Source organism: Vipera ursinii (assembly GCF_947247035.1).
Source record: "Vipera ursinii genome assembly, chromosome: 1".
In the NCBI taxonomy this organism is placed as follows: domain Eukaryota; kingdom Metazoa; phylum Chordata; class Lepidosauria; order Squamata; family Viperidae; genus Vipera; species Vipera ursinii.
The window spans coordinates 202,478,574-202,722,366 of NC_139512.1; the positions used below are offsets into that span (position 1 = coordinate 202,478,574).

The 243,793-nt window shown below is 40.4% G+C and overlaps 3 protein-coding genes across 3 annotated transcripts; 1 reads left to right on the plus strand and 2 right to left on the minus strand.

Moving 5' to 3' along the window:
* Positions 1–9,597: 9,597 nt before the first annotated feature.
* LOC310637793 (U6 snRNA-associated Sm-like protein LSm1) lies at positions 9,598–10,036 on the minus strand (the record flags this gene model as incomplete). The annotated part of the gene is made up of 1 exon (XM_083358343.1): positions 9,598–10,036. One exon carries the CDS (start codon positions 10,034–10,036, stop codon positions 9,635–9,637), a length of 402 nt encoding a protein of 133 aa, XP_083214469.1. The 3' UTR covers positions 9,598–9,634.
* Positions 10,037–123,211: 113,175 nt separating this feature from the next.
* On the plus strand, positions 123,212–216,448 carry PAK5 (p21 (RAC1) activated kinase 5; the record flags this gene model as incomplete). Its single annotated transcript, XM_083348198.1, has 9 exons — positions 123,212–123,272; positions 134,678–134,892; positions 180,385–181,170; positions 199,542–200,036; positions 203,287–203,420; positions 207,923–208,049; positions 211,857–211,982; positions 214,634–214,768; positions 216,203–216,448. The coding sequence occupies 9 exons, from the start codon at positions 123,212–123,214 to the stop codon at positions 216,356–216,358; spliced, it is 2,235 nt and encodes a 744-aa protein (XP_083204324.1). The 3' UTR covers positions 216,359–216,448.
* Positions 216,449–223,410: 6,962 nt separating this feature from the next.
* Positions 223,411–236,945, minus strand: LAMP5 (lysosomal associated membrane protein family member 5; the record flags this gene model as incomplete). Its single annotated transcript, XM_083349755.1, has 6 exons — positions 223,411–223,589; positions 230,100–230,288; positions 235,025–235,130; positions 235,668–235,799; positions 236,338–236,510; positions 236,879–236,945. 6 exons carry the CDS (start codon positions 236,943–236,945, stop codon positions 223,411–223,413), a joined length of 846 nt encoding a protein of 281 aa, XP_083205881.1.
* Positions 236,946–243,793: the final 6,848 nt, after the last annotated feature.

A 243,793-nucleotide genomic window follows, 5' to 3' on the forward strand; every position in this document is an offset into this window, starting at 1 on the left:
GAAACGGAGATGAGCACCGGCCCCTAGAGTTGGAAACGACTAGCACGCATGTGCGGGGGAACCTTTACCTTTACCTAGCTATGCAGAGCAGCCCCAAAGAAAAAAACAACAACCTCGGAACACTTCATTTCTTCCTAGACCTTTATTTCCCCCATCCACCCCCAGCCCCAAATGCCAGCAGTGGCATAGCCCACTTACTCACTACTTCTCCCTGGGTGAAAGAAAGGGTAAAATGTGCTACTTCCAGGACTGGTGTCAGGAAGTAGCAACTGTGGGAAGAGAAGGAAGATATTTGCAGAGTTTATTTTCAAATCTTGAGGAGTGACCCAGGTGGAACACCAAAGAACTAGCCCTACTTGCTCTGCCTCTCTCTTCCTTCTTTCCTCATTCCTCACTTTCTTTTCTGCATTCCTCACTTTGATTTTGGAGAAGGCTCCTTAGAATACCACGGACAGCCAAGAAAATAAACAAGTGGGTCATGAAGAAATCAACCCAGAGTTCTCACTCTGGGTACAAATGACCAAGCTCAAATTATTCTACTTAAAACACATTATGTGAAGACCCAGATCTCTGGAGAAAGCTCTAATATTGGGAAAGATGAAAGAAAAGTCAAGAGGAGGACAACTAGTTGCAAGGTGGATATACAAAGTTACAGTGGTGATAGGTATACCATTGGAAGACCGAAGGATCAGGTTGGAGACAGATTGTAATTTGGAAAAAAATCTATCTATATAGGTGCTAAGAGTTGACACAAACCTGATGACACATAATCAAATCAATTCAAATGCAATCATTAAAATAGCATGCAATAAGTTATTATTACAAATAAAGGAGAATATTTGTAGCTCAGGGTTAAAATGAGAGGCCCTTGATGCTCTCTGAGCTTGGTTGTTTTCTTGCAGACATTTCATTACGCAAACTAGGTAATCAACTAGGTTGATGTTACCTAATTTGGGTAATGGAATGTCTGCAAAAAAACAACCAAGCTCAGAGAGCACCAAGGACCCCTCAAATTATTATTAATTACTAATGATCAACAATTAAATGATAATTTAATATAATTATGAATACAGTATGCTATGAATTATACATTTATATAGAATCAGGGAGGAAGGGAAATGCATCTTGTAATATTTTATATAGGGTAACATGCAGCCATTATTATGAAATAAGTAACAGAGATAAGTAACACAGATGCCTCCAAGATAATGTCTATGGAAATATAATACAGTAAAATTTCAATTTAATAGACTAATTTGGAGAACAGGGTGTCCATTATTCCCAGTTGTCCATTAAATACAAAAGTCCATCTTTTTCATTAACTTAGGTCATTTGGATAATGACTTAAATAGATGGCAATGACATAAATCACCACAAATGTCATAACATTAAGATAAAATTAAGATACATTTAGCCTACATTTTCCAGACTTCTTCAAATGTCTTGTTAATTATTTTGAGGTGATGTCTGGAAAATTCTCAGTGGATTGAGAAATTTGATCCATTACATCTGAAATCTGCTAAAAGGGGACCTGTTATATTGAGGATGCAGACACCCAAATAAGGAAGAGGTAAAGAATCCCACAAGAACAATTGGAACTGGAGAAGTCAACAGTGAAGTTGCAACTGGTGCTATGTCCATGGGGACAAACAGATCTTATATCATAAACCAGGGGGGTCAAACTGCTGGCTCGCGGGCCGGTTTCACCATACCAAAGCCACGCCCACCCCATTGCCAGCAATGCAAAAAGAGTCGCGATATGCCGCAACACGTCTAGTGATGTGGCGAGTTTGACACCCGTGTCATAAACAGTTAAAACAGCTCTATGAAATACCTTCAGAGGAGGCTGGCTCACAGTCAGATTCTGCACCACCTTCTGATATTTCTCCTCAGTCAGAGGAAGTTGTTCCCCCTTGATGTTTGAAGACCATTTCTCCTTCAGGAGAGGATGACCTTCTTTTCCCAGGGAAGGGTCCATTGCCAACACATTGAACCCTGCCTTGCGTCGTCGTTTTCTCAGGAGCTTCCCTCCAATTACACTCATAGAAACTAAGATTCTAATTGCTTTCCCCTTCTGGTCAACGTTTCTCTTCATTTCCTGAATGACTCCAAAGGAGTACAGGAAGATGACAAAGCCGATGACACTTGCAAGGCAAAAGCAGGCAAGTACATAAAAGATACATGAAAGGGTTGAAGCAATAGTTAAATCTGTTACTAGGAGAAAGAGCTGAAAGAGGTGAAGTCCCATTATACCAGACAGAGTTGTACTTCTTGCTCCTTTGCTTACTAGCTTGTGGAGAAATCTTCTGGAAGGGAGGCGTGTGGTATGCAATTATGTCATTAGAAAGCCACCCACTCTTGTGAAACATGTAAAAGTGAGTCCCAGCCCTGCTGGGAGATTGAATCGTCCCAGCTATAGCAGCAAACGGCATTTCTAAATCATTGTCTCTGTAAAGAGGGACAGAGGTGCTCATGAGACCTGGCAGCTCTGTATAAATATTTTTTTCATAATAGCCTGTTAGGCTGAAATCCAAGATTGGCTGAAATGTTGCAGTTCCTCAGAGCCATGCAAGTCAGTGGAGTCTGGCCTAGCTGCAAAGAACCAGTTGGAATTAATTTCACAAGAAAGGGAGAGGAGAGGAGAGGAGAGGAGAAGAGAGGAGAGGAGAGGAGAGGAGAGGAGAGGAGAGGAGAGGAGAGGAGAGGAGAGGAGAGGAGAGGAGAGGAGAGGAGGAACATCACTAAATTAAGGTTACCCTTTTAAGATACTAAACTATTCCAGCTTAGATTTATTAGACAAAGTCAAGATCACAGAATTCTTTAGCCAGAAAATGTGGGAAGGGGAGCAATTTAAAAATGGCTTATGATCAGATGGAACTGGCATTGATACCATCCTTTTAAAAATCTGTACAGCAACTTCTGCTTCTGTTTTGGATGATGAGTTTTGCAGGGACTCACTGTGAATTCTGTTAGACTTTGATATTGCTTGCCTCTTGGGTTCCTTTCTCTCCTTGACCTGGGATGGCAGGATTCCAACCGCAAAGCCTTAGGACCGTCAAGGTCTAAGAACTGCTACTAAATGGATATTGAAATCACCATTAGGTTCTAGCCAAGGTGCAGTCTTTTTTGTTGATATACAGTATGTATTAGCATTCTATAAGTTCTGGCATTAAATATCAGTGAACGTGAATCTGAATCTTATATCTTGTTAGTAGGATTACCAGAACTTCATTATTTCATAAATAAGTATTTACAACATGATGCATAATCTTCTTTGATAGTATGACCTCTAAAATGATGATAATGAACAGGAGGAAGTTCCCATGGAGATTATCATGATTAGGTGTGCCTCAGTTGCAGAAGCATGAGTCACACCAACAAATATGTTTATATTCTTTTAAATAAGATTACCAGATCTGGGCTGCAAAAATCTGCACCATCAGTTATCAGCAAGAAGATCCAGAAAATGTCATTATGTTGCCTCTAAATTTTGGGCAGTCCAGATTTCATAGTTTTTGTTCAGAAGTTAACTTGTTTCTGGCTCCTAGTAATGAACATACCAATTCACTAGGATTGTAATTGTGCTTTGAGTTCTTGCAAACTCATGCAGGCATCGTCAATGACTGTATCTAGCCACATTTCTTGGTCTTCTTTTAAATTGTTTTCCAGCCATACCCAATTTCTGCAACTACTCTTCATATGTTTTATCCTCCAGACCTTTAATCATCTTAGTTGCTCTTCTTTGAACTTTTTCCAAAGTCTCAACATCTTTTTTGTAATGTAGTGATCAAAACTGGATGCAGTATTCCAGGTGTGACCTTACTAAAGGCATTATAAAGCGGTACTAATACTTCACATGATTTTGATTCTATGCCTCTGTTTACACAAGCAAGGATTGTATTAGCTTTTTTGGCTGCCGCCTCACACTGCTGACTCATGTTTAAGTGATCATCCACTAGGACTCCAAGGTCCCTCACAGTTATTTTTTGAGCCAGGTTTTGCCTAGTCTGCACTTGTACCTTTGGTTTCTCCTTCCTAGGTGTAAAACCTTGCTTTTCTCCATATTAAAATTCATTTAGTTGGATAGGGCCCATTGTTCAAGTCTGTCAAGATCTTTTTGGATCCTGAGCTTGTCTTCTAGGGTGTTGGTTATTCCTGCCACCTTACTATCATCTGCAAATTTGATGAATTCCCCTTCTGTTTCCTCATCTAAGTCATTTATGAAGATATTGAAGAGAACTGGACCTAAGATGGAACTTACTTCCCTCCGTGTAGATGTAGTATGATTAAGAACTACTCATTGAGTACAGTTTGTCAGCCAGTTACAAATTAATCTGGTGGTGATGCTATCTATGCCACATTTCCTTAGCTTACCAAGAAGCAGGTTGTGGCCTGCTTTGTCAATTGCCTTACTGAAGTCTAAGTGTACTATGTCCACAACATTTCACTGGTCTACTAATTTAGTCATTTTGTTAAATAATGAAATAAGATTGGTTTTTGGCATGATCTCTTTTTAACAAAGCCATACTGGTTTCTAGTTATAAACTTTATTTATCTAGATGTTTGCAGATCTGTTGTTGTTGTTTTTTCTTCTTATCCAGTATCTTCCCAGGTATGGATGTTAAACTGATTGGTCTGTAGTTTCCTGGGTCTGTTTTTTTTTCTTTCCTTTTTTGAAGAGGGAATCACGTCAGCTCTTTTCCAGTCCTCTGGTGCATCAAGATTTTTGAAAGATATGGTACAATGGTTCTGAGATAACATCTGCCAGCTCCTTCAGAACTCTGTGATGTAATCCATGATGTCCCAATTATTTATATTCATCAAAATCAGACAGGTCTTCTCTTACCGTTTTCTTGCTTATTTTAATTTTTATTTCTAGTCTGTCTTTTATACTTAGGTTTTTGGTAGGTTGGACTATAGTTTCTTTTTGCGTGAAGACTCATGCAAAGAATGAGAAGCAGTTCTGCTTTCTCTCTACTGCATGCTACTTCCTTGCCATCTTCTCTCTTTAGTGGACCAACTGTTTCTTTGACTTTTTCTTGTTATTTATATGTTGAAAGAAACTTTTTTTATTATCTTTGACTTTTATTGCAAGCCTTTGCTTTCCTGACTTCACCTTTGCAGATTTGGGCTATCTGCTGATATTCAGGTTTAGTTATGTGTCCCTCTTTCCATTTTTTGTACTGATCCTTTTTATCATTAAGTTTATCAGAGAGATCTTTGTGCAATCATGCTGGTTTCTTCTTGGATTTTTTTGTTTTTCTTTTTTAGTGGTATTGTGCTGGAGTGGGCTTTTATGATCATATTTTTCAGAGCTTCCCAAGCTTCTTGAGTTGTTTTCCCCTTTAGGATTTTTATCCATGAAATTTTGCTTAGGCTGTCTCTGAGTTTGTTAAAATCAGCTCTTTTAAAGTTTAAGATGCTGATTGGATTATATTCTGTTGCTTGTGTTTGCATTATATTGAATTGCAATATGACATGGTCGCTCTCACATAAGGTTCCAGCAACTTCAACTCCCTCTATCACTTCTTCTCTATTAGTAAGAATTAGGTCCAGTATAGTTTTTTTTCTAATTCCCTCCTCTACCTTTTGGATGACAAAGTTGTCAGCTAAGTTGGTTAGGAATCTGTTCAATCTCCCAATTGCTGCAGAGTTTGTCTACCAGTTGAAATCAGAGTAGTTAAAGTCTCCCATTACTACTGTGGAATGTTTCCTACATACATTTGTTAATTGATTAGCGAAGAGTTCATCTCTTTCTTCTGCTTGGTTAGGTGGCTTGTAATATATGCCTATAGCAATGTCATTCTTTTTTTCTTTTATATTGACCCATATAGATTATAGAAGGTTTTCATCCTTTGTTTTGTGTATTTATTTATTTAGCGTATGGCTGGTCACACACAGAACCAAAAGCACTTCATATCTACACGTTAGAACAGTCAAAACAACTCTTTTTTTAAAAAAAAGCAATTATAAAACCTAAGAGGAAAACAAAAATACCGTATTTTCTGGCGTATAAGACGACTGGGCGTATAAGACGACCCCCAACTTTTGAGATGATTTTCATGGGTTAAAGTCTTAAACACCAGAAAATACAGGTAAGTAGGAAGTCAGGGCTGCTTCTCAATTAGGTGAAGGTTTATCAAGAGCTTTTGGCCTCGAAATCAGCTTTGCTCTGCCTCGCCTAAACCTCGTCTCCTCTCGCCTTGGCGGCCCCTTCTACTTCAGCCACATGCGCTGGCTGTTTCGGCCAGGAGCGACGAGCATTGTGGCCCCACACTTCAGGAAGGCACCAGGTCTGAAAAAAGGCAGTTCTTTCCATAGGTTAGTTAATGAACAGGGCGGCGGAGGGCAGGGGGGTGGTGGTGAAAGAAACGGGCTCAGCCCTGCACCGCAAGTTTGAGATTCCCTCAAAGAAAGCCCCGAGTTTCCAAGTAACTAGAAACCAGAAGGAGCCCTGCGTGGCACTGAGATCGAGAAGCCCATTTACCCTCCCCTGCATTTTGCTGTGCTTTTCTAAAGTTTTCCAAGAAAATGCAAACTCGGGGTTTTTCCTCCTTTCACTTGCATAAGTTATCGCTGGAGTATACAGAAAGGGGAAAAAGAAATAAAGGGGAAAAACCCCGCACATATTATAATATTTATTTTTCAAAAGGCCGCCTTCTACTTCAGGGCGGAGGTGCGACCCCGGGTTGCTGAAGCCCCAGCGCCAGCTTTCCGCTGCAGTCTGCCTGTCGCAATTCCCGAGCTGCGCCTTCCCGGGCGCGTGTTGCTGTAGGTCTGGCCACGGCACCACGCCCTGAAGTCAAACTCCCAGGGTCAGGTGAAGCTCAGCTCCGCGCGAACATGTCAGGTCGGCCTCTGCCTGGCTTCCCGCGCTCCCTTGAGCTCTTGTGCTTGCCGAGCGCTGGCGGCTCAGCACGTGCTTGACTCCCACTCCCTTCCAAAAAAAGGGGGGGTCTGCTGCCCTAGGATGTCGGTAAGCTGGAGCCTCAGCCTCAGTTGGGCTGGTCAGTTTATTTATGAGGAGGCCGTCTTTCGCCATTCTCGAGCGCTGGATTTGTCCGTTTCCACTAATGTCTCTGCTCCCGAGGATTTACTATTTTCTGGCGTATAAGGCGACTGGGCGTATAAGACGACCCCCGACTTTTGAGAAGATTTTCATGTGTTAAAAAGTCGTCTTATACGCCGGAAAATACGGTAACATTTCAGAGTTTAATGTCGAGGTTTTGTGTATTTCTATAGAGATGTAGTGATTTTTTTTATATAATGCAACTCCACCTCCTCTTTTGTTAGGTCTGTTTCTTGGGCTGGACTGGGCTTTTATGAACATATTTTTCAGAGTTTACCACACTTCTTGAGTTGTTTTCCCCTTTAGGATTCTCATCCATTTATTGTTGCTGCAATAAAACATGGCTTCCTTCTGAAATGCAAATATTGCAGACAAAGCTAGTTCTACAATACTATTTTCAACTTTGTGGTACATTTGTGCCTAAGTGTGGCCAGAAAGCAATTACTACTTTAGCTGTGGCTTTTTCAGAGTACAGGTCCTGTAAATTAAAACAAGACTTCACTAAAATAGCTAAATATAGCAATAGCACCATCTGTTGGCCTTTGCAGTTTACAGCAAAACAAAGGAGGGGAATTACAGTTATGTTAATTGGGATGTTTTAATTTGAATTCTTGTCACAAGCAAGTTGCCTACCTGCTAACTTTTCACATCTGCAGATCTAGGATTCTGTTATTTTGCTATATATACTATTCTATGTTTCTTCTGATAAAATAAAGTCCCACAGGACAACTGACAATTAACTGAATAAAAAAAGGGAAAAGGCAATGAAATGAATCTGTTTTCAAAAAGGAATGGCTGCAACTAACAGTGATGGGGACATTTCTCAGGATATGCCCATTTTCTGAGTTCATCATGTCTATTTTCTATTTGTCCCTCCCTGCTTGTTCATACTGCTAATACTGATGATACAGAACAGCCCCCCCCTTTTTTTTTCCTGTTGATGAGGACAATAGCATTACAGATCAAAAAGCATTTGGCAGCTTTTCCCTTTTCCCTTCTTAAACAGTCCCATCTAATATTAAAAATATGGGAAAAGAATAAATTAAAATTAATAATGATGATTAATAATAATATAAATAATTAATAGGGAGACACTAATGGGAGATGTTACTATTTGCATTTCCTTCTGATCCTGGAAATATGGCTGTACACAGTCACAGTGGAATACAGGTAGTCCTCAAATTACAAGCACAATTGATCCCAAAATTTATCTTGCTAAATGAGAAATTTGTTAAGTGAGTTTTGCCCCAATTTTACCACTTTTCCTGCCACTGCAGTTCTTAAATTAGTCTGGGCCTTTTAGGCTTAAACACTCCTTTGTGCAACTGGATTATTGATTTTCTTACTAACAGGCCCCAGCATGTGCAAGCTGGAACAAGTATTTCTAACGCCATTTTCTTGAGCACAGGTTCTCCTCAGGGCTGCATCATAAGTAAAGCTAATTCGGTATACTTTGAGGGAAGATAGGATTTAGTAAAGTTTAATGAAACCTCACAGGTTGAAATGAATATTCACATTTTTCATTCTGGCATTAATACTCTTCCAAAATTGAATTTTATATGATTGAAATGAAATGTGAAAAAAATATCTAATTTGGTCATTACATTTTCAGCAATTTTTAGAGAACGTTTTATCCATTTTAGCAGTCAGGATTTCAGTAATATATAATAGTAAAAATACCTATTTTCTCTATTAGTCAGTGTGGAGTAAATTTAATATTATTCCACTGAAATTATGATTGTATATATATATATATATATATTTGTTTTCTGAGGTTTTCACGGGTGTTCGTATGTGCATCTTTGGTTATTCGGGTTTTTCCCCGCGTAGAACTAAAGGTGTAGGGGCGACGTTTCGACGGAATTCCGTCGAAACGTCGCCCCTACACCTTTAGTTCTACGCGGGGAAAAACCCGAATAACCAAAGATGCACATATATATATATATATATATATATATATATATATATATATATATATATATATGGATCCTTGGTTTTTCGGGTTTTTCCCTGCGTAGAACTAAAGGTGTAGCCTACACCTTTAGTTCTACGCAGGGAAAAACCCGAAAAACCAAGGATCCACATACAGGCACCCGCGAAAACCTCAGAAAACACACACACACACACACACACACACACACACACACACACACACACACACACACATATATATATATATATATATATATATATATATATATATATATATATATATATATATAATTTATTTATTTCATGCTGGATTATATTTAATCTTCAAAAATAATGTTGGGGTTTTTTTGTGTGAAACGGGAAGAACTACAGTTTACATCATGGTAATCCAACTGTTTTTTGCACCTGAGGAGGGCGGGGGGAAGGAATCTGAAATAATAATAATAAAAAAATAGTTGTCCATCACTTAGGCACTTCAGTACATAATCTCCGAAATCTTTGGGAGACAGTTCAGGTAAATACTTAGTATTTGTCTAGTGCAGGGGTAGGCAACCGGCTCTTTTATGACTCAGCTATGCTGACTCAGGAATTCTAGGAGTTGAAGTCCATGAGTCATAAAAGAGCCGAGGTTGCCTACCCCTGGTCTAGTGTATCAGCCCTCGGAACAGAGAGGCCGCACTCTTTCATCGCTTGCATTTTTAACTTGTCCGATTCTTGCTTTGTTTGCTGCTCTATCCGTTGAACTTCCAAGATTTCCTCTATCGAGACTTGCTGCAAAGGGGTGTCACTTTCCTTTTCCAGGTCAATTTCTCCCAGGAGTACAACATTCTCACCTCTGACCACGAAGATGCCACGAGGGATGTCGCCATACTTTTTGCCCACATGAATGCGCTTCACTGTTTGGTGCAAAACCAGATTTGCAAACTGATCAATGCTGCATAAATATCCAATCAAGGTTCTGCCATCTCTAAGGAGGACCAAGTGTTTTTTGTCGATGTCTTGGATGAGGCTGGCCGTGCCTGGCATGTAATTCATTTTTGCCCCAGAGGCAGCGGAAGCTGTGCCTCCCACATCAGCCCTGGGAGAAGAGGAACCTGCTCTTGGCCTCTCCCCACCCGGTCTGGAAGCACAAGCTCCGGTGGGGCGGGGAGACAAAAGGGGTTTTATATTTTTAATGCATCTAAATTCTACATCCATTTAATCGTACAATTTGATTTCTGAATCATAACTTGACCAGCAGTTTATAAATATGGTACAAAAGATGATCTGAATTGCACATTATAAGATTTTTAACTACAGTCAAGTCTATAAGATATTGCTGCAAATGTCTTGATGCTATTCTGCTTATTTGAAGATATTAAAACCAGTCGTGAACAAAACCAATATGATAATAGTAATTTTATCTTTGCTATATATTAATAAGGGATGCAGTGGTTCAGTGGGTTAGGACGCTGAGCTTGTCGATCAGAACGTCGGCAGTTTGGCGGGTCGAATCCCGAGTGCCGCGTAACAGAGTGAGCGCGTGTTACTTGTCCCAGCTTCTGCCAACTTAGCAGTTTGAAAGCACGTAAAAAATGCAAGTAAAAAAATAGGGACCACTACGGTGGGAAGGTAACAGCTTTCCGTGCGCCTTTGGCATCTAGTCATGCCGGCCACATGACCACAGAGACGTCCTTGGACAAGCGCTGGCTCTTCAGCTTTGAAACAGAGATGAGCACCGGCCCCTAGAGTTGGAAACGACTAGCACGCATGTGCGGGAGAACTTTTACCTTTACTTTATATATTAATAATCAAATCTCACAATCTAAACTAATTATCTCTCCACTGAAAGAATGTTTTAAAACATTTAATAAGAAAGGAAGAGAGCAAAAATCTAACATTATTTTCCTGTATTTATCCCAGGTATTCTATACATTACTTTTTATTGCATTATCTCCTATAAATGGTTTGTTTCTATTTGGATCACTCTAGAGATATTTATGTAGCTCATTTGGAAATCCTGCACCTTCCACAGAGGCAACTGGGCCATAAGGAAATACAGTCCATTCTATAATCCTTGTTAAGGAATTGTGTGGTAATATATTATATATAATAGAATAGAATATATAATGTAGCCACCAAACTGCCTTGCTCTTTCAAATCATGTAAGTTTTTATTTGTTTATGGATTATATGTAGTTTATAACTTGTTTATGCCACTTATTGGAGTCATCATTGGAAACAAGACTTCTGAGAATACCGTGGACAGTCAAAAAAAGAAACACAACATTTTTTTCTGAAAACTGGCATTTACTTCTGGTTTTCGACAAAAACAGCCCATAGCAAACCTTTGTAAGAAAATTCTAAGGCTGCGATGCAATAAAGGTAGTCCTCAGCTTACACCCATTCATTTAGTGACCATTCAAAGTTATAACGGCACTGAAAAAAGTGACTTATGATCATTTTTTCAAACTTATGACTGTTGCAGCATCTCCATGGTCACATGATCACAATTTGGATGATTGGCAACTGGCATGTATTTATGACAGTTACAACGTCCCAGGGTCATGTGGTTACCTTTTGCAGCCTTCTGACAAGCAGAGTCCAATGGGAAAGTCAGATTTGCTTAACAACCCTGTTACTAACTTAACAACTGCAGTGATTCACTTAACAGCGGTAGCGAGAAAGGTCGTAAAATGGGGCAAAACTCACTTAACAACTGTCTTGCTTAGCAATGTAAATCGTGGGGTCAGTTGTGGTTGTAAATTGAGGACTACTTGTACTGCATGCACCTACTTAAAAATTGCATTTTTGGCAAAGAAAGAAACTCAGTAAGGAACCTCCCTAACTTATCAGGTGGTAAAAGAGACGGCAGGAGACAGGATTCTGTTAATGTAGCCCAGGGGTCTTCAAACTTGGCCCTTTTATGACTTGTGGACTTTAACTCCCAGAATTCCTCAGCCAGGCTACCCCTGATGTAGCCTTATAATAAAGTGGAATTAGCTTGTCTGATCATGTTTCCTGCCTCAGCTTGGGAAGACTAACAGTGGTCAGTCACAGAATGGCAACGTTTCTGGAATGATTTTTCAGTGAAGTCCTAGTGTACTTAGCCAGAATTTATAGACTGCCAAAGTGTGGCAGAACTGACAGGAAATGTTTTATCAAGGGGCTAAAACAGTCCAGACACCTGTCTATTTATTCTGTAAAATGAACTCACAATATCATTTAACTATGAAAAGATCTTTCAAAGTTTTTGCTGTGTATTGGAGTGTGTATTGTATTCAGCAATAGCTTAACAGATGACAGCTAGAAGGGGCCGTACATAACTGCCGCTAGGCGTGGCTCAGTTTTCGGCGGGAAAGCCTAGTTAAATTGATTGGCTGTCAGCTCAGCAGCCAGAGTATATAAAGGGCACAGGCAGCCCATTCTGTTGCTGGTTCTTCTCTACAAATAAAGAGCTGAATTCACTGCCTGGCGTCGTCTTGTGTGTGTTAACCCGCTACACTTCAGTTTTGCAAAAGCCAAAAAATAAATAAAACATCAAACTATCAGAAATGACTACGTATGCAAAATTCAGATGCAAATGCTTTGCACGTATATCTACTGCTCATTCCTTATTGACCAGAATGATACCACTGTTATGGTGAAACAGGCCCATGGAATGAAGTTAAGCATCAGGGATATTAATGTGTTGCTAAACTAAACAAAAATCTAAAACATTGGAATTCCTTAATTAATAAACTTTAGAAATATTTGTCTATGTTCATCTGCCTTCTGTCTGGCTTACATGAGAATAAAAATGTAATCAAGCATTTCTAAAAGGATATTTCTTTCTAAATGTTAACTTAATGAAGTTTGTGAAGGCTGAGACTACATTTCAGTTTACTGTCTGTATTGTATTATTTATACTAACATAAAATAAAGACTTTGAAATTGTGGAATAGTATTAAAATTTTCAAATTTGAACAGTTTCTTTTGAAATGGAACAGAACAGAATTGGCTTGAACAGACAAATCTTTCTTTTGTCTGTTTTTGGAGTTTTTAAAGGTGGTTGTTTGTTTTCAGTTATAAGTTTTAATCAATCTTTTATTCAGATTTTTCTTTTTCACCATACAGTACATTATATAATTTTATATTCCACATAAGTATTTGGTAGTAACTGTATTGTCTACAAGGAAGTATAACTGTAATCTTTTTAAAATTCAGCTTGAAAGTTATAGCAATAAAATCAAATCAGTTTGTGCTGCTAAAATAAATCTTGAGGAAATGGAACCCACAGAAATAGATACTGTCAGTGTGTAAGAATTTATGAACTGGAATAATCATAGCAACAAACCAGCCAATAAGAACTGTTTTTGATTAAGACACAGTATTGGCTGTGTAAGGCGTGTGATCCACCCTAGGTTTGGGCGTGTCCTAGTCTTCCCGGTGTCCTGATCTCCTGAGTTAGTTGTTGATGTTCCCAGAACTGAAGGAAACTGAATGTATCATGTTTATATATTTTTTATAAATAAAGTTTTTTTAAAAAAATAACTCGTTTTGAATGTGTGCTTATTTTTTGGACTTATTTTTGTGCTGGAAAGTTGTAAACTCTAACAGATACCTCTTCTATCGTAAATAATACTAATTACTCTAATTACCCAGAGAAGTGATGGGCTCTCCATGACAAGATTCAATTGTGGTTAAACAGCCACCTGTTGCTTGCATTTGGATGCCTGTATCCAGCAGATGTTGGCTTTGATTACCTGAACAAAGCCTTCCAGTAGGAATCTATAGAAGTATTTATGGCATGTTCTACAATCAAATGATTAACACTTCAACCAGCTAATACAAATGATACTATTGAGCCTAACTTTTCTATTGCTAAGCTAGACAGTTGTTAAGTGTATTTTGCCCCATTTTACAACCTTTCTTGCCAAGTTGTTAAGTGAATCACTGCAGTTGTTAAGTTAGTAACATGGTTGTTAAGTGAATCTGGCTTGCCCCATTGACTTCGCTTGTGAGAAGGTCATAAAAGGTGACTGCATAACACCAGGACACTGCAATCGTCATAAATATGTGTCAGTTGCCAAACATATAAATTTTTATTGTGGTGATGCTGCAATGGTCATAAGTATGAAAAACAGTCATAAGTCACTTTTTTCAGTGCCTTTGAAACTTTGAACGGTTGCTAAATGAACTATTGTAAGTCAAGGACCATCTGTAGTCTAGTATATGCCATACAAATTTCCAAGCAATCCTCTAAAAAGATTCTTGGTGATAAATGCTCATTCAGATAGATCAATTCCTTAGCACAATTCATCACTGACAGCAAGTGACTGTCCTTTCAACCTCGTCATCCTCCACCTTATTTAAGGAAAGCAGTTATAGAGAATAAGACTTTGATAGAAATATGCAAGAATTATGTCTTAAGCAAAGAAGACTGAAACATTATTTAAACCCTGGGAAGTGAGATAATATTTGCCTCAGACAGACACTTCCCTGATTCACTGCAGTATAAATATAAGAAGGGGGGGCAGAGTATAGACTTATGAGATTCTGTTACTGTAATGTATTGGGCCTTTTACTTGGAACTGTTTTCATGTGTCTTTGAATGCTGCTTGAGATTGCTTAATTAGGGTGTCTGTGTAACGGTCGCTGGCTACCCAGACATGCAGTCTCCAGGACGATCATTGGTTGGCTCTGGGGCGGGAATAGGTTCCTTCAAACCTATTGGCTGCCACCTAGTGGCCAACCGTATAAGTAGCTGCGTAGAAGCCTCAGTTCTCAGTTCTGTTCCTGTTCTACAATAAAGCAATGTTCCTGTTTGAACCCTCTCGTCTCGCCTCCTGCTTCCCAAGAATCCACTACACAACAGTTATTATAGCTTGTCTCAATAAAGCAGATTTCTAGTCTTTCGGCGGAGTTCATTTCTGGTCTGGTCCACCTAATGGAACTGCCATCAAGCTAACTGCTAGGCTACCTGTCCTACCCACCTCAGTCCTCAAACCTGGCCATCAATCCTTCCCCCCCCCACACACACACACAACTGCTGCTGTTCTGAACCAGCCAGCTACCGGCCTTGCAATAAGGCAAACCCCTGTTCAAACAGTAGAGACTGGAGAGCGTCTGAGGCTGAAAAGCGTCTGCCAAGATTTATTACACGAACAACAGAACAAGAAACAAAACACTGGAACTTGAATCCTCAAACGGAAGGGTTGCTTTCAGCAACCAGCCCTTCCCCAAACACTCCTTTTATTTAGAGTTCAGGGCGTGGTCTCCCTCTGCCTCCTCCCGAGGAGTCCCACAGCCTTTCTCTGTTTGGTCCTGCTCGACTGCCTCCTGCGTCGGGCGTCCTTGAACAGGGCCAGCTGTGGGTCATCATCCTCCACACTATCGGGCTCACGCAGCTGAGAAGAGGGCCCCGGCTGGGGGCTCTGCAAAGCCTCCAAGCCATCATCAGCCAGTTCGTCTCCCACACACTCCTCCTCCCCCTCATCTGAGTCATCCGACACATCTGAGCCGGCTGCCGGACCCACAGGCTGGCCCTGAGTCACAACAGCTGCTTAAGGCAATTGGTTCAGCTTGCCTGATGACAAAAGCAATCCTGCCATTGCAACAATAGCCCTTCCCATGCCACTCCAGTGAAATCAGTAAAGTCAGCCAGGGAGGGACAATGCAGAAAAACCAACCAGTTCCCTGCTTGGGCTTTTCCAGTTCCTGAGCAGATGGATCCTTGTGATGACCCAGGAACCATGGGGGTTGACTCAGCTTATCTCAGCAGTTCCAGGAAAGAGCAGGAAAAAGCATAAGGCCTTCATCACTCCTGCCATATTCCCCTCATGTCACAGACCATTGCATTCTGGGAGCCAATAAATTCAAACATATGTCTGACCACAAAAATTTAGAAGCACTAAAAACGCCCAGGAAACTCACTCCTAAGCAAGCCCGCTGGTTCCAACACTTTCACCAATTCAATTTCACTCTCAAACACTTACCGGGGGGGAAGAACTTCCTGGCAGAGGCATTATCTCGCATGTCCCAATATTACAGCACACGGGTAACTGACTTTAAACCACTCGTACCAGGACAACAACTGGCAGCACCAGTCACCACCAGGGCACAAGTAAAAATGAAGCCGAAAGTGGATAGCCAAACCGGAATAGAATTCCGAAAGTCCTTGGAAGGGGACGAATGGTTCCAGAAAAATAGGCATGTGTGCACTATTAAAGATGGGTTACCTTGGGTGGGTGAGAAGTTATACATACCTGTCACCCAGAGGACCAATTTCATGCAACTGTGCCATGATACAAAATCAGCAGGACATTTCGGGTTTGTAAAAACATTACACTTAACTAAAAGGCAATTTTGGTGGCCATCTATGAAAAAGGACATAGAAAGTTATGTGAGCAGTTGTCAAATTTGTGCAATGGCCAAGAGGTTACAAGGGAAATCGCCAGGACTGTTACAACCGGTGGCGAATCCCTCAGCCCCATGGAAAGAAATAGCCATGGACTTTATCGTAGAACTACCAGAAAGCAACGGAAACACCGTTGTCTGGACTGTCACTGATCTGTTCTCTAAGCAAGTCCATTTCATACCTTGCCAAAAAATTCCAACTGCAAAAGCATTAGCAAAACTTTTTGTACAACATATTTACAGATTGCATGGGGCACCACAATGCATCAAATGGGGTTAAGGGGGGGTTAAACCGGGAACTCTTTATAAGGGTTTAGTTCATGGAACAATATTAAGTCCTGTCTTGTATTCCTACAACCAAGCATGTCATAGTAAAGATTCTTTTTGGACTAGATTTGACTCCAAGAGTTTTGTCTTCCTAAGACGTGGTTTGGGGTGCGTCCTGACAATGTCTTTATTTAGGCATGATACAGCTGGGTTGCAAATCCCATGAGCCAAACAGGTCAGCCTTACACACCCTGCAGTTTTGTATTGATTACAATCTCCCTTGGATTAATCTCTGTGGTGATTCTATCTCTCATGGCGGTCTGTTCATTTAATTTCTAAGCTATTTTCATTCCATCCTCTCCTGAGAAAATGGAAGAATTTTTAAACAGAAAGGCTTTCGATCAAATCCCACTGTATGAAATACAGAACTGATTTGGACTGAAGGAGGCAACCTGTTGAAATATTCAGATTTTCCCCTGACCATTTGATAATAAACAAGATTCTCCGTTGTGCCGAGATGGATAGGTTAACGTACATTTTAAAAGATAAACGTGAATCACTATATAAGTTGGAACAAATGTTTTGTATGGCTTAAAAGAAGGTTCAATTCAGGAGACGAGTGATGTGATGGCCCACTTAATTGATCTGTGTAATTTATTAGGCTTACAAGGTTGACAAGATATGACCAATGGTAGTTTTGTTTTTCTTTTAATGATAAGGATAGTCTATGCATTGGAAAGTTTAGCTGGGGTGATATATATTTTTGTTAATAGGAGAGTAGATATAACTCTCGGTCTGTTTTGTTTGTTTTCCACAGTTTGTGTTACGTGATTATATGGTTTGTCCCTTTCCCTATGTATTATTCTGTTGTCATTCTTATTGTAAATAATTAATAAAGATTATATAAAAAAATGAAATATTCAGATTTTGAGCTGTGAGTTACAAATGCCGAAAATGAAACTATTTTGTCAGGTTATTTATCGGAAGCTCTTTACTTTAGTAGTATTTCCAGCAAAGAAAAACTCATCTGATTACATAAGCTACTGTTGGGAAACTTTTCAGCTTCTGTCTGCTGCCAGAAGAGGGCACTCTCATCCACATCATATACTGTATCGCCTACATGCTTCTCATAAGTTAACATTTCCAAAAATATCTATACATCGAAAAGATCCAAAGAGATTGTGCAAGAGAAAGCTGTCTTTGCTTATGGATTTCAGATATTTATATTCTAAGTTCTGAAATGAACATGTTGCCATGTAGAATGTACAATTGTATATTCACAAACCCACCAAACTTTGTTAGATTCACTTTTCCTAATTAAGTTGATGAGGGTTTGGGTGGAAAAATGAAGTACAAACCATCTCTAGTACTCTGCAATTCCCAGGAATAATTTCATTTCCATTTTGGTTGTTGGAGGCTGGCATCTGTTGAATAACTATTGCCCTTTAGCTCTTCTCTTTTTGCTTTTCAAGGCCACAGAGTTTCCCCAACCTTTTTTATTTTTGAGCCGCATCAGAGTTGTTCAGGCAATGGTAGTTAAGTTCCTAGAATATTAAAATATCAGTTATTTTAAATATCAAGCTGACATTTTAGTATATTTCTTTGTTCTTTCAGTAATTTTTCTTAATGTTTGCAACAGTGTAGAAGCTATTCTTTGATCAAAAATTCTCTGTTGAACTGCTTTTTTTTAGGAAGGACATAAGGATAATATTTCTCTGAGAAAATAACTACACATTTGTATGTTTTATTGTGTTTTATCAAAATACACATTGTAGACAATTCATTTAACAACAGGCATCTCATAAATCGATTGCTTAGAATCAGAATATATTGATCACAGGGATGCTGGCAGTCCTGAAACATTTCATCAAGAACAATTCTAAAGTCCATCATTTAAATCCATTTTTAATGAGCCATACTGAATCATTACACCAGCCAGAGAAGGAAAAAAGGAGGCTTTTTTAAAAAGTGGGAGTGTACATTGTTACATTAAATCAAAGAGCTCACTAAAGATTATGTAATTAAATCAAAGTTATAACCTGAAGGATTCTAGCCTCTAGGAAGAGAGATGTTATGAAACCTCAACAGATCCTGCTGCCAAAATAATTCAGTGTCAGACCATTAGATTTTGGAAGTACAAGAAACAAAAGGAATGACAACAATAATTTTAAGATAACTCCCCATCGTCCTGTGTGCTCCCACAGAGAGGGCCTCCTCAGGGTCCCGCCGGTCAGGGAATGCCGGCGGCCGATCCCCAGGGGGAGGGCGTTCTCTGTGGGCGCGCCTGCTCTATGGAATCAATTGCCAGTGGAACTCTGGATCGCCCCCAACCTTCATTTGTTTCGCCGGGACCTAAAAACCTGGCTTTTTGAGTTAGCTGGCCTGGACTGAGGAGTTTTAAGATTTTTAATTTTCTAATTTTAAATTTTGGGGCTATTGATTTAATTTTATTTTAATTTTTATATTGTATTGTTTTAATTTTGCCCTGTAAACCGCCCTGAGTCCTTCAGGAAAAGGGCGGTATATAAATTGAATTAAATAAATAAATAAATAAATAAATAAATTTTAAAAAGCCAATGGAGAAGCTCAGCTCACTCATGACACCATTACCTTGCCCTTAGAAAAGTCATTTTAAAAAGTAGCTGTCACAAAAAAATTCTTCATTCCTACTTGAAGATGTTCTCCTGTCAGTAGCGGTTTAACTAAATAAAACTCAGATTACTCAAAATGTATGAGATTAATATTCTTGACATACTTAGGTTGCATTTATAAGAAAGACTATATCATACTTTGACCATATCATGTGAGCAAACTTACTTAAAAAGTCAATCATGCTGAGAAGGGGCCATCCTGGTGCCCGTTGGCTGGACATTAAAAAGGATGACACTGGGATGGTCATGGCAGATCTGCGAGAGAGGGGCATGGAGAGTGCTGATCCAAAGAGTGGCTGAGGGGCAGATGTAACTGAATGGTTGACAACAACAACTCTTCATGAGAATTTCTTTTCAATCTAGTCCAGGGGTCTTCAAATGTGGCCCTTTTATGACTTGTGGACTTGCCCAAGAGTTGCTCAGAGTTCCTCAGCCAGGCATGCTGGCTGAGGAATTCTGGGAATTGAAGTCCACAAGTCATAAAAGGGCCACGTTTGAAGACCCCTGGACTAGTCAGTAACTTAAGCCTATTGTAAAAACTTTCATGCTCTTTTTATCTGGTTTAGATATGGGTGTCCTTTCCAGGGAAAAGATTTTGCTCCCAAAACACATTATCTTTTGTAATTAGGGAATCAAAATAGTTATTTAGGGGCATTCGCTGAAAATCCATCTATTCCCAATCAATAGCTTTTACAAGCTATGTGTTTTGAAGCTTAAGAGAAATGGAAAACCTTGGCTAACATTTGAGAGTTTCAGACAAATTCTTTCTGTTAGGAATTTTTTTAAACTAATTCCAAGAAAGTAGGTAGCTACCATACACTTTTTAAGCAGTATATATGTGCTAATTCCTAAGGATGCAGTTTGTGGGCTTTTCGATCTATAACATGCATGATAAGAAGTATGCTGCAATTTTAAACTTTAAAGTAGATGTTCTCAAATTTTGTCTGTGAACTCCTTCCAAGTGATCAATGCAAGGAGGAAGGAAGGTTGAGAATTCTAGTACATTTCACTCAGTTTGGTGAAAAGGGACTAAGACTTACTTTTAGATTTTAATTTGCATTATGTGGTGCTGGTACAATGTACTAATTTCATCAGATGTTATAAACTAAAAGAAATATATGGGATCTGACTGACACTAAAGCTGACAAATGTTACACTCAATGTTATATAACTTGGCTTGCAAAACACAGGGATATTGATTTCAAAGGAAAGTGAGGGTAAAAAAAGATTCAAATTAAACTTGATTTTTCCCCTTTTTATTGCAATGTTGAAACTCATGATAGTGTATTGTTTCAATACACATTTCAATGCAGTAATATTGATATAAATTAAAATGATTTTCTATTGTTTTAAAATATTGGAAATTGAAAGAGAAAAATAAAAAATGCTAACAGTATTATTTCATACTTGCTAGAGTTGCAAGCGTAATATTAATTTTTTATCCAAAACTGAGTATAAGATAAAACTGAGCTTGATTTCTGGCGATTTCACAGACACATACTGTACATGACGACAACACCAAAATCTTTCTTCATCTTCTCATTCTTTCAGTTTCAATTGTAGTTCAATAACACCCACACCAATTTACATCACACAAAAAGGTATTTAAAGGCCAGCGCTCTGACAGAGAAGCACAATTCAAAACGCACTAAAGATGCTCCCCACCCCCCCCCCCCGGGTGGAAACAAAATGTTTGCAGCCAAATTGTCAAGCTCGGGGATCAAACCAACATCCCAGCTACCAACCTGAGCTACTAATATTCAAACACATCTCATTGTAGTTTGTAGCTATGCTTATACTTTCTTTCTTGAAAAGTACCTATGTATTCTTTTAACAATAAGCGTTCTCTGTTTCAACTGAGTCTGCTGATGTCTCCACAGGGTGGATGTAAAAAAAAAATCCAGATGTGACATGGAAAGCCTTGTCACTTTATATCTATACCTCTACATGATATCATACACCGGTATGAAGGGAATGGAGGGCTTGACTGTACAGGCACAGCTACCCAAACCTCCACAGATGCTACTGAAAGTCACCCAAATTTGGGGGCCAACTGTAAAGTCAACAATGGGGACAGTTCTTGAACGTAGATTTTGAATCTCCCTACAGGCATCCAACACCTACTCTTCACCCCATTAAGCTGTTAATTTTGAACATATAGCTAGAGCTATATCCCCAAATGAGTGAGACCTTTTCCAGTATTTTTTCCCCACAATAATTGCTGGAAAACAGTTGATGTGTAGGAAAAGCTGGGCTGAGTGGGAAGCTTACTATTTAGCTAAATCGTTCGACTGTTTCTTCCTACTTAGCTCTTTCCCACCAATCAACTGAGCAGCTACTCAAGAAAAATCATGAGAAAGGAAGACATTTATTGATTAAACAGAGCAGACGTTGGAAGAAAAGTGCTGACAGGGCTATGAAATTATACTTGCTCTGAGATTTGTGGCAATAGGAAACCCAGCCCAGCATATTATTTCAGTGATTAACTATCAGAATGGATCCTGGCGTTAGATAAAAACTCATATACCATTGTTGTTTTAAGAATGGTTTTCTGGGTTGAACCAATGTTCATTTATTCTTAATCATTGTCAGCAAGCTGTAATAAATGTTTTAGCAGCAATGTAGTATAATGGGATTCTTAGGCTTCAGGGCAAGCACAGAAGCCTTTCAACTTTGCAAATGTAATATTTGCAATTAATTCCTTTGCATTAATCTTGCCCTGAACCAGGACTGCTCATTTTTTTCAGATTTTATTGACAAGGAAATATTAGATAAAGTCAGATGATTTTTTATGACATGTTACAAGCCCCACCGTTTTTTCAGTTAGTTTGTTATCAAGCCCTGTCCATTAATTCACTGGGGAACATTATCCTGGGGCAAAATATTACTTGTTATTAGTAATTATAGTCCTAGCCCATTGCTGGCAGATAAGCATTTACTATTTCAATTCATACAGAATACTTGAGAAACCCATAAAAGTTATTTCTGTTTTGGGATGTACAAATTCAATATCTCCACCGAGCTTTTTGGCTCAAAAATACTTTCCTAAATCTTCTCCTTACTATGATGAACAACCAATATGTGAGAAGAAATGTTTGAAGGTGATAGGTTTTGATGTGGTGTTTTTATTTTGTGATGTATTTCTTTGTGAAGAGTGAGAATTTTTTTTTCCTAAAAAAAAACATGGTCATCACTGTTTGCAATCCTTCCAAAACATTATCTTTACCATGAAAATATAGCCAATATTTCCTATATTGTAGGATAATAAAATCATTGGAAAGAAGTCACTGAAAGGTGAAACACTTTTAGCATTGTTATTTGAGCTGAGTCACATTATATGGCCAATATGACAATTAAGTTAGCCAATTAAAGGTGGGAGTTTTTATCAAATTAAAGTCCAGGATTCTAAAATAGTTAAGCAATTAAATTACTTTGTTCATAATATATGGTTATAAGGTGCTTAGCTGCATATTAAAGAGCCTTAAAGAGCCTTGGTGGAGCAGTGGGCTAATGCCTCCTTAAGTAACACCAGCTGCCTGCAATTAGTGCAGGTTCGCGTCCCACCAGGCTCAAGGTTGACTCAGCCTTCCATCCTTCCGAGGTAGGTAAAATGAGGACCCAGATTGTTGGGGGCAATTCAGCTGACTTTGTAATAATGCCGCTTGGGGTGTGTGTGAAAGCCCTAATAAGCAGGCATATACATAGAATGAAGGCTACTGCTAAGCTTGTAAGCCGCCCTGAGTCTTCGGAGAAGGGCGGGATATAAATGGAATTAAAATAAAAAAATAAATAAATATTACAAAATCACAGCAGCAAGAAAGTATTATCATTGTATCTAATAGAATGATATAAAGATGGCATCAAAGGCAGAGATTTTAAAAAATAATTGTTTAGAAACTCCAATATTGAATAGGATTCATATCAAAATATGTAAGGCAAATGCTAGATACACTGGAGGTGTTCCTGTCCAGTGGTATCTATTAGAATACCACAGAGTAGCTTTCACCTCTTATTCTAGGATCAAAGGATTTTGCCAGCTGCCTCTACTTACCCTAGTCTTTTTTTTCCTGGGTAAATAGGCACAGCTCTAAACAAAACCCCAGACAACTGCCATTGACAACATTTATTTTCTGAAAATGAAAGATCCAGAAGCATTCTTAGAAATAAAGCTGATTTAGGGATGGGTGATACCACTCTAATGGCAGAAAGTGAAGAGGAACTAAAGAGCCTCTTGTTGCGAGTGAAGAAGGAGAGTGCAAAACTTGGGTTGAAACTAAACATTAAGAAAACCAAGATCATGGCATCTGGCCCTCTCAATTCCTGGCAAATAGATGGGGAAGAAATGGAGGTAGTGACAGATTTTATTTTCCTGGGCTCCAAGATCACTGCAGATGGGGACTGTAGCCAAGAAATTAAAAGACGCTTGCTCCTGGGGAGGAAAGCCATGGCAAATCTAGACAGCACACTAAAAAGCAGAGACATCACCCTGTCAACAAAAGTGCGTATAGTCAAGGCTATGGTCTTCCCAGTTGCAATGTATGGCAAAGAAAGTTGGACCATAAAAAAGACTGACCGCCAAAGAATTGAGGCCTTTGAACTATGGTGCTGGAGAAGACTCCTACGAGTCCCTTGGACTGCAAGGCGATCAAACCGGTCAGTCCTAGAGGAGATCAACCCTGACTGCTCTTTAGAAGGCCAGATCCTGAAGCTAAAACTCAAATACTTTGGCCACCTAATGAGAAGGAAGGACTCACTGGAGAAGAGCCTAATGCTGGGAAAGATTGAGGGCAATAGAAGAAGGGGACGACAGAGAATGAAGTGGCTGGATGGAGTCACTGAAGCAGTAGGCGTGAGCTTAAATGGACTCCAGAAGATGGTAGAGGACAGGAAGGCCTGGAGGAACATTGTCCATAGGGTCGCGATGGGTCAGACACGACTTCGCAACTAACAACAACAACAACAACAACAAGGGAAGGAAATTCCTGATGCCGGGGTCAGGGATTTTGGTGACCAGGATGCAAAAAACATTTTTGACCCAAATGTAAAAACCAATGCCAGAATGAGATTCGGGGTTAAATTTCATGCTTAAAAATGGTGCTATTTCTAGTTTTTAAAAATCAAGCTTTTTCTGTATGCAGGGAAGGAAATTCCTGATCAGGGATTTTGGTGACCAGAACTCAAAAAAAGTTTTTGACCCAAATGTAAAAATGGATGCCATAATGAGATTCAGGTTTAAATTTCATGCTTAAAAATGGTGCTATGTCTAGTTTTTAATAATCAAGCTTTTTTTGGTGTCCAGGGAAGGAAATTCCTGATACCGGGGTCAGAGAGTTTTGTGACCAGGGCATGAATTTTTTTTGACTCAAATGTAAAAATGGACGCCAGAATGAGATTTGGGGTTAAATTTCATGCTTAAAAATGGTGCTATTTCTAGTTTTTAAAAATCAAGCTTTTTTGGTGTCTGGGGAAGGAAATTCCTGATGCCAGGGTCAGGGGACCAGGATGTGAAATACTTTCTGGTAAGAAAAATGTGCCAGGTACTTTAGAAGTAATAAAGGAATTTATTTTTAAGAGAGAGAGAGAAAATTTTTTGATGGCCTTAAGAATAAGTAAGTCATGGAAATCATACAGCCATGAATAAAAGAGTGATGGTAAAAGATGTTTCTGGATCCAATCTCATGAATATATTAATATTATGCACAAAAGTGTATTAGCATTATATATATAATGCAGGCCTTAAAGAGTTGTTAGAACTACTAATGTCCACCAATTAAATGCATTGGACACTGGAAAGTCTAAGGGATAAGCATTATTAGAACCAATTAATGCAGTCACTGCAAAATGTATGTTACAGTACCTTTAAAGTTACTGGGGAAAGCCCAACTCATGTTAATAATAAATAGTGGGCTTAGAATTTCTTGAAAAAGAAATGTGAACAATATTCCTGTTTTTTGAAATGCAGATGTATTGTACAACACGTGCAACTATTTTCCAATTTGTATGTGTGTGTCCTTTCTTTCTTTCTTTCTTTCTTTCTTTCTTTCTTTCTTTCTTTCTTTCTTTCTTTCTTTCTTTCTTTCTTTCGTAGAATAGCAAGGAAAACCACACGGAGAATAGCAAAACACCAGCAGGGAGCTTTAGCAGATGGGAGGGTGTGGGGGTGGAAGTATGTCAACTCTTTCATAATGGAAATGTAGATCCCTGTTTTGGGCTAAAAAAAACCCTGATGACATGGTATGGGGATTTTGTTAGAAACTATTGGAGCAGCTGCTTTGCCTGCATCCAGCAAGGCAAGGACAAAATATTTAGAGACCAAAGGGGAATTGTATCCAATGATGGGGAAATCTGCTAAAAGGAATTTCTGATCTTGTAATGGTGCTGGATTTGAAGAGCAGAAGGATGAAAACAGGATTCAGGGCTCTAGAGTGCAATCCAACTATGCTTGTTTGTTTGTTTCCCTTATGTCTCAAACATTCTTCAGCTGTCCAAAGATACCTTTGTGATATCAGGAGCCAAATTAATCAATTTTATTTTTTAATTAACATCTTTACAACAGTGTTATAAATTTTTTGAATCTGTTATAAAAGAGATCATCTAAAATAGAAACTGAGGTGGCCATGCTTTCTTTGTAATCTAGATTTAAGTTTAGGTAAAGGTAAAGGTTCCCCTGCACATGTGTGTTAGTCGTTTCCGGCTCTAGGGGCCGGTGCTCATCACCGTTTCAAAGCTGAAGAGCCAGCGCTTGTCCGAGGATGTCTCTGTGGTCATGTGGCCGGCATGACTAGATGCCAAAGGCGCATGGAACGCTGTTACCTTCCCACCATAGTGGTCCCTATTTTTCTACTTGCATTTTTATGTGCTTTCGAACCGCTAGGTTGGCAGAAGCTGGGACGAGTAACAGGCGCTCACTCTGTTACGCGGCACTCGGGATTCGACCCGCCAAACTGCCGACCTTCCGATTGACAAGCTCAGCGTCCTAACCCACTGAGCCACCGTGTCCCTTCTGATTTAAGTTTAGTCTTATGTTAAAATGGTGAAGGAATCCATCACCTGGGAATTAAAAACACACACTGATTTAAAAGTAGCATTCATTTTCATTCCAGGAGTAGTTCTTAAATAGGGTTCTTTTATCCTCTTCCACCAGGGAAGGAGAAATGCTTCTTCCAAGAAGTTGCAGTTGCTACGCTAAGAATATGATTAAAACCTGAAAAGGTGGTTCAGAATTCTAATTTTTACTCATATGCAAATCAGCAATTTGGTTAAAGCTTGCATGATGAAATGAATAATATTTCCTTAATGTAACATTGCTTGCTTCCTCAGTCCTCTTGCTTAAAACTGAATAATGAAAGAGAAAGTACCCATATTTTGTCCTGTATATTGGTAATATGTGAGCTCAACGCACTCAACCATGAAATCCTTTGAAGATACTCTCAGTTTATCTACACTGCAGGGTTAAATTGGAGGCTGGCTTTCCTTCAAGAGGCACAGTGATTATAATTCTGGGAGGATGTTATGGCTATAATGTCTTCTCATCTACAATACAGTAAGAAAGAACTCAAGCAACCACAGAACGCTTCGATTACCAGAAAGCCATAGAAACTAAAATGGTTGAAGGGTAGATTAATTGCCTAGCCACAGAAATCCATTGGTTACATTTTAATACAGATAGTCATCATTTAATACCTGCCTCATTTAGTGACTGTTCACAGTGATGACTGGAATAGCAATAGCAATATCACTTAGACCTATATACCGCTTCACAATGCTTTATAGCAGTCTCTAAGCGATTCACAGAGTCAGCCTATTGCCCCTAACAATCTGGGTCCTCATTTTACCGATCTCAGAAGGATGGAAGGCTGAATCAACCTCGAGTCAGTGAAGATCAAACTCCTGGCAGTCAGCAGAATTAGCCTGCAATACTGCATTCTAACCACTGAGCTACCACGGCTCCTTGAAAATGTAACTTTACTACTAATATTCACATTTATAACCTTAGCAAGTCTATAAAACAAAGTAAGTGAGATCATAAGCACAGACGCAGTTTCACCTAGCAACCATTTTGCTAATAACACTTTTGCAGTCCTAATTATGGTCATTAAATAAGGACTGTACAGGAGGACTACTATAGTCAGATCAGGAAGTACGTAGATAGTCAGCAGATCAAATTCAGTATGCAAGACCGACATCCCCAGGAATGTCTCTTAATTTTTCTCGACCTGTGAGCACCTGAGCACTAGAAAGATGGGGAATGAAGATTCAGTTTAAAGCAATTTATATATGTCTTTTTTATTGAAAAGTTTTAAGATACATTTTTAAAAACATAAACTCCCTCCCTCCCCCTTCCCTCCCCCTTACCCTCCCTTACCCTCCCCCCCTCGACTTCCCAGAGCTGAATACAGGGTATAAACTTTACAAACTTAAGCTAAAATATGCTAACTAACTAAAAAAGACACATTAAATTCTATCACACTTTAACTCCCCTTAAACATAACTAAATTACTAACAAATAATAAATAACTAATAATACATCATATAAAGCTAATACTTATTCAAATGCTAAATGAAACTTTTTAGTCCCATATTTATTCTGAATATATTCGATCCATCTTCTCCATTCCACAATGTATCTCTGTTGTGTTCTTTCAAATATGCTGAAATCTTTGCCATTTCCGCCAGGTTTGAAACTTTCAAAGTCCACTCTTCTATAGTAGGCAGTTCCTCCTTCTTCCAGTATTGCGCTACTAAAAGTCTTGCTGCCGTAATTAAATTCAACATCAATTTAGTATCTATGACAGTACAATCTGTAATGACACCCAACAGAAATAACTGTGGAGAAAACCTTATCTTTTTCTTAAATATCTTCTGCATGTTCCACCAAATTTTAATCCAAAAAGCTTTGACTTTTTTTACAAGTCCACCATATATGATAATGCGTTGCATCCTCACAACCACACCTCCAACATTTAGGCTGGCAGTTCGGATACATACTTGCTAATTTTTTAGGGTCTAAATGCCATCTATAAAACATTTTATAAAAATTCTCTCTTAAATTTTGAGCCTGAGTAAATTTTACATTTCTGACCCATATCTTTTCCCAAGTATCCATTGTAATAACCTCCTGAAAATTCTGGGCCCACTTTATCATACAATCTTTAACCAGTTCCGTTTCTGAGTCTATTTCTATCAGTGCATTATATATCCTTCTTATATGTGCTTGACCTTGATCTCTAATTTGTTTTACCAAATTTCCATCAATTATTGAAATACCAACTTTCTGATCTTCTTTCCATCTAGCTTGTAACTGCCCATACTGGAACCAAGTTTGTACTATTTTCCTTTCTTTTAAAATATTATATGGCTTTAATAGCCATACATTCCTTTCCATCCTAAGAATTTCTTTATATGTAATCACATCATGTTTAAATCCCATGTTTATATTTTCTATTGCATGTTTAGGTATTGCCCAAATTGGTATTTTATAATTTAACTTGTGTCGATATTTTTTCCAAACTCGCAACAGAGCATACCTTAATATATGTATCTTAAAAACATTATCCACCTTCTTGTCATACAATAAATATGCATGCCAACCAAATAACAAATCATAACCCTCAATATTCAATTATCTCCCTTGTGCTAAATTAAACCAACCACTAATTGATGATGAAGCAGCAGCCTCATAATATTGGGCATTTTAAGACCACCTCTTTCACGTACATCTTGCATTATCTTAAATTTAACTCTTGGTCTTTTCCCTGCCCAAACAAATTTATTAATACCTTTCTGCCATTCCTCCAAGTTTGAATCTTTTTTAAGTATAGGTATCATTTGAAACAAAAATAAAAATTTTGGCAAAACATTCATTTTTATGGCTGCAATTCTTCCCAATAAAGATAATTGTAATTTTTTCCAACTATCTAACTCTTTTTGTATTTTTGACCATAACAATTCATAATTATTTTTATATAATTTTGCATTTGAAGCTGAAAGATATACCCCCAAATATTTAATCTTTTTAACTATTTCAAATCCAGTTAGCTCTTCTAAAACAACCTTTTTTTCTGTAGTCATATTTTTAGACAGAATTTTAGTTTTTTGCGTATTTATCTTAAATCCAAAACCTTTTCCATATAACAATATTATCTCCATCAAATCTACAACTGAGTATGTCGGCTGACTTAAAGTAATAACCAGGTCATCCGCAAATGCTCTCAATCTATAATCTTGATCTCTTATTTTAATTCCCTTAATTTTATTTGAGTCTCGTATCTTAATCAATAATATTTCCAATGTTAAAACAAACAACAAAGGTGACAACGGGCACCCCTGTCTTGTACCCTTTTCAATATTACATGCTTCTGTCAAATTACCATTGATTATTATTTGAGCTGTTTGCTTCTGATATATTGCCCTAATAGATTGTAAAATATTATCCCCAAACTCCATTTTCTCCAGTACCTTAAATAAAAATTGCCAGTCCAATTGATCAAAGGCTTTTTCAGCATCCAAAAAAATCAGCGCTGCAGAGACCTGGTTATTTCTTTCCAAAAATTCCAATAAGTCTACAATATGTCTCACATTATTCTTCATTTGTCTACCACTTATAAATCCTGTTTGATCACTATGAATCATTTGCTGCATTACCTCCATTAATCTATTTGCTAAAATTTTTGCAAATATCTTATAATCAGTATTTAAGAGCGATATTGGCCTATAATTTTTAGTTTGGGTAAGATCTTGATCTTCCTTCAGAATCAGCGATATGAAAGTTGTTTTCCACGATGGAGGCACTTCTCCTCCGGATTGGATTGTTCTAAATAATTCTTTTAAAGGTTCTACCATTTCTAACTGTAAATCTTTATAGTAGACGGCAGTCAAGCCATCTGTTCCTGGTGCTTTCCCCACCTTTAATTGTTTAATTGCTAAAATAATTTCTTCAGCATTTATCAGTTGGTTCATTTCTTCCCTTTGCTCTTGTGTAAGAACAGGGATATTCACTTCTTGTAAATATCTATCTATATCTACACCTTTAATCTTATCCCGAATGAAAACTTCCGGTGGCGACGCGGCGCCGAAGACAGCCGTCTCCAGGCTGTCCGCTCTGCAGCTGTGTTTATCCACCTAAAACAGCGCCGATCAGCTGTTTAGGTGGATTTGAAGCCCCCTCCTCGGGAGAAGAGAAGGGGGTGAGGTCCCAGGTAGGGGTTGAGCTCTCCGGGGCCGCCTGAGCTGAAAGTTTGGGCGGCTGAAGGATTGAGCCCCCCCGAAGCCTGGGTAGCTCCGAGCTGCGCAGCGTCTCTGCTCCGTGATTTTTGGAGCAGAGCCAGGCGTTAGCAACCACCCCTGCCAGAAGGAAAGACTTTTGAGTAATAAGGCGCAGGCAGAGCGGTACAAGAGGCCAAGGTGAAGTGGACTTTTATTTTTACTCCCTAGCTTAATGGATTTTATAGCTTTAAAGTGAGTACGCAACAAGTGGAACTGGGGAAAGATGGCGGCTAAATCTTCCTCTAAAGTTCTTCGGAGTGCGGGAACTTCTCCGGTGCAACAGACTTCGTTGCAAGCTCTGCTTCCTCCTGCACCTCCTCTGGCATTGACGCTTAAAGACTTACAAGATGCCTTTGCAAAGCAATCCCAGGTAATGTCAGATATGATGGATGATAAGATGGCAAAGCTGGAGGAGAAATTGGAATAATTGGAGGAGAGGATGGAAGAGAAGTTTAGTGCAATGAGGGTAGACATTTTGTCTACAATTGAAAGTGTGGCTGAATGTGTGCAACGTTTGGATCAAAAAGTGGAGGATCTCAGTCAAAAGAACTCTATATTAGAAGTAAAGGTACTAGAGAATGAAAATATAAGGGATAAAATGGACGGAGAATTGAGTCTTGTCCAGTACCATCAGATGCAGTATGCTATTAGAATCAGCGGCTTAAAAGAGAATCCTAAAGAAGACTTAAAGCAGCTGATCTCTGAGGCTTTGGAAGCAGTACTGGGCCAGCCAGCATCTGAAATAGAGGGAAATATGGATAAAATCTTTTGCGTAAATTCATGGATTGCAAGGCAGAGGAAGTTACCTAGAGATGTGGTGGTCTACTTTACAAAGAGAGCTACTAGAGATGAAGTTATTCAAGCTGCTTATGATACTAAATTTGTGGTTGCTGAGCAAGAAGTCCTGGTTTTAAAAGAGATTCCTCCAAAGATTTTAAGGAGAAGGAAAGATTTTGCATTCCTTGCACAGGAACTTAAGAAATGTGATATTAAGTTTAGATGGGAGATTCCAGTCGGAATGGTGGTGATGCACGAAGGTAAAAGATATCGTCTGGTTACTGTAACTCAGGCATGTGATTTCTACAGCAATGTTTTAAAAGCAACCCCTCTATCATTCCTGGAAGCTGCAAAGGGATTTGGAGAGGGAAAACCTCAAGAGGTGGAAGATGGACAGACAGAGGAGAATGGTGCTGGAGGGGATCAAACTACAGCTTCATTGACTGCTGTTGGAGAGCAGAGGTTGACGCGTGCCGCCTTAAGACGAGCAAGACAAGTACAAGAGCAAGACCAGCAGAAAGTGATGGAACTTCCAAAGCGTACTTATAGTGAAGCTGTGGGAGGGGCGCGGCCCAAGGAAATTACAGGGGCCATTGAAGATGTGCTCCAAAAGCTTCGGGACGCCAAGCATGGTGACTAAATTTCTAACCTGGAATGTCAATGGATTAAATTCACCACAGAAGAGAAAGAAAGTTTTTCAATATTTAAAACAATTTAAGACTGATGTTATCTGTTTGCAAGAAACGCATATTAGGGTTATGGACCAAAAGTATTTATCGAACTCAAGGTTGGGTACGCAATTTGTTGCCTCTGCGATGAACAAGAAAAATGGAGTGGTTGTCTACGTTAAAAGTACTCTAACAGCGGAACTAATTGAAGTAGATAAGCAAGGAAGATATGTTATGGTAGATTTGCTGTTAGAAGGTAAAAAAAAACGCTTCTAATTGGATTGTATGCTCCTAATCAACAACAAGCTGATTTTTTTAGTTTACTTCATACAAAGGTTACCCAATTGGATTATAAATCATTTATTTTTATGGGGGACTGGAATGGTGTTTTAGACGTACAGATGGACAAGGCTGGCTCTTTTAAGCGCGTTCCAAGCCATGCTAGACTACCTAAATCTTTTTTTGAAATGAAGGACGATTTGGAACTGCGAGATATTTGGCGTGATACACATCTACACGAAAAGGATTATACTTTTTTCTCTGATAGACATCAATCTTTTTCCAGGATTGATTTTATTTTGCTGACTAATGATTTTTTTTCTAGGACTAAGAAGGTAAAGATCTGTGCAAGAACTATTTCTGACCATAGCCCAGTTTGGTTAGAGATCAATAAGGACAATAGGGATAGGCGCTCGTGGCGCGTAAATGAGAATTTGTTTAGAAACCAGAGAAATGTGGAAGAATGTAAACAGCAGATGAAGGATTTCTTTGAAATTAATATGAATAAGGATACCTCTATGGACATGGTTTGGGATGCTAGCAAGGCCTACATGAGAGGGGTGTTGATACATATGAATAATAAATGCAGACGTACTTTGGAAGCTAGAAGGAAAGAACTGGAGAATGAAATTAGGGAAAAAGAAAAGGCCCTAATCTTGAATCCATTGGATGTGAAGACTAAGGAGGTTATTAATCTGTTAAGAGGACAATTTGATAAGTTGATGGCTGATCAAGTGGCAACCAATTTACGGTTTGCTAGGCATAATACTTTTTGCAATGCTAATAAGCCAGGTAGATGGCTAGCTTACAGACTAAGGAAAAAGCAAAGGGCTTCTAATATAGATAAAATTGAATATAAGGGAAAGGTTGTGTTTCAATAGGATCTTATTAAGGAAGCTTTTGTGGATTTTTATTCTAAATTATATGCTAAGGAGAAGATTAATGAAAAAGACATTGATGTATATTTGGAGAATGCTAGCATTCCGGTTCTTACGCAAGCACAAAAGGAGGAGATTAATCAATTGATAACAGAAGAAGAAATTCTTATAGCAATTAAGGAATTGAAGGTGGATAAAGCGCCAGGCACGGATGGTTTGACTGCGGCCTACTACAAAAATTTACAATTGGAGTTGATAAAGCCGTTAAAGGAACTGTTTCAGACAATTCAGAGAGGGGGAAAGGTGCCTCCGTCTTGGAGAACTGCTTTTATTTCTTTGATACCGAAGGAAGATCAAGATGCTACTCAAGTAAAAAATTATAGACCGATATCACTTTTAAATACAGATTATAAGATATTTGCCAAGGTGTTAGCTAACAGATTGATGAGGGTGCTGCAACAGGTGATTCATGGGGATCAAACTGGGTTTATTAGGGGTAGGCAAATGAAAAATAATGTGAGGCATATAGTTGATGTGATAGAGTTTTTGGAAAGGAACAACCAGATCCCTGCGGCGCTAATTTTTTTAGATGCTGGAAAAGCTTTTGATCAATTGAATTGGCAATTTTTGATGAAAGTTTTAGATAAAATGAATTTTGGGGATAAATTTTTGCAACCAATTAGGGCACTATATCAAAAACTAACTGCCCGAATAATAGTTAACAGTAGTTTGACTGAAGTATGTAATATTGAGAAGGGCACAAGACAAGGGTGTCCGTTATCACCTTTATTATTTGTTTTAACACTGGAGATATTATTGGTAAAAATACGGAATTCGGAAAGAATTAAGGGTATACAAATTAGAGATCAGGATTATAGGCTGAGAGCGTTCGCAGACGATCTGGTTGTTACGGTGACCCAGCCGGAAAACTCTGTTGTGGACCTGATGGAGATAATAATGCAATATGGGAAGGTTTCTGGATTTAAAGTTAATGCACAAAAAACTAAAATTCTGGCCAAAAACATGGCAGTACCGCAAAAGACCCTTTTAGAAGGTTTAACTGGATTTGAGATTGTTAAAAGGGTCAAATATTTGGGGGTGTTTTTGTCACCTTCTAATACAAAGTTATATAAAAATAATTATGAAAAGTTATGGGGGAAAATTCAAAAAGAATTGGAGAGTTGGGAAACATTGCAATTGTCTTTGCTGGGAAGAATTGCAGCAGTGAAAATGAATGTCCTGCCTAAATTTCTATTTTTATTTCAAATGATACCGGTCCTTAAAAAAGATTCTAATTTGGAAGAATGGCAACGAGGTATCAATAAATTTGTTTGGGCAGGGAAAAGGCCACGAGTTAAACTTAAGATTATGCAGGATACTCGTGAAAGAGGTGGCCTTAAAATGCCTAATCTTAAATTATATTATGAAGCTGCGGCGTTATCAGGAATAAGTGATTGGATTAATTTGACACAAGAGAGATTATTAAATCTTGAGGGTCATGACTTGTTATTTGGCTGGCATGCATATTTGTTGTATGATAAGAAGGTAGATAATGTGTTTAAAGTGCATATTTTAAGACAGGCATTGTTGAGAGTTTGGAAGAAGTATAGACATAAGTTAGATTTCAAGATGCCGTTGTGGGCAATTCCAAAACACGCAATAGAAAACATAAATGTTGGTTTCAAACATGATACGACTACGTATAAGGAGATTTTAAGCTTGGAAAGAAATGTCTGGTGTTTAAAACCGTATAACCTCTTGCGAGATGAGAAGATTGTTCAAACTTGGTTTCAATATACTCAGTTACGGGCCAGGTGGAAACAAGATCAGAAAATTGGTTTTGCAATGATTGACGAAAATTTGATAAAGCAAATTAGAAATCAGGGTCTAGCACATATTAAATGGATATATCTTGCATTGATAGAAATTGACTCTGAAACAGAACTTGTTAAAGATTGTATGATAAAATGGGCCCAGAATATTCAAGAAGTTATTACAATGGATACGTGGGAAAAGATCTGGGTGAGGAACATAAAATTTACACAAGCTCAAAACTTAAGAGAGAATTTTTATAAAATGTTTTATAGATGGCATTTAGATCCTAAAAAGCTTGCAAGTATGTATCCAAACTATCAGCCAAAATGCTGGAGGTGTGGTGGCGAAGACGCAACATATTTTCACATATGTTGGACCTGTAAAAAGGTTAAGGCTTTTTGGATAAAAATTTGGTGGAATATGCAGAAGATCTTCAAGCAAAGGATAAAGTTTTGTCCGCAATTGTTTTTGTTGGGCATAATTACAGATGCTACTGTTGTGGACATTAAGTTGATGTTGAATTTAATTACAGCAGCAAGACTTTTAATAGGTCAATATTGGAAAAAGGAGGAACTGCCGACTATAGAGGAATGGACTCTAAAGGTTTCTGACCTGGCGGAAATGGCAAAGATCTCGGCCTATTTGAAAGATCATTCGCAAGAACGTTATATTATGGAGTGGAAAAAATGGATTGATTACATCCAGAACAAATATGGGACTAAAAAGTATCATTTAGCATTTGAATAGGTCCTCCTTTCTTTGTTCTTTTTTCTTTCTTTTTATATGTAATATTAATATTGCTTGTAGTTATCTTATATGAGCTAGAGAGCGATAGATTTAAGAGTTTATTGTTGTTAGCATATGGATGTTTATGATTGTTCTTTGTTTTTATACCTTGTACTTAGCTCTGGGAAGTCAGGGGGGAGGGGGAAATGGGGGAGGGGTAGGGAGGGATAGGTAGGGGTGGGGGGAGGGGGGTTGTTAAAGATAAAATGTACTCTAAAACTTTTCAATAAAAAAAAAATCTTATCCCGAACATATAACTTAGAATAAAATTCAACAAAGGCCTTTTTAATAAGATTTTGCTGAAACACCTCTTTGCCCTTGTATTCTATTCTATCTATATTACGTGACCTTTGTTTCTTCCTTAACAAATAAGCTAACCACCTACCCGGCTTATTAGCATTACAAAAAGTATTATGTTTAACATACCATAAATTGGTTGCCACTTGATCTGCCATCAACATATTAAACTGACCTCTTAACAAAGTAATTGCCTCTTTAATCCTCTTGTCAGATGGATTCAAAATTAAAGCCTTCTCTTTCCTCTTAATTTCCTCCTCTAACTCTTTTCGCTTATATTCCAATTTACGCCTATGTTTATTATTCAAATATATTAACACCCCTCTCATATAAGCTTTACTTGCATCCCAAACCATTTCAATAGAAGTACCCTTGTGCATGTTTATATTAAAAAAAACTCTTTCATCTGTTTTTTACATTCATCCACGTTTTCTTGATATCTAAACAGATTTTCATTCAATCTCCAAGATCTCCTATCTCCACTCTCTTTTTCCAGTTCCAACCATACTGGACTATGATCTGATAGAGTTCTTGGACATACCTTAATCTTCTTAATCCTAGAAAAAAAATCATTAGTAGTTAATACAAAATCAATCCTGGAAAAAGATTGATGTCTATTGGAAAAAAGGTAAAATCTTTTTCTTCCAAATTTCTTTCTCTCCAAACATCTCTCAATTCCAAGTCATCTTTCATCTCAAAAAAGGGTTTAGGCAATTTAGCATGATTTGGTATACTTTTGAAAAAACCTTTTTTGTCTTTCTGTGTGTCCAGGACACTATTCCAGTCTCCCATCAAAATATAATCCCATTGAATTATCTTACTATGTAAAAGTTTATAAAATTCTCCTTGCTGTTGATTAGGAGCATATAATCCAACCAAAAGTATTTTCTTGCCTTCTATTAACAATTCAATTATAATATATCTTCCTTGTTTCTCTGTTTCAATTAAATTAGCTGTTAAATTCTTCTTCATGTAAATGACTACTCCATTTTTCTTATCTGGAGCAGACGCACTAAACTGTGTACCCAATCTAGAATTTATCAGATATTTTTGATCAGCTGCACGAATATGTGTTTCCTGTAAACAAATAACATCATTTTTAAATTGTTTCAAATACTGAAATACTTTCTTTCTCTTGTGCGGGGAATTTAAGCCATTAACATTCCAGGTTAGAAACTTTGTCACCATCTTTTGCGACCTGAAGCTTTCGGAGCGCCTCTTGCAAAACCACCTGCACCTGCTTCTTCGGTTTCGCTCCTCCCACTGCTTCACTATAAGTAAGTTCTTGAGATATGATTGTAGCTTTCTGTTGTTCTTGTTCTTGTCTCATTCGTCTAATTGCAGCCCGTGTCATCCTTTGTTCTTTAACCTCTTCTGACGATGTCTGGGATTGCACAGCTTCTGAAGTTTGCTGAGATTCTTTAACCTTCTGCAAAGTAACTCCTTCAGCTCCTTGTATACTCTCCACTTGAGTCTGGCACTCTCCTTCGTCCTTCCTTCCTTTAAATTCTGGAGATGGCGGAGGACCTGCCTTCAATATGTTAGAATAAAAATCTTGTGCCTTTAACACTGTATTAAGACGATATCGCATGCCAGCATAATTCCACCAAGCCTACTGGAATCTCCCATCTAAACTGAAGCTGCCGTTTCTTTAATTCATCTGCCAAAAAAGCAAATTCTTTTCTTCTCCTTAAAATTCTTGGAGGAATCTCTTTCAGAATTAATACTTCTTGCTCAGCAACTTTAAATCTATTGTTGTAAAAGGCTTGGATAATCACGTTTCTAAATTGATCTCTTTGTAAAATAAACCACCACATCTCTAGGTAATTTTATTTGTCTGGCAATCTAAGAATTGACACGAAATATTTTGTCTATATCTTCCATAATATCTTCTGCTTGACGCTCCAGAATTGGTTCGAGAGCTTGTGCCAATAACTCTTTCAAGTTTTCCTTTGGATCCTCTTTCAACCCTCTAATCCTCAAAGCAAACTCCATATCTCTATATTGTATCATAACTACATCATCATCAATCTTTTCCATCATGTTTTCAGCTTCCAACATTTTAACATCCAATCTCAAATTATTTTGACTCAGCTCTTCCACTCGATCATCCAGGTGCTCAATACAGACTGCAAGTCCTTGAAATGCAGCTAAAATGTCTGCTCTTATTTCAGTATTCTTCTCCTCAATATATTCAGCTATTTGCTGGGATTGTATTTTTAATGCATCTTGTAAGTCTTTTAATGTTAATGCGGGTGCGGGTGCCACAAGAGGAGGCATCAAAGCCTGTAATGAAGAATGCTGAACTGGTGAAGCACCAGCACTTCTAGGAACAGAAGCTTTGGTTGATTTAGAAGCCATCTTAACTCCCAGTTAATTTCCGTTGCGCACTTTCACTTTCCACACCGCTTGCAACTTTTTCTTTCAAAGTAAGCCAGAGTTAAAGTTCAAATACTTGCTGTTTCAGTATTCTCCTGCACAGCTCTGCCTGCATCCAAGTAATCCAAAGTTAGTTGTTGATTGCAGGGATGGTTGCAGCATCCTGCTCCGCTCCAAAGCCTTGGATCAGAGGAGTCCCCGAGTCCAGAGCAAATTCAGGCTTCAGGGGGGCTCTCACCCTTCAACCCCCGGAATTTAAACTCTGGGGGTCTAGGGGAGCTCTACCCCTACCTGAATGCTCACCCTCCCCTCATCTCCAGAGGAGAGGGTTTCTGAGCCGCAAAACAGTTGATCGTTGCTGCTTTAGCGGCTCCGACAGAAAACAATGGGGCTGATGGCTGGAACGGCCGCCATCGACGGAGCCTTGCCACCCGGAAGTCCAAGTTATATATGTCTTATATCTAGGATATCCTTTTCATCTTGTTGTCTCCCTCCTCCCCTTTCTTTTTTGAACTGGAAAGATTTTGTAGAGAAGCTGTTGTTTCCATAATTTTTTTCTACACATTTTCAATGTTTTTCAATATTTATGTTTCATCTATTTTTTTCTGTCCCAGCTTGGGAAACATACTACCATCTGCTTCCTTCAGATTCCTGTTTATCTCCCACAGTGCAATACAGATAACCTACAGTCTACCAAGCCCACTGTTAGATCATGGGCTCTGGACCTCATGGCCAAGATGGACGATGCAGGACAACAGGGTTCAGCATAACATTCTTTATTGATGTAGCACAGACTTGGCAAACAAAGGGGCAACTGCCCCTCTTATATACCTAGCCAGGTATACTTGGAACCAATCCCATAGTCCGGATTTCCCGCCAAAGACTGCCCTGACAGGGCACCCTGCCACCTGGTGGTGTCAGTGGCTATCTCTGTGAACATCTCCTATATACATATATACATAACACCCGCAGTCAGATTGGGTACCACATTCTTAACAGTTTGCATTGCCAGCCATTATATCAAAAGCTTCAGAGAAAAGCAGTAGGTTTACCACACTAGACAAAAGCAAATGTTTCAACAAATACCCAGCCAGGCAAGGGGGAGGCTTCTAGTGTGGAATTAGCCTTGAGTCTTTGAGTAGCTGCAAGGGGTCCAGAACTTATTTCCCCCTCTCTTAAGCCCCATAGAATCTTATTTATCTGTTTCTGGACTAAGGGTGGCAATATGGGGAGATTCTTGGGTAATTGTGAGAATATAATAAAGTAGTGAGCCTGAGTTTTACATATGTAGATCCAGTAACTTGTGTCTGACATGATAGATAGATAGATAGATAGATAGATAGATAGATAGATAGATAGATAGATAGATGAGGCTGAGGAGATCTGACAAAGAGCAACAGGAAGCAATTGAACATAGCAATAGCAATACCACTTGGACTTATATACCACCACTTATATTTACAATAGGGCAGTTTACAATGTTAGTGTATTGCCCACCGCCCCCAACAAACTGGGTCCTCATTTTACTGATTTCAGAAGGCTGGAAGGCTGAGTCAACCTTAAACTCATCAGGATTGAACTCCTGCAATACTGCAGTCTAACCACTGCACCAACATGGTACAACATATTTATGAAGTACATAATGAAATAGACAGACAGAATGCTATTACTTTTTGTACAAAGTTAATTAATTGCTGGTCTTTAACATACTGCAAAGCATATATGTCTTCAGTATTTTTTGTGGAGGTTAAAAGTGTGTTATGTTTAAAAGAACATGAAATAGTGATATGATTGGTATTTTTACTATTTTTTAGTGATATACCTGGGCTACACATTTTCAAAGCTGTATCATAATATGAATCCTTACAAACAGCAGCGAATCAAAACCACATAATTTACTGGTTTGTATAAAGCAATAAAATTAATATTGAGCAGAATTAAGTTCAGCCTCTTGGTTCAGCTGACCATAACATTCTTAGTTTCTAATGAGGCCCCTTGATAGAATAAATTACCCACCTCTGCTCTTGAGGAAAGTCTTCCAAAGTGAGATGGCCTTTTCCTGATAACTAGTCATCCCAGGTAGTATAGATGCTAAGACTTTCACTGAAGATCTTAAAGGGTTAGACAGCTTCTATGAACAAGAAAAGCAAATTCAGGGAAGACAGAACATTAGTCAAAGTAACAAGAGATAGCATTATCGTTATTCTAAATGTATGTGGCTCCCAGCTTTTAACGAGTCTGGACAGTTATCTATCCTTGGTATATAATTCTGAATACCAGGATCTTGGATCAGCTGTTGACTGCATTTCATTGCATATCAGTTTTAAAAACATATCATTTGAGACAGGATGCTGGACTAGAACTATCACACTGGAGCTGTAAAAAAATTCAGATAACCCATAGCTCTCTATACTGCCATTTCTTGGACATCCCGGATTTTGGCCAACTTATGCTATACTAGACAAGTGTTGGTCTGCCTCAGAGCATACATTTACACAGAGAAAGCTTGAGGGATCACAGTTTCATATGCTTCTGCTTCCACCTGTTTCTGTATGTTAATTTACTTAACTCTCTAGCTCCTGAATGATACGGAAAGCCTCCATGGAGAGGTGGATGCCTTCTAACATGAAATGGCACCAGGGACAGAACTAATATGCTAGTCCTATTTTCCATGATTGCAGGGAATCATTTGCTGTTTTTGCACCACTCACAGAGAAAACCTATCTCCAAATGTATCACAGGAGTTCTTTCACTGATTTGCATTCTATGCAAGTTTGGTCCTGGCTTCCAGAATGGCACTGCTTGTTTAATGTGCTTCTGTAACAACTGAGCAAACTGTGAAGTTAAAAGACTCAAAAAAATTAGAGTGAATGTAACAACAGAACTGCAGAGCCACACTCTGCATGATTAATGTAAAGATTATTGCAGCAATCTATATACTGTAAAACAATTTCAACACCACAAGGTTATTTCAAATGATATTACAAATCCTCAGTGACAGGCACAGCACATTCCTGGATCTGGGTCTCCCCACTGTCCTTCCAGTGTCCCCTAAATCAGCAAATTGATCAGATGGCAAGCAAAGAGAAGAAAGAGGCTTTGGGTCTTCAAAGCACAAATGTTGGGGTCAACCTATGCTTTGAAAAGGTACCACATTTTATTTTATTTTCCTTTTAGGAACCTAATGCTCGGCAGAGGTTGTGGAAACTGTGGGAATTTCTTTCCTTGAATACCTTGGACCCAAATGTAGCATCTCTATGCTGCAATGGCACCCTGAGATATTGGCCAAGCCCACATCTCTGCCATTTGGATTTGAGGACTTTTAGTGTATGGTCATATAAATATGTACGTGCATATATATTAATTCATTCTTCTATGTATCTTGCTTGCCATCCATGGGCCCTAGTATTGACCATCCCATGCTGAATTCTGACAGTCCAGATTTCATTTTCTTGGCCCAAAGAAGTCAAAACGTTTCTTCTTCAAAATCAAACTTTTCTTCTTCAAAAAGATGGTTCATTTAAATCATTCAAAGAATTTTGAAGAAGAAAAGTTTGATTGAGCTGAGTTGAGAGTTTTGGGGGGGTGTTAGTCAGTTCACCTGAGGTCTTTTTTGAGGGATTGTGGCTGATTCTTTCACAATACTCAATTATTTCATGTGTGAGTTTGCTCACCCTCCAGCTCCCCCCCCCACACACACACTTAATAAAAACTCCATCTTGAATGCACATTTTTCTGTACTCTCTCTTGTTTTTTTTTAGATATTGCAGAAATCCAAAGCTATGTTGAAAAAACACAAATTAATCTATGGGTACAGGTTTGAAATTCTATTCTGTAGCAAAAAGATATGGACATTACATACTACAGAGTTTCTGCCTTAGGTTGCATTCCATGTCAATTCTAGCAGACTCATTCTATTCTTTATGCAAACCAACTATGCCTTGGCTGTCTCACCACAGATGCTCACATGAGTGAAACGCACACATGTAGATCTTTGTACTGCATATGAAAAAATGAAACCAGCATTAGGTAGGTCCTAGCTGTCTTTGTTTTCTAAGGCTATAATACTCAAGTTGCTCTATGAGAATATGAGTTGGATTGAGCTGGATGGGGAGTTCTTTTTGTGTCAGTTGGACTTGAGAGCTTTTTGAAGGACTGCATTGAATACCTTTATACATGAGTTTTCTCATCCTCCAGCCCCTGCACACAAATTTAATCTTGGATGCACACTCTTCTGTACTCTCTTTTACCTCCTTTCCTTGCTCCTCTTTATCTAGTGTGTTTAATGAACAGCATTACCCTTGAGAGCTGCACAAAGCTTCTGAGTCATAGTTCTCCTTAATTCTTGCATTCTTTTTGTAGAAGCGTTCTGCTTTAGTCTGTGCCTCATGGCACGCCTGCAGGAATGATCCTTCTGATCTACTAGACTAGAGACTGAACTGTGGATTGAGCATCAGGATTAAATATGAGAATCAACCTTATGCTCCAGGTGCAGTTTCTGTAGCAGTGAGTGGGCAGAAATGTTCAGTTCCTCATCTACTCCTGTGGCCTTCAGAATAAGATAGGATCTCTCCCATCTGTTCTGCCCTGAGCATCTCTCTGGATAAGTGGCATACATTCTACGTTCACATCAGTAATGGGTCATTTGATGCAACTCATTCAATTTGCTATTACCCAGGGATGTCGGCTTCTATTCACACCTCTTCAAATTCTCAGAACTATTCCTTCCTGATGAAAAAAGTTCGAATTATAGCAAGGTACATAGTTGGCATATGAGGGAAGACTTCATTTGACCTAAATAGCATCCTATGGAAGGTACCCCCAAGCCGGGTCAGGACAAAACATTAAATCTGATTTGATTCCATATAAAGGAAGATGAAATTAGATACAGTCGTGATTATTATTCTCTTGTATTCATTAATTTTCTCTAATCAGCTCCAGGGTAATCAGCTGTTCTGTATACATATGTATTATGCAATGGACAACTTTTTTTCTGACATGGATCACATTTCATCAAGGGTAATCTAATGGGGGGATGCACTCCAGCTGGTGGGTACAGCCTAAGCAATGGGTAGAACCATTCCTTCCTCCTCCTTCTGATATCTCCTCTTTATCTTTGTTCAAAATACCCCTCTCTACCTCCATCTCTCCTTGGAGAGCTCAAACATTGTCCTTGCCAGACATAAGAAATCAGGCTTAACCTCTCGTGAAATTAAATGGAATGCATTAATCAGTGGAACGACTTGCTTCCAGAAGTTGTGGGTGCTCCAACACTTTTTAAGAAGAGATTGGACAACCATTTATCTGAAATGATATAGGGTTTCTTGTCTGAGTAAAGGGTTGGATTAGAAGAACTCCAAGGTCCCTTCCAACTCTGTTATTCTGTTACACATTGATATGCAGATGACTTTACGAGGTTGTGCCACACTCCGTCTTCAACCTCCAAAGGTGCATTAAGTTATACTGCAGGTCAGCACTTTTCAACTTTGGCAACTTGAAGATGGTGGACTTCTGCTCCCAAAATTCCCCAGCCAGCGTTCTCCTAGGTCAGACATGTCAAACAGAAGGCCCGGATCTGGCCCGCGAAGTGGTTTCATGTGGCCCACGAAGCCATCCTGGAAACAGTGAGGGAACGGCCCCCACTGCCTTGGCCCTGGCCCAGAGACCCTCCTTCTTCCAGAGACCCTCAGATCTGTTCCACTCCTGCCCAGGCCCCCATAGGCACCCTTGATGTGAATGATGTAGAGCTGGCCATGCCCACCCAGTAGGCCACACGCACTCTAGCCACACCCACCCAGTAGGCCACACGCACTCTAGCCACACCCACCCAGTAGGCCACGCCCACCCTGGCCGCACCCGCCTGGCCCCCTGAGGGCAACCGCAATGCTGATGCGGCCCTCAATGAAATTGAGTTTGACACCCCTGTCCTAGGTTGAGAAATACTACCATCAGGGTAAGGCAAATTCTGGCAACCAGGAGGAACCTGGGTTTGAGTGGCTGAGAGCTACACTGAGCTCTTAAGAAAGCTGAGAGAATTGGAGGATGAATGAGCTTTTCTTTGTTTTGTTACAATGAGCCTATGTAAAGATATGCATTATAATCCCTTTTGATGGATGACCACCTCAAAACAGAGAGGTGTTGTCACCAGTTTTCAGGAATTGTGGTCACACACGCTACCAGCAACTAGGGAAAAAAAAGGCTTGATGATGACTTCATCAACCTAATGACTTCAGAGTGTAGTATCCCCATAATAAGATTTGTCTTGTGTCTTAAAAAAAAATTCTTGCCATCTTTATCATGATTTCTTGAATCAGGAACTTTGAATTCTTAAAATCACCACAGTTCCGACTCCATAAGCATAATAGAAACTTTTTATTTTGGGGTGTTTTGGTTACAAATAAAATTAATAGAAGCTTTTTAAAAGTTTATCTTAGGGCTTATCTATACTGCTAAGATGCATACATCATCAGAACAGGCCAGCAACCATTTTTAGAGGATATGAAAAGATTATGTCTCTCTTTACACACTCTCCACCTATTGCAAATATGATTCATTGTTAAATTTTTCTACTGCGGATTTAAAGTATCATTCTCTCCCCTTAAGTCATGTTAACCATCCCCATCCATTTTGGCTGGCAAACTATTTTGTTACAGACTAACCCTTGCAATTCATTGATCAGAGGCAGGTACATCCTCAAAACTGAGACAATTGTTCCTATAGTCTTTAATGCCTAAGCTATTTCTACCAGGAATTTGATATTGGCACAATGGCTGCAGCACTGGCCATGTAAGGGGAAGGTTTATGGTTTGAAAACTGGGTGAGGAGAAAGATGTTTAAGGCTGCTTACAAATCTTCCTGACATACATATATTTCATGCTTTAACTCTGAAAATATATATTCAGATTAACTTTATGCATGTGCATACATACACCTACATATATATAGATGTACAGGTAATGTTTTATTGTTTTTATGGATTTTATATCATGGATAATTTTTTATAATCTCTGTTAGGTACAAGAATCTCCGGGTTTCAGGAGGGAGGGAGGGAGGAAGGGATAGATAGATAGATAGATAGATAGATAGATAGATAGATAGATAGATAGATAGATAGATAGATAAGTCTCTTTGTGTATGCATGTGTATCCGGTTTAAGTGTATATGTATATACATAAACACAAAACACAATCAGGATGAAAAGCAATTGGCAATTGTGTAGGAAGTGTGGGAAGGCCCAACAGGAAGGGAATTTTTTTTATTTTTTTTATTTTAATTCCATTTATATCCCGCCCTTCTCCGAAGACTCAGGGCGGCTTACAAGCTTAGCAATAGCCTTCATTCTATGTATATGCCTGCTTATTAGGGCTTTCACACACACCCCAAGCGGCATTATTACAAAGTCAGCTTAATTGCCCCCAACAATCTGGGTCCTCATTTTACCTACCTCGGAAGGATGGAAGGCTGAGTCAACCTTGAGCCTGGTGGGATGCGAACCTGCACTAATTGCAGGCAGCTGGTGTTACTTAAGGAGGCATTAGCCCACTGCTCCACCAAGGCTTAATTATGTACTGTAATGAGAGGTTGTGGACCTTGCAAGCAGGGCCAAAGTTGAATCAGGATTTTCTTAAGCCATTTTAGAGTCAAACCAACATAAGCACAGGACACAGACATTTTAAGGGTGCAATGCAATTTTGTCCTAAAGATTGACTTCCTGTAGATTCCTTATTCTGTTTTCTTATATTTTGCCCCGAAGATCCACAACTTGAAAAGTCCTCTTCCAATTTAACAGTAGCTACTTGCTAATGGTTTTATGGGCTTTGTTTCTTCTGGAGAGAGAGAGAGAGAGAGAGAGAGAGAGAGAGAGAGAGAGAGAGAGAGAGAGAGAGAGAGAGAGAGAGAGAGAGAGAGAGAGAGAGAGAGCACAGAACTTTGTTGGAGGATTCAATCAGATCTCTCTTTGTTTGCTTGCTTTATTATTATTATTAGTTAGTTAGAATTCTACTGCCTTGGTATCCTGCAGAGACCCTAATTAAAATTACTTGCTATTAGTTTGAAATAAGAATCCCCTTCTGCCGTCACTACAGTCATATAGCGTAGTAGTTTCCATTGTCAAAGCTGTTTTGTTACACTGGAAGCAACTCCTGGATTTTTATCTTCACATTTTTTTCTTTTCTTTTTAATACTGTTGTATTGGTTTAAGGTGAAAGACCAAAGTACACATCATAACAGGAGACACTTTTCTCATAAAGTTACTGTTAGCTCTATGTACACATTATGTATCTCAGCAAATGGCTGACCTTGTCTAGATTTGGAAGCTAAGCAGGGTCAAGCATGTTATTTGGACAAGAGACCTCATCAAAATAGTAAGGTTGTAGGCTAGACTGAAACATTTCAGAAGGAGAGAGCAACAAACCAATTCTGTGTAGGTCTGTGTATGGCATGTTTGTGTGTGTGCGCGAGAGAGGGGGGGAGAGGCAAAGGGAGAAGGAAGAGGTGGGACTGGTTTAATAAATTGGAATTTCAGTATAAGACCAGAGAAATTTGTCAGTCAAGATGCAGTCAGGTTGGCAGAAAGATAATAACACAAGTTAATTCTGTATGTTGTAAAGTAATGAGTGTTAAATTACATAGGGCTGTGATATGAAGTTGAGGTCAAAACTGGAAAGCTAATAGAACAAAGAAGAACAAAGAGATTTTTACTTACATTTGGGACAAACAAGAAGAGCGAGGGGAAAGGAGAGTACACTCCATCTATAATATCTTCTCTTGTCTGCCAGTCAAATATGAATATTTATTGGGTTTTGACAACTCCTCAGATAGCTATCCTCTGGGATATGATGAATGGATACTTGGCTATATTAATCTTCTCAATATTTAACCAGCAATTAAAGGCTGCCATGTATAAGTTGGAATCTGATCTGATGCCTAGCAGCTAACTCTGGGGGGGGGGGAGAGATAACAAAGATAAAATGTAACAATTGACTTTTTTGTCAAATTTTTCAGACATTTAATTGAAATTCAAATTTCCAAGTCTGATCTATTTGCTAGGGCAGGGGCAGTGCTGGGAGGCCTGGTATGAGCAACTAAATATAGGAAAAGTTCTGTGTGATGCTGCTATCTCATTGGATTAAATATGGCCAGAGCTGCATATGGCCTAGGCCCAGGTGTCCAGTTTTTGTGAAGTTCATCATCTTTTGAAGAATTGCCAGAGGACAATCCTTTATTTGAAGCTGCCTAGTCCAAATCATATTTAAAACCATTTTTAAGAACAGAGATCTAGCAATGGCCAGGAAGCTTGTCCATCAATGCTGAGCACCTATCTGAACAGAAGAGCAGGGCCATGATTTACCACATTACTTTTTTGTATTATATTATATTAATAATATTGCATTTCTATTTAAATGATAGTAACTTTGCCTGCACAATAATGGCAGTTAAATAGCTGACCCTAGCTGATCTTGAAAGTACCAGGACTTGGATGGGAGAAAACCACCCCAGAACTATAAGCTAGTTTGGGAAGTCCAAAAACAGAACATCCTGGAAGATTATCACAATTGCTTACACGTTTACACTCAAATGACATGTCCACAGTCAACAGGAGTCAAATCAGCTCAAGGCAGTCATTTCTTTAATTAGTGCAAATGTGAACTTGCACTAATTAAAAGTGCAAATTAATGAAAGTGCACTAATCTAAAGCTACTGTGATTTTATGTTTGCCCACATTGTTGTTCCCACTCATATGGAACTGAAGACAATCTTTTCTGAGTTTAATAGCAAAACTATAAAAAACATTCCTATATGGAGTTGCTTCCTCATTTTCACATCTAGCACACACAGAGAGGGGTTGCGGCATTATTGCAAAATTAATTATTGACATATCTTTCAAAGTGGCCAAAGCTACCAGTGTCGTCATTCAAAATCTGAAAAATTGCAAACATGAAATTGAACGTACATCTTAAGGTACTTTTTCCCCCCCTAGAAAGTGACTTCAACTCCCATATATCATGTACTGGATATGCATGCACCAGCTCAAGGGAGAAGTGTTCGGTTCCCACAACATAGCTGACATTTTTTTAAATATATTTTATTAAGTTTTTACAATAACATTCTTTAGTGCTTAGTAAACAGCGTGTTGTCTGGGATCATATGTTTTAAAAACAATAATAATTAATTTCTATAGTTCCATAATCAATATATTAATTAATGATATATTTCTTTGATCTTCTCTTCATCCAATAATTCTCATTTTGTCAACATTAAGCAAATATTATTCTTAAAATTCAATACTTATAAAGTTAAATATAAACCTTTTTCTTGTGTTTATATAAATAACAGTAACATCAGCATATAGCATCTTTGCTTATCAGTTTATATTTCAATTGTACTTATAAAAGTCATCTTGTTAGGTCACTGTATGTCCTGTTTTCAAGATTCTTATTTAAGCTTAATTTCCCCTCCGTATTCAAACCATTCTTATCAGTCATAATTTTCTCAAAATTAATAACCTTTAAATATCCAACCTTTTCATTCATGTGCACCATCCCAATATTTTTACATTTCATATATTATAGAAGTTACTATACTACCTATACATCTTACCTCTCTTACTGTGAGACCCCTTTATATCCATAATTTATCTATTCTTTTAACTGTATTCAAACGGATGTTTGATCATATAGTACTCCATCTGGTAAGTCTCATCAAATCTTTCAGATCTGATTCTAGCCTTCTTCTTTTGCCAGGTAGCTCCAAGTTAGAGTGTTCAACTTACCCAGGGGGTTTTCCTGTATTTTTGTAAATGTTGTTGGGAATAGAAAAAACAAGTTAGATAAGACATGTATTTTTTGTCACCCAAACTTTAATGATTGTCCTGGTTGCTCTATAGTCCATTTTGTTGGGACTGCTTTCCAACCTTCAAGTTGATTTTGAGGCCCTGAAAAATAGGATATCTTTTCCATTTCTATTGTTGTGGCAAAACCTTGCAAGTTTTCTTTTGTTTGTATTAATTTGTAGTTCTCTTCATCTGTAGCTTCCCTCTTTAGGTCATTGTCCTCTGGGTTGTATTCTACGATGTGGTTTGTTTGTTCATTCTTTATCATCATTTTCTGAGAATTTTTTATTTGTAAGTTTAAGTTGGAAATATGCTCATTTTTTTGCCATCAAAGTTGTTTTTAATCTCATCATGATTTGAAATCATTGTCATTTGAATCTGTCACAGCTTTGCATACATTTCCTCCTGGAAAGTATTTGCCTTGTCTTGAAGTGTTGCTCCTACATATCTCTGATGTTCCAAGCTGGGCCCTTCAGAAGAAGATATAAGATGTAGTTTTGTGCCACTTTTAGATAGGTATGCAACATCCATTTTATCTCCCCCTTCCAGATGTTCTTTCACCAGTACCATAGTTTCTGTGTTTAGCCTTTTAAACCAGCTAGTCTTAAAGATCAAACAACCAAATCTTATATAGTTCTTATCTTTATATATAGTTTTTTTAAATAATCCAATGTGTTTCCAATTATCAAAGCACCACTGAAGGCAGTATTTTATAATAGTTCTTCTGTTCAGGGGTCTTACAATTTATCTACCAGCCAAAGTTGCAGTCTAGCAAAATTCCCCCCTAGAAGATTAGCCAACAATCAAAGTTTTTCTTCTTTTGCAGACAATTCTTGAGTTTAAAGATCACAGCTCAATAAGTATTTATAATCCCAGAAGGTCAGCAGTTTTTAAAACAAATATAGTTCTCAGTCTATAATAGATGGCCCAGTATGTTTTCTTTCCTTGTTCACAACTCTTTTCTATTTGGCTAAAGGTCACTAAGGTTCAAGGAAACAGATTATTCTTTGTTTTTAAGCATCTTGCCAATTTCTGAGTCAGTGTTGCTGTTGTTCTATACTCTAATCCTCCATTAGATGTCAGTAGTTACTCATTTTCCAACTTTTCAAACAAAGAATTATTTTTTTATAATTTCATGAAAGCTCTCAGATGTAAAATTTTAATGGTTTTCTTAATTTTCAAATTTATCCAGACTGTAATATTGTTAATTTTATTTCAGTATATATTTTTTCTCCTGTAAAAATTAAATTGCCGCTTCTGTCTATGGAAGGGTGGGTCCCCTCCCTTCTCACTCTTGGAGAATTTCTAGCTTTGGGGATCTTTTCCAGGGAATCAATTACAAAATAGAAGAGAGAAGATCGATATTCTCACCCAGTTCCAAGCATGTTGTTCACTGTTGTTCTGGTTCGTGCTTTTGGGCTTTGGCTGCTGGTAGCTTGGGCTAGACACTGATGTGCATCTAGCCTTTCTCCTGTTTGGTTGGAGGGTTTCTCCCGGATCAAATAGATTGAATGCTGTCGTTCTGTGATCATCAGGGTGCCCTTCCTTCTTCATTGCCTCTCCAGGGTGACTTTCAAGCCATTTAGGGTCGCCTGGCAGGGCGAAACCAGCCGTGGGTATGGAGCTCTGCAATTCCTCAGCCATGTTGCTACAGGGCAGAACCGGAAGTCTCCATAGCTGACATTTCTGTGGGACTGCACATGATGGCCAACTTGCTTTTCACCAATTCCTCTGACTCAGAAAAATCTCTGACAACTACCAACATCCTAAGGAGGTACAGTATATGAAGATAGGTCTACAGTAAATCTAACTTTTGTTAAGGTTCTAGTTTTTTCAGACGTTATTCATATTTTTCAAAAGTTTGGAAAATATGTATCTAGTATATTTGGAGACTTTATTTATACAGAATTGCACCTGCAATTTTCTGTACTGTACTGTATACTACACACCTATACCAAAAACTCATTAACATCCATTTTTATATATGCTACCATAATAGCAGGCTTGAGTCCATAAGATGAAAGGCTGAAGGTTTCAAATTCCTCTCAGAAAATCTCTAGGTTTTGTGTTAGGATAGTAGTCTGGTGATAACTTCTGCTATCACGTCTCTTTTTCAGTGCCCAGCTTCTAAGCTTGGTCTGTGTGAGAGAGGATTTCTACAAACTGTATTGCCCTTCTGACAGATAAAAGAGTAAAAAAAATGAAAGAAAAAAATAAAAGTTCTATAGGGCAATATTTTAACTCCTCCTTAAGAAATGGATCAATCTCACAAGAGATAAACAAAATTAAACTTTACTTAAAAAGAAGACACATGGTATATACTGTAGCTCTTTTTTAAGAGAACAAAGATTCAATATCTTTCAATATCAAACTGAAGTTATTACATTGCAAGAGGTTTGAAAAACAGTATCCAAATGCACAAAGTTCAGTTAGAATTATTGAATTTGCACAGTGAGATAAAATTACCAATTGGGATTTAAGCACATACAAATTGAACCAAACAAATCAATAACAAATTAATTAAAACAACATTTCTGGGTCAATTTCTTAGCACTTTCTATGGAAATAAAATATATTTTCTATGTTTTATTTCCTCCTACTTTACCTGGATTTTCCTTTTTCCTGGAAGCTGTTGAATCCCTCTCATTTCCATCTCAGTTCAGCAACTTCTCTCCAAGATCCCTTCCATTATGCTTTAACCTCCAAAGGACTCAAACCTCCTACAAATCTCCTACATTCAGCAAAGAAGAAGGAAGCTAGAATAACCACTTTATACGTAACCGAAAACCATCCCTCACTCAGAGTTCATGTCAATTGACTGAGTTTTGCAGTTTGTAGTCTCTGGCATGGGGGCTGGGAGGTTATAAATGTATTGTTCTTTTTTTTTTTTAATCAACAGAGCCCATTCTCTAGCACAGCTTATTTTGGTAGATCATGTCCTTTGGCTGCTGCTGAAATCAGTGGCAGATTTTTATTTTTTTAAAAAAATCTCTATTTCTTAGATGAAGTTTCCAATTGTGTTTGATAGTTATCATTGGTATGCTGGATTATTTAACATCCAGTGTTTGTAATATAATGGTAATGTTGTATCATAATGTGATAGATAAGGGGAGATATTACCTGGCTCTGTTTAATTAATAACACACAATGGTAGCAATTAATATTTAACAGCAAATAGTTTATGGTCTCAGTCACCAACATGGCACCAAATCCACATGCTTCCCTGTGGGAAGCCAGTGTGTGAAAGGAAACTTTAACTTCCAATGTACTTATTGACAAAAATGTCTCTAGTTCCTCATGGTCAGTCTTAAAAGATAGAAATGATGGGTGGTTGGAGCTCAGCACTTTGGGCAAAAGAAAGGCACAGGAGTAAACTGTGGGACTGGGCTAAGCCAGCTGGTGTTACCAAATACCCAGACATGCCAGTCTGACTAAGTGCTTTCTGTAGGGCTCAGATATCCATGGTTTTCTCAGGATGCTATCCCCTGATTCCCCATACTACCCTACAAAGTATAACATTTTCATTTCTATTGCTTTGTTTTTTCACTTGCTCTATGAATTTTGTTTTGGGCACCCATTATTACCTGGCAGTCTGCCCCCACCACTCAGAAAATGGATATATATGGAGACAGGCATGTTTGGGTGTTACGGGATAATTGGGTGAGATCAGATAACTGGGGAGCATTATCACTTGTGATGCAGCATCCACAGGACATGTTCTCATAATTCCAAATGTTCCCAATGGCTCAAAATAGTTGAGGGTTTATAAGATTTTAGGCCCCTCATATTCATATGCAGGTCCCTAAACAGAACTACTACAGTTCTCTGTTCGCTCTCATCTGTGAACAAAATTGTATAGTCTGAAAGAGATTGCCTTCTGCCTGAACATGTGAATTCAATAATAAATATAGTCTCTACACTGAAGGATGAGAACCACCGATCTACAAGAAGTGACAGAAAATTAATACACCGCAATTCATTAACACAAAAGAACAAAACTACAAGAAAACAGGAAGGATGTCACTGTGGCAAATTTCACTTAAATGGTGGTGTTTTTCCCCCCCGCAGAACTCCATTTCCTAGGGGGGAAAAATACTGTCTGGCATAAAGAAGGTGCTGAAGGAAAAGTCTTCATCATGGTTCAGTCCAAGCCGGGAATAAACAACATGGTGACTGCTTTAGAAAGAAGGTTGCAGTTTATTGAAGAGGAGAGCCAGACAGAAAGATGGCTCTGGAAGAAAAGAGAGAGAGCCACATGTAGGGAGTGGGTTTTTATACCCTCTGGGGCTCATGAGGTTGTCTCCTGTTCCTGTTTGAGGCTTTGTATTTCCTGTGTCCTGTACTTTGATGTGAGTCTGAGTGTGCCCTTTGGCACCTGTGGGTTAATCCTATTGTGTCCCGTCTTAGAGTTTGGGTGGGGTATGTAGATTTTAGGTGTCTTTGTCTTCCTAAACTTCTAGCTGGGGGCCTCCAACCTTCCTGAATGGATTACTAATCTGCATTTCTACAGAGCTGGTTTCTGCTTGGGGGAGAAAGACTTGGGGGCTATTAAGAAAAACTGGGCATGCTTTTCTGCCTTTTAAGAACCTTTGAGGAAATACAATATTCTGCCCTTTTAATATTTCCTTCTCTGGTGGGTTGACTTCCCACAAAGGGATCAGCATTAGTTCAGGAAATTACCCAGACCTGGAAGCCACTGTCACCTGTACACCTTTTATTCCTTCAGCTACAACGTACCTACAATCAGTGACTCACTTTTGGGAGGGGGAGCTCTTGGAAGAGGAAATAAAGTGTATTATGTGTTCAATAGACTGAATTCCTTTCAGGAGGAGGGCAATCTTCCCCAGCAGAAAATACACCCCTGCAGCTTTCCCTGTACTGTCCCAGGCCTTGCCCTAAAATGCTCCACAGGAAAGATAATTTTAGAAAGTATCATTCCCAGCCAGAAGAAGGTTGCTTGCCCATTTCATGGCAGCACTTATCTTTCCCCACCATTGGCTTTTTCACAGTGCGTGAAAAGCAAATGATGGAAAGAGGAAGAAGGGAAGAGAAAGCACAGCTTTTTGTCTCATCTTTTCGATTTAGATCTTCTGCTGCTGCTGCTTGAAGAGCAGAGGCTGCTCCGAGCTACTTTGTGATTAATCCTGCAAAATAAACAATATTTGCAATTGCTTCAAGGTATAGAAGTTAGCACCTTTGGTTCACAAAACAGTTTGGAAGCTAAAATCTGCACTGACATCATGCACCTCATCTAGTGCTTTTTGAAACATAAGAGACATCTAACATGCAAGGTCTAGTCAACTCATATGGCTATATGTCAGTAAATACAATTTCGTGTTTCTTGACACTTTTTTCTATAATTAAGCTCTCTTAATCTGTACCCACATCTTTTTTCTTGGAAATGTTTTGATTCAATTCATATCTCTAAACATACTACTAGATATATTCTAAGTCAAACTGTTTTCATTTACTCTGCCTTACTCATTTAAGTTAGAAGTGAGTGATGGCTCTGGAGAATTGAGCAACATGTACTCTTTGCTAGGCATCTGAATTGTACTTAGCACCAGTGCTTTTTTTGTAAAAGAAAAAGGTGCCGGAACTCACACATGTCATACAACCCGCCTTGCTTACCCTGCAAAGTTCCATCCAAAAAAGGTGCCGGAACTCCGTTCTGAGCGTTCTATGAGAAAAAAAGCCCTGCTTAGCACTATAGTGCTTAGACATGTATACCGCTCCATAGTGCGTTATAGCACTCTCTAAGCAGTTTACAGAGTCAGTCTATTGGCCCCAAACAATCTGGGTCCTCATTTTACTGACCTGGGAAGGATGGAAGGCTGAATCAACATTGAGCCCCTATCAGGATCTAATTCCAGGCTGTGGGCAGAGTTAGCCTGCAATACTGCATTCTAATCACTGTGCCACCACAACTCTGAAAGTGAAAGAACCATGATTCTGGAATATTACAACAGACATATGGGGACTGAACAACTCTTAAAATGAACAATCTTGAGCCTGAAGGCTACAGATATCTCTGTATTTTGTTACGCTTATGGCAGCTGGCATAATTCAACCATTGATGGGATTTAAATTCAACCCATTAGACCACTGCTAGGTTGGAGAAGAAACTCTGCTGGTTTCCTGATAGCTCACATCCAGGGGGGGTACACGTGGCAGATCAAGTATTGTTGCACCCTGAGGCTGCAGATTTTGACAAAATACAGCCACAATATCCAATTGTGCTTTCTGCTGCATCAGCAAAATTCAGAGGATTAGGGATCAGGCCAGAGAGAGAAATGCAAGCCTCACAATAAACTTCCTCTGGATTGCATGATATAACTGTCATTCCAGTGTAAGTTGAAACCTGTTTTCGATGAATCCAATGCTGTGCATTATTTATCTTCTTGGCAGTTCCCGCACCACATATTTGGCATCACTGAGCAAAAATAAACGGGCAAGGCATCTGCATTATCAGAAGCAGCAGCAAGCAAAACTGAGCCACAGAATGTGTGAAGTGCAAAGAATGAAGACGATGCCAGTTGTCCACCTCTGATGTTGTTTTTGTAGATTTTTTTTGTTAAAATGATAAATATACAAACTAAAAAACAAAGGCATTAAAAATAGAAAAGAAGAATATAATAAAGAAAAAGAAAACAAACAAATAAGGAATTGACTTCTCCCTTCATCACAAGTATGAACAATTTTAGTAATTTATTGCCTCTTAAAATACAACAATTTCTTCTTCCTATATCACATCTCTTATCTATTAACAGATCCTTGAAGCCTTCTTGCTCAGTCTTGATCAGCAAAAGTTCATAAAGGGTTAACAGAGATGATAACATATCTATTTTAACCTATTTCAAACAAATCAACTTTATATTCCTTCTTTTACATTTAACAATCTTGATCTTGAATTCCTTCAAATAATGTCTTAGACCTTGATTTCTTTTAATGTTTGCTTTATCGCTTCTCACAATTTTTTTTTTCAAAACTTTAAGAAGTGTCTTTTGTAAATCCAATATAGGAAAGTTATCCATGTCATTCTTTTGGTTTGTTATTTGTATATCCCTTTTAATTATTAACACATCGTGTCAAGCCTAGCCTGAGAATAGAGATCAATCCAGCCAGAGTTAAGTTCTTTATTTGCTCACACCACATAGACAGAATCTTGCCAGACTAAACCTATTCTAACCTAATGGATATGCCCTGCGAGAATCTAGGCAATGATTATCCTAAATCTCTTCCTCTTTCTGTGATCCATCTTTGGGCTGTATTGCCTTGCTTTCCCTCCCCCTCCTTGCAATGGGCTCCTTCCTAACTGGACCCTTAGTCAATTTGTACTTTCCAAAATCAAGATTCTAATCAACCTTTTGCTCTCTTTTATTCATATATATACATATACATATACATACACACACACACACACACATATGTTTTCATAGATTTTCACGGGTATAGGTATGTAGGTCTTTGCGTATTTGGGTCTTTTCCCATGTAAGATTGAGGGTGCCTTGGTGATGTTTCGACAAGGTCCCACTCGTCATCGTCAGGCAGGTGTCTTCGGCTTCGTGCTTGTGCGAGCAAAGCGAAGCCTGAAAATGACGAGTGGGACCTCGTTGAAACGTCACCAAGACACCCTCGATCTTACACAGGAAAAGACCCGAATACGCGAAGACCTACATATATATATATATATATATATATATATATATATATATATATATATATATATATATATATATATAAATCCTTAAACCACCATTTAAACTTTTTTAGTTAAGAATTGAAGGACAATCACTTAGTAACTGTAAAACTTGCCAATCCAAAGATTTATAATAGCTGAAAAGCATTTAACAAGAAATTTCCAATAGTGATTAGAAAAGCAAGTATGCAAACTCAGTCTACTTTGAAAAGTGCCCACCAAGGGTAGAGTGAAGATGGCTTTTCTTCATCTCCCAAAGCTGTAAACCCACTGGAGACAGATGTCCTTCAATCTCCTCACACGAAATCTATAGAGGAGCACTTGTAGGTGATCTCATGACCTCTCCTTGCCCAGTGAGGAATTACAAAGAGACAGTCTAGTCATTGGCTCTTCATTCTGCTGTGGAGCCATCTTCAGTTATCCATTTCTTCCCTGGAAGTCCTGATAAGTAATATTGTGTAATTCCACCAGAAAGGATATTTCCCAAGGTAGCTTTTAGAATCAGGATTGCTTGTAGTGAGATTCATTCCAATCCCTTTCAGCAACTCATTTGGCTTCACCTTATCTGGCATCAGGAAGGATTCCCCTTTGGGTATTTGTCAAGCTCTGGAATAGCTGGAAACAGTTGCTAAATCAGAGAAGTGGAATACCTTTTCTCATTTGCAAATGCCCTCATATATTGAGGTCAACAACCTGGAAGCCCAGCTCACCTGCAGTTTTATAGCCTTCCAAATAAATATAAAATTGCACTTTCTTGACATTTTCAGGTAGGAACATGGTTGGTTACTTCAGGCAGGGTAGACATAGATAATACTTTTAAAAAGAAAAAAAAGGAGGGAGGAATGCAAAAAAAAAAGCCTTCTCCATGGCTAGTTTAGTTGATGTTGGAAGGAGGGAGAAGTTGAGCCCTAGGCCCCTACAGTAGGGGGTTGCCTCAGGGCTCAGCCTCTTTCCCTCTTTTGACATTTACATGAAACTGCTGTGTGAAGTCATCTGACAACACAGAGAATGGTATCATCAGCATGCTGTTGATATCCATTTATACATCTCCATTCCTGGCTAGGCAGGAGAATAATAATAATAATAATAATAATAATAATAATAATAATAATAATAATAATAATAATAATAATAATAATAATAATAATAATAATGAGGAGGAGGAGGAGGAGAGAGAAGAAGAAGAAGAAGAAGAAGAAGAAGAAGAAGAAGAAGAAGAAGAAGAAGAAGAAGAAGAAGAAGAAGAAAAAGAAGAAGAAGAAAAAGCAGAAGAAGTAGTAGTAGTTGGAAGGGACCTTGGAGGTCATCTAGTCCAACCCGCTGCTCAGGCAGGAAACCCTATACCATTTCAGATAGTTATGGGTGGGTGGAGACTCTGGAGGCCCTGTGGGTCTGAATGGAAAGAAACTTTGACTCAACTCTGGTAAGACGGAGTGGCTTTTGTTTTTGGCACGCACACACACACACACACACACACACACAGAGACAGTATGGTGCATTTTTGACTCTGGATGAGAAAAAAGAAAAAAAACAGAAAGAAAAGAACATAGAAAAAAATGAAGAAAATAAAAAGACCGAAGCATGACAAAATGAACTTATATATAAAGAATGGCTTCCAATATCCCTCTTAGCAGTTATACATACACTTCTAGTCCAATCATTCCAATTTCACTAATTTCAGGAAGGCAGGGGCCTCAGAGTGCAGAGTGATGAAAGCAACTGAAATGAAAACTGGCCTGGGGTGGTTGAGGTGTTCTGCACTACACTGCAGTTCAGGGGCTTCTTGCAGTGCCAGAGCCACAGTGTACCAAGAAGAGCCTGAGCTGCACGGTGACAAGAATTCACAGAGCCCGCCATTTTGGAGCTGCTTTTCACCCTGTGAGGCAGGGTGCACAGCAGTCGAAAGGGCAGAGATTGGGGAGGGCAAATAAGTGGGGGTGGGGGGAGTTGAAGAGGAGGCAGTTCTTTACCTTATCAAGGTTCAGGGCTGGGAATGACCAAATCTGGAAAGGCTTGGATTGGTACTCAGCTAATGACCAGTGGAATTCAATTAATGACAGCAATGGTAAGGGCTGGGATTGCCATCACTAAGTGAAGTGGTCATGTGACATTGTGCTTTACAACCATTTCACTTAGCAATGGAAAATCCAGACCCAATTACTGTTGTAATTTGAGGACTACTTATATGGTTTTCTTTTACAAGATTGATGCCTTTAACAGTATCATTTATCATAAAAATAAGTGGAAAAGTAGATTTTTTAAAAAAAGTCTAAATCAACTAGTAATATGCCCATTGTGCCAAAGTGCCATACTGCCACTCCTTGCAAAAAATCCCATAGAGGAAAAGCTGCAGATCTAATTTGCAATGGGGAGATAATTTAATTCTTAATAGTTACTTCCATGTTCACCATAAAGGTGAAATATAGTATGCATATAATGCAATACCTGACTAAAAAATTAAAATGGAATATGTTACTATTAAACCACACACACACACACACATCAAGTAGAAAGGAGCCTGAGCGCTCTTTTGAATTACTCCAGAGATCTATTTTAAAAATTCATTTAAAATTTTGCAGACATGGCCAAAACATGGACAATCTTTTTTCAGAGACCCACATTATAGCCTTGAGCAAACAGTCATCCATAGGATGAAATATGGGGCAATGGAAACTTGCTGTTTTTCATCCCCTTGGATCACTCTTGGAGATAGTCATAGCAGCAGTCAGGACTGTGCACTGTAACTAAGCTTGTTTAATGCAAGTATTCATTATTTAAAGCTCTATGGGTGTATGAGTATGAAATACTGCTTTGATTGCATCAAAATCTTGGTGCATAGTTTCTAATTTGAAACCACAGGTAGTCCTCAACTTACAACAGTTCATTTAATGACTGTTCGAAGTTACAATAGCACTGGAAAAAGTGACTTATGACCATTTTTCACACTTATGACTGTTGAGGCATCCCTAAGGCCACATGGTTTACATTCAGATGCTTGACAACTGGTTCATATTTATGATGGTTACAATGTCTGGGGGTCATGTGATCATCTTTTTTACAACCTTCTGACAAAGTCAATGGGGAAGCCAGATTCTCTTAACAACCTTTTTACTAATTTAACAACTGCAGTGATTCACTTAACAAACATGGCAGGAAAAGTCATAAAATGGGGCAAAACTCACTTAACAAATTTCTCATTTAGCAATACAAATTCTAAGCTCAATTGTGGTCATAAGGACTACCTGTATTTGGGTTTAAAGGTTTTTCTAGTTGGAAGCTAGCCATTAAATGTTTTTCCAAAGCATAACAACAGTGATCTTTTTGAAAGGTGAAGTGGATTGGCTTAACTTGTAAACTTATCCTTCATATGCATGAATAGGTTGTACAATAGAAGCTTTTAAGAATCAAACACTATATTAATCTAATTACATTTAACCTTTCTTACATTGGTGTAATTTCAAAAGAATTACTTAGCTCAAATATTAACTTACTGGCTTTCAACCTAAGTGATCTTTGTAAAGGTAAAGGTAAAGGTTCCCCCGCACATGCGTGCTAGTCGTTTCCGACTCTAGGGGCCGGTGCTCATCTCCGTTTCAAAGCCGAAGAGCCAGCGCTTGTCCGAGGACATCTCTGTGGTCATGTGGCCAGCATGACTAGATGCCAAAGGCGCACGGAGCGCTGTTACCTTCCCACCGCAGTGGTCCCTATTTTTCTACTTGCATTTTTACGTGCTTTTGAACTGAACTAGGTTGGCAGAAGCTGGGACGAGTAACAGGTGCTCACTCTGTTACGCGGCACTCGGGATTCGACCTGCCAAACTGCCGACCTTCTGATCGACAAGCTCAATATCCTAACCCACTGAGCCACCGCGTCCCGTAAGTGATCTTTGTAGGACTGTTCAAAAAGGAAGATAAAATAGGGTGTCAAACTTGCGACGTCACATGACGTGTCGTGACGTTCGTGACTTTTTTCCCATTGCCGGCAATGGGGTGTGGGTGCGGTTTTGGTGTGACACATCTGGCCGGCGGGCCAGCAATTTGACACTCCTGTACCATAAACACTGTTTGCTTTTCTTGAACACATCAAGTGATGATATTCAGCTAGTTTTTGGCTTAGCTATGTTGCATTTGGTTAATACTTGAACAGAAGACCACAAGGAAATCCCTAAGTGTAAGGCTAGACTGGGAAGCTGAGAGAAATATCCCAGAAGGAAAGGCAAACAATTCCCAAATTACTCCAAAAATTACCCAGATCTACAGGCATAGACAGCAACCCTCAAACTTAACTTAAAGAGGTTTCCCCCGTAAAAAATAATAATAATAACAATATTCCTGGATCAAGCTTATGAAGTTGGAACCCACACTGAGGGTAAAAGACCATTTTTTAAAAAAGACTGGAATTGCTGCGTTACGCAGTCGAATCAGTGGTTCCTTCTCCCAATTACCTTTAACCGTAACCACACAATTAAAGGGGTGGTGGGAAAAGGGGGAGGAATTTCGATATGAAGAACGAGACCCTCCCACCCGCCTTTGCTCTTTAAGACTCGTTTAGAGGGAGGGGAAGCTGTTCTTATAAGGGGAGGGGCAGCTGGGAGGACGCACTGCAAAAGTGAAGGGAGGAGAACCTTCCAGCTTGGTAGCCCCCTTCCTCCTCCTCCTCCTCCTCCCTCCTCCTCCTCCAAGGAAAGCGTTTCTTTTTTACGCGGAGCAACTCGGGCTCTCGGCCGCTGCGAGGCGATCTCGAGCTCTGGCCAGCGGCAGCCCGGATGTAGCAGCGCAGCAGCCAGCCCCGATCGGTGCCTACTGGCCTCTCTTTGCCAAGTGTGGCACCGCGGAGAGCAGGAACATGGCGCTCCGAGAGAGGTGACGGGGGAAGGAGACGGAGATGCCGCGGGCGCTTGCCTGACACGCAGCCGGCCGGCCGTCGGTAGGCGCGGGCAGGGCTGGGGAATGAATGAATGAATGAATGAATGAAGGACGCTGCTCGGGACTTTGGAGCTGCAACCCTAGAATGCGGGGAAAGGAAGGCGAGGGCGGACGGGAGCAGCCGTCGCCTAGCCTGGAGGGAAGGGAAAGAAGGAGAAGCCCCCCCCCTTGCTTGTCAGCGCTTTTGTCGGCTTCCTTCCCCCCCACCATCTCCGGAGGCAGCGCTGTTTTCTGGCTTGCGAGGCCGGCAACTCCGCCGCGCAGAAAGGAGAGCGAGCCGCTGGCTGGCTAGCTGGCTGGCTGGCTGGCTGGCTGGGTGGGTGTGGACGGCGTGTGCCATCGCCGGAGCTGCCGAGGGGGGCGACCGGGAATGCGAAGATGCCGGGCGGCATTTGGGGATGGCGTCCAACCTTCCCCGGCTCCAACGGGGCCGGGTCGGCGGAATCACGCACCGCTGTCTTGGCGCCGGCCCCAAGTGCTCCTGCTCCTGAGGAGGGGCGGGTCCGCGCGGCTCTGGGCTGTGCGCGAAACCTTGGTTTAAGTCGGCGTCGGGCGTCGCGCTGGTTAGAAATAAGCCTGCGGCTGGGGCGGAGGGGGGGGGGGGCAGGAGCCAAACCCACTCGGTAGGATCGCTCCTAATCTGTGGCCGGCAGCTGCAGGCGTACCCCCCCCAAGGATACAATAATAATAATTGATGATAATAATAATAATAATAATAATAATAATAATAATAATAATAATAATAATAATAATAATAATAATAATGATAATATAAAGTTGGAAGGGACCTTGGAGGTCATCTAGTCCGACCCCCTGCTCAGGCAGGAAACCCTATACCATTTCAGGCAAATGGCTGTCCAGGCTCTTCTTAAAAACCGGTGATACAAATGTGTGGACGTGGGTGTGTGTACACGGGCGCACCTCAGACCGGGGAGATTATGTGTGGCGGAAAAGGGGTTTTAAGGAAGCCGAGCGATGATCCGAAGCGAATGGAGGAGCTCCCTCCCTGATTCTGCGGGCTCGGGATTTCAAGAAATGGTACAAAAATAGGGAAATCTGAAACGGTTGTGCAGCAAACTGTGACCTTGCCGTTTTAGATGTCGGCGGAGGTAGCAAAGGCGGGAGGGGGGAGGGAGGGGGGAAAAGGGAAAGAGCCCCCCCCAATCGAATTAAACAATACCGGCTTTTTAGACTACAAGGGAGAAACTTTTCCTTTGCAAGCTACTTGCTCTGATTAGATTTCACACTTTTTTGTTTAACAGTTTCATAGATGAGATATGCCTCTATTTATAAAAATCAAATGGACCTAAAATATGTAAATAGTGTCTTTTGCCAATCTCTTGAAGTCCAGCAGAAATGTTGTAAATATTCTGTGGTGCATATTTCTAGGAATTTAAAGGAGACAGCAGATAATATCCAACTAACACTCTGCAAACATTTTTAGAGCACAATATTTTAAACACATTATTACACAGAAGTCAATTCCAAGTAACTCTAATTTAAAAGTAAGTGTATGGGTGGTTGCAATCGTAATGTGTTATTTTTCAACAAATTGGCTTCATAGATCCCTTCACTTTTAAACATTTTTAAATAATATAAAGTGAAGGATTAATTAAACCCTCTAAACAGTTTATCTTTATAACTACCAGTAAATAATTAACTTTTCATTAGAAATCAAAGATGGTATGCAAACTCATTACAAGAATTAGACTGCCACTCTGAAAGAACCACAGCGTAGGGAGTGGGCAGGAAATCTTGAAGCCCACTTTTGAAATCAGTAAGAAAATACCACCAAATCTTTTTAATTATACTGAGTTTAAAACATGAAACTTAAGCTGCTCCCTATTTTCACTATATGGACAGTAAAGGTTTTTTTAGCAATTTGCTAATTCTTTTGTCCTTTTTGTAAAATTACAATCATTTCACTAGGTGTGATGCTTTGGGGTTTATAGTTCTATAATGCCTATGTTATTTCTGTATAATTTATTTCTGGCATGGGATGGGAAAAGCCACAGTAACTTTGCATAATACAAAAGTGTGCAAGGTGTCAGATCTGGTTCTCCAGACTTGTATATTCTAGAAGTGACGGACTTCAACTTTTCCCTAACTAGCATCATTATGAGAGAACTCCAGATTGGCAAAGATTGACAGCTAGACATAGCATAACAAAAGGAAAGGCATGATTCTCAAAAGGAATGATATAGTGATTTCCAGAGGCATGAATGTTCAGGAGAACATGCAGAATGAGAATACGAGAAGCACAGATTGGGTTGACATCAACTCCAGGCATCTTGTGGCATCTAAATTGAGATCCCTTTTTAATTTTCCATAATGCCTCTCTCCTAGCATCACTCAGAGGCTTTATGGCAAACTCAGTGGATGGCTAGATGCAATTATTTAGCATTGCTATGCCTCCTTTCCCCTTCCCAGCCACATAAACCTCCGCTAGGAGCTAGAATAGTTGCCATTTCCACAGATTCTAAAAGTATGGGCTTTGGGTCATTGTTCCCAAAATATAAAAATAACAGTAGAGTAGAGTAGGAATAGGAATAGGAACAGAATACAATAAAATTATCAGAATTGGAAGGGACTTGGAGGTCTTCTGGTCCAACCCTTTGCTCAATCAGGAGACCCTATATCATTTCAGACAGGTGGCTGTGCACTCTCTTCTTAAAAGCATTTTACAAACAAAGAACAACCTTGATATTATTTCCCTTCTGAATTTGGGACAACTTGGAACTTAAAAGATTTAATCCCTTCTGTAGCAGGAAGCAGAGACTTTTGCTTGATATTCCTAGAGGTGTGGAAGATGGCAAAGAGATTTTGGATCGGTAAGCTGAGGAATAGACGCTATCTGTTTCGGCAAATATTGGTAAATCTTAATACCAAATGTGAAGCCTCTTGACTGTTTTTTTTCAGAGCTAACCCCAAAAGTTGAGACATCAACCTTGGTTGACATATGTCCTTCTTAATGTAGTGGAAAGGCATGTGTTCTTTAAGCTTTCTCTTGTTCCTAAACAGCTCAAACTACTTTTTTGTCAGTTGGATTTTTATCCTGTATAACACGGGTGTCAAACTAGCCACGTCACGTGACCTGTCGTGACGTATCGTGACTTTTTTTGCATTGCCGGAGCTGGGGTGGGCGCAGCCTCCATATGATGCAACTGACCTGTGGGCTGGTAATTTGACACCCCTGCTGTATAATATAGCTTCTCATACTACTCTGGGATTGAATCTGATATGTACTTCCTCTGATTTCTTTATGTTTTTAGAGACAGTTTCCCTCATTGTTATAGGTACCGAATCAAGGCCAGTCAATTTTCTTTAACTATTCTTCACAGAGGAATTGTGCTTGATTTCAGCTAGGTATATTCAAATTTCATGCATGCTTTACTTGCAATAGCATTCTGTCCCTAAATGGAGATACTGTGCCCTATATTCCTCTAGAACAGGGATGTCAAACTCAATTTCATTGAGGGCCGCATCAGCATGCAGTTGCCCTCAGGGGACCGGGTGGGTATGGCCAGGGTGGGCGTGGCCTACTGGGTGAGCATGGCTAGAGTGCGTATGGCCTACTGGGTGGGCGTGGCCAGCTCTACATCGTTCGCATCAAGGGTGCCTATGGGGGCCTGGGCAGGAGTGGGACAGATCTGAGGGTCTCTGGCAGAAGGAGGGTCTCTGGGCCAGGGCCAAGGCAGTGGGGGCCGTTCCCTCACTGTTTCCAGGATGGCTTCGCGGGCCACATGAAACCACTTCGCGGGCCGAATCCGGCCCCCGGGCCTTGTGTTTGACATGTCTGCTCTAGAACTTTGCTTTGCTCATTTTCTTTGATATATTTCCAATTTACATTATAATTCAAGGCATTTTCTTGACTTGTGATTCTAATTGATGAGTCAACGACACAAACCATCTGAAACCTCTTTGAAATAATGCAAAATCTTACAGGTTCTTAAAATTCTTTTCTAAGATCAGCGAAAGCTCTTGAGAACAACTGAATGTGCAGTATTTTCTGTTAAATTATTTTTAGAATGTTGGTGGAGGTCCTCACTCATCTCTGATTTAAACCCTGAACCATATCTATCTAACTTGACAAGCATATTAGCACCCTGTTTTTTGTTTTAAGTTATTGGTTGAACAATCTGCATATGCTCCACTTCTGTTTTTGCTTTAAGAAACAGATGTCTTAATAATATATTGAGGTTGAACCTAATCCTGGAATTTATATGCCCGCTCTATATTTTGAGTTGGAATAATATCCTTTTGAAATGCTTTAAATGACTTTTTAGGGTAGGCCTAAAGAATATTTCAGCACCGATTCCTGTGTTGGTTAATCTGAGGAATGGTTATACGGGGAGAGAGAACTGTACAGCAGGATATCTTCATATGTCCCTTGTGACTCGTGACTTGTTCCTATTTTAATCATGTCAGATATTGGAGGGTGTGTTGGCTCAGCACAAAGTGTTTCAGAAATTTTACACCTGTCCCTCAGAGTCACTGAAATTCATGCTCAAACTCTGCCTTGCCTTGTTTTCAGATTCAGTGGCCCCTTCCTCTCGGCTCTCCCATTTCTCTCTCCCATAGCTATACTTGCTGGTCATGGCTTGTCTCGGTTGTAATGGGTACTTTCCTTCGAAAAATGCTATTAGATGGAAGCTTAAGCTCAAACGTCAGAGGCCAGATGAAAATCAGCATGAGGTTAAAGCAGGATGGTGCATCTTGTTAAGCTGATCATGGCCAACAAACCATGGATGGTGCTCCATCAGAACTTCATCAGCCACTGTTTGTTTTGTTTTGTTTGTTTTTTTAGTATACAAAGCTGCTAAAAACAGTGAGGTGTTCTGGCACCTGGCAGGCAACCATCTGTGTCTGGTGGTTAAGTTCAGTTTAGTGTGGCATACAAATGGGGACTGATTTCCTTTAGGCCAAGTGGTTTTCTTTTGAAAACTGTTATGACTTTTATTATTTTCTTAAGTCCTTAAAATAGTTAAAAATAATGGATGTATATTGATATATATGTTCAAAAGCATAATCAAAAGCATCAAAACGAAACAGGAGCAAATACAAAAATGGTAGAGTTTGGTCATTTACTAATACACAGGTGGAACAGATCTTCCCAGGAGGCTTCGTGAGGAGCTTAAATTAAGGATCCCTTCAGGATGCCCCTATAAAATATCATCCCTTTTGTTTCCTGGAGTAGCAGTGTATGTTCCCTCACAGCTGCAGGTATAGCACAGTTCAGTCCTGCTTCAACTAAGTGCCTCAGCAGAGGAAGCCATTGTTGCAAAACCAAGTACTTCCTTGAGATGGATCTGCACAACCCTAACAAAAGCAAAAATTCAGTAAAATCTGAAGAAAAGTGACATTTGAAGCATCCATATTCCATATTTCTGTGCGAAAAGATATTTGGACAAAGTAATAGAATCCCTGAGGAATTGCTTAGCTAACATAACTCAAAAAATAGAAACCAAAGATGGATAAAAGAATCCTCAATTAAAAGATCTACAGGAATATCTGCTCTTGTGTTAAATTTTCAGCCAGTCTTATTTCCCATGTTTTAGGAGCTCGTTCAGGTGTCTCTTCCCTTCACAAACACATTTACCGGTTTATTGCGTGCAGATTCAATAGTAGTGGCATTGTGCTAACTGCAGATTACAGTCTGATTCCACAATATAATGTAAATAATCATATGGTTCCTCTCCACAGGAAAGGAACATTTTTTCTTTCATGTTGATGTGACTTCTGGCCTGTAATAGTGGGATACGCAACCCTGTTATTGGACTTACTTCCTTCTTCCTGATTTAGGTCTCTATTCAATCAATGGCACTTTTTACTCTGAATGATGCTCCTGGAGGAATTCTAAATGAAACAGATACAGCATCATCCAGTAAATATCAAAGTGGACCAGATATTAGCTTGAAGAACATCTTTTAATAAAACAAAAACAAAGAACCTTTATTTAAATTTATGCAACCAGTATTAATTCTCAAGAATCTTTCTTTTTTTTTGGACACAGAGAATCATGGCAGGTCAAAGTATAGTTTATCTTTTTAATCTATCCATGAATTGAAATGGGCGTCTTTCATCTGCAGCTCTACTGTGCTTCTTCTAAATTTGCCCAGTGGTTTATGGAATCCTTTGGAACAGGATCAAGGATTGGAGAAAGAGGGCTGTAGAGACAGGGGAAATGTCCATCTCTTGTTTAATCAGTAGAAATTGTGTCCACTGACAAAACAAGAAAGGAGATTCCATCTGTGGAACTAAATCCTGCAACTGTTTCTCACAGAGGAAAAAGGCTTTTTTTGCCTTTTAAAAACATTTTAGCCACAATGACCACCAATCAGACACCAATGCTCTCAGGTCACTAGGCCAAAAATCTTCTCCCTCTGTTGTTCCTTGATGGCTCATATTGAAAGGTATTACATAGCCTTTGTGAAAACATCTTCATTTCATTGATATACTCATGTCTTTTTTTTCTCACTCAGAGCAGACGCAAGAGAGCTAAGCAGTATAAAACAAAAAATTCAGGCATTCAAAAGAGTTGCTCTACTGGTGAGAAGGGCTGCACATAAATTTAATAAATAAATAACCAAAGAAAGCAACTGACACCACATTGAAACTCATGGCTGCTAAATAAAAACTATTACAGGTAGTTCTCGACTTATGACTATTTGTTTAGAGACTGAAGTTACAACAACACTGGAAAAAGTTACTTAAAATTGGTCCTCGCACTTACAAATGCTACAATGTCCCCCCGCGGTTACAGGATCACAATACAGACACTTGGCAGGCATTTATGATGGTTGTGATATCCAGGGGCTGTGTGGTCACCCTTTGTGGCCTTTCCATCTGGCTTCCAACGCGCAAAGTCAATGAGGGAAGCTGGGTTCACTTAACCATCATATGATTTGCTTAACAACTGTGCGATTTGCGTAACGACTCTTTAATTCATTTAATAACTCTGGCAAAAAAGGAGGTAAAATCAGCCACAGTCATGTAATTGTTGTTGTTGTTAGTTGCGAACTTGTGTCTGACCCATTGCGACCCTATGGACAATGTTCCTCCAGGCCTTCCTGTCCTCTACCATCTTCTGGAGTCCATTTAAGCTCACGCCTACTGCTTCAGTGACCCCATCCAGCCACCTCATTCTCTGTCCTCCGCTTCTTCTATTGTTCTCAATTTTTCCCAGCATTAGGCTCTTCTCCAGTGAGTCCTTCCTTCTCATTAGGTGGCCAAAGTATTTGAGTTTTAGCTTCAGGATCTGGCCTTCTAAAGAGCAGTCAGGGTTGATCTCTAGGACTGACCGGTTTGATCGCCTTGCAGTCCAAGGGACTCGCAGGAGTCTTCTCCAGCACCAGAGTTCAAAGGCTTCAATTCTTTGGCGCTCAGCCTTTCTTATGGTCCAGCTTTCACTGCCATACATTGCAACTGGGAAGACCATAGCCTTGACTATACGCACTTTTGTTGACAGGGTGATGTCTCTGCTTTTTAGTGTGCTGTCTAGATTTGCCATGGCTTTCCTCCCCAGGAGCAAGCGTCTTTTAATTTCTTGGCTACAGTCCCCATCTGCAGTGATCTTGGAGCCCAGGAAAATAAAATCTGTCACTACCTCCATTTCTTCCCCATCTATTTGCCAGGAATTGAGAGGGCCAGATGCCATGATCTTGGTTTTCTTAATGTTTAGTTTCAACCCAAGTTTTGCACTCTCCTTCTTCACTCGCAGCAAGAGGCTCTTTAGTTCCTCTTCACTTTCTGCCATTAGAGTGGTATCATCTGCATATCTTAGGTTGTTGATGTTTCTTCCGGCAATCTTAATTCCAACTTTTGATTCATCTAGCCCTGCCTTTCTCATGATGTGCTCTGCATATAAGTTAAATAGGCAAGGCGACAGTATACAGCCTTGCCGGACTCCTTTCCCAATTTTGAACCAATCAGTGGTTCCGTGTCCAGTTCTCACTGTTGCTTCTTGGCCTGCATATAGGTTTCTCAAGAGACAAATAAGATGGTCTGGTATGCCCATCTCTTTAAGGACTTGCCACAGTTTGTTATGATCCACACAATCAAAGGCTTTAGCATAGTCAATGAAGCAGAAGTAGATGTTTTTCTGGAACTCTCTAGCTTTCTCCATGATCCAGCGTATGTTAGCAATTTGATCTCTAGTTCTTCTGCCTCTTCGAAATCCTGCCTGTACTTCTGGTAGTTCTTGATCCACATACTGCTGGAGTCTAGCTTGTAGAATTTTAAGCATAACTTTACTAGCATGAGAAATGAGTGAAATGGTGCGATAGTTTGAACATTCTTTGGCACTGCCTTTCTTTGGAATTGGAATGTAAACTGATCTTTTCCAATCCTGTGGCCACTGTTGAGTTTTCCAAATTTGCTGGCAAATTGAGTGTAGCACTTTTACTGCATCGTCTTTTAAGATTTTGAATAGCTCAGCTGGAATACTGTCACCTCCACTAGCTTTGTTGTTGCTCAGCTTTTCTAAGGCCCACTTCACTTCACATTCTAGGATGTCTGGCTCGAGGTCAGTGACCAACTCATTGTGATTATCAGGGACATTAAGCTCATTCTTGTATAGTTCTTCTGTGTAATTTTGCCACCTCTTCTTAATCTCTTCTGCCTCTGTTAGGTCCCTGCCATTTTGGTCCTTTATCATGCCCATTTTTGCATGAAACGTTCCCTTCATCTCTCCAATTTTCTTGAAAAGATCTCTGGTCCTCCCTATTCTATTGTTTTCTTCTATTTCTTTGCATTGTTCATTTAAGAAGGCATTCTTATCTCTTCTAGCTATTCTTTGGAATTCTGTATTTAATTGGGCATATCTTTCTTTTTCTCCCTTGCCTTTCGCTTCCCTCCTTTCCTCAGCTATTTGCAAAGCTTCCTCAGACAGCCATTTTGCTTTCTTGCATTTCTTTTTCTTTGGGATGGTTTTGGTTGCTACCTGTTGTACAATGTTGCGAACCTCTGTCCATAGTTCTTCAGGCACTCTGTCTATCAGATCTAGTTCCTTAAATCTATTTGTCACCTCTACTGTATATTGAACAGGGATATGATTTAATTCATACCTGACTGGCCTAGCGCTTTTCCCTACTTTCTTTAATTTAAACCTAAACTTTGCAACAAGAAGCTCATGGTCTGAGCCACAGTCAGCTCCTGGTCTTGTTTTTACTGACTGTATAGAGCTTCTCCATCTTTGGCTGCAGAGCATATAGTCAATCTAATTTCTGTGTTGACCGTCTGGTGATGTCCATGTGTAAAGCCGTCTCTTGGGTTGTTGGAAAAGAGTGTTTGCTATGACCATCGTATTCTCTTGACAAAATTCTATCAGCCTGTGCCCTGCTTCATTTTGTACTCCAAGGCCAAAGTTGCCTGTTATTCCAGTTATCTTTTGGCTTCCTACTTTAGCATTCCAATCTCCCATGATGTTACGGACATCATTTTTGGGTGTTAGTTCTATAAGGTGCTGTAGGGCTTCATAGAACCGGTCAATTTCATCCTCTTCAGCACTGGTGGTTGGGGCATAGACTTGGACTACTGTGATATTGAATGGTTTGCCTTGGATTCGAACTGAGATCATTCTGTCATTTTGAGGGTTGTATCCCAGTATTGCTTTTCCTACTTTTTTATTGACTATGAAGGCTACTCCATTTCTTCTGAGGGATTCTTGCCCGCAGTAGTAGGTTCTTGCTCCCATTTCAGAGACTGGGCACCAGCTCCTCCAACCAAAGGGTAAGGGTTCCATCTCGGATCCTAAACTCCCTCCAGTGGTGGACCTTGCCAGCGGTAGCCAGGGGCTCTTTGTTCCAGGAGCCTGTTCAGATCACCCTGACTATGGATGCCAGGCTGTTTGGCTGGGGGGCACATCTAGGGTCTCAGTTGGCTCAGGGCTGGTGGTCCCGGTCTAACCTACAGCACAACATAAATTGGTTGGAGCTCAGAGCCATACATCTGGCCCTACGCCACTTCCACAACAGGGTGGCGAGACAACATGTTCTTGTCCTCACGGACAATGTGGTGACAAAAGCCCATGTGAACCGGCAAGGGGCTACCCATTCCAGGTCCCTTATGGCCGAGGCCCAACTGTTGGGCTCTTGGGCAGAGACCAACCTCTCATCACTCAGGGCCGAGCACATCTCGGGGGAGGCAAATCAGCAGGTGGACTTTCTCAGCAGGTTGACAGTGGATCATTCCGAATGGTGCCTGCATCCCGGTCTCTTTGAGGAGATATTGGAGAGGTTCGGTCAGCCAACACTGGATCTGTTCGCTTCTCTGGTGAATTCCCAGCTTCTGAGGTTTTTCTCCCAGTTCCCCTCTCCGGGGGCAGAGGGAATGGATGCCCTCCGCAGCCCTTGGTCCGGGGGCTTGCTGTATGCCTTTCCACCTCTCCCTCTGATACCAGCAGTCATCCGCAAGTTATTGCAAGAGTGGGCAGAGGTGATACTTGTTGCACCACACTGGCCAAGACGGCCGTGGTTTGCCGACCTCGTGAGTCTGTCAATCTCTCCCCCGTGGAGGATTCCTCCAGATTGCATTTCACTCAGCCAGGGAGCTCTGCATCATCCAGAACCCCAGTGGCTCCAGTTGACTGCCTGGCACTTGAGCAGCGGCTCCTGACATGAGTCTTATTCATCGGAGGTAATTACGATGATTCAGGCCTCCAGATGGCCTACAACAAACAGGATCTATGACTCCACTTGGAAGAGTTTCTGTAGTTGGTGGGCAAATAACCAGTTAGATCTTTCGGCTATTACTATCCTGAGGATCTTGGACTATTTATTGGAGGGGCTCAACAAGGTTTTGGCACCCAGTACTATCCGCCAACAAGTAGCAGCTCTCTCCACCGTATTTACATGCCTCAGCATCCTATGGTACGCTCATTTCTCAAAGAAGTGACCAACACCAAGCCTCTAGTGGTTCACCGGTATCCCTCTTAGGATTTGTCATGGGTCTTGCAGGCCCTTACCTCTTCCATTTGAACCCATCAAGACCTGTACTCTGCGGTTCTTGACAATTAAGGTGGCCTTCTTGATAGCCATCACGTCGGCTAGACACATTTATGAATTGGTAGCTTTCTCTGTCAGACAGGACTTATGCGTTTTTCATGCTGACGGTGGTCCTTCGATTGAATCCCTCCTTTATTCCTAGGTCAATACCTTGTTTCATAGAGCGCAGGAAGTCATTTTGCCGGATTTTTGTCCTCATCCATCTCATGCCTTGGAACGGCAATGGCACACCCTGAACGTCTGCAGGGCTTTACGCCACTATATTAAGCGGACAGCATCTTTTTGCAAGTCAGAAGCCCTCTTTGTTTCCTTTCAATCCTCTACTATGGGGCGGAAGGTTTCTCCGTCCACTATAGGCAGGTGGATCAGGGCTTGTATTGCAGGGGCGTACCAATCTCATTCCCTGTCAGTTCCCAGGCATATCACTGCTCACTCCACTTGTAGTGCTGCAACTTCTGCGGCTTGGTCGACACAGGTGTCCATTGAGGACATTTGTAGGGCAGTGACATGGTCCTCGCCTTCCCCTTTTGTGAGGCAGTATAAACTGGATAGGTTTTCCTCTGCAGACGCCTCATTCTGCCAGAGAGTGCTGCAACAGGTAGTGCCACAGGGTGGGACACAGGCCCAGACTGATTCCCTCCCATAGGGACAGGGTAGCTTTGGTATGTCCCATTCGTGGATTCTCCATCTATCATGCTGGAGAAGGGGCGTTGTCTTACCTGAATGCCTTTTCTCAGCATGATGATGGAGAATCCACACCCATCCCTTAGTGTCCATCAGGTCCTGTGTCAGGGGTATGGGAGCCAACACGTCAGACTGTTGTCATTTGCTTCGCCTTCGTCGTGACTGGGAGGTATCCTGGCCTAGGAGAGGCGTGGCAAGTTTGACTGACTTAGTCTAATTGGGCAGGAAGACAGAGTTAACCCATTTGTGGATTCTCCATCATCATGCTGAGAAAAGATGTGCAGGTAAGACAACGCCCCTTTTGACCCATAGTTGTCCAAATATACACATTTTTTTGTGGAAATTTGCTTCATAATACCCCATTTTGCAAACCACCTCATCTAACATAACACATCTGGTATATTATTTTTGTGTTTTTACAGACATTTGCCTAAGTCCTAAGTAGCATCGCAAAATTCAGAAGACAACACATTTCCACAGGTGACTAAGGCTCAGTTTGCATATTGGTAGAAAAATGCAAAATTGTTTTTATTTATTACAACCTGTTTTTTCATAATTATTAAGAATCCAAAGCAGTGTATATAGGAAGTTCCCCTTACTTTATCCCCCTAAGAACCTGGTGAGGTAGGCTGGGTTGGCAATTACTCAGTCATTGTTTTCCATGATCAAATGGGGAGCTCTTGAACCAGGTCGTTTTATTCTAGACAACTGCCTTACACTACCATACTTTTGACAGTCAAGCTATCCAATACAGAAATTCAGTGTTTTTCGGTCCATCTTCCCAGAAAAATCAGAATGGAAACAACCAGATGAGCTATTTCAGTTTTATCTTAAGCCTAAATTAATAGCATCTTAAAAGTCTGATAGTGCCAATCTTCCATTGTCTGTTTTACTGCCTCATAAGATAAGGAGGTTTCTTTCTGAGTTTCTTTTTCTGCCCATTATGCATCTGTGGGCTTGTCTTACCTTTCCATTTGCAGGATTCCTCCCCCCCACCAAAGGTCTTTCCCATATACTAGGGCAGGGGTGTCAAACTCAATTTCATTGAGGGCCGCATCAGCATTGCGGTTGCCCTCAGGGGGCCGGGTGGGTATGGCCAGGGTGGGCGTGGCCTACTGGGTGGGCATGGCTAGAGTGCATACGGCCTACTGGGTGGGCGTGGCCAGCTCTACATCGTTCGCATCAAGGGTGCCTATGGGGGCCTGGGCAGGAGTGGGACAGATCTGAGGGTCTCTGGCAGAAGGAGGGTCTCTGGGCCAGGGCCGAGGCAGTGGGGGCTGTTCCCTCACTGTTTCCAGGATGGCTTCGCGGGCTGCATGAAACCACTTTGTGGGCCGGATCCGGCCCCCGGGCCTTGTGTTTGACATGTCTGTACTAGGGGCTCCAAACTTGGCAACTTTGTGGACTTCAACTCCACAAAGTCCACAAGTCTTAAAAGTTGCCAAGTTTGAAGACCCCTGCCATATATTGTTGTATCTTCAAACTTGGCAAGTTTAAGATGTGGACTTCTGAAAGTTGAAGTCCACACTTCTTGAAGTTGCCAAGTTTGAAGAACTGTCAGGCTCCAGAAATCAAGAGAGACACATTGAGGTTCTTCTAAAAAATTGTCTTTGTTGTACCTCACAAATAGAAAAGAAAACTTGCCAAACTAAAGCAGACTACTTGCACCATTAAAACATATACTCTGAGAAGTTCTGGGGAAGAGCCATCTTAACTCTTTCTCCCATACAAACTATTTAAATTTCTCCATCTTTTGCTCTTCTCGAATGCACCCCCTCCTTCCTAGGAATTCAGACTGCATTCCATCACATAAACACTGATTTAACTTCAGTTTGTTGCATGGATCCAGGAAAAAGTAGAATTAATGTGAAATCCTTAACTAGGACTCAGACCTGCAAAAACGAAAGAAATTCACTACAATATCATTTGTTCTAGGATGTTACAATGACTTGGGAACAAATTCAGTTGGATGCATTGGTGATTTCTGCTATATGGGCATATCTGAGATTACAACAAAAAATCTTAGCTTGTTCCACAATATACACATTTATTATTAAACTTGTATCTCCATGCTCAGTGAAGAAATAAAATATTGAAAAGGTGGATGGGAAAAAATAGTTTGATATGCGGGTATTTTACTCATGAACTCTTCAAAGCACCCGGAATTGTTATGCACTGAAGAATGTCTGCTTCTGTCCTAATTTTAATTTATTCTTCTACCATGGCAACTATAAAAGTCAATGCAAATTGGAGGGTGGGATTATCTGACTATACCTAGGGAAATGTAACTTAATTATACGAATGTATATTCTACTGGCTCTGAGCTGATTTTCATATATTTTGAACTGTATAACTAACTTCATCTAAGTTATGGTAATACTGCAGATACGTATATGTTGTGGGAGAAGATGGAATATGACAGTGGTGGCGAACCTATGGCATGCGTGCCAAAGGCAGCACTCAGAGCCCTCTCTGTGAGCACACGTGCCGTCACCCCAGCCGCCCTCTCCCCACAGCCCCATGCTCACCAGCAGCCCCCTGGAGGAGAGTCGCCCACGTGGAGCAGCACAGCCAAGGACATAGCAGCCGGGCAGACTTCAACAAGACTCCGCCCTTGTGTCCCATCGTGCGCAGATGATGCGGGGCGCGGGCAGAGGGCGTGGCCACCATGGTGCTGTTGGGCCACCATGACAATCTTATGGTGGGCCGTGGAGGCAGTGGGTGGCCCTGCGGGCAGGCGGGGGCAATTTTTGGGCACTCAGTCTCTAAAAGGTTCGCCACCACTGGAATATGACAACTTGAACTAGGTGGATATCTGTATTACAGCCATACCTCATAATTTGTTAATCTCTTACTGACCCACCTGGGTTTTTTCTCCTCTTTTGGTGTGCTAGTCACTTGCTAGCTAAACTGTAATATGTGCAGATTAGTCCCCAAGTCATTCTCAATGCTACATTCTGAATTTGTTAATCAAATTTGGAGCATGAAAACAGTGAATTGCATTGAGGAAAAATGTTCTTCATTTGAGCACAAGATTATTGAGGCTTGAATTTAAATTTTCAAAGGTATTAATATTGTGAGATAGCTGAGATCTTAAAATTTCAAGAAATTCAAATTCTTGGGGTTGGTTCCTTCGTGGAATGATAATTTCTTATCCCACCTTAGCTGTGTCTGAAAAAGTGAAATTGTAACTTTGTGTAATCCCTTGTTCAAGACATGAGAAGGGACTGACTAGAAAACATAGATATCACACCATAGCACAAATGCTTCTATGTTTGATTATTTTATTTAGTCAGTTTATATTTTGCAGTTAATTCAAACTGAACACTGAATTTGTGAAACAATCCTTTACTTGAATCCAATCTATATCTTGATTCTTGTTAAGTTTTGAAATTTCTACTTCCAGAAAAATAGAATGCATTATACCCTTCAATTTTAGGGTCATCAAGCCTCTTGTGCCGGTTGGTCTTAACCGGTTACAATTGGCAAGACAAAGCTTTAACTACAAGTTTAGGGAAAAGTGCAATCTGCTTCTCTTTAAGCATTCAGTGCCACATGTAATAAGGATTTTGCATGCCTGGGTGTGCATATCAATTAGATTCACAAAATGTTTGGAGAAGATAGTTTGCTCCCACAATTAATTTTGCATTTACCATTCACATGGAAAGCATCTCTTTGCTTGCTATTTTACATACTCTTTTGTATGCCTCATTTGCTGCATGTAAATAAAAGAGTTCTATTGCCATCAGGAGAGGGAAACGTTTCAGCAGCATGTATGATTGTGGCTTTTTAAAATTCATTTATTTCCTTTCTTTTTGGAGTAGCCCAGGCTCCTCATAAACGGAGCAAGTGCATGAAAGGCAAGTGGATGGAAGTGCCATTTCTAAAAATCAGGGTTTGGTTTTTCTAGAAAAAAAAATGCTGGTATTGTTTTCTGTGTCCCAGGATCTATCACTGCCCATCGCTGATATTCACCAACCTTTAAAATATTCTCTGGGTGGAGCTCATGTACATGAGGTTAAGTGAGAGCTGTGTATTCCATATTAAACATAGATATTTTGGTTTGTAGGAAATGGAAGCTGACGATGGTATATTCTAGACAAAAGACACAGATTTAGTCAAAGGAGAAGGCTTAGTCATCGCCCAAAATTAGGGGAGGCGTTATAAAAAAAAAGATTTGCATTAAATTTGCATATACGCTTTATATACCGTAAATATAGATATGGATAAGTGGGTTTGAAAGTAATTTATTAAATAGAACTATACTTTAGGAAGACTGTGGCCAGTCAATCTTCTATGTTCCTATCATGGGCTAAACGCTGACAACCCTAGTTTTATTAAACGGCTTGAAGTGGGCTTTCTTGCAGAGGGAGCTCTGGCTTTTGCAAAATAGGACATGTAGCACTGTCCACATCGGTAACAAATTGGTTTGGACAAGGCTTTGGGGTTTATTACTGCTCTAATTAAAAGGATCGGTAGCAATAAAAACTGCTAAAAGGCTCACATGTCCGAGTGAACTGTTTCACAAAATAAACATCTTTCTCTCTGAGTAACGAAAATATTTCTGGCATAGCCCATCGACTATTTTCGTTCTGAGTGATAACATGACAGATTGGCAAATGTCACCAGTTTGTCTCCCTCCACCCTCACCCTCCCCACTTGTTCCATTGCATAAGATGTCACAATAAACAGTTATTTTCCAGCTCAATTTTGCCTTCTCAGTCATGTATCCATTCCATGAAAAACAGGATAAGATAGCAGCATAATTCAACAGCCAGAATTCTGAGAACTTCCATGGGAAGCTTCTTGATTAGGGAGACTTGGGAATGGACAATAGCATGTTCACATCCACCCAATAGTAAATTATACTTGGTACTTCTGACAGTGTTGTCAGCCCCTCATGTTCATACTTGGGAGAAGTTTCCCAGATACTTGTCACGGTTAGAGAAGTTTGTGAGGAAGAAGCTGTTTTCAGCACTTGATTGCTCTTTGTCAACTTGAACTTGGGAACTTTCTTATACCCATGATAATTAATTGTGACATTTTTTGTGGCTATGGTTTAACACAGGGGTGTCAAACTCAATTTCATTGAGGGCCGCATCAGCATTGCAGTTGCCCTCAGGGGGCCGGGTGGGTATGGCCAGGGTGGGCGTGGCCTACTGGGTGGGCGTGGCCAGCTCTACATTGTTCGCATCAAGGGTACCTATGGGGGCCTGGGCAGGAGTGGGACAGATCTGAGGGTCTCTGGGCCAGGGCCAAGGCAGTGGGGGCCGTTCCCTCACTGTTTCCAGGATGGCTTCGCGGGCCACATGAAACCACTTCGTGGGCCGGATCCGGCCCCCGGGCCTTGTGTTTGACATGTCTGGTTTAACAGATATTTAACCTTACACTTTTCAAGCTAGGAACAGGATGACTCTTGGTTGTTTTTACAACTCATATTTCTTCTCTGAGAAGCTCTGACTCTCTAGTTCTCAAATCTAGCTCTCATGCTACCCTACCCTCCATTTCTCTCTCTGCATCTGGAAGGAATAGGACCTATGCCTTCTGACTCAGGGAAGTGACAGGAAAAGCCGCTTCCTCGTCTCCTTCATCTCTGTGACAATTTTCTCTTTCTCTATGGTCAGAATGGCAGGAATGACTGATACTTTCTCTTCCCTCTTCAACCTTCTAGCAAGATGCCCACAATTTCAGAATTCTCTTTTGAGTGGTGCGGTGTCTTTCAATCCAAGGAGCTAAGAGACAATGGGAAAATTTGTCCTCTTGGTCTTCGCTCCTCTATCAAGTTCTCCCTGCCTCTTGTCAGAATCACTAGAGGCTGCAGAAATTTTATTGGACAACCAGACAGATGGCTTGGGTTTGTAAGGGCATTGCAAATGGAAATCATGAAGGAGAGGAAGTAATTGCACATTATCTGTTGCCTTCCAGGAGCATTCATTGTCCAGGAAGCCCTTCTAATAAATCAAATACTCAAGCCAGTGAGAGTTCAGAATATGTATCTCATATTCCTTCCCCTGCCCACAAGATGCATACAGACAGAAGTCTTTCCTAAATTAGGCAATAACTGGTTCTGATGATAATTTCCTATTTTAGCTTCTTTAGAATGAGATTTCATAAACTTATTGCATTGGAAAAGACTTTGAAGGTAATTTGGTCCAACTAGGTTCTCTTTACAGAGTCTATTAATGGCCCTCAAGAATCTTTGAACAAGTGTGATGAAGGAGAATTTGTCATTTCATGTGGCAGACTATTCTGTTGGCTAACAGGACAGTTAGGAAGTTCCTCCTGATGTCTAACCAGAATCTCCTTCCTTGCAGTTGTAAGCCACTGGCTCTTACCTCTGTGGCAAAAGAGAATAAATTCATTCTCTCTTCTCTGTAAATCTCTTGACTGAATCACCTGTCTTAACTGTAACCCTGGGCATTGGACAGAAACTATTTTAGTCACTCTCCTGGATAAGCTTTACAGGAACTTGGATGAGAAGAATGTGATCTTTCTTGTGTTACCAGATCCCTCAGCATCATTTGATATTGTCAGCTATAGTCTCTCCTTCTGGATTGCCCACATGCGTTAGGACCGGTGGAGACCATATTTGTGGTGGTTGCACTCCTTCCTAAGTGAGTGAGCCTGTCAGCGGTTATGAAGGAACAGAGGTCAAACCCTCAGACATTGAAGTACGGGTTGCTGTAGGGCTTAGTCTTCAACTCTATTTTATTTAATATCAGCATGGTGTCACTAAGTGAGTTAATTTGTCAGTTTGAGGTGACATAGTAACCCTACGCTGGTGGTACATAGTTGTATGTCTCCAATCTGGGCCAAATACAAATGCGGGAGATGTTCTGACTTAGTGCATGGAAGCTATCAGGGTCTGGATGGGGAGAAATAGGCTCAGATACAGTCTAGACCAGATGGAAAGATGCTAATTCAGAAATCTCTTGAGCGTGTAATTATACCAACTTTGAGGTTGTGCTCCCCCTCAAAGATCACATCCATGAACTGGGAATCCACCTAGACTGGTGTCTCCTACTGGAAGAGCAGATGGAAGCCTTGGCCAAGAAGACTTTTCCCCGTCTTTGACTGGGTTGCCAGTTTTGGCCATTCTTAGAATGGAATAAAGGCAGTCATTCATGCTGTTGTCTCCACTTGGATTACTGGAATCTGCCCTAGAAAGGAGGGCCCTTGAACATCACCCAGAAACTTCAGCTGTTGCAAAATATAGCTGCTGAATAGCTTGTGGTTTGACCCATTACTATAATGCCATAGTGCTGCTACTGGAGTTGCATTGGTTACAAATATGTTTCCGAGTGCAGTTCAAGGTGCTGTACTCTTCTGCCTTTAAAACTTATGTTTCTCACTTAGGGGAGTCCCACTGAGGTTGAGATACCGGTAGTAGCACCATTTCTTTTCTTTTTTTCTTTTTTTAAAAAAAGAAACCTAGGGAGAATTCCTTGATGAGGTCTCCTTGCAATTTTAATTAAAGTCCAAGAAAACAGGAAGGCTGCTGACTATTGGAGCGATTGTACAATTCACATAAACACACATCAGTTGGAACCTTAGAATTAACTGAGGATAAGAATTTGAAGGAATTTCTGAACAAATCCTCTTTCACAAACTCAGATAAGAACTGTTGCAAAAAAAATGTAGAAAATTTCTTATCTTTGGCATCGGTTTAAAACACGTGAAATAGAAATGTGAAGATCAGGCTGAGTAATGATGGAGAAAAGGAGCGGGTGAACTATTTCTTTTTTTTTTTAAATAACCATTTGGTGCCTCTAGAAATGTTAGGAACTTTAATATCCTCAATTCTGGCGGCTAAGAATGTTGGGAGTTTGCTTTTTGCAAATTATGTCCTTTCTTTCTGCCCTTCTGGACACATCGCTCTAGGGAAGCTGCTCTACCTCAAGAAAATACCTTTCTCCTTTGATGCCACCTGTTTTGGATTTCTCATACAGACAAACAAGTAGCCAAGTCATAAAAGTGATGAAATGTTTTCAATTCAAACCATTTGGAATGCTAAACACTCTGTTTCAAGTTGGAAATGCCCTTCTTGAGCATGAAACAGCTATTTCAAGCATGAAATGGGCCATTTCAACTATTTGGGAAGTATTTTGGGCTCAAAAACGTGTTCTGAGCTTGATATGGGATCTTTCACATTCAAAACAGTTAACATTCAAAATGTTTGCACCTCTCTTCTCAGTCAGTACTCTTATCACATGTTAAACAGGGTTGCAGAGGGGAACCTTACTCCACTTTTAGATGACTGAACAAAATGGTGGTATTGAAGATCTTATGAAATAAGGTTATTACCATAAATATAAAATTATATTTATGGCATTGCCATATATATAAATCTTACTAGTCTTACTATTAATCTCAGAATGGAAGATTGGATGATGGAGAGCTTGCTGGGAACTCTGAATATTGCTTTCATGGTACATTTGAAGGGTATCAGGTTAGAAGGATGGCATAAAACTCATGAGTAATCTCTGGACATTTTATATTTATATTTATTAAATTTTTATACCGCCCTTCTCCTGAAGGACTCAGGGCGGTGTACAGGGCAATAAATATCAAAATACAAAATACAAAAAGTTAAAAAAGATTAAATAATTGTGCCTGATATAATACAATAGTTAAAAGCTATGTTAAAACCCAAACCCAAACCCTGAACCCATCAGACCAGGCCGGCTTGTTCAAATAAATAGGTTTTTAGATCGCGTCGGAAGGAGTGAAGGTCGGGGGCCATCCGGAGCTCAACTGGCAAGCAGTTCCACAGGTCTGGCGCACCCACAGAGAACGCCCTCTCCCTGGGGGCCACCAGTCGACATTCTCTGATCGGAGGCACCCTGAGGAGGCCCTCTCTGTGGGAGCGCACTGGATGGAGGGAGGTTGACGCCGGCAGCAGGTGCTGCCGTAGGTAATCCGGACCCATGCCATGTAGGGCTTTATAGGTCATCACCAGCACCTTGAATCTCACCCGGAGGGCAACTGGAAGCCAATGCAGCTCACGGAGCAGAGGTGTAACATGGGAGTATCGGGAGACCCCCAACACAACTCGCGCGGCTGCATTCTGCACCAGTTGAAGCCTCCGAGTGGTCCTCAAGGGCAGCCCCATGTAGAGAGCATTGCAATAGTCCAAACGAGAGTCTAAAGCACTGGAAATGTGGCATACTATACAAATATCTTTTTAATATTTCTTTTTAGTGTAGGAAAAACTGGGAAAAACTACTAAAAACTTAGTTCTGTTTTTTATATAAACAGGTATTTCTGCCTTTTTAAGCCCACCCACAATAAAAAAACAAATGTACTCCCTAAATAGTGAAGAAATAGAGCAGAGCAGATTTCTGCTCTGTTCTGGTGGCTTTGTTCTCAAGTACAGTTTGTACACCACCGAAAAGCTGGTTCATGTAAACTTTGTGCCAACTAGAGTTAGCTTTGGAAGCACATGTAGTACAAACAAGGAAAGAGGGAGGCCAAATGCAGTTGCGAGAAAGCAAACTCCAGTCTCTTGCAAGTTAAATGACAGAAGGTGTTATGTATTTGCTAATATGTTCTGTATATTTCTATTGTGGCTGAGCCAAAACGGGCTACTTGTCTCTTCACTGTGCTTAAAATGGTGCAGCCATTTTTAATGATGGAAAAGTTCATATAAATCTTAAAAGTTTGCCCATCAAAGGGGTGGCATTCATACTTCCTTGCACTGTTGGGCTGGAATGTTTTTCAAAATTTCCTTCTCTTAAATTAGCACCCTAAGGATGCAGAACCAGCATTTTCTTACAGCATCCAGAATTACTTCTCTGTCTTCCAGATGTTCCAGTGCTCAATGGGCTTTGATTAGTTTCATCTGTTAATGCAGGAGAGAATTTTGCTTCCCTGCCTATTTTTGTGTGTTCTCAAGCCTTTAAAAAAAATCTTTTAAAAGGCATAGTGTACAAAAAGAAACCACCCAAAAAAACCCCACATTAAAACTAATTTAAACTGCTGCATCCTGCTAACATATCCTCTGGTTTTCCTTCAGTCATGTCCTTACTGTCATAAACTTCAGTGTGACACCCCTTCCCAGGACTAAGAGATAACTGAAACTTAAAGTCCTTCATTGTAGGATGTGGGGATTTCCTGGTATCTCCTTTAACTAAAGGTAAAGGTAAAGGTTCCCCCGCACATGCGTGCTAGTCGTTTCCGACTCTAGGGGCCGGTGCTCATCTCCGTTTCAAAGCCGAAGAGCCAGCGCTTGTCCGAGGACATCTCCGTGGTCATGTGGCCGGCATGACTAGACGCCAAAGGCGCACGGAACGCTGTTACCTTCCCACCCTAGTGGTCCCAATTTTTCTACTTGCATTATTTCTCCCTATTTATCCTTCACATCTGTGCTGTTTTCAGATGCAGCAGCTGCAGAAGGACTTCTGAAGTATGGATGCAGGAGCTAAGGAGCAGGGTTCTTGAAATTCTTAATTTGCTGTTTACATGGTAAGTTTCTTGTTCTCTTTCTGAGAACCTCTTTAAAAGTGTTAATCGCAGCGTGAATCAATTTCAAGGAAGAACGGCATTTGCTCATTTTCTGATTGGCATCACACGTTCATTTCTTTGTTTACATTTGGGGAAACGATCATTCAAAGGTATTGTGTATCTTAGAGTTTCTTCTATTCCCTTCCTGTATTGCTAAGCAATTTTATCTTCCTTGCCTTGCTTTATGGAAGAGGTGGAGTCCTTTGCCAGTCTCCCATTTTTATCGTAGATTGTGAAATATATCTCGCCTGGAGATTTGAGGCAGGCTAGCTGTTATTTAGTAAGCTAGTCAATGTGATAACTATAATATATTTGCTGAAGCTAAATGTTTTCCCTTAGTTCTTTGATTGCTCTGATGCTGTTTAACATACATTTTACCTGCATCTGCTATATACTAGAGGGTGATTGAAGTACCTCTTGCTTAAGCCTAACTAGTTACAGGAGAAATCATAGAATTTATACATCTGCAGAGCCATAGATCTGAGGGCATCTAATTCAATCTTTTGATACAAAACATCTTTTATTACCCAGGATTGATGCATAGCTGCCCAGCCTCCACAGCTGAGTCATTAAACCCACAATTTGAATGGAGATAGATCGTATGCTCCATCCTGACTCGAAAAAACTTTCTCCTAGAGAATCTTGGAAAATCAACACCAATCAATGGGTAGACAATAGTGGGCCAGCTGGACTGAAAGTCTAAAGCAGCTTTTCCTCCATTCCAGGATCAAATGGAAAGTGCTGCAGGAAGTGCTGATTAGTCTTTCATTAAACCCCCTTTTTTCCAGAAAATTAAACCCCTTGGTTTGGGCCCTGCTTTTTGGAACAAGGAAAAAACCCCAGATCTGCTCCTTAAATGGGAAGTTTGCCATCTTGTTTCCTTTTACCTTTAAACTGTGTCTTTTCAAGGCTAAACAGTAAAGGGTGGGGGGAAAGCTAGCTGTAATATTGAAGTGGTGGAGCCAGCAGGGTATCATACGATGAAAGGGGTTTTTTTTTTGCAGAGGTTTGGTTGGCTGCTGGGTTCCATCTAACAAAATTCAGGTTTGAAAAAGAGCTTGAGCATATTCTGTATCTGCTATTTATCTTCTGCCTTTCTTCTGCTTCTGTCTGACTCTGCTAGCTAATCACCGTAATCATTTATACAAGTGCCCAGATAACAGAAAACCTGTCATATCTGATTGCAGTCTAAATATTTGCTGCATTCTCCTTGATGCAAATCCATATGAATTCATTCACATCCAACATCTAACACTGAATGAATGTGAACATTCGTTCATATCTAACATTGCCAAAAAAAAAATATGACAACAGCCCCCTCCCTATTCCAAACATTTCCATCCATTGGAGCAAAACAGCAAAACAGGTCCAGTGGTTTTTAAACATTCTCATGAGTGTAAATGCTTCAGGACAGCATTCATTTGCTTTTTCTTCCCCTGGGCCTAGGAAAATGGTATTATGTTTTCACACACTGCTTTCCTACTAGCCATCCAAAAACACTTAGCTGTTTTCTCCCTTTTTCATTGAAGGGAGATGGTAGAATGCAGAGTGGACAAAAGCTAAACCCAGACACCAGTGGACAATCAGTTACACTTGGTTTTTAAACAAAAGGTATAAAGTATGATGGAAGAAAACTATGGTATTTGCTGTGGCACTATAGGAAAGGCACACAGGGATTCTTTTTTTATTTTCTGTCCATGATGCTTATTCAACATGAAATTTTAGAAGAGAGATCAAATGTACTGTGCAGTTTACTTATGTATTAGCATACTCCTCCTCTTTTTAGATTTTTATATCTCCTTAGCCCTTTATCCAGTTAACTATATTTGCATGTCTCCTGAACTCCCAGTGTAAATAGTTCCTATCAGATGTATAGGAAATCTAATTCTCCTCCCCCAACACAAACATTCTGTGTGTATCATCTGGGATTCAGAGTGTGATGTGGTCTTATAAAATTGTCTCATTATTGTTTGGACCATTTTCCCAATACTACTTCCTTCAGCTTTCCTCTGACATTGGGGTTACCCTTGGGCTGAATGTTTGGGTAAGGATGTTATTCAGGTTGTATGAATTGGGATTTTCACATTATTTGTATACATGAGATTTTCCTGGGGAACCTTTGCATTGTACATGTGGCATTGAGGTGGAGTACTACATATATATATATGTACATATGTACATATGTACATATATATATTTGCAACTATAACAATAGCTAAAGCCATAGCTAAGATAAGCAAGCACTTGAAGGAGAATATTATCTAAGTACATCTGCCAGAATAAATAACCTTTTAAATTGCCATAAGATTCCATTCTTTTTTTTAGTCCAGAAAAGAATAATATTCTTGCTATTTAATCACTCCACTGGCCAGTCACTACCGCCACAAAATCAATCTCTTGTTTTAAGTAGGCAATAGAATGAGGTATACAAACCAGTATCACAGGGTTTGATTCCAATTTTGTTATATTTAAAGTTATTGAAAATCTTGCTTATATTTTGGACTAAGCCATTATGTAATTGGTTGGTGACTTGGAGATATAATCACACTTGATATTTGAGGGACTGTTCACTTGGCCTAGTCAACAAGTCATTGTTTTATCTCACAGTGGGATTGGTGCACATGATCACCTGCCATCTAAACCAGTTAAAACTTAAGAATATTTAACCAGCAAATTTCAACAGGCTTGTATCTCAGAATTAGTTTATGCATTGTGTGTATAGGTTTACTTCTCTTCTGTCATGTTATCTTTTTTTTAAAAAAATATTTTATTAGTTTTCCAATGTTTACAATAATATCTTTAAAAAGCAACGTGGTGTCCGGGTTACAATAGTTCCATTACAGACAAATACATATTATTACAAATCTCCATGTTATTTATAACCAATACTTCCTCTCTCTTTTTTCTTCGATATATACTATCTCTTACCTAAATTAACATATTTCTTATTACTATCCATCAATCATTTAACAGTTTATTTTATTTTATTTTTGGATATATATCCATCAATCTTTTAGTATATTTCATATTTTAGCATTGCATCTTTAAAACATCAAACACCTTATCTATTTTTCCTAGCTTTAATTTTACATTGATATTAAAATTAAAACATTTAAGATTTCTCAATTTCATATTACTAAATAACCTCTTTTTCCTTTATACAATTTTCTTCAATACCTAGTAATGTAGTCCAGTTCTCATTTATCTCATTTCTATATCTATATCAATTATACAATATTTAAAGTAGTAATCATTAAGATACAAATTGCAAGGAGGAGGAAAAAAAGAAAAAAGAAGAAAGAAAAAGAAAAAAAGGAGGACAATAAAATATTCTTGTTTCTCATTTATAGTTTCCACATATTAAAAATTAATCAAAATTTGTTCTATTTTAACATTCAATACATCCTTCATGTCTCTGCATCCAAATATATTAATTACATTCTATCATTCTTAGCATGTATACTTCTTAACCCATATCATTTAGAAAAACTCAATATTTCAATGTTGATATTCACACATTTGTATTTTGTTTTTTATTTTTTTTATTTTTTATTAGTTAATATTTTTATCTACTCATCAAAACATTCTCGTAATCCCAGTACCATCCTGTCTATCTTAATATTATCTATTTCAGGCCTCTTAAAATGTTCATATTTCTTCAATCTTATTCTTGCTTTCTTCCTTTGCCATGTCATTTTGCGCTTCTTTGCCTCGGGGTCATCAAAGCATTCTTGTATTACTATATCATATTGAAGTGGACCCCCAGTCTCCACCTTTAAAGAATTAAAGAATCTGCCAACAGCACCCCATCTTCTTATTTTCACCTCTTGATACAATTGTCCTGGTGCAAATAAACTTCCTTCCATATTTTCTCCATCACCATCTTCAAAAACCTATATTTGTTGACTGTTTAATTCTTCTGCCAATGTATTTAATTGTTCAATTTCTTCTGTTGAGTTCTGTCCCAGTAAAATATTAGTTGTAGTCACAGTTTGAATTTGAGTTTGTTTCATCGAGATGCTTTCTAATTCTTTTCCAAAAGCCCTTATTTCATCGCCAGCTGTAGAAAGGAGCTGATAAGTTTGGTAAAATATTTCCCACAGAGCATGAATTTGATTTTGAAACTCTTCCATTGTAAACTTTCACATCTGGTGTTCAAGGTTACTCTTTATCTTGTTTTCTCAAATATTTTCTTGGTTGTTTTTTTTAAAGAGAAAGTCAAAATTGCAATTTCAAATTTAGCCACTGAGTGTCCCCCAAGTACTTTAAAATTTCGTTTCTTTTGTTATTTCTTAAACGTTCTTTTGTTTCCAAAAAACACCCCTGAATTTGTTCGCTGCCTTCTGAAGGGAGGGTTAAATTCCCCCTCCCTCTCCACAGGGGGGAAAGTACTTAGCAGCTTAATTAGGTGAAAAGAAGATGATTAAGGTACAAGAGAGGAATCTTACCCTCGTCTCTTCCACGCTGCTTTAATGTTTCCTGATAGTAGATTTGACTTCTGCTGTCTGCAGCTTAGGAACAGGCCATATTCCTATGGTCAGTCTTTCGTTCGCCAGTACAAGGGGAATGCAGGTGCTAACGAGGGGGTTGCTCCCCCCCCGCATTTATGCAAAAGCCCTTTCTGTATGGACACCCCTCCAGGGCGACTCTTCGGTCCTTTTAGGACCCCCCAGTGATGCGAATCTGGATGTGGAAGACGGGAGCCATCCTCCAGGCGTCCATTCACGGCTGTCGGCAAACCGGAAGCCTCTTCTGTCATGTTCTCATCATATGCTAAATAAATAATTAGTTTAAGGACTTGGTTTCTAGCAAAATTGGCCCCAAAGGATCCTGAAGCAGTTAGTGAATATAAGTCTTTGTCATCACATTTACAATCTGAACACACAGTACAAGGAGTTACAAGCTATTACAAATACAAGGTAGCATGATAGAATGGCAAGGTGAGAGTCATAGAAAAGCTCAAGATCCAGCAAAGATACTAGAATTGCTCTGTTAGAATTTCTCTGCTTCTCTTCCTATCTTCTGCAACTTGATGAACAAGACAGAACACTAATCAGGGAAGCCTACTGGTAATTTAAACCTAAGTATACTGGCTTAAGTCATGCAAGGCTTACACTTCACATTTACCAACTTCAAATTGTATCACCTGGATTATGCAGTTCAGAATACAGGATAAGGAAGATGTTTCAAAACCCATAAATATGTATACACATCACTGTAATCCCTTTCACAGGAAACATTCCTATGCAAAGTAGAGAAAGCGAATAAATAAAAGAAATTAAAGGCAGGATAGAAACAATCTAACTTAGCTTATTGAGACAGGGTTAGTTAAAATATAAAAGGGGTCATATTATTTTGGATTATGCTACTAGTCTACCTGTCCTCTGGTGGTTCAAGGCAATGTACCTAAGAGACTCTAGTAATTTTAGCTTCCTAACAGCATTTCTGTGAGATAGGTTGAGCTGATGGTTTGACTTCAGCACTCTTTTAAAGACACAGCACGTGCTTCTGATATGACCGGTCTGCTTATGTTTCATTGAGCCCTTTCCTAACCTTCATAAAGGGAAATGAAGGAGTCATTTGTTAACTTAACTCCCTTTACTTTTCAAACCTCAAATGACATTTAGAGACTGTGTGGTTTCTTTGGGAAAAGACCAGTGACAATAAAAAATGTGAACTGCAGTGATTTTCTTTTTAATTCTCAGCTGCTACACTATAATATTCAAGCTACCTTCGGCATTGAACAGTCACTGAACAATTTCAGCTCATAAAATGTGGCTATTATGGAAGACAAGCTATACACTCAGATGGAATTTAGGGAGAGTAAGCTATAAGATCCATAATTGCTTGGGCAGGGATTCATAATCATCAAACCAGCCCCAAAGTATCAGTTGTTTTTCAGCTAACCAGAATTTCATAGACCATCCAGTTGGATCAAGGGACGAAGATTACAGGCAGATAATAGGACTCTTGCTTATAGGTTTTTTCCCCCTTAAATGACTTTAAATAAGGACAGTAGAGAAGCACAAACCTGCAGTTTACACCACATAATGCCATTGTTCAAAGAAAATATCTTATTTTCTGTCTCTTTAACACCTCAATCAGCAAATGGGCAGTCATGAACCATCAGAACCAGGGCAGTTTAGAATTATTACTGTTTCTCTAGAAATTGTTTTCACTCTTTATTCCATTCCACCTTCTCCAGAAAGTACTTCTGAATGGTAACAAATGCTTTGGAGTCTAAAGCTATGCAATTCATTTGCTGAATTTTTCAATGAACTTTCAGCGCTATTGTTTCTTCCTCATATCTTGTCATGGTTTGTAAATTTACAGGTAATAGAAAGGAGTGTGCAAAACAGCTCCTTGAGGTGTTTTAAATTCAAGAGAAAACCCCACTTATTCCATCCTCCCCCCCCACCCCGAGTTCAAAAGAAAGATGATTATATCCTGGCCTCGGAATAAAACAGTGGTGTTTTGAGTGTTTAGGCTATTGCAAGTGCTCTGCCCTTTTTAAAAAACATGATTGGATGTTGTTTTGTTTTGTTCCTCAATGTTTCTAGCTTTGCAGTACAAGTAATCTTCAACTTACAAGCACAAATGAGCCCAAAAGTTTCATGGCTAAACAAGGCAGTTTATTAAGTGTATCGTGTCCCATTTTATGACCTTTTTTGGCCACCTTTTTTTTGTCAAGGGAATCACTGCAGTTATTCAGTGAATCGTGTAGTCGTGAAATGAATCTGGCTTCCCCCATTGACTTTGTTTGTCTGAAGATGGCTGGGAAAGTTACACATGGTGATCACTTGACCCCAGGACAATGCAGTTGTCATAAATACATGCCATTTGCCAAGCACCCAAATTTTCATCACGGGACCATGGGGTGGATACAGTGGCTGTAAGGCTGAAAACTGGTCATAGGTCACTTTTTTCAGCGCTGTTGTAACTTTGAACAGTCAATAAATGAACAGTTGTAAGTCAAAGACTACCTTTATGGCAAAAAGAAACAGTCTATTCTGGCTATTGTTGGCTGAAGTTGGCTGAGGAATTGGGGGAGGCTAATAGAAGAGCAGGAAAACAGCAGTTTTTCAAACTTATGCTTGGAGGGTGAAGTTTCTGAGGCCAGGTCCCAGGCATCGTCTTGTGTGGATCAAACAGGATGCCACATCTTATATTCAGAGACAATACATACATACATACATATACACACACATACATATACACACACATATATATATACATATATACATATATACATATATACACATACATATACATATACATATACATACATATATATAGACGGGGGGAGGATGAGCTCCAGCATTTTTACACACACACACACACACACACACACACACACGTGTGTGTGTGTGTGTGTGTGTGTGTGTGTGTAAAAATGCTGGAGCCCATCCTGCAGGATCTTTTTTTTTTCTTCTCTCTCCCTGAGGTTGGGCTTGGAGGTATCAACCTTTGGTCCCGGTGACTGATTCAGATTGTATCCTGCAAAATTATCCTGAGACAGGTATATTTACGTTCATTTGCAATATATATTTGATTTGGGGGAAGTTAGTATTCATGGTTTGCATTGTATTCATGGATTTTTTTTGCAAGTAGATAACCGCTATGCAAATAAGACGAAGTTTTTTCATAAGGGCATAAACCTATTGTGCACATTACACAAGTGCTGCTAATGTGGTTGAGGTGTTTAGGTTGTCATATACTGGCAGAATACTTTGAGAGAGGCTGCTTTGTCCCAAGCTCAACAAAGAAGAAATGGTTTCTACTGGTCACAGCTGAGCAATATCTGAAAAGTCACATGGAAAGAAAATCCACCTATGGGGCCAGGTAAATAAATGGTTTTATTTAGGTAAAGCTGCTCCCAATTTAGTTTTTAACCCCAGATGAAATAATCCAAATCCTAGAGGATGGCAGAAAAGATTATTGGCAGTTCTCTCCCTTCCATCCAGGACATGGCATATAAGCGTTGCTTGAGCAGGGTGTGCAAGATTGTCTGGCACATGACACATCCTCTTCACGACCTGTTTTCCTTGTTACCTTCTGGGAGGAGGCTCTGTGGTATACAAAGCAGAACATCCAGATTCAGCCACAGTTTCATTCCATACAGTATTAACCTTGTGAACTCTCAAGCTTCCTCCTTCCATTATGTATTCAAGATGGATAGTGATTATTAGTTATATGTTATTTATATGTAAGGGTGTAGGTTTATACATATGTTGTATATAGCATGTTTAAATGTGTGTTATGTATGTTACACTTCAAGAGCAAGCAACTAAATTTCCTTTTTGATGTGTGCCAACGTGCCCACAGTAAAAAGAAATGACAATAAAGGTTGTCTGTCTATCTGTCTATCTATCTATCTATCTATCTATCTATCTATCTATCTATCTATCTATCTATCTATCATCTATCATTTGGCATCAAACAAAGTAAAAGACGAGACACACGATCCACCTATCCTACTGAGCAGTCATGAAGCTTGTTTGGTTTGGTATGTTATGTAAATCCAGCCCTTGTGTTAGCAAACCATAGCTTGATATAAAGAACAAAACCAGCCAATTGTGTCCTATTAAACAAACCAGACTAACAGATTATGGTTTGCCTCTTGTAAAAGTTGCTCCTACTTGAGTGCAATGATTGGTGGGGAGGGAAATGGGTTTACCTTTCCTTGAGAGTTGTTTTCTTGATCAAAATTAGACTTCATTCTCTTTTCTTCCAGCAGGAGAAAAAATGCTGGGCTTCACATAGTTTTTCTGCAACATAAAGGGGTTGCCCCTTAGTTCTGTATGTGATGTCCCACAGCAAATTCAGAGAGCTTTCAAAAGGAGCTTGAGTAGTGTTTTGCTTCTTTTCACATATGTGATTTTAATTAGGCCACTTATGGGACAATGAATACTAAAAATGATATTTTAAGCATTCCATTTAATGAAAAAAATAAAACTTCAGTATACATAACAATACTCTAGCCATTCAACCAGATCAAGCAGAAGGGGCATGCTGCAGATCCTGTCAGCCAAAGAGTGTCGGCTGACGGGGACCAGAAGACGAGTTTTTTTCCACAGTGGCCCCTGCTCTATGGAACAACCTCCCTTCAGAGATCAGAATGGCCCATTTCGTAAGGCCTTAAAAACCTGTCTGTGGTGTCATACTCCTCTCCCTCTCTTGAGGGAGGGGGCTGTTCAGGACAGGATTCAGTGGTCCATCTCCACTTGAAAGACAAAGGTCGCTCTTTTGAAAACATCAAAGTCAACATTGTGGACAGAGCGGACCATTGGTTTGAAAGAGGGGTAAAAGAGGCCATCCGTCTTAAAATTGAACAGCTTCTCTCTCAACAAAGCGGGACGGATATGACACCACTTAATCTCGTGTCTACAGTGCAGCCTTTTCAGCAGTTCCAAGAATATTCCACATCCATTTGTACTCTGATTCAGGTGACCGAGGGCGCAGATAAAACCCCAAGTAGCTTCACTGGCTCTCAGAGAGAGTGCTAACAACCAGATCCCTGCAAACAAATATGATCCTGCCATCTCCCCATCCCCACCCCCTGTCAGAACTAATCATTCCAACCCCTCCACCATCCGGTGAGAAATGATAAAGCTTCTTGAATGAGAAGCAAAACAACGTCTTCCTCAAGGAAAAAACATAGCCCAACTGCCTTTTGGAAAAGCACCTTTGAGACACCAACTCAGACAAACAAACTAACAGCAAACAACAGCCTAATCAAGGAACCACCAAGAACACTCCCACCAACACGGATAGGGAATGCTATAAACAGAGACCAAACCCCACTCCATTCCAGCAGTAATGATGTTAGCTATTTGGGTAATGAAATGTTTGCAAGGACACCACCAAGCTCAGAGGGCACCAAGGACCCCATAATTTAACCCTGTACCTGAAATAATTCTCTTCTGTATTGTAAACTGAATAATCTCAGGTTTTACTAAAGAGAGTAGTGATAAAAATTGTACCCACAATCCAGTCCAGGGTCAAGACATACAAAATTCTGTAGGAGGGTTGAGTATTGTCAGGTCTAGGTGGAAATGACAGTTTCTTGATAAATAAGGCTTGGTGTTGAGTTATGCCATCATAAATGTCACCCTACCACTGAATAACTGCAAGTCTTCCAAAAATTCCCTCTGTTTGGTATCAAAAGCATGTTTCTGAATTAACTGTTCTTACAGAGTGCTTTTCTCAGCGACCTGGTACTGTGCCTTTTGTTGTTGTTTTTGACACCACACCTGTAGTTTTTGTAGTCTTGAGAACTATGCATTTGAGTTTCTGTACCTGGTGTCCATAGTCAGAGTCTATGGGTGTAGCGTCTGAGCTTAAAGGTTTCATTCTGCCACCACGGATGCTATTGCCTGGTTCTCCAGGAATACGCTAGGAGCCCCCTATCCTTTCTGTTCCTCTGAGGCCATGACAACCATCTGAAAGTGGCTGGAGATCCACATGGATCTCCAGTGAGAACATTGATGAAGGTGCCCCCTTGAGCTATGCATCTGCAGATGGATCTGAGATGAGATGTGTAGGATTATGCTGTCAACGCCTTTAATTTCCCAGAAGGTTTTTGAAATAAATCTTTACTTAAGCCCAAGAGCTGGCCAATTTTCAACATCCATCAGAATCATACAAAAACTAAGTGACATTTCAGAAAAACCAGTAGGCCTTCAGCAACTAATAAGCCAGCTGGAAAGTTGGTTTGTCATCATTGAAAAGTGTGCTGCGTTGGTTGGAATTCTATTATTTTCAGGAGAGCATTTTTTAAAGTTGTGTTTTAAGAGGCAGACAGAAGGACCTGCCTACAGGCCCTTTGTTTGCCATCCAAAAGCCGTCTGTCATGAAGGATCAGTAAGGCATTTTGTGAGTGTTTTCAAATCATCACAAGCAGGATGACTTTGTACAATTTTTTAAAGAAAACAAACCTCCCATGCTATTTTTTCGGCGTGTCGAGAATATAACAAAAACGTATTATGAAGACTAAAATGTTTATAAATATCCAAGTGTAAAAATGTAAACAATGTCATTATTTTGGTTTCTAATTGTGTGTTTACTGCACAACATATCTAAAAGTCTAATTAGATGTAAGCAGGAATTAGGTCGGCAGTTTGGCGGGTCGAATCCCGAGTGCCGCGTAACAGAGTGAGCGCCTGTTACTCGTCCCAGCTTCTGCCAACCTAGCAGTTCGAAAGCACGTAAAAATGCAAGTAGAAAAATAGGGACCACTACGGTGGGAAGGTAACAGCGTTCCGTGCACCTTTGGCGTCTAGTCATGCTGGCCACATGACCACGGAGACGTCCTCGGACAAGCGCTGGCTCTTCGGCTTTGAAACGGAGATGAGCACCGGCCCCTAGAGTCGGAAACGACTAGCACGCATGTGCGGGGGAACCTTTACCTTTTACCTTATATGATATCGTACAGTACAGCAAGGCAAACATAGAGACTTAACATAGGTTTTTGAAGAAAAAAACTGTTTTAAATTACAACAAAAAATGTACAGTATGGAAAAGGGTTAGAATGAATAAAATCAAGAGAGTGAAGGAGATCTTAAACTGCAAATTCAGTGGAGGAAATACCATCAAGGCAATTAACAGCTGGGCAATTGAAGATACACAGCTGGAATAGTGGACTGGACTTGAGCAGAATTAAAAGCAATGGATAGGAAGACCAGAACAATATGAATCATGCCCTTCATCCATGGAGCAATGTTGACAGACTACTTACCAAGGAAAATAGGCAGGTGTGGAATGTTGCAAGTACATCAGACGGTTGAAGGAAAAAAAGGGCATTGGAAGAATATCTCATCGACAGTGAAGAGGCTGCACTGAAGCTAGTATACAAGAAGACTTGCTGAGTATTGGAGAGATGGCCTGCAAGAAAGACCAAATGAAGAACAGAAAAAAGACATCGAAAGACAAAGTATTACACGGCCAGTATATTAAAAAAGAATAGGCAAAGCAGATAATTAAGAAGAACTGGTAATGGGTAAGAACAGGAAAACTGAAGAAAAAGACAGAGGGGCTAATTCTGGCTGCACAAGACCAAGCTTTGAGAACAAATGCCAGAAATGAGAAGACAGCAACAGACATCAAGTGCTACCTCTGCAAAGAAGCTGAAGAAATGGCGGACCACCTAGTTACAGCTGCTGTAAGAAGATTGCACAGACTACTACTGCAAACAGCGGCATGACAAAGTAGCAACAGTAGTGCATTGGAAGATTGACAGGAAATACCATTTACCTGTAAAGTGGGATCATAAAATAGAAAAAGTAATGGAAGATGAAGAAGCTAAAGTGCTCTGAGATTTTAGAATTCAAATCGACAGGCACCTGCCACGTAGCATCCCAGATATAACAATTGTTGATAAGTAAGACTAAAAAAATGGACATGGCAGTTTTCTTACAATAGGTGATTAGTTGGATTTGATTTATTGAATTGAATCACTTGCCTAGCATTGTATCATGCAGTGAACCATATGCTAATTAGTCACGTTTTAACATCACATATTATGATATCCACTAACTTGGCACATATTTTGTAAGCGTTGGAAAAGTGTCCCCTAAAGTTTTATTTTCTCCAAAAAGCAAAGAATGGCAACTCATGAACATTTCTTAGTACCGGTACTATTTATTGTTAATTAATCTATCATCAGTGTGCTTTTTTTTAAAGCTAATTCAGTTTTTCAACCAAATGGTTTTCTGTTTCTCAGCATAAATCCAAAAAAGTTGCAGTGGGCAGTTGCTAGCAAGTCCATTGAAGATTTAAATATTAGAATAACACAGACATGTCAAACACAAAGCCCGGGGGCCGGATCCGGCCCGCGAAGTGGTTTCATGTGGCCCGCGAAGCCATCCTGGAAACAGTGAGGGAACGGCCCCCTCTGCCTTGGCCCTGGCCCAGAGACCCTCCTTCTGCCAGAGACCCTCAGATCTGTCCCACTCCTGCCCAGGCCCCCATAGGCACCCTTGATGCAAATGATGTAGAGCTGGCCACGCCCACCCAGTAGGCCATACGCACTCTAGCCACGCCTACCCAGTAGGCCATACACTAGCCACGCCCACCCAGTAGGCCATACACACTCTAGCCACGCCCACCCAGCAGGCCACGCCCACCCTGGCCCCTGAGGGCAACCACAATGCTGATGCGGCCCTCAATGAAATTGAGTTTGACACCCCTGGAATAACATATTATTAACAACATTTTGGTACTATCCTTTGAACTTTGTTTTGTTTTCAGTTTCTGTTATCTTTCTGTGTCTTGTTGAAATAAGGAAGTTTTCCAAGTGAAGTAAGAGTGTGATTTTTCTCAACGTAATTTAATAAGAGAGCAGGGTTGAGGGTTAAAGTAGGTGAATAATGGTGAGGGTAAGACCAAGAATTTGGGGAGGGAATCCTCCCCTCCCTTTTTTTTTAGCCTTCTTGTAATTCTATTCCATGGCTTTCTTTTATGAGATTCTCATCTCAAAATTATAGGGAAAGTGTGTCACAGAATTTCAAGGAAATGAAATTTAGATGGCATTAGAAGGCTGCAGAAACAGGCTTACTGCTGGCAGGTTATTGGTGCCCAAGTTCAAAAATATAGTAAATATTTACTTTCAAGGAAACCGGAAAGTATCACTTTGTTTATGGTGCTAGGACAGACATGTCAAACACAAGGCCCGGGGCCCGGATCCGGCCCGCGAAGTGGTTTCATGCGGCCCGTGAAGCCATCCTGGAAACAGTGAGGAAACGGCCCCCACTGTCTTGGCCCTGGCCCAGAGACCCTCCTTCTGCCAGAGACCCTCAGATCTGTCCCACTCCTGCCCAGGCCCCCATAGGCACCCTCGATGTGAACCATGTAGAGCTGGCCACGTCCACCCAGTAGGCCATATGCACTTTAGCCACACCCACCCAGCAGGCCACACCCACCCTGGTCATACCCACCCGGCCCCTTGAGGGCAACCGCAATGCTGATGCGGCCCTCAATGAAATTGAGTTTGACACCCCTGTGCTAGGAGGTTTTATCCTTGTAGCATTTTATGATAGAAAAAGATGAAAACCGACCCTAGACAATCGTAAGATGGCAAAGCATGCTGTAGTTCAGAAGCTTGGCTACTATATTTCTGCTTGTTTTTGAATGGTGGCACAGTAGAAGTAGTCCTTAACCTACAGGCATTCGTTTAGCAACGAATGGGAAAAGTGATTTATGATTAGACCTTGCGGTTACAATGTTCACAGCATACCCAGGGTCGAAATTTTGGGTGTTTGGCAACCTGTGCAGGTATTTACGATGGTTTGCAGTGTCCTGGAGTCATGCGATGATCATTTGCAACTTTCCCAGCTGACTTCTGACCAACAGAGTAAATGGGGGAAGCCAGATTTGCTTAATAACCGAGTGATTCACCTAACAGCCTCAATGATTCACTCAAAAAGAGAGATCGTAAATTTGGCACAACTTAGCAACTTAGCCTTGCTTAGCAGTTGAAATTCTGGTCCCACTTTTGATTGTAAGTCGAAGACTACCTGTAGTGCAAGGCCTTTCTAGGGTATGGACAGAAAAGTCTAGTGTTCTGTACCAGCCTACTACCGGCCCTGCAGATAAGGCAGGGACAACCCCTTTACAAACGGCAAGAGGCTGGAACCAAGCCTGCCAAATTTATTAACATAAAACAGAGCAAAACAAGACACAAACCATGAAACAGGAGCTATTCAAGCGGTTGCCTTCAGCAAACCAGCCCTCCCACGCATTCCCCTTTCATACAGTTCAGGTCGTGGCTTCTCTCTGCCTCCTTCCGAGGTGCCCCATTGCCTTCCTCTGTTTACTCCTAATTGACTGCCTCCTGTGTCGGGCGTCCTTGAACAGGGCCAGCTGTGGGTCATCTTCATCCACGCTGTCAGGCTCACACAGCTGGGTCTGCGTCGTAACCAGGTGGGAGGGGCCTGGCTGAGGGCTGTCATCAGCAACCTCTCCAACACCCTTAGCAACCTCTCCAACTCCCCCCTCCTCCTCCTCTGAATCGTCTGACCCAACTGCCGAACCCACAGGCTGACCCTGAATCACAACATCTAGCAAGCAGTCTTTCGAACATCAACGCAGACACCAGGATTTGGATAATGTTACCTTTCCATGGCTTTAAATTTAAAGTAGTGTTTCCGTTGTATGGAATTGTTGAAGGAAATGTCTTCATCATGGTTCAGTCCCAGCTGGAGATAAACAACATGGCGACTGCTTTAGGAAGAAGGTTACAGTTTATTGCAGAGGAGAGCCAGACAGAAAGATGGTTCTAGCAGACAAAAAAAACTGAGCACATGTAGGGAGTGGGTTTTTATACGCTCTGGAGCCTTTTGTTTGGAGTTATTTCGTGTTTCAGGCTTTGTATTTCCTGTGTCACGTATTCTGACCCGAGTCTGGGCGTGCCTTTCTGGTATTCTTGATGTCAATCCTATTATGTCCAAAGGTCATATCCTGTTTCCCTGGGGCTGGGGTATGTAGATTTTAGGTCTTTGTCTTCCTAAGCTTCTAGCTGCAACCTTCCTGATGGTTTACATTTGCATTTCTATAGAACTGATTTCTGCTTGGGAGAAGAAGACCTGGGGCTATTAAGAAAACTGGGCATGCTTTCCTGGTACTTCAATATCTTTTTAGGAAATATATTTTTCTGCCCTTTTAATATTTCCTTCTCTGGGGAGCTGACTTCCCACAGAAGGAAAGAGAATATGAGAAGTCAGGAGGTTAGATGTGAACTTAAGGTTAGATGTGAACTTAAGATATAACATCCCAAGATTTTTTTTCTTTGTTATTCTAAAAGGTAAAAAAAAAATCACCTCCAATTTAAAGCACAAATGTGACTATTTAAATGTATTTGGGGATATTGTTTTATTTAAAATATCATTTTTTATGATGCACAAAAAAAAATGCTAACGGTATACAGGTCATCCTCGACGTACAACAGTTGAGTGACCGTTCAAAGTTACCACGGCACTGAAAAAAGTGGCTTATGACCATTTTTCACATTTACAACCATTGCAGCATCCCCATGGGCATGTGATCAAAATTCAGGTGCTTGTCAACTGGTTCATATTTATGACTGTTGTGGTGTCCCAGGGTCACGTGACCATCTTTTGCAACCTTCTGACAAGCAAAGACAATGGGAAAGCCAGATTCACTTAGCACAGGAGTGTCAAACTCAATTTCATTGAGGGCCGCATCAGCATTGCGGTTGCCCTCAGGGTGGGCGTGGCCTACTGGGTGGGCGCGGCTAGAGTGCGTATGGCCTACTGGGTGGGCGTGGCCAGCTCTACATCGTTCGCATCAAGGGTGCCTATGGGGGCCTGGGCAGGAGTGGGACAGATCTGAGGGTCTCTGGCAGGAGGAGGGTCTCTGGGCCAGGGCCAAGGCAGTGGGGGCCGTTCCCTCACTGTTTCCAGGATGGCTTCGCGGGCCACATGAAACCACTTCACGGGCCGCATCCGGCCCCCGGGCCTTGTGTTTGACATGTCTGACTTAGCATCTGTGTTACTAATTTAACAACCACAGTGATTCACATAACAGATGTGGCAAGAAAAGTTGTAAAAAGTTGTAAAAGTTGTAAAACTCACTTGGCAAATTTCTCAGTGAACAACATAAATTTTGGGGCTCAGTTGTGGTCATAACTCGAGGACTTCCTGTATTTACTGGTGTTTGTAAAAATGTTCTCTTCATGACTTTGGCTAGTCCGTGCATTTCACGACTCCCCTGGCCTTCACGTTCTCATCTGCTTAAAGGGAGAAGATTAGCTAGTGATCTCTGCCAGCAGTTGGAGGGAAGGGTGGAATTACCCCAATAGGGAAGCTGGCAATTATCTTTAATATGGCTGCGTAGCCCTTCAGCACTGATTCCAGTGATGTGACTCTTGCAAAGCATTGGGTGTGTGTGTGTGTGGGGTTATATTGGCACTGCTATGCACTTTATGGAGTCAGAACTGCACAGCCCCAGCCTTTAACAAAGATGTCTGGCAGTGGAGAGAGATCTGGGCAATTTAAGCCAAGCTGGGTATGCCAAAGATTATGGGAGCAGATCGCAGATAAGTGTTCAAAGACATATACAGACACACTTATGCTTATATATTCTGAGAAAGCGGGGGGGGGTGTTAGTTCACACAGTAAAACATGTCAAAATGTGATTTTGTTTGTGCTTTAGGGTGCTTTATGAATTAAAGCCTTTGCGGACTAGTACTCTGTGGTTTGTAGCTTAGTGTGTTGGGTGAACTAAGTTTTTAGTTTATTCAACAAACAACCAAAAAGCAAATATGGTTTCAATGCAGCATGTGAGCCCAGTAGGTCTAAGATCTTGAAAAGTGCTAATATCCAAATATACTTATGAAGAAACTAGAGATATTTATGGTACGCGCATGTGTGTGTCTAAGTCAAGAAGTCAGTGATATGTGTGATCAAAGCCCTTTCTTTCTTTCTTTTTTTCACGTGTATTACACGTGGATACATCAATCATATAGTTGTGGCCACCATCTTGACTTTTTTTTTTATCTCACCTGCAGAAATTCTTGGTTGTCTGATCTTACATCAACTTTATAGAAAAAATTCAGTTAGTTGTTTAATGCTGTTTTCTTTTCTCTTTGTTCTCTTTGAGCTTGAGGTGTAATCTGTTTCGGATTGAATCATGAAATCCAGCTGCAGTGTTACTGTACTGCCACCATGCCTTTTTTTTCCCTTTTTCTGAGAGACCAGATGAAAGAAACAATATACTCAGCCTGCCTGTTTCCTACTGTGCCTCTGTCAATCACTGTCAAAAGAAAGAGTACTCTGGGATGTGCCTTAATTACCCTGATCAAAGAGCAGAGGGGGAAGGAAATCCTTGATTACTTTTTCCAGGAACTGCCTCTAGTCCTTTTGATATAGAGGTGCTGCAGGATTAGCCAAAAAAGAGCAGCACTCACAGAGTGTGTTGTCTTTATTTACATTTACGATCAACTTAACCTAATTTTTTGGTGACTTCGTACTTTTATTAGGAGCTCACTTTTATCTGATTTTGAATATAATTTTACTAGGAATCTTGACGAAACTGGTAAAAACGAATATAAACTAACTTTAGAGAAAGAGAATAGAAAAAAGAATAAAAAGTCCAGGGAAGAAGAAAATAAGGAATATAATAAAAAGCAAACAAATATATAAAGAAGTGACCTCCAGCCTTCATCACAGCAAGTATAAACGGAATTTAGTAACTCTTCACCTCCTGAAAAGTTATAAACTGTCAGCCCTTCCAGGTAGACTACACAGGAAGCATGATTTAGATGAGCTTTATTGTAAGGCTACATTAATCTTTCAAGTCTGAAAGTTCTTTTAACTGCTTGAACTACTAGGGTAGATTCCTAAATATCTTTCTCTGACTATTGGAGGCTGCTGTCTCTTTTGTCTGGTTGTTTCCTAGACAGCATCTCTTCCCCTTGTTCCCCAAGGTCATTTACTCATTCAGTTACACAATAAATATCTCTTCATCTCATTTGCCGTCCCTTATCTATAAGCAAATCCATAAATCATCAACTTTTCAATCTTGGTATCAGCAAAAAAAAAGTCCATAAAGAATTACCAGAACTTAAAAAAAAAGTATTTTAACTTTGTTCAAATAAACCAACTTGATATTCTTTCCTTTTACTTCTATCAGGGTTTTTTTTAAATTTTTTATGGTTTTAAAATAACAGAAACAAAAAAAAACCCAAGAGACAAAACCCAAAGATACATACATTTTGAAAAAGTACATAACAAGTGCTTAATAACTGAAAAAATATGAGTATAATAAGTTGTTACAACAATAAACATTCACAATTCCATGTTTATTTCTTTAATTTCTATAGCCATCCATCTTTAGTCAATTATCCTGACTTACAGTTTCAAAATTATAAAAACAGTTAAAACAACAAAATACTTAAAACAATAAAAACACCCAAACTAAATAAATAGCAGCCAAGCTAGTTAGATTAAAACTTTCTTAGATCAAAATCTTATCGTCTTATCATTGTTTATTTCAAATTCAGTTGATAAGTTTATAATTTGTTTTTCTTTTGTTCAGAGTTGGAAGATAAACTCACTCAGTGACTTGTCAAATCTGTCCCTAATAGCTTTAAGGTAGTTAATAGGAAGTTTCCAAAAGTGATTAGAAAATGAGTCTTAGTGCCCTTTAAAGGCTCAGCCTTTAAAATACAGCAAAACCAAATATGTCGGAGTGGATTTGTAAACAACAAAATTCTAAACAACAAAAATTAACCAAGGTTAAAACTAACTTAGCTTGTTGTGCAAATCCCGGTCTATATATTATTATTATTATTATTATTATTGTTGTTGTTGTTGTTGTTGTTGTTGTTGTTGTTGTTGTTGTTATTAATTAAATTTATATACCGCCCTTCTCCCGAGGGACTCAGGGCGGTGAACAGGGCACATATAAATAGCAAATACAAAAATTAAAAAGAGAATTAAACAATCGCCCAGTAAAACAATACAGTATAAAAACCCATTAAGAACCCTAAAATCCCCCCATCAGGCCAGGCCAGCTTGTTCGAATAAGTGGGTCTTCAGACCGCGTCGGAAGGAGCGAAGGTCCAGTGCCGTCCAGAGCTCGACCGGCAGCTGGTTCCATAAAGCCGGAGCGCCCACAGAGAAGGCCCTCCCCCTGGGGGCCGCCAGCCGACATTCTCTGACCGGAGGCACCCTGAGGAGGCCCTCTCTGTGGGAACGCACAGGGCGGAGGGAAGTTGACGCCGGCAGCAGGTGGTCCCCAAGGTACTCCGGACCCATGCCATGTAGGGACTTAAAGACCATAACTAGAACCTTGAACCTCACCCGGAAGACAACTGGTAACCAATGCAGCTCACGGAGCAAAGGAGTAACATGGGAGTACCGGGAAACTCCCAAGACAACTCTCGCAGCCGCATTCTGTACCAGTTGGAGCCTCCGAGTGGTCTTCAAGGGAAGCCCCATGAATATAGGTATTTAATTTATTTAAGCAAGTTTTGCAAATGTAGCTACTATGGCAGAACTCCTGTAAGAACTCCTCTGTCCTAATAAAATCATACATGAATATAATATATACTGTCATGATTAAATATATCTTAAACATATGTCAAGAGAAGTCAGCCTAAAACATAACAAATGGAATCATGAGCCTGGAAGGGCCATCACTTGTCTATTCTTCAAACATTTATCACCAATCAAAATCAAGTATATTAATAACAGCAAACAACATAAACACTTGTTTCAAATATGTGTAAGAGTGAGCTTACTATTGGCTGTTCCTTGCATGACAAGCCAGGAATGACCTGCATGCATTTTTGATTTTACAATTCAAATCATACCATACATATTACCTCATCTGTATCATTCAGACATACACAAAGATGACTGGGTCTTTTAAAAATTGATGAGATGCAACCACAACCACAGGATGCCCCTATGGTAGCCTTAGTAAACTAAGTCTTTTCACAAAATATGATAGTCTTAGTACTTATTTTAATTAACCTGTAGCATAACTCAGGATTTAAATTCAGCTTCACTATTACTTCATAGTAGAATTATCTTTTAAAGAACAAACACTATATGAATTCATATATTGAGACAAGGACCACTTGGATTTAGCTTACTATTTCTTTTCTGCATTTTGTAAAAGTATGATATACTCTTCCAAAATGGCATGATTTAACATTGCCGATGTTTCCAGGAATGAGCAAAATCAGACTAGCAGGCAGAATTTAAATTGGCTATGTTATGTAACATATTTGGATGGGATATGAGATTGAAAATAAATAAAAGCAGAAAATAAATTTGAAAAGGCCTTTAATTGGGTCTGTTCCTAATGAAAATTTCTCTCCTTCTGCAATATTTTCTTATACAATTTATAGTAAAGCAAATCTCCATTTTTTCCAGTTTTCTTTCTTCCAGGAATTGTATTAAAATGAATAGAATTCAGAGAGTTCAGTGAAGAGCAACAAAAATTATTAGGGGCTTAGAAACTAAACATATGAAGAACGATTGCAGGAACTGGGTATACCTAGTCTAATGAAAAGAAGGGCCAGGGGTGATAGGATAGCAGTCTTACAATATTTGAAAGGCTGCCACAAGGTAGAAGGGCCAACTTATTTACCAAAGCATCTGTAGGCAGGACAAGAAACAATGGATGGAAACTAACCAAGGAGAGAAGCCACCTAGAACTAAAGAGAAAATCCCTACTAGTGAGAACAATTAATCAGTGGAACAAATTGTCTTCAGAAACTGTGGGTGCCCCATCACTGGAGGCTTTTAAGAAGAGACTGAACAGTCATTTATTAGAAATATTATAGGTCGCCCGCGAGAGCAATGGGTTGGACTAGATGATCTCCAAGACCCCTTCCAACTCTTATTACTGCTATTTTCTTAGTAACACAACAAGCCCACAAACTGATGGAAACTGTAGACCAGGGGTGTCAAATTGCCGGCCCAGAGGCCGGATTCGTCATGCTGAAACTGCGCCCACCCTATTGCCAGCAATGGAAAAAAAGTTACGATACATCGCAACACATCACGTGATGTTGCGAGTTTCACACCCCTGCTGTAGAGCAATTGGTGAGCAACCTGTAATCCACCAGCGTTGTTGAACTTGCCACTCCCAGTAGCTTCAGCCAGCCAATCGCAGAGGATGCTGGATATTGTTGTAGTTAAGCAATAAGTGATGGCCCACACATTGTTCACTCCCATAATAAACTCTTATCTCTGTTGATTATATTAGCTTTTCAAGGATAATTCTCCCTCCTTTCCCAAAATTAATGAGTAGAGGGGCTGCTGAATAATTGAGATATGATTCTGAATCCAAGGCTTACAAATAGCTTTTCTGAGTCAGAGATAACCCAAAATAATAAAATGTTCAGAATACACCATCTGAATCAGCCAGAGAAAGCGCAGACAGAAACACATTGGCTTTGTCTACCTTTGATACTATATTTTGCTAAAAACATATTTCTAAATAATTTAAAATAGTATAATCAGCCATGGGCTTGGATAGAAAGAATATTTTTTTCCAGCTTGTTTAAATGACCATAGGCACCTAGAAAATCACATTGTCCCTCTTTCTGAAATAAGCTTTCTCCTGTTTTCCTTTAATCTCATTTCAGGCTCTCTCTGTTTTGTATACAGAGCATCAAAGATCTCTCTCTGTCTGAAGCCCCACTATGTGGCTTTTCTGGAAATTAAACTTGCGTTCCATCGCACAAGCAGCTCGGTATGAGCAGCTGCATTTCGTAATTGTTCCCCCAAATGCATTGGCTATCTGATTCAGTTGGAACACTGGATTAAGGTTTTTCTGATTGAGATGATCAAATATACAAATAGGATTCAAGGACATCCTATATGTTTCTGCTAGGGGAATAGATTTTATCCAAGGCAGCTGCAAATGAAAATGGGACAGTTTATCTCTGTAATCATCAGCTTACATTTCCCTCCTTCACTTGTAACTATATGGTTTAGTTATACAGCTTTATATTTCTATATGGGAGATGGAGAGCCAGTTTGATGTAATGGTCAAGGCTCCAAGTTAAAAAATCAAGGAACTCTGCGTTCTAGTCCATTTTAGACAGAAAATTAGCTGGAGTGTTTGGGCCAGTTATTATCTCTCAGCCCTAGGAAGAAGAAGGCAAGGACAAACCACTTCCAAAAATCATGCCAAGAAAATTAAATTGTCCATGTAATTGCCAGTAGTCAAGCTTGACTTGAAAGAGACTTTCTTCTATCATGGGGCATGTGGGCCAGCCTAATATTCAGTTCATTATATTTATGAAAAACCTATATCGACTTTAAAGATCGATGATTACCAAGAATAAGAAAGCTGCAATAATTACTGCGAAAAATAGCATTACAAGATCTTGGTGGTGTACGGTTTGAAGAGAGAGCCCTGAATGGCATAGGCAACCTCATGCTCTCTTTAGACTTCTGCTCCCATCAGCCCCAGCTGATATAAGCAATGGTGAGGATTGTAAGCATTGCTGCCCAGAAATATCTGGAAGTCACCTCATGTTGATTATATGTAAGCATAGAGATTACACTGTAGTTTTGTTTTGTTTTTCTCACAGTACCTGATGGATGAACTCACTCTACTCAATATTTCAAAAATAGTTGGTATAAACTGTGACTGCACCAAAACTCTCTGAGAAGTATTTTCAGGCACATTGAAAAAGAACTTCTTTTAATGGTTTTGGACACTGCTTATGACAATGTGTCACTGTGTATTCACATTGCCTTTTTTCTACTCCTCTGCCTTCCCTGATAGACCTCACTTACTCTAAGTTATGTCAAAAGAACTTAAACAATGCTGTGTTCAGGAAGACCAAAACCACTGTCTAGTCCAGCGTCCTGGGGCCAGATTGACGTGTAGAAGGAAATCTAGAAACAGGATACAAGAGCAATAGTACTTTTCTATTCCTGTTCCCCAGCAATAGCATTAGGAGGTAATCCATCTGGCATAATAATAATAATAATAATAATAATAATAATAATAATAATAATAATAATAATAATAATAATAATAATAAGAAGAAGAAGAAGAAGAAGAAGAAGAAGAAGAAGAAGAAGAAGAAGAAGAAGAAGAAGAAGAAGAAGAAGAAGAAGAAGAAGAAGAAGAAGTTGGAAGGGACCTTGGAGGTCATCTAGTCCAACCCCCTGCTCAGGCAGGAAACCCTATACCATTTCAGACAAATGGCTGTCCACTCTCTTCTTTAAAACTTCCAGTGTTGGAGCATTCACCACCTCTGGAGGCAGGTTGTTCCACTGGTTAGTTGTTCTGTCAGGAAATTTCTCCTTAGTTCTAGATTGCTTCTCTCCTTGACTAGTTTCCATCCGTTGCTTCTTGTCCTGCTTTCAGGTGCTTTTGAGAATAGCTTGACTGCCTCTTCTTTGTGGCAGCCCCTGAGATATTGGATCACTGCTATCATGTCACCCCTCACCCTTCTCTTCATTAAACTACACATACCCAATTCCAGCAACCGTTCACTATATGAATTGGGAGTCATCAGCATTTGTTTGTTCAGATTTCTTGTTATCCCACGTTTATTAATTTTTTTTATAAGTAACTCAAGGGTGCCTGTGGTCATTTAAGCAACTCCTTCTTCCTCCTATTTTCCTACAACAGCCCTGTAAAGTGGGTTGGACTGAGAGAGAGTAACCAGCCCGTTCACTTAACAACTGTCTCACTTAGCAGCCAAAATTTGGGGCCCAATTGTAGACGTAAGTCAGGACTATTTGTATATGCAAATGTGTGCTTTACAGATTACACATGCTGTGGTACAGAATTTCCCCACTTTCTCCACTGTTTCTGGACACTGGTTTCTTAATAAGAAAAGTACACAGTGTTTCTCTGTCCTTGGAGTCTTATCTAATATCTGCTAATCGTAGATCTCTATAATATAAACAGTACAATAACACATGAGCCACTAATTCAATCTCACATGGACTGATACTCCTGTTTCTCCCTTTCAGCTCAATTTGCTGAAGCCAATATTCAATATTTGCTTTTCTCTTAAGAGATCTGGTTAACAGCTATCACAAGGGCTGAGCAGTTGCCTTTGTTCTTGGCGATGGAATGCCCCCATATCCTAGGATTTTTATTTGAAACCTTAGACCCTTCAATATGGAAAATCTGGTACATATAAAGAAGTGGCATTATCACTCTGAAAACTATAACATTATTCCAGTATCTATGGATTATAATAATTTGCCTGCTGTATGTATTAAATTTTTCTTTTTGTATTGTGATTGTAATTGTTTTTAATTGCTTTTATGACTGAATACTGGCCAGAGTCATTTATTTGAAATGGGCAGCCATACAAATTGAACAAATAAATATCTGAATAATAAATGCCTGTCCAATGTCAGAAAAGCTTTATGTCTTTCTTGGACTCATATTTTAAGTTGCTTATTAAATATTTGTTAAGTGGCACAGCATTTATTTCTCTATTGATACTATTCATCTTTACATTGGTAAGGAAAATATTCAGAATCAAAAATATCACAAACATTAATAACCCAAACAATTTCAGCAAAGACATATTGCATTATAATTTGGGCATTGGCAGATTCTTTAAAATATTTGTGGCTAATAATTTGTCAGTTGCCTATTAGAAAATTGCTACAAAGTGTGAGGTGCTGGGTTTAGTTGCAGAAGATTCCCAAATAAGAGACTTTTTTTTTACTGGGTTGGCAGTGAAAAATTTTATTAAGCTGAAATGGAAAATTGAATTATCAACTGCTAGTAATGAATTCTGGCTCCTAAAAACCTTTTGAATGTTTTAAATGCAAATCATACAGAAAGATTCACATGCCTTCCTACAACTTAACTATCCTTAGCCTGGGTATTCTCCTTCTACATTTGCTGGACTGAAATTCCCATTATTTTTAGACAGGCTGAGGACTATGTATGTTACAGTCTGTTACCTTTGGAAAGAACCAGAAAGGGGAAGATTTAACCATTAGATGCCATTTCTTTAGATTCATCTGTAGGAGATGAACAGGCTGAGCCTGAGGGAGGGATCAAACGAGTCATCAGTCATGAGTCCCTTTGCACTTGTAGAGGTCTAAGCTCAGCCCATCTTGAATTCCATTGACTCTTATCTACCACCAAATTCTTCTGATGGTTAGTAGTTCAGGTTCTTGTGGAGAGCTGACGCTTGCAATAAATCTTTATACCCATTTCAACTGCCTGGATCTTCTAATTTCCCTGGTGCTTGACATATCAGTGGTATAAATTGATCCAAAGAAGAAAAAATCTATATGCTATTTTTAATTCCATCTAAGAGTTGATGGGATGGCTTTCTCCTGACAGTCTGATAGTTTGTGATTTGAACACGTCCTTGAAGATTATGAATATTGTACTAGGTCATCCATAACTAAGCCTCTCTGAGAAAGATCCCTTTTTTCCCCTGGCTGTTCTGGGTGCCACAGGAATTGAACAAGGACTGTCCACTTATGTTCTTGAACATGACTACTAAACAAGAACCAATTCCTGCTTTGTTCTCTGTTATCATTCAACCCTCCTCCTTCCCATCATACCTTATCAAAAAAGGGGGAAAAGGAAATTCCCATTTTTGGTTCCAGCTTCTTCATCCACATCTTCCTAGCTTTCAACCATAAATATAAAAATTGGGTGAGGCTGATTTGACAAGTTTTCATCAGATAGATATAGTATTGCCATTCTATCTTGGGGATAATTAAGGATGAAAAACCTGAATGAAACGGTCCGTGCCTTATTTTGGGATCAATATTTATACAAGGACGTAGAGAGTTTGCAACAAGGAAACAAATTTAGAGTTAGCCATGGATCCTACTTTACAGTGAGAAGTTATTTGATGATTTCCTTTTTCTGAAGGGTTTCCTGGCAGATGATAAAAGATGTACAAGCAGAAGCCATCTGTCCTAGACACATCTAACAGCAGGGTGAGCAGGCATCTGTCACAGCATTCCCCATAATAGTGAATGTATATTGCCTCTGTTTAAGTTAGATTTTAAAATAGGTACCTATATACGTATACATTACATATAGTATACAATTTATATACTACTTTACATCCACTCTTTTTGGAGTCATTCCTTTCCTTTCTTTTCCTTCCTCTCCTTTCCCTTTCTTTTTTCTTTCTTCAATGAGACCAGAGCGGATTATACAGAATTTTAGTGGGCAATAACGTCAGTGTTTGAGGGCCTACAGTTATGTAATAGATCTCTCTGATATATTGCTGAGATCTGAAGTTGAAGCATATTGTTCCAGGCAAGCAAAATAACCACCATAAAGTACTAGCTTAACCTTAACTTGCTAAATTTTGTCCATATGCTTAAAAAACTGGCAACATTTAATGTGGAAATTGAAGCGATTGGATCTTGTAGTAGACCCGTGTGTGTACAAGAGTAACGTTGGCTCTTCACGCCTTTTTGTAGACTTACCGTTTTATAGTTTTATGTTCTCAGATGACCAGACCTAGTCTCATGGGGAAAGAGTTGTATGCGGTGTGCAGATAAAATGTGTTGATACTTAGTAGCAAAAAGTAATATATACGAGCCACCACTAACATTTCATATTTTAAATAGAAAGCAATGAATGGAGCATATGAGGAAAAAAAAAAGGAGGGAATACTTTTTTCTTCAGAATCCCACTTATTCTTGTTCTATTTCTTCTACAGCTTTCTAAGGTTTATTTATTTATTTATTTATTTATTTATTTATTTATTTATTTTATTACATTTATATACCGCCCTTTCCCGAAGGACTCAGGGCGGTTTACAGGGTGATTAAAAAACCAAGATACAAAAGTTAAAAACAAATTTTAAAAAAAAATTATATTTTTTTATATTGTTGTTACTGAAGTTTTTGTTTTCTTTCATCTATTATTCAGATGGTACTTGGTCCTTCATTGGGCTCTTTTTTGTTTGTTTGTTTAGCATTTCTTCTCTCTTAATGTTTCTTCCCTTTCCTCCTGTTAACTTCCTGCTTGGGGTGGGGGTTGCCATTTTGGCTGCAGAACTCAAGCACTTATCTATGGAGATTCTCAATGATCCAGGTAATGGTTGTCCCAAAGGTACTTTTTTTTCCAAAAGGCAACTGGCTTTCTTGGGTGTTTTTTTCTTTGAAAACATTTTGCTTCTCAATCCAAGAAGCTTCTTCAGTTCTTGAATGAGAAGCGAAACGTTTTCAAGGGGGGAAAAAAAACAAGGAACGTCCAGTTGCCATTTTGGAAAAAAGCCCCTTTGGGGGACAACACAAGCTCTTGTGTGATTGGGGCTTCTCCTTGCAGGGAGGGACCACAACACATGTTGCATGTGCATCCAGAACAGACAGCAAAAATTAGTAGTTGTAGGGAAGGAAAACCCGAAAGTCAGCGTCAGGAGACAGGAACTCCTATTTTAATTTAGGTCTTTATGACATGTGCAAAATGCTCTGGTTAGTATATGTTTTAAACGTGTTCAAGCCCACTTTGACTTTTTGTAACTGAACGGTTGGGTTTGGAGGAGATCTGAGAAGGATATTGAGGAGATGTTTGTTCAGCTCTGCAACATTGCACTGAATGATTGAAATTTGGTTTGCTTTTGCGTGGGCCTTTTATTGGTCTTAGCAGAATAACTGCATTAAAAAGCAAAGTGCATGTTCTCAAAGAAGGGGCAACTGAGAATAAATATTTCATGATACTTTCCATATGAGAGGAGAGCAAAAAAGCAAAATGTGCCGGCTGTCACTTCGGGAAGTGATAAAGTGCACATTTGTATGTAAGTATAATATAAACAGCAACATAATTAGCAAGGAAAGGATGACCCATGACTGCAGTTTCATTTCTGGTTTTCCCAATTGTAATCACAGCTCTTTTATATTACGGTGGTTTTTACAAGCACATGGTATTGGTTATACAAGATGAAGACCAACTAATCTGCTCGAGTCTGCATCAAGTGGAAGACATATGTGTACAGCAATCCAGGGCAATCCAGAAGCATATCCTAGTAGTCAGTGGGATCCAATTCTAACTAAGCGTCCTGGGCATTTCAATCTTATCTGTACCTCACTGCTCTAGGATTGATCCCAGTGCAGGACTGACTGGCCCAAAGTCACCCATTGAATTCTGTGCCTGAATATGGAGTGGAACCTGGTCAGGACATCTGCAGGAGACATCAACTGTCATGGTTCCGACAGATGAAACCCTTCAAAAGAACTTTGAGGCATTGTTTTCCTTAAAGAATCTTTTATTTGGGAAACAAAGTATTGGCACTACATAGTTGAACCCAAAACCTAAAGTCCCCTCCCCTGGATACAAAGTAACAAAGTACAATTCCCACCCCCAATAAACAGTCATAAAGCACATTTCCGAATTAGCTTGAAGTGCAGGTTTGCTCCCCAGCTCCCCAGCCTGCCAAAACGTTATCAGCTCTGGACCCAGTTTGTCCTTGGATTCGCATGGCAGAGTTATTATTATTATAATTAACTGAACTCTCATTCCAATCCCTCCTCCTAGCACCAACTAATTCTAAAATCATAAAGAAAATGGCTGCATTTTCATCTGTTGTCAAAGCAATAACATCCAATTTTAGCAGTGTTGACATCAACAGCATAATAGTAGTGGCTGCCTCTTTTTAACGTCCATGGATGTAAAAAAAGGGGTAGGGCTTCAGTCACCTGGACATGACAGTGGTGTTGCTTTAGATGCTCCTAGGTCTCCCCCAGACCTAGTCCAACACTTTAACCACTATATTAATTGTGCTACATAGTATATAGTAGTTTACTGGAAAGCATCTCTTTCTGAATGAGTGAGGCTATGTTTACCTTGCCTTTTCCCTCAGATTTCAGCCTTTATTGCTCCTCATTGCTGTGGAATTGGCAGCATTCACCCATTTTCATTATTGTGTCTTTCCATTTAATCATCATATAGAATATCTCGAATGAGTTTGTGTGGAAACCAGGATAAGATCACTCTTCTTTGTGATTCAATAGATTTGACAATAGGAGGAAGTAAGGGTAATTGAAGACTATTTAAAATAGACAAATCCATTCATAATTTTCATAAAACTCCCAGGATACATTTGCTTTTCATGCTGCTCTTGCTTTGAACTGCTTATTCAAAAGAATCTAAAAATTTAGCATAGTTCTAACTCTTGCTATATTTAATTACATTTTCTACAAGCTTGTCCCTTATCACTTTTGGTACTGCATATTAATAAATTGATAACGTGCAGTCAAAAATATCAATTATATCTGCTTTCCCAACCAAATGCCCTCCAGATGTGTTGGGAGTTCATAAAGCAGTCATTGGTATCCAGATTCACACTGAAAGACTTACGTTTGTGGCACACTGATATATAGCAATATTTTATGGTCTTTATGAATTACAGTGCATGTCTTTGATTTATGTACAGAATAAAATATCATTTTTCAGAGCTTGGCAAATCAAAAAGCAGAGCAATATGCATTTGGTACCCATAATTTACAATGAAATACATTTTAAAGTAAATAAGTGCATTTTAATAAACTTAAACTGTTGTGTTCTGTGAAGAAAAAAATGTTCTAAAATTATGCATTTCAGCATATGCAGTGGTGGGATTCAGCCAGTTCGTATCACTTCGGCAGAACCGGTAGCTAATATTTTGTTGCCCAGGTCCAGAATGGACTTCCGGAAGTGGCATCCACACAGAGAACCTGTTGTTCACATATTTGAATCCCACCACTGAGTATATTTGATTTGATTTGATTAAATTTATATGCCGCCCTTCTCCCTGAGGACTCAGGGCGCTTCACAACAATTAAAAATTAAAAAACATAAAGTAAAAAATTTAAAAAAGAATTAAACAATAGATGCAATAATTACGAGACAATTTAACCCAGTAAAAAGCCTAATTAAAAATGTAGTCAGTCAGTCCGAGAGGTAGGAGGAGAACCACCGTAAAACGATGCCTCCCACTCCCAACCCCTCGAGCCCGTCGCAGCAGGGTACCATGGTTGATGGTATCAAAAGCTGCTGAGAGGTCAAGTAGGACCAGGACAGAGGAACAGCCCCTGTCCCGGGCCCACCAGTGATCATCCACCAGTGCGACCAATGCCATTTCCGTGCTGTAGCCAGGTCTGAAACCGGACTGGTATGGGTCCAGATAGTCCGCTTCATCCAGGAATTGCGGGAGCTGATGCACCACCACACTCTCAACAACCTTCGCTACAAAGCGAAGGTTGGAGACAGGACGGTAGTTATTCAATGGATCCAGAGCAGGCTTCTTGAGGAGGGGCCTCACCACCACCTCTTTTAAGGCAGAGGGGAAGACACCCTCCATCAAAGAAGCGTTGACAACTGCCTGGAGCCAGCCCCGTCACCTCCCAGGTGGCCGAAACCAGCCAGGAGGGACATGGGTCCAGTAAACAAGTAGTGCTCAGTTTACGCATGATCCTGTCCACATCATCCAGAGTCACAGGGTCAAACCCTGTCAAGACCTGCCCTCTCCACTCCGCCAGACTCCGCCCAATCGGAGTCCAAGCCAGTCTGGATCTGAGCGATTTTATCCTGCAGATACTGTACAAATTCCTCAGCCCTACCCTGCAAAGGATCATCCCTCAGTCCCTGGTTAAACAGTGAGCGGGTCACTCTAAACAGGGCGGCTGGGCAGTTATCTGTGGATGCAATGAGAGCGGAAAAGTAGACACGCTTTGCCGCTTCCATCGCCACTAGGTAAGACTTAAGATAAGTTCTTAGCTGTGTTCGATCAGATTTGGATCCGCTGGACCTCCAACAGCTCTCTAGGCGTCTTTTCCGGGTGCTTCATCTCCCAAAGCTCCTCAGTAAACCAGGGGGCCAACCGGGGTCTGTGCCAGGTCAGAGACCGCAAAGGCACAACTCGATCCAAGGCCCCAGCAGCCGCTCTCTCCCAGGCTTCTAACTAGGGCCTCGGCAGAGTCGTGGGCAAGGGAAGCAGGAAATATCCGAAGCTCCATCTGAAACCTTTCAGGGTCCATCAGGCGCCTGGGGCGGAACCACCTGGTCGGTTCTGCCTCCCAGTGGCGGGGGGTGGCGTACTGAAAGTCTAGCCGGAGAAGAAAATGATTGGACCATGACGGGTTGGATGATTAAATCCCCCCTACCCAGATCATTAATCCACTTCCCAGAGATAAAAACCAGGTCAAGTGTGTGCCCTCCATTATGGGTTGGGTCCTGAATTATCTGAGTCAGGTCCATGGCCGTCATGGAAGCCATGAACTCCCGGGCCAACTCAGATGCCTCACCCACGGAAGGCAGATTGAAATCCCCCAGAACTATAAGCCTGGGGAACTCAATCACCAACCCGGACAAGACGTCGAGAAGCTTGGGCAGGACCGATGACACGCAGCTGGGAGACAGGTATGTAATCAGTAGGCCCAACTGAACTCCAGGACCCCACTTCAAGAGGAGAGACTCACACCCGCCTATCTGAGGGACAGTGGCCACTCGCGGACAAAGACTCCCTAGACCTGTGGAACCGCTTGCCGGTTGAGCTCCGGATGGCCCCCGACCTTCGCTCCTTCCAGCGCGATCTAAAAACGTATTTATTTGAGCAATCTGACCTGGTCTGATGGGTTAGCGTTGGGGTTTTAATATGTTCTTAATTATTGTTTTAAATTTTAAATTTGGGCATTATATTTAATTGTTTTTTAACTTTTATATTCTGTTTTTTATATTTATTGCCCTGTACACCGCCCTGAGTCCTACGGGAGAAGGGCGGTATAAAAATATAATAAATAAATAAATAAAATAATAACTGCCGCCCCTGCCCCTGCCCTGGGCCTGTGGCTGGTGAAGCACCCGGAAACCTGGTGGGCATAATTCCGAGAGAGGGACACTCCCCTCTTGGCCCAACCAGGTCTCTGTGATGCAAGCCAGGTCTGCATTCTCCTCCTCAATAAGATCCTGTATGAGGGGAGCCTTGTTCACCATGGACCTGGCGTTGATATAGACCAGGCATGTCCAAAGTCCGGCCCGTGGGCCATTTGCGGCCCGCGGGGCGGTTTAATACGGCCCTCAACAGCTCTCCCTGCTGTATGTAAATGCGGCCCTCCCACAGCCCTCCCTTCTGATTGAGGGCCGCCCCTTCGGGAGCTGCTCCCGCCTCCCCCGCCGAGGGGCCACCCCAGGAAGCGCAGGCCGGCCCAGCTGCCGCCCCCACCCCGCCAGCCAGGCTCCGGGGCTCCACGCGGCTTCCTCCGCCTCCTCCTCCTCCGCCAGGCCTGCTCGGGGCCCGGGGCGGCTCCAGTGTGCAGGGGAAGCGCGCGGAGAGCGGATCAAGCCCTCATCCCGGCCGGAGCGCAGCCCAGAGGAGGAGCCACTGGGCCGGGCATGCTCTGAGCGGCCAGGGGTCTCCGGTCGGGCCATGCGGCACTGTGGGCGAGGCGGGGGTGGCCGGCAGGGGTCTTGGCCTGCCCACCTGTCCCGCTGAGCACCTTCCCTGCGCGCCGCGGCTGCCCATGGCGGCGGCTCCGGCGGCGCTGGGGCTCCCGGGCGCGGGGGCTCCGGCGGTGCCGGGCTGGCCGCTCTGGTACCACAAGGACCTGAGCCGGGGGGCGGCCGAGGAGCTGCTGGCGTGGGCCGGGTGGGCCGGCAGCTTCCTGGTGCGCGACAGCGAGAGTGTGGCCGGCGCCTTCGCCCTCTGCGTGCTGTGAGTCCGGGGACCCACGGGCGCCGCCTTGGGGACGGGCCGCGGGAGGGAGGGAGGGGAGGGGGCCAGGGCGCGCCTGCAGAAGACTCCCCCCCAAGGCTGGGCATTCCGTGGCAGCGGCCCCGGAGCCTGGAGCGGGGTCTGTCCAAGCCTCCGATTTCTTTCTTTCTTTCTTTCTTTCTTTCTTTCTTTCTTTCTTTCTTTCTTTCTTTCTTTCTTTCTCTCTCTCTCTCTCTCTCTCTCTCTCTCTCTCTTTTTTTTTCTCTTTCTTCTTCCTCTCTCCTGCCTCCATTCTCTCTTCTTCCTTCCTTCCTTCCTTCCTTCTCTCTTTCTCCTTCCCTCCCTCCCCCCATTCGTCCTTTCTCCTCCCTGTCTCCTTCCCTCCCTTTCTCCCCCCCTCCCCCTCTCAGCCCTGACTGGCACTGGAGTCCCGGGGGTGACCTTCCGCCATGGAATCCGAGACGACTTTTTCGGCTGCAGAAATGTCAGCCTCCCGGGACGGGCTGGGCGACCCCCCGGCGGGTAGAGGTGACTCCCTTCCCCCTTCTAGTGGCTTTCCCGACTCCGGCCGCGCTGATCTGCCGCTCCTCTGGCGTGTTGAAGGGCCGGCTGCCTGGCCGAACTGCCACGCTCCTTCCCCTCGCCCCGGGCTTGGCGCGGCGTCTGTGCCGGTGCAGCGAGGCTGACGGTGCGCGCCTGGCCTGGCTGAGCACGTGGCGGTTCGGCCAGGCAGGAAAAGGTGCAGGAAGCGGCCGCCGCCTGGTAACGGCGCCCGGGCTCACAACGTGAAGGCGGCGAGCAAGCGCGCGCTCAGGGCGAGCTGGCCGCGGTCCAGTGAGGGAAGAGCGCCGAGGGAGTGGCCGGCCGGGCTGCGCTGCTGCCGAGCAAAGCTCGGCCGGGGCGCCCGCTCTGCTCTGTCTGGCGCCAGCTCAGAGACTCCGCCCACCAGGCCCTTCTCCCGCTCAGCCAGGCCAGGCGTGCACCGTCAGCTTCGGTACACCGCCTCCACGTTGTGAGCCCGGGCGCCGTTACCAGGCGGCGGTCACTTCCCGCACCTTTTCCTGCCTGGCCGAACCACCACGCTCCTCCCCCCCGCCCCGGGCTTGGCGCAGCGTCTGTGCCGGTGCAGCGAGGCTGACGGTGCGCGCCTGGCCTGGCTGAGCGGGAGAAGGGCCTGGCGGGCGGAGTCTCTGAGCTGGCGCCAGGCAGAGCAGAGCGGGCACCCCGGCTGAGCTTCGCTCGGCAGCAGCGCAGCCCAGCCAGCCACTCCCTCGGCGCTCTTCCCTCACCGGACCGCGGCCGCCTCGCCCTGAGCGCGTGCTTGCTCGCCGCCTCCACGTTGTGAGCCCGGGCGCCGTTACCAGGCGGCGGCCGCTTCCCGCACCTTTTCCTGTCTGGCCAAACCGCCACACTCCTCCCCCCACCGCGGGCTTGGCGCGGCATCTGTGCCAGTGCAGCGAGGGCGCGCCTTCTTTGCCGCCGGAGCTGCCCCGGGTTCGAAGCCCTCTGGCTCCCCTGGGCGAAGGCGACGTCCAGGGAAGGGCGGGTGTCTGTGTGTGTGTGTGTATGTGTGTGTGTGTGTGTGCACGTGCACGCATTCTGTGTTTCACAGCCATTTTATGGGCTGGGATGTGGGGAGCTGGACAGGGGTAGGTAGGGCCCTGGCCTAGCAGAATTTGTGAAGTGGTGGAAGTGTGTGAGCTGTTAACAGAGAGTCTGACCTTGTCAAAGCAAATAACATTTGCCAACATTTGCCTGGCTCGTAACACTATAGCACGGAGAATTGAATTGAATCAGTTTCACCCTTCACATTAGTGCAGGTAAGTTTTTTTTAAAATTTATTTAAAATACATTGTGAAAACTCAGCTGTCAGTTGATCTTATGTTATAAAATGAAAAGTATGCCATTTGCAATTAACTTGGCATAAAATAATTCATTTGCATTTAATTGTAATTGTTCAAAGAATGTTCGGAAAAATGTTCGGCCCTCCAGCATGTTCACTTCATCCAATCTGGCCCTCTTTGAAAAAAGTTTGGACACCCCTGATATAGACCAACCTGAGCCCAGGTTCCTGTAATCCTATGCCCCCGGGGGAGGGAGAAGAGCAATGAGGGTGGGAACAGGCCACTGCCTGACAGCGGTGGCCCGTTCCCCAATTACAATAAAGCCCTCTGCTCCCACACTCTCTGCTCCTCCCAATCACTGTCGGGATAGAAAAACCCTCCTCACTCAGAGCTGCATCCATTCCCAAACCCCTACTCCCCCCCCCCCCGTGACCATCCAATGGTCTGGACCGCTGTCCGGGTCGAACTCCCCCAAGTTCATTCCGGATCCCATGGGCCTCCCCCCCTCCCAGATCCCCTTAAAATGTTATTTAAAAATCTTAGTAAAAATCACCTCAGATTCCTCTTTGCAGCATGCCATCTCTCGGGGTCCCACAACCCGTCATCAAGGAAAATCTTCCGTAAAACAGATGGATGCTCCTGCGAGAGGGGGGAATCTCACAGCGAGTAAAGTTCTGCTGCAGTGTACCATGGCATACAAAAGGGAAACGGTAACATCAGACAATGAAGGGTGCCAGCAGATGGAATCAATAAGAAGTTCAGTCAGCCTGTGACAGGTCCCAAAGCCACAATCGTGGTAACGATAGTATGGTCGACAGCGGAAGCCATAATAAAAGTGGCGATGACAACTCCAAAACAGGGGGCAGCCCGATGACAATAACGGCGGCCCATTGCACTGGACCCAAAACAACGGGTTCAGCCACGACGGCAAGAACAGCTACAGCCTCCGTGGTGGCAAAAAGGGGGGAGGAAGTGAGCGCAACAGCAGGCTCCATGGCAACGGCAACAGCAGGCACCATAGCCACAGCAATAGCGCCACCAGGTCCACTGCGTCCGTAGAGCCAAGCTCGCTGAGTGGTGGAGGGGGGGAGCCACGATATCAAAAACCCCATTTCCCCGACCCCCCTGCCACAACCCAGGTCCCATAACAAAACGTACAAGCAGCGCTTGGCTCCGGTTCCAGTTCATTCGACTCAACTCCGTTCGACTCAGCTCAGCAAAAGAACAGTCGAGTCAGTCGGCCCCGCCCAACCGCCGGTGACTTCTCATCGGTGTGTGTGTTTGGATGGCCGGCTTCTCCTCCTCCGTCCTCTGCCATTTCCAGGCATATCCCGACGGGGGAGGGTGCTAACGCTCCACCGATAGTCCAGCTGACTGGATGGGGACCAAACGATGGTAAAAAAGTCCCATGGCCACCCAACAAAGCCGAAATCCGTTCCTCCCTAGGAGCTCAGAAACAGCAGACAGCCATCATGGTCATGCGCAGATGTATTAATTTTTATACAGATTGTTTAAAAAGTGCAGAGCCAGGAACTAGAATGATCACATGCAAACCCTAATATCAATGGAAAACAGATTATTTGCTTTCCTTTGTAGGGATGTGATTACAAACTTGATCAGTGACTACTTTTCAGAGGCGTGATATCTAATTTACCAGAATTGGCAGGAAAATAGCAGTTCTTTGCAGTGGTTCTTTTCTTTGGACAATTAGTATTGTGATGTGGCTCCTGGGGCTGGTGGACAACACATAGGCTTTCAATGTGAGCTTGGGGTGGAGGATACACAAATCAGCTCGTTGACACTCAATTTTTATGATTGCCAGAAAGCAACACAGACCTTATCTTGCATTGTGTGTAAAGAGAAGGTTGGGAATTACAGAAAGGATGACTTATTTATTTGAAGTTCCTTTTGTTTGGTTGTTAGTCATATTGATTTAATCTTATTTTAATTTTTATACCTTGTGTGTTGTTAGTGTTTTAATTGCCCTGTACACCGCCCCGAGTCCTTGGAGAGGGGCGGTATATAAATCTAATAAAATAAATAAATAAATAAATAGAAGCCTCCTCTCAGGGGTGGGAAATAAGCTCAGGAAGGAAGAGCCTTTAGTTAGAATATGGATCATGAGGAGATTGTGGGAGGTGGGCTATCTACAGCTAGTCCTCAACTTACAGCCATTCGTTTAGTGACTGTTTGAAGTTACATTGGCGCTGGGGGAAAAAATCACTTATGATCGGTTTTTACTCTTATGACCATTGCAGCATCCCTACAGTCACATGATCAGAATTTGGGTGCTTGGCAACTGGCATGTATTTATGACCGTTTCACTGTCCTGGGGGGTCATGTGATCACCATTTGCCATCCTCCCAGCAGGCTTCCCATAAAGCAGAGTCCAGAGGGAAAGCCAGATTCGCTTAACGACTCCATGATTCCCTTAACAATCGCCACAATTTGCTTAACAGTGGGAAAAGGGTCATAAAAATGGGGGCCAAGCTCATTTAGCAACTGTCTCACTTAGCAATGAAAATTTTGGGCTCAGTTGTGATCGTAAGTCAAGGACCACCTGCGTTCTCAACAGATATTTGGGGAGGTGGACGTTGCTCTGATCAGCCTTGCCTTCTTTCAGTCCCCGAAATGACCTATTTCTGACCAACGCTGTATCATTTGAGATGGAAGCAAAGTTTGCTCCCTTTGGCTGGCCAATCTGTCCTGCAGAAGGAGCAGCAGGTGGCTTCCATCTGTGTAGGGAGGCATCCAGGAAGCCAAAGCAACTTTTCTCCCCTGAAAAACAAGCTTCAGATGGAGCGACAGGCCCTGCTCCCTTGGTGCCCTCTCGGTGCTTGTAGGCGCACACACACACAGCGTAGCAACCTGTGCCACAATTGTACCACAGTTTCATTGGAATCGGTGGAACCAGCGTGCTCATTTGCCTTATATTTCATTTCCTACTTGCATTGTGAAGCCAAATACAGAAAAGTTAGATGTGTACAGGTAGTCCTCAATTTGCAACCATTCATATAGTGACTGTTCAAAGTTACCTCCATGATCACGTGATCAAAGTTCAGAGGCTTGGCAACTGGCTCATATTTATGACGGTTGCAGTGTCCCGGGGTCATGTGATCACCTTTTGTGACCTGACAAGCGAAGGCAATGGGGAAGCCAAGTTCACTTAAACACCGTGTTATTTACTTAACAACTGCAGTGATTCACTTAACTACAGTGGCAAGAAAGGTCATAAAATGGGGCACAACTCAACAACTGCCTCACTCAGCAATGGGAATTGTGGGCTCAATTGTGGTTATAAATTGAGGTGTACCTGCAGTTCTCAAAAATTATGCATCCCTGTTCTGTTGACTGGTCAGGTTTATTCCTTTAAGTAGAATGAATTCTAAATGCAGTAAAGTAACTTAACTGAGTTTGATTCACTAACACTGAGCATGTATAGAGTAAGCTTTTAGATGCTGGCTTAAAAATAAATTTGTTTGCTCAGATGAAATGTCTATAGATTTATAGCAGTGGTATAAAACAATGCACTGAGCATCACAGCTCAGCTTCCTCGAAGGACACATTTTTAGTAGCAGCTGAGCAAATCTGTATCCTTGTTCTGTGCTTATCTCATCTCGAGCCAGTAACGAAATGAGGGAAAGAAAGTATGTATTGTTCATTGTGAATGTAACTGGTGCCAAGATGAGATCTCACTCCTTAAAAGCTAGAGGGGAAAAGAAAAACTGTAAATCAGGACCAGATGTGCTTCTGTATTGGGCTGAGTTGTCTCAGGCTTCTGGGAATCTTTGTTGTTGTTGTTGTTGTTGTTTTAATAGAAATCCATCAACCAGAGACAAGTATAAAAGTGTGACTTGGGAATGGAGACAATCACATCCTACACACAACTTCCATCAGCTTCTGCATTCAAGACTACAGATGTTCTACATGTCCCGGTTTCTGACACCAAATGCTAAAATGGTTGAATACCGCGGCAGTGAATTGACGTGATGAGCAGCATATGGTCATCTGTGGCAGAGTCCTTTAAAAAAAAATACCACATTCAATTTCTAATCTAACGGGAGTCAGAAATCTTTGGTGATCTGCTGCAAATTGCTTAGAAATTTACCAGTAGAGCTTGATCTACCTCCTGGCTATCTAATTCTAGATGTTCAGAAACAACTGCCATCCATCATGTTCTGGGTTTAGAACCTGTTGCTCCTCAGGAGGTAAGTGAACAAAAATCTTATTTGCCACTCAGATTTAGCTGGCCATACTTACTCAATCACAGATCTGCCCATTTCTGTGTTTTTGTTGAAGATTGTTGTTTCCTTTACCTGATCAGGATATAGAAGGCTTTCCTAATATTGAACTGTATCTTGATACTGATAATCTTCACAAATATGAAGGTTTTTTTTCTTTGCCAACTTTTAAAATATTTATAGTGTAAGGCTTAGGTCATTGGTAGAGGCCTAAATATACCTCGGCTCTCTCCAGAAACAGCTATCAATTAAATATTGTTATGAGTTCATTAAGGTTAATATGATTAGTTTGCTTAACATAACAGTTCTGTTCACACAAATGCAGTGTGTAAAATGCAGGCAATTTTAATTGTTTAATCTAGATTTTAATTTAAACTAATTTATTTTTTTAAAGCAAGAGATGGCAGAAAGTGGAGACACAGTTTAGTAGCTAATCTAGCTTTGCAAAATACTCACTTGTAGAGAAGCTGATGTAGCATTTTATTCTACTTTATTGCTGCATATATGCATATATATGTGCCCAAGATTTCTGTTGCTAAGCGAGAACAAGTGAATTTTGCCCCATTTTAGATCCTTGGATCACTGCACTTACACAGTTGTTTAGTGAATGTGGCTTCCCCATTGACTTTATTTGTCGGAAGGTCGCAAAAGTTGGTCACATGACCCCAGAAAACTGCAACCGCCATAAATATGAGTCAATTGACAAGCGTCTGAATTTTGTTCACTGTGGCTATGGGGATGCTGCAGTGGTCGTAAGTGTGAAAAACAGTCATAAATCACTTTTTCATTGTAACTTTGAACAGACACTAAATGAACTGTTGTAAGTTGGGGACTATCTTTTTTGGGTATATTTGCTGTCTTGAGCAATTTTATTTATAAAAATAATAAAGGCAGAATGAAAAAAAACTAAAAAAAAATCCAACCCTTTTCATCAAGTGATAACTGGCTTCTGTTCTGCTAACTTGCCCATTTCCAAGTTAAGCCCCTCTTGCAAATTTAATCCAGACAGTTCATTGCATTCCTTTTGGATGGAAAGACATGTTGAAACCTGACAGCACCTCCAGCATTGTAGCTTGATTTATATATCATGCAAAGTCATGGTGGTATTTTGGCTTCAAATGAAGGATTGCAAACTGCAGTTTATGACTTAGCTGTGTGTGGAACGCAAGTCATTGTGGCTTGTTCGATGAACCACAGTTTGCTACAAAATTACATAGTTTATTATAAATCCAGTGAAATGAATTTTTCCCCCCCACAGTGTTGCTAGGGGAAAAAAAGGGACCTTTTCCAGCAATGCCATTTATTTCTGGTTTGGTACAGTAAATGTTATATAGAAAAAACATTCAGGTTTGTTTGCAGAGCAGTGATTTTAGTGGAACAATGCCAACATTCATGGCTCTTCCCCTTGTAATATGCAGTCAGAGTGAATTTTCAAGACTTTTAGAGCTTATGTGCAATATAAATTGATTTTACCATTTGAGTCAACTATATTATTATCTTTTTCGATTATAGAAAGGTTCAGTTAATAGTCATACATTCTGTTAGTGCAGAAATAAATTTGAGACTTCTGCTTAAATTTTGTTCCCTTTGGCTAGTGCAAACCTATATTCATGTTCTCATCCATCTACTTTCTGACACATACATCTCTCTCCCCTGACTATTGACAATCCCTTCTATATCTTGATGCAAACGGGGGAGGGGAGTAGTAAGAGGTGAGCCACTATGATTTTTAGGTTTTGGTAACCGTTCCATCCTGTTTGGAAATCAATTTCATTAATTCTAGATGCAGCATTAAATAAAACAATATCTTATTATTTTGTGAATAGCATGCTTCCCTGTGTGTAGGGTGCATAAATCTCTGTGGGGCATTAAAAGCAACTTGATGGCTTAATGATTCTCGACAAGCATGGAAATGGGCACATAAGTAGTGGGTGTGGATGTAACCCAAAGGGTGCCTTTACAATGGCACTTACTGTAGTGACTCACTGCTGATGTGGTGAACTAAACATATGTCCAAGGTTCTGATGTTTCCCCCCCCAGCCCCCTTATGTTGTCCACGTACGTAACACTAAAGCTTTATAATACTTTTCTTTAAATAAGTTTGCAAAGTCTGTGAAATGTCTCTGTTTTCATATTGTACAATTTAATCTGGGTATCCCTAACCCATCACAAACGTGGTTATAAAGCTACTGAAAAATTTTCCTTGTTACAGAATTCTTAAAGCATTGCTTAATATGCTGCAAATGCCCATAATACTATATGGCCTTATGGATTTTCCTTGAATGTGTTTTAACCTGCTGAACAAACGCTCATTCCATTGGTAAATTTGGGGCTTAGCTACAATAGATAGCTTCCATTCATGAGGCTGGATGTGTTCTCATACCTTCCAAAATTTGCCATGCTTATGAAAAACTAGATACCAATTTTTTTTAAAAAAATAAATTTTAAAGAAGAATGACTGTACTGGGTCATGTGCCTCTCCTGTCTTCCTTCTTGGAAGCAGAAGCTATGGGATCTCCATATAGATAGGACATACAGTATGTACCCCTCTCGAATGCCCTTTTGACTTTTAGTGTGAGAGTGTGTTTGTGTGAAATCTCTCCTTCTTACTTTGTAGCCATTTATATCCTTATCCCCCCAGAATTTATCCAATCACCTGTTCAAGACCTTCTCCCTGACATGCTAGTTTTGTTCATAGAGGTATTATTTGCTGGTTTGGTCTACTTTGTGTTAGTGTGTTTGGGAAATATCATGTTTGTATTGGGAAAAGTATTCAGTGAAAGTCAACTTACACTCTCAAGTAAATTGTAGACTTTTGCTCCTTGGCAAAAATACATCTCTGTGGTTTTCTTGACAGCAGTGTGGAAATAGCCTGCCACTGCCTTCTTCAAGCTTTGTTTTCAACTTCTCAATCTAGTCCACAGACCTAGAATTTCTTCATAGTCTCCCTTCCAAATAGTAACTGAGCCTTGGTGGAGCAGTGGGCTAATGCCTCGTTAAGTAACACCAGCTGCCTGCAATTAGTGCAGGTTCGCATCCCACCAGGCTCAAGGTTGACTCAGCCTTCCATCCTTCCGAGGTAGGTAAAATGAGGACCCATATTGTTGGGGGCAATTAAGCTGACTTTGTAATAATGCCGCTTGGGGTGTGCGTGAAAGCCCTAATAAGCAGGCATATACATAGAATGAAGGCTACTGCTAAGCTTGTAAGCCACCCTGAGTCTTCGGAGAAGGGTGGGATATAAATGGAATTAAAATAAAAATAAATAAATAAAATAACTGGGTCCAATCCTGCTGAGTTTTCAAGATCAGTCAAAGTCAGCTAGTTGGTATGAAGATAGAATGACTGGAAAAGTCAAGTTGGAGCTGTTTCAAATGGCATAACGTGATTTGACACACAAGCATGAGACTTGGCCTACTTCTCCTGATCTCGGTTTGCATGCTTTGCTCTTTAAATCAGAAGTAGGCACTATATATTTACTATGGCAACGTATTTACTTAGTTGTTAGACAACATCAGCATGTTCCTTTCTTTTGTTTGGTAACCCAGATTGTTGGGGGCAATAAGCTGACTTTGTAATAATGCCGCTTGGGGTGTGTGTGTGAAAGCCCTAATAAGCAGGCATATACATAGAATGAAGGCTACTGCTAAGCTTGTAAGCCGCCCTGAGTCTTTGGAGAAGGGCGGGATATAAATGGGATTAAAATAAAAAAATAAAATAAATAAAAAAAACCTGCACAAATGTTACTGTTTGAATTTAGTAAGCAAACAACCAGGAGGGTAAGAAGAGTGTCAAGAAGGGACCCCACATAACACGGCTATTGTGTTCAAGTTCTTAACAGTTTGGAAATCTTTTGGAGAATCTGCTTACATATGTCAAGTCTGAAGCTGGCAGGGGATAATAGGAGCTGAACCCCAAGATATCTGGAGAGGTCCAAATAAGAAAAGGCTGAAATCGAATATACAAAGCAAGTGATTTTTTTTTTCAGAAAGACAACAGTGTTTCTTTGCTTATTCCCTGCCAGCATTTCCCCTCGCTGTACAAATCCACATTGTCTTTGTTTTTGTTTTTGTTTTTTAAAAAAGTTGAATTTATTTCATTGTGAGTCTCTATTGGATGTTTCTCATGGGGCAGCCATCTGGGTCATCCTGCTGTGCTGGGATGTGACCAGTGAAGGCATTTTCAACAACAAACAAGGTGTTGTGTGTTTTAGCAGAATTTCTGACAATAAGAAAGCTCTGGGCTTGGAATTGTTTCATTGTTTGCTTTTGACCATTTTGGGACAGTAACACTGGGGGAGTGGCTGGTGGGGGAAACAACTGATTTTTAGGCTTTGAACATGCCAGCAGATTAGCAAGGTAGCACAAGATCTGCTGTAACTACATGTGCAAGAATACAGTGTTAGAAATGAATGTGTGTGATTAGAAATGGATCATACCAAGTGTGTGTATGTATTTGAACATGCATGAGATGGCTTGTGCTTGCATAACGGGACACAAACGTGAGTCACACCCTTCCCTTTTCAGGAGAGGGATAAATATTCTGTATGTAGAATTGAGAGTCATACAAAGATAAGGTTTGGAAAAGAGCCTCAAGGTCACCCAGTAGCACCCTGTGCCCTCAAGACCTACAGAGGTATGGCAAAGTCCCCCTTGAATTGAGCTTGATTCCTATTGACTTCATAGATATTCCTGTGTTGTTTCTTTGGCACCAGTGGTATGGCTATTGCTTTTTTAGTTTGGGGCTTCCCCCACCCACCCCCAGTCTTGCCTCCATGTTTAGGATTTCATTGAGGTTTTCCATCCATATACTCCCTAGGTCCACAAGAAGACACAGACAACAAGGTATTGTCATTTGTTGAGGCAGAATCTACAGTGCAAGATGCAAATTACAAGATTAGTAAACACGGTCTCTCTAGCCCTTTGTGCGTGCCTTTGAGACAGCCTTCCTATGGTTTCATCGTCCAGGGACTTTCTTCTTCCTGTTACTTCTCCTCCCAGCCCATTTCTTACACACACTTTGTTTATTAAACAAGGCTACAGTAACATGTTTCCCGTCTATCAGGTCCCTCAATGCAGCATTTCTGGGAAGCCTACTACTGCAGGAGTCTTGTATGACAAACAGAGCACCAGTTGAAGAATTAATTGTGCTTAAGTTGTAGTGGAAATTGTGCCGATTTAATATCAGAAGAGGGGAAAGTCTTGAAGGCCATCAATGGAAAGTTTGGGCAATCAACAACTCTCTCTCTCTCTCTCTCTCTCTCTCTCTCTCTCTCTCTCTCACACACACACACACACACACACACACATTTCTGTAATAGAGTGTTTGCCAGCTCTGAAGAAGTTTGATCAATAACAGCCAAAAGTGTAGGAAAACATCTGCTATCTAAATCACATGGAGACACTCATTACACAAACTAGCAGGGTGCAGGCTTATGTAGTTTAGAAAGAGTCAGCCAAAAGTACCAACACACCAACAAAATCAGGGATTAAGGTAGAATGAGGGAAAGTGCAAAAAAAAATGTTGCTGGTGTGAGAACCTCAAATTATGACGAGGTACCTAATTTTATGGCAGAAGTCCAAGCTAGCAACCTAGCACTTCAAGCCATCTAACTAGCAAGAAGCCCACGAAAACAGCCTCAAACTTTGGTTACAGAGCTGCACTCTAAGCCATTTCTCAATTGCCACTCTCGTCCTCCTTACAAAGAAGATTTTGGTTTAGATTTGGACTAAATATTTCCTTATATTTTATTTTTTTCAGATTCTGCCCTCAGACTCATTTCTGACTTACTTATTTTTTTTGCAAAATATTTTGCTGCCTACATGAATAGCATAGATGTGTGTTCCTTTTCCAGAAGCAAAACCATCTGAATGGTGGTGGCATTTCCCATCAACTGGATCCATGGGCCATCTTTTTCCATTGCATTTGAAGTAGTAGACTAACTTCAAGTACCAAGAGCAAATGATGTGCTTCACCACCAGTACACTACTGCTCTTCCAGAATCTACCTTTTACCATGACTTCCTGATGCATAATAGTTTAGATAGGCCCAGTCTTGCCATCAGTATTTCCACCAGAACCACATTTTTTTTGCTTAGTGCTTGCTTGTGGATCAACAGACCCATCCCAATTTTTTTTTAAAAAAAAATGAGGAATGCTATGAAGCAGTCACAACTGTCACGGAAATGGGCTGGGAAATTATGGAAAAAATACGTTCAGCCCCCAAATATCATTGCCGCTGACCCCGTCCAACGATTACATCAGTTGCTTTCTAAAATGCAATTAAAATATACACTTGGTCAAATTTGGCGTACCTTTTTTTTTCCTGAATCTGTTAAATCTTTGGCAATATGCTTCAGACATTCTTCTCATCCACTCGCTTTTATAGTGTTGTCAGGAATGAATGTTTTTTTTTTTTTATGGAACAAAGAAACTTGTTCTGCTCAGGGTCCCCTAATTGGTAGGCTGGAACCACTAAGCCAGGGGTAGGCAACCTGGGCTCTTTTATGATTCGTGGACTTCAAGTCCCAGAATTCTTGAGCCAGCATGACTGGCTTGGGAATTCTGGTAGTTGAAGTCCACAAGTCATAAAAGAGCCAAGGTTGCCTACCCCTGCACTAAACCCTCAATCTAAAAAGAAGTCTCTCAACTCAGAAGGGGTTTTATTTATTTTTTTTTAAGTTAGTAAGTTGGGAAGTTATATAAGAAGCTTCATTTGAAACCACCAATATTTGCAATATGTAGGTCAATGCATGCCTCCTTTGAGTATGTATCTGGAATTTGAATTCATTTCAATGTTGTGAATTTGACTTAAATGTTAAAAAAGGTAAAAAAGAAAAAAGAAAAATAAGGCCCGTCTGCCTTGGAGCAGCATTAATCCTATCCAGGTGTGTAGTGTTTCTGTTCCCATAATCTCTGCTCAAGCATCAACCCTGGACAATCCATTGCGAAAACAATGAATCCCATCTGATTTTTACAGAAACTTTTGTCTGGTTTTTGTTAGAAATAATATAGTTAGATCAAATAAAACCTTGGTCTTGTTCAGAAAAAAAATACATGGAACATGTTAAATAAATAATTCAAGGAATATTTCCAGTTGACCAATTTTATCGATTTTTCCTCCTGTAGATAAATTTCATGAAATATACATTATGTTTATATCATACACAGTCATAAGAGAGTGTGAAACTTCCTTCCTTCTTTCCTTCCTCCCTCCCTCCCATTTTGTGTCTGAATCTCTGAGAGGGCCCACTTATTGCTAGGGAATCCCTTTTAAAAGAACAATAAGGGCAGAAGCTTCAGAAGGCCAAAATAAACACAATTTTAAGCTAAAAAAAATTAGCAATTCACATCCTCCTAGAGCAGGGGTTGGCAACTGGAAAAAGCAAAAGAGCCACTCGGAACCGGTTCCATCACACACACAAAAATGTGGGAGCCGCAAAAACGTTTTGCGCATGTGCAAAACGGGAGGCACCTGCGTGGCAACGGGTCTCCCTGGCGACGGGCGCTGGGTTGCGGCACCACCTTCAGCCTGGGCGCCGCCGGAGCCACCCCTGGGACCTCCAAACCGCCACCCATTCGGGGAGGTGCGCGCGCAGCTCTCCAAACCTTTGGAGAGGTGCGCGCACACCTCCACCCAAATGGGCGGCGGTGCCACCCGTTTGCAGACGTGCTGCTGCCGGTTTGGAAAGCTGCCATGGCCCGTTTGCAAAGCTACCACCTTCAGAGGAAGGCGGCAGCCTGCAAACGGGCCGCAGCAGCTTTCCAAAAGGGCAGCGCCACCGCCCGTTCCGAGAGGTGCGCACACAGCTCTCCAAACCTTTGGTGGCGCTGCCCGTTTGGAAAGCTGCCGCAGCCCGTTTGCAAAGCTACCGCCTTTGGAGGAAGGCGGCAGCCTGCAAATGGGCCGCGGCAGCTTTCCAAAAGGGCGGCACTTTGGAAAGCTGCCGCAGCCTGTTTGCAGACCTGCCGCCTTTGGAGGAAGGCGGCAGCTCTGTAAACGGGCTGCAGCACCTTTCCAAACGGGCGGTGCCACTGCCCGTTCGGAGAGCTGCGCACGCACCTCTAGGAATGGGCGGTGGCGCTGCCGTTTTGGAAAGCTGACGCGGCCTGTTTGCAGGCTGCCACCTTCCTCTGCGGCAGCTTTCCAAATGGGCAGCGCCACTGCCCGTTCAAAGAGGTGCATGCGCACCTCCGCCCGTTCGGAGAGGTGCGCGTGCACCTCTCCAAACGGGCGGCGCCACTCTGTTTGGAGAGGTGCGCACGCACCACTGCCCATTCGGAGAGGTGCACGCGCACCGGGTGACTGGGAGCCGCAGGAGACGGCTTAAAGCTCCGGAGCCGCGGGTTGCCAACCTGTGTCCTAGAGGATTACAATCATGCTGTTAAGCCTCAGAGCATATAGTTCTGTGATTACAGACTGATGCAGTGCTGGATTCTTTAATAATGCTTGATTTTCAGAAGCAAAATTGCTATTTTACTGAGGAGCAAAAACTAAGAAATATAGTAAGTGGCCTCTCAAGAGAATTTTTTTTCCCCTCACCAAGAAAATAAGAGCTATGATGGATTGTCCCACAAGTCAGTCTGGAAGTAGCTGCTGTAACTTTGAAATGAAGGAGGCCAATATCCTTTCCCTCCCCTCCCCCCTTAGCTTTTTCTCCCCAAATCTGGATGGTTTTGTGAAAGAGGTTTTTCTGTGTTATTTGTTGTCTATTCACAGAGAGGGATAGAAGACTCAATTCCTTTGATCTTGGAATCACATTATTCCAAGCCTACATGTCAGAGTAGGTGTTTTCCAGAAGTGACAGTTTTCATAATCTGATAAAGATGATCAGGAAAAAAATGATTCTTTTTTCATGCTGTAGACTTTACTTGGAATCTGGGAATGATATTTAAGAAATTATTATTGTCCTTGTTTTCAGCAACATTTGGAAATCACAGGTTTCTTTCCCCTAAATGTAAGGATAAAGAATTATATATGTAATTCTAACAGAAGCAAAATATTTTCAGTGTGCAAAGGACAAGGTAAAAGATGGCTGCATCATCATCATCATCATCGTCATCATGACAAAAAACAAAAAGTAACAGTTCCATCAATATAGTAAAACTAATTCAAGCAAATAATAGAAAACTGCATGAAAAAGCTGCATAGCATAAATTGGAGCCTATATCATCTGGAGTGCATGAGTTTCCATTCTATCTAAATTTTATGTCAACCAGCAAACAAAATGCTATGAAGATAGCATCAGTGCTGTTCTATTGTTTATGCAACTCGTGTATTGTATTCTATTGTTTATGAAAACCCGTGTATGTGAAAGCCTTGCAACTTCGCCACCAGAATAAAATATATTTCTTTTCTTGCCCTATGTGATACATAGATGTAATGAACCCCCACCGTTTAATTCAGGAGTCTTCAAACTTGGCTGCTTTAAGACTTGTGGACTTCAACTCTCAGAATTCCTCAGCCAGCCATGCTGGCTGAGGAATTCTGAGAGTTGAAGTTCACAGGTCTTAAAGCGGCCAGGTTTGGAGACCCTTGCTTTAATTGATCAGTTCTTTTCTTCTTTCCTTCATAGGTTTAGAGCAGGGGTCCCCAACATTTGCGGCTTGGCAGCCCAGCTTGGGGGGAGGGAAAGGAGAACTGGGTTGCACGAATAAATGCACACACAGCTCGACTAAGAGTTGAGCTGCGTGCACCTTCGTGTGCAAGCTGACACATTTCTTGCATGAGCCAAGATTGCTGGATCATGGCCCGGTTGCCAATAGGCTACAGCCTGGTACTGGGCTGTGGGCCAGGGATTGGGGACCCCTGGTATAGATAATTCATTTCAGTTGCATGGCTCAATCATATTGATATACCTCCAATCTAGCAATTATATTCTTAAGGGAAATTTCATCATGAACTTTGAATATAACGAGAAAAATATAATTCCTTTATTTGATATTTTATAAAAGTATTGATATTAATACTTAATAACAGATTCTCGTTGAAACCATTAGAAAGTTTTACACTATTTTGTTTAGTGTCTTCTGAATAGAGAGATACTCTGCACTTATTCCATACCATTTTTGCTCCCTAATAATTTTGAGCTTACCATTTTTTCTGAACATTGGTCATTCCTGAGTTTGTCTGGAATGCCTGTCTTAGCTTAGCTAAACACAATTTTGAATCAATTTTCAGTTTGTTGTCTTCATTCTTAGAATTATTCCAGACATAAATAATATATCCTTTTTCAGTTTTTGTGGTTTGGGTTTCTCCTGGATGTGTTATCTCAAAGACTTCAGAGAGTTAGATGGTGCCCCCATTTTCATCTCCAGGGGCTGTTGTATGAGATTTTCCAATCCCAGTTTCATTGCTATTTGCTAAGTTTGAAAGCATGAAAAAATGCTCCTTGATTAGGATATTTTAGGTCCTAATGCAGGGGTGTCAAACTCAATTTCATTGGGGGGCGCATCAGCATTGTGGTTGCCCTCAGGGGGCCAGGTGGGTATGGCCAGGGTGGGCATGGCCTACTGGGTGGGCGTGGCTAGAGTGCGTATGGCCTACTGGGTGGGCGTGGCCAGCTCTACATTGTTCACATCAAGGGTGCCTGCCTGGGCAGGAGTGGGACAGATCTGAGGGTCTCTGGCAGAAGGAGGGTCTCTGGGCCAGGGCCAAGGCAGTGGGGGCCGTTCCCTCACTGTTTCCAGGATGGCTTCGTGGGCCACATGAAACCACTTCGCGGGCCGGATCCGGCCCCCGGGCCTTGTGTTTGACATGTCTGACCTAATGAATAACTGTGACATTGGGCTCTGAGTGCTGTTTCAGCTGAATGCTTGATCTAGTGCAGGGGTGTCAAACTCGCAATGTCACATGACGTGGCGCGACATATCGTGACTTTTTTTGCCATTGCCGGCAATAGGGTGGACACGGTTTCACCATGACGCATCTGGCCCATGGGCCGGCAGTTTGACACCCCTGATCTAGTGGCTGAAAATAAATTGGAATGTTGAGTGGCTGAGTTACTTTGGGGGGCTCAGAGTAAGCTTTCTTGGGCCTGTAGCCTGTCCCTTGGAAAAAATTACTGTAGACGATTTCCAGTTTAGTTTGCACCCAGCATACTGCCACTCAATTCTAGATTACAGCAAGTGTAGATATTACTTATTTCAGCTCAGGAAAAAATAAGTTAACCGGCAAAAAGGGAAAAAAAGTAGGCAAAAGCAGGGGGAGAGAGAGAGAGAGAGAGATGCAGTAAACGTGAATTTGTATTATTTATATGTCACCAGCGCTCTGCTCATTTCCTGTCCTCTTTTCTACCCAGTCATCAATATACTATATACACCACGTGTCCTTAGTAATGTGTATCTTACACCACATTCTTCCTTCTTTTTCAGGTTTTTCCATCATGTTTGGAAAGAAAAAGAAAAAGATTGAAATTTCTGGCCCTTCCAATTTTGAACACAGGGTACACACTGGATTTGATCACAGAGAACAAAAATTCACCGGACTACCTCAACAATGGCATAGTTTGCTGGCAGACACAGCCAACAGGCCAAAGCCAATGGTGGATCCTTCATGCATCACACCCATTCAGCTTGCGCCTATGAAGGTACCGTATCAGGTTCCCCCACCCCACCCCTTCATTTTCTTTCCTTTGCGATAGGTTTATTAGATTTTTTTAAAAGTAGAAAGATTAAAAACTAACAGTAATCAATAATTAAGAAGGAAAAAGGAAAGAAAGAAAGAAAGAAAGAAAGAAAGAAAGAAAGAAAGAAGAAAGAAAGAAAGAAAAAAAAGAAAGAAAAGAAAGAAAGAGAAAGAAAGAAAGAAAGAAAGAAAGAAAGAAAGAAAGAAAGAAAGAAAGAAAGAAAGAAAGAAAAGTGCAGAAAGGAAAGAAAGGAAAAGAAAATATAAAGAAATGACTTTCAATTTTCTTTTACAACATTTATAGGTATAAATTTAAATTGATTTCTTACTCTAAGGTTAGAAAATAATGCTCATTTTTTTCTATTATCTACTTTTTTTTAATCATTGAAGTCCTATGTCATCAAATATATACCATATGTCTCTGTTTCACGCAAAAAAGGCTGTGTCCAATCAGCATTACAAGTAATTTTACCTTTACTCTAATCAAAGCTGTCAGTATTGCCATCTCAGCAAGTTTCATTGTCTTCATCATCCCCTCTTCCATTGTGGGTAACGTCAGCCCTTTCCACTATTGTGTATATAAAAGTCTCACTGCTGTTATTGCATATAAAAACAAAGTTCCATAATTGTTTCCCAACTTTTTGCCAATCAGTTCCAAAGGAACCATCTCTAGGTTCAGTTGTATATTAATCTTTAAAATTTGAATTAATGTGTATTTGAATCCATTTTTACATGTCCACCAAGCATGATAAAAAGTCCCCTCATTCATATTTCCTACATATATTTGAAATGCCTTTATATATTTTAGATGTTTTTTCCAGGGACAAATATACCAACCATACATCATTTTATAAAAGTTCTCTTTAAGGTTGTAAAATACAGTGTGAATTTCAATTTTTGCATACACATATTTTCCAGTTGTTTTCTTTGCATAGTACAACCAAAATTTTAGCTTATTTTATCATATATTCTTTTACTTCTTCTGTATCTAATTTTAATAAACATTTTATATATTTTAGCAATAACATGTTCTTTGTTTGTATGTAATTCAGTTTCAAATTCAGTCTTTTGTAACTTCATTCCATATCTTAAAATATTAATTTTGAAACAACATACAATTCATATTGTATCAAATATCTTACCAAATATGTTACCTTTTTCTCAACGTTGAAACCCATTCTGTTTGTCTATTCTGTTTGATCGGGTATCTTCATATTTTTGTTAGGAAAATATGTCTTCTGTTTGTTAATCTTAAAAATCAGCTAATATATTTTTCTTCGTTTTCTTTGATGCCATAGATTATTACTGATTACGCAGGCCATTTCTGTTTCCTCTTCTATGAGTGAAATGTAAAATGTTAATTCTAAAATATGCACCTCTGTTAAATACAAAAAAAATGCAATACATTAGAGATATGAGCTTTTATTTATTTATTTATTTATTTTATTGAATTTATATACCGCCCTTTCCCGAAGGACTCAGGGCGGTTTACAGGGTACTTAAAACATTGATACAAAAATTAAAAACAATTTAAAGAATTAAATTTAATCCCTGAAAAAATATAAAACCCCAATTAAAAACTCTCAGCCTGGGCCGGAAAGCTCAAAGAGCCAGTTCTTCAGGTCACGGTGAAATGAACGAAGGTTGGGGGCGGTCCTAAGCTCTGCCGGCAGCTGGTTCCAGAGGGCAGGCGCACCCACAGAGAAGGCCCTCCCCCTGGGTGTTACCCGCCGGCAATCTTTAACCAGCAGCACTCTGAGAAGGCCCTCCCTGTGGGAGCGCACTGGACGAAGGGAACTTGATGCCGGCAGCAGGTGTTCCCTCAGATATCCCGGACCCAAGCCATTTATGCAAACCCTTGACTTCTCCCCTGTTATTCTGTCAGAAATTGCAGATGACTATTTTCTCATGGTTCCAGTTATTAATATTACTTGCCCTGGAACATACTATAAATCCTTAGGCAGGCTAGATTGAAAAGTAGGGAGGAGCATCAGAAAATAGCCACAAATTATAAGTCTCTGTTAGGTCATTTGGTTAATAAATCTTATTTAGATTAGTGGGTCTTACCTTTATGTAGACATTTATACATTAATGTTGTTTGTGCATCCCACTGAAGGAAAGTAAGTGATAATATCAACATTTGATACAGCCTTGCAACTGATATAGGGTTGCCCTGAGTCTTCGGAGAAGGGCGGGATATAAATGGGATTAAAATAAAAATAAATTAAAATATAGGGTGCATATGTAGATATGCTAAGCTTGTAAGCCGCCCTGAGTCTTCGGAGAAGGGCGGGATATAAATGTAATAAAAATAAAATAAATAAATAAATAAATAAATATCAGTTGCCTTGCTTGGCTTCCAGTGCCTTGTTTTATTGATTGATTAAAGGCATTTTTATTTTATATTTTAAAAAATCCTGGATTGTTGCAAATCCAAGTAGGAATGGAATTCTCTTCTTTTTTTGCCATCTAATAATTTTATTAATTTTACACATAAAAAACAACATAAACTAACCAAGAATAAGATACAAAGTAAGGAGAGAATGGAGATAAAAGCGCAAAAATGTATGAAGAACAAAGAAAGGGAAAAAATACACAAAAATTGATTTCTTTCAAGAATATAGGGAACACTTACATTCAACTCTTAGTTTAAGACTGTAATATAATGTCCATTTCCCTTTTTAAATTTTAACAAACATCAAATCCATATGTCAAAATTTGATTTTTCTCCATCTCTTGCAAAAAATCCACAAAGAACTTCCAATGAAGATGTATATAGATGAATTTCTTCAGTGATATTTCTCTCACAATTTAGCCCTTGTTGCCAGTTCTATCATCTTTATTAACCAATTCCTCTGTTGTAGGTATTGTAGGATCTCTTATGAAAACATGCATGGACTCTGTGCAGACCCACTGACATTCTTAGAAAGTAAAAAAAGGGTGATTAGTTTCAGGCTAACACTTCGTAAATGTGCCTACTTGTCCAGAAAAAACAATTCTTTAAGATGGGAGTGACCATAACCATCCTGGAGGCTGAAAAATAATCTCACCATTTTTCCTCCTAGTTGATTAATATTCTTTGTGACTGCTATTTTGGGAAGACCTCAGCCAGGATTTCTATGAGTAGCCATTCTCTGAGTGCCCACAACATGCTCTCAAAATAGCATATTCTCCTTTTGGCTCCAAAATATTGGGGATCTGTAAATGAGTCCATCCAAATCCATATTCAGATATCCACCCCATTCAGATTAATGTGAAACGTCTGATTTGGGACAAGCATTGTGGTTTGCTTGCTCCTTACGTGTGCAGTCGTAAAAAACAAGGATATTAAGAAGACGGCGAAAATTGTGTGAAAAAGAAAACATTATGTCGTACCTATGGTAATGCTTGGATACACGAGCTGACAGCAGTATATGTTTGAAATAAGCTAAAAGTTGAATTGTCTCTTGATTGAGATTTAGTTTAGAACAAAGCTATGAAATTTACTGGTCTCACCCAAATTAACAATGACATTGATCTTCTGTAACTAAGTTTCATTTGGAAGAATATCTTCTAAAGCAGTGTTTTTCAACCATGTTGATTTTAAGATACGTGGACCAGGGAACTCCTAGCAGGGATTTTAAGATACGTGGACCAGGGAACTCCTGGTTAAGGAATTCTGGAAGTTTTTAAAATAACGAAGGTTGAAAAACATTGTTGCAAAATAATATCTTATTATTTTCAGATCGAACTACCAAACTTCCTTCTTTATTGCTGCTCTTTTTTGGACCCTGTTAGTAAAGATCTTATGTTTGATTTTAATTCAGTAAGGGAAATTTTAAAATGCTTAATTTTTATTGTATGTTAACACTTTAACATACAATAAGTCTTAACACTGTATTGCACCTGAGACATAAAATTAAAACATATCTTTCTGTGCATTGAATGTATTGTTTCTGCTGCTATAATGCGTACAAGTCTATCCTGGCAGTCCCATAAATTATATTTATCTGAGATTTTTTAAAAAAATATATATTCAACAATGGCATCTTGCATCTTAGTCAATGAGAAATCCAGCAGATCTAATTAGGTTCCCTGTCTTAACTATGAGAAGTTACTTGTAAGACAGGCCTTAACTCCTGTTGTGACTCAGGGCCAGCCTGTGGGTCCGACAGCCGGGTCCGATGTATCGGAGGACTCAGATGTGGGGGAGGAGGGAAACGAACCGGCTGATGATGATTTGGAGACTTTGCAGAGTCCTCAGCCGGGAACCTCTTCTCAGCTGTGTGAGCCCGAGAGTGCGGAGGATGATGACCCACAGCTGGCCCTGTTCAAGGACGCCCGACGCAGGAGGCAGACGAGCAGGGACAAACAAAGAAAGGCTATGGGACTCCTCGGGAGGAGGCACAGGGAGACCACGCCCTGAGCTCTCTATAAAAGAAGTGTTTGGGGAGGGGCTGGTTGCTGAAAGCAACTTTTCCGTTTGAGAAGTCAAGCTCTTGTATTCTTGTAACAGTGTAATTAAAACTTGGCAGAAGCCTTTTGGTCTTGGACGCTTTCCAGACTCTTCTTTTGATTAGGGGTGCGAGAAGAGGGCTGGTTCGGAACAGTTTGCTTTCAGCCACCCACCCCTTAATACTACGATGGAGCAGCTTCTTGCCGAGAATGCCCAGCTCAACTCCTGGTAATACTGTATGTGCTCTTTGGGTGGAGATGTGCATTTGGAAATACATAATAGTATTAATGATTCTTAATTTGCCAATCAGGAAGAAATTGGTGATACTAAACAAGCAAGCAAATCTGTTTGCAAGAGAAGGAGTAAGTAGTTAATTGCGTTCCAGATGTTGTTGGACTATGAACACTTCTTACCAGTGATCAGTTGTTCTAAGGATCCTAAGAAATGTAAAAACACAAAAATTCCCACAGCTTGCTTACATCTGGATTAGAGAGTTGTTACATTAAAATACAGAGATAAAATATTTTGTTTCTTAATCTGATTCTTGGAACGCCAGCATATTTTCTGCCCTAATTGGCAGCCAATTCTCCAGAATTTCACAAAAAAAGCCATTTTGAGCTTCATTTGAAAAGATCAAGAGCTTAATTTGAAATCTTTGTAGAACAAAGGCACTATCATTGAGCCATGGACTTTTTATTACAGTTTATATTACTCATTCATTAATAATAATATGTTTATTTTTCTCCAGGGGTTTGTCAAACAGGATAGGTTCTGCATATATCACCAATGCAGCACAGGCAATTTTAATTTTGTTCTTTGAACATAAAGTAATTATTTCTTGAGGGGTCCTTGGTGCTCTCTGAGCTTGCTTGTTTTCTTGCAGACGTTTCATTACCCTAACTACGGTAGGTAACATCCTCAGTACTACCGTGTTTCCTCGAAAATAAGCCCAGGTCTCCAAAACACCCATTAAGGCTAATTTTCGGAGGATGTCTTACTTTTTTCACCACAAGGCCCAGCCCGGCGAGCACCCCGTCCCACCAGGTCACTCAGGTTTCCCTCGGTAGGGGAGGAAGGCTTTGGAAACTGCCTTTTCATTTACATTCATCATCAATATTGTAATCCGTCCCTTTATTTTTCAAAAAAAATGATTTGTACTTACCACGATTAGCCTCCTTGATTGCCAGTGGGAAGGCGCGGTGTGAATTCTGCGCATGAGCCACGGAAATACATACACTCGCACCCTCAAAGCTCACACCGCTTCCTCACTCGGTGCGTACCACTGCTTTGTAGGCACGTTCAACTTTGTGTCTCAGCTAAACTCTTCAGCTGCGGCGGGCCACAGTTCCCATCAGCTTCAGGAAGCCTGGGCAATGGAGACCTTAGGCCAGTCTCCTCACAGCTGAAGCAATCCAGCTCGCCCTGGGTCAGGTGGGCCGTAGCCGGAGACAGAGTGTTATTGGCACTCTATAAATTGACTGTTGTAGTAGATGCGGCCAGTAATGGACTTCGCAGCAGGCAGACTGGTGAGATTTCTCCCATCACTTCTATTATTCCAGGATGTTGTCTTTCATAAGGCCAATGTGATAAACAACATCCTGGAATAATAAAAGGAAGTGGTGGAGAAATCTCACCAGTCTGCCTTCTGGGGAATCTGTATTTATTACTGTCCACACCTACTTCAACAGTAAATTTATTAGAGTACCAATAATATGCTTTCAAAATTGCATTTGTATTTATCTTGCCAGAAGGCTGAGGGGTTTTTCCTTCTAGGCAATGTCCTCCCTCCCCATTGTTACTTTCTAATGATGCAGTTTTAGTTTTGTGGGACCCCAAAGAAATGATGGGAACACAATTTATGGCTTGAGATTGCCTTTTTCCTTTGCCACATCCTAATTCCCCTTCAGTATTTATTTTGTAATGAAAGGAAACTCAAAAAGATGGGTGAGGCAAGCAGGTGGTTGGAGCCCAAGGATCAGTGGGTACCTGAGCATCCATGGTTCTCGGATCAGAGTTAGTTAGTTTAACCGTTCAGTCATGTCCGACTCTTGGCAACTTTATAGGCAAGCGTCCTCCATGCTACCCTGTCAAGCACAGCTTTTTTCATTTGTTGGATGTCCAGCTTTTTATCAGCTTTGATGATGTCAAGCCAGCAAGTTCTTTGCTTACCCCTTCTTTTTGATCCACTAACCATTCCTAGTATCAGAGACTTCTCCAATGAATTTGCACACTTGACATGGCCAAAGTAAATCAGACATAGTCTTGTGATTCTGGCTTCTTCTGGTTTTATATGGTTCAGCACCTCTCTGTTGGTTGTTCTGGCTATCCATGATATAGGCAATAATTTACACCAGCACCATAGTTCAAATGCATCAATTTAGATAGATCAGAGCCCCAAGCAGTAAACTAATTGGCCAGAGATTGGGTGTGTGTGTGTGTGTGTAGAGAGATCTTTTGTCTTCTTTTCCACCCACTCCAGGGTACATCATGCCTGGCACCAAATGTTTCTTTCATAATGTAGAATAGAGGCCAGACCTGATAGCCTACTTTCCATCTCCATTATGTTGCTGTTATGTACATAAAAGGGTTAAATCTGGAATAACCAAAAGTCTCTCGCTTTGGGACTCCCCATGCTGATTGCCCTGTATTATTTCCAACCTCTCTGGAAAGTTCTGTGACAGAGATACATAGATAATCTGGATTGTTGACATTAATTCCTCTGTCCTTTTATCTCTTGCCTGTTGCTCATGTTTTCTCTCTCCCTGTTTTTGCCTGCCTTTGTCCTGTTTTGCTGGTCAGCTATTTTTGATGTCTGCTGACAGTTGATAAATGAACACCGAGCTATAGTTTTTGCTAGTTGTACTGAACAATGCCTGTGCTTGCTCTGATCTGGATATGGGGATTGACTGTGGTGGGTACAATATAAACTATAAATTACCCACAGTAATTTTCCAAATGCCATCCCAGTTTCTTAGATTGCCATGTTTCAGTTAGTTGTTTCTCTTCCTTTGTATTGTTAGAAGTTCTCCAGGAATTTGGGGTGGGGTCTTTAGTATATCAGTAATATTATCCTTTCTCTTGCTTCAAGAGTAGGGAATGGTGGCCCTTTTATGACTTGTGGACTTCAACTCCCAGAATTCCTAAGCCAGCCAAGTTTATGCTGGCTCAGGAATTCTGGGAGTTGAAGTCCACAAGTTATAAAAGGACCATTGTTCCCCACCTCTGTTCTGGGGAGACAGTACTAGTGCTAAACTTTTTTTGAGTGCCAGGATGAAAGATGAAACGTACAATCCACCTTGGGTGCAATTAAACACCTTCTGAAAATATCAGCTTCATTATTTGGGGCACCTCTTGGCTCAAGAGCTTTGTTAGAGAGGCAAGAGGTATTGGTTGTGAGGAGCACATTTTGGTTTTGTTGGTTCACCAGCTATGAGTGCTCACGATAAAATTGGACTAGCATGGAGTTGCATTTGAAAAGAAATGTAGACAGTTGACTCATTTCAGGATGGCTTCTTCTCCCATAGTGACAAAGCCTTTTTTTCTAGGGTTAACCCTATCATTAGGCAAAAAAAAGGTAGCCACTTCTAATTTTGAATGTCTTTGTTGTAAAAGGCATTCTTCAAGTCTGGCTTCACAGTTAAGGACTGTAAATGACAGTGTCTGTATTTCAGCCATCATTGATATAGAGATGACATGGATTTTGTCACATACAGAGTCATATTGACCAATCCTTCCCTCCCTTGGATGTGTTATTATTTTGGGAGACTTCGGGGAGATCTTCAGGGAGGGGTGGGGGAGAAACGATGGAGTGCTGGGGAAGGAGTGAAATTATTCTCTTCCAGTCTCTTATAGTGGGATTTATAAGAAGGAATTCCAGCTAGCCCTTCCGACAGAGGTAGAATCTGTTTTCAGTGTTGTTATTTTCTATAGGGATAGGGAACACTTTTAACTTAGGACTACATTACAGTACGGTCCTTTGATTTGCTTTGTGCTGAAAAGTAACTCTTATTTGTCTCTGGCACAAGTTGGGAAAGGGTTTTAATGTCAGCTCTTTTCATCTAGACTACAATCATTTGTCTTTAATGTTTCCCCCCAGCCCTTTGTTAACCTATATATTAATAATTGGGGCAAATTACAAAGCCAGTAAAAAGCCTGCCTGCTGGAATATATTTTATTTTTATATATTTGGTTGGATTTTCCCCCCGCTCCCTATTCCTTTGCAGCTGCTAGATCCTCATCCTGGAACCATTCTAATTTATCTTTTCCAACACAGATTATCTGCATTTTAATATTCAAGGCTAAAAGCAGGTTTTAATACAGGTTTTTATTTTTTTTCATAAAGTTTACCTTTACCTATAAGCTGACAGATTGATTTAACACTTAGGGAGAAAGGACATCCCTCTAAATCCACACATCTCAGTGCTATGCGGCAAGGAGATGGCCCTGTAGCGTTTGTTGTCTTCTATTTCTTTCCTTCCTTCCTTCCTTCCTTCCTTCCTTCTTTCTTTCTTTCTTTCTTTCTTTCTTTCTTTCTTTCTTTCTTTCTTTCTTTCTTTCTTCCTTCCTTCCTTCCTTCCTTCCTTCCTTCCTTCCTTCCTTCCTTCTTTCTCATTTTTCATCTTTTTCTAGTAATTATCTGAAGCTAGCACAGGGTGGAGGACATCCCCTGGAGGAGGGAACCTTTGTGAGAACTACTGTCAGGACCCACCCCAGTCCACGTGCAGCCGGTCTGTCCAGGGCAGATTGCACAATTCGGATGCGGGTTTTGTCAATGGGGATGTCCCGTCCGTATTCTTCCATATAGCTAAGGACTTGGGTTAAGAAAAACCCCAATTGTGATGGCTCCCCCTTGAATTTTGTTTTCAGGGCCGGGAGTCTTTGACTCGAGCGTTGTCTGCGCCGCGGACGGTCTCCTCATCCTGCTCCCCGTCTGGGATTCTGGGGGGGGGGTTACTGCTGAGGCAGTTGGACGGCCCCGGGGTTTCAGGTGCTGGATCCCCTCTGTTACCTCTCCAGTTGCGGCCCCAGGCGCTGCCTCGGTTGCATTTTTCAGCTCTCTCCTCCCTTAGTGAACTCAGGGTTGCTTTCATCAGATCAATAGCTTTTTCCAGGATCCGCTCCTCCTCACTGGCGTGTAGGGAGCTCTCCATCTCTTGCCTCCATTCCAGTTGATGGTCGCTCCGTCTCAGGGTCACTTCACCCGATGCCTTTTCCCACTCATTTTTCCTTCCAACGCCCATCGACCACCAGGGTTTTCAGTCGTGCTCCTCCACCGCTTCTTCCCTGGGGAAATATGCCGCTTCAGCTTCCCATCGTCTCTGGGATTCCATTCGGGGGGAAGACTCCCTCTCTATGGGGCTTCCCTTCTCTCTTGCTTCGTCGCCAGACATAGTATTTATTGCAAAGTCCCCCGGTAAGGTTTCTCCCTTCCAGGTTGACTTTCAGTGCAAGTCCTGTCTACTGTCAGGACCCACCCCAATCCACGTCTTAGGAAAACAAAAACTCTTGGAGTCAGTTCTAGTCCAAAAGGAATTTTTACTAGGACATACTTGGTTGTGGAAATACAAGACAGGACTTAGTATTGTTTTACAAATTGAAACTTTATAAAGTGTTCTTGGTTCAACCCCCCCTTCCCTCAACCCCATTTGGTCAGCCCCCATCATTTTACTTCATGTCATCCCTTTCGTGGGAAAAAAGGAACTTCGAATCTTTATGGTTATTGCCTTCTTCCTCTACAGAATTAAATGAAGACACAGGCCAGATGCCTTCTTCTCTAACCCTCCCTTTTGTTCCCCCAGTTCAAAAGATTTCCCTTGGTCTTTGAAATAACCTAAGGCAGGCTGAATCCACATGCGCTCCTCCTTCCTCGGGAGATGGCAGAATCCATGGGGGGGGATAATGTTTTAAACATACATTTATGAATGTGATATAAATGGATTCTGACAACTACCTTCCCACTATTACAAGAGGCAGGGCCAAGGTGTGAAGACTCAAAGTGAAAAGTAACTTTGAGAGCTCTGTCCTTCCACTCTGAAGGATTCCTGCTGCCGTAGCCATGAAAAGTTAGAAATTGTCCATGTATTATCAGGCAGGGTTTTTTTTCCCCTTACCAGATACAGGAGGCACTTGCGATTCATTCTTTCTCTTGACTCTTATTATTTGCATGAATAATTACGGTTCCTTTCAGGGAATAAACATTTTGATGCTCTTGTTCTGTTCCAGCCTACTACCGGCCCTGCAGAAAAGGCAGGGACAACCCCTTTACAAAAGGCAAAAGGCTGGAAGTAAGCCCACCAAATTTATTTACACAAAACAGATCCAAAACAGAGCAAACTGAGCAAAACAAAATTACGAACCACTAAAACAGAAGCTGCTCAAACGGTTGCCTTCAGCAACCAGCCCTCCCACACATTCCCCTTTAAAACAGTTTGAAGGCGTGGCTTCTCTTTGCCCCATTGCCTTCCTCTGTTTACTCCTACTTGACTGCCTCCTGCTTCGGGCGTCCTTGAACAAGGCCAGCTGTGGGTCATCTTCATCCAAGCTGTCAGGCTCACACAGCTGGGTCTGAGTAGTAACCAGATGGGAGGGGCCTGGCTGAGGGCTCTGCGATGCCTCAGAACTGTCCTCTGTAGGCTCTCCAAACCCCTCCTCTTGCTCCTCCTCTGAATCGTCCGACCCAACTGCCGAACCCACAGGCTGACGCTGAATCACAACAGCTCTGTCTTGGCAAACAAAACACCTCACAGGAGAGATTCATTGGGTGGCTACATTTGTCTGCCTTTAGGAATTTGTTAATGAAACCATTTTTAATAGCCGATGAGGGTTTTACTTTTAAAATATTTGTTGTTAGCTGCGAAGTCATGTCCGACACATCACGACCCTATTAAAAGTTCATGAGAGTTTACTTTACACTTGTATTTATTTTTGCTCTTGTGGTTTATTTATTGTGAAGATTCAGCTTGCTATATAAATAGCCAGGAGCCAAAGTTGGTTTTTTTTTTAATAAGGCTGGTTGGTTTGGTTGTTTTTATCACTATCTGAAAAGCATTATCTGGGAAACGGGAAAGCTGTGAAAGCTTTAAAAATAAATAAACAAATCAATAAAGGAAGCAGAGCAATATCAAAGCAATAATCCTATTTCGGAGGAGAAACATATTTGTGTCTGTTTTGGAAAAAGTCAGAAGTTATTATTTTTACACAGAATATTTCTATTTTCTTCTGCCGCCTTTTAAATTTCCCCTCTTTGCATCCTCCCCAATTTCCCCCACTTTGTGTTATTTTGTATTCTGTTGTTCTTGTGAAACTTGATAAAATTATTTTGGGGGAAAAAAGAGAAAGTTACGGTAGGGAGAAAATCATATGCTCTTGAGCGCAAGCTGATCACTAAATTAGAAACATTCTTGTAATGTATGTGTGGTGAATCCAGTTCAACAGGAACACCAAAGTGATTTTCAACCTAATAAGGAAGGCTTCGGCTACCACATTTGGACTATAGAAGTTTGGATGATTGCCAGGTAGCTTTTCCTAGCTCCTAGTGATTAATGGTGGCCCTAATCTGGACAGGGTCAGTTTCAAGGATCCTGGGCCAATCAGTGCTACATCAAGAGCAATTGCCCCTAAACCTGAAGTCATGCGATGTGTAAACAAGACAACTGGCTTCATTTGTGCACCACTGCCCTCCAGCAGCAGCAAAAACAAAACTACCGCATGCTCTCATGCATAGGCTGTGTAGTACTTCATCCTTTCAGATCAATATTACTAGCTGTTATTTTTAACAAGCCATCACCAAAATAAAAAATATTTCTTAAGACAAGCATGGAAATCAAGGTATATAATTTTCCATTCTCGTCCAACCCACCTAGTGAGTTTGAGGGTTTAAAGCAGGGGTCCCCAAGCCCCGGTCTGTGGAGTGGTACCGGGCTGTGGCATGCTAGCAACCGGGCCGCACAAACAAGTAAAGCCCCATCTGCAGGATGCAGGCAGCACACAAAATCACACCCCCTCTGGTCCATGGAAAGACCTCTCTCCACATAACCGGTCTCTGGTGCCCAAAAGGTTGGGGGCCTCTGGTTTAAAGGCAGTGAGGTTTAAGTGAACAACTATCATCCTGGAGTTGAGAGTCAGTCCTGTGTTTCCATCCAGGTGGTTGATTGGTTTGTAGCCCAAACTTAACTTCCAAAGGTTGACCAAGTGTACTTCATTTGCAAAAGAGGAGTTGCTATTCACCTAGCACCTCATCACACCATCTACACTGACTGCTTAATGCTTAGGATGGAGAATACCGATTGTTCTCATAGGGCATCTTGGTGATGGCCCCGTTATCTCCTGCTGTAGTGCAAAGGAGCAGTTAACACACTGACATGCATTGTGTGGAGAATGAATGAATAGGACCAGTGCCTGTTGGTAGATCCCATGACCTCTCTAAAAAAGCCAAGAAGTGGCAAGTAACTGATATAAGAAATAATCCTGGGCAGAGAGCCATGTTGAGCTCTGAAGACCACCTAAGGTTATTTTTCTCAGAGGGCAGCGCCCAAGGTGGAAAACATATCTCTTCTGCCACTGTCATCATCGTCGTCTCCTTTGGGATGAGAAAATGGTAAGGTGGTATCTTTTTGTAGTTCTTCAGGTCTCTGTAGGGCTGGGCCTCATAAATAGAATCCAAAGCCTGTAGGGTGGCCTAATGAGGCACAGCTATCCTAATCCTGCAAAAATGTGCAGTCCAAAGTTGGGTGGTCCCAATATATAGTTTTCAGAGTTGAGTGCATAACTCTGGAAAACATTTAAAAGATTGCTGATGAAAAGATCATATGGGCAACCACAGGAAGTCACCACTGTTATTTCAAACAGGCATTTGGTGAGTCAGTTGCAGTATCTCTGTTACGGGATTAGAAAACTCATCTATTTTCAAGGAACACAATTATTTTTTATTTTTATTTATTTATTTTTATTACATTTATATCCCGCCCTTCTCCGAAGACTCAGGGCGGCTTACAAGCTTAGCAGTAGCCTTCATTCTATGTATATGCCTGCTTGTTAGGGCTTTCACACACACCCCAAGCGGCATTATTACAAAGTCATTATTACAAACTAACAGTGTCTTCATCCTATATTACTAAAGGGGGAGCAGTAATGTACTGTTACACTAATTTCAGAAGTATTAAAATATTAGATATATTGATATAACAAAGATGATTTAATCCCAAAGATAGCAGGTTCATGTCTTATTATTTGCTGCCATCTAGTGGCTTTTATTACTCAGGTACAATATACACGTGGACTTTTTCTTGTTGAGTTTTAGATAGATAGCTCACTGAGTTGCTGAGACAGGGTGATACAGTGTATACTATTGCTGTTCAGATGCTTTGTGCACTCATCCATGCAATAATGTTTGGTCAGGTGAAAAATAGTAGAAATGGCAGGTTTTAGCTAATTTAAATTTACACAGCATTTCCACATGATAGCTTCCTATATCTTTGGATGGGGAAGATTAGCTAAAACCCACATGAATATACTAAATTACATATGGCTGAATTTTGACAATGAACAATACAAACTGCCAGATGATATTGGGAGAACCAATTCAATCCATTGTTCCTTTCAACAGACATTGGCAATCTATATAGGAATATAGCCAGCCGTACCAACAGGCTGAAGAATAGCTTTTATCCGTGGGCTGTTAGGCTTTTGAATGGGATGTAATCTGATGCAGAGTTGACTTGGGAGGCCGGTGTGTGGTGTAGTTGGTTCACATAGTGTGGTGGGATGGAGGGTTTGTTGTCACTGTGTGTTGGGGGGAGAGAGCACAGGGGGAGGGCTCAGCTAATCTCAATGTACACATGTTGTACTTTGACAAAATAATAAATAATAATAATAATGAAAATGTATCCAAATATTCACAGATTTAAAATAAAAGACAGTACAGATACACACACACACACACATACACACACATATGAGCTGCCGTCTCTATAAATGATGATCCAGCAAAGAATCATCCCCAGAGAGAAATCATCCAGATGCCCCAAGCTCTACGGCCTCCCCAAGATACACAAAGAGGGAACACCACTCAGACCCATAGTCAGCTCCATAGGCTCACCTCTACAGAATCTTGCCAAATTCCTTGCCAAACAACTTCAGCCCTACACAAAATCCATCACCTCACATGTACAAAACTCACTCCACTTCATAGAAACAATAAAGAAACAAAACCTGCAACCCAGCGACCTACTCGTGAGCTTCAATGTCATATCCCTTTTCACCCAAGTGCCTATTAAAGAAGCCTTGACAGCTATCCAAAACAAATACAAACCCCCTAAGTACATCCTAGATCTGATCAACCACTGCCTAACCAACACATACTTCAGCCACAATGGACAAAGATACAAACAGATAGAAGGAGCACCTATGGGATCACCTCTCTCACCCGTCATCGCAAACCTATACATGGAACACTTCGAAACCAACGCCTTAGACAAATCTGAACACAAACCCAAACTCTGGCTCAGATATGTAGATGACACTTTCGTAATATGGCCACACGGGAAAGAAAAACTGGACAACTTCCTCACACATCTCAACAGCTTACACCCCAAAATACAATTTACTACGGAAATAGAAGCTAATAACCAACTCCCCTTTCTGGACGTCCTAATCTACAAAAAACCCAATGGTTCCCTAGGACACATCATCTACCGGGAAAAAACACACACCAACCGCTACTTAAACACACAATCCCATCACCACCCGGCACAGATCAACTCTGTAGCCAAGACCCTCATCTCCAGAACCAAACGCCTAGCCGACAAAGACCATCTGAAAACCGAATTACACACTCTCACTAACGTATTAATTTCCAACGGATTCCAAAGAAACACTATTACCAACCTAATCCAAAGGGAGACACCCCCAAGAACCAAGACACAGAACAGGACAACGGCATCGCCATCCTCCCCTACATCAAAGGCACCACAGATAAAATCAGCAAAATTCTCCACAAACACAATATCAAGACAGCCTTCGGCACTGACCAAAAAATAGCCAACATCTTAAGAAACCCCAAAGACAAAATCCAGCTAAAAAACCAAGGAGTCTATGAAATACCATGCAAAAGCTGCCCAGCCACATACATTGGACAAACTAATAGGAGAATAAATGCACGCATCGCAGAACACAAAAGAACACATCGCAGTCAGAAAAGAAGAAAAAACTTCCACCCTTTTCCAGCACCTTAAAGCAACAGGACATGAAATTGACTTTGAAGGAACAAAATTAATCTCCAAAACTGAACACTACAACAAGAGAATAATTATGGAAGCCAGTGAAATAGAGAAACACCCCCACAACATGAATAAGCGTGATGATACCTCCCGCCTACCAGACATCTGGAAACTAGCCCTAGTCAACAAATGAGTCCCAGCCACAAAAACCGACACCAGACCCACTAACAACACAGGACACCACCACCAATCACCCTCACCAGACTCAAACCCAAACCCACCCAATAGACGAAATGCAACCACCATCCAGAAGCCAAACCTCAGCAGCATCTCCAGCTGCTGCACCCCCCCTCGACCCCCACACAAAGCAAACTGACATACACCATGAACACAGGGCCAGACCGCAAACCTGAAGCCAAACCAAAGCCTGGGATGTTACACCACAGCCTTCTGCTCGGGACATTACATCATAGAATTCAGGAGGTTAAAATGCTAAAACCCGGGATATCACAACACAGCAAACCACCCAGGATATTTCAACACAGAACTCAGGAAATCACTACAATAGAGCTCAGGATGTCATCACACAGCCCATTACCCAGGTCGTTACAACACAAAGGACTAACGAGCACACAGCCAGCACCTCAGCCACACAGGATGTTACAAATCAGCCAACTAATCCCCTAACAATAACCCCATCAACCAATCATAATGTAACATCACAGCCAACCAATCTGCTTACAACAACAAAGCCAGCACCCCACACATCCCCACCAGTATTTATAGAGAGACAGCAGCTCCAATCATGCTTCGCTCGCACAAGCACGAAACCGAAGACACCAGCCTGAAGATGACAAGTGGGACCTCATCGAAACGTCACTAAGACACCCTCAATCCTACACGGGAAAAGACCCGAATACACCAAGACCTACATACCTATACCCGTGAAAATCTACGAATACACACACACACACACACAGAGCAACTCAAGGTGGCAAATGTGTGTGTGTGTGTGTATATATAGAAGCCACTACCACATGCTTCTCCCAGAAGAAGGAAGCTGAAGCCACCAGCCTCAGGATGACGGATGGGATTCCGTCGAAACGTTGCTCTTACACCTTCAATTCTACGTGGGGAAAAACCCGAATGAACAAAGATACATATATACATACATACATACTGTATATACACATACACAGTGTGTGTGTGTGTGTGTGTGTGTGTGTTTTAGAAATACGAAAAAGCCATTTTGTGTCAAACGTGGTTCTTGGTGCCTACTGTAACGCCAAATAAAATTTGTTGGGTAGCTGTTACGTCTGCATACCCAATATAGATGATCACATTCCTCGTCCTTGGCTCTTTTCGTGTTACACTATGTGTCTAAACGTTTGAATAATGTTCAATAATTTTATTTGGCGTTACAGTAGGCACCAAGAACCACATTTGACACAAAATGGCTTGGCAAATACAACTTGGATGACAATTCCATACATAAATGGAGTTTCAGAGGCAACGGCAAGAATATTGGCACCACACAACATTAATGTGGCAAACCGGCCAAACCAGACACTCTGTACCAAGTTGATGCGCCCAAAAGAACAACTATCTGAAAAAGAAAAATCACCAGTAATCTATAGGGTGAGATGCAATGACTGCCAATATAGCTATATCGGAGAAACATCCAAACAACTAAAGACAAGAATCCATGAACATAAGCTTGCCATAAAAAGACATGAACAATATTCACAAATGTGGACACATATGGTCGATAATAACCACTCCTTCAACTTTGCATGGGCACAGACCATTGCCCAAGACACCTCCAAAGGAGGCAGATTACTTAAGGAAGCCTGGTTCTGAGATAAATTTACAATTAATCACCACATAGAATTGCCACCCGCCTACCAGGCATTAAAAGCACATCAACAGCAACAGAAAGGTCTACCCACGATAAAAAGGAGAGAAACCAAAAGAAATCAAAGTTGGACAACCAGGACACCGGAAGATATATCTAAAACACAACAACCCACCGAGCCTGAAAAACAGGAACAGACGACAAACAATCATGCAATAACTCCCAAAGATCAGAGGTAGATAAAGCCAGGGAAGAGAAGACAATGTCATGCACACGCACAAACAGATGGAGAGCACCCAGAAGACAGGAGCTTAATAGGAATGGATGGACGGACAGGCACAATGAACAGACAAAAGTGACCATCCAAAGGCCAGGAAAATAACCAGCGAACGCGTGACCCATCTTTTTCACCCATTGAACCACTTTTAGGATATGCCAACATCCGAGTACCACCAGTCTCCTAGCAAGGTGTCAAAAACCTGATGACCAAAAAAGGAAAAAAATGATGAAGTACAAGTAGTTCTTGATTTACAACAGTTTGCTTAGTGACTGTTCGAAGTTACAATGCCACTGCAAAAAGTGCCCCCCAAGCCACAGCCGAGCGACACCTGCCTGCCCACCCGGCGGCGCTCTTCCTCCTGTCCGAGGTTTTCCTTGTTGTGAGCATTTCTGTTGAGGATTGGCAGCAGGGGTGGGGTGGGGGGTGTTTGGTTTTTATTTCCCCCCCTCTACTGGGTGGTTGCAGCAAGTTTTGGTCACTTCACATGACCCTGGGACACTGTGACCGTCATAATGAATCAGTTGCCAAGCATCTGAATGTAAATCACAAGACCCTGGAGATGCTGCAACATTCCAGCTGATTGGCGCTTCTTCTGGGCTCAGCAGAAGCGCCAGGATCAGCGCCGAGCTCCAGCTGGAGCCTGGTGCTGATCCTGGCACTTCCGCTGAGCCCTGATAGCCCTGCAGCTCCAGCCATCTCTCGCTCAGGCTTTTGCGGTGCTACCACTGGTTCAGCTCATTCCCCTCTCCCACTACCACTTTTCTAGGATGGTCGCATACCACCTGCCAGGTGCAAATGTACCGCTGGTGGTACCCGTACCACTTGTTGAAAAGCCCTGTTCTAGAGTCTCAACATCTTTTTTTCATTGTGGTGACTAAAACTGGATGTAGTATTCCAAGTGTGGCCTTACTAAGGCATTGTAAAGTGATATTAACACTTCACGTGATCTTGATTCTATCCCTCTGTAAATGCAGCCTAGCACTGGGTTGGCTTTTTTGGCAGCTGCAGCACACTGCTGGCTCATATTTAAGTTGTCCCAGTACTCATTGTTTATTTGAAACTCAATGCACAAGCTACTTGTCGATGTCAGCTCCTTGTCTCTCACTGCATTATTCCTTATGGGGAAAAATTGTTCGGTACTTGTAGTTTTTGGTACTCATTGCGCCTCCCAGAACCAATTAACCATAAGTACCAAGGTGCAATACTGTGCAATAAAAGCAGTAACTTTACAGTACAAACCACGATGATGACAGCTATTTATCATTACACTGAGATAATGTAATAGTATTACATTAGTGAGTATTCCTGCAGTGTGGGAACCCACCTTAACAGCCCATCATAACACTATCACATAACCCATCATTTCTTCCAAAGCAAGTGATGCCACCAAAGCAATAAGTTGAAGGATCCTGCTTGACTCAAAACTATTTCTGGAGTCACAGGTAGCTTCAGTGAGAAGAGAGCCTATGCCTGGGTTCTACTTGAGAGCCCCGCTTAGACTGGAATGGCCACACTTGATTATTTTCCTGAAATGACCTCTGCGTGGACTTTCTTTTGCCATAGTCATAACTGGTACAGAATACACCCATATAATCATTTAAGTTGGGCCCAGTAAGGGCCATCATGTGATGCTGAGGCCAACAATGCTCCACTGGCTGTCTGTGTGAGCTATTGAATCTAGTTTAAATAGGATAAAAATACAAAGCCCCAAAGGACTTAGGGTGCATGACCTCAGTCAACTGATTCATTGAGAACCAACCGGGGAGGCTCTGCTTCTGGTCCCTTTTAGTGGGAGATCAGATAAGGCAGGGATTCGGGACACTTCAGCGATTCTCCCCTGACTAGAAAATTCTACCACGGTGAAACAATAGTTGGTCTCCCTTAGCAAGTTTTAGATACTATTGTTTTTAAAAAGTCTCAGGGGTACTATTGCCTCTGAAAAGGACCTCTTGTGTTATGACAATGTATTTTTCTTTCTTTTTAGTTTGGATTGCATGTTTTGATTGTCGTACAATGGCGCTCTATCGTTTGGGTCTTTGTTTTGTTAAAAGGAAGTGTGCTATGTTGTTGTTAGTCTCCCTGGCAAGTTTATATCTGCATGTTCACTACATCATGGAATTTGTAGTCTTTGAAGTTCATTAACTTTCAATCACAGTTTTCCTAAGCTCCCCCCCCCAAAAAAGGAAGAGAAGATAGCCCCAGGGTGAGAAAAACAAAGACATGCTTAATATAACTTAACATACTTACTGTACCTATTAGATCAGCATCCACTTTACAAAAAACAAATTGTAGGAATACTGTAAACCAAAGGCCACAAGGATCTTTGCTCTTCCCTAATCACCATTGTGTTCAATACTTGGAGCTCAGGCAAGCAATATATAATAACTTCTATCCTTTCTGTCTACTTCTGCATCAGAATCCCATTCAGTATTCACTATCCCCCTTATCACCCTAGCCCACAGGTCTGCAACCCGCGGCTCCGGAGCCGCATGCAGCTCTTTCAGCCGTCTCCTGCGGCTCCCAGTCCTCTGCCATGTGCAGTCCAAAAAAAAAGTGGGACTAAAAAAGTTCAACCAATCAATTCAAATATGCAGGGTAGGTGCATATCTCGCCTTGGCTCCACTCTTCAGTCAAACCCTGTTCTGCGCATGCGCGCATGTACGCGCATGTGCACACATTTTTTGCGGCTCCCAGTTTTTCCTTTTGTGAGGGAACCGGTTCCGAGTGGCTCTTTCACTGTTTCAGGTTACTGACCCCTGCACTAGGCCATAACAATTGGGGGGGAAGAGACCCAAATGCAATAGGGAAATGTTGCCCATCTCTGTCCTAAAATTTTAAAATAGCATGATGATAATGTTTTAAAACTGAAACCAAAAGTAACTTTATCTCTGAGGGGATAATAAATTGAATAAAAATGCATTCTGATTAACCACATACTATGCACCGTGCAGATTTTTAAGAAGTCTAGGAGAAACGCCCACCTCTCCTGCACCAGATATTCTTCATAGAAATCTTGGTTCTTCTAATCTAAGCTATATAGCAATAGACTTTGTGCTCCATCTAGTGACCAAAGTTAAGGCTAACAGAAAATTAAAGTGAGGCAAAGCAACTGTCTTTAAGATTGATTCATTGTAATACAGGGGTCTTCAGACTTGGCCCTTTTATGACTTGTGGACTTCAACTCCCAGAATTCCTCAGCCAGCTTGCCAGCTTGCTTGTATGGAGTACTGCCTGTTGTGAGATGCACAAGGTGTTGTGAGGTGTGTGAGCGTGTGTATATATACACACACAGGCACAAAGGATATTTTATAGTATAAACATCTAAACAAGAGTCTGTGCATATGCTTGCTGCAGAGAAGAAATTTGCTTACTTTTTGCTATTTTACCCTTGTAGTCATGAGATCATGTTTTGGATAAACTAGGGAGAAAAGTACATATGGAAAGCATCTAATATAGCAAAATTGGTTTTCAGGGTTTAAAGTGGTGAGTGGTAGAGGTGTTGGGTTTTTTTCACCCTTCAAAACAATTCTTTCCCTCCTTTCCCCAGTGAAAATAATAGAATGGAATCATGGAAGACCATTATAGTGTTGATATAACTATCTGTCCTAATTAGGAGCATTTCAGGGGAATAAGAGACCAAGCAATGTATATATCAATGTCCACTTCCAACACTGTCTACTCTGGCCTAAACTGCCCTGCCTCCGAAGAGGAAGTGTCCCTGCTACATAGGAGGGACGAGCTCAGTAATGAGAGGCGCTTCTTGAGAGTTTAGGATTTATCCCTCAGGCAAGGAAGAATTTCCTGTAGAAATGCTAGGCTGCAGTGACGTGTCTCTGATAAGATTGCAGCTCCAGATCTAAAGGAGGAGACTGGATTTTCTTTAGAAGCCATTCTAAGATAGCCAATTAAGATTAAGCCGTCAACATTAGTTGACATTATAAGTTGAGTTCCCAATCTTATTCTGTTATTCTATAATGTGTGGCATGTTGGGGCTGGAGGACTCCAGCTACAGGTAGTCCTTGACTTACAACAGTTCGTTTAGTGACTGTTCAAAATTATAACAGCAACGGAAAGCGGACTTATAACCATTTTTCACTTACAAAGAACGAAGGTGGTACAGTGGCTTAATGACGCTGAAAATGCAGGCCAGGAATAGTCTTGCACTCCAGCGGTTTGAGCCTGGCTCCATGGCTCAATCCCTAGCTCCTGCCCACCCATTTCGAACTCATGCAATATTGTGAATAAATAAATGGGTACCACTTTGCTGGGAAAAACATAGCTGCGTTCATGTGTGTGGAGAGCAAAACCTGGTGCTGGGCCTAGCTGGAAACAACACCTCGTGACCCAAGGCAAGGAGAGACTCGTGAAGGAGCCCAGAAGAGCTACTAGCTAATTTGTGTAAAACTAGTTTGTTCCCCATGGTGCACCAAGGATAGGTTCACAAGTGCCAATCACAATAAACTAGTAATCTAGGCCACGGGTTGGCAACCCGTTGCTCCGGAGCCGCATGCGGCTCTTTAAGCCGTCTCTTGCGGCTCCCAGTCCTCCTCCGCCATGTGCAGTTCTGAAAAAAAAGTGGGAGTAAAAAAGTCCCATTGAGAGAATGGGGCGGTGGAGGTTTGGAGAGCTGCTGCCTTCCGCGCAGCTCTCCAAACCTCCGCCGCCCTGTTTGGAGAGCTGCTGCCTTCGTCTGTGTTTGACAAAGGCAGCAGCTCTCCAAACGGGGCGTCGGAGGTTTGGAGAGCTGCTGCCTTCGTCTGCGTTTCTTTCGGCCCTGAAAGAAATGCAGACGAAGGCAGCAGCTCTCCAAACCTCGGCCGCCCCATTCCCATTGAGAAAATGGGGCGGCAGAGGTTTGGAGGCCCTGGGGGAGGGGCAGGGCGCTCAGGTGGCTCCGGTGGTGCCCGGGCTGAAGGCGGCACCGTGACCCAGCACCCGTCGCCAGGGAGACCTGCCGCCGCCGCCACGCAGGTGCCTCCCGGCTCAGGGGAGTCGTGCTGCAGGAGACGCTCACAAGGCTTCGTTCGGCCGGAGAAGGGCCCGTTTCCTTCCTCGTCTTTGCGCGGCTTGGCCTGCGAGTCCCCCCCCCGGTAAGCTGGCGGCACTGGGTGGCGACAGGTGCACGTGGCTCAGAATGTGGTGTGAGCGTCGGGGCTGCCGAGAATCAGCGTAGTGCAAGCGATCCAGGGCAGGAGCTGATCCCCAAGCTTCACAAAAGTTCGAAAGAAAAAAGTCAGAGAGAGAGAGAGCTCAGGGCGTGGGGGAGAGCAGTTTTTTCTGAGGGAGGAAAAGCCAGGACGGCAGAGCTGTCCATGCTAGAGGTGGATGGGGGGCAGGTCTGGTGCATGTTTAGTCTTGTTATGTGCATGCGCGTGCACATATTGCAGCTCCCACTTTTGTGTGTGTGACGGAACCAGTTCCGAGTGGCTCTTTTGCTGTTTCATGTTGCTGACCACTGATCTAGGCTGTCAGGACTGCATTGTGTCTAGTATGTGTAGCTTTCCCTGACATTGTATGCCATACACTAAATAATTTCACACTTATGGCCTTTGCAGCATTCCCATGGTCGTGTGATCAAAATTCAGATGCTTGGCAACTGACTCATATTTATGACAGTTGCAGTGTCCTGGGCTCATGTGATCACTTTTTGTAATCTTCTGACCAGCAAAGTCAACGAGGAAGCCAGTTTCACTTAACAACTGCAGTAATTCACTTAAGAAGTGTGGGAACAAAGGTCATAAAATGGGGCAAAATTCACTTATTTATTTATTTTATTTAATTTATTTATTTAATTGGATTTGTATACCGCCCTTTCCCGAAGGACTCAGGGCGGTTAACAGGGTAATTAAAACAAGAAATACAAAAATTAAAAACAATTAAAAAGATTATAACAGTCCCTGAAAAAGTAAAAAACCCCAATTAAAATTAGAATTAAAATTCTCAGTCTGGGCCAGAGAGCTCGAAGAGCCAGGTCTTCAGGTCCCGGCGGAATGAACGGAGGTGAGGGGCAGTCCTCAGCTCCACGGGCAGCTGGTTCCATAGGGCAGGCGCACCCACAGAGAAGGCCCTCCCCCTGGGTGTTACCCGCCGGCAATCTTTTACCGGTGGCACCCTGAGAAGGCCCTCCCTGTGTGAGCGCACTGGACGAAGGGAACTTGATGCTGGCAGCAGGTGTTCCCTCAAATAACCCGGACCCAAGCCATTTAGGGCTTTATAGGTCATCACCAGCACCTTGAATCTCACTCGGAGGGCAACCGGAAGCCAATGCAACTCGCGGAGTAGAGGTGTTACATGGGAGTATCGGGAAACCCCCATCACAACTCGCGCGGCTGCATTCTGCACCAGCTGAAGCCTTCGAGTGGTCCTCAAGGGCAGCAAATGTCTCACTTAACAAGAGAAATTATGGCTCAGTTATGGTTGTAAGTTTGAGATTACCTGCACTCAAATACTAATCTGCATTGAATAGAGCGAATAGGGGGTTTGCTTGCTTCAAATAAACATACATAAAATCAGGAGGTAAAGTGTTCAGAAACTGACTCCAGTGTGTTTTAAATTCAGTGTTTAAAGTGACTTTCTAAAATTCTGGATTTTGGTTTGTTGCTTTGGCTGTCTTGATATATTTTAAAATCTGTCCATAATGGAGCTATGATATATGTCCAAACAAGGCTCCTAGGTAGCTTTTTGTTATTGTTGTGTGTGTGTGTGTGTGTGTGTGTGTGTGTGTGTGTGTAATTTTTTTATTGATTTTCTAATCTAATATTACATTTAAATGTTTAAAAAGCAATGTGGTGGCTGAGTACAATAATTCTATTACACATAGATCTCAAATTACTACAATCACCATTCCCTCTCTTTCTCCCTTAATATCTACTGTCTTTTATTTAACTAATACAATTCTTGTTCTATCAATCAAATGGAAAATAACTTTCTAACATTTATCAGTAATTTTTAGTTTATATATATCTTAATTGCTTTAACTTTCAATCTTTTGGACAATCAATGACCTAATCAATTTTTCTCATTTTAAATTTTCCATTAATATTTGAATTTAACATTTAATACTTATCATTTCCAAGTTTTAAATGACCCCAACTCCTTTATCATAATTCCTCCCAAAGTTTGATATTCAGGATACACATCATCTATAGAAGTTCTTACCATCTACATCAACTAGTTAGTAATGCAATGTAATATTCTTATTTTCTAATAATTCTCAAGTATCTTAAAATCTTAAATTTAATAACCAAATTTTCTTTTTTTTTCCATATTTAAAACTTCCTCTCTCTTCCTCTTTATATCTACTATCTCACATTTAAAACTAATATTTTTCCCTTACTACTACATAAAGACATATTTATTACTTTCATCAATAAAGTTTTAATTTATATATATCTAGATCATCTTTACATAATCCTTAAGCACAAATCAATATTCCAGTTAGCCTATTAATATTTTAGCTTCTGACTTTTACATAACCAAAATTTTCTTTGTCTCAACTCATAACAGCATCTTATATTCAAAGTACACATCTTATCCATTTAAGTATACTCTATTTTAAGACATAAAACATATTTATTGCTTTCATCAATAAGGTTTTAGCTTATATGTGTCTTAAATCACCTTTACAGCACCTTTATATACAGATCAATATTCAAATTTAATTGTTAGTGTTTATACTTCCAAGTTTTACTTAATCAAAGTTTTCTTTATCTCAGCCCATAACGATATCTTGAATTCAAAGTACACATCTTATCTGCTTAAGTATATTCTATTTTAAGTTCTCATAATAACCATCCTATCTATTTCAGTATATTCCATTTTAAATCTCATCTATAAATCAAAACCCCATTCTTTTTCAATCTTATTCTGGCTTTCTTTCTTTGCCAAATCATCTTCCATGTTTTGCTTTTGGGTCATCGAGCAGATCTCCTTGAATTGTTGTATCTATTATATGGCATTGAGAAAACCATCCAGTCACCATTTTGTTAAGAGGACTAGCAAATCCAGCAGGTCTTCTCCTTGATTTTCCATTTAGACCTATTTGTCTTGACCTGTTTATCTTCTATTCCATCCATTTTCCTTTTATATCCTCAGGCTCCTTCTGTATATAGGAAATCTTTACCTCTTTCCCTTTTATCAGTTTCTTTTCTGTATTTTCGATTGTCTGTATTTGTTGAGCAGTTGAGTCTTCTGTCTTGATATTTAATTGTTCCATTTTTTTCTGTAGTATCCTGCATAGATTTTTCTATAATTATAGTCATAGTTTGCTTATGCATATCTGGGCTGTCTCTGGTTTTTTTCTGTAGCTTCTTATTTTATCACCAGCTTTGAGTAAGGTTTGAATAATCTCTTTCAACAAACAAAGAGTTTGATCCTGCTCTCCTTCCGTAAGGAAAATCCATTCCTGAACTTCTTCCATAATAGTATATTTAAACTAAAAGGCTTTACAATAAAAAAAAATCCACTAAATAAAAAGTGCAGTTGAGTTTCTGAAGGTTACATTGTCTTATCTTTTTTCTGGGCTGTCAGCCAGGTCTCTTGCACAATAACAGATTGCAATATCAGGTTTGGCCACAAGATGTCTCTCCAAAGTTATTTTGAACTTTTCAGTTTTTTCTTCTATTTTAAAAGAAAAAACCCAGATTTTCAATAAAAATAGAGAATAAAAATTGAAGAAAAATAGGAAATAGAGAATAAAGAGTCTTTTAATCCACCAATTTTAGAAAATAGATTCCCAATTAGGATCCAGTTATTTTTTTCAACATTTTAAACACCCCTGGGTAGTCAGTCGCCGCTGTGTCTGGAGGGAGGGCTGAAACCCCCCTTCCCTCTCCACAGGGGGGAAAGTACTTTAGCAGCTTGAATAGGTACAAAAAAGTAATTAGGATTCAAGAGAGGTAGATCTCACCCAGTCCTTTCCACACTGCTTTGAAGTTGCCAGGTGGTGTGACTTCAGCTGTCTACAGCCTAGTGACGAACTGTATTTCTATGACTGGTTTTTCGTCTGCTGGTTTGGAGGGATTCACCGGCTCTAGCAGAAGAGCTACTGCTCTCCTGCGATCCAGCGAGGGTCCCTCCTTGCTGGTCGCCTCTACGGGATGATTTTCGACCCTTTTCAGAGGCCCCTAGCGATGTGAAACTGGACAGGGGAGACGAAGCTCATCTCCCAGGCATCCATGGCAGCTATGGCAAACCAGAAGTCTGCTTTTTGTTATTGTTTTTATTGTGCTCCTAAAATGTTCTTTGTTCCATTTTTGTTAATGATGGTTAATAGTGATTAGCTCTGCTATAAATTGGTCTAATAGTACAAGTCAGATGTATAAAACTTATTTTTACCTCACAGCTGCAGTTGATGTGGCTTACAGAGGCTGCATTCCCCCAAAAGGAAACTCCAGGACAAAGCATATTTTTAGTAATTTTCTTTTGCCACTTCATTAAAAATGAAGTTTGCTGGCAACTTTAACTGATGCTCTGGGAGCTGTGCCTGTAATTTGCAGGGGCTGCAACTGATAAGTCTTCTTTTTCCAGAAAACAGGTTAGAGAGAGAATAATATCCTGTGTTAACTTCATCTTTTATCAGAAAGTAGAATGGAAGGACCCAACACAAGGTGGCAGTAAGGAATATTTCAGCATTTAGATCAGTGCTTCTGATGGCAAATTTAAGATATGTGAATTTCAACCCCTTAATCCAGGCATGTCAAACTTGCGACGTCACGTGATGTGTCGCGACTTTTTCCCCATTGCCGGCAGTGGGGAAGGGCGCAGTTTCGTTGTGATGCATCCGGCCCATGGGCTGGCAGTTTGACATGCCTGCCTTAATCTGAGAGTTGAAGATCACACATTTTAATGTTGTCAAGTTGGAAAAAACATGAGATGATAAAGCTTTACCCCTCTGATTAATCTACCTAGCAGTTTTTGAAAGAAGGTCATGTGTTGGAGTTAATATTTTCACGATTTCCATACTATATAAGATATAAAAAATAACTTTATCTCAGAATGGCAACACAATACACAGTATGTAGTTCCCCCAATACAACTGGTACCAGTTTAGATTGTTAGAGTTGTTATCAGTTATATTTGTCTGCTGTCAAATCACTGAGACTTCCACTTACAACAAAATCTCATTCAGTAAAATAAACACCCTGAAGGGGGAAAGAAACCCCAACAATTGCATTAAAGCAGCCTCAGATATTTATTATAATGGGGATTTTCTTTAAAAATAGGAAAGAAACTTATTTTGTGCCCTTGTCAATAGCTCAGAAAAGATGCTTGTTTTTTTCAGAAACAGGATTATTTTCAGCTAATACACATATCTCACACCAGACATAAATCAAGGAACTTACAGCTCACTTCACAGCATTTGTTCCCTCTAAATTTAAGCATCCATGTAAAGCTGTAGGTAGGCTTTATGATTTATTTGTAGATTTGTCCTTAGAGTGCCTCCTAAGGAGGTTTTGCTAGAACCAGGGAAATTTGTTGAGAAGGACTACACTCCTTTCATCCATGGCATAAACTGAGGATACCTACAATTATAAAAGAAAACTTAACTGTGTTTGAGTTTTTCTGATATACGTACTTTTAGAATGTTTGAAGTGAGATGCATTTTGTTTACTAAGAAAATTTCTGGGGTGTTTTCCTAGCCAAAAATAATTCATCACTGACCTGGGAGAGATTTGCCTCCCTTTTGTTCTCCTTCCCTAACAGCTCTTACATCTGTCTTGACTGTTAAGGTCAGCACCTAACCAATTAGATTTTGTATCTATGTTGGTAAAGGGCCACTATGCTACATACTTCTTTTACTCTGAAGCAGTCTCAGATTTATTAAATCAGGGGTCTTCAAACTTGGCCCTTTTATGATTTGTGGACTTCAACTCCCAGAATTCCTCAGCCAGGCACTCTGGGAATTGAAGTCCACAAATCATAAAAGGGCCAAGTTTGAAGACCCCTATATTAAATCATAAAACCTGCCATTGGATAAAGCTACGCAATTATATATCACTCATTTTTAAAAAAAATCCCTAAATTATGCACTTCCAATCATAAAAGATGCCTATCCTGTTTTAGATTCTGTGCTTGACTAACCCACAAGGGGACTGAGTTAAAAGCCCCACTGGAGAACAAACTACGTTAGCAATTAATGGCTCACCTCATTAAGAAATATTTCAAAGGCTGCCCTTCTCTCCTGCCTCCCCATCCCCTAAAGGAAGGGTTGCCTTTATTTATCAGGTCTGTTGTTTTACATAGGAGAGAAAATGAGTTTTGATCCAAATTAAGAAACCTGTTTGCTGCAGAAGTCTAGTAATAAGATTAATGTATTAAAAGGTCTTATTAAATTCAGAGAAGTTGCCAACATGTTTTAATTTCTTGCCACCGTTCAGTACCTTTTAACTGTTCTCACACCCTCATTTTGTTTGATAATAATTCCTATTTCTCTTGATAATTAACCAAATTGGCAGGGGATTTTAGCAGTTGTGATCCAACCGTGCTCCTCTTTCGAGTTGCCATCAAGTTGGTGTTGACCCTTAGTGCCCCCATAGGTTGGCTTTCTCTATAACAATCTGTCCCCAACCTGCCCTTCGGGTCTTCCAATAGTGTATTCACCACTGCTATAAAGGTAAAGGTTCCCCCGCACATGCGTGCTAGTCGTTTCCGACTCTAGGGGCCGGTGCTCATCTCCGTTTCAAAGGCGAAGAGCCAGCGCTTGTCCGAGGACATCTCCATGGTCATGTGACCGGCATGACTAGACGCCAAAGGCGCATGGAACGCTGTTACCTTCCCACCGTAGTGGTCCCTATTTTTCTACTTGCATTTTTACGTGCTTTCGAACTGCTAGGTTGGCAGAAGCTGGGACGAGTAAAAGGCGCTCACTCTGTTACGCGGCACTCGGGATTCGACCCGCCAAACTGCCGACCATCTGATCGACAAGCTCAGCGTCCTAACCCACTGAGCCACCGCATCCCCAACCTGCCCTTCAGGTCTTCCAATAGTGTATTCACCACTGCTATAGCTGTGTCCTTCTCTCTGGCTGCTTCTCCCTCCTCTTCTCTTTCCCTCCACCTATCTCAGCACTAGAGCCTTCTCTAGAAAGCTAGACATTCACATGATAAATGGGATAATTTGAGCTTTTTCATTTGTGCCTCAAGTGGGAACACTGGATTGATTTTTGGATGATCCATTTGTTTGCTTTCATGGATGTCCATAGTTTGGTCAGAAATCTGTTCCAACACTAAGTCATCCAGTGGCAGGAAAATGCTCCCCTCCTTCCTGTTTTCCTAGATGGGAGTTTGAGAAGGGGATGAAAGGAGAGGAGAGGCCATAACTCTTGACAGAATTACTGTAAGTCCTTGAAGGACAACTTTCTATTCACCATGCTTTTTTGTGAAAAGGAATTGAAGCAATCTTTCTAGATAAAAGAAGAGTTTTGGCCAAAGAATGTATGTATGCATACCTCACCCAGTATAATTTTGTGCTTGCATGCACACAAACCTCTGTAGTCCTATGGACGAAGCTTTAGTTCACCTTTCAAGGAACCTTTGGAGTGGGAATTGAGCTTGGGGAATTTTGCACACAGAAGTCAGGTCTTGTCCTGCTGTCCTCTCACTCTATTAGGGAATGAATCTAATTTCAGAATTGCACAAGGTGTGTAGCATTTTTTTAAAGAGATTGACAAATCCTTCGGAGGGGAGTAAATTTACAAAATTTCTTTTCCTCCAAACCAATCTTCCATCCATCCATCCTACTCTATTTTATGTATCTAAAAGAGATGTTGGAAAAAAGAATAATAAAACCTTTTAAAAAGTAGTATAAAAACACACCCTCCACCCTCCAAATGTTTGTTTTAAAAAGAAAGATCATCATTTGTTGATGGAACTAAATAAAAGTAGATGAGTAAATTCTAAGCATTGGAAAACTACTAATTTTAAGGCATATGCATTCAATTAGGTTGAAGTGCCTGACTTCAATTTTCAAAGCTGATATTTTGTTTATTGTTACTATATTTAAGGAAGTCAAAAGGATGAGAACAAAAGTGATTATAATAAGTTATTGTTCCTGTTGTTATGACAACTGACTACAGAAATTTCGGTGAAGTTTGACAAATAATACAGTCGTGTTATCATCCTACAAACTCCTATCTTTGGCTTTCTGAAAATAATTATCTAAAAAGCAAATTCCATTGCATTTTAAATAAATTATTACAGCTAAAGAAGCATGTATAACATCCTCAGCTTTTTAAGCAGCTGGAATACTCTTATGTTGTTGCCAATGTTTAATTGCATGTAGGTCAATATTTATTATCTGTTAACAACAATGTGAAGTTACAGCTGCTAGTTGTTTAGCTAGTGTTGGCCTTCATATACATCACATTCCGAAGCCCAGGATGTTGTACAATATTGGCTTACAATAGTACCTTGGTACTTGACTACTTCAAAACTTGTCGAATTTGGTATTAGATGTATTTTGATGCAAAAATGTCCTGGTACTCATCATTTGTTTGGTACTCAATGCACTGCAGAAGGAAGTAGGGGACAGCCCCAGAGGGCAGACAGGAAGTCAGCCATGCTGGGCAGGTCACTTGCAAAAGGAAATAGGACAGCTGCAGAGGGTGGACAGGAAGTCAGCCATGCTGGGAAGGTCATTAACATAGGAAAAAGGAACAGATAGGAAGTCCTTCCTAGCCAAAACAAAGGAGTAGGTGGTACGCTACATGGGTTTGGGGTACTTGTCCTTTTTAGTACTCGTTGCATTTCCCAGAACCAATTAAGGACAAGTACTGAGCTACCACTGTGCATCCAAGCAGTAATATGGGATTTTTCAATTGACAGGTGGAAATGTTGTCAATGCACAGATTTTTTTTAGTGTCATCCAAGAATTTTTTGGAATGGCACCCAATGTGTTAAAAACTACTGGGACCACAACAGCTGGTTTATGTCATAATCTTTCAATTTCGATTTTCAGATCTTGATACTTTGTGATCTTCTCTAATTCTTTGTCTTCTATTCTACTATCCCCTGATATTGTCACATCAATTATTCACACTTTATTTTCAAACACAATTATATCTGATATGTTATGAACCAAGTCTATATTTGGAAATTCCACAATATTTTAACCTGCTCATTGTCAACTATTTTTTAAAACTATTAAGTTCCCACCAATTTTTATATTACTGCAACATAATAATTTGTATGGATGTTCCAGCGAATCATTTTGCTGATTGTTTTACGTTGTTCATAATTAGTTCGTGTGATCTTTTTGCACGAGCTGAGTATGTGATCTACCGTTTCTTCTGCTTTTTTGCACAAATTACACTTTGAATCATTTGATGATTTTTCAGTTCTGATCTTGATTGCATTACTTTGCATAGTTTGCTTTTCCTCAGCCAAAATCAAGCCTTCAGTTTCTTTTTCAATGTTCCAGTTATAACTCACTGTCAGGTTTTATCTTTATCCAGGTTCCCCTCCATCTTTTATAGAAATTGACCGTGTAATATTCTTCCTTGCAAGCATTCTGTTTGTATTTTTATTACATTGTTTCAATATTTGTTTTTTGCTTCCTGTAAGTGCCAATTTTTAGCTTGTCATCAAGGCTTCTTCTTGACTATTTTTGATATAATCAGCTAATGCACACTTTTCTTCTTTGACAGTTAGTTTGACCTGCAGTAAACCTCTGCCTCCATGTCTGTGTGGCATTTATAATCTTATCAGTATCATGATTGGGATGTAATGTATACTGATATAATTATTATTATTATTATTATTATGGTTTGTCGAACAGTCAGCCATGACATTCGGCATTTTTCTGCATCTATTGGATCCTTCCTAAGGACCTGAAATAGGCAGATGTTGTTTGATGGAATCTTTCAAATATATAAGCTGTACTAGGTAAAGCTACCTTTTGCAATTGACTGATGGTGATTTTGTCGATCCCAACAGTGTTCAAATGGTGCTCTAGATCACAGGTCTGCAACCCGCGGCTCCGGAGCCGCATGCAGCTCTTTCAGCCGTCTCCTGCGGCTCCCAGTCCTCTGCCATGTGCAGTCCAAAAAAAAATGCGGGACTAAAAAAGTTCAACCAATCAATTTAAATATGCAGGGTAGGTGCATATCTTACCTTGGCTCCACTCTTCAGTCAAACCCTGTTCTGCGCATGCACGCATTTTTTGCGGCTCCCAGTTTTTCCTTTTGTGAGGGAACCGGTTCCCGAGTGGCTCTTTCACTGTTTCAGGTTGCTGATCCCTGCTCTAGATGCTTTTGGATTGCACCTAAGGTGCCTATTACTATTGGTACAATCTTTGCTTTCTTTTGCCACAGTCATTCTACTTCTCTTTTTGAACAAAGAGTACACCCAGAAACATATATTTATAACAAATTAAAGGTGTCTTCTCTCAATAGGAAAAAAAAAGATTCTCTGATTATGTCCTAAGATACTCTGTGCCACATCCAAAAACAAAGTTTTGAATTCCATTGTGCCATTCCATCTGAGAAGGGCTTTTGGTTCAGCAAAATATTGCTACATAATTGGTATTTGCCAGTCAAGTCCAGTTTCTAGATTCTGAATACCCATCCATCAGAGAAGAGAGCTAAAATATTTGAGATTACTTGGGGTTTTTTTAAGAAAGTCAAGTGGCATTGGAGTAGCCTTGCTTGCTTGCCATAGTTCCCTATCTTTTTTTTTCTGACTACCTTTCTCATTCCCCCATACACTCCCCCCGTTTAGTTTCTCTGCTCTTCACTGCTTTTTCTCTCTAATCCATTCAATGTCTTCCGTCTTTGCCATCTCTCACACTTCTTCATACCCAGACTGCTTGCTTGCCCAGGACTATCCCCCTCATCACCCTAGCCTCCTCTCCAAGATCCAGCTGCCTTCTTCCCTTCCCTCCTTCCCCATTCCAGGATCTAGACTTCCTCCTTCTATTGTGGTATTAGAATTAGTCTTGCTGCAGGGGATGGACAACAGCGAGGTTAGGATTCAAGATGTAGGACTGCAATAATATTAACATTATCAGACGAGACAGGAGACGCACGTTGTAGATCCCATCTGTTTAGCAAATGCCATATGGAGAGAACCAGGAAACATCCCCCCCCCTTTTTTATGGTACCTGCCCTTCAGAACATTATTATCCCTCCCAGAGACCAGATTGGCTCAAACCCTACTGTCCTTTCATAAGGTCTTAAAGATGTGGGTTTGCCATTGGATTTGGGTTCTGAGTATGTGGTACAGTGGCTGTGCTGATTGTTGCTGTTGGCTATTCTGTCTTGGCTGACTGTTGTGTTCTATTGTTAACATACATGATTTGTACGTAATTTTTAATTATTCTAATGTGGTCTGAGTCATGTATTTGAGATGGGCATCTATATAAATCAAATGAATAAAATTGCAGCAGTGCACAAGAGAGGGTGCACACACACATATACATATATACATCTACATACACACACACACATACATATACACACACACACACACACACACACACACATACAATCCTAGCATTTTCCCATAATTTCCCCTGAGCTACCTTTTGTACTGAACCAAACCACTTTTTTGCTGTAGGCAAAATCCTCATAAATTACATAGAGTAAGTTGCAAAAAGGAATATGTTAGACTGCACTGCTTAACACAGAGCGTTTGCAGTGGGAAATAATGTAATCCTCTCGGCAAACAATTTCTCCCAAAAATTTCTAATTGCTATAGCAAAAGAAGTCAAACTGAACAAAAGCACCATTTGCTCCTCTTCACAATGTACCATAGTTGAGAAGATTCAGTACTTTATGGAATTTTTCCTAGTCCTTCCATGTTTTTCTAGAAGGTCACCAAACCCTTTGGGACAACTTTTCAGAAATTGTAGGAGCTAACAAAAATTGTTCCCCTTCTTTTACCTAAGATTAACTTCTCTGGGTATGAAAGGGCTTTTTTTAAAAAACAGAATAAAACCTCTGAGTGCAACCTAAAGAAAAGGTACGCAAATTGAATCTGCAGAGAAAATAACTGATTACAATTCAGCTAATTGGCTCCCTCCCAGTTTATCCTTTTAGTCCCAAGCAAAACCAGTTTCATCAGACATCCAATTTGGCTGCCTGGTTGGGGGAGGGCTGCTGGTTTAATGAGTAAGTTAATGATGCTCTAATTTTGATTTGAATTTTCTGTTTATTTGACTCTCCTTTGGGTGGAAACACAGGTTTAGCTTAAGAAGAGAAACCAGGGCCAGGCAGTGTCAGAATCATAATTTTTAAAAAGGTCTGTATAGGGTAATCTCATCTATATGTTTTTATACACTGAGGATTGCTGTCAGTGTAAGCCTCTGGAACTGACATTTGGGGATTTACTTAGAATTTGAAGGAGGGCTACAAGATTTCCAAAACTACTGAATTACAAAATTGTCTTAAGAAGAGCTCACCGCTGACTCAATCTAGGATTATATAACCTCATCACTGCATTCTTTGCACCTCCTCCATTGTCTGCAGTAAAACTGATCTTTCAGTATAAAAAGATAGTTTTGGTCAAACAGACATATTCGAAGCTGGAAGGCAAGTGCAACTAACTGAAATGGGTCTATTTTCCCCTCTCTTCTTGGCCTACCTGTCACCCTACTGCTTCTGAGAAGCAATCTTGAGGGGGAAAAACCCACAAATCCTAAAAAAATAAAAAAAAACCAAGGGATCACATTCAAAGCAAATGGAACAGAGGCACTGCGGCAACCACAGCTTTCATGGAAATGATAAAAGCAATGTTGGGCTATTGTAAGGCAAGTGCTTTTGTATGGTATATGCATATGACATCACAACATATACAAATAATTAAAGCTTATAGCAAAACCTAGCAGCAAGATATCCTACACACACACACACACACACACACACACACACACACACACACACAAATGCCACTAGGCAGAAACATATTCACAGCACTTTTGAAAATACAATATTTCATCTTTGCGACACTTCTTTAATGATTACTTTTTTACTGATGTTTCTGAAAGTCTTTGTTATAGAAACCGTCTGTCTGTCTATCTGTCTGTCTGTCTGCCTGCCTGCCTATCTATCTATCTATCTATCTATCTATCTATCTATCTATCTATCTATCTATCATCTTTCATATTGAAACCATGACTATGTACTGGAGATAGATCAGAATTCCGGCCTAAGGTTGAAGCTGTCCATTGCTTTCAATAGGCTGTATAGTTTTAAAATTCCTCCTTACTTGCAATTAATTTGTGTACCCAGCTATAAATCTATGGAGATTCTCAATCATTTGGGTTACTCAACTGTAACTTGTGCCCATTAATAACATGGACATTGTATAAAATCAAACAGAAGGATGGATTAAGGACAATGATTTTCATCTGCAAAACAATAATGACTATGTCTGCAATATGTTTTTTTTATCATAAAGCATCTTGTTAGCACACTTTCTATATTAATGGGTGGTGGATTTTTTAAAAAAAATATCTGTGAGGATGAATGGTGAGATACTTGTGTATACTTAATTTTTTAAAAAGAATTCTTTCTTCTCATTGATTTTTTCCCCCAAAAACCTTTTCATTAAAATGAGAAATACATTAGTCTGATGTATGGTTTAATCTTAGCTAGACTATTAAAATGTATTCTCAGCTATTACTACATAGTATTTAAATAAGCATTTGGAAGTAGACTCCTTCTTTTAAGAGGAAAAAAAGCGCATCCTCAAGAAAGGCATAAAATACAGATTTGTTTAATGCCGGGTCTTTCAGGGGCAAAGCAGTTAATTACCTACTTCATTACAGTCTATGGAAATACAGTGGTTTTAGAGGAGAAGCTGTTTTTCATCTCCTCTTTGTTACACAATGAGACAGCTGTTTCTACGGCAGATCCATTATAGCTTATCACCAGAGGACAGACCAGGAACATGACACCATGAAGTATGCCTCTTGTCACCACCAGCCAGAACAAATGCTGGAACTCCTCGGAAAGGAAAAGATCTGCTTTTGGAGAGAAGTGGACATTAACTCAAATAGATTGGCTTCATTGATTTTAATGTACAAGGAATTACTATGACACAAAGGCAAGCCATAACTCCCAGCAGTAATATGGATTTCTCCCAGGTACCCCCTCTTTTGCATTAATGTATGCAGTTAGCATCAAGGCAGGAAGGATTTGAATGATCAAAGTCATTTCTGGTTTTCCTTTGCCCTATGAAAAGGCTACTTTTCAAAGTCACTACTTAAGGAAATACGATTATATTTTTTAGAATCAGTATATTTTTTTAGAATCCGTATCCCCTGAGCCTTCATTGGGAAATAATGCTGATGTTCTCAGGGGATACGGATATGATTATTATTTATTTGCAGTCCCAGATCAATAATTTGGCTACGATGAGCCGTCTGCTTCCAAACATAGTGACATTCTTGCCCAGGGGGTCTTCAAACCTGGCCCTTTTATGACTTGTGGACTTCAACTCCCAGAATTCCTCAGCCAGGCATGCTGGCTGAGGAATTCTGGGAGTTGAAGTCCACAAGTCATAAAAGGGCCAAGTTTGAAGATCCCTGTTCTTGCCTATGAGGCCAAAGTAAAGATTGTGCAACTAACTTTGCTTGTACTGATGAAATCCTTAATATTTTCGTACAAGGGATGGCTGGACATGCCAGTATCCAACCAATCCAATATGCATGCAGAGAAATTAGAGTTTCTATAAAAGTCTCTTGGGAATATGATTTTCTTTTTAAAAAAAGAGTCTTATAGCCTTAAGACAATGATTAAGCATTCTGTTAGTAAGGATGAACTTGTAAGAATAGCAGAAGATGTAGCTTGTGGTACAGTATCCTTCCATAATAGATAACAAAATTAGTTGCCTTTTAGTACATAGAGGTCTGTAACTGTGCATCTTCTATCTCTACCTGTGCTTTAATAATACATTTTTAAATACCTCAAATACTACAAAAATTCTTATTGTTTTTGGAATGATAATCGTTTAACCTTTTGAGTATGCTGTGATAATTGCCTGTACTTTTAGTTTCTAATTATACATTGACTACTTCTTGATGTTTCAGGGAAAGCCGTTCCTAGACTTGGTTTCTTCTTGGAGGAGAAATATCTTGTCATTTTCATCTGGGCCCTGTATATCTCCATTTTTCTTTATGAATAATAAGCCGAATGTGACTTGCATATTTTTGGAAATTGCCAATTATCTGCCAAAGTGTTAAAAAGTGGAGGACAAGATTTACTCTGCTCTTACTCTGCCCTTACATAGAGGTCTCTAACAGCTGGCCTGAATGAGTATCAACAAAAGTCCACCTACCAGAAGGCTTTTACATATCAATTTTGGCTCAGGAAGGAAGGAAAGAGCCTGGAGCATTAGGAATGTGAGGAGGTTAAGATACTGGTTTTGTAACACATGAAGAACAATCGTACCTTAGAGAAAAACTATGGTTTTGTATGCACAGCCACTTCATGTCACCAAAGGATGATCTTTGCTCAAACAACCAGAGGGGAACTCCAAGCTAAAAAAAAGTGAGGATCTGCCACAGAGGAGAGAGAGAATATTAAAGCAGTACTTGGATTTGAGCCACACATTTGCACTTGGAAGGCAGATGCCTCCTGGGTGCTTCAGGGGCTCATTAAATTATGAAGCACTTCATTGTCAATCATGCTGTTCCATGCTGTGGTAAATATGAATGACCCAGAACAGACCCGTTAAGGGGAGGCAAGTATAGAATTAAGCATATTCATATCACTGGATGTCTGTTTCCAAGACAAATGGAAGCATACTTATGACTTTCTCTATTGTTTTAGAGTTTGCTTGCACAAAATAATGACATGGATTCCAAATGGCAGATAGTAATTGGTACAAAAGGTGGGGAGGTCAAAGGGTTTTGGCTTTGCTTGTGCTGACTTATTTCACAAGCTGGAAGATCACCAGCTAAGACCAGGTCTTCCTCATTTGTTGTTGTTAGTTGTGAAGTCGTGTTCAACCCATCGCAACCCCATGGACAACATTCCTCCAGGATCCTCTTTACTGTAGTTTGTTTAACCCAAACTTAGCCAGGTCTAGGGGTCACGTGGAAGGGCATCAAGCCAATAGTTCTGGAGAACAAACTAAATAGCCTTAGAAGATCACCCATTTGCAGTTGGTTTTATTACAAGCAGATGAATTGTATTGCTATAACCTTGAGAAGTAAGAAATATGCACCTATATCACGGCGGATATGCAGGTATTAAAGTAATCGGAATTGTCAAGTGCTTTTCCTATTGATGCATAAATGGCCACCCAAACTATTTTAGCTTTTTAGTTATGTTATATTCTTTGACAATAAGTAATGACCTACTTATTGTCAAAGAATATATGGGTGCGGTGGCTCAGTGGGTTAGGACGCTGAATTTGTCGATCGGAAGGTCGGCAGTTTGGCGGGTCGAATCCCGAGTGCCGCATAGCAGAGTGAGCGCCTGTTACTCGTCCCAGCTTCTGCCCACCTAGCAGTTCGAAAGCACATAAAAATGCAAGTAGAAAAATAGGGACCACTACGGTGGGAAGGTAACAGCGTTCCGTGCCCCTTTGGCGTCTAGTCATGCTGGCCACATGACCACGGAGACGTCCTCGGACAAGCGCTGGCTCTTCGGCTTTGAAACGGAGATGAGCACCGGCCCCTAGAGTCGGAAACGACTAGCACGCATGTGCGGGGGAACCTTTACCTTTACCTTTAATGACCTACTGGTGATGCCAATACCTCAGGCATAATCACTATGTGCTATGTAAATATGTCAGCCTCCCCACCCCCAGGTAAACCAGATTAGAAAATCAATTCCAGAGGAAGGTTAAAACTATTTTGATTGAGATGGGCTGTATTAACTGAATCTTGCAAGTCTGATTATACTGTACCTTCTTCCTCTTCTTATAGTTAAGCGAATTAGGGATGTGTCTGCCTGAACATCTTCCAAATACTATTTGGTTGTTCTGAACTTAAAAAATGTTTCATCGTCCTTTTGCTTAGGTAATGGTTTCTGCACATCTCCATCAAGGTCACCTTCTTTACTCTCCACTGTAGACGATGTAGATATTTTTCATGCTATTTCCGTCCATTGCTTTGTTTAATCAGAAGCACATTCATTGTGTTTGGAATGGGCTTCCCTCCTTCGCTTTAAGTATGCCCCAGGGGTTTGTAGCAGTTTCCATCTTTAGACTGCAAGGGACGGGAGAGGAAAGTCATTCAGATTGCGCTGTATGCAATGTAGCAAATTCTTGTTTCTTTGAACCAGCATATTTATGTTTGAATAGGCATATTTTTTAAAAATGCTGTGTTTTGGTTCTCCAATCAAATGCAGTTTTTAATGTAAATTACTGAAAAAGAGTAATAATGATCTAACATGGGAGGTGGGTGTGAAATGCATCTGAAAAAACTGCTGTGATACATTTGCTATGTTACTATACTATACTATACTATACTATACTATACTATACTATACTATACTATACTATACTATACTATACTATACTATACTATACTATACTATACTATACTATACTACACTACCATACCATACCATACCATACCATACCATACCATACCATAGCATACCATACCATACCATACCATACCATACCATACCATATTAATTCTGTGTTACATTATGTTATGTTACGTTACATTATATAGGATACAGAATAATAAAGTTGGAAGGGACCTTGGAGGTCTTCTAGCCAACCCCTGCTTAGGTTACTGTAGGTTAGGTTAGGTTAGGTTAGGTTAGGTTAGGTTAGGTTAGGTTAGGCTAGGCTAGGTTAGGTTAGGTTGCTATGCTATATGATGATATGATATATATGAGATTAGATTAGATTAGATTAGATTAGATTAGATTAGATTAGATTAGATTAGATTAGATTAGATTAGATTAGATTAGATTAGATTGTATAGGAAGGACACACATACACACTGAATTGAGAAACTTATACCCAAGTATGTTACAGTGAATAAAAAAATATGAATTCCCTAATCATCAGTAAGAAAAGTAAAATGAAGGATTGTTCTAAAGCAATACACTATATAGTTTGCATTCTGTTATATGAGATTTTTTTTTCTGATGGCAAGCTACTGTACATTGGCCTGAGCCACAGCCAAGGCAGAGGATGCCTTGCTGAGCATGCAATGTCAAATCACCAATTTCATTTTGCCATGACTAAATTACCGGTAATTCCTAGTGAGTCAGCATATGATTAAATCTGGAGTATTGTAAAACCTTAATACTTTTAAACAATGTCATTCTGTATTCACTTACTGAGAACTAAGTTACACAGTTCAGTATTGTCCTACTCCAGCACAAGTGTGAGACTTGAGTCTCACTGACTGAATGAGTTCTTACATACATGCAACTGGTTGCAAGCCCCATTAACCACAAAGGGCTCTTTTTTCGAGCAGGCATGCTCAAATGTTATTAAAATGGGTTGCAAATCAAATCTTGCTGTGTAAACTATACACAGGTTCAGTTATGTTTTATTACTACTAGTCTGAATAGCGAAGGGTCCGGCTGAACCAACTTCTAATAGGCTCTATAAGACAAGAACAGATAATCAAATTTTAAGAGCTTATTGAGGCTCACACTATCTCTGAGTACTGTAATATGCCTCTGCTCTTTTATTTTAGATGTACGCTAGTCATTGCATTGCATTTGTACAAGGACAATTTTCTTAAAAGTCTCCTTCCCAAAGAAGTTTAAGACTTCAGAGTTTCTATAATTATTACACAGTGACCCTATCTACTAAATTATCTCTATATCCTTGTTCCATTGTTATCTACTCCAAAGCTGCATATTAAGTTCATATTTAGTATTGAAACATAGCATAACTCATTTTTGTCAGCATTGTTGAACAATCATCATCATCATTATTAATAGTCAAGGGCACAAGAGAAAAACTTTTTAACTAAACAAATAGCCTAAGTGAAGAAAGCAGAAAGTTGATAATGTTATTTGAATTTATTTGTTTGTTTATGTGTGTATCTGCGTGATTCATCTATTACTGCGGTCCACTAGGACTCAAAGTCAAGTACAGATATTAATGGGAATATGTGTACGTGGAGAGACAGTTTGATGCAGTGGTTAAAACTAGAAACTGGGAAATTGTGAATTCTAGTCCTGCCTAAGGTACAAAGATGGGTGATTTCAGGGCAGTCATTTTTTCTTAGTCCTAGAAAGAAGGCAGTGGCAAATCATTTCGGGAAAAATGTTGCCCAGAAAATTGTAGGGAATTGTCCAGATATTTTCCAGGAGTCAAGACTGATTCAAAGGCAATGCCCCTCTCCCAAAGTATACATAACCTACTAGAACAGGGCTTTTCAGCCAGTGGTACTGGTACCACCTGTGGTACATTGGCACCTGGCAAGTGGTACACGACCATCCTAGAGAAGTGGTAGCAGGGGAGGGGAATGAGCTGAACCGGTGGCAGCACCCCACAAGCCTGAGCGAGAGACAGCTGGAGCTGTAGGGCTGTCAGGGCTCAGTGGAAATGTCAGGATCAGCACCAGGCTCCAGCTGGAGCTTGGCGCTGAGCCCAGAAGAAGCGCCAATCAGCTGGAATGTTGCAGCATCTCCAGAGTCTTGTGATTTACATTCAGATGCTTGGCAACTGATTCATATTTATGACGGCCCCAGTGTTCCAGGGTCATGTGAAGTGACCAAAACCTGCTGCAACCACCCAGCAGAGGGGGGGAATAAAAACCAAACACCCACCCCAGCCTCGCTGCCAATCCTCAACAGAAATGCTCACAACAATGAAAACCTCGGACAGGAGGAAGAGCGCTGCCGGGCGGGCAGGCACGTGTCTTGCTTGGCTGTGGCTTGGGGGCACTTTTATCAGTGCCATTGTAACTTTGAACAGTCACTAAGCGAAATGTTGTAAGTCGAGGACTACCTGTACTTCATCACTTTTTTCCTTTTTGGGGGGGGTCATCAAGTTTTTGACACCTTGCTGGGCGACTGGTGGTACTCGGATGTTGCCATATCCTAAAAGTGGTACAATGGGTGAAAAGGTTGAAAAACCCTGTACTAGAAGAACAAGGTGTTTACCATCTTCTGAGAACCATGGGAATGCATTCTTGCTTAGGGAAGCAGGCTGTTCCATAGGAGAGGAGCTGTGTTATAGGAACAGCTCCTCCTAGGTGGGCCCATGAGTAGATGGTTTCTGGCCATCTAGGTTAGATAGGCAGATTCTTTCTGGGAAAGATATTGATGTTAAGGAGATTATTATTCAAACTATAAATGCAGTGAAATATGTCAAGATTTTGAGACTACTTTTCTGAGTGCCACTTATGGAATAAATCCCATTCAACTCAGTAGTAATTAAGTCTAAGAAGCTATGCCTGGAATTGGATTGCAGGAAAATAAACTATGTGTTGTGCATTAGCTATTGCTCATCTTATATCAGGGCAGGTAATCTGCAGTCCGTACGCCCTATTAAACCATCTACATCCCTTTGAAGTCCATGCTCCAAGATCATGTTCCTGAAATTCAGGAAAAAAAATTGCTAATTTCATATTTTCTAAAAAAAATAGCTGGTTGATTGGATAAAAATGAAAAATTATACTGCCAAGAAAAAAAACTTAGAAGGTTGGAAATTCTAGCCCCACAATCATTGTTGTGTCACCCCCATTCTTACTGAAAGTCAGGGGAGCCATGAAGTTCATTAAAGTTTGCTTGCTCCAAGAATGGTTGGCTGGAATCCTGTTTAACTATAAACTGAGTCTCCAAACAGAGTTACATTTTCACATGAATGACTTAATATGAATCACTCCTTCCATCATATTCCCTCCCCCTATCTTTTTAGCTAGGTTGATTTTATATATATATATATATATATATATATATATATATATATATATATATATATATATATATATATATATATATATATATATATATATATGGATCCTTGGTTTTTCGGGTTTTTCCCCGCGTAGAACTAAAGGTGTAGGCGCAACGTTTCGACGGAATCCCAACACATACATATATACATATATATACATATATATACATATATATACATATATATACATATATATATATATATATATATATATATATATATATATATATATATATACATATACATATACATATATACATATACATACATACATACATATATATATGTATGTATATACATACTATATATATATATACTATATATATATATATATATATATAGTAATTGATATAATTTTATTTTTATTATTGTAAAGCCACCCAGAGTTACCATGTGACAATATGGGCACCTAATAAATTTTACAAATTAATTAAATAAATATACTGAATCAGATCGCTGCTCTAATTAGCCAGTTAGCTGAGGTCTTGGATAAAAGTCTTATTATCAGTATTTTGGGTCAGATGTGCAGTAACTATGTGGCTCTAATTATTAAAGGGTAACTTCCATCCAGGAGTGTCCACAGGGAAAGTCAAGAACATCAGCATGGTGGACACGACTTGCAATCAAAACCCAATCCTTTGAAATGTGGATGTCATGCATCACATAAAAGGGATGAGGCTTTCATTCTCTGGTCACACCTGCCATTTTGATATTGTTGAACTCCTCTGCAGACATCCCTGATCCCATCATTCCTGACTTTTCCATATGCAAGGTGGGCAGAAAGCTGTTGAAATCAAGAATAACTAGAAAATCATGGACTCCTGGTGCCTGCCTTAAATAAATATACTGTGTGTTTAATCCAAGATAATTTCCTATAGCTGCACACTATCTACACTCTGATCATTAAGAAACTAAAATTCTTCTACTTGATGAAGTCAAAAGAAAGTTTTAATTTAGTTTATGATAGCTGTACAGAGCAGAGAAAGAAATCATATGGCTTTTCTCTGTGTGTGTGTGTGTGTGTTCTACAAACACACATGTTATAGTGGTAGCTTCCGTGACCTATTTATGGAAGCATGAAATACCGGTTGTTTACTTATTCCTTTCCAAAGAACAACCTGCAGAAGTGAATCACAACCTGTTCTATTAAGTAGATAGATTTCTTCTCTATCAGCATCCTAGGAAATAATGTTAAATTCTTAGGCTAACATCAAATGGTAATTTCTTATGAGTATGATTCATATTAAGTCATTCGTGTGAAAATGTAACTCTGTTTGGAGACTCAGTTTATAGTTAAAAAGGATTCCAGCCAACCATTCTTGGAGCAAGCAAACTTCAATGAACTTCATGGCTACCCTGACTTTTAGTAAAAATGGGGGTGACACAACAATGATCGTGGGCTAGAATTTCCAACCTTTTAAGTTTTTTTTTCTTGGCAGTATAATACTGACAGTTAGAACAACTAACCAGTGGAACAACCTGCCTCCAGAAGTGGTGAATGCTCCAACACTGGAAGTTTTTAAGAAGAGACTCGCCAGCCATTTGTCTGAAATGGTATAGGGTTTCCTGCCTAAGCAGGGGGTTGGACTAGATGTCCTCCAAGGTCCCTTCCAACTTATTATTATTATTATTATTGAGGATAGAGTTAGCAAGAGTATGCAGTGATGCACCTTGGGGGAAAATGACATTTTGTCCCCAAATTTTCTACCTGATAAAAGGATATAGTGGACTGTCCCTATGTTCTTTGCAATATTGCTGAAATGACACTGCTGAGTGGTTTTATTGCTATGGCATTAAATCAAAGGCAGCCTTTAATCAAAAGCTATCTTCTCTTCCCAGACCATCGTTAGAGGAAATAAACCTTGCAAGGATGCTTCAATCAATGGCTTGCTGGAAGAATTTGACAATATCTCCGTGACCCGTTCCAACTCACTTCGGAAGGAGAGTCCTCCCACTTCTCACCTAAGATCCTCCAACCATATAGAAATCCACCAGCAAGAAAATGGCTTTGTCACCTATTCACAGTATTCTAGCGAGTCAGATACAGGGACTGACTTCTTTGTTGAAAAATACAGAGACAGGTGCCTTCGTGGGGAAGAAGCAGACAGATATTCCCAAGGGAGCTATGCTGCAAAGCAAAATGGACACATGGCCAAGCTGAAACCAAGTGAGATGTATTTTTCTGAAGCCAAGCCTCTGAAGTCTGACATCTCTAGATTCTTACCAGATTATCGCACTCCCTTGGAAACAAAAAGTAAACTGAATGACTATGGTGGCCTGAAGCTGGAATATCGGAGGGTACCTAGTCACTCTTCTCTGGATTATAAAGAGCCTTTTCATTATGCTCTCTCTAGAACTTCTCTTCACAGTCAATACTCCAGAGAAGGACTAGAATACAGTGACAGCGAGTGGTCCAAGGATGATTACGACAAAAGGCCAAAATCATCCTATGTGAACCAGGCAAGTCCTCAACCAGCCATGAGGCAAAGGTCAAGATCAGGGTCTGGCCTTCAAGAGCCAATCATGCCCTATGGAGCAAGTGCTTTTAAGTCCAATCAACAAGGGTATTCATATAGTTCCTACACCTATCCTCGATTGTCAGAAACAACAGCAGGCATTCAAAAGGTAAATTTGTATAGGTCCACATTTTTAACCTTACTATCATTTCAGAATTTAAACACTATGTTTCCCTTTAGTAATGTCTCAGTGCCTCAGGTCTAAAGAGGGGTTTATGCTCCAGAAAATTGACATGAATTAGCATGAAGGTTTTCTCATTTTCTCATCTTTGTCATTGTGATATAATGAACATCTTGAATGCAGTATTCCTGCTTCTTCTAAATATGGGACAGAAGTCAAATAAGATTAATGTTAGCACTAAGTAGATAAATCTAGATCAGGGGTGTCAAACTCGATTTCATTGAGGGCCACATCAGCACTGCGGTTGCCCTTAGGGGGCCGGGTGGGTATGGCCAGGGTGGGCGTGGCCTACTGGGTGGGCGTGGCTAGAGTGCGTATGGCCTACTGGGTGGGCATCGTTCACATCAAGGGGGCCTATGGGGGCCTGGGCAGGAGTGGGACAGATCTGAGGGTCTCTGGCAGAAGGAGGGTCTCTGGGCCAGGGCCAAGGCAGTGGGGGCCATTCCCTCACTGTTTCCAGGATGGCTTCGCGGGCCACATGAAACCACTTCGCGGGCCGGATCCGGCCCCCGGGCCTTGTGTTTGACATGTCTGATCTAGATGAAGATTGTCTTAAGGTCAATAGAAATGGAAGGAACTAGTCCATTTCTAGGAATTTTCTCATATTCCTTCTTTGTGGGTTAATATTTCATGGGTACCTCAACTATCCTTGTATTTTGGTATCAATCATACATGTTAATATGTACATGAGGGATAAATACTTTTTAAGCTACCTAGTTTTCAGATTGCTGCAGGCTTAGTTGTGTATCTTAGTTTATGTTTGGATGAGGTTTAAGATGCAGATAATACATAATATATGTTTCGTCAAGAGTTGAAATGTTCAACTGGTGACTACTTCTCTTGTTTGCCTCATACTTAATTCATGAAAGCATTTGCCCAAGCAATCATACATAAAATCATTTTCTTGGCAGAAAATAATCTGGATAAAATAAGAAAGAAGGTGAGTAATTTAGGGGAACTATAAATGCAAAACTACCTGATTCCCATAACACCCCTTGTTATAGTAAGCTCCCAACTACTATAGCTAAATAGGCCGAATTGTTTAGTTTAGCTTGTAGAAGCTAAATATGGTAAATATCCTGCTTTTTATGAGGCATTGTTCAACAAAGAAAAAGAGGAAAGCTTCAGGGCACAATCTTTTTCCCAAATAAATCTCATATTGGGATATCATTTTATAAATTACCTGCTTCTGAATCAGCCTTGTTTGACAATCTTTGGTTAGGTTTCTACTCGCACACAAAGATGCATGCAGGCATGAACCATGAATGAAGGTTGAAATGAAATTAAGCTGGTGATGATATTTTGTGTGCTATTAAACAGCAGACAAGTCCTGTACTTCTTCAGCTCATTAGTTAAGGTTTACTTGTCCTACTCATTTTGGATTTCTCCTTCCCAAAAAGATTCAACAATTCTACACCCCTCATCAATAAATCTACCCCTACAATTTTCCAATAGATCATCATCATCATACTGACAGTTTTCTATTTTGAAACTAATCCTCATAAAATATTGGAACAGGCACAGACAATTGGACAGAATACTTACTTCCTAGCACAAACATTTGTTGCTGGTGACTGCTATACCTGATCATATAATTATCGTTGGATCCCTGTAAGCCAGGTAGATAAAACCATGGAAGAAACTTTTCATGTTATCTCATGTCATTTGAGTTAGTCCTGTTTGAACTCAGTGGAATCTTTCCAGAGCAAGAGTTGATTTATCTGATTCAGTCTAGGGCATTGTGAACTGAATACCACCACCACCACCACCCCCAAAATAATAATAATAATAATAAAATAATAATAATAATAATAATAAAATAATAATAATAATAATAATAATAATAATAATAATAATAATAATAATAATAATAATAATAATAATAATAATAATAAAAGAAACCTCACCTTCAGAGCAAAAATCCACACAGTCTAGAGCTGGTTAACTGTTTTCAAGTCAAAGGCTACATTAATTCTGTTGGGCCAGAACTAGACTCCAAAATTAAATACAGTTAAGGCATTTTACCCCCACTCCTATATGTCTAATAATTTCCCCTTCCATCTCACAAAAAGTGTGTTTGGTGGAAACATTTTGGAGGGCTCTGCGGAATTGTTTCTAAAGTATTTGGTCAATCACTACCTACGGCCTGCAGTCCTACATGGCGCAGCTATGATACGGTTGCCAACCTGTTTCCAACATGACTACACTTATACCTTCAGAAAATGCTTAATAAGAGCACAAAGCTGGCAAATTTACTTTTCTGAGGGGAAATGGAGGGAAGTACTTTCTTGTCAAAACTCAACCTATGTATCTGGCTGCCATGGCTAATCTCCTGATAGCACCAGACACATTCACCCTTGAGGCATTTGACGAATCCCTTTTTAAAGCTGTCTAAGCCCACAGCAAGTCCCACATCATCGGGCAGCAAATCCCAGACCTTTGTTATGCCTTGTACAGAGTATTAGGGTTTTTTTAGTTCTTTTAAGTCGGGTTGGTGTTTCAGCTGAGCCTTCAATGAAGTACAGTATAGAGACGTATATATGTTTTATCATAGGCAGAACAGCATGTCAAAAAGAACACGCTCCTTCTTTTCTTTCAAGCCACAGAAGAAGTTGTGTGAACCCACAATGGAGGAATAAGACAGCAGTTAATTTTGTTTAATTGAACAAGTCAGCTCTGTGTGGAGTTGACATCCATTGTCCATTTTTCAGTCCAGGGTAAGGAAATGTAATTTATACTGGTTAAATTTCTGGATGAGTGCCTTCATTTATGTCAGGATCTGCCATGGCTCATGTTCCTCTGCTGGTATCTCCCACATCCTATTCCTTTGAGGTCTCTTAATGTGTTGGTTTTCTTGCTGCTTTCCTATCCATATTTTTCCCTACCTGTCCAAAAAACCCTGAATTATTCAAGCACCAGGGACATAGCCACCGCATAGCCAACTAAATAGACCCAATCTGTACACCTCTGTTCACAAGAACGTGCTACTGAATTCTATGAGGCTTACTTTGAGGTCAGCTTATGTAGAATTGCAACTGTGCCAAGGACAATAGCAGATGCATTTGAGCTCCTGTTACCTTCTGCAGCAGTGTGTTCTGTCTCACTGCTGCAACTTTGATGGATGTCTTGTCAGAATTTAATCTGCTTCATTGACCTGGATTTGAGGAAGTGATCCTTTTTCATTTTTTGTATCTTTTCCTTAGGGTGGTTTCATTGATCTCGGTTCATATTTTATACTTGGAAAGGTATATAATTTTATGTGTTTGCCTGATTTCTTTCTCGTCACAATCTCATCACTCTCAATGGGATATCAATTCAATATATATAGCACACGTTATTGACTTTGCAGTGTTACAGATATCTGTGCCTGGACCATGTTAGGTTGTTTACAGTTTTCTTCCTGCATACATTACAGGAAATAGCATATGTGTAAAATATATGAACGAGAGTATTTTAACAGCAGCTTTTTATTTTCTCCTGCAGACTTTCATGCAAAATAATTCTGATATTTTTAAACTACATGTCAGATCACTAATGGGCAGAGGGATTGACCTGATCAGTCTATATCATGATCCAAGAGTTAAGACTTTTATAGAGGAAGCAGAATACAATCCAGACTATTTCCTATATTACAGTTTTCTCAAGCTGCGCAACCATTAATTAAAAAAAAAGCTTACTTGAAGAAGATGCAAAACTGCATATAATGCCAGGAGCAAGGTTGGGAAAAAAAAGCAGACAACTGCTTTATTTCCTCCAAAAATAAATGTATAAATCACCGCAAAAGAAAAATATTGTAATAGCATCTGAAGGTTTAGTCCAAAATCACATGACACAGCAATCCTGCAGAAGCCACAGCATAAATATAGAACTTCCTTCTGATAAGCTCTCCTTTCCCACTGCAACAAAAGTTGTAGTGTCTTGCTGTGTGATATATATAGATAGATTCCATCATATTTGGTCAGGACTATGCAAGGCAGGTTCAGGAATTTATTGTCTTCATTTTGTAGCTTCCAGATTTCCAGGTATGGTCACAGAGAGTAGTTTAGAAAGTAATGCCTAGGTAATCTATCTCGATGATGCCTCAAACTTGGAGCTTTGTTAAAAAAAATCGAAACCTTATTGTAGTATTTCTCTCCAACCCAGAGCAGAATGATGCAAGCAAACTGACATTGCTTACTTTTCAGTGATGGTGATGAAATATGGGATCAAAAAGGCATCGTAAATAAACGTTTATGCAACCAAGACATTCTGACGTTTGGAAATGTAGAGATGGAATATAGTTCTGAAGGGGTTTCAGCAGAACAGCCATTGAGACTTCACTGCCTCTGGTCGTCAGCTTCCATTTCTTCCAGTCCAGATAAAATTCTTGGACCGTCTTAAACATTCTCTTTATTATTATCCTTTCACAAAATATTCTGAGCTCTTCCTAGGAGGTTGAATTGACATACAATTATCATATGCGTCTGTTGTTCACTCCCAATTTATTTATGCCTCAGAATTCGATGCTCCAGGATATAGTTAGAGGATAATTGGCATATTTGTTTTGGAACTAATGAATGAGCAGTCTTTAAAACAAACTGGCCAACACACCCACTGGTTTTAGCCTTCCAAGAGCCAGGGAAATCCTTTTTCTCGTCAAAACTTCCCAAGAGATTTTTTTTAAAAAAAAGAAGGGCCAGTGAAGGAATCTCCAGAGGTGGTTAAACAGATCTGATTCTTGCTGTGCATCTCTCTTCCTGTGCTGGATAGAAGTCGGTTGTTCCCTCACGGTGCAGCAACCTACGGAGATAAATTGATGCTGCAGCAGGCTTCCCCCATCGCTCCTCCCTACAGCCTTAGCATAAAATGGTCAAATGAAGTTCCACTGCAGAATTCAATTTCACAGTTCAGTTGGGTCCTTGATTACACTGCCAAATTCAGATTAATGTGCATTTAACTAACATGGATCAGAGGACTTCTGGCTGGCAGCCAGCAGTGAAACTAGTAACTCAACGCTGAATGGAGCTTCTGCTTTGTCCACCCCTGCCCCGTGCTTTACCACTGAAATTGATTGATTAAATAGATTCACTGCTATAATTATTTGTAATTGTGCTACATCATGAGTCTGTTTCTAAACTCCCACCCACAGTGGAGTTATTATGAGCTTGCTTGCTTCAGCACAGTGCTGAAAATTACTCTTTTCAGAAAAGGCTTATTATTCTTTTTTTCCCCTGCTTTCTTTTTTTGAATCATTCATCTACATAGGTACATATTTGAGAATGTCAAGTATTAGCGAATAAAAAATGAGACAAGACTTTTAAAAAAGGGGGGGAGAGAGACGTAAAGACTGCTGTTTACTGAATTCTGAAAGTTCAGAAGCAAATTGGATTAAAAACTGTGTAAATATTGCTCTGATGCTTGCTTTGAAGAGTATGACTCATACTTTTTTTCTCCCAGGACTGGTTCTGATGTAGATTAGAAATAATCAATTTGGGAAATTTAAAGTTAACTGGATAATCGCTTTAGAAGATCATTTAGGAAATGGCAGCATCTTATTTTATGTCTTTCTAAAATAATGCTGCTGTGTAAGAACTGGAGATGGTGAGCTTCTACTTTCTATTCCCATATTGTAATTTTTTTTGCAGATATTTCCATCCCCATGGACAACGTTCCTCTAGGCCTTCCTGTCCTCTACCATCTTCTGGAGTCCATTTAGGCTCACGCCTGCTGCTTCAGTGACTCCATCCAGCCACCTCATTCTCTGTCGTCCCCTTCTTCTCTTGCCCTCAATCTTTCCCAGCATTAAGCTCTTCTCCAGTGAGTCCTTCCTTCTCATTAGGTGGCCAAAGTATTTGAGTTTCAACTTCATGATCTGGCCTTCTAAAGAGCAGTCAGGGTTGATCTCCTCTAGGACTGGCCTTTCTTATGGTCCAACTTTCATGGCAATCTACTGTATGTTTATCAAGTGATATTAAGGTATTATTACTAGACTAACATTAAGACTAGTAATATTATTGACCAATTAAAGATTTTTTAAAACCCGTCTGTAAATAAATGTAGCTCCTACTGTATTTAAGCCAGCAACTGCAAAGGTTTGATAAAGGGCTCTCTCAGAGATCTTCCAAGCAGAAACCTCTCATTCCGATGACTTTCACTTTAAACAAAACCTATTGCCAGATCTCTGGGGCCGAGGTGGGGTCTGCTATAAACAGCATAAGACTCCCTCCTAGTCATCCACTAAGAAAAAAAAATATTTAAGCCCTGGTTCTAAACAAGCAAAAACAACTTTACCACTTGCCTTAGGAAAACAACACCAGTCCAGATATACAGACAGTATCAGGCAGGTAGAAGAAAAGACAAGTTGTTGAACTCCATGAGTTAATTGACTTATGCTCCGCAGACAGACCTGCCCAGATAGCAATTTGCCCGCAACAATCCCCTTAAAAGTACTGCGCAGAACATTCCAGAAGAGCAGAACATATGTAAACAATCCACCTCTCTTCTCCTTCCTTGCAAAAAAATGTCCACAGCAGTCTCTGCAAAAGTCCCACGTAGCCATTTCATTCTTTCCCTGGATAGCTTAATCCCTTCTGGTTGGAACTTCTGTACCCGTCTGCTCCTGACTCTTTGTAGGATCTTCTCCAGTCAGATCTATTGTGCAATTTCCCTCATTGCTGATGCTCTCCCTTACTTCGCCTTGGCCAAGTGGCCAAACAATACTCCTGAATCCTTCATCTCTCGAAGCTAACCCTAACCCTGGTAGCTGCAGGGCGAAAAGCCTTGTGTTTTTACTTTTTATTATACTCATAAGTAGTTTTTCTTTCTCACTTGAAGCTCGTCTCTTTTTTTTATTTTTTTTTATTGAAAAGTTTTAAAATACATTTTATCTTTAACAATCCCCCCCTCCCCCTCCCCTACCTATCCCTCCCTACCCCTACCCCCTCTCCCCCCCCCCCCGGACTTCCCAGAGCTAAGTACAAGGTATAAAAACAGAAAACAATCATAAACATCCATATGCTAACAACAATAAACTCTTAAATCTATCGCCCTCTAGCTCATATAAGATAACTACAAACAATATTAATATTACATATAAAAAGAAAGAAAAAGAAAAAAAAAGGAAGATTCATTCAAATGCTAAGTGAAACTTTTTAGTCCCATATTTCTTCTGGATATATTCAATCCATTTTTTCCACTCCATAATATAGCGTTTTTGCGAGTGATCTTTCAAATAAGCCGAGATCTTTGCCATTTCTGCCAGGTCAGAAACCTTTAAAGTCCATTCCTCTATAGTCGGCAATTCCTCCTTCTTCCAATACTGACCTATTAGAAGTCTTGCTGCTGTAATTAAATTCAACATCAACTTAGTGTCCACAACAGTAGCTTCTGTAGTTATACCCAACAAAAAGAATTGCGGACAAAACTTTATCTTTTGCTTAAAGATCTTCTGCATGTTCCACCAAATTTTTATCCAAAAAGCCTTAACCTTTTTACAAGTCCACCATATATGAAAATATGTTGCATCTTCATCACCGCACCTCCAACATTTGGGCTGATAATTCGGGTACATACTTGCCAGCTTTTTAGGATCTAAATGCCATCTATAAAACATTTGAAGCTCGTCTCTTGTTTGCTCTCTCTCTCTCTCTCTCTCTCTCTCTCTCTCTCTCTCTCTCTCTCTCTCTCTCTCTCTCTCTCTCTCTTTATACTGTCCAATTTAAGTGTAAGCTTTTCCTTTTTTTTTCCTCTTGCCATCGCTCCCCAGAATAAACTTCTCCACATATTTTTCACGTATTTCCTAACGTTATTCAGATATTACTTCCATTTCTTCCCTTTGTATTCTTTCAGGCAGATACTTGTGTCTCGCTGGAGTCCCTAATTCTGATTTTCTTTGCTGATTCCAAGCATTTCTCTCCAACCCAGAGCAGAATGATGCAAACAAACTGACATTGCTTACTTTTCAGTGATGGTGATGAAATATGGGATCAAAAAGGCATCGTAAATAAACGTTTATGCACTTAACCAATGTTTCACTTAGCAACAGAAATTTTGGGCTCAATTGTGGTCGTCAGTCGAGGACTACCCATAAAGGCAAATACGCAGATCCATAAGAAAGTGTATTTGTGACACTAGATAACATTTATGAAGCTGTAAATCCGTTGTTGAAAAATGTAATTCATGCTTTCCTAGAGTTGAGAAATTCTTTAATATAATTAATTAATATTCAAATTGAAAGAACATATTGTATTGCACAGATTTCAGTGAAGTACTGCAGATTCAGTTTTGAGAGCCAGTTTGGTCTAGTGCAGGGGTAGGCAACCTCGGCTCTTTTATGACTCGTGGACTTCAACTCCCAGAATTCCTGAGCCAACCATGCTGAGGGGAAAGGGAGAGGTTTCCATGCTGAGCCATGCTGGCTCAGGAATTCTGGGAGTTGAAGTCCACGAGTCATAAAAGAGCCAAGGTTGCCTACCCCTGGTCCAGTGATTAAGGCTTCAGGCTAGAAGCTAGGAAACTGTGAATTCTACCCCCACCATCTGATTGAGTTTGGGACAGTTGTTCTTTTTTAGTCCATGACATCAGGCTCAGATGACAAGGTGGTCAGTTAACTCCTGTCACAACCAACGGATCCATGTGCAGATGATCCAAAAAAGCTAAGAAGAAGAAAAAATGCAATTCATTCTCCACTGGATCCTTTGTACAGTCTTGCTGCATTTCACCAAAGAGCCATGTGGTCCACCATTCTCCTTCCATAGTAGCTAATACTACACCCTAGCTTTTCTCTGCAAACAACTAGCATTGAGTGACAGCACAGAATCTGAGTTTTTCTAACACCATTAGGAGTATGATCCATTGGTAGGGCTCTCTTTCATGTATTGGTTCAATTCTCTGAATGCTACTGAAGCCGGATCCCAGTGCACTGTGGTTTTGGTTTTGTCACCAATGCTTAATTAAATATTGCTATAAATATTAGCAGATTGTAGGACTAAAACAGGCAGTCGCCAGGAATCGGTTCTGACATGAAAAGGCAGGTGCACGTTCCTGCACACTAGTATACTAATAGCTGGGAGAGTGGATTTTTTTTAAAGAAAGATAACTTGTTCTGTTTTGTGTTCTGTGGGCATTCTACACGATCCTGTTAGGGTTTTCTTTCCCCATAATTCTTCTTAATCTCCTCCCCTCTTCCAAAATTAAACCAAGGATGATGGAAATTCAAGAGAACTCAAGGTTTAGAAGTCAATTATCCTTTGGCTAAGGATAATTATTTCTGACAAGGGTGGATTTTTGTTTGAACTGGTTGGCTAAGAAAGCCGGTATGGTGCAGTGGCTAAGGTCCTGGACCGGAAGCAGAGAAAGAGAAGTTCCAGTCTTCCCACACAGAGAAGCCAGCTGGATGACCTTCGGGAAATCACTCCCTCTCAACCCTGATCAGCATCAAGTCAGCAGATAAACAAAACCCTTTGTGGCATTGCATATGGATAGCTTTGCTGTAAGACCTAGGTACCCACCGTGCAAAAGCAAGCAGACAAACAGTTGGGAGAACAACCACCTCCACTACTGAATTGTTTGGTTACCTCAGATCACAGCCAATCAAGAGAGATAACACAAAATCCTCTCTCCTGTCCCCTTAGCAAGAAACTGACGTCCCTGTGACCAGACATGGAAGAAAACAGGGTATATATATATTAGAGGTATACATTGCATAGAACCTTGTCTTAATTGGTCTTCAGGCTGCCTCAGGCATGGCAACTGCTGCTCTGCTCCAACTGTGACAGCTGTAAGAGTAGCCCAGCTGGATCAGACAATTCTTTTCTAATCTAGAATTCACTTGCTAAAAGTGACCAGCCAGATACCTCTCAGTCCTTTAAAGCATACAAAATATGCTTGAAAGTTTCTGCTTATTGTAGCATTATTATGGTTCATCGCATAGTCACCCAGATGTTTAGACTGGACTTGGCAGTTCTATCACCTATAAAGGTCCTTCCCAAAGATCTATTATTATTATTATTATTATTATTATTATTATTATTATTATTATTATTATTATTGATAGTTCTCGCATGACAATAATTGGGATCAGAATTTCTATCACTAAGCAATACAGTCATAAAGCATCACATCATGTGACCATGTAATGTACAATGGTAATTCTGGCAATCCCAGTTGCCATTATTAAGAACCTTTTTTTTTATTGAAAAGTTTTACAATACATTTTATCTTTAACAATCCCTCCCCCCCTCCCTCCGCCCACCCCTTCCTAACCCTCCCTAACCCTCCCCCCCTTCCCCCCTCCCCCCTCCCCAACTTCCCAGAGCTAAATACAAGGTATAAAAGCAAAAAACAATCATAAACAACCATATGCTAACAACAATAAACTATTAAGTCTATCGCACTCTAGCTCATATGAAATGACTACAAGCAATATTAATATCAGATAAAAAAAAGAAAAGAAACTTATTCAAATGCTAAATGAAACTTTTTAGTCCCATATTTGTTCTGGATATAATCAATCCACTTTTTCCACTCCATAATATGACGTTGTTGCGAATGATCTTTCAAATAAGCTGAAATCTTTGCCATTTCCGCCAGGTCAGAAACTTTTAGAGTCCATTCTTCTATAGTCGGGAGTTCCTCCTTCTTCCAATATTGACCTACTAAAAGTCTTGCTGCTGTAATTAAGTTCAACATCAACTTAGTGTCCACAACAGTAGTATCTGTGATTATACCCAATAAGAACAATTGCGGACAAAACTTTATCCTTTGCTTAAATATCTTCTGCATATTCCACCAGATTTTAATCCAAAAAGCCTTAACCTTTTTACAGGTCCACCAGTACGCTCACACAGAGAAGGCCTCCTCAGGGTACCGTCAGCTAGGCAATGTCGGCTGGCGACCCCCAGGGGGAGAGCCTTCTCTGTGGGAGCGCCAGCCCTATGGAATCAGCTCCCCCCTGAGCTTCAGATGGCCCAAAACCTCCAATCCTTTCGCCGCGGCCTCAAAACACTCCTGTTCCACCAGACTGACCTGGACTGACAGGCATTTTAATTAATTTATATTTAGAATTTTTAATTTATTTTTAAAATTCTCTAATTTTAATTTAATGCACAGATGTTCTCAATTTTATTTTTATCTTGATTTCTGTACTTATTATATGTTTTGTTGTTAGCCGCCCTGAGTCCTTCGGGAGATAGGGCGGGATATAAATCCCACCAATAAATAAATAAATAAATAAATATATGAAAATACGTTGCATCTTCACCACCACATCTCCAACATTTAGGTTGATAGTTCGGATACATACTTGCAAGCTTTTTAGGATCTAAATGCCACCTATAAAACATTTTGTAAAAGTTTTCTCTTAAGTTTTGAGCTTGTGTAAATTTTATGTTCCTCACCCAGATCTTTTCCCAAGTGTCCATTGTAATAATTTCTTGAATATTCTGAGCCCACTTTATCATACAATCCTTAACAAGTTCTGTTTCTGAGTCAATTTCTATCAATGCAAGATATATCTGTTTGATATGTGCTGGACCCTGATTTCTAATTTGCTTTACCAAATTTTCATCAATCATTGAAAAGCCAATTTTCTGGTCTTCTTTCCACCTGGCCCGTAATTGACCATATTGAAACCAAGTTTGAACAATCTTCTCATCTCGCAAAAGATTATACGGCTTCAAACACCACACGTTCCTCTCCAAATTTAAGATCTCCTTGTACGTAGTCACATCATGTTTGAAGCCAACATTTATATTTTCTATTGCATGTTTCAGAATTGTCCACAACGGTATCTTGTAGTTTAACTTATGTCTATACTTTTTCCAAACTCTCAGCAATGCCTGTCTTAAAATATGCACTATAAACACATTATCTACCTTCTTATCATACAATAAATATGCATGCCAGCCAAATAACAAGTCGTGGCCCTCAAGATTTAATAATCTCCCTTGCGTCAAATTAATCCAATCACTTATCCCTGACAACGCAGCAGCTTCATAATATAATTTAAAGTTGGGCATTTTAAGACCACCTCTTTCACGCGTATCCTGCATAATCTTAAGTTTAACTCGTGGCCTTTTCCCTGCCCATACAAATTTATTTTTTTTTTTTAAATTTTTTATTAAATTTATTATTTAAAAACATTGGACACAGTACCAGCGAGCTGACAAACCTTTTTGTCTACAATGTTTAAATATATATATATATACATGTATATATGTACATCAAAAATACACTTAAATACACTTAGATTACAAATCGGTGAAATACCACAATATTTAAAACAGTGAGCTAGTCTGTAAAACCTAATAGAGACCTTTCTTTTTATCCATCCAAAGATACAATTTGTTCCAAATTCTATAATAGTCTGATTGATCTTTATTCTTTAATTCCAAAGTTAATCTGTCCATTTCAGCGCAATCCCAAATTTTCCTAATAACCTCTTTTTGTCCTGGGATCTCATTCTTTTTCCATTTTTGCGCAAATGATATTCTAGCTGCTGTGATAATATGGATCGTTAAGTATAGCACATCTTTAGGATATTTCTCTTTCGTGATTCCCAACAAGAAAAGTTCTGGACTAAACTCCAGATCTTGTTTCAATATTTCTTTCAGCCAAATCCAAATCATTCTCCAAAATTTTTGTGTTTTACTGCAAGACCACCACGTGTGGAAGTATGTGCCTATCTCTTCAGAACACTTCCAACATTTGGGAGATACTGTTGTGTACATTTTTGCTAAGCGGGCTGGGGGAAGATGCCATCGGTAAAACATTTTAAATAAATTTTCTTTATACGATGAGGCCAGTGTTATCCTTTTATTCCTATCCCAAATTGTTTGCCAAGTATCTAGGTCGATGTTATGTCCTAAATTGTTAGCCCAGATCAACATGGGGTCTTTCACTTGCTCTTCAAACAGCTTATATCCCAAAAGTAATTTATAAAAATTCCTTATTTGTTTAGAGTCCGGTCCCAATAATATTTTGTCCAATGCTGTTTCAGAGGTGTATATCCCCCATTCATTTTTATCCTTCCTAAATCTCGATTGGATTTGTAAGTAGGCCCACCAATCGAGTTTTATACCTTGTAATTCTAGTTCATTCCTAAGTTTCAATTCCCCCTCCTCATTCAGAATATCCTTGTATGAGATTATGTTACCCAAATCAAACAGATTTGGGTAAACTATCGCTTCAAGGGTGGATAGCCAGACCGGTATTTTGGTGTAATTGTGAGATCTAATTTTTTTCCAAGTATTGAGTAGCGCTTGCCTGATCCGGTGTCTTTGAAAATGCGAGAAAAGACCTTGTTTCTCCGTCCATAGGAAAGCATGCCAGCCATATTGCAAATCGTGACCCTCTAAAGTTAATAGTCTTCTATTTCTCAAGATTACCCATTCTCTAATCCAGCTCAGGGCCGCGGCGTGGTAATATAATTCCCAGTCTGGCAATCCAAAACCCCCATTTTCCTTCGTGTCTTGTAAATATTTCAATTTAATTCTTGGTTTTTTCCCCTGCCAAATAAAATTTAGTGATAATTTATCCAAATTTCGAAAAAATTTAGAGTCGAGTTGAATTGGGATATTCTGAAACAGAAACAGGATTTTAGGCAGAATATTCATCTTAATGACAGCGATTCTTCCCAATAATGAGAGTTTTAGGTTTCCCCATCTTTCCAGGTCACCTTTTATTTGATTCACTACACTATCATAATTATCCTTTTTGAGTGAAGTGCATCTAGCCGTAATGTTAATCCCTAAATATTTTATTTTCTTGACTATTTCTATATCCGTGATTTCGGCCAGATTACCTTTTTGTTTATTGGTCATATTTTTAACAATCATCTTGGTCTTATTTCTATTTATTCGCAGTCCGGCAACCTCACCATATTTAGATAATTCTTCCAATAGCTTTGGTCCCGTCTGACATGGATCCTCCATAATAAAAACTAGATCGTCCGCGAAAGCTTGCAATTTAAAGGTTTCCTTTTTAATGGTTAATCCTTTTATCTTTGGGTCGTTTCTTATAGTTCTCGTTAATACTTCAAGAGTCAATATAAACAGCAACGGTGATAAGGGGCAGCCTTGCCGTGTTCCCTTTTGAATTTGAAACTTGCTAGATGCTTCCCCATTAATAATTATTTTTGCTTCCTGATTGTCATAAATTGCCCTAATTATATTTATAAATTTTTCACCCATATTCATAAAGCTAAGCTGTTGGCACAAAAAAGACCATTTAACATTGTCAAATGCCTTTTGGGCGTCTAAGAAAAGTAATGCCATCTGTTGTTCGCTATGTAATTCATAGTACTCCAATGTATCTAATATTATTCTAATGTTGTGCTTAGTGTGTCTCTTAGCGAGAAAACCATTTTGATCTGCGTGTATGAAATCATTCAGAAATCGTTTCAATCGTTCCGCTATAATTGATGTAAATATCTTGTAGTCCGAGTTAAGAAGTGATATGGGTCTGTAATTTTGGATTAATGCCCATACAAATTTATTGATACCCCGTTGCCATTCCTCCAAATTTGAATCTTTTTTAAGAATAGCTATCATTTGAAATAAAAATAGAAATTTAGGCAAGACATTCATTTTCACTGCTGCAATTCTTCCCAGTAGAGACAATTGCAATTTTTCCCAACTCTCCACTTCTTTTTGAATTTTTCCCCATAGCTTTTCATAATTATTTTTATATAACTTTGCATTTGAGGGTGACAAATACACCCCCAAATATTTAACCCTTTTAACAATCTCAAATCCAGTTAACCCTTCTAAAAGGGCCTTTTGCGATGCTGTCATATTTTTGGCTAATATTTTAGTTTTTTGAACATTAACCTTAAATCCAGAAACCTTCCCATATTGCATTATTATCTCCATCAGGTCCACAACAGAATTTTCTGCCTGAGTCACCGTAACAACCAGATCGTCTGCAAACACCCTCAGTCTATAATCCTGATCTCTAATTTGAATACCCTTAATTTTTTCCAAATTCCGTATTTTAATCAATAATATCTCCAATGTTAAAACAAATAATAAAGGTGATAACGGACACCCTTGTCTTGTGCCCTTTTCAATATTGCATACTTCAGTCAAACTATTATTTACTATTATTCGGGCAGTTTGTTTTTGATATAATGCCCTAATTGGTTGTAAAGATTTATCCCCAAAATTCATTTTATCTAAAACTTTCATCAAAAATTGCCAAGCCAGTTGATCAAAAGCTTTCTCAGCATCTAAAAAGATCAACGCCGCAGGGATCTGGTTGTTCCTTTCCAAAAACTCCACCAAGTCTACTATATGCCTCACATTATTTTTCATTTGTCTACCACTAATAAACCCAGTTTGGTCCCCATGAATCATGTGTTGCAATAACCTCATCAATCTGTTAGCTAAAACCTTTGCAAATATCTTGTAGTCCGTATTCAAAAGTGATATTGGTCTGTAATTTCTTACTTGAGTAACATCCTGATCTTCCTTCGGGAGCAGGGAAATAAAAGCAGTTCTCCAAGACGGAGGCACCCTTCCTCCCCTTTGAATTGTCTGAAACAATTCCCTTAATGGCTTTATCACCTCCGATTGTAGATTTTTGTAATAAACCGCAGTCAGTCCATCCGTGCCTGGCGCTTTATCCACCGCCATTATTAAGAACCTTATGTGATTGCAACCTCCGATTTCCTGCTGGCTTCCCCATTGATTTTGGTAGTGTGAAACTAGCAGGGAACATTGGAAATTGTGATCACATGACTGCATCTCACTGCAAGGTATTGCAAGCCAAGTACCAAGCACCCAGATTGCAGTTCAGTGACTGTGGGGAAGCTACATTGGCCAAATCTCAGTGGACCAGTCATAAGTACCATTTATTCAACAGAGTTGTAACTTTGAACAGTCACTGAACAAATGGTTGTAACCTGAGTATTACCTGTATTATTATGGTCAGCCAGATGTTCAAACTGGATTTGGAATTTTTTCCAACTTACCGAGTCCTTCCCAAGGACATAGGATATGCAAATATTGTGTGTCATGGTGTTAAAAAGGTATCATAGCAGGATGTGCCTGCCTTTATTTTTGCACAGCTGAAGACAGCATGTATAATGCTCCCTCTTTTCCCCAAGCAATTTTGTGAGGTGAGTGGGCTGAAAGTGATTGGCCTTAAACAATGGAGAAGAAACTATACCTGATCTATAGCTACATGACCACCTATCCATGGGGTAGTACTGGACTTGTGGCTTTTATAGTAGAAGATATTGGCCAGAGCCCCAAGACCTTTGCCTAGCTTTGTACACGAGTTGTGGAACTTTTGGGACCAGGAGGCCCTGTAGATCATAATCCATGCCCTCATCACTTTACAGAAAGACCACCGCGACGTTCTATACCAGGCTGACTTTGAAGTTAAAAGTGTTCTAAAATATGGTGGCCTACTTGCCAGCCAGCGGTAGAAGATCTGGAAGTGTTATCCAAAGTAGTGGTCACTGGCCTGGCTGGCAATTTGCTTCCAGCTTCAATTCAAAGTGCTGTTTCACATCGCCTATAAAGCCCTCAATTCGGGCTTGGGTTTCCAGACATTTGTAGGATCTTTTCTCCCAGTCCAAATTTTTTCCATCTCTTCAACAAGGGAATGCTGAGAATTGGTGGTGGAGAAGTGGTGAAGGAGTCAGTAGCCTGCTGATACTTCTTCAGTGCTGTCTCCACCCTTTGCAACATCTTGCCCTTGGAAGTATATGATACTCTTTAACTGCTCGCCCTTTACAAAAGCACTGACAGTCTTACGGTATTTCAGCGGCTGTACCAATACTAATGATGACAGGAGCTGCCTTAACTTTGGTTTTTAATTTGGGGTACCCTCCATATTTATTTCCATGGGCATTGCTATGTTGTTTTCTGTAAGCTGCCTTGAAGCCTATGAAATAGGTGGTGCACATATTTTTATATAAATAAATGAAGGAGAGGAACCGTCTGTGGCCCCTGATTGGGTTGCCCCAACCTGATCTATGGCAATGTTTTTCATCATTGTGCCTACAGAAAAGGGAATTGAAACCCAGGTCAAGTCCATTTGACAGACCCTGCACCCTCGCCTCTGCAGAATACCTTGCAGTTGGGTGGGACCTGTATTCTAAAAACTATCTGTGGAAGAGACCAGTAGGCAACCCATGTTACCCTCATGCCAAGGTCATGAGGCCCCTGGAGCTCATCCCCCCCAGGCTACTGAAACCCAGTGATGCCATTTATTATCCAAATTCAAAAACATCCAGAAAATGTTTTGGATCATTAGTGATGCTATGTGTCTGTCTGTCTGTCTGTCTGTCTGTCTGTCTGTCTGTCTGTCTGTCTTTGTTGCTACTTATCAAGTCTGGGGATGGGTGTCATAGCATAGCAGAACACCAAGAAGCTAAGGACACTTAGTGTCAGTAGCACCTTCAGGAATGGGGAAGTAAACAGAATTACAAGGCTACCCCAAATCTGAATTTTCCTGCTAGACTTTGGAAACATGAACTGAAAAGGGCTTCATCAGCAAGCAGAACTGGAGACAAAGGGGTCGCAGGTTATTTTAAAGCTAAGAATGTATTTCATACAATGAAATCTAAGCATTTCATGACAGTGTCATTACATTCAACCTCCAAAAAAAAGGGTTTTGCCTGGATGATGACTCCATAGATATTTAATCCTGCCTCTTGTTCCCTTCTTTGAGTCTGCTCTCAAACACCTCCTACCTCTTTAGCTCAGGAGCATTTATCTTCTGCTCTGGTTAGAAAGTCTCTTTGACTTGACTGGAGTCTGAGGTTATACATCTTGAAAGAGAACCCAGCCAGGACTTCCACATGAATCAGCTCTGTTGAAAATCAGATCAAAGCTGTCTGCTCTGTCAGCAGCTCTCCAAAGACTGAGGCTAGGGATTTTCCTCCTGTTAACCAATATCCCATTGATTAGAAAGACTGGATTTAGAACCTGGAATCTTTTTCAATCAAACCATTGGTTCATTGTAACAAATTGGTGGGTCATGATACCCTGTTCCTAAAAGACGATTGCTTGTAGGCTGCCTAGTTTGGGCCACCGGAAGGTTTAGATCCATGCTTTGAAAGCCAGTTCTGGTGGGGGGGAGGTGTCACTTGCTTCTCCCCTACCCTTGAACAATGTCTTCTGCCCTGCTTGAGAAGACAACAAGTAAGCCTTTGATAAAGGGGCAACAGTGTACTAATTGAACAGGATACCTTTAGAACATGTGTTTCCAAAGGCATCTAAGCAACTAGTAAGACAGTCTGATGGCCACCCACCTGGAGAGGAAAGTTAAAAAGAGCAAACGTTAACTTTTTGATGTGCCTTTTTCCACAGCTGGATTATGATCGAGCACAGATAGTAGTAAGTCCACCCCTTTCTGGATCAGACACATACCCACGAGGCCCAACAAAGCTACCTCAGAGTCAGTGCAAAGCCACCTATTCAGGTAGTGGCTATCAGTACTCAGCTATCTATCACAAATTCTCTCACTTTCACCACCAGCCTTCTCTGCAGCCGAGCTCACATTATACTTCCACAGCTTCTTACCCAAGCTCCCCCAGCATCACTTCAAGTTCTTACCCTCCGCCGAGCTGGGGTTCCACCTCAGATCAACAACCCTCAAGGGTCTCGCACGAGCAGTTCCGAGCAGCTTTGCAACTGGTGGTGAGCCCAGGGGATCCACGGGAATACCTGGACAACTTTATCAAGATCGGGGAAGGCTCCACTGGTATCGTTTGCATCGCCACAGAGAAGCACACGGGAAGGCAAGTGGCTGTGAAAAAAATGGATCTCAGGAAACAGCAGAGAAGGGAATTGCTCTTCAATGAGGTAGGTACTTTTGGAACCATAAGGAGATTCTTTCACGACCTTAATTTCTTTCCATACAGTACAGGTAGTCCTCAACTTACAACAGTTCATTTATTGACCGTTCAAAGTTACAACGGCACTGGAAAGTGTGGCTTACGGCCAATTTTCACAGTTGCCACCTTTGCAGCATCCCCCATGATCACCTGATCAAAAGTCAGATGCTTGGCAACTGCTTGGCAACTGGCTCATATTTATGACCATTGCTGTGTCCCACACTCACGTGATCCCCTTTTGCAACCTTCTGATGAGCAAAGTCAATGGGGAAGCCGGATTCACTAACTTATGAACTGCAGTGATTGACTTAGCGACTGTGTCAAGAAAGGTAAAATGGGACAAAACTCACTTAACAAATGTCTCACTTAACAACAGAAATTTTGGGCTCAATTATGGTCATAAGTCGAGGACTACCTGTATATCTTAATCTGAAGGCTCTCAGTGCAGAGATGTTAATGCCATATACTGTTTAGACTATTAACCATAAACCAGGAAAACCTGGTTTTGTTTTTCACTCAGCTTCAGAATTTCCTGGTCAGTCATGTGTCTCTCAGCCTCACTTTCCTTGCAAAGTTTTAGGAAACAGGCCAGCTCTTATATGGTCAGAGTGATGCAGACTCTGGGCCTTTTCACCCACCAATGACATAAAACATCTTGCAGCATCACCCAGCCATCACTGATGCAGTATAAAAGCTGTCCTCCTTACTGTTAGCACAATGACCGTATGACTCAAGAAGATGTTGTAAGTTGCTAGGGGAAGAATGAAGAGTTGGCGGTAGGTAGGTGTGGGAAACTGGGGAAAAAGAATTTTTTGAAGCCAGCATCTTTAAACTAGTCTACCACTTTCAGGTTCAATTCACAACATTGGCCCACAATTAGTATTAAACTAAAATTCAGCAGACCATCCAGTCAAATTTCCTACGTGATGAAGAGTGGGGTCAGCAGCTTGCTTTTAATATTTCTGATTTGGGTAAATCCTGTGAGAATAAAATGGGAATGGGGAGAATCGTGTTATTTGTTTTGAAAAACAGTCATAAAATAAAATTTGAGACGTTCAAATATCCCAGAAGAGGGACATATTCTCACTTAAGATACATTAAAAGTGTAAATAAAGTTATATGTTTATCTTGTTTTAAACTGAGCCCCACTTTCAGAGCAGACACCATCCATTTCTTCTAATATCTAGAGCAAACTGTAACCTTGATAAATATAGTTTAAAATGAGAAGTCCCACAACTTGCCTTCAAAGGGAAATTCTCTGTGTGGCAGAATAAAATCTTATTCGATAGAGAAGGATTAATCAGCTTTATGACATTGATTTAAATTAATAAAATAAGTCAAATAAGTTAAAGTATCAGTTTCTGCTCAGATATGGATAGCGTTTCATTTCTCACCATAGTTTTAGCAGGCATCTGAATATTTAGGATTTCTAGAACAGTAATTACTCTGCTTCGTTTTTGTTTTTCCTGTTGGCTGAGCAGAGAAGAATAAACATGAACACTAATTAATAGTATCCAGGATATTTTATCTTCACACAATATCAGAGCAAACATTATACTGTGGGGCTGGAAAGAAAGGATGATCACATATATAGAAACCAACATGTCTTGGTTTGGCCAACTGGAATATGTGATTTGTTATTGTACAAATTTAGGCCCAGCTTTTCAAAACTGATAAAGAATCAGATATAGATACAACTACAGCTTTTACAAAGAGTTCATAGAAAGCAGTTGTCAGTACCATTCATAACAATCCAATAGCACAACAATAGCATCCGTCCTAGAGTCTTCTGAATGGAGAGGAAGAGAGGAGGTGTTTCAAATACAACCCATGAACAATATAACACCATTAATACGGTCACAAAGTTGTGACTTTTTCCTTTCTAATGCATAAAGGCAAGTCTGCATTTGGCACTTTCTCAGACAGCAATGTTCAAGAAACAAATGCGGTACCAGCAGTAGCAGCCGAAGAACATGTTTTTAAAAATTGGAAGAATTTGAAAAGGAGCTGCGCCAGACAGCCACGTGCCATTTATGTGACTTGGAACATTCAAAAGAGGCTTTGTTTCTTTGTACTTTTTTTCGAGGTAGGGACAACATTGTTGGAACACTTGAAATGGCTATTTGGAGCTTGGAATATGCCAATGAACATAATTTTGCTAGTTCTAACTATGGAATACATCCTCCTTCTGAAATATGCCTATGTTCCCTTCTTGCTTCTGGTTGAAAGTAACAACAGTTTGCATGATGTCCAAACTGACAAAATGTAATTACAACTAACCATGATTTACATTATTTTTTAAAAAAACAGAATTAAATTTGGGATTCAAATTTTAGTTGGCATCAGCTGTTTCATGACACAAAAACACTCTCTCAAAGATCTGCCCAACCCTGATGCCTCTTAACACATAAATCTGGCTTAGGCTGTAGCTGCCATTTTCAGAGCTGAAAACTTGCAACAGCTGTGCCCTTTCCCCCCTCCAGTTTGTTCCCTTGGAGAGGTCCTATGCAGTGAACTGCTTGGTGAGGTCACCATTGGCGAATTGCTGTTCTGAACTCTCTAGGGTTTCAGACCTTCCTGAAAGATGCCAAAGATATCTGTGCCTCAGTGGGTCCTTTTGCAGGTGAATAGTTTGCTCTTCCAAATGCACAAGTGCGCGATAGGATTAACAGAAGACCACTGATGGCATCAGACCACAGGATTATCATGCTTATAGTGTGTTGCTTAGATAAGATCATCTGATTCAGCAAAAATAGTGCTGTGCATTTCCAAAGACCAGTGTAAGCCAACCTTTCCCCCAAAGTCTGTTAGTTCAAATGCTGAAGGATCAGGTGCAGCAAGCTACTGCTGATCATTTAGTCTGTAGCTGTTGACAAGGCTGTTTTCCCTTTTCCTGCATGAGTGATCACGCCTGTCCTAAATTCCAGTTTTACACACCTGGTACATATAAGAGAACCCCTGCACCATTTTTTTAAACCGGATTTATCTTCATTTCTATTTATGAAGGAAGGGAAGGATCCAACAACAATTCTACCCAAGCTCCTTTCCACGCCGGGCTCTCATTTCTGGCCAGTCTGTGTTCAACATTATTCTACTGAGAATTAGCATCCATATATGAATGACAGGACTGAACATTCTCTCCCATTTGGTGCAAATGAGCAGAAAAGTAGAGAAACCCCTGGCCTGTGTTGCACTGTCAGCCTTTGCTCTTCTTCCAGGTTGTTATCATGAGAGATTATCACCATGAAAATGTGGTCGACATGTACAACAGTTACCTGGTGGGAGACGAGCTTTGGGTTGTGATGGAGTTTCTGGAAGGTGGTGCTCTGACAGATATAGTGACTCACACACGGTAAGCTTGTTCCTTTGCCTTCTGGCCATTTGATCCTTTGCAGAAAACCACTGCCAAGGGAGCACTGCCAAGGGCCTTGTCTGTAAGATGAGGGAGCCGAAGCAGATGAGGTCTCTCTGCTGAAATGAGTGAAACTCCCCCAGGCAGAGCCTTGCCTGAGGGCCTGAATCCCCACACTGACCTCTCATGCAAAGGGGATTCTCTGAAGGCAGGGCAGAACGCGCCTCTTTCATTCATTCTTTCGCCCTTTGAAACAACAGGAACGAAGGAGGAGGAAGAGGGAGAAGTGCAGACTTGGGCATCTCCCATTTTGGTTATTCGCACTGATCCCCTCGACTGTTTCTATAGCAACCTTGGAAGTTACTAAATATGTTTTGTGACCGTATCGACAGATAAAGCGGTGATCTGACAGGTTTAATTTCCAAACTGGATGCATTCTTCTGCTGCCGAAAACTATCCCAAATCTTTCTCAAGTCTGACCTTTTCTCTGTTGAAGGATAATAATATGCTGTTAAATGCATAAATGAAGCTCTTTGGTATGCTTTAGAGCAGTTCTTCTCAAATTTGGGCAAATTACCAAAAAATTGTAGTGTTTTTTTTTTCTTTGGGTAACAACACATGAACTTGTTACCCATCACACTAGGGAAATTTAAATTGACTTTAAAGATTGCTACAGATACTAAAATATATTTGAAAATCTCCCAGAGTTTTCCTATTAAAACAAAACTGATAAAATTACCAGTGGTAATTTGTTGAAATGACATAAAGATCATTCAATTATATGGTTTGTATTTTATTTATTAAATTTAGAAACAGCTCATCTCCTCATAGAGGGAGTCTGGGCGGCATACAAATAAAATGTTAAAAACATAAAAACTGAACATAAAAATTTAAAATAGAGGCAAGAATAGTTAAAATTCAACATAAATATAAGTAGTCCTTGACTTCAGTCACCGTTCAAAGTTATGACGATGCTGAAAGAAGGAACTTATTGCTGGTCCTCGAAGTTTGATAAAACTTTCTGATAAGTGATTTTGAATAATGAAGGAAGAACTTTGGGAAGCCCTGCTTTAGAGGATAAAGGCATAATTTAATTGAATACTTCTTGTACGTTTCATAACGTATCTCTATCCCAGTAATTAGTTAAAACAGTTTCCAGTAGTTAAAGTGGTCTCTTTCTTATCCTAACAAAATACTGTCTAGCTTCCAGTGAGGACAATATAGAGGACAAAACCTGAAACAGCAGCTAATCTAAAAGAGCTTCAATAAGGATAATAAAAAAAAATATGTTTATGCTCACGACTTTGCTTTACAAAGAAAAACTCAAGAGCTAAACCAAGGAAATAAATAAATAAATCTAAAGGGCAGCTTTCTGAAACAGAGGACTGCCCTTTACATTTGGTCATTGTAGTTCAGCTTGAACTTGCCTTATATTTTCCATTTTGAAATCAATCCTATTCTAAAACCATCCTACAAGTCTCAGCAGGCTAAGAAAGGCCAGACAGAAATAGGAAAGCCCAACAGGATTTCGCAGATATACATGTGTGTGTGTAGTGTAAAGCAAGCTAGCTTCCCTCCCTCCCTCCCTCTCCCCCCCTCCCTCCCTCTTTCCCCCCTCTCTCTCCCCCTCTCCCTCCTCCTCTCCATGGAGAGGTATAAATCCTATGTCTGAATGGGAAATGGGGATAGAAGAGATGTTTATCGGTTCCTCTCAATATACAGTGTTTGGAGTATACATGTACAGGTAGTCCTCAATTTACAACCATTAATTTAGTGACCTAAGTTACAACAGCACTGAAAAAAGTGACTTATGATCGTTTTCACAGTTACGACCGTTGCAGCATCCCATGATCAAGGACGCTTGTCAACTGGGTCACATTTATGACAGTTGCAGTGTCCCAGGGTCATGCGATCATCTTTTGCGACCTTCTGATAAGCAGAGTCAACGGGGAAGCCAGATTCCCTTAACATCCGTGTTACTGACTTAATAACTGCACTGATTTACTTAACAACTGTAGCAAGGAAGGTCGTAAAATGGGGCAAAACTCACCTAACAGCTGTCTTACTTTGCAGTAGAAATTTTGGGCTCAATTGTGATCGTAAATCAAGGACTACCTGGAAAAAGTATGGGTTGTGAGACATTCTCTTATCTTTATAAAAGTTTTCTTTCAAACTGTAATTTAATGTAAATTTTAGTCCATTCGTCCATACACTCTCCCATTTATCTAGCATTATATTATACCCATATTTTTTTGCCCATTTTACCATACACTCTTTAACATACTCATCTTCTACTATATTGTCCCCAAAATAAGACCCAATATTATTATTTTTTGCCTCCAAAAGAGGCACCAGGTCTTATTTTTTTGGGGGGGTGTCTTTTCCACTCACCTCGCAGCAGTGGCATCAACAGTCTCCCCCCAACAAGCTGGCCCACTTCTTCTGAGCCCAAAGGAGCAGCTTCATTCTGCAGCTCCGGCCTGTATTTCCGGGAGGCCTCTGCAACCGAGAGCCAAGCTACAGATTGAATCCATAGCTTGGTTCTCGACTGCAGAGGTCTTCCGGAAAGGCCTCAGACTCCGAAATGTAGGCTGGAGCTCCATTGCCAGCTGCAGAATGAAGCTGCTCCTTTGGCCTCAGAAGAAGTGGGCCAGCGAAGCAAGTGTCAATCCATGGGAGGCCTGGCTGCAACAGTAAGCCCTAGTTTGATTTTTAGGCATCTGCCTTGCCCTAAAACTAGGGCTTATTTTTTGGGTAGACTTGTATTAGGCCCACCCCCAAAATCAAGCTAGGGCTTATTTTCTGGGTAGATCTTTCTTTTGGGGAAACACGGTAGGTACATCTCGAGTAACATTTTATATTTTAGAAATCAAGTGGTCATCTCCAGAACATAAATTAACATCCAGTTCAGATTTAGTTCCTGTGAAAGCAAAACTTTTTTTAAATCAAATTTAAATCTTTCAAAAAATTCTGTAATAATTAAACCAATCACAAGCAAATCCTTCACTTACTAATTGTTCTCTTGATCTTTTTCAAATATCAATAAGTCTTGATAATGTCATCCATTTACATTCCATATCATCTCTGTTTTATGTAATGCTTCATGAGGTGATAGCCAAAGTGGTACTTTATCAGCTAATCTCCTTTTATACTTCCACCATATACGTGCAATCAATTGGATAACTTTAAAAAATTCCAGGCTGTTAGACCTCGAAGGTTTTGATTTGAGATTTGGGTGGCATGTCTATCGGTGATATGACAAAGTAAAAATTAACCCTGCTTTTAGGATTCATGCTATTAGGCAATCGGTTGCACAGTTTTGTTTAATGTTAATTGTTTAAGAGAGCTTCTAGGTCTCTCCATTCCCTTCTAGCTCTGGAGATGCTACCTAGTCTGTTAACAAAATATCTGCAAACAGCCATCCAAGCTCAGAGAGCACCAAGCATTCACAGCTCAACTCTGAGCTACAAATAGTCTCTTTTGTTAGTTTTGTTTAATTTAGAAGCTTTCATATCAAGTTTTGAATAGCAAATTGTTTTGTTCTAAAAATGGGGGCATTTTTCTCATTTGCTTTATGACTTTTATTTGCAGAACCAGGGTTATTTTTAAGATTGGTTTCAGCCCACATATTAAAAATTCCCATTGCTTTCACCAAGGGCTATTTTCTGAAATATTACTCACCAGGCCAATATTTTGGCAGGCGTATAATTGCAAACAGATGTTTGCAGAAAACTCTTCCTTAAATGCTGTCATTAGGATTAGATTCATTAGATGCACTCCTTAATTGCTGTTTGAACATTACAGGAGCTTCCTAGAAGATCTGATCAAAGTATCTGCAACTTTTACATAAGCATCATGTTGCTATGAAATGTTAATCCTATTGAGTGAGCTATTCATGACCTGAACTGCAGTAGACAATTAGCCATTACCACTTGGGTGCCATTGTGAGCTTCTACCTGCTTATGCTCCAAGTGGACATTGTCTACTACCCATCCCATTTTTATGGGTGCAATGGCCTTGTGACCTCAAGCTATCGTTGCTGCATCTGCCAGACCAGCTTTGTCTCCATAGGTGCCCTTCAGTCATTCATCTCAAAAACTTGGCATGTGCAGGTGGGAGGAGGAAAAATACACAACTTCTCAGGAGACCATCTAAAGAATTTGTTACAGAAGAGGTAGAGTGGATTTAGAAGGTACCAAATTCAGTTTCTTTTATGATAGCATGGTAATGGACAAGACCTTTCCCAACACTGGGAAAATCTGTGCCAGCCAAAGTAATGCTGCTCTACTAGACATATAGACTTCTTGAAATCAGCAATAATCTACTTTCTAGTTTGTGAGAGATCCCTCAGGAAAAAAGGCTGAGGTTTTTTCATTGTTTATTGTGAAACATTAGAAATATTTTGTTAATGTTATCTTTTGTAATGACGTTTTTGGGGAAACATATCCCAGCACTAAACATTTGACAACACTTCTTTTCCTATATTGCCTGCCAAATTCCAGAATGAATGAAGAACAGATTGCTACTGTTTGTCTATCTGTTCTAAGAGCATTGGCCTACCTTCACAATCAAGGCGTTATTCACAGGGATATAAAGAGTGACTCTATACTTCTCACTAGTGATGGGCGAGTAAGTATTTTTTTCATTTTTTTCTGGCTTTTTTAAAAACTGGAATCATCAAAAATGGATTGGGATTTTAATTAGGATCAGAAAAAATAGATAATGAAGAAACTTGGCATGACTGCAAGTTGCTGGGTGAAAATCATCTCTCAAAATATCAGTCAGAATTTACCCTGATCCCATGTGTTGATCCCATTACCCTAATCCCATGGTATTCTGAAGCAGTTGATTGTGTTCACTTACAGGGTTGGCATTGTGGCTTTTGTGAAGGGTTAGGGCTGATAAAAGACATCTGAAAAGCAGATGCAGAACAGAACATCACCTGCAACAGTTTGTCTTAAGCCTCCTCTACTGATTGCTGGAGAAAAGTTAACAAGTTTTAGAAGAAAATATAAAACTGCAAAATAGACGCAAGAAACTTCTGTCAATGTTGAAGTTATTCACAAAGTTAACCCTAGCTGTAAATTAGCTTTTATGGGTATGAGTTTGTGAATTGGGTCACTAAACTTTCTAGACTTAGGAAATGAATCATGAGATCATCATAAAGATTTTTTTTCCCATTGGCTCTGTTACCATCTTCAGGCAATTATCCATGTAAACAATGCAAAATTATGTTTTTATGGGAGGATTAGATCAACACAATCTAGAGCAAACATATTTCACTTGATCTTAATTTGAAGCATGTAAAAATAAATGTAGACGATATGTCTAACACGTAAGCAAACAGATACATTTCAGTGTTTGTGTAGAGGAGCAGTTTGGAATACTAGGCTAGACTCATAAGTAATTCAGGAAAAGTTAAATTTGCTCATAGCGCTACACAACAAAACAAGATTCTGCAGGTATTTCTGATATTTTAAACACTTATTTGCTTACTGGTTAAAATGATTATTGCCTAATTAAAATGATTAAATATTGCCTAATAGCCTCTTAAGGTGCTACAAAAATCTAAACTTTACAGAATCCAAATATATATATAAACGTAGAATTTACTTGATATCAATTTAAATTTGGGTAATTGAGTTCTTCTTTTTTTAGCATGGGAGGCTAGCCAAATGGTCCTTCTCTGATGGTTTGCTCTAGGAAAATTCCCAATATCTAATTGTTGCATCCTAATGCTCAAGATGCAGCAATGGCTCTAGCCTTCAGTACAGTGCAATTCTCATGGAATGATTCTTTTTCTGAACACAATGATATAACTTACAGCTTTGTTAAACTTCAGATTACTTCAGTAACATGTGAGCAACCTGTCCATAAAATTTACATTGCTTGCCTGAAGCTTTTTCATCATTTACCAAGAGATGTGGGAAAATTTGCTCAGCCTGAATTTATACGTGAACTGCCCCGGTTCATACCTCCAGCCAAATCAGTCTGTGCATCAAAATCCTGACATTTTCAGAATATTCAGAATGTTGCATTGGGACTTCAACGAAAACAAATGTGCTTATCGCAGAAATGATGTTAGAAACATTGAGCATGTAAAAACCAAGAAGAATCAAGACAAAGATACACAAATTAAGAGTCTTGCTTTATTATTATTATTATTTTGTGTGGTGGAGAGATTTGCTGACAAACATGCATGCATATTTTCATAACGATTTCATTATTTTTGCAACATTTGCAAAGTGTTGCAGCAATGCACTGACACATATGCCCCACCAAATAAAATAAATACATTAAAATAAAAATTGAGTAAAATCAAAGTGGACAGCTTCATCTATCCTGACTTGCAAATTGTATATATTCAGGGAGGCTATTGTAAAAAAAGAAGAGAATACCATTTTGAATGCTTTTTGGCTGTTTTCCCCTGATCTTTGCTTAATAATATGCACACAATGCCTCATTATGCTCATTGTCTGCAATGCACATTTTGTCATGAACAGTTGTATAATCATCTGATTCCACCGCCCCCTCCACTTTAAAACCATCTTTTCTATATTTCAAGATGCAGAAGATGGGCAAAAGCTTCCTCTACTCCTCGATAAAGGGAAATTGATCTAGCATTCAAAAATATCCATTGTTTTGTCTCCCTTTCATGGTATAAAAAGAACCTTTTATGCCACGTATGGCTGGGCTATGGTTTTATAAATAGTAACAATCATTTCTAATTTTTATTTGATTGATGTTGAATTAAGAAGCAGAAAACAGGCATGAAAAGTAATGCCAAAATAAGATACAGTGCCACAAATAAAATGTGAGGCACCATCATACAAACATTTAGAGAGCTTCCTTATTAATTATTTTGATAGCTCCCTGTTCTGATCTCAGACTGCATCCTGACATGATAAATGAGCTACTAATCTAATCTAATCCACTTTAGTCCCAAGACTCAAGGCTCAATCATTATTCTGCTTCAGGCACAGGAAGGGGGCCTTGATTGTTTTTGCCATGAGTTGATAAAGGCAACCTTTTTTGTTTGTTTCAAGTATGAACCAAGCAAACTTTTATATAGGTGTAACATTAATTGATGCTATTTAAAGTCATCATCTCTGCTCAAATGAAGAATACAAGAAATTTATTGAATTGTATTGAAAATTGAAGAAGTCCCCCATGTACGTTTACACTGCTACTAGACAGTTGAGTTTTATCCTCTTGATTTGATTGCTATAAACTCTTGAAAGTTGGTTGAAGCTAGTAGCAGTTAATACCAATAAACAAGAAATACTTTATTCAGTTTGCATTCTAATTTATGTTTGCATTACTCAGTTTATCTTTTGCGAATCAATTTGCAAACCAAAAGGCGGTTATAAAACATTTGCATTTCCCTGAGTTTTGTGGGACAGTTCTACTGTTAGAACTACATGCAATTTAAAACTTCTAAATTGTGCATGAAGAGGAGCAGCAGGAAACATCCTTGTCAAAATAATTCTTTCCATAAACTAGAGAAAAAGTTCCCTTAATGAGAGAAAATGAGAGGTATGCAAGACAATGCTTTCGTTGTGATCAGCTGAAAAACAGTTTATCATTGGGCAGAAAGTATTGAAATCATAGAAAATGAGCCATTGATATAATTTCAAGTAGAGACTTGTGGTTAATTGGATGGGGAACCTGCAGCCTAATAACCTTTATCATCTTCACCTAATTCCATTTGGCCCTTAGTGAACTGCTCTCTGAATATCTGACTACTATTGGTCCCTGACGCGGTGGCTCAGTGGGTTAGGACGCTGAGCTTGTCGATCAGAAGATCGGCAGTTTGGCGGGTCGAATCCCGAGTGCCGCGTAGCAGAGTGAGCGCCTGTTACTCGTCCCAGCTTCTGCCAACCTAGCAGTTCGAAAGCACGTAAAAGGGCAAGTAGAAAAATAGGGACCACTACGGTGGGAAGGTACCAGCGTTCTGTGCGCCTTTGGCGTCTAGTCATGCCGGCCACATGACCACGGAGACATCCTCGGACAAGCACTGGCTCTTCGGCTTTGAAATGGAGATGAGCACCGGCCCCTAGAGTCGGAAACGACTAGCACGCATGTGCGGGGGAACCTTTACCTTTTACCTTATTGGTCCCTGAAATATTGTTCTGGCAAGTGCTTCCTATTCTACTTGGTGGAGGTAGCATAGAGAGGGGAAGAAAGAATATCCTTTTCGGCACTGAAAATTTCTCCAAGTGACCCTTTTCTTCCATTGATTACTAGTTGTATATGCATCTAGCAATGGTCAAGGATTCCAACTGACACAAAGTTTCTTTTCCTACATTGGAAAAAGGTTCCCCATCTGATTATGTTGAACAATCAAAATTATGGATCTGCTCAAAAAATGTAGTTAATATTCACTGCCCACTTGTTTAATTTTATACTACATGGTGTATATTATCTATTGTTCAGATAAAGCTGTCAGATTTTGGATTCTGTGCCCAAGTTTCAAAAGACGTTCCAAAAAGAAAATCACTTGTCGGAACCCCATACTGGATGGCACCCGAAGTGATTTCAAGATTGCCTTATGGAACTGAGGTGAGGAAAAATGGCAGTCTTACTCCATTCAGCAACATAGATTATCTTTGGAAAACAATAATCTCCTTTTAAAAAATATTTATTTATTTAAAGCAATTCAGCCTGAACATATTTCTTCCAGTCTGAATCCAGACTGAGATATATTACTGAGATGGATTTGATTACACAACGACCTTTCGTGGACTCAAGATGCAGGTAATGCATCCTTCCTGGCCCCTCTTTCACCTGTTGGTGACTTACAATATCTTCAACCATGGTATCTTTCTGGGTTGATTCTGGGAGTTATGAGTAGCAGGATGGTGTTAACAGAACTTCCCTTCCTCCCTCCCGGCTTGGGTCCAGACAGTTTTGGTTGGGTGGGATGGGTCTAGAACTGGAACTGGACCATTTGGACTTAATCTAGAATGCAGCGACAGGGATAATTATTTGATACATTACATTTTTACTTAATATTCCACAAGAAGAACAATGAAAACCTGATTCTTTCCTTGGGCACCTGGGTCAGGATGATTGGAGTTCCTGTCCAGAAGAGCACTACAAGTTTGTGCTCCTGATTGGCAATGATAGTTTTTTGTTTTTTGCTAGTAGTTGTTAACAGTGTTTTTCAGTTTATTGTACATCATCCAGAGTCATATTGTTTGAACCAAACAGCCATATAAATGCTATGAATAAATAAAAAACAAATAAGAAAAAGTCTCTTTGAGCAGTTCCCATAACATTGATAAAAATAAGATTGCCTTTCTGTTTACACAATGTGTTTAACTTGGTTACTGCATTAATCATTTTCTGGCTTCATACAATACATTAACCCATAAAGAAACAATTGGGCTGGAATTGCATACACACATCCATGCACACAAACCCTGAACAAGGTTAAGGCTCACCAGATTTACTTAGCGTGTTATATGAATGCATCTGCTAGGTCTTTATGTGACCAAGGTCTGCATGTTGCATGAACACAGTCACTGCCTGAACGACATCACACAACAGAAAAAAGGGCAGCACGAGAGAAGCACTGAATCAAGCAAACAGCCCTCAAAATTGCATAGTCATTCTTAAAATGAACAGCTAAAATAATAACTCTTGGGAGAAAGAAAAGTTGAATATCCTGGTTTGCTAAGATAGGAAGTACCTGTCTGTTGCAACCTGATGTAACGGTTGTTTTCAGGTGATTGTTGAAGAAGTGCAGGATCTGGTAGAGAACATTATAAGAAGAGTTGTAGTGAGCCCTTTTTCATCTCTCTCTGTGCTGCATTTTTGGGCCCATTCTGAATCTAATCATATATATTGAGCATAACGGGACACATATCAATCTTGCCACAAAGGGAGTATTGTGTGAACTCATGATCTGTGTTATCACTTCAGTGTCTCACAACTGCTATCCCTGATGCATGACAATCCCTGAAAAAAAGACTCATAGATTACTATTTTCCATTGTACCTTACTCCATATTCCCTGGGAATAGAGCCTGCGTAAAAAAAAAACAGAAATTGCAAGGGCTTATAATTAACTTCAGCTTTACTAGTTTCAAGGTGGTATCTTACTTGCAACTAACTCTAGATCTGACCCACTGTCAGTAAGAGCAGCATACAAGAAGCAATTAATCGTATTATCTGGTTCAATTAGAGTTGTCCGTCACTGCTGTTCTTATTAAATAATTTGCAATGGTAGTTTGATTTGCTGGGCAGGGGTGAGTTCCTGAATTCCTTTGTTGACGTGATTATCTTACGAAGATCCCAGTAAAGTATTATTAGGCAGAACATAATCTGAAAAACCTCTTCTAAATCCATTATGGTGAGGCATTTATTCTTTAGAACAGCCAGACTGCCCTAAGATGAGCAGCAAATGAAATATTCTAATTAGTAGGACTCTCTGACTTGAACTGCAAACTTATAGGCAGCAGCAAGGACCTAGTATTTTCTGTAGCTGGTGCTTGCCAGGACCTTGAAATCTGAGGGTCCTGCTAGATACGGTAATAGTAATGTGTGTGTGTGTGTGTGTGTGTGTGTGTGTGTGTGTGTGGTGTATACTGCTTATATACCGCTTCACAGTGCTTTACAGCCCTCTCTAAGCAGTTTACAGAGTCAGCTTATTGCCCCCAACAATTTGGGTCCTCATTTTACCGACCTCGGAAGGATGGAAGGCTGAGTCAACCTTGAGCCGTTCAGAATCGAACTGCCAAACTGCAGGTAGCCGTCAGTCAGCAGAAGTAGCCTGCAATACTGCATTCTAACCACTGCGCCATCACGGCTCTTATGCTCCATCAAAATTGGTGCTGGTCTTTGTTACCATAGGAGGACTTTCCAACACCAATCATGTGAACTTTTGAGATGTGAGGACAATTAGTAATGGATTAAGTTTATTTTCATAGTTAAACTCGCCCAAACAGAATTTTTAAGGTAACATTTTCCTAGAAAATGCTTTCAGGTGAGAACAACAAGGCAGTGTTAGCTATTGAAGTTAAATGTATGGCCAGCCTGAAATCAGATCTGTGTGTCACCAGCATCTTAAGACAGAGTCCTGCAATGCCAACCACTAATGACCTTTTTTTTAAAAAAATAATTAATAGGGTAAAATGATGAGGATTAAACATCTGTATAAGGTTATGGTTAATGCAGCTTATTTGCCGTGTAATTGGTTCTGTGTTGCAGGTGGACATCTGGTCTCTTGGCATCATGGTGATAGAAATGATAGATGGGGAACCGCCTTACTTCAATGAGCCCCCCCTCCAGGCCATGCGTAGAATCCGAGACAATGTACCACCAAGAGTGAAGGACCTACACAAGGTGGGAATGCTCACCTTTCCTTTGAATCCTGTGTTTATCCTTCTTCTGCAGCATCTTAGCTGAAGTAGGTGGGGCCCCAGAACAGCGCCTAACCCCAAACTCACTGTTTATGTTCCCAGAAGTACCTCAACATGTAGACAACCAAGAAGACTGTTTCAAGCAAACAGGATGAGATGGTGCAAGTTTCTTTTCTGCCCATACACAAGATTATGTGAGCCCATTTAGCTGTCTGAGTGTAGGCTTAAACTCATTTTAATCTCTGCATTAATTTATATTTCAGTGGGATATTTATATAGAATGTTCTAAGCAGAAACAGTTTATATACCTGCCTTTCTCCTTCCATTTAGCCATCACTCCTCAATACGTTCTAAAAAAGATGAGCTATATGTAGCATTCAATTCTGTTAGCCATGCAAAAGAGAAGATAAATATTTAGGGTTTTGCACTGATACATTGTAGTTATACCTTATATTCTCAGTTGTCCTATTGTTTATTGATAAAGAAAATAAATACTTTTTACACATAGAACTATCTGTTCTGTACCAGCCTACTACCGGCCCTGCAGAAAAGGCAGGGACAACCCCTTTACAAAAAGGCAAGAGGCTGGAACTAAGCCTGCCAAATTTATTGACACAAAACAGAGCAAACAGAGCAAAACCAAAACACGAACCATGAAACAGGAGCTATTCAAACGGTTGCCTTCAGCAAACCAGCCCTCCCACACATTCCCCTTTTAAACAGTTCAAGGCGTGGCTTCTCTCTGCCTCCTTCCGAGGTGGCCCATTGCCTTCCTCTGTTTACTCCTGATTGACTGCCTCCTGCGTCAGGCGTCCTTGAACAGGGCCAGCTGTGGGTCATCTTCATCCACGCTGTCAGGCTCACACAGCTGGGTCCAGATGAGAGGGGCCTGGCTGAGGGCTCTGCGAAGCCTCAGGGCTGTCCTCTGCAGGCTCTCCAACACCCCCCTCCTCCTCCTCTGAATCGTCCGACCCAACTGCCGAACCCCTCAGGCTGACCCTGAATCACAACACTATCATCCCCGATAAGAATGTGTACATGAATAGGAGCCCCTCCCCCTCATAGCTTCCTTTCAATTAATAGCAAATCCCCAAGAGGGTACAGTTAAATAATAAAAACCATGCAAAAATTCAGAGTGAAAGTGAAACATTTCAGAAATATCAATCACGTGCAACAGCAGCAGCAAGTAGAAAAACACACGTTATTCATAATGCAGCATAGGTTCAACTCAAAGCTTGGGGAAACAGATGGGTCTCCTACTGGGGCAGCTAAATCATTGCCATGGTACGATTGAGAGCCAGTGAATATGTGTTAAATGAAAGAACTTTGAAATTTGCTTTTGGTCTGCAAGCCCCAATCTTCTGATGTGTGGTTTAGGACCTCAGTGGCCTCACAAGTGTCCTTTGGTCTTTCCTAGGTTTCATCAGTTCTCCGTGGATTTTTAGACTTGATGCTGGTGAGGGAACCTTCGCAGAGGGGATCAGCAGAAGAACTCCTGAGACACCCATTTCTGAAACTGGCTGGGCCTCCATCTTGCATAGTGCCTCTCATGAGGCAGTATCGGCACCACTAAATTAAGCTGCTTTTGTTTATCCGTTTTGTCTGTTGTCCAGGAAACAAGTGAAGCGATGAGGTCAGGTGCTGCCAAAATCAGCAGCAAGCAGCAGTGATCCAGTGAGAAATACGCCACTGCTGACTTGGCTCAGCATACCGTGAAGGAGTCACAGTGAAGATGTAACTTGGCTAATGCCTGACCTGTCAGCAGTTAGTAATCCTGGATGAAATGCACCATGGCTGGATATTTTTGGCCTGAGTCAGAGCAAGAGGTTTTGATTTTAAACCATCCTGTTTGGGGTGAGGCAGGGGGAACTTTCAGCATTACCCCAACGGAAGGCCAAACTTTTATTGCAGAACAAAGTAGAACAACACTTCTGCTTCAAAAGACTTTTTCCCCCCCCTGAATTTAAAAAAAAACAACCCGAAAAACAACCCAAGAAGCACTTTTTATCTCGGTTATAGCAATGTGATGTATTTTGAAATGAATTTGTAATTTTCTGTACATTGCTTTTGATAATTTATGTACTTTGGTGTTATAGTTGCTAGTGGAGGTGAATGGTATTACTTAGCAGGTATTAGAACGAAAGCTTTCCTACTTTTTTATCTCTTTTGAAGAGAAGCAAACATACATGCACAAGCACACATGTGCAGCTCGGAATGTTGATTAGATATTTTTATCTGTGCCAGGCAAACATGGCTTCGTTTTGCAAATGTTCAAATTGCTGGCCAATGCTGTATTCATCCTCCATTTGTCGACACAAATTTCAAGATTTCAGTGTTGTTTTGAAGCGATAAGCACTTGGAAAAATCTATTCATGCTTATGGAAAAGGTGGTGTCACAATTCTGTATTAATCGGATGAAAGCATCACCTCTCTTGTGGTGGTAAGCATATGATCAGTTAAGAAGAGCAGAGGAGAAATCTGCTGATCAAGAAGAAATTTGGCTGGCCACCAATAACTATGACATTTCTGGCTGTGTACATTGGGCTTGAAATCACAACATGCTTATCCAGGACAGTGAAAGATCTAGCAGTCATATTCACACATGTTAAGCTTCCTGACGTTGCCCTTTGTTTAGTTTCTTTGTGAATTAGTTATATGACACCAACCCACTTGGTTAGATTATGGATCCATATACCGTGTAGGGGTTAGTTCACGAACCAGATTACATGTATTGTGTTAGTACAGCCTATAGTGAGTGACGTGTCCCATAGGGGCCTATCTGATCTGGCTGAAAACTTATGGGACTTGTATTCCAGCAATGGATCCAGCCAGAGCCAATATTGGATGGTGCCAGATCGAAAATGAGACCAGTTTACAAAGCAGGCCAATGTCTAAATGGCGCTGGATTCGGTCGCTCAGTCCATATGACTTTAGCTGAATGGTTATGCCTCCATCTGAATTCCAGCAGTCCTTCCTTGTCCTGTGTTTATGAGTTGCCACCATGATTCACCATGTGTCTGGGTGCCCACCCTGAAGCTGGAGCAGAGGACAAAGCATCATCCCTGCTGTCCGCAAACAGTGGCTTCATTACCAGTACTTCATTGTGCTGTCACACCACCCAGGTGGAGTGCCTGGAACTACTAGTCTTTCCCTCTCCCTAAATTCTCTTCCATCCTTTGTCCTAGTGGACTAACATCATGTTCTGTGACGTAAGGTAATCAAAGCAAATGCAGCCGCCATTGCATACTGTACCGAGAACCAGTATCTTCATTCCATCTCTGGATAGGGCTGGAATCTCTTAAAAGTGGGACATTCGAAGGAGCTGTTGCCACCTGTCATTGTAGCTAGTCTTAAGCTAGGCAGACCAAGGGCCTGACCCACATTCACACATCCTTGGAGTCTGCACACTTCCCAAGTTTAGGCTACCCAATGAAAAAGCTGTACTGCACACAGCAGACTTTCATCTTCACTTTGCATCACTCACACTGCCTAACACTGAACTGCCCACAAGTTGTAACTGCATAAGCTGGAGTTTAGCAGCAGCCATAGTTGCAGCAGACAGTTGGAGTTGCACACACAATAATGCCAGCTTTTGAGTTCTTTTCTAGCTTCATATGTGACAGACACCCACTCAGGGCACCTGCGGGCAAGAGAATTTCTGCTTAGTCCTAGCAACATGGACATTGCTTCATTTGACTCCGTGCCAATTCCAATGCCTCCCATTTTGTCTTCATTATTTTTATTCAAGCTTTAGAAGTCAACCACTAAGTGGGTGTTTTCTGAGTTTAAATCAAAGTGTTGTAAAATTTGGTTAAATGTGTTTTGCCATACAGGAGAAAAAGCTGCCTAAACCCCTTTGAAATGTTAATTCAGCAATGGCAACTACAATTAATCTTACGTTGCTTGTTTGATAGGCTTGCATGTTTAACATAGACCTAGAGGGATTTGCCTTTTTTAAGTGCTCCATAATTATTTCAGTCATTTGGGGGGGGGTTATTTATTCATTATGTATAACTTGAAAGCCATGTCTTTTCTAACTTCGATTTTGCTTTTTCTTTTGGGTTATTTTCACCTGATTTCACTTGAAGAAAATTGTCTGATCCTAGCTCTAATGTCTCTGGACAGAGCATTTTGGATTGTGGGGGGGCTTTCATTTTATCAGTAAGTTGGTTGATACCTATTGTAATAAAAGAGAAGCCAACCCAAAAGTTAGAAAGTTGCTGATTTGTGAATGAGTTGTTAATGAAGAAGATATATTGTTTTCCATTCTGTATATAGCTTTTTTAAAAATTCTGTTCATATATTTGCTGGAAATCTAGAAAGGCTCTGGATTTCTGGTGCCCAGGTTGAGCACAACATACGGTATTAGAGCCATCGATTATACATCCTTACGTGCATTCGGTCCCAAGCTCTTTCATTAGAGATGCATAGAATTAAGGCACTAGTACATCTAGGATTGGGGGTACAAAATATTTTAACAGAGTCATCTTTTGATGAGGCAAAGAAATGAGATGGTTGTAATGCAAAAGGGAATGGTATTGCATAGTACAATAGACAGGATTGGGGCTCCCTTCTGTGGGTGGGGTGGGGTCTGTTTTAAGAGAAGCCATTTTAAGATTTACACAAGTATCAATTCCCATTAAAAATGGTGTGAACATTTGATGGCGCAGTGTTAGAATGCAGTACTACAGGCTAATTCTGCCAGCTGCCAGCAGTTCGATCCTGACCGGCTCAAGGTTGACTAAGCCTTCCATCCTTCCAAGGTCAGTAAAATGAGGATCCAAATTGTTGGGGGCAATATGCTGACTCTGTAAAACGCTTAAGAGAGCTGTAAAGCATTATGATGATGTGGTATATAAGTTCAAGTGCTATTGCTAATCCATTTATTTATTTATTTATACATACAATGTACAGGTTACCTGACTTCCAACTAATTTTGGTTGTTATACTAGGATCCCATAAACAATAGGTGCTTCATAAGGTCCTGGAATTTTATGTTGCCCATCTTTATTTTAGGTAATTCTCAAAATTCTATTCTGGTGAATATAATTTATATTCAGGAATGATAACCCCATATAGATGATGCTGGGATTGGCTAGAAGCAATAGTGAAGGGGTGGAGGTTACAAGTGTATGCATCACTCCACCCACTGTTCACCTTTCCTCAGATTAATGTCCCAAATATGGCAGGTGATGATGTCTCATTGCCAGTGTTGAAATAAGATTTAAATATATATGCTTTGCTGTAAATTCATAATAAATTGCATCTTACTAATCATTCAGATTGTTTACATGGACAGCTTGCACACTGTGATAAGTCAAAATTTCTGACCATGGTCTGTTAAACAAGCCATACTCATTTTCACATCTAGTATTAGAACACCACCTTTTTCAGGCTATAGACTACATTTTCTCTGAATGGTTCACTAGGGATGGCACCCCCCCCCCAAATCAATGCACGCTTAAGTCAGATGCTAAGTAATTTAATGTGATGTTAAATACAGTTAATTGTTTCTCAATTATTTGGTATAATTTTCTGTTCATATATTTGCTGGAAATCTAGAAGGGCTCTGGACTTCTGGTGCCCAGGTTGAGCATGACATAGGGTATTTGAGCCATGGATTATGCATCCATATGCTAAGCTTATAGATACCATTACTGGGATGCAAATGTTAAAATGTCCACAAGATGGCAGCAAAGGCCTAAAGAAAACAAAGACTTGGCTGATATCTACTGGTCATTCAAAGCTTTACAGGCCAGATACAGTGATGGACAAACTACAGTGGCAGATTCACTCATAGTACTAAACCAACTAAGCATGAAGGCTCTATGTCTTAAATCAAAGAGAGTCAAGGTGAGCCATACTATTGTCTGGTAACTTCCTTACAAGATTTCAAATAGGGATTTTCCTAGGGCAGGTGGAGCTGGGCCTTTTAATACTGCTCTGAGCTACTTCAAGGAAGAAAGTATACTCCAAATACCTGATACCAGAAAGAACAAATAAACTTTTATCATGGCAGAAAAAGAACGTATGAAATAGCTTTGACAATTACAACTATAAATCCTGCCAGGATAATCCATGTATAGAAATCCATACTCTTAAGCAATCATGGACCCACATCATTTTTTATTTTTATTTTTTGCAGAGTGAAAAGCCTATAAGGAAGACTCTGACTTTCTCTCTGCAAAGCTTGAAAGCCCCTCTTGGAGAAATTCCATGGGAAAGACTCCTTTGAAACTCTTTTGATGAAGCAGTGTCCCATCCAGGATAGTTTTGTGTGCGAGTGTATATGTGTTGTGTGTAATGATGATGATGACACTGTTGTATTGTTTTATAAAAAAAATTGTTTCCATGAAACCCTGTTTTAAATCCTTTTGGTATTTTGTCCTTGGTCTTTGGAGAGAAAAATTAGTATAAGCATTTGATTAGACCTGTGTACTGCTGCAATAATGTGACATGTATTTATTTACCTACTTTCTGATTTATATGGCCACCCATCTCGCCAGGAGTGACTCTGGACAGCATACCATTATATCCAACCCCTCAGTAGAGAAGGCAGCCATCAGATCTGGATTTCTAGTTACGCTGAGGCCCACTTGTTTAATACAGTCCAATAAACTGGGCCCTATTGCTAGCTTCCCTAAATTGTAACGCTGAAATGAATTATATAATAAGAACCGTAAGCTCCATTCATCTAACCAGTTCTTATGTTCAGCATGCTACGGTTTCACCTTTTCTAGCAAACTGATAATTCTTGGGCTCTTGAGGGAAGCAGTGAAAAGATAGGGAGCATCTTCCTTCCTAAAGTCTGACCAGTCCTAGGGTAACCAGAACTTCAGAGGTTGAAACAATTAGCTTTCCATTAAGGAATAAATGCAGTCAGCCTTAAGCATTCCACTGGACTCCTGTATTTATGCTCCATAAACACTCTCTTGGATGCTTGCATTGCACTAAATCAGATTTGTTTTGTCTGTGGAATAAAGCAAAATTGGCTAATTCCCCATATATTGTTAAATCCAAGCCAAACAAACCAGTTTATGACTTAGCGCAGCGCATGAATCAGCACCCTGGCCCAAGGTTAAACCACCCTGAGCCAATAAACATCTGCACACGTTAGTCTGGGGATATTGAATCCAATGGATGGGTGGAAAGCCATGGATAAAACTGAACCTCTTTCTCTGAAGAATCATCCCACAAATCAGTGACTGTGATCAGGGTTGTGACCTTCCATAACTATCCCTTAGCTGGAGGCATCTCTCATACAGAAACCTTTTTCCTTAATCCTCTAGCATTTTATTGCCTCTCATTTTTTCTTCCTCGCCTAAGAGTGTCAATAAAATACTTAGTCTAAATGCTCCATATTAAGAATACTCCACATTAAGCAACATAGTTTAGGATTTATTGGTTTTTGCTGTTTGCTTCCATATCTATATTTACACATCCATTATTTATAACACCTGAAGGTTTCTGCATAGTAAGATGAACATTTCTTGTTGGTGTTCTTATATAATCATTACATTGCAGTAGGCATTTTTCAGTCACAGTACATGCAAAGTGTACAGCCCGTAAGCATTTCTCACACCAGAGCTTAACGCTCTTGTGATTTGAGCAGCAACGTTCATAAAACTGTTTGGGTGCCAAAGCATTTCAATAAGCAATAAAAATGTAAAATAAAATTTTCCAAGCTCTAAAATCATAGAATCTTATTCTTGGCTTTGTTTTGAAATATATTTTAAATTGAGATGAAGTGGAAATGAGATGACGATCCTATGAGCAAGTCCTGAGGGAGTTGTTTAATTTACCCAAGTGGCATTATTCCTCTGGGAATATATGAGATTTAGTAGAGAATTCTACCATTCCTAGAACTTTGGGAACACAAGACTGATAATAGCAACTCCATAAACCGAAGGAGTGCTGGTGGAGGAATAGATGAAATCTGATGGAAGGCCCCAGGTATGGGAAAAAAGGTGGAATTTTAGTCAGTTCCTCTTTTCCCCTGAACTTCTGCTTTCGTCCTATTGTGCAAAGTTCCCAAAATATTCCATGCAGATTTTCAAGGGATGCTAAAGGTAGCAGAAGGAAAGAGAAATACCAGAATTCTCTCCTGTGTGCTGTGAAGACCCATAACAGGAACTCTGTTCCCAGACCCCTTGATCCAAGCTATGGGCTTACATTATGGATGGAGAATGTCACTGTATGCCAGTTTCATCAGCCGCAGCTAGCAAGGCAAAGATAGAAATGGTGAGAACTGCAGTCCAGCAAATGTGGAAATGGAAGGTTCCACGTGCTTATCTGTCATTGTCGTTCCCCTCACCGTTGAGGTAAATACATTTTCAGAGCAAAACATACATTTCCATTCTCACCTCTACCACCACATGAATGGAAACGATGCTTGGCCAATGTAGGGAACACTGCCTGTTGGGTCAGTTCTCCAGAGAAGACAAAAGTTATTTCCCTGTTTTAAGCGCGTTGAGAAATGGCTGTTCTTCCGTACCCTCCCTTCCCACCCCAACCTCCCACTGCATCCCTCCTCCCATCCCCCCTTCCGTCTGTCATTGTATATAAGAGGCCCTGACCTACAGGGAAAAAAGTGCTTTTGCTTCAGCTGATCTTTTCCTTTGCCAGCTATCCCATATGTTTATATTCAGATCTGTCTGGTGGAATTTGGACTTGGTTGGCTGTCATTTTGAGATGGATGTGATAAACGCCAAGGGTTACCACGATCACCAAGCCCAAGATCAAGCCCAATATGAGAGGAAGCGTTTCTTCTAATTGTTCTCTCTGATCCACTGGACATTTATGTTCTGCAGCACAGAGAAAAGAGAAGAATGGGGAGAGAGAAGCATTATTCTGCATACAAGTATTTTTTCCGGCAAAACAAAGGATTACTTTCATTTTCCTCTGAAGGCTTCATGACAATCAATATACAGATGCCTCACCAACATACAGTACAGTATATACCCACTCTACTATTCTGAGAGGTAAATTAAGCTGAATAGTAGAAAACTGATTGGCTTCAGGTCCCTCGCTATGTAGGAGTTCAATCTAGATTTCAGTCCTAAGTTGAAATTTAGTCCACTGTTGAGCTGCATGAAACCAAGCAGTAACGTAATTTTAATGGAACACAAGCCCCTTATATGCCCTTGAAAGTCCTGAGATGCACACTGATTGGGTGCGGTAAGAATGTGCAGGTGAAGAAAAAGTGGAGGAAAATGTCAGCAGTCGCACCCACAGCTTCCCAGGGAGGAGGCATCCCTGAGTGGGACTCAAGACAATAAACTACACAGTCCTGAACTACATGGGGGGGAGGGAGAAAAACATTTTGAGTAGCCACACTTTAGAATCTCTCAGAGCGTAACTATTAGGTTAGAAGGCTGTAGCTTTAGACAGATAGATTCTGTCTATGAGGTGTAAGCAAATAAGGAACTGCATTTGATTGAATCTCAGTGTCGTCTTAGGACTGACAGGAATCCAAGCACGCAATCCAAATCAGTTGTTCTTCAATCAAATCATTAAGTCAATGCAAGTCTTGTCCTACCCCTTTCCTACTGTTCGAGACGATGGGTCACTGCTTATTACATGTGCCAATGACCACCAGTAAAAAGGATAGGACCGATGCTGATGGTGTTGTTAGCACAGCCTTAGCAATAAAGCAGTTCGGATGGATATGGAAGAATATTAATGCCCTTAACATAACTCTCTGCTTCTTCATTAATAACTTTTGTGCTTTAATTTTTTAAAAAATTTTTTAATCATATGCCATCTAGAGTCACAGATCTGTGAGATGGCAGGTATATAAATGTGATTTATACATAATCTATAAATAAATATCTCCCTATGAGAATAAAAGGGACTGAGTCTTTTTGACTGGACTCTCTTGTCCCTCAACCTGCCAATGGTTTGCAAATGCCTAAACTCAGCAAAGCACATAGCTGCTGACTTTGAGAGGATTCAGCTCATCTTATTATACCCCCTTTCCCCACACTGGATTCTTGAACTTTAAAGTACTGGAATGTGCCTTGAATCCATTTCCCTTGAATTGCTCAGAAAGCTACATCTCATTCCAAAAATTACCAAAACTGCATGGGGCTGTCCTTGAAGACCATTCAAGGAAGTGTCAGCTGATGCAGGATGCAGCTGCGTGGACAGCTGTGCATGCATCTAGAAGGATGCACGTCGGTCCTTTGTTCTGCGAGCTGCATTGGTTGCTTGGTTGCTTCTGGGTGCAATTCAAGGTGCTGGTTTTGACCTTTGACCTATATGTCATGGGGATAGGTTATTTGAGGGAAACACCTCTTGCCAATTAATTTATCCATTCCACCAGGTCAGGCAGGAGGTTTATGCTGAGGATCCCATCTCCAAGGAGCTGTATCTCGTGAGACCCCAGGTGACATGTCTTTTGTGCTGTGGCCCCAGCCTCTGGGATATCATTTACCCCAAGGTGAGGTTAGACTCATCTCTGTTAATTTGCACTTAAAACATGTTTGTTTGTTTGTTTTCACCAGCCTCAGGGATCCCAGGGAGAGTCTACAAAGTGGTTGGGTGAGATTAAGCAATGTTAGTTCTCCCACGGTCTTGGGTTTTAACCATTGTATTTAATTTTGATGTTTTTAGATAGTTGTGGAATTTTTACTGTTATGCTGTATGCAGCCCCAAATCACATTTTATGAAATAGGCAGCTATATATGCAAATAAATAGGAGCTATGTGACCATCCAGTGTGAGGGACTGCAGGGAGCAGAGAAAACAGGCCTGTTTGATGACCAAACATCTTCACAGAAAAAACCATGGCTGTACTTGAGAATAAGGAAACAAACTAGAAGAGAACCCTGGTCATGAGGAGAGCACTTGAGAAAGAAGTCGGTTTTAAAAACCTTCAGGTCGGAAAGCCATTTTGGAGGAACAGTATCAGTTTACTACAAACAGTACAAACTATCAGTTTGCAGACAATATCTAGTCTCTCCTGTTATCTTTTAATCTGCTGGATCCTATATGCTCCTCTTTGACTTTGTGTGGTAAAAGTTTTAATCTGATCTGGTGCAATCCTCTCCCCCACCACCACCTTCCCTATTGTCTGTTTTGATTCAGCTTGTTAATTCTCAAATAGCCAACTGGGTTAGAAAGCCTGGCAGGAGAGATTTGACTAGGGCCATTTAAAATGTTTGACTTTCAGAAATAAAATTAAGATTTACAGAGAAATCCCGCCCTGGAACGCAGTCAAATTGCTGGGCTACAACTGTCCACAAACACTGATTGTGTTGCTAAATAGAAAGAGAACCACACTTTTTTTCCCCCTCAAAGTTGTGTTTGTGGACTTGTAGCCCAGCAATCAAGACATTTTAGAAGTAGTAGGCTTTTTTGTCTGAAGTTCAGGGCCAGGCCTACCACCAGACAACTTAAGGCAGTTGCCTCAGGAGCAGAGACTAAAAAGTTGCTGGTAAAGAAGACAGAGCTGTGTGCCACCTAAGCTGTTAAAATAACCTGTTGTCTTCAAGTACCACTATGGTCTGTTGCAGTCTTGATGAAAGATTCAGGAAAAAGAGAGGAAAATATCATATTTTACCTTTAGTATAAAAATATCTTCCACCATACCTGCAAAAGCTACCTGCTTAAAATGCATACTTTACTTAAATTAGAATACTAAGACAGTAAACATCCCTCAAAACTTTCCAAAATGCACTCTTTTTTCCAGACTGGTTTTTTTTTTAATGTAAGAAGACATGCTATCCCATCCTTGAATTTCTGGAATTACAAAATAGAAAAAAAAGGATACATTCTGAATAACCTAACATGTCAGCTAAAATAGCCAGGCTAGATATCCTTAGATGCTATTCTTGTATTAGAGTAAAAACTATAAGGATAATATTTTTTTTAGTTGGATCAATAAGCAATAGAGAATTTGCCTACAGGACATGAAAGCATATGTGGAAATTTCAATTAGGAGTCAATCCCACTAAACAAGCCAATGTTGCACACGGAAAGGGAAGGGAAGGGAAGGGAAGGAAAGGAAAGGAAAGGAAAGGAAAGGAAAGGAAAGGAAAGGAAAGGAAAGGAAAGGAAAGGAAAGGAAAGGAAAGGAAGAGAAGGGGAAGGAAAGGAAAGGAAAGGAAAGGAAAGGAAAGGAAAGGAAAGGAAAGGAAAGGAAAGGAAAGGAAAGGAAAGGAAAGGAAAGGAAAGGAAAGGAAAGGAAAGGAAAGGAAGAGAAGGGGAAGGAAAGGAAAGGAAAGGAAAGGAAAGGAAAGGAAAGGAAAGGAAAGGAAAGGAAAGGAAAGGAAAGGAAAGGAAAGGAAAGGAAAGGAAAGGAAAAAAGGGAAAGTCACAAAAGAATCAATTTTTCCTGTTAAAAAACCTTTATCATAAATTGATGCAAGAGTAGTGCAGTCCACCACCAAAATTTGAAGAAACATCAACTGTCATATAAAATCCAATACAAAATATTGGAACAATGAGAAAAGATGGACTAAGGTGGGGATGATCATGGATATCAATTATTAATCAGGGAAACAATTATAGCATAACCAACTTGCAGCCTTTGATCAAACAGTAGATTATGGTGCCAAATTTCTGATTTCTCTAGCAACAAAAAAATACTGAAGACAATTAATCCAAGGAACTAACTTCTTCAAACTCAGATTAGCAAGATTAATATGGAACAACTGCTTTAATAATAACAGAAATTACAGCAAGCGCACTTTGCTTTCATATCAGAATCGCTATCTTGGCAAATCAAAGCACTCAGATTCTTGTTTTCCTTCACACACTCTTTTGATGCAAGAGAGGAGGCCTTCCTCTTTTTTTTTTTTTGGAGAAGTCATGCAGCCTGATCCTGAGAGCATTTCCAAAATGGTTACTAGCCTTCTTACTGTAGTGATAACTAGCTCTGTGACTTTAACTTTGTTTTAACTTTTGTATTGATTTTCTTTTAAATATCCTGTAAACCGCCCTGAGTCCTTCGGGAAAGGGCGGTATATAAATCTAAATAAATAAATAACTTGTCCTGTTGCTCGTCATCTGCATTTTCCTCCTCCAGATTTTTACTTCTGTTATGACCAGCTTCCTTCCCTTTTACTCATATGACCTATTCCTTTTTCATTCCTTCCCTACTCCCACTGTTATGTCCCTGTTTACCTTTCTTAAAACTCAACTTTGCCTTCTGAATAGTCATCGAGGGGTTACGAGGGGAATTCCAGTGCCCTCAACAATGCATTCCAGTAATAAAAATGCAGAACCCATACTATTTTTTATTTTTATTTTAATCCCATTTATATCCCGCCCTTCTCCGAAGACTCAGGGCGGCTTACAATTTAAAGCACAAATCAATGTGCTTAGCAGTAGCCTTCATTCTATGTATATGCCTGCTTATTAGGGCTTTCGCCCCCCCCCCCAAGAAGCATTATTACAAAGTCAGCTTAATTGCCCCCAACAATCTGGGTCCTCATTTTACCTACCTCGGAAGGATGGAAGGCTGAGTCAACCTTGAGCCTGGTGGGACTCGAACCTGCACTAATTGCAGGCAGCTGGTGTTACTTGAGGAGGCATCAGCCCACTGCTCCACCAAGGCTGCATACTAGAGAATATTACAAAAATTAAAACCACCAGGGCAGCTACTGGACATGTGAAATTTCATAAACCTCACAAGTGAATGATTTTGAAAATCGGGGGGGGGGGGGGGAAGGAGGAAAGACCAAGCAAGTTGATCAGACTTTACTAATACTAACGATTCATAAACCCTGGATATTAAGTGTAAAGATGTAATGGGAGAGCAAATCCCCTACTCAATGCTTCTGCTTATCTACTAAAGAGCATACACAACAGACTCACAATGTACAAACTGTATGTTTTTGTGGACGTTATTTAGGATTAGGAATTTACAGATCCCTTGACAGAAGATTAGATGGGCTAATTATTGTTAGTCTTGGTCGAATCGTAGTTCTGAAGAATCCTATCACTTCCATTGTCAAGAGAAATCCCCACCTCCTTCAGCATTTCACTACTGAAGGGATTTTAAGGTTTCATTGAAATCTGCACTCCTGCCCTTTCTCCCCACTGATTCTATCCTGCTCTTTAGAAATACAGGGAATATCGCCTCATTCTTAAAATGTCTATTTTATAGAGGGTCAGGCTCTTCCTATTCAAAAGGAAAGTATCTCTGGACAGCTATCACTGGAAGTAAAGCAAAAAACAGGCAGGATTGTTAGCTTCATGCATTGCACTTAGAATAGCAAGAAGCATGCATGCTTGACTCTTTGGATCAGACATGTCAAACACAAGGCCCGGGGGCCGGATCCGGCCCGCGAAGTGGTTTCATGTGGCCCGCGAAGCCATCCTGGAAACAGTGAGGGAACGGCCCCCGCTGCCTTGGCCCTGGCCCAGAGACCCTCCTTCTACCAGAGACCCTCAGATCTGTCCCACTCCTGCCCAGGCCCCCATAGACACCCTTGATGCGAACGGTGTAGAGCTGGCCACGCCCACCCAGTAGGCCATACACACTCTAGCCACGCCCACCCAGTAGGCCACGCCCACCCTGGCCATACCCACCCGGCCCCCTGAGGGCAACCGCAATGCTGATGCGGCCCTCAATGAAATTGAGTTTGACACCCCTGCTTTGGATACTTAGCCAAATCTATCAGGGATTTTCTTACAACTTCAGATTCTTGATCCTTATTTATACACCGCTAGATTATAATAACATCCATGCACTGTTACTCTCTCTCACACACACGCACACACACACACACACACGACAAACATTTAATAAATCCGCTATGGTTTGCAAAAAAAATCCTTGAGCCAGAGGAATAAAGTATGCATTATATTAAAAAGAGAATGGAAATTTTCACTTCAGGATCATAAACGTTTTGCCAGAATAATGATGAATTTATACCTACTGAGAAATAAAACCTCCCGCTACCAGTAAGCCAAACATCCCAAAAAACAAACCTTGAAAGAAGGCATTGTGGAATGAATGCCATTGGAGATAGCTTGGTCATCATTTGGTGCCGCGTTTTCCTTGGGTCTGCTCATATCACTCACATTTTGCCCCCTCCCTATAGCTGCGGCAAGCCTCTGCCCCATGCTTTCTTTCAAGGCAAAGCCTTGCTGAAGTCACTAATCTTACATCAAATTTCCCAGTGAGTGCGCTAGACACACACTTTTTTTAAAAAAAATTAAAAGGAGCCTCCCCTGTTGAAGAAACAAAGATACAAAATGCTGTTTATCCACCCCAACCTTCCACAAAAACTGTTTGTTTCCTTAGTCAAGAGAGTCTCCATTAACTTTCCAAACTGCCTCTATAAATTGCCCAGCGTCCCTTACCTTCACTGAAAACAAAATCAGAGCTGATGTCAAAAGGCTGCAGGCGGACCTCTGACAGCAAGAGAACAACTGATTTTTGGTGGTCGCCGGAGTTTAAGGTGATTGTCTGCTGAGCTTGACAGTCATAAGATTTCCCAGCTGGGGTGACTAAAGCAGAGAGGTGACGTGTTGTGACTGTGTGTTTCCCCGCTGTCAAGAGGAAAATATTATTATTGGATGATTATCATACTTTTTTTAGACCAAATAACTAATTCAGTATTATATTAAATGTTTGTTAAGTATTTAGAATGCACTTGCTTAGGCCCCAAACATGGGACAAATCTTATTTCCTGTTTCAGCCTAGCCCAAGGCCATCTACAGGCAGTAGCCACAGCAGTGGCAGCTCATATTTGTGTAAAAAGTTTTTGGCTTGCTAACAAAGAATAAAGGGAGACAGATATGATCATTTCAAACTTATTTGTTCTCATCAGTCAGCCATACCCTTCTGAGATTCGAACCTGGGCCGACTGCGTCTTAAAACCTGCGTCTTCGAACCTGTGGCCTAGGGGTTAAAACAACTGCTTAAGACGCAGTTGGCCCAGGTTCGAATCTCAGAAGGGTATGGCTGACTGATGAGAACAAATAAGTTTGAAATGATCATATCTGTCTCTCTTTATTCTTTGTTAGCAAGCCAAAAAATCTACACACACACACACACACACACACACACACATATATATATATAATATATATATATATATATATATATATATATATATATATATATATATGTATATATGTATATATGTATATATGTATAATGTATATATGTATATATGTATATATGTATATATGTATATATGTATATGTATATGTATACATGTAGATCTTTGGTCATTCGGGTTTTTTCCCACGTAGAATTGGAGGTATCAGGGCAACGTTTTGACGAAATATCATCCGTCATCCTCAGGCTGGTGAAGTCACCAGCCTGAGGATGACGGATGAGATTTCGTCAAAACGTTGCCCTGATACCTCCAATTCTACGTGGGGAAAAACCCGAATGACCAAAGAACTACATACAAACACCCGCGAAAACCTCAGAAAACAAATATAAATATATATTTATATTTATATATATATATATATATATATATATATATATATATATATATATATATATATACAATATACACATACACACACACACACACATATACACACACACAGAGATATATATATATATGATATTGGTAATAATAACATTAATATTAAAAGACTTCAGAAAATGTCTAAAGAACACAAGAAATTTGATTAAATTGCTCAAAAAATCCTTTTCCATTGTTAAGAGACAAAAAATGTATGCATTTTGTACATTTGTATGTTTTTAATCTTTTTTCCACTTTTTTCTTTTAATTTTGTATATTCTTTTTAATATACATATATTTAGTTAAGAAAAATATGAAATGTCTGTTTTTGCAAATCAGATACAGATTGACATTAAGAATTTGCCCAGTCTTCTGGGTTTGCAAGCAAGACAGTTTTTCTAATATGTTTAGAGATTTAAGATGTGTTCCTACAAATTTGGCTGTAATTCTAATAGACAGATATTGGAAGAAACTTGATAGCAAGAGAGAGCTGAACAATATGCAGATGAACAGGCATATATTCTCTCATACGTGTAAGAAAACATTCATGCTATTGTACATGATTAGACGCATAAAACATTAGCTTCTGTTTTCATGGCATTCCTCCAGTCCTTGTATTCACAACTACGCAGCATAATGTGATGACAATCATTGCATACGCAAGGAAAAGACACTATTTCCCATTAGGATCCTAAAATGATGCTCACAGTTCAATACCTAATGGCTTATGCTGATGACAATAGCTATGATGATCCCACAAGGAATAGCAAGTCCTAACTAGAAATTCATCATTACCAGCAGTGCTTTTATTAGCTTTCTATGACTAGATCCAGTTTGAAAGAATAACCCCACCCTTTTGCAGATAACATTCCCAGGGAATCACGCTCCACCATTCATGTACAGTCACATGTAACCTCTTCAGAGCAGCATCACAAATCGTGATGCTTAGTGGATGGATGACGCAAAGTAGCTCCATAAGCACTGCTGATGGGGCAGAATTGGACCTAAAAAAAAACAGATGGCAAGTCCTATTGGAATGACCTCTGGACATTGCAAATCACAACTCACAACTTGTCAGATGTGTATGCTTGTGGGGATGAATGGAATTGTAGAGTGATTCATCCGAAGGGGAAACATTTGTGAAAGTCTGTATTGTCCAATAGCCTCTCACAAAAACTGTCAGCTTTCCAAAGTATAGGAAAAATGGACAGAATGGATAAATAAGCATAATGTAAATATTTAAAATTGAAAAGGGGGGCAAATTTTCAAAATATAAACAACCCGCATGATGATGAAAAGAAATGTGAAAATCTTAATAACGTTAGAATCAGAAAGGGTTAAAATAAATATCCTGTTTGTTAAACAAGACTGCACTTGTACAACCACTCATCTATGAGTAAACCCAATTCATTCAACAGGATTTATTTTGGAATATAAATGTAAAGAATTACTTACCCTGAACGGCTTAAAAAAATCCTGATTTTTGTTGCATATCCAGCCTAGCTAAGCTATACGTACATTCACATATAATGACCAATACTACTGGATTATATGTGAAAGAGATGGTGTATTTCAAGCCACTCTGAAGAGATACCATCACATTTTTATACATTATTTTAATGTAAAATAGACTTTTCTATCTAATTAATACTTGGAAATAGACAAATGTTTAATGATCCAAATTACTCAGGAACAGATAAAATACAGATGGGCATGCCTTGGCCATGCTTCAATGCACCAACGGGGGGGGGGGGGAATAATAATACCCTAGAACATTCTGCACTGCAGAGGTGCCCAGTGACAAACACAGGGACCGGATGCCCATAAGAAAGAAACACAAAAGAAATGCAATGGAAATACTGACCAGAGAATATTTTAGAGCACAGTAACTGCATGTGAATTGTGCAGCATCTACTAACCATTCCATATGAATTTTCACACACACACACCCCAAAAATGCCAACTCCATAATCCAAGTAAAGGCAACCCTAAAATAAATTCATTTTCTTCTAATTGCACTTACATGACACTTCCTTCTATAATTGTCAAAATCTGACACTGCACTAAAAAGTGCTGGGCCCAAGATTAGAGCAGAAAATCTTCATTACAAATAGGTTTACAATACAATAATCAAGAAATAATTTCCAGACGCCATCTCCTAACAAGCAGTAAAAGTGTTACATAATTTGGACGAAGAGGTGTTTTGGTTTGCTTTGGTTTTTTTTTTTTACTTTAGCTAAATAATCCTCGCCCAGGTTTTCTTTTTTTAAGGCTTTGTTTGAGTCCCGATTTATTTGCTTAATACCGATTAGAAATGAAAACAGGTAGCCCTTTTTTTTCCCTCCTAAGAACTGAGTGGTTTTATTCTTTTACAATTCTGTAGGCTTTCTTCAATAGTCCTCCGGGAGAAGGGCGGTATATAAATAAAATTATTTATTATTATTATTATTATTATTATTATTATTATTATTATTATTATTATTATTATTATTATTATTATTATTATTGAAAAGGGACTTTCTAATAGGTAACCTGAATTGCTCCCTTCCATCTTAATATGTCAAAAAGGGCAAAGCTTGCCTTGACACGGCTTAATTGAACTAACTCCTATCAGCTTTATTTTAACCTAAGCACGAGACTATTAGTATGGGAGCTCTTTTTTTTCCTTTTTCTTTTTTGCTGGGGATCCAGGCTTATCGTTGGGCCAGTCATCCGTGTGTTTAAATGCGCACAAATCTGCGCCTGGCCTGGGTTGGCTGGCTGGCTGACGGCAGGGCTGCCCTTCTTTTCCCGCTCTTGGGGAAGAGAGCTCAAGGCCATCCGCGTATTCTCGAAACCGGCGGGCGGCTTCGGAAAGAGTCTAAAGGCCAGGCCGGGCTCCGCTGCAGGCGGGATCATTTCTCCCCCCAGCCCGGCCAGAAGAGAAGCCAGGCCCGAGTCGGCTGGCGCAGGGCTGACCCTGGTATAGAGAAGGGGGTAAGGGGTGGAGGAGGAGGAGGAGGAGTAGCCGTCGGGGGAAATGCGGGTGCCCGCTTTATCCGCAGTGCGGGCCCGAGGGCGGGACCGGCCTCAGGCCCTGAGCAGACCCGTTTGGAGGGAGAAGGGCGGGGGGGGGGAGAGAGGGAGGGAGGGAGAGGACGGGCTGAAAATTCACCAGGCTCCCTCCCTCCCGCCGCAGCGCTTGCAGACACGTTGAGGTCGCAAGCGAGGAGGCGAAGTCGCTTGGGAACGGCACGGCCTCGGCGGCCCTCTCCTTTGCCCTCCCCTACCTCACCATGCCCACGGCCCTCGGGTCGGAACGAGAGCCCCGGGTGTTTGTTTTTTTTCCCCCTTAACCGGCCACACTCCAAGGAGCAATTCCCGTCTCTCTCTCTCTCTCTCTCTCTCTCTCTATCTGTATATATATCTATATCTATCTATCTATCTATCTATCTATCTATCTATCTATCTATCTATCTATCTCTATATCTATATATATATATCTATATATATCTATCTATATCTATCTATATCTATCTATCTATATATATATAGATATATATAGATATATATAGATATATATATAGATATAATCTATATCTATCTATCTATCTATCTATCTATACATATATACACATATATACACATATATATACATATACATATATACACATACATATATACACATACATACATACATACATATATACACATACATACATATATACATACATACATATATATATATATACACATACATACACACACACACACACCCCGACCCGCGACCCTCAGGCCTGGCTTCCGCGGCGCCGCACTTACGGTTCACGGCGCCTTTGAAGTAGGTGCTCTCGTTGCTGTCGTAAACGAACTGGACTTTGCTCATTTTCCACCAGGCCTCGGGCCCAGAATTTGTGTTGCGAGTCTCCTGTCGAGCCCGGGAAGGCGGGAGAGAATTGGGGGGGGGGGGGAGAGAGAGAGAGGGAAGAAGAAGAAAAAGGAAGAAGAAGAAATGGGGGGGGGCAAGAAAAGACCCAAAAGGTCGAGGCAGGCCAAAGGAAACATTTGCCCGCGCTCGCAGCTTTCTCACCTCGGCCGCCCTCCCGGCAGATTTCTCGGGGCAGAAGGAAGGGGCAATTGATCTGAGCCGTCGGCTGCCTTCTTCGGCGCCTTTTAGCGACGGCGTACGGTGGAAAAAAATAAATAAAAAGGCTCCGTCTTCGTTTTATTTCTCTCTCCAAATACCGATTTTTTCCCCCTGCCCTTCCCTTCCCTCCCCCCCGCCGCCTTCCAACCTTGGGCTGATTCCTTTAACTTTGGATTTCCTCGGGTCCTGCGGGGTGATTCTGCCCCTCCCTCCCTCCCTGCCTCCCCTTCCCGTTATTTTATTTTATTTAATTTTAATTTTTTGTCCAAATCAGGGCGCCTTCGAGGCGGACCTTTGGTGTTCCTTCTCTTCCGATACCTTGAGAAAATAAAGGCTGAGGGTGTAAGCTCTGCTGAGCCACGAAATGTGGAGCTCGGATTCGTTGCTGCTGCATCTGCCTCGCTCCTCGGCTCCGCGGGAAAGCGGGATGTAGGCTTGCTCGGTGACCATCTGAATGCGCGCCACAAGACAACACAAACACAGTAACACACACACACACACACACCGGCGCGTTAGTTTCCGACCCCAAACACTTCCACAAAGAGCTGCTGCGGGAGCATCAGCGAAAAGATGGGAGGTTTCCCCCCCCCCTCCATCTCCCGCCGCCTAAAAGTCATTTCTGCAGCGAAAGGCAACGGCTTTTATTCCCGGGAAGATTTGGGTCGGGAGCTACGGGAACGGGGGCAGGACGAACTGTATGTACATGGCGGATGGGGATGCTTTAGGTTAGCAGTTCCCCCATGTGAGTGACAGGGAGAGGGAGAAAGCGAAGTTGCATTTCCTTAGCAACATGCCGGTTTTTTTTTTAAAAAAAGGCTGCGTTTAGATTTAAGATTAATTCGAATCCTCCCCTCTTCTCTCTCTTTCCCCCCCCCCGCGCACACGCACACAAACCTAAGTCACAGATATCCTCCCCCCCCAAATATTGAAATCCATTCTTCTCACGCTTTTAATAGACGATATTCCAATTAAAAGAAGAGAATCTTACATCAACAAAATTGGTGGCCCAGATCTCGTAGGGCACGACTAATTTCGCAGCGAATTCCGCCATGAGGCAGGTTGTTCCGTTTTCCCGAACTACAAAAATAGCCTTTTCGGGATTTGGAGATAACCCCGAAAGGTTTTCCACTTCTTGTTCTGCCAGCCCACCAGTTAGTGCATCTGTTGGGAGAAAAACAAAAAATAGGGAAAGAGAATAAGAGGATTCCGATAAAGGTTGCTGAGAAGCGCGGGGGGGGGGTTCTCTTTCCAGGCAGCTCCTGCCTGCTTTGGGCACGAAGTTAGAATTTCGCCAGAGAACTCCAGCGATCTACCTTCCCCGGGGCGGTGTGGACTGGAGGAGGGAAGCTATTTAGTCGCATCTCTTTATCTTACACCCAGGACACGTCAAGCGGTCTTTCCTGGCTATTTTCCTCTCTCCCCCCTCCCCCTTTCCTCAAACCGAGCTGATTTAAAGGCGAATTAGGCGGATCGGGATGGGCGGAATGAGAGGAGAGTTCCCGCTAAAGTTGGGGAAAGCCTGTACTCACGGAAAAGCAAAAGCAGTCCCTGCAGTCGCGGGATGGCTCCCGAGGTTTCGCGCTTTCTCCGCTCCATGCTTGCCATGCCAAGCCAAGCCCGCAAGAAAGAAGACGAGAGGCGGGAAGCCGCGTGGATGGGCTTCCCTCGCCCGCTCCCGTTGCTGCAGCGTCGCTGCGCGGAGGCGAATGCGCCTCGGTTAGTTTTCGGAGCTCTGGTAAGTGGTGGGGAGGCGGGGTGTACGTGGCGGGCCGGCGGGAGCTGTCCGAGGTTCTGAACTCCGCCGTGTTCCTCCAACGTCCCCCCAGCTGGCTCCTAAGAGAGAACTGTCCAGGCTACCGTCCCACAGCTGGTGACTTGCCGCAACTCGCGCAACCGAAAGTGGAACTTCAAAAGGCCAATGCTAGCGATGGCTGGCAAAGCATCTGCTTCAGGTTAAAACCTCAGCCAGTCTTGTGTCTTTTGCTTCCCTTCCCCATTCCACTCCCCCCCTCCAGATCGTTGTCTTCACCCGGCGGCTCCAATTGTCTTGAAGAAGTCCAACCGCGCGTTCCTTCTCCCTCCATCCTTCTTCCAGAGGACGCCTCTTTGATTAACTTCACAAGATAGTAGTGAAGTTTAAAGTATTCTTTCAGGATCCTATTTAAGACAGTGCCCCTCTTCCTAGCCAGCAAAAAAGCCTCTTAAAATGCTGCTTCTTTAGCCCAGTTTTGAAGCTGTGTACCTTAAACATAACCTTATAATGTGCTTATGAAATTCTCCAGTAATGCAGAAAGTTTATATTAGCGAGACAGGAAGAAACCGAAAGATCAGCAAAGGTGCACACAAAGGGAAATAATGTGTACGGGGGGGGGGAAGGGGGGAAGGAGATACTCACTTATCCGAAACCAAATGGGCTATGGTGCCCTTCCAAATCTATCTCTCTTATACACACCACATAGTCAGATAGATATATTTGGTCTAGAGAGAAACAAAGGAGGTAAGCTCAAAAGACAGTGAAAATGATCGATTTAAATGGAGACTGTAGTCTTTAAACATTGCTCCAAAGATATAACATAATGTTTTGGGATCTATTCATTCATTCTCTTAAAGTGTCAGATTGGCTCTGAATTTACCCACAGTATATGAGCATAAGCTCAATAAGGCTTATTGCCAGAAGACTGCATATATGCTTCCAGCTATGATCCATTTCTGATCTATTATAAAAAGGAACATGGATAGACATAGCTACCTCATGACTGAGGTTTGAACTAGAACCCAGCAAACCCAGGTCCAACTTTCCAATTGAGTATGGTGCTCACTGGGTCTTTGGACCCATCACAGCCTCACAATCTTTCTTACAGTATTGTTGCAGTGATAGGGTGATGTGATATAAAATCACCTTGTAGTCCTTAGCAGAAAGGCTATTATAAATATGATTAATACAATAAAATCATCCCCAGGCCAGCCTTTGCACTTATAGGAGTTGCTGCATTAGTCTGATCACTACTTTTGAGATTTGCCTCCATAGATTTTTCTGATGGAGCTAATGTGACTGTGGAAACTAACCAGCCGCACAGGGAAGCACAGTAAGCCACAACAGATAGCCTTGCTCAGTAGAGTGTCTCCTCCTTCCCACAATGACCACTCCCTAAATCGACTCATGTCCCAGCCTTCTCTGGGTATAAACTGTAGGTATTCATGTCCATAGAATCAAAGTACTATTCTAGTCATTACTATTATTTTGACATGCTCAGTATTAAATTTATCATTTCTTAATTCTTTTAAATTTCTATTGCAATATATCCACTCTTCTAAAGCATATATGTTTTTTTAATTTTTAACTTCAATTTTATTTTATTTTATTGGGGCTAATTTAATTCTTTTTAACTTTTGTATCGTTGTATTTTATTGTTGTTAGCTGCCCTGAGTCCTTCGGGAGATAGGGCGGCATATAAGTCCCAATAATAAATAAATAATAAATAATAAATATATATTAGAGGTATATAATTTGGCCTCCAAATAATTTCTTCCACTCCAAGTAGGGCACTTGCTTGAATTTTAAAAAGGCACATAGCTTTTGAAAATGTAATTCTCTAAAGCTATATTTCTATGTATATCTGACTAGGAAGCATCCCAATTAACCAAATACACAGTGCATAGGTACTGTAAGTAGTTATGCTGTGCTTCTACCTGGGAGGAAATGCCACTAAACTCAGTGGAATTCATTTTTATGGATACAATTGCACTGGGAAATATAAAATGTTATATTTAATTTTGGAGTGTAATAAATTGTTCTTTGCTCTCTCTGAGCACTCACCACTGAAAGAAAGCAATTGATGTAAGGCCTAAAATTACATCAGGGCGTCAAATCAAATCAAGCACTTCATAAATATCACATTTAGCACATAGTGAAAATCCAAAATAAGCCCAGGCTTTTAAATTAAGATAATATTTTATTAAAAAAACCACCAGATTTCCCTCTACCCACCTCTATGTTTCACCACTTGAGTGTTTCTGCAGCAGACATTAGGAAGCTAAAGTCTGCTGCAGCCAAAGCTGCAGGAAAACAATCCAGTTCAATTAATTTTGAAGTTCATTGATCCTAAATATATAATGGGTTAGAATTAGTTAGTGTCACAATAAATGAGAAATCATCCTGGGGATATAATTATCACCTTATGATATTTTGTATCTAAGAACATACCCCCCCTTCCTCCTGAATTAAGATATTCCAAATGATTAAAAAAACAGTGAAAGGAGCCAGCTGACGTGGTACACGTGTCTAGGACACATGCATTTTCTTTATTTCCATTTTTCCATGCATTAAATCTTTGAGCAGATAATTTCCCCCCCTAATAGTTCTATCTGAAAGATTTCCCAGCATTTAAAATGAATAATTTAGCAGAAATGCATCAAAAATGTTTGCAAAGATATATACTAGCATATTTAATATGTTCTTGAAAAGTCTTATAAAAACATTTACACACAGTTGAACTATAGCAAATTAAATTTTAAAGAACAAAAACTGGAATGTCCAATATCCTAATTTTAACAATTATTTGACCATCTATATTTCATATTTTGATAAGATAAAATTACAGTTAACAATTATCATTTTGTGCATATTGCAAGCCTATGCATCTTTTATGAAAGAAATTGGCAGGTTATTAGCAGTATAGTGCTTGAAATGCCATATTAATCCATATGATGTGGTGAAATACTCCGTTAGACTGGGTTTTTTTAAATTATGTCACATAGTAATTTTATTTTGGAACTTTTATTGATCTTGTAGATGTTTCTTAAATCCACCTGCAGTTTGAAATCAACAATGTAAGTAACAAAGGAATATTTTTATGACTGCAAATAAATTGATACGATACTCTAAAGACTTTGCTTCTCTTTCGAATTTGTGAGTATTCTGACATTTGGGAGACTGCTTAAACATCTGGATTGCACAGAGTTGACATGGAACTAAATCTAGGGTTTTATTTTGCTTAAAATGTGATTTTCCCCTTTGCTCGTAGTTCTCTAGAAATAAATAGCTTTAAAAATTTAAAGAAAATCAATGCTTGAAAAATAAAAAATGTAAATCAGCAAAATGTATTAAGCAACCAGAAATTTCCTGAGAATATTGTCACTTGTATTATTATTGATTTGTATACATTATTGTTGACTGGTCAATGGCTGTAAATGAATACTACACTACCATTGTTACTATTTGGGACTGGGGTGGCCAAATCCAGGCTTCTTAATTATTAAAGTCAGAATGCTCTCATAGCTGAGAGAACTGGACAGAGATGTTCCAAGCTGTGCCAATTTGTACTGCAAATGGGACAGAAGGAAATTAACCATGGAGAAGCACATCTGAGCACCAGTACTTTCACACCCTATTGTGAATGACAACCATTATTATATCATAACCCTTTAGTGATTTTCAGTCCCTTGTTGGAATTGGGTGACTCAGCCAATTCCTTTCTTTGAAGGGAAGAAAGGAATGACAGAGGGAAAAGAACAAGCAAAGCAGCTCTATTTTCTTCAAAAAAATATATTAAAATTTATGTTCACTAATGAGCATTCAGATTGTTTTGGACACCCAAGAAATATTGTCATGTTTCTTTTAAATCCAATCATTGAGTCTTCAAGAGATGCATGCTTCTCTCCTCCACTGTAAACAGGATTTGACCAAAAGAATATGATTAATTTCAGTTGGTGTAATGAGTACCATAGTCCAACCCCCAGCCATCATAATACGCCTATGATTCAGTCCATCTCAAATCTCTCTATGGAGCAAACCTACATGGAAAGTTATACATTAAAGACACATGTAAAAAAGCTTCCTGGTTTTCTCATACCAAAATACATTATGATCGAAGAAAAATCAATAGTTTTAAAATACCTCTGGGTTGATATTACTATTGTCAAATCCCTTAGAATTCCTCATTTTGGTATGATCAATCAGTTACCAATAAAAAGGAGAATATTTGTAGCTCAGGGTTGAACATGAGGGGTCCTTGGTTCCCTCTGAGCTTGCTTGTTTTCTTGCAGACTTTTCATTACCCTAACTAGGTATCATCAGGGCTAGTAAGGAGTGCTGTTTGCTGTCTGTTTATATTCTGGTGTCTTGCCTGTCAGGGTGGGTGGGTGGGGCGGTCTTAGGGATTCTTTGGTTGGGCTGTTTACTAATGGCTCTGTGGCAGTTTCTTGATTGGAGTATTGCTTACTTGATTGTTGGTCTGAAGGTGACCTTGATCTATGCTGATCTGGGTGCTGCTTGCTGGTGCAGAGGTGCTTAGGTCTTTTTGGTCCCTTTTGGACTGGTTGTCTCTTTTGCGTAGTCTATAGATGCTGTTGATGTCTGTGTGTCTATTGATGGCTGATTTGTCAGAGAGTCAGGCTTCTAGAAATTCCCTGGCAATTCCCTGTCTAGGATTGTCACATTTTCCCAATTGAAACTATGGTTAAATCTGTCTATATGTTGTGAAATTAAAGAATTTTCATCACGTCTTCTGACTGCCAGTTGGTGTTCATGGATGCGTTCTGCCGGTCTTCTGCCTGTGTGTACTACACAGTGGTTGTTGCAGTTCTTACGTTCTATGTTGTAGATGACTCCTGCTTTTTCTTCTGGGGTTGCTGGGTCTTTGGGTTTGCTTAGGATGTTTTGAAGGGCTTTAGTTGGCATATGTGCTACACTGATTTCATGTGGTTGTAGTAGTCTATTTGTGGTTTCTGAGATATTCTTGATGTATGGCAGTGTAATTCTGTTTAGGGTTTGTGTTGGTTGTGCTGTATTGGGTTGAGTGGTCAGGGGTAAAGTTGTGTGGGTATCCATTTTGTTGGAATGTGTTATATAGATGCTCCATTTCCTTTTTCTGCTTTTTTGAGTTGCTGCAGAGTGTTTGGCCTCGTTTAAATAAAGTCCTTACACAGCTTCTCTTGTGGGAAGTTGGGTTGTTGCTTTAGTAGTGGAGCACCTGGTTAGTATGGGTGGTTTTTCTGTAGACTTGTCTTTCTAGTTTGACATTGTGGTCTTTGCTGATGAGGATGTCCAGGAAAGGTAGAGAGTTGTTGTTTTCTTCTTCTCTAGTAAACTGGGTTCCTTTAAAACTGTTATTGATGGTTGTCTGGGTGGTCCTTTCTTATTATAGGGGTGTCGTGTGTATCTGATCCATGTTTTCAGTTGTATTTGTGGAGGTGTTATAGCTTCTAGTCATTGCATGATTACCTCCACTATAAGTCCTGAAAGTGGTGATCCCATAGGTCAGAGGTCCCCAACCTTTTGGGCACCAGGGACCGATTCTGTTTTTACACAGAGTGGAGGTTGTGTGGTTTGTGTGCTGCCTGCATCCCGTGGATGGGTCTTTGCTTGTTTGTGCAGACCGGTTGCTGGCATGCCACAGCCTGGTACTGGTCCACGAACTGGGGGTTGGGAACCCCTGCCATAGGTGTCCCTTTAATTTGTTGGCAAATTTGGCCATCAAATTGGAAGTATATAGTTAAGCAGAGGTTTATGAGATCCATAATCCTGGCTGTTTTGATCTTTCTGTATTCAATTAAGTCAGGTGTGCTGTGAAGCAAGGCGGTCATGGATTCTTTTGCTAATTCAGGATGTATAAACAAGATACTTCCTATATACTTCCAAGTTTGTTTCAAACTACTAATCAAATTCAGACCAGGATTCTTCATCAGATTTTCATTGCTGATCGTCGCCATTTACCTCTGCGCTGGGGGTACATTCTATCTCTTAACTCTGTTCTCTCAGTAGACAGCTAGGAAGAGTTTTTCTTTAATAAAAGTGGAAAATGTTGTTTGTTCTTGATTATGCTCCCACTCTCTTTTATTTGTTTCAAGGCCACCATACTTTCTCAGGTTCCTCTACCCACAGTCTCAGGGTCCTGGCTGATGATCAATTGAGTTTGCACTATTTATTGATTTTACAAACGTGAGGTTTATTTGTATCAGATATAGAGATCTTATTTATTTGTTTGTTTGTTTGTTTTGTGTTTCTAGACCGCCGATCTCCCTTACTCTTAATTAAGAGAACTATTTTAATTAGCAGACATTCCATCACTTCCAAACTCCTGCCACTTCAGTTATGGCAGGAATGAAGAAGCGTGTCTTCTTTTCCTCCTTTTTTAAACACTTCCCTTTAAAGCCCAGCAAGTTAAATTGATTAAGAGCTCTGTAAGAAAAACAAGGGGGAGGAGGGGAAGCATCAGTAAATCAATAGCAAGATTATTTTAAATGGGACAATAAGAGATTACAAAAAAAATGTAATATTATACACCTGAGATTTCCAATGACTATGTGAAAAAACTTTAGTCGTTAAATTTTTAAACCAGTTCGTTGGGGGGGGGGGGGAAAGAGTTGTCTTTTAAGAGATCTGCCAAAGGTTGAAAGTAGCTTGTTCATTGTTGTCAAAATGCTTTCTAAGCAATAGCAGATGC